At 43.1% G+C, this 243,793-nt stretch overlaps 5 protein-coding genes across 9 annotated transcripts; 3 read left to right on the forward strand and 2 right to left on the reverse strand.

Annotated features, from left to right (window-relative positions):
• Positions 1–16,278: 16,278 nt before the first annotated feature.
• Positions 16,279–60,437, forward strand: YWHAQ (tyrosine 3-monooxygenase/tryptophan 5-monooxygenase activation protein theta). 3 transcript variants are annotated; one of them, XM_045010547.1, is made up of 6 exons: positions 16,279–16,421; positions 24,927–25,305; positions 51,619–51,742; positions 57,666–57,829; positions 58,266–58,361; positions 59,359–60,437. In XM_045010547.1, the coding sequence occupies exons 2-6, from the start codon at positions 25,012–25,014 to the stop codon at positions 59,416–59,418; spliced, it is 738 nt and encodes a 245-aa protein (XP_044866482.1). In that variant the 5' UTR covers positions 16,279–16,421; positions 24,927–25,011; the 3' UTR covers positions 59,419–60,437. The 3 variants fall into 3 exon arrangements, with proteins under 3 accessions (XP_044866482.1, XP_044866481.1, XP_044866480.1); XM_045010546.1 differs by having other exon boundaries at positions 16,294–16,442; XM_045010545.1 differs by lacking the exon at positions 16,279–16,421 and adding an exon at positions 23,315–23,469.
• Positions 60,438–94,817: 34,380 nt separating this feature from the next.
• Positions 94,818–157,433, forward strand: ADAM17 (ADAM metallopeptidase domain 17). The gene is made up of 19 exons (XM_045011131.1): positions 94,818–95,068; positions 120,433–120,565; positions 122,103–122,236; positions 123,384–123,472; positions 126,208–126,376; positions 127,149–127,279; positions 135,505–135,594; positions 137,656–137,769; positions 139,663–139,807; positions 140,462–140,550; positions 142,760–142,912; positions 143,845–144,044; positions 145,140–145,243; positions 146,009–146,143; positions 147,694–147,824; positions 150,450–150,528; positions 151,819–151,907; positions 152,997–153,053; positions 155,436–157,433. Exons 1-19 carry the CDS (start codon positions 94,963–94,965, stop codon positions 155,784–155,786), a joined length of 2,499 nt encoding a protein of 832 aa, XP_044867066.1. The 5' UTR covers positions 94,818–94,962; the 3' UTR covers positions 155,787–157,433.
• A 2,159-nt stretch (positions 157,434–159,592) lies between these two features.
• Positions 159,593–176,347, reverse strand: IAH1 (isoamyl acetate hydrolyzing esterase 1 (putative)). Of its 2 annotated transcripts, XM_045008382.1 has the most exons (6): positions 176,196–176,347; positions 169,046–169,098; positions 168,450–168,598; positions 165,724–165,885; positions 160,760–160,881; positions 159,593–159,910 (listed from the first exon to the last, which is right to left on the reverse strand). In XM_045008382.1, exons 1-6 carry the CDS (start codon positions 176,253–176,255, stop codon positions 159,734–159,736), a joined length of 723 nt encoding a protein of 240 aa, XP_044864317.1. In that variant the 5' UTR covers positions 176,256–176,347; the 3' UTR covers positions 159,593–159,733. The 2 variants fall into 2 exon arrangements, with proteins under 2 accessions (XP_044864317.1, XP_044864318.1); XM_045008383.1 differs by lacking the exon at positions 169,046–169,098 and having other exon boundaries at positions 176,196–176,321.
• A 4,688-nt stretch (positions 176,348–181,035) lies between these two features.
• CPSF3 (cleavage and polyadenylation specific factor 3) lies at positions 181,036–230,454 on the reverse strand. Its single transcript, XM_045009797.1, has 18 exons — positions 230,303–230,454; positions 223,939–224,002; positions 222,415–222,512; positions 218,651–218,779; positions 216,447–216,624; positions 214,573–214,662; positions 212,378–212,528; positions 204,474–204,649; positions 202,918–203,076; positions 202,017–202,163; positions 200,754–200,906; positions 198,408–198,516; positions 196,939–197,037; positions 194,796–194,890; positions 193,898–193,985; positions 186,755–186,824; positions 185,097–185,193; positions 181,036–181,471 (listed from the first exon to the last, which is right to left on the reverse strand). The coding sequence occupies exons 1-18, from the start codon at positions 230,371–230,373 to the stop codon at positions 181,370–181,372; spliced, it is 2,076 nt and encodes a 691-aa protein (XP_044865732.1). The 5' UTR covers positions 230,374–230,454; the 3' UTR covers positions 181,036–181,369.
• A 7-nt stretch (positions 230,455–230,461) lies between these two features.
• On the forward strand, positions 230,462–243,216 carry ITGB1BP1 (integrin subunit beta 1 binding protein 1). Of its 2 annotated transcripts, none has more exons than XM_045009798.1 (8): positions 230,462–230,668; positions 231,160–231,258; positions 234,158–234,259; positions 236,330–236,408; positions 238,199–238,335; positions 239,415–239,507; positions 241,398–241,547; positions 242,743–243,216. In XM_045009798.1, the coding sequence occupies exons 3-8, from the start codon at positions 234,188–234,190 to the stop codon at positions 242,812–242,814; spliced, it is 603 nt and encodes a 200-aa protein (XP_044865733.1). In that variant the 5' UTR covers positions 230,462–230,668; positions 231,160–231,258; positions 234,158–234,187; the 3' UTR covers positions 242,815–243,216. The 2 variants fall into 2 exon arrangements, with proteins under 2 accessions (XP_044865733.1, XP_044865736.1); XM_045009801.1 differs by having other exon boundaries at positions 230,462–230,642.
• Positions 243,217–243,793: the final 577 nt, after the last annotated feature.

The following is a 243,793-nucleotide window of genomic DNA, read 5'->3' on the forward strand; positions in this document are numbered from 1 at the left end:
CCTACCCATAAGAAGCCTAACTCTAGCACCAAGTGCCCAACCCATAGTAACCCTAACCCTAGCTCCAAGTACCCTACCCGTAGGAACCGTAACACTAGTGCGGGAAGCCCTACCCATCGGAACCCTAAACCTAGGGCGGGAAGCCCTACCCATAGGACCCTAACCCTAGCTCCAAATACCCTACCAATAGGAAGCCTAACCCTAGCTCCAAGTAACCTACCCTTAGGAGACCTAAACATAGCTCCACGTGCCCTACCCATTGGAACCCTAACCCTAGCTCCAAGTCCGCTACCCATAGGAACCCTAATCCTAGGGCGGGAAGCCCTACCCATAGGAACTCTAAACCTAGGGCGGGAAGCCCTACCAATAGGAACCCTCACCCTAGCTCCAAGTGCCCTACCCATAGCAACACTAACCCTAGCTCCAAGTCCCCTACCCATCGGAACCCTAACACTAGGGCGGGAAGCCCTAGCCATAGAAACCCTAACCCTAGCTCCAAGTGCCCTACCCATAGGAGCCCTATCCCTAGCTCCAAGTGCCCTACCCATAGGAATCCTAACCCTAGTTCCAATTGTTCTACCCATAGTAACCCAAACCCTACCTCCAAATGCCCAACCCATAGTAACCCTAACCTAACTCCAAGAGCCCTACCCAAAGGAACCCTAACCCTAGGGCGGGAAGTCCTACCGATAGGAACCCTAACCCTAGCTCCAAGTGCTCTATCCATAGGAACCCTAACCCTAGCTCCAAGTACCCTACCCGTAGGAACCCTAAACCTAGGGCGGGAAGCCCTACCCATAGGAACCCTAACCCTAGCTCCAAATACCCAACCAATAGGAACCCTAACCCTAGCTCCAAGTAACCTACCCTTAGGAGACCTAAACATAGCTCCACGTGCCCTACCCATAGGAACCCTAACCCTAGCTCCAAGTCCGCTACCCATAGGAACCCTAACCCTAGTGCGGGAAGCCCGACCCATAGGAACTCTAAACCTAGGGCGGGAAGCCCTACCAATAGGAACCCTAACCCTAGCTCCAAGACCCCTACCCATCGGAACCCTAACCCTAGGGCGGGAAACCCTACCCATAGGAAAACTAACCCTAGCTCCAAGTGCCCTACCCATAGGAACCCTAACCCTAACTCCAAGTAACCAACCCATAGGACCCCTAACACTAGGGCGGGAAGCCCTAGCCATAGAAACCCTAACCCTAGCTCCAAGTGCCCTACCCATAGGAACCCTAACCCTAGCTCCAAGTGCCCTACCCATAGGAATCCTAACCCTAGTTCCAATTGTCCTACCCATAGTAACCCAAACCCTACCTCCAAATGCCCAACCCATAGTAACCCTAACCTAACTCCAAGAGCCCTACCCATAGGAACCCTAACCCTAGGGCGGGAAGTCCTACCGATAGGAACCCTAACCCTAGCTCCAAGTGCTCTATCCATAGGAACCCTAACCCTAGCTACAAGTGCCCTACCTATAGGAACCCTAACCCGAAGTCCGAAAGCCTTACCCATAGGAACCCTAACCCTAGTTCCAAGTGCCCTACACATAGGAACCCAAGCCCTAACTCCAAGTGCCCTACCCATAGGAACCCTAACCATAGCTCCACGTGCCATACCCATAGGAACACTAACCCTAGGGAGGGAAGCCCTACCCATAGGAACCCAAACCCTAGCTCCACGTGTCCTACCCATGGAAACCCTAACCCTAGCTCCACGTGCCCTACCCATAGGAACCCTAACCCTAGGGCGGGAAGCACTACTCATAGGAACACTAACCCTAGTGCGGGAAGCGCTACCCATCGGAACCCTAAACCTAGCCCCAAGTCCCCAACCCATAGGAACCCTAACCCTAGCTCCACGTGCCCTACCCATAGGAAGACTAACCCTAGCCCAAAGTGCACTACCCATAGGAACCCTAACCCTCACTCCAAGTGCCCTACCCGTAGGAACCCTAACCCTAGCTCCAAGTGCCCTACCCATAGGAACCCTAGCCCTATGGCGGGAATCCCTACCCATAGGAACCCTAACCCTATCTCCAAGTGCTCTACCCATAGGAACCCTAACCCTAGCTCCACGTCCCCTACCCCTAGGAACTCTAACCCTAGGGCGGCAACCCTACATATAAGAAGCCTAACCCTAGCCCCAAGTGCCCAACCCATAGTAACCCTAACCCTAGTCCAAGAACTCTACCCGTAGGAACCCTAACCCTAGCTCCAAGTGCCCTACCCATAGGAACCCTAACCCTAGCTCCAAGTGCTCTACCCATAGGAACCTTAACTCTAGCTCCAAGTTCCCTACCAATAGGAACCCTAACCCGAGGGCGGGAAGCCCTACCCATAGGAACCCTAACCCTAGCTCCACGTGCTCTACCCATAGGAACCCTAACCCTAGGGCGGGAAGCCCTACCCATAGGAACCCTAACCCTAGGGCGGGAAGCGCTACCCATAGGAAGCCTAACCCTAGCCCCATGTGCCCTACCCATAGGAACCCTAACCCTAGGGGGGGAAGCCCTACCCATAGGAAACATAACCCTAGCTCCAAGTGCCCTACGCATAAGAACCCTAACCCTAGCTCCAAGTGACCTACCCATAGGACCCCTAACACTAGTGCGGGAAGCCCTACCCATAGGAACCCTAAACCTAGGGCAGGAAGCCCTACCCATAGGAACCCTAACCCTAGCTCCAAATACCCTACCAATAGGAACCCTAACCCTAGCTCCAAGTAACCTACCATTAGGAGACCTAAACATAGCTCCACGTGCCCTAACAATAGGAACCCTAACCCAAGCTCCAAGTACGCTACCCATAGGAACCCTAACCCTAGGGCTGGAAGCCCTACCCATAGGAACTCTAAACCTAGGGCGGGAAGCCCTACCCATAGGAACCCTAACCCTAGCTCCAAATACCCTACCAATAGTTACCCTAACTCTAGCTCCAAGTGCCCTACCCATCGGAACCCTAACCCTAGGGCGGGAATCCCTACCCATAGGAAACCTAACCCTAGCTCCAAGTGCCCTACCCATAGGAACCCTAACCTGAGGGCGGGAAGCCTTACCCATAGGAACCCTAACCCTAGTTCCAAGTGCCCTACCCATAGGAAACCTAACCCTAGCTCCAAGTGCCCTACCCATAGGAACCCTAACCCGAGGGCGGGAAGCCTTACCCATAGGAACCCTAACCCTAGCTCCAAGTCCCCTACCCATAGGAAGCCTAACCCTAGGGAGGAAAGCCCTACCCATAGGAACCCTGGCCCTAGCCCCAAGTTCCCAACCCATAGGAACCCTAACCCTAGCCCCAAGCGCACTACCCATAGGAACCCTAACCCTCGCTCCAAGTGCCCTACCCATAGAAACCCTAATCCTAGCTCCAAGTGCCCTACCCGTAGGAACCATAAGCCTAGCGCGGGAAGCGCTACCCATAGGAACCCTAACCCTAGCTCCAAAGACCTACCCATAGGAACCCTAACCCTAGCTGCACGTGCCATACCCATTGGAACGATAACCCTAGGGCGGGAAACCCTACCTATAGGAATAGTAACCCTAGCTCCCAGGGCCCTACCAATAGGAACCCTAACCCTAGCTCCAAATGCCCTACGCATAGGAACCCTAACCCTACCTCCAAGTCCGCTACCCATAGGAACCCTAACCTTAGGGCGGGAAGCCCTACCCATAAGAACCCTAAACCTAGGGCGGGAAGCCCTACCCATAGGACCCCTAACCCTAGCTCCAAATACCCTACCAATAGGAACCCTAACCCTAGCTCCAAGTGCCCTACCCATAGCAACCCTAACCCTAGTTTCAGATGTCCTACCCATAGTAACCCAAACCCTACCTCCAAATGCCCAACCCATAGTAACCCTAACCCTAGGGCGGGAACCCTACCGATAGGAACCCTAACCCTAGCTCCAAGTGCTCTACCCATAGGAACCCTAACCCTAGCTACAAGAGCCCTACCTATAGGAACCCTAACCCGAAGGCCGGAAGCCTTACCCATAGGAACCCTAACCCTAGTTCCAAGTGCCCTACACATAGGAACCCAAACCCTAGCTCCAAGTGCCCTACCCATAGGAAACCTAACCCTAGCTCCAAGTGCCCTACCCATAGGAACCCTAACCATAGCTCCACGTGCCATACCCACAGGAACACTAACCCTAGGGAGGGAAGCCCTACCCATAGGAACCCAAACCCTAGCTCCATTTGCCCTGCCCATGGAAACCCTAACCCTGGCTCCACGTGCCCTACCCATAGGAACCCTAACCCTAGGGCGGGAAGCCCTACCCATAGGAACCATAACCCTAGGGCGGGAAGCAGTACCCATAGGAAGCCTAACCCTAGCCCCAAGTCCCCAACCCATAGGAACCCTAACCCTAGCTCCACGTTCCCTACCCATGGGAAAACTAACCCTAGCCCGAAGTGCACTACCCATAGGAACCCTAAACCTCACTCCAAGTGCCCTACCCGTAGGAACCCTAACCCTAGCTCCAAGTGCCCTACCCATAGGAACCCTAACCCTAGGGCGGGAAGCCCCACCCATAGGAACCCTAACCCTAGCTCCAAGTGCTCTACCTATAGGAACCCTAACCCTAGCTCCAAGTGCCCTACCTATAGGAACCCTAACGCGAGGGCGGGAAGCCTTACCCATAGGAACCCTAACCCTAGTTCCACGTGCCCTACCTATAGGAACCCTAACCCTAGGGAGGGAAGCCGTACCCATTAGAACCCTGACCCTAGCTCCAAGTGCCCTACCCATAGGAACCCTAACCATAGCTCCACATGCCATACCCATAGGAACCCTAACCCTAGCTCCACATGCCCTACCCATAGGAAGACTAACCCTAGCCCCAAGTGCACTACCCATAGAAACCCTAACCCTCGATCCAAGTGCCCTACCCGTAGGAACCCTAACCCTCGATCCAAGTGCCCTACCCGTAGGAACCATAACCCTAGGGCGGGAAGCCCTACCCATAGGAACCGTAACCCTAGCGCCAAGGGCCCTACCAATAGGAACCCTAACCCTAGTTCCAAGTGCCCTACCCATAGGAACCCTAACCCTAGGGCGGGAAGCCCTACCCATAGGAACCCTAAACCTAGGGCAGGAAGCCCTACCCATACGAACCCTAACCCTAGCTCCAAATACTCTACCCATAGGAACCCTAACCTTAGCTCCAAGTAACCTACCCATAGGAGCCCTAAACATAGCTCCACCTGCCCTACCCATAGGAACCCTAACCCTAGGGCGGGAAGCCGTACCCATAGGAAGCCTCACCCTAGACCCAAGTGCCCAACCCATAGTAACCCTAACCCTAGCCCAAGTGCCCTACCCACAGGAACCCTAACCCTAGCTCGACGTGCCCTACCCATAGAAAGACTAACCCTAGCCCCAAGTGCACTACCCATAGGAACCCTAACCCTAGGGCGGGAAGCCCTACCCATAGGAACCCTAACCCTAGGGCGGGAAGCACTACCCATAGGAACCGTAACCCTAGCTCCAAAGACCTACCCATAGGAACCCTAACCATAGCTCCACGTGGCATACCCATTGGAACGATAACCCTAGGGCGGGAAGCCCTACCTATAGGAACAGTAACCCTAGCTCCCAGGGCCCTACCCATAGGAACCCTAACCCTAGCTCCAAGTGCACTACCCATAGGAACCCTAACCCTAGGGTGGGAAGCCCTACCCATAAGAACCCTAACGCTATTTCCAAGTGCCATACCCATAGCAACCCTAACCCTAGCTTCAAGTGCCCTACCCATAGGAACGCTAACCCTAGCTCCAAGTACCCTACCCATAGGAACCCTAACCCTAGGGCGGGAAGCCCTACACATAAGAACTCTAAACCTACAGCGGGAAGCTCTACCCATAAGAACCCTAACCCTAGTTCGAAGTGCCATACCCATAGGTACCCTCACCCTAGTTCCAAGTCCCCTACACATAGGAACCTAAACCCAAGCTCCAAGTGCACTACCCATAGGAACCCTAACCCTAGGGCGGGAAGCCCTACCCATAGGAAGCCTAACACTAGCTCAAAGTGCCCAACCCATAGTAACCCTAACCCTAGGGCGGGAAGCCCTACACATAAGAACTCTAAACCTACAGCGGGAAGCCCTACCCATAAGAACCCTAACCCTAGTTCGAAGTGCCATACCCATAGGTACCCTCACCCTAGTTCCAAGTGCCCTACACATAGGAACCTAAACCCAAGCTCCAAGTGCACTACCCATAGGAACCCTAACCCTAGCTCCAAGTGCCCTACCCATAGGAACCCTAACCCTAGGGCGGGAAGCCTTACCCATAGGAAGCCTAACACTAGCTCAAAGTGCCCAACCCATAGTAACCCTAACCCTAGCTCCAAGGACCCTACCCATAGGAACCCTAACCCTAGCTCCAAGTGCCCTACCCATAGGAACCCTAACACTAGGGCGGGAAGCCCTACCCATAGGAATCCTAACCCTAGCTCCAAAGCCCTACCCATAGGAACCCTCACCATAGCTCCACGTTCCATACCCATAGGAACCCTAACCCTAGGGCGGGAAGCCCTACCCATAGGAACCGTAACCATAGGTCCAAGGGTCCTACCAATAGGAACCATAACCCTAGCTCCAAGTGCCCTACACATAGGAACCCTAACCCTGGGGTGGAAAGCCCTACCCATCGGAACCCTAACCCTAGGGCGGGAAGCGCTACCCATAGGAAACCTTAACCCTAGCTCCAAAGCCCTACCCATAGGAACCCTAACCATAGCGCCACGTGCCATACCCATAGGAACCATAACCCTAAGGCGGAAAGCCCTACCCATAGGAACCGTAACCCTAGCTCCCAGGGCCCTACCAATAGGAACCCTAACCCGAGCTCCAAGTGCCCTACCCAGAGGAACCCTAACCCTAGCTCCAAGTGCCCTACCCATAGGAACCCTAACCCTAGCTTCAAGTGGCCTACCCATAGGAACCCTAACCCTAGCTTCAAGTGCCCTACCCATAGGAACCCTAAGCGTAGGGCGGGAACCCCTACCCATAGGAACCCTAACCCTAGCTCCAAGTGCCCTACCCATAGGAACACTAACCCTAGCTCCAAGTGCGCTACCCATAGGAACCCTAACCCTAGCTCCAAGTGCCCTACCCATAGGAACCTTAACCCTAGGGCTGGAAGACCTACCCATAGGAACCTTAACCCTAGTTCCAAGTGCCCTACCCATAGCAACCCTAACCCTAGCTCCAAGTGCCCTACCCATAGGAACCCTAACCCTAGCTCCAAGTACCCTACCAATAGGAACCCTATCCCTAGCTCCACGTGCCCTACCCATAGGAACCCTAACCCTAGCTCTAAGTGCCCTACCCATAGGAAGCCTAACCCTAGCCTCAAGTGCCCTACCCATAGGAAGCCTAACCCTAGCTCCAAGTGCCCTACCCATAGGAACCCTAAACATAGCTCCACGTGCCATACCCATAGGAACCCTAACCCTAGGGTGGGAAGCCCTACCCAGAGGAACCCTAACCCTAGCTCCAAAGCCCTACCCATAGGAACCGTAACCATAGCTCCACATGCCATACCCATAGGAACCCTAACCCTAGGGCGGGAAGCCCTACCCATAGTAACTGTAACCCTAGCTCCAAGGGCCCTTCCAATAGGAACCCTAACCCTAGCTCCAAGTCCCCTACGCATAGGAACCCTAACCCTAGCTCCAAGTGCACTACCCATTGAAACCCTAACCATAGGGCGGGAAGCCCTACCCATAGGAACCCTAACCCTAGCTCCAAGTGCTCTACTCATAGGGACCCAAACCCTAGCTCCAAGTGCCCTACCCATAGGAACCCTAACCCTTGCTCCAAGTGCACTACCCATAGGAACCCTAACCCTAGGGCGGGAAGCCCTACCCATAGGAACCCTAACCCTAGCTCCAAGTCCCATACCCATAGCAACCCTAACCCTAGCTCGAAGTGCCCTCCCCATAGGAACGCTAACCCTAGCTTGAAGTTCCCTGCCCATATGAATCCTAACCCTAGGGCGAAGTGCCCTACCCATATGAACCCTAACCCTAGGGCGAGAAGCCCTACCCTTAGGAACTCTAACCCTAGCTCCAAGTGCACTACCATAGGAACCCTAACACTAGTCCCAAGTGCCCTACGCATAGGAACCCTAACCCTAGGGCGGGAAGCCGTACCCATAGGAACCCTAACCCTAGCTCCAAGTGCCCTACCCATAGGAACCCTAACCCTAGCTCCAAGTGCCCTAATCATAGGAACCCTAACCCTAGGGCGGGAAGCCCTACCCAAAGGAAACCTAACCCTAGGGCGGGAAGCCGTACCCTTAGGAATCCTAACCCTAGGGCGGGGCGCTCTTCCCATATGAACCGTAACCCTAGCTCCAAGTGTCCTACCCATAGGAACCCTAATCCTAGGGCGGGTCGCCCTACCCATAGGAACCATGCCAGCAGCACCCCTCCATGTTTGGTGTTGCAATGCTGTATGCACAGATCTCTGACCCTATGGAGGAGCTACTGCAGGCTCTGGAGTCAAGTGAGAATGAGGCTACTGAGTTGGCATTCCTTTTCCCTGTGCTCTCTGCCATACTCCTCACGGCAGGAATACCCTAAGATTCATCCCTCTGCCTCAGGGCCTGTGGTGCTGTATAAAGTGTTTTCATAATTTGGTACCCTAGCCAGCTTCCTGCTCTATGACCAGCCCTAATTAGAAAAGAATGCAAGGAATGCGGGGAAATGTGAACAAAAGGGATTCTCTATGACGGCTTGTTAGTGAGTGACTTCCCCTTCTGCCTTAATCCAACTATATGGGTGTTGCATGGAGAGAAAAATCATAACTAATACATTTCACTAACTTCCTAAAGACTGGATTTTCTATCTATACATAACATTGTGATTTTAAGGTCTGATATCTCGTGGTCTGGCTGGGTTAGAAACAAGCACTGTGTCCACTGGAAAGGGGGAATTTCCCTTTTTTCCAGTGCTATAAAACACCCATATCCAATTGTTGTGGTTCATGAGACACTGGAGCTGGAACAAATAGTGACCATCCTGCATCTCAGACCAATGTAATTTTGTGGAGGTGAAGAGGCAAGGAAGGGAATTCCATATTTGAAAGGAAAGCCCTAAATTGCATAATGGGGCTACCTGCTGCAGTAGTCTTCTAAGAGTCATAGGAGCATTTAGAGGCAAACAGGCTTAGAACTCAACCAGGTTATTTTTATGTTCATACAAATTAAAGCACTGAAGTGAGCATTACTTCCACAAGGAAAAACCTTGAAGGCATTCAGCAGAGTCAGAGTCTATCCATAACTCCTAGTGCTTTCAGGAGTTGTTCACTCCTTGGCAGTGGGAGCTCTATAGGGAAACCAGGTAACCAAGGGACTCTGAGGGATTTAGCAGGTCCACAGAGCTCCTTGAAGTTTTATGCTTGTAGAAAGAAATGAGCTTGCAGCTCACCCAACTGAGTACTTCAACCTTTAAGCATAGGTGCTGGAACTAGGGGTACTGGGGGTGCTGCTGCACCCCCTGGCTTGAAGTGGTTTCCATCATATACAGGGTTTACAGTCAGGTTCAATGGCTATCAGCACCCCCACTATATAAATTGTTCCAAAACTCCTGGCTATACGTTTATAAAATTTGAAGCAGTAAATTGGCTGAGCTCTAAAATGGCTTACTTGTACCAGTGTAAGCAGTTCAATAGGATCTAGGGTGTCCTCTAGCTCCAAGTAGGGTGACCAGATGTCCTGATTTTATAGGGACAGTCCTGATTTTGGGTCTTTTTCTTATATAAGCTCCTATTCCCCCCCCACCCCGATTTTTCACATTTGCTGTCTGGTCACCCTAGCTCCAAGGGCCCTGCAACGCTGTGAAGCTCTGCTGGGTCCATGTGCTACCTGGCATTCCCCTGCCTTAGTTCTTACTGTCCATTGCTACTGGATGACATGTTCATCTGATGCAGCTGCTTTGCTGGCAGAAATTAAGTCAATAAAGAATCCACAGAGCTTACTAGGGATTTCACTATTCCAATGGATTTTACGTGGAAGGTGCTCAGATACTATGGTAATGGGTAGCAGGATAAAAGCCTTAGATGTCCCTCTGGAGTGTTCAGACCTTGTTCCACTGAACACTCACAGAGCTCTTAGATCCACTGTTCCCAAACGAAAAGTACACCCCAGCTTGTAAGATTCAGCTCAGGATCACCACTTTCATTAAGACACAGCACTTAAAAATATGGGAGCTGCGGAACCAGCACTTGGGGCAGGGGCAGCATGTGGAGCCCCCTGGCTGCCCCTACACCTACACCGCCACCCGCTGCTGACTGGAGTCGCCAGGGTCCCTTTAACACCAGGCATTCCTGCAACCCTAACTTCACCATGTGGCTGATTGCCTTGGGCAGTAGCTTCAGTTGTTTCCAGCTATCTCACTCCATAAAGGGGGTTAATTGGTCTGCCCAGTAACCTGTTAGCACACCCGTTGTCCTTCATGAAGTCTGGGATTGTCTATAGATCAAAGACCTGGTTGATGGCAGGCATTAATATCTTCCAGCATAACAATAGTTACTGAAACAGCTCTGTATCATTATTAAAAGGATAGTCTCAACCATGAATATGTTCATGCTGGAGGTTTCAGAAACCACTTCTGGGTTCTCTCATCCAGCCTTCTCTCACATTCAACAGCAGAGTATCCTGCGGGACAGCCATTTCAGCTGGTACCAAGTCATGGCATGACACTATTCGGTAGTCTTATCTTGTCTTCCCTGGGGTATCCATTGGCAGGTCCTGAAGGTCTTGATATTAGGAGTGGGGAAGCTCTGTCAACAGGCATTCTCTGAAGACTACAATGACAGAGGGAGAATGGCCTGAGCATTCCTATGTTTCTGGGGAGCTGGCGAAGTGAGACAGGAGAATCAGAACTTGTGGAGGGCCAGAGGTGTGGTAAAAGAAAAAACAGAACTTGCTAGGCATAGATCTGGAGGGTGAAAACAGGTTGCCAGGGTGCCTAAACCTAAATGGGAACACTGACAAGCTGTGGGGGCTCTCCTAGGAATCCTTTTTTAACATCACTAGCTTTTGGGAAAAGAATCTCAGCTTTCATAAAAACATTCCTGACAGCAATGGCCCTGGAAATGTAAACCAGTGTATCATGCAAATTTAGTGCTGCGGAGGAAAGGACCAAGCAGCAGGCCTTTGCTTTTGCACCAGGAAGCTGAGAGGAGCTTGAAGACTTCTCATACAAACGCCATGCTTTTTATATAAAATGAGTTGGGTAAGTGTGAGGTGGATCCCAAAGAATCAGCTCACTCACCCACCCAAAAATTCTTAGTCCAGCCCCACCCACAACAGCATGATCACAGCAGATGAATCAGTTATATTTGGGGTGGGGCAGCAAACATTTTTTCATAGGCCCAACCAAAAATTCCCAGATCAGTCCCTGATATGAAAACTGTTAATGCTGTCTGAGGCTGGGCCTGAGCCGATTTCTGCTCATTCAGGAAACTGCTGCATGCTGTAACTGCAATAGTTGCTGCAAGGGGTACAACCTTCTTGTGTCACACAGCAGTGCTGCCATGAGTGCATGCCTGTTATCCCGGGGGTTCTTGATGCCAAATGGCAGAGGGCACAGGGTCCCTGAGGGTCACAGGGATCCCCAGAGGTCTGGCATCTACATACTCATTAGCTAACTTGAGTTAAGAACACACCTTTTTTCATAGTAAAGACAAGGCCTTACTGAAGAGAGTGCATATACAGCTGGCAACAGAGCACTGCGTGAGCATATCACCTAGATGGTGCAGATGAACCAGGAAGTGTCAAAATAAAAATAAAATCACAGATGAACAAGCCCTGTGAAGATATTGATGAGAACCAAAAATTGGATTTGACAATTTTGACTAATTCAGGTTTCTGTGGTCCAGCTAGTAACTAGAGTGCGTTAAAGGAAATGTTTAAATGTAGGACTGTGACAGGGTGTACCTGGCCCTGATGCCCTCTGCTGTAGGCCTTGTGGTCCTACCACACCCCGTCCCAGAAAGGAGTAGTGGAGGTGAGTTCTCCAAGCTGCATAGAGAGGCTCCAGGAGAAGCAGCCAATCAGGGAGAGGCTACAAGAAGCAGTCAGTCAAGGTCCAGCAGGCTCACATAAAAGAAGCTGCAGGGCCAGAGTCATTCAGTTGCGGCCTGGAGCCTAAGGAGTGGTGATGGAGCTCCTAGTGGGCTGAAGGAACTGCAGGACCATGGACAGTGCATTTGTTGGCAGGGACCAGGGGAGCGAGAAGGAACTCCTGGCTGGCTTCTGTGACTGAAGATAGAAGAACCATACGACAAGGGTGAAGCAGAAGGTGAAGTGCTGGAGCCTGTGGGAAATGGCCCAGGAAATTGTGGCAGAATAGTGACTGGATAAAGGGATGCAGCTGGTGGCTGCTATTCATAGGGTCCCTAGGCTGGAACCCAGAGAAGTGGGTGGGCCTGGGTCCCCCCACATGTGGAGTGGCCTAAACCCAGAGAGAGGAGTTTAACTGGCCCAGAGAAACAGGCCGAATACCCTAAAGAAAGTCAGCATTAGTGGACTCTGATACACCTCTGGCAAGGTACCAATGTGAAGAGTGACTCAGCTGGAGTGTTGGGGTCAGAGACCAGCCACCAGAGGTGAAGAGTCTCCTGGGAGAAAGCCCTGGGAACACAGCCTTATACCTAGGCTGAAAGAAAATGGAAAGGTAGCTAGGAAGGGGTTATAGACATTAGTAATGGAGGGTCTGGTGACAGACCTTATTGGACTAACTGAGGACTGACTGTTTAAGGGACTGAGCCCAGGGAGGGCTGCATCAAGAGATGTTCCAGCTGTGGGGTACTAGGATAGCCCCTGCTGGAATCTTTACCCTGGAAGGGGTGTTTTGGTTTGTTTCACATACAGACTGCATGTGACTCGGTGGCGGGAGGGCTGAGTCACTAGAAAGCTTGCCTGAGCAGGTGAAAACCGCCAGCAGGGGTCACTGTAGACAGGCAGAGCACAGCCTAGAAGGGAGTGCAGACACAAACCCAGCCAAGGAGGTTCTGGTTAGAGGTGGTGTCACTCCATTACAAGGACCTAATAGTGCCCTTTCAGGCCTCATCTTCCCTAGGGAAAAAATGCATTTAGATCATTGGCACAAGTAGTAGACATGTGTTAGCTGGTAGAGGTAAACCCTAAATTTTCCCCTTGGGATTACCTTGACCCTATGTTAAAACTACAAGTGTCTTGTCTAAACTGGGATTTTAGAATGTTATCAAATGTGTTAAAAATACCTCTTTTATTAGTGTAGACATAGACTCAGTTTTTTGCAAGTGTCCTCTTCCCCAACTCATCCCTGATGCTGATAATTCTACCTTTTTTCAGTTATTAAATACAAGATTAAGTCATGTGTAAAGAACCTCCTGCTTTAGCTGTGCAACTCAGCTTATTTCATAAATGTCCTGTTTCTTGGTCTCTAGTTCATACAAATTGTTTTAGAGTTAACAAACTCCTGAATTCTATTGCATGTATTTCAGCTACTTGTTTATTTCCTTTTACCAGTCCCTTGTGCTGCTTTTCATGCCCTCGGTTTTGTCGGGTGCTCTGGTACCTCCAAGCTGTGACCAGTCAGAGAGAAGTTAGTACTTGGACTGTTAGCACCAGCACTGATTACTGTGGCATATTAACAACTGCATGGAAAACACTTCCAGTTGTTTGTATTAGTGCTACATAGTGAAACAGGGTTCTCATCATATAACAATGTGGGGGCTCTGAATGAATAGTTGGGCAAGGAAGCCTCCTTGATTTTTATGAGTTGAAGGTCACACTCTTGGAAAGGTAATTTTTCATTATGTCCTTGTTATCCATCTTAGGACCCACTTCCGTGAGGTACTGAGCACCTTATGCCAGGTGCTGAGTAGCCTAAACTCCAATTTAAATCTATGAGGTAAGGGTGCTGAGCACCTCAAGAATCAAGCCATTAGGCATTTGTAATGTGCCCATGACCTTGGTTTCTAGGAACCTAATACAAAATTATGAATATGCATAAAGCTTATACATAAACAATACTCTCCACCACCCCTTGGGTTAGCAGCTTTTCCTTTGTTCACTCACCTTTTCTCATTTTCTTCTCAGTCTTTTCTAGCGATCTCACAGACACAGGCTTCTAATTTTTCCCAGGGGTACTCAGCCTCAGGCCCTGCCCCGGCTCCACTCCTACCCCACCTCTTGAGCATGCCCTGTCCCCACTCCTCCCCCTCCCTCCCAGCACCTCCTGCATGCCGTGGAACAGCTATTCCAGAACAGCTGGGAGGAAGGGGGAGGAGTTGATTGGCGGGGGGCCACCAGCAGGTTGGAGTGGGGGAGAGGGAAGGGAGCTTGGCTGCCAGTGGGTGGTTTTCTCCATGGGTGTTCCAGCCCTGGAGCCCTCCTGGAGTTGGCACCCATGAGTGATCTAGTTGTTTATTTTAGCACCCATAATTGTACAGGTTATAACAGAATTATAAGTAAAATAATTCAGTCCAAAAGATATGTATTCGCCACCTCATCTTTTCATTAAACAATTTGAATGTATAAGGATCGGACTTCTCATTTTACTGCAGGAGATGCTCACTGGCCTATACAGTTTTCTGGGAATGTAAGTGTAAAGAGGTGACTTAGTTATTGTTCAGAAGCTGAAATAGATCTTGGTATTTAATATCACATTCCTCACCAAGGGATCTGAGAACCTACCAAAAATGAGAAAATGATTAACTGAAACATGTTTAGTGATTAGGTTTTTGGTTGTCAGGAGTGGGTTTTTTGTTATGTAGGTGGCCAGATCTAGGCTCATGTGGATTTCAAGTAGAAATGTATTCTATATCCTGAGATCTTACTGATCCACATACAGGCAAATAACATTGCATAATTTTATTAAAATTTACAAAGATAAAATCAATCTGCAGAACTTCGTTCCCCAGAAGAGGAGCTCTACTGGTTATGTATTAATGACATCTACAATTTGCAACAGTTACACACATCAGGAATAATTTGAGAAGGATTAGAAGTCCTTTAGCTGAAGGGGAAGGAAACCTATAAGGGCACAGAAGTGGAACAGATTCTAGAATTAAATTACAACGTCCCTGAATTTCCTGTTTGCATTTATCCAGTATTCCATTGTGACAGAATCATGGAAATTACAGTAGAATGGAAAACGTCCCATTATCTCCTACAATCCATACCTATGCTAGTGTCATTGTTTAGGACTGTGTATGTTTAGCACTGTCAGAATACATGCTGTGCATGCAAAGCATCTTACCCACCCTATGATCCCTTTCACACATGCATCTCTCCATCCAAAACGATCATTGCCTAATTCCCTCACCTCCTATCTGCAGAAACAGCATTAAGCACAAAGTAAAGGAAGCTTTGCAGCCCTGGATTTTTATGTATTTATTTAGACTGTGGACCTTGCTCTTTTGGACCACTGTTGTATGCAAGCTCAGTAACTCCCCAGCTCTACCTCCTTGTCTGGTAGCAGAATACCTATGGAGAAGGGAAGCGATAACATAATTCTCCCGCTCCCTTTTTCATGCAGTGGGGAGGTCAAGGAAAAATATGTTAGATAATCTGACCTCACCAAAGTGAGAGGCAACTCATGACCCGATTACCCATTCTAGTTGTCCAGGGTCTTATTCTTGTGTGGAAGCTCTACATAACTGCACATCTGAGGCAGGTCTCCCTGTATTTATTGTACACACTAAGTGATGCAATTTAAATTAGCATGGGCCTTCACTGTACAGCCTGCCTGTGGGGGATGGCACCGAGAGGCCATGATGATTTGTGCACTGGAATTATGAAATAGATCAAATGAGATGCCTTTGTATTTCAGTAATATAAGCTCACTAAATGTGTTTAACCTCTTGTAACCCAGAGCCCTTATTTAACCCACAAGTACCTACCAAGTCAAAATAATAAATAAGTAGGATTCATAATGACACTGAATGAAATCCGAAGTCCTAACCCAGTCTTTAAAGAATAACAACTTCAACCTTTGGCTCCTTGTCAATTATACTAATGATATCCCTTAACCTTCCAGTATCTTAAAGTGATTATTTTGTTTGCAATCAACTTTAAAAAAAAAAAACCCCACCACCTGGACTTGGTTTGTTCTTCTAAAATAGTTTTTTAAGAGTACACAAATGTACATACAATTAGCTACGTTGGTCTGTGTACATGTCCTTTTCCCCTCCCTCACATCACCCACTCACTTCTAACTTCACAGCCCCTTAAGTGGTTGATGCAACAGTTATCTCTGATGTCACAATCTCACCATTTGGCAACAAACTATTTATAAGGCAGCTGCAAAGAGAGGTTAAGGAGACATGAAGAGAAGGAAGTGGAGAGGCAAAGGGTGGAAGAGGAGGAGCTACCTCTAAAATTACTAATCCACCAACCCATGAAGTGTTCACAGGTACCAACTCCCTCCACATGTGTAAGTCTTGTTTTCTGTGTCCCCTGTAAACATGCAAATTGTGTGTGGATTTTATGCTGTTTGTCCTGCACACTTTGTATTTATGTCTCATGCACTTTCATTTCTGCTGTTATTACCATTGGCAATGTAGCAAACGAGTTGGAAATTTATGAATGAAAATATCTGTTGTGAAATATGCATTGTATGATTCTAACAATCTCCTCACTCCACAGTGAACTGTTCAGAAATGACTGAGCTTAATGGTGCAATCCCACAACATGGGCAATTTTTCATGGGTAAAAGCTAGTCCTATAATTAACTTGTAATGAAAAAATAATCAAATCACCATAAGGGGAAAATTAGTAGCATTTATCCAAAAATCATGGCCCTTATTGTTGCCACCAGTTGAGAAAGTTACAGGAAGATAACTTGAAAATCTCACTGCGTGTTGCCATCTCAGCTCCTTCATGCATCTTTATTATTATTTGAGCAGAGGAAGTTGCATATAGCTTAGAAAAAATGCCATTACTAGGGTATATGTTTCCATTCCATTTAAAGACAAGTTTTTTTTGTATAGCTGTTTGGCTCCACGCTCTCCCATTCTCAACTCACTCTTGTTGGGGCCAGGTCAGATGGGGGAAAAAAAAAAAGTGAGGATCTGCAGAAATCTTGTTTCGAGCCCTATGGACCTTCATGGAGGAATTCTCTTACTGCTGTTCTCTTCGGGCCCTCCTCCCAGCAGCGGCAGCATATCTCAGCACTAGTGCTTTGGGATCCCCTCTGCTGGGACTCACAAAGCACAGTACTGAAACGCAGCATTAATTTACCTGTGCTTCTTATTGTACGAGTGTACAATATTCCTTCTGAGTGTTGCACTTCCCTTCTCCTCCCTTTTATGTTTTATTCACAAATTTCAATTCCACCAACAGTGTGGAAAGGGAAACAGCTCTGTGCCTAGCCAGTGTCCTCTGTTCCTCACAGTTCAGACAGGCCATGTGGAGGGAGGACAGAGATGGCTACTCCAGAGGGGCAAGTGGACATCTCACATGGATACTTTATCCCTCTGCCCCCTACTCCCAAGGGCTTTTATCCACTGTTTTAATGCATTCTCTACAGAAGACGGAAGCATGATGGGGAGAACTGGATGAATGTAACCAACAAATAACTATTTCACCCGGGAGCCAGGGGTTGAATGTAACATCGTTGCTGTTATGACAACGGAAAAAAAGAGCTTTAGACTCAGGGCTAGCTGGGGGTTTTGTACACAAGCACAGTCATCAATATCACCCCATAGCTCCACCCACCCAAAACAGCAGCAATCAATACTCAGCAGCAACAGCAAAACCTTTCCCTCAGCAGCACAAATCAAACTGTACGAACAGCACCCACCAGCAACATTCAAGCTGTACCAGCACTCTCCCCTAGGCCCATCTCCCCCACAGCACTTTCAAGCTCCTGAGACCCAACTTCCCAGCTACAGGAAACAGTATGCATGAGTAGCAACACTAACCTTCCTCGCACAAGTTTCCTACAGCAGCCCCTTCTCCTAGAAGCACCCACTTTATTCCAATAATGAAGAAGCTACGCAAGTGTTAGCAAAGCTAAAATGCTCTGTAGTCTTCATCACCAGTAGATACAATATTGCACAGTGGGTTTGATGTAATCATTGGTCACTACTACATGACTGATTTGGTAGCAGATGATTTCTCGGCCATATCTTTCCTTTGCCTCAGGGTTCTACACCTGTATAGTTTTTTTTTTTAATTTAATCCTTTTAATGTACACTTATATATAGAAAAGCAGGTATCTCAAGCTCCAGCACCTGTGCCATGAATTAAAAATACAGCATAATGAAACAAGACAAAGCTTCTCCTAACCCTAAACATCAAAAAAAGAACCATAACAAACTAAAACAGTACTTCATGGTGCCCACTATTGTCAGTCTGCATTACACCCTACCCTCTCCAAAAGCCTGCATAAAGAGAGTGGATCTTGCATATGCCCTGAACTTCAACAGATTTGTGGTACTGGTGTGGGTTACAAAGCTGAGGGCTCCAAACAGATAATGCCCTGCTGGCAACTCACTCTCTTTTATACTTTAAGCCATCGCAGGATCTGATGGAGGGGGGAGGGGGGAAAGGTCACTCAAGTAGCTAGATCACAAGTCATTTCAGGCTTTATAGGACAACACCTTAATTCAACGGGAAACTAATAGGAAGCCAGTGCAGATTCTGATGAGCTGGTGCTCTCAAACAGATGCACTGCTTTATAAGTGAGCTGCTGCATTCAGTTTCCAGGATGATTTAAGGTGAAATTTAGTTTGAGAAGACAAAAGCATAGATTATAGTAGCAAGGTTTGCAACTAAAAGAAACAATTATATCCCCCAGGCCTGTTGGAGACTGAGGAGAGTTTTCTTGATCACTGCTGTATATGATCATATAATAGCAGGTGGGGATGCAACAATACTCCCATCTTGCAAGCTCTAATTACAAAGGGCTAGCATAAACCCTCCAATGAAGGATCAAAATAACCCTTGCCATATCTTCCAGTTCTTTCTCTCAGCCTATCAGCATCATGTCAGTCTTATCCAGCGAGTTTCATGCAACCAGCTCTCATCCAAGCCTCAGTCTCAAGTAAGCACTGGGTAGGGTTCAGCAGCAGTGGCTCAATTGGATAAGATACAAGTAGTGGTGCAGGAAGCGCACCTATATTTAAGGTTGTCTGACACTTTCCAGCATAAGATTCTGTTTTCAGTTGTTTATAATTTTGCTAAACTTATGCTGAATGGCTACCCATTCTCTGAACACCATCCTCCCAGTGTACTAAACAAGGTCAGGGTCCTGGGGAAAAACAGTATGTGATCATGTAAATAAAAACTGTATCACAATGCATACACAGAAGAGGACCAAATTAAAGTTGCATGGGCAACCTTAATTCGGGCATTTCCTAACCTTTTTGAGTTGGGACATTGAATAAAGATAGCTTGGATTAACCCAACTGTCATCATTCAAAATCCACTGAACAGCACTTTGCAGACTCCATGGTGCAGACATTTGTCTGTCTCCTCCAGAGCCATGACATAAGAATTCAAAAAGCTTTTGTAGTGCACTTGGTCAGTTTCAGGACATGACTTCTGTCACTGGTGTTCTAACAGTCTTCACTCTCACTTCATCTGTAAATCAAGGTGATCAGTAAGGACATAGCTGAAGGCGAGGGCACTAGGGCCACCCCATCAATGACTGAAAATAGTAGATTAACATAAATCCTACCAAGTCCCCAAATCTGTTGAATATAACATATCTTCCCTTTGGGCCTTCTGGAAGAGTTCCCATTCGATTAACTTCATAGGTTGTATTATCAACCAGTCCCTTGTGGAGAATAGATGCGTCCCAAACTCAAACCACAAGAGGTAGGTAATGATTAGTCCATGACATAGATTTAATATCCAAATGCCTAATCTCCAGGCCTAGCTAAACAATAAATCAAGAATTTGAGACAATAATTCCTTCATCTCCATGGTACCCATGAAATCCTGAGCTGATATAGAAAACTCATCATCTGAGATGGATGTTTAAGTTACTGAGCGTTGTCATCTTTGACAATTCCAAAACCACTGTGGTGAGAAACTATTAGCTCATGCAGGGACTTTGCAATGCAGCAGGATGATTTGCCCATTAGAATAAGTCCCAGGACTCACACAAGTATGCATTTAATTCATTTAATTTAACTAATTTGAGGTAGGAGACCTCCTGCATTTCAGATTGGCTGCAAAGAACACATCCACAGTATCTCTTCATCACTTCCTTTTAGGCTCATGCTGTACCCAATGCTTGTCTAGAATCAACTATGCCAAAACTTGTCCAGAAGGATCATTCAATCAGCATTTAAGAAATGCATGCAAGACTGGTGGGGCAGGGTCATCCTTAATGAAATCATGGACAGATGACACTTTATTAACCATCAATCTTATATACAACAGCTAGTATGAGCATAAGATTGGAATATTTGTCCACCAATACTCCCAACCTCTAGATCAACCAATGAAATAGAAACTAAACAATTTCTTGTTTAAACCAGGATTTCTTCCTGCCTTGTCTCCCCAACCCATTACCACAGGGATCAAAGAACCCTAAGCTTTACAACCAAGCCCCTCATTCCAAGCCTTTGTATCAACAGTGCACAGCACAGTTGTTCCACCTTCTTGGACACCCTGGAGGGACATAGCTGGTTGTCAGACTAAGGACCTCCAGGGCTGGCTGCAAAACCCATTTCTATTAATACCCTATCTTCCAATCAGCAGAGAGAAAAAAATCCATCCCTTCTTCCCTTTTCCTGAGGCTCTTGCCTTTATACTAAAGATTACCAAACATCTTCAAAATGCCATCATTAGGTTAAGAAACGGGGAGGAATTTATCCCAACCCCTTTCCTACCTTTTTTCTCCCTGGCCCCTCCTCTTACCCCAGGAAACTCCTCCTACCCCAGACCAACCCCTCCAAAAGGACATTACTCCCTCCATCATGAGTGTCTAATTATCGGCAAGAGAGGAATTCTTGTCTGCATCATCAACCCCATGCTCCTGCCCCTGAGAGGTCAAAGACTGGTGACAAGGCCTAAAATCAAGGAAAACTCAATCCACCATTTTTTATTTGTCCTATGGATCTTTCACCTCCACCTAAGGAAAAAGATAAACTTATCCACTCAAGTCTACACCCCTCTTGAAATAACCCCTACAAACTATCCCCACCAAATCCACAAGAGAAAAAAAAAAAGCCTAAAAACCTTGCTCATTTACTTCTGCTGATCATCATCATCAAAACCCAGGACAGAAAGAGACTATTGTTGAGGTGGAGGAGAAAATAATTTTTGAATTTTTAAAGCTGCTTTCATTCCCTCACATCTCCCACCCATCCCCCCAACACATTCTAATGCCCAGCTACCAACCAGCAACACACACTCATTCTGCACACCTCCCAACAGCCATCTATTATTTCCCCAAGCACATCCGCACCGAATCTGTCCAGCATCACCCACCCATTTCCCTCACACTTACCTGTAGAGCAGACCCTATTGTCTAGCAATACCATCCACCACCCCATGCATCCCAGAAGCCACCAATGGCTACAACAGCTCCCAACTACCCCAGAACCCACCTCCAGCAGCTCATTGGCCCTTCAATACCCATTGCCATATCCTCAGTAGCAATCTGATCCCCAGTACCTACTTCCACAGCACCCTAAACTTCCAACAGCACTGACACTTAACTAGCCTTCATATCTATATAACTCTCAGCACATTCCATCACTTCTACCCACCCAAGCTCCCCTCTATCCTTGCATGCTTCCCCCTCAGCATCCATCCCCCAGCTCCCGTCTATCTGTGCATGCTTCCCCGTGCAATACCCACCCCCAGTTCCCCTCTATCACTACACCCACCCCCATCAGCAACCACCCAGTTCCCCTCTATCAGTGCATGCTCCCCCTTCAACATCCATCCTCCAGCTCTCCGTTATGCACGCTGCACTCTGAGCACCCACCCCCACGTCCTTCTCTATCAGTCCACACTCACCCCTCAGCATCTATCCTCCAGTTTCTTTCTACCAGTGCACGCTCCCCTCTCAACACCAATCTATCAGTATACACTTCCCTGTGCAACATCCATGCCCAGCTCCGCTCTATCAGTGCATGCTCCCCCCTCAACACCCCTCTATCAGTGCACGCTCCCCCCTCAGTAACCCCCCCCCGCAGCTCGCCTCTATCAGTGCATACTCCTCCCTCAGCATCCATCCTCCAGCTCCCGTCTATCAGTGTATTCTCCCCCTTCAACATCCATCCTCCAGCTCTCCGTTATGCACGCTGCACTCTGAGCACCCACCCCCATGTCCTTCTCTATCAGTCCACACTCACCCCTCAGCATCTATCCTCCAGCTTCTTTCTACCAGTGCACGCTCCCCTCTCAACACCAATCTATCAGTACACACTTCCCTGTGCAACATCCATGCCCAGCTCCGCTCTATCAGTGCATGCTCCCCCCTCAACAACCCTCTATCAGTGCACGGTCCCCCCTCAGTAACCCCCCCCCCCGCAGCTCGCCTCTATCAGTGCATGCTCCTCCCTCAGCATCCATCCTCCAGCTCCCGTCTATCAGTGCATGCTTCCCTGTACAACACCCACGCCCTGCTCCCCTCTATCAGTGCGTGCTCCTCCCTCAGCACTCAACCCCAGCTCCTCTCTATCGGTGCACGCTCCCCCTTGTAACACCCACTCTCTATCGGTGCACACTCCCCTCAGCACTCACCCCCAGCTGCTCCCCTCTATCGGTGCACGCTCCCCCTTGTAACACCCACTCTCTATCGGGGCACACTCCCCTCAGCACTCACCCCCAGCTGCTCCCCTCTATCGGTGCACGCTCCCCCCTGTAACACCCACTCTCTATCGGTGCACACTCTCCATAGCACTCACCCCCAGCTCCCCTCTGTCGGTGCACGCTTCCCCGAGCAATACCCACCCCCCGCTTCCCACGCTTCCACCCGCTCTCCGGCCTCCGAGTCTCCCCCTCCCCCTCCCCCTCCCCCTCCCCCTCCCAGCCGCAGCAGCACGAGCCGCCCCAGTCGCGCCTCCGCACTGTCTCGTGCCGCGCCCAGACTTGGCTCGCAGTGCCAGGGCAGGGCGTGGAAGGGGGGGTTGTAGCAGTATCACCATGGTGACAGTGACGTTAGCTCACCCTGGATCTAATTGGAGGAAACCCCGTGGCCCCAGCCGCAGCCCACGGGCCAACCGAGCTTGCGCCCCGCCTGTGCCCGCCCCCGCGGCGGCGCGCTACGTCTGGATTGGCTAATAGCAAGCGGGGGGTGGGTCCCGGCTCGGAGCAGGCGTTCGGATTGGCCGTGTGAGCGCGGGTCTGGCAGCGGGTAGGGTTGCCTGTGCCAACGCCCTTTAGCGCTGGCTCTCGCTTGAGACGGGAGCGGCTCTTTCTCCTCGCCCCAGCCCCGAGCGGAGCGCACCCGATCTAGCGGCGCCAGCCGGCTCGGCCTAGCGGAGCGGACCCAGGTGAGCGGAGCCGGGGTCGGCGACGGGGATGAGAGGGGTCGCCGCGTCCTCCATTTTGTGAGAGCGGCGCGGAGTCCCCAGCCGCGTCGGGGAGCGGGAGATGCCGCCAGCGCCGCCGCCATTTCACGCCCGGCGGGGCCGCCGGGACACCACGCTTTCCCCTTCGCCCGCCCCCGCCGGGTGGCAGCTCCTCCCGCCTACCCGGGCAGGGGTCGTGCCCTGCCCCGGAGAGAGCTGCCGAGCCCCGTTCTCCCCGGGAGGCCGCCGGGCCGGGCCCAAGGCGTGGACGGAATTGCCTCTCCCCCGCCCGCTCCGGCCTGAGCCTCCAGACCCCACCCACCCGGCCTGAGCGAGTCCTGTTCGCCGCGCCCCCCAGGGGGATGGGACTCCCCCGTCCCCGCCCTCTCCCGAGGGATAGAGTCTCGGTCTCCCCCCCCCCCCCCGGGGAGGCTCGGGTAGGGGGCTTCCACCCTTGCCTCGCGCTGGGGACGCGGATCCGCTTGTCCCAGTCCCGGCGCCTCATCCCCTCTCTTTGCTCTAGGGAAAGGCTCCCCGTGGTCTCCCGGCCTGGTCCCGCGCCCCCTCCTTCGCCAAGGGACAAAGGTTCCCTTATTCTGTCTCTTCATCTCGGGGGCACCCCTTCCCCACGTGTCTGCCCAGTCCGCCCACAACGGGCGCCCCTCCCGGTGCCCCTGCTTGCCTCGCGGGAGCACGGATTGCTACCCTTGTCCTCGGATTCTCGCTTTTCGGGGCCATTGTGTTCCCAGACACGCACTAGATAACCGCCTTCTCCTCCCCGTGTCCTCTGGGCCTGTTCGTCGTCCTGTGGCTACCCTGGGGCTGGTGGTTCTTTTACTGCCCCTCCCCAGTGCTCCCACCTTCAGGCAAACCACTCTGACCCCCACGCCTAGAGGGAAGGATTTGGGCAAGGCTCCTGGGGATGGCCCCTGTGGGTTAATGACTTCCATCCGTCTGTTTCTTCCCCTCCCCCCCTCTAATATCTTGACTAACCACAGACTGCAAGCCCTGCTAGTGCACACAGGGGTGAGAGGGAGGAAAGTGGAGGTGGAGACAAAAGCCATTCTGAAGAGGCTGGAGTGCCTCTTTCCACCATCTGGTCTCTAGATTGGTCTCCTGTGGGGAGAGATTGAGTTATCTTTTCTCCTGTCCTGGTGGTCCAGGTTATTAACCTTCCTTAGAGGCTCTGGAGATAGGTGCACTTCCCCTCTCCTGTAACCAATTCCCTGTGAAATGAGCTGGTTGTATAGGCCTAGGATTCTTCATTCCAGGATAGCTGTTAGGGTGGTGGTGTGGTGGGGACCACTTGTGGCCTGTGATTCTTGGTTCCTGGGGAGATGGTTGGTTTGGTGTCTTCTCAGTTTTGGGGAGGGGCAAAGTGTGGTGTTTTGCAGCTCTTGGCTCCCAGAGACATGGCTAATCTGTTTCCTCCCTGACAGGTTTTGAGGTGCCTTTTCCTCTTGACAGTGTGACAGTCCCAGCCTCTCCTTTTGCCTTGCTGCGCTTTCCCCACTGCCAGCCACCATGGAGAAGACCGAGATGATCCAGAAAGCCAAGCTGGCTGAGCAGGCTGAGCGCTATGATGATATGGCCACCTGCATGAAGGCAGTAACCGAACAGGGTGCCGAGTTATCCAACGAGGAGCGCAACCTGCTCTCGGTGGCCTACAAGAACGTAGTGGGGGGGCGGCGCTCTGCCTGGAGGGTCATCTCTAGCATTGAGCAGAAAACAGACACCAACGACAAGAAGATGCAGCTTGTCAAGGACTATCGGGAGAAGGTGGAGTCTGAGCTCAGGTCCATCTGCACCACTGTGCTGGTGAGTTGGGGAACTGGGGATACATCTCGTAACCCTTGACGCAGAAGAGATCTGTACATACCTCTGTGCTTGGGAGTGAGATCGTAGGTTTGAGTGTTGGAGATCTATGTGTGACACTATGTTGGGGTGTGGGGTAAGCTATTGCACCATTCAGCAGAAGGATGCAGGGATATTGTCATGGTGAAGTGTGGGAAAGGAAGATGGGGGCAGGGGTGAGATCAATATGCAGCAATGTCTTGTAGTTATGGGGGCTATAGGAGGATTTGAGCTCAAGTTCGTCTGCACCATCGTGCAAGTACGCTCATCTGTCTGCAGTAACAGGGTTGGAAGGAAAAACAAGAAAGCTGCTTTCTTCCTTTTGTGGTTCTTGATTAATAAAATAGTTGTAAGCATCCAGATTAGCTGAGTGATAACTGAATTATCTGCTTTGGTGTGCTCAGTTGAGTGGTGGTCACAAACTTCTGTGTTACCTCAGGTCAAGAGGAGACTTGTAAGAAGTTGAATAGCTTTAGAGGGGGTCTTGAATAAAATGTATATTGTATAAAATATAAAAAGTCATCCTCAGTGAAGATGTAAATATTAAATCTGTAGAAAATTAGGCTTCCTGCACCTGCAGATGTACTCTTCAGACTGCCTTGTATGGTAAAGATGCAGTCATTGTGGAATAATGCAAAACTACAAAGATTTAAGCTTGTAAGAGGTACTGCAGATGAATATTAATACAAGAGTACAGAAATGCCCATATATCTATTTTGAGGGGAGGGGAGCAGTGCCCATGTCTTCTAGATGTTCGCAATGGTGCAAATATACTGCATTACAGTGGGGGCTGAATCTGTATCGGCAATGCAGAAGGTGCAGCACCCTATTCCACATGATCAATGAAAGTTCTGGCTGCAGAAAGCTAGATGTGTAATGCAGTTGGAAACATGTAGCAAATAATCTTGAATACTTTATTACCAATGTAATGATAAAATAACATTTTAAGTCGTATCTAATATGTCAGGCATCTTAGGACAGGAAGAGGTGATAGCAAGTTCTTAAAAATAAAGTAGTATTTCTAGTTTAACCAGGAGGTAAACTTGTACTCACTTGGATTAGGAGACTTGTAGTTATTGCTGTCTCTTTCGGTAGTAATTGAGAAGCAAAATCAAGCCAAGAATTCTAGCTCCTCTGACAAGGGGAACATCTTCCTGGGTTGTGTGGAAATACTTATATGTTCCAATGTTTGCTGCCACCTAGAATTTTTTTTCTGAGTTAAAAATCTAGTCTAACAATTCTAAGCAGTTTTCTTATAAAGATTTATTTGAAACTACTTGGTAAATCAGTCAAGACAATTACCTTTTAAGTGTATTAAGGAAAAAGTAGTATTTCATTTCTTTAAAAAAAATTCTACTGTTTCAGGCATGGTTAAAACTTGCTAAAGCTTCATTTTTTTTTTAAATAGTATGACTCATAAACCACAGGTTTAGACTGATTCTTGTTTCCTGTGACAGAATTCTAATTAGACTTACTGATGTGTTGCCAGTATTTTACAATGGGGCTCCCTCAAATCATCTCTCCTCTTCTGTGATCCAATCTAGCCACCAGTGTGTTGGGATTCATACACGCAACCAACCCTCCAGACTTTGAGACTTTTACCCCCTTGTGCCTTTACTTCCTGTCAAATTGAATTCTCAAGAGGTTTTATGATAAACTGTCTCATCCTGTTTTGTTACTTCATCTTAATAGATGCTTCTATAAGTGGTCTAGTGCAGGGCTGGCCAACCTGTGGCTCTTCAGAAGTTAATATGCAGCTCCTTGTATAGGCACTGACTCCAGGGCTGGAGCTACAGGTGCCAACTTTCCAGTGTGCCAGAGGGTGCTCACTGCTCAGCCCCTGGCTCTGCCCCCACTCCACCCCTTCCTGCCATGCCCTCACTCCTCCCCCTCCCCCCAGAGCCTCCTGCATGCCACAAAACAGCTGATGGGGAGGGGGGGGCTGATCAGTGGGGCTGCTGGTGGGCGGGAGGTGCTGTGAGTGGGAGGGAGAGAGGAGCTGCTGACATATTACTGTGGCTCTTTGGCAATGTATATTGGTAAATTCTGGCTCCTTCTCAGGCTCAGGTTGGCCACACCTGATCTAGTGGCTCTGGAACTGAATGAGATGTGAGCATTGAGCCCTTTTGGCTTGTCTATGCTGAAGTTACCCTAATCAATTGGTGTATGTAGTGCAAATGTGTAATGTTCACAAAGGTGATGTTTGCACATATCCCAGTAAACTTACCCCAATTTCACTGCATGTGCTCCCTGTGCTCTTGTCTGGGGCCTCATTGGCAACTGCCTGCTTTCATTTGCCCCTAAAGTCTGCAGGAAGTAGTGAAGACAGAAACCTACAAAGCCACATGCTTTTCCTGTTCCCTGGCATCAGCAAAAACAAAGATGCACATCTTCCTGTAGTGGGGGAAAGGGGTTTATTATCAGTTTTCACTGCTAGCTGTGATACTGCTGCTCCCAGCACCATCTGTAGTTTTACCCTATTTTCCTTTCCGTTACCTACTTCATTCTGTTGCTACTCTGTTCCATGAGTCAGCAGCTGAAAGATTGAAACTGCCACTATAAAGAACAAATTTCCCAGTGCTTGCATATGAATTAGAGAAGGAACAAAAAGTGCTCTGGTGAGCCCCCTTCAGCATATCATAGCTTTTAATCAAACTTCAAGATATTCCTGGTTTCCAGGAACATTAAGTTCCTACTCTGGGTAAGCTACCTCTCAGAGGTTATCATGTAGTGTAAAACTTCTTTGTAGTCTAGTCTGTGGTAAGTGCAGTAACTGCTTGCAAACAATATGGAAGGGTTCCTTGTCAGTCACTAAACTGTTGCGATCTAAAACGAGTGGATATTTTGGGTGCAGTAGGTGGCTGCTATTACCCAGTTATGTTACTAACAAACCAAAAAAAGCTTTGTTGCTGTCTATACAGCTCAGCTTTCAGAAATTCATACATGCTGTTCTAGAAATCTGCATTTATAAATAATCTTAGCAGTATTTTACATGCAGCAGTAGAACCTCACAGTTACGAACACCAGAGTTACGAACTGACCAGTCAACCGCACACCTCATTTGGAATTGGAAGTATACAATCAGACAGCTGCAATGACACCCCACCACCACCTCTCCCCAAAAAAGGCAAATACAACATATTAGCCATAAACTACTTTTAAAAAAAAAAAATTGACAAGTAACAGGTAAGTAAACTGTTTCTGTGCTTATTTCATTTAAATTAAGATGGTTAAAAGCATCATTTTTCTTCTGCATAGTAAAGTTTCAAAGCTGTATTAAGTCATTGTTCAGTTGTAGACATCTGAAAGAACAATGACATTTTGTTCAGAGTAACAAACAACCTCCATTCCTGAGGTGTTCATAAGTGTGAGGTTCTACTGTGGTTAAGTAACTAAAATGCTGTAACATAGTCTGACGTTCCTTTTTTCCCTAAAGAGTGCTCCAGCTCTTCTAGTTGAATAATAATAATAATAAATAAATAAAATTACTTTACTATTCTTAGCTCCACTGAAATACTTCTACTGCAGGCTGTTTAAAATTCTTAATTTCATTTTGACTTTACCTGCTTGCTTGCAAGCCATTCACATACAGCTCTCATCATTGGACACAGAGCTGGTCACAACTGTGTGATAAGATGTTATTGGTGCTAATTGTGTCCCAAAAGCAGAAGATGGAACTTAAAACAAGATAATCTTGATGAAGTTTCACAGGTGACAGGGGGTTTAATCCTTCAGGCAAGAGAATGGTCATTGAAACAAAAACATGGCCCAGTTACCATATGGCTTTGGCAGAAAACTTGCAGTTTGAATGTCATTTGCTGCCCATAAGCAGAGAAATTTTCAGTAAACCTGGTTGAATTGCTTGATTGTTCTACTGGATACTGTTGAATGACTAAAACTGTGTGGAATTTTCAAAAGTGCTTAAGTGATTTAGGAACACAATTACCAAGTCACTGGAGTGCTTTTGAAGATCCCACAATTCCCCAGACTTGGAGGCCATAGAACTTAATTTCTATATAACTGATTCTAAAATTCTTTATTCATTATAAAGATAAAAGTAGGAGTTGCGGATTGTTTATTTTATGAGTATGGTTAAATGTAGTGTTAAACTTGCATGGCATGCTCAAAGCTCTAGCGCACAAACATTGCTACTTTCGCAATCATCCAGTGCATCTAAATGGCTACAGCTTTCAGGTTTTTAAAAAATGGAATACTTCCAAATGCACTAGGTGCACCCTTCCTTTGAGAAGCAATTAACGTGTGGTGTAGCAGAGTATAAACAACAGTACATGGTGTCTGAGAACCTTTTGATTGCTACTTGTATGCTACTGATATTAGTATTGATTCCTAGCTTTGCTGCTTTTTGTATGGAGAGGAGAAGGAAATGGAGATTTTTCACAATATGGCAGGCTTCTGTGATACCTTGTACCAACTTCAAGGTCTTTAGTACTTCACCCTTCAAGGGACATGACACATTTCTCACAGGGTTCACTGTTTTATGCTTAATTCGTGTACTTTCTGTATTAGATAACACTTTGTATATCAGTTTCTATATCCCCACTTCGTTGGGGCTTTTCATACAACAGGGAAGAGATTTTTAAATTGAAAATAAATTGGTATGGTAATGTGGGGACAGTACTGACACTAAATCTTATTTTAAAAATGGCTAACTTTCAAGATGCTGATGTTGCTTGTTTCATGCTTTATGTATTAAAATCCCTCAAATTGTAGCTGCTTTGCGTCAATCATGCGGTCAGATACTTAATCAGGAAACAGCATTAAAAAAAACCTGTCATCCCACCTCTCAAATCTTGTTGTATGATGGCTGACAAGACTTTCTTACCAGACTAACATGGTGGCTACTAGTTTTTAAAAATGCATCAGGAAGCACAGTCATTTGATCAGGGTTCTGAGGAGAGCCATGAGAGTGATGAAAGGATTAGGGAAAACATGCCTTATGTGATATAGAAAGAGCTCCTTTTCAGCTTAAAGAGAAGGTTAAGGGATGACTTGATCAGATTCTGTAGGTACATATCAAGCTTGTTCCCCATATAATGTTCTCTTCAATCTAGTATACAAAGTTTTAACATGATCCAATGGCTGGAAATTGAAGTTAGACAAATTCAAAATGGAAATGAGGCGTACATTTTTAAGAGTGTGATTTAACTATTGGAACAATTTACCACGGTTCGTGGTGGATTCTTCACCACTGGCAGATTTTTAAAGAGATGGATGATTTTCTAAAATATTCTCTAGTTCATGAGAGATTGTTATGGGGAAAATCTATGGCCTGTGTTAAACAGGAGGGCGGACTGGATCAGTCGTGGGCAAAGCGCAGGCCGCACGCGGCTCGTGAGGGTAATCCGATGGCGGGCCGCCAGACAAGTTGTTTACATTTGCTTGGCCTCCCGCAGCCCCCACTGGCTGCAGTTCGCCGTTCCCGGCCAATGGGAGCTGCAGGAAGCAATGACCAGCATGTCCCTGTGGCCTGCACCACTTCCTGTGGCTCCCATTGACCAGGAAAGGCAAAACGCAGCCACTAGGAGATGCGGGCGGCTGTGCAAAATGTAAACAACCTGTCTGGCAGCTCGCCAGCAGATTACCCTGACAGACTGCAGGTTGCCTATCACTGGACTAGATGATCACAGTGTAGTCCCTTTTGGCCTTGGAATCTATTAATCTAGAAAGGCTATTGGTAACCTCACTTGAGTTGGTAACCGTATATCCACTGTGGCTCTATTTTATTTTAGGGCAGTTTTATTTCACATTGAATAAAATGGCGTACACTACCAACTTTAGGGTTGGGTCTATAGAACTACACTTTCTCATGATGAGAGAATTCAGACATAAATGAACACTAATATCAGATGACAACTTTAACAGTTGAAAGAAACTGTGTGCATTAGGACATCTTGCATTTCCCTAAGCTGCCCAAAACATCATTAGCAAAGGCTAATGTAATCAGGAGTGTGAAGAAGCATGTTTGCAGCCTCTGCCAAGTGTATTTTATGTAGGCATTGGAACTTGTTCACTTGATATTTTTTTTTTTTTTAAATGTGAACGTTTCTTGTGAATACAAAACTGAACTGGTGGTTGCAGTGCTAATTAGCTCTTTAAATCCTGTTTCTCTATATTTTCCATTCTTTACATGGCTGGGTTTTTGTAACAGTAGACTTCAAAAGTCAGATCTGAGCATGAGCTTTATGCAATAACCCATATCTTGTATATTAGAAGCACTGAGGTTTTTTTAATATGCTTACATTTTCAAAATAATGTAATTAGCACTGTTTAATAAAATTTGAGATGATTGCTCTTAGATCCTGAGACATCTGCTGGAGCAGTTACATGGTTATCACAGACCTAAATCTCTTGGTGTGCGGTTTTGTTTTACTTTCTTCATAATCTAAGGCCCCTTAGAAACTGGCATTTTTTTATCTGAATTCTGCTGGAGAGACCCTTGGCTTTTACAGTGGCTTCAGAAATAAACTAAGGTTTAGGTTATTCATTTCAGTAATTCAACAATCAGAGTTCCGTGTTTGATATTAACCTTAATTTATGTTGCCCCGGGATCTTTAGTGAACTGTAAAATTTTGTACTGAAATACATACAATTGTAAATGTAATCCATAGGGTTTGGTGGCTGAATAGAAGAAGTATGGTCTATTGACAGCTGGGATGTTGTCAAAAGCAGTTTGGTTGGAAAGAATAATCACATTAGCTGATTGTTGCCACTAATTTGTTTGTTTTGGTAATGTTGATACTGAGTTTGAGTTAATTGCCCCAAAGACAACTGGTGCATATCTGAGGCAACCTCTGCATGGGTTTACCCTTTGTTCACGATTTGAACCATAAAGAGTAGAAACACAATTATGATGATCCAAAATTTTAGGTTCTATAATGTGATGAAGAATCATGGCATGCACGTAACTCAGTTTCCTATCCTCTGCTTTCAGTGAGAGGTTACTATTTTGGAAAGTAGTATGAATGGGGTAGAAAGGATTGGCAATGCACCTTTAATATACATATGCATTTATACAGTAGGAATCATAAAACTTCATCTTGTGAGAGATCTTTCCTACTTCACGTTGTATGTATAGGTTTCTTACAGGGTGGATTGATTTAAATCGTCATTTTAAATCAGCAACCAGGAAACCTTGATTTAAATCTATTTACACCTCTACCCTATATAATGCTGTCCTCGGGAGCCAAAAAATTGTACCACGTTATAGGTGAAACTGCGTTATATCTAACTTGCTTCGATCCACAAGAGTGCGCAGCCCCTCCCCCGAGCACTGCTTTACCGTGTTATATCCGAATTTGTGTTATATCGGGTCACATTATATTGGGGTAGAGGTGTACTTGTGTTTTGCACTTTTACTTTTTATTAGAGAGAGGCTGATTCTAATTGGTAACCATTAAAAATGTCACTTTGCAACTAAATTTGGTGCTTCTCTTTGCTAACCAGGAGTATACACTATAGGTATACCCATTTATTTAAGAAGTATATAGAATAACATTTTAACTAGGTTAATTTTTGGCTTGCAATTTGTGTCAAGCTCTTTTTGGATGGAAATTCAAAATCCATTAGAAATGCACAAAAACAGCGTTTTTATTATTTATTTAATAAAACTACCTTTAATGTCCTGGGTACACAATCTTTTCAATTTTTTTGTATTTAAAACTTTTTTTATTAAACAAAGGCAGTATTCTGTAATTATTTAATTGAACTGATTGTATCTGATCACCATGTCCTTCAAGACTTTAGAACTAGTAGATCTCATCCTCTCTGTTCTTATGATTGGTAGAAAAAAAACAAGCTTCCCTGCTTTTTTCAACTGAACTGACTGCTTTTTTCTTGACTGCTATGAGCTAGTAATTGAACTAATCTAGATGAGTAGACTGTAATTAAGGGAGAATTCTTTCCTGGGTGCCTAGCTGGTGAGTCTTGCCCACATGCTCAGGGTTTAGCTGATTGCCATATTTGGAGTTGGGAAAAGAATTTTCCTCAAGGGCAGATTGGCAGAGGCCCTGGGGGTTTTCCACCTTCCTCTGCAGCATGGGGCATGGATCACTTGCTGGAGGATTCTCTGCATCTTGAAGTCTTTAAACCATGATTTGAGGACTTCGGTAGCTCAGACACAGGTTAAGAGTTTGATACAGGAGTGGGTGGGTGAGATTCTGTGGCCTGCATTGTGCAGGAGGTCAGACAAGATGATCATTATGGTCCCTTCTGACCTTAAAGTCTGACTCTGAGTCTCCATATGCAGATGGAAGCTCCTGCTGCCAAAAGCCGGTTTAGCGCTTCAGATTCCAATTGGTTAGCCAGTGACTTTTTGAAAACTTGGCAACAACTGTACTTCTGAATAGTAATTTTTTAATTTAATTTAAAATACTTTAGTAGCTATCAGCTTAGTCCTCAACATAAATTTAAAATTTCAAATTTAATTGTAATTAAAAAAATTTAACAACTTTAGAATTCTTTTTAAAAAATGCCTGTATTTAATTTAAATATATATCAATTTTAAAAAAGTCTTAATTTTTTTTGTCATTGATTTTTTTTTGGATTTTTTTTAATCCACCTGGTTTTTTATGGAATTAATTGAAATTTGAATCGGGAAGAACTGACACTGGTGTTGCTCAAGATTGGTGGGGGTTTTTTTTTTCCCAAGGGGTGGGGGGGGATAGGCACAGCATGGGCCAGGGATGCCATTTAGGACGGAGGGTGTTCATGATCTCATCCCAGGGAAGGCATCACAGGCATTAACAGAGTTGGCTCTCGAGCAGCTGGTTCCTGGTAGCAGATTCCAAGGGCTGATGGTGCTGAGCCCCCCCTCCCGCCCCCCGCTTCCCTCCTCCCAGCCCGGCAGGGAGGGGGAACTTGTGCTGCTGATACTGCTGAAATAGGGGTGCCTAGTCTAGATTGCAATGGCAGCTCCCTCCTGCAGAATGGGTTAGCAAGGCTGGATGTGGATTGGGGGATGTACGGCTGAAAAACTTGCTCCTTTCTCTGAAATATGTGAATTGGCATCACTGCTGGCCCTGGAGGAGTCATGTTAAGAGATGAGCCCCAAGGGCGACGTGGGATAAAAATGTTCGGAACCTAACCACTGCTCTAGAAGTTATAAAAACTGAAGATAATTAATTTAGGGTTCTCCACCAAAGGCACTCATTTGGCTAAGTGTACATCTTAAAATAGCATTGGTGAAACAGCAAAACATTCCAGTTTCCATACTGGATCGGAAGCTCACCTGGTCACATATCCTTTTTCCAATACCAGTTTTTCAAAGAAGTTAATAAAATCTATCATGGAAAATAGTTCATAGGAACAATTCCTTCATGATCCCATGAGTGGTTAGCATATGCCTGAAATATGAGGGTTTATATATTTTAAATTCTACTGTCTATTGTAACTGCATGTTATTCATTTGCTACGTTTCCTCCTTTTTAATGTTGCCTAGACTTTTTCCATATACCTTTTGCTATTGCATGCACCCATCTCTGCAGAATTGTATCCAAAATTTTTGTCTTTCCTAATATAGAAGTCTTTCCATGTCTCTGAACACGTTCTGTCTGTCTCCTTGAGAAGGCATGGCCAGAGTAAAGTGTTCCATTTTGGAGTATACTAATAACATAATGAAATTATAATTTCAGTGAATCCTAATCCATTCTTTAGACATTTTAATGTTTGCTTCAGTGACATCAAATGGTCTACCTGAATTGTTTGTTTACTAACAATATCTGAGTTGTAAAAATTTTTCCTTCCAGTGTGCATTGCTTTCCTTTTTCAATACTGAATTTCATATACCTATGTGCCCTCCATTCGCCTGCCCGTTAGGGCTCTTGAGTACCTCAGGGCTTGTCTACATTTGAAATGCTGCAGAGGTACATCTGTGCTGCTATAGTGCTTCACCTCCTTCAGAGGCGGTAGTTAGATCAGTGGAAGAATTCTTTTGTCTACATAGCGCTGTGTTCACTGGGGGTTAGGTCAACTTAACCTTGCCGCTCAGAAGTGTGGAGTTTTCACACCCTTGACGATGTAGCTGAGTTAACTTAACTTTGAGTGTAAACCAGGCCTCAGTCTTTAGTTTTGACTTAAATTTTGCCATCTCATTGCCCCATTTGTCCTTTCTAGGTCATTAGTGAATATTTTCAACCCTGATAATAAAGGACTGTGCAGTATCATGTCAAACTTACCATTTATTCTTATTTTGTCTTTGCCAGTTTCTGATCAATGAAAGAAGTTTACCTTTGATCCAGTGATTATGTGGTTTCCTTAAGACTTGTGATGGCCTTTAGGGTTCTAAAGTGCCTCACAAACAATTCTGTCCATTTATGAATTGCCTATAATATTAAATCTCCATTTCAAGATTATTGTGCCTCTGATCTTTAACCATCTGTAACTCTGCTACTTAATTCAGATGCTTATACTTAAACATACTGACTGGCACAAGCTTTTTTTCTCTGCTAACGGGCAGGCTATCCACCAGCTGAAGTGAAGAGCTGCCATTTTGAGGCAACTTAAGTTCCATGGATTTAGGAAAAACTTGTAAACTATAAGGATAGTTAAGGAGCCTGGAATAGGCTTCCAAAGAAGGTTGTGGAATCCCTATTATTGGTAGGGCCCTACCCAATTCACAGCCATGAAAAACTTGTCACAAGACCCTGAAATCTGGTCTCCCCCTGTGAACTCTGGTCTTTTGTGTGTTTTTACCCTATACTGTATAGATTTCACTGGGAAGGCCAGCGTTTCAAATTGGGAGTCCTGACCCAAAAGGGAGTTGCAGGGGGGCCACAAGGTTATTTTCAGGGAGGTAACAGTATTGCCACTCTGACTTCTGCGCTGCCTTCAGAGCTGGGTGGCTAAAGATGGGTGGCTGTTGGCCAAGCGTCTAGTTCTGAAAGCAGCATCCTGGAAGTAGCAGTGCAGAAGTAAGGGTAGCAATACAATACCATGCCATCCCTACCTCTGCGCTGCTGCTAGAGGTGGCTCTGCCTTCAGAGCTGGGATCCCAGCCAGCAGCTGCTGTTCTCCAGCTGCCCAGCTCTGAGGGCAACGCCACCATCAGCGGCAGCGCAGAAGTAAGGGTAGCAGAACCGCAACCACCTCTACAATAACCTTGTGGGAACCACTTCCCCACCCCACCCCACCCACACAAAACTCTCCTTTTTGGTCAGGACCCTACAATTACAACATTGTGAAATTTCAGATTTAAATAGCTGACATGAAAATTTATGACTTTTAAAATCCCATGACCCTGAAGTTGACCAAAATGGATCGTGAATTTGGTAAGGCCCTAGTAATTGGAGGTCTTTAAGAACAGTTTAGACAAACACCTATCAGATTATCTTGGTATGCAGTAACTCCTCACTTAATGTCGTCCCGTTTCGTTGTTACATCACTGATCTATTAGAGAGCGTACTCATTTAAAGTTGCGCAATGTTTGCTTTTAATGTTTGGCCATGGGGGCTTGGAACCAGGGTGGGCCGTCAGCTCCCCTCCACCACCCCCAGTGCCTCCCGCTCGCCGGCAGCCCAGCAGATCAGCAACTCCCTGCTTCCTTCCCATGCCTCCTGCCTGCAGCAGTCATCTATTTTGCGGGGTTCAGGAGGCTCTGGGGGGAGGAGCGAGGACGCAGCACACAGCCTGTTCCCTCTCCCCCCAGAGCCTCCTGAATGCCCCGAAATAGCAGATTGTTGCGGGCGGGAGGTGTGGGGAAGGATGTGGGAGGCTGCTCGCCTCCCACCCGCAGCAATCAGCTGCCCCCCAGCACTTTGGAAAGAACAGCAAGAGGAGTAGCCAGATGCTCACCCTCTTTCACCCTCTGATTCCACCACCTCAACCAAGCTTCACAATCATTATTGCTGAGTACAGTATTACATTGTTTAAAATTGTTTATATACCTATACAATATAAGTTTTAATGTCGCTTGTCTGGCAAAAAAAAATTCCCTGGAAACTAAACACCTGCGCGCCGCCCCCCCCCCCCCACATTAATTCTTATGGAGAAATTGGATTCACTTAAAGTCATATTTTTCAAGAATATAACTATAACGTTAAGTGAGGAGTTACTGCACTTGGTTCCAGGGTGGATAAAAATAATTTTTTTTGACATTCTAAAAGTACCATTTTAAAATTTAAATCAGATTTTTTAAATTTATTTTTTCTTTTTAAAAAATCTGTTTAAAATGAAATCTGAATGTAATACAAAATGTGTAAGGCCTAAATTTCTAATCCCTTAAAACATTTAAATAAAAATAAATATGCTGAATTCATGAGCTTCGATCAAAAACTTTTGAGTTCAAGTCTGCTTTTCTATATATAGAGAGTGGAGGGGAAGGACATCAAACTTTTGAGTTCATGTTTTATAAATTTGGCACAATAGGTCTGAGTAAGTAACTCAGGAGACTCTTATTTTACAAGAGACTTAAGCAAGTAGGAATTTAAGATCTCTTTCACTTAGACATATTTGAAACTTCTCCCAGGCTGACCTGAAATTAGTTTAATTCACTAACTCTACAGTTCATTCTTCTGTTTAATAAATCGTTTAGTTATAAATAGAACAGGAGTACTTGTTAGTCTCTAAGGTGCCACAAATTTATTGGAGCATAATAATATTCTCAAATAAATTTGTTAGTCTCTAAGGTGCCACAAGTATTCCTGTTCTTTTTGTGGCTACAGACTAACACGGCTGCTACTCTGAAACCTTAGTTTTAAATGTGAAACATGTCTTGATAAGAGAAGACTTGCATCATAGGCTGGACTAGAGGACTTCCCTGAGGTCCCTTCCAGCTCTACATTTCTATGATTCTGTGACTTAGAACTATGCCATTAGCTATTAACACCATTTTAATCTACTTATTAAAAAAACTAACATCGTGCCTGGTGTCAGGGTGTCTCCACTACAATTAATTTTCATAAACTAAGATGGTGTCTTCCTGTGGGCCTTTCCTATTAAGGAAAAAAACAGTTTCCTCAGGAGTTTCACTTGAATCACCACTTCTGCAAATGTTGGTGAGACCCTATTGTAGAATTCTTGTATACATAAAGAAATTTACTTAGTAAATTTACTTAGAAATGTACTTAGTCCTTAGCCAATCCTAAGCATTGGCTGCCAGTTCTTAAAACTATGTAGGCAAGCATTCAGAATCAAAATGGAAAAAGCAGATTAGGTCATTCCACTATTATTGGAAAGGAATTAAATGGAAAATCACTTTACTTGATCCCTAAATTACTTATGGCATCTGGGGATAAAAGCCTAGTGTCTTAAATAGCTTGTTATCCAGTCCCCTCTTAATGTCTTCAAACAGTAAACTGATGCACAAAAGTTGGATCTAGAAGAATGGTCTTACATAACAGAATTCCAGAAGAGGCAACAGACTAGGGCCAGGGAATTCTTTTTTTCTTTACTGAGGAAAAAAGTGACCACTAAAATGTATCAGCCTGAAATAGGCAATTGGTGTTCAGATGTTTGGCAGGTGGACAGAAAAATGCAGTCATCCATGAATACAAGCATAACTACAAGTGTTCTAAAGCCACACTGATCAGTGTGCTGTGAAACTAAAGCAACTTAGTATCAACAGTAGTTAAAAAGGCATTGTCACTGAAGCTAATTTTGAGTGGATGAGTTGGTCTAAGACAGGGGTGGTCAAACTTTTTGGCCTGAGGGCCACATCGGGGAATAGAAATTGTATGGCAGGCCATGAATGCTCACAAAATTGGGGTTGGACTGCTGGTTGAGGGTGCGGGCTCTGTGGTGGGGCTGGGGATGAGGAGGATGGGGTGTAGGAGGGTGCTCTGGGCTGGGACCGAGGGGTTCGGAGAGCGGGAGAGGGATCAGGAGTGCGGGAAGGGGTGCAGGCTCTGGGGTGGGGCTGGGGATGAGAGGTTTGGGGTGCAGGAGGGTGCTCCATGCTGGGATCGAGGGGTTTGGAGAGCGGGAGGGGGATCAGGGCTGGGGCAGGGTGTTGGGGAGAGGCTCTGGGGTGCAGGTTCCGAGCGGCACTTACCTCAAGCAGCTCCCAGGAGCAGTGGCATGTCCCTTCTCCAGCTCCTACGCATGGAGCGGCCCCTGACCGTCGGAGCGGGGCAATGCAGCTGCTTCCCAGAGATGTGTGGTGCGGCCCCCGACTCTGTGCCCCATCTGGAGCAGGGCTGAGCTGTCTGGTGTGGCCCCTGCCCCAGCTGGAGTGGAGATTGGGAAACCTGCATCATGTGACGCTGTTCCTGTCCCCATGATGAGACATTGCAAACTCTTCCCAAAGCACCCTGTGGCCAGTTGCACAGTGGGATAGCTACCACAATGCTCTGCTGTCTTTGCTGTTGCAAGGACTGCTAATGTGGATGTGCTCCAGCGTCACAAGGAGCACAGTGTGGACACGCAACAGCGGTTTAATTCTAGCGTTTTAATAAGTGTTATAACTTGTGGTGCAGAAACTTGCCAGTGTAGACATACCCTAAGTAAAATACTTACAACAGCTCCTGTAGTGTCACTTTGTACTGCAAGAGGTGGAAAATAGTTTTTTGGTGTATATTTGTATATATGGTTGCTAACTGTTCCTAAATACTTTCTCAGCACTATTTGTTCAGTCATAAGTAGCATCTTTTGATGACTGAATGGCAATGTTCTTGGGAACCTAGAAGTATTCAAATGTTCTTTATTTTTAAGTAGTTAGGAGAACATGCTGAAGAAAATAGTATTAAAACTGAAGATCTGTGGGTAAAGCTGTTTGTAGAAATTAAGTTCATTTCTCCCACATACTGCAGAAAGATTAGCTTTCCTTCAAGAGTTTAATGTTGGCTCCTGTTCAGACATCTAAGAACTTGGTTAAGTGAATCCTAGCTGGGAATTGCAACTAAATTTGTCTTGGTTTTAACATAAGATCACTAAAATCTGTTACTTCTACTCAGGCTGGAAAAGATTGCAGAAATTGAGCTCTTGCCTTTGAGCAGTATCGGCATTGACAACTTGATCAGTATCCTAATTCTCTCGCTGACTAGGCTGATCCTATTGAACTCTTTTTCTGAAGCTCAAATGATAAAAGACCTATCTTGTCTGCCATGGTATAAAAACTAGTGTTTCTGATTTACCTATATCAGATTTACTGGATTTCAAGCTTTAGTAGTCTTGAAGTGCTTTCTACAAAATCAAATTAATACTGTTAAGATGCTGTTCCTTACAAATCAAAGTCAAACTTTGAGGTGTTGGTGGTAATATCTGAGTCAGTGCAAGAAACTTAAATGGCACTTCAACTCAAGTGTTTAAGCAGTTTGGCCTAAGAATTGAGATTTACTATAACCTGAACTTCATTCAGAGGGTAACTTTTATTATAGCAGGAATTCTGAACATTAACACACTTCTTATTGCTTGAAACTAAATACTGACTCAACCGGCTCCTTTTTCAAAGTAGCATTTTTTGGTTGCATGATGTTGCTTAACCATCTGTGCCTAATTATAAAAGCAAGATTACTCAACATATTTTGGGTGGTACAAAAATAAGAACTTTCAGCTATTCTGAGTTGAGCAGGTAAATACAAAACGTTAGTTTGTATTACCTTGCTTTTAACTACCTTGAAACCAAATAACTCAAGTACTGGTAGTAGAATCTGTGTGGTTCTATTATGTGCAATCTTCTGAATGTTTCTGTAGCATCCTGAACTTTTGAAAATGAAAGTACACAATGTGAAATTAACATTTTCAAAGGGGCCTAAGAGTTAAGCACCCAATTCCCTTAGGCTGACTTGAAAATTGCAGCCTTAATATTCTTGGATTAATGTGGTCAGCAAATAGTCGTCAAAGCTGACTTCATATTATTCCTCTTGTGGGACTCCTTGAATTAAAATAGTTTTGTTCTCAAACACTCAAAATTAGTGGCCAAGGTAGAAAGAGGGTAAACACAGAAGATGACATAGGTATACATTGAATTACTTTTATAGTTGGAGAACTGCACTTTCAGGTACAAGAATCTTGGTAGCAGAAAGCTTTACTAGAGAGATTGAAGGAGGAAAAAACAAATGGCCAGAGTTGCACTATCGTATTTCTCCCTTTTGCTTACATTCTGTTCACCTAAACTCAATGTGGAATGTAAATGTGTAGTTAGTCAGTGCAGTGGTTCTCAACCAGGGGTATGTGTACACAGAGGTCTTCCAGGGGATACATCACTTCATCTGGATATTCGCCTAGTTTTACAACAGGCTACATAAAATGCACTAGCGAAGTCAGTAAAAACTAAAATTTCATACAGACAATTGAGAAAGTAAGCAATTTTTCAGTAATAGTGTGCTGTCATACTTTTTTGTATTTTTTAAGCAAGTAGTTTTTAAGTGAGATGAAACTTGGGGTATGCAAGACAAATCAGACTCCTGGAAGGGGTACAGTAGTCTGCAAAGGTTGAAAACTACTAAGTTAGCGTATGAGCTAACAAAGGACTAAAGTTCAGGCATACAGCTGAGTAGCCTTAAAATGGGCTTGAGTACTGAAAGGAAGCAACGGCACATCCCCCTTCGATCTCCTACACGTAAGGGCACGCAGGGGCCTCCTTCTGTCACTTCAAACATAAGCTACCTGTTTTCACTTTGAAGATGCTGCAGAGCCTACCCTACTTTCTATCAGGATGCTGATTCTCACATTCAGTTGGCCTATGATGGTAGCCTCCATCCCTCACTTGTTAAATTTTGAAACAAGAGCCTTCGTGTGGAGAAATTGGAGAGGGTCCAGAGAAGAGCAACAAGAATGATTAATGGTCTTGAGAACATGACCTACAAAGGAAGGCTGAAAGAATTGGGTTTGTTTAGTTTGGAAAAGAGAAGACTGAAAGAGGACATGATAGCAGTTTTCAGGTGTCTAGGGTGTCATCAGGAGGAGGGAGAAAACTTGTTCACCTTTGCTGCTTGTTCTATCCTTAGAGGCTATGGGCTTAAACTGCAGCAAGGGAGGTTTAGGTTGGACATTAGGAAAAAGTTCCTAACTGTCAAAGTGGTTAAACACTGGAATAAATTGCCTAGGGAGGTTGTGGAATCTCCATCTCCGGAGATATTTAAGAGTAGGTTAGATAAATGTCTATCAGGGATGGTCTAGACAGTATTTGGTCCTGCCATGAGGGCAGGGGACTGGACTCGATGACCTCTCGAGGTCCCTTCCAGTCCTAGAGTCTGTGAATGTTTTCTCCCATGCTGCCCCTCATGCTTGGGAGGAGTGCCTTGTAAACATCCACAAACATGATTATCCTCCTTCAAAACCCTTAATACTTTCCTTTTCCTGTGATTCCTACGAAAAACTTGATAATTCTTAGGCTGCTGGTGTGCTGAGACCAGTGCCAATCACGCAAACCAGCTTTCTCATTGTTTCCTTGTATACTGCCTGTCACAGCTTCCAGCTGATTGCCTCTTTGTGATCACTCACTCTGGGTATTTTAAAGCTTCCAGAGCCTGAGGGCATATCTACACTTACGCTGTAGCAGCACAGTGGCACTGCTGTGGTGCTTCAGTGAAGATGCTTCCTATTCTGACTGGAGGGGTTTTCCTATCAGCGTAGGTAATCCACCTCCCTAAAAGGCAGTAGCTAGGTCAACGGGAGAATTCTTCCATCAGCCTACCACTGTCTACACCAGGGGTTAGGTTGGTTTAACTGCATTGCTCAGGGTAGTGGATTTTTCACACCCCTGCGCGATGTAGTTATACCGACCTAATTTCTTAGTGTAGACCAGCCCTGAATGAAGCCTAACCATCCCCTCAGTCATGGGATCCCTGGACACTCTAAGCACACGCTGTCTTCTCTGTCACCTCCTCCTGAAAGCTAGAACCTGCTGTCCAGTTGCCCAGCTCAGTGCTCACCCTTCAGATTTCCCCCAGAGCTTAAATACCCCCTCTCCCAGAACTCCACTTAAAGTTGTGAGCTTTCTGGATTACCTCTTCAAGGGAGGAAGTGTTAGGTGTAGACAGTTAACACATACAGACCCTTTGCAACTATTCTGACAGCATTGTTCTTTGCTTTAATCACGTACGGCACAAGAGAGTTTGGATCCTCTAGAACACAACATCCTAACTGCAGTGCCCCTCACTAGCTCACCCTTCTCTTGGAAATCCCTGGAAATCACTTATGTTCAGGAAGGTAGGCAGCACAATGTGGTTCTGGTCCATAATTAGTGCTTCTAGGCTCTACAGTTGTCCTAATAAATCAGCATTCTGCAGAGTAGAACAAAGCTGTGCTTGAGTAATGACAGATACATGGAATGCTTTCCTATCTCCACGGGCGTTTGGCATTCTGCATTATATCACCATCATTCATAGGCTTTAAAGTCAAAAGGGATTATTATCATGACCATCTATTCAATTCCGTATTTACATTGATTAGTTAATGGATAAGCTTGAGGAGGCAGTTGTCAGTGGCCTTGAGCTGAACAACATTCTGCTTCAAGATCTTGAATACATTGACATTGTCTTGTTGGCTCAGCTTGGTGAATTGCACTCACTGATGGCTGATACATTTGAGCAAGAAGCAGTGCACATTGGTTTGATTAGTCCAGATAAAACTAACTCCTTGGCCATTGCCATCAATCTGCTTGCAGCTCCAGATTACAGCGGTCCTAGTATTACTGGGTCTGGATGGTATGTTGAGCAGATGTCAACTGTCAAATATTTGGGAGGCACTGTAAATGGTTCTGGAGGATACTCAAAAGATGTGGACACTTGTGTAGCAGTATAGACTCATAGACTTTAAGGTCAAAAGGGACCATTATGATCATCTAGTCTGACCTCCTGCACAATGCACGCCACACAATCTCACCCATCCACTTCTATAACAAACCCCTAGCCTATGTCTGAGTTATTGAAGTCCTCAAATTGTGGTTTGAAGACCTCAAACTGCAGAGAATCCACCGCTGCTACACTTTTTTGGTGGGCTCTTTGGCCTCTGTGAGGATGTTGTGACATGAAGCTCGCCACAGAACTGTGGCTCTGTAGAACCAGAGTTGTACCAACCCTGTTGTATGGAAGTGAAATGTGGATGCTGAGAGAGGCTGAAACACACCAGGATTGATGTTTTCAATTCTCATCTTCATCAGCTGCTCCTTATGAAGTGGCAGGATGAGATCAGAAATGAGGATATTTAAAGCTGAACCCAGCAGCTGTCTCCATCAGCACTGGTTCAGTTTTGTTGGCTTTCTTGGCATGGACATACTGAAGACTAAGTGTGTCTTACCAAAGAATGCCGCTACACAGTCAGCAATTACATGGGTGCCGAAAGCTTGAGGCACAATATGATTGCCAGTGATGGACCTGATGTGAATATCCAGCCAGACTACCTTAAGGACCTAGCCAGAAATTTGATCCAGGTGACACTTGATCTGCAAGGAGGCCACATCCATTTAGAATTTACAGTAAGAACTTGTCTAAACAGGGGAAGTAGGAAGTTTTTGGTTTGGAACAGAATATTTTTGTGCTTGAAGTTGACTCATTTTGGTGCCTTAATTATTCTAGCACACTTGCTCCTATGTTTGAGTATAGGGTTAGAAGTTGGAGAATCAAAATTCTGTTCTTGCTTCTGACAGACTTCCTTGGTGATTTTGGCAAACTTCTCACTTTATAAAAATGAGACACGTGTATCATGGAGGGGTATTACAAGTTTTGATTAAAACTTGTAAAGTGTGGAGGTCCTTGATAGATAATTTGTTTTATGATTACATATTAGTGATGGTAAACTTGCTTTCCCACTCCTTAAACTTGTTGTGTAAACTATTTCTCCTTGGCCATTGCGTAGACATGACTGACATCAAATGTGTGTTTACATAAACTATTTTAACATAAAATATATTATGCACACTGCAAGTGAGTTTCCTGAATCTTTTGTCTTCATTACATAAAGTTAATTGTAAATGTCACAAGTTGTGGCGAGAAGAGAAGGAATCATTCATGCCATCTGTATTCAAGATTACTGCTCACTTCACAAGTGACAACGTACATAAAATCAGTTATTTGTAGGACATTAAATGTTTTATGGAATGGTAAGTATATCCAAGTGGATGGAAGAGAAGAATAGGTGTCAGACTTTTTCTGCTCTTGGCTCTTTTACTGACTTACTGTGGTTTTTGGAGCAAGTCACTGAACTCTCCACTTCTGTATCACCACCTAAGGGTAGGCGGGCAGGGAGGGGAGAGATGACACCCTTTTCTCTGAGCTCCATAGATGAAAAGTAACTAGAACACATCATATATCTTAGTTTATTTCAAATCTACAAGTCTTTCTATATTGTGTATAGTATATTAATACTAGCTAAGACCCAACATTTGTTCAACAGACATACCTAAATTGTTAGCATCAGTCCATCTTCTGAGCATGCTTTAGAAATCTGCAATAACTTAATACCTTTACCACATGTATTTAGTTTTGGAATGTGCCAAGAATGGTAAAGAAAAATCACTTTTGTACAGTATATTAGATTAGCTAAATTCCCTAGAGGCTTCATTTACTTCATATAGTTTCAGTAGCTTCAGTGTTGCTGTTTTCTTGACACTCTTCAGTTTGCAAGTAGAATAGGTAAACTTCTGTCAGTGTTATGTGGTTTGTCTTTCTCTTTTTGTAGATAGCTGTTCAAGTATTTCTGTAACATTGTGTGGTACTAAAAGTTTGCAATAAATCTTCAGTTTATAGAAAGCATAAGCCAATTTAACTGATGAAATGAGATCCTTTCCTAAACCCGTTCCACTAATATAGCTTCACTTGCTGAAATAACTAACACTTCCTAAAGTTGACATCAGTGATTTTGGAGGGGAGGGGGAATGGAAAGTCTGATATTGTTACAAACCAAAAAATGACATGCTTTGACAAATCTTTGTTTTACAGAAAACCTTCTGTGTGAGATTTTCACTTCTTGAGTGTTAGCTCCTTAGACTGGCAGATCCCACCTACTTCTAAGGCTTTTTGTCAGAGGAGGGTAGACCATGAGCCAGGCTATTGCAGGCCGCATCTTCCCAAGCAAAATTCTGTCCTCTGAATGTTCTGTCAGTTCCTCCCTGACTGTTTGAAGGAGGCTGAAAAAGTTTGCATGTCAGTTGTAGCTTAAGTTCTCCCAAATACCAACAATAGCTCATCTTGACACTACCTTCCAATCCAGTTGTACTATGTGTACATTTCTGTGGTGTTCTGACTCCTGGTTTCCAGAGTGCTAATGGCTTTTATGCCCAGCATTGACCTCTGTCCTTGTCTCTTGATTTTTCTCTGCATCTTGATTCTTAGATGTTTATCTCACTACCATGTTGTGCTTTATAACACAGTAGTATATGTGAATAGTTCATATTCATTCCTGTGTGCATTATTTGGCACTTCTCAGGCTATGTCTACACTGCACTTTCATCAGTAAAACTTTTGTCACTCGGGTGTGAAAAAACACTCCCCTGACAGACACAAGTTTTCCTGACAAGAAGTGCTGTTGTGGAAAGAGCTTTTTCGGCGGGAGACACTCTCCCACCAACAAAGCTACCACTCCTCGTTGGGAGAGCGGGGGTGTCTTGTCGGCAGGAAAGCTCTCTCCTGCTGACAAAAAGCTGCTATACTGCATGCCTTATAGCGGCAAGACTTAAGCAGCATGGCTATGCTGCTGTAAGCTGCGCAATATAGACATAGCCTCAATACAGAACTCAGTCTTTCATCATGCTATGCCTTTGGCTACCGTGGCCTGGTCCCTGACCCTCTGAATTCTTCAGTCTTTAAATTTGAGGGTAAATCTTGTCACGCTGATTGTATTCAGTTCCTGATCTGAAAGAGGCAGAGAACAGCGACGCAGCGAAGTTTCAATGTAGTCTTAGTATGGAACCTTGGGGTACTCCACTGATAAGATGTTACTATACTGAAAATTTAATATTTATTCCAACTTGTTCTTGCCTCTTAGCCAGTTTCTAGTCCATTACTGTATTTTCCCTTTCTGGGGAGAGGAAGTCCTAAGAGCTCTTGCTTTGTGGTCTGGGAGGATGCTGGAGGCTGGGTACACATCCTTTACTCCCTTTTAGATTATAATGCTCAATATGAGTGTTACACAACTCCTGTAATATACGGATGATAATACTTGGTGATAACTGCCATTGGTGAGCTGCACTGAAAGAAGCTTGTGTCTCAATAAATACAAGTTTTGTGGAGATCTGTTTTCACCAAATCAGGAAAATATCAGTCTACACGCTTCTCTAAACAAACCTATATTCATGGAGTGTTTTCAAAGCAGCAGCTTAAATATGGTTAATAGCATTCCAGAAAAGCTCTTCTAGAGTACATCTTTAAGAGCAAGTAATCCAAAAAGTGGCTTTTTGTTTCTCACAAGCTGTTATGTTGAACAACCCTGCATTATACAGCTAACTTGGCAGCAGTGGTAGTTCACCAAACATTGAATGTGGTGAGCTTCTCTGAATTCTACAATATCTTTTTTTGATCGACTTTGCCAATTGGGCAAAAAATACGTTTTAATCTTATTGCTAACATACTTTATTGAGCAACTGTAGTGTAAACTTCATACTTGTAGCTACTTCATGGGTTTGGATTTAATATAAACTGCCTACTTAGTAATTGAAATTTAATAAACTAGCTATAATTTGCAAGCTTAATGGATGCTTTCTGCTAATCTGACCTGTTAGTCCTCAGAGCAATTGATTAAGGATCTCAAATGCTTGGTGGAAAGATGAATTAGTTTTAAATTATTGTCTGATATTGCAGAGTTGCGTATTAGTATTCCCTTGGGGTATTGTGAAGGTGGTATCATGAAGATGGTGGGTAAAATGAGACTCTCACGTAGTAATTGGTAGATACTACCAATTTAGCATCATTTGGGGAAGAATAACAGTGTTTAATTCCACCACCATTTCTGCCCTTTAGCCATTACATTTGCCAGTTACTCATTGTAAATATTGCAATGAAGCATGCAAATTATTTCAGAAATAATTGAAAACTCTGTCTCTGATGTGGAGAAGGATGAAATAAAGCCATCTATGATCCTGCTGCTTTGGGTGTAGTTCACAGAGAAATCCGGTGTTCATCACTGAAATGCCGTGCTGCTGTCATGTTGCTGGGGATGATGGCATGATGAGCCAATAGCTTGGGTCTCTTTGGGGGTGGAGGGACTTTTCCAGAGTGGATTATATATGAGGCATCTGTGTTTTGAGTGACTGGCCATAGATTCTGTGGTAAGGTCCCTAGTTTCTGCAGCCTCCAAAACAGCAGTGTCAGCTCATGTAATGTGTGGAAAGATAAATTGTTTCAGGGGTCCTGAGTTTGGGGAACATATGGTGGTAGTCCTGTGCAGCTAGCAGTAAAACATGAATTTCTAAAAATTATAGAAGTTTTTTCTAACACACAAGGTGCTGCACCCAATACAAGGTAAGAATATTGGAAAGGATAGTGGATCAGACTAATGGTTCATATAACCCAGTTTCTGGTCTTCCGACAGCGAGCAATGCCAGATCCTTCAGCGGGAATAAACAGAACTGGACAATTGAGTGATCCATCCTCTGTTGTTCAGTCGCATCTTGCAGTCAGAGGCTTATGGAAACTCAAGAGCATGGGGTTGCATCACTGACCATTTTGGCTAATAGTTATTGTTGGACCTATCCTCCATTAACTTATCTAATACCCAGTTATTATTTTGGCCTTCACAACATCCCTTAGCAGCGAGGTCCACAGATTGACTGTATTGTGTGAAGTACTTCCTTATGATGATTTTAAACCTGCTGCCTATTAATTTCATTGGATGACCTCTGGTTCTTGTATTGTGAATGGGTAAATAACACTTCCTTATTCACTTTCTCCATACCATTCATGTTTTTCTAGACCTCTATCTTATTCCCTCTTAAGTGTCTGCTTTCCAGGCTGAATATAGCCCCAGTCTTTTTAATCTCTCCTCATAGGTAAAGTGTACCAAATCCTTAATTTTTGTTGCCCTTCTGTGTATTGTTTCCCATTCTAATGGATGATGATATCAAGAGGACGAACTAGTATCCAGTCTATTAGTAACGAAGGAGGATGTTTAGATATCTACTAGGGATAAACATTTTAAAATTGGCAGGCTTGAATAACATGCACCCACAAGACCTAAAGGAGTTAGCTGAGGGGAATTAACAGCTCTTACTTTTTAATAAATCTTGGAATACCAGGGAAGTTCTGGAAGAGTGCTAAGATTGTACTAATATTAAGAGGTTAAGCCAAGTTACCTAGGAAGTATAAACTGGTTAACATGACATCAGTTCTGAGCAGAATAATGGGAAAAGCTAATCAAGAGTTCAGTTGATTGTTGACTGGAATTACATTCCTATTCTCTTAGTTTTATGGAAAATTGATTTTGTCAAACCTGCTTTCATTCTTTGGAATTACAAGTTCCGGTTGATTAGGCAATTGTGTAAATGTAATAAACTTAGTTTTTGTTAGGAGTTTGACTTGGTAAAGCATAACATTCTGATTAAAAAAATTAGCACTAGGCAATGTCAACAGAGCACATCTTAAATGAATTAAGAGTTGGTAACTGACAGACTTTAAAAAATAGTCAACAGGGAAATCATCAGATCAGGTCTGTTTCCAGTGAGGTTCGATGGTGCTATTCAAAATTTTCATTAGTGATCGGGAAGTAAATATAAAATCACCGCTGATCAAATCTGAGGATGGCATGCAGATTTGAGTAGTAAGTGACAGAGCAAACAGATCTGGATCACTTGGTAAACTGGGCTCATGCAAATTAAATGTTTTAATACAGCCAAATGTATTGGACAAGCAACTCAACATGAACTACCAATGCAGTGCTGTGGAAAAAAGGGCTAATATGGCTCTTGAATGTGTAAACGGGAGTAGTAAATAGGACTGGGGAGATGATTTTTACTTCTATGGCACTAGAGAAGCAGATATTGGAATACTATGTACAGTTCTAGTGTCCACTTTTTAAAAAAGATTTTGGGGGCAGAAACCCAGAAAAATGGTTTTTGAGGGCTGGAGAAAATGCCTTGCAATGAACTTAAGAAATTCAGTCTCTTCAGTTTATCAAAAAGATTGAGGTGGCTTGATTATAGTGTACCTGGGGAGTGGGCAGGAGATGAGATATGGGTACTAAAGGGATCTTTAGTCTACCAGGGAAAGATATAACAAGAACTAATGGCTGGAAGTTGAAGCTAGACCTAATGTGTGCATTGCTTTTAATTTTGAATTTAACAATGAGGGTGATTAGCCATTGGAATAGTGGTGGGTTCTCCATCTCTTAGTCTTCAGATCAAGACTGGATGCCATTCTGGAAGATTTGCTTTAGCCAACCACATGTTGTGTTCAGTATGATGAAATTTAGTGGCGTCTTGTGTGCAAGAGGTCAGACAGACCTTATGGTACCTTCCGGCCTTAAATTATATGAATCAATAAATGTCATCTACAAATGAAGTGTGCATGATGCACATGTACACTTGAACTTTTGGCCTGTAAATTGCCCCACTGTTTCAGTTAATCCCCTGTTGAGATTGCTGGGATGGTTCATGTTTCTGAGCTGCTTCAGGTTTATACAGCATTCTCCGGGCTCAGACATATGTTCATATTTAAAGGTTATATTTATACCAATGAGGCCTAGAAACTGTTTTCTGTGGGATGCAAGCTTTCATTTGAATCTGGATGTCATGCTTGCTGGATAGCTACAACAAATTGTCAGACAAGTTTATACTCCACACCTAAATGTTCAGTCATAATTGACTAATGAATATCACTTAAGAAAACAATAAATAAAATCCTGCTCGCAGGTCTTGGCCATAAAGTGGAAAATAAAAATTCCCTCTTTTTAGAGGCTTGAATTTCTGATGCATTGTGGGTTTTTTGCCCTCTTTCCCCTCTCCCTCCCCCCCCAGTGAAATAGACTGGTCTCAGACTAATCTTCAGTAAAAATTATTTTCTATTGGAATACATGGATTCTTCCTTAGTGCATAAGCATATATTCAGGCTTGCTTTTTTCTGTTAGATTTTGCCCTTTTCTAACTTTTTTCTAACTGTCACTCTTTCTTTCCACAATGTTTTAGACAGCTCACCGAACTGGAGCCTTTAAAACGTTCTAGGCTTTTTAGTGTTCACTATACAAATAGTCTAATTCATTAAGTGAATATACATTTTGTCTAAAAGACATTGTTAAATAATTTCTAAATACTTTGCAGATTTTACTCTTACTTTGAGTTTCTTAGCATATGCACAAAGGTGGTATGTGACCAGGATTACTTTATCTAAACCAGTATTTGGAGGATCTTCCATTGCAGTGCATGCAACATGCTAATGTTTCCTATTCCTGCTTTAGGAGCTGCTGGACAAATTTTTAATAGCTAATGCAACTAATCCAGAGAGCAAGGTATTCTACCTGAAGATGAAGGGAGACTACTTCCGATACCTTGCTGAAGTTGCATGTGGAGATGACAGAAAACGTAAGCATACTGTGTTCAATCATGCTCAAACAGTTAACGCCTACTTCTGTTTTGAGGTGGTGGGGAGAGGAAAGAGGCGCTAGAATGCACTGCATGTGTCACTAACTCTCATAACTCTCAATAAAATGCAGAGGGGCTGCGTTTAGATCTGATCTCTCAGTGCCAGTTTTCAAAGTTTAGGTTGACTTTTACTGGACCTCAAGTGTTCTGCACTGAAAGACTTCATTATCTGGTGAAATGGAATCTAGTGTAGTAGTCCCTTCCCCCACCTCCTCCCATGTGAATGGCTATTGAAGAAATGCTTATTTGAAACTTTCAAAATACTCTCTAGGTGAAAGGTCTCCTAATGGCTTGAGATACATAAACTATACTTGTATTTTTTTTTCCTCCCAAGGTAAGTAGGCTAGAGGTATTGGGGAAAGAGGAAGCTGTCTACAACTTTGTCTGCATTGTCCCTATCAACCCATAGTTTTAATTGGGCAAAACCTAACTGTCAAGCCATGACTCCTTGAGTCAGATGCAGCATTGTGTACACTAGGAATTTACTTCAGTATAGCTGTGAGTCTCAGGGGTGTAAAAATCCTTCTGTCAATGTAGTTACTCCCTCTCAGGGAGGTGGATTACCTATGCCAATGGGAGAATCCCTCCTGTCTGCATAGGTAGTGTCTACACTGAAGTGTTACAGCGGCGCAGCTGTGCTGCTGTAGTGCTTTAAGTGTACACGTACCCTAAATAAGATGACAAATGTAAATTAAATTACTACCTAGATGGACAAAGTGATACTAAAGTAATAGTAATCCGGTATCCTATCAAGAAAGAAAATTTATGGTGAGCTCCAGTCTTAAGCTGTCTGATGCTGGTAGAGCTAGTACACTCCTTTTGTGATTCTAGTCTGTTTACTTCTGCTGATCCTGAAGGACTATACTCCCTCAGAAACCTCAGCAGCCATTAGGACTTACTGCAGGGGTGGAAAGAAACAGCCCGTCACTTGATACGGGGCATTCAGACACTGTTAGCAGTCAACACCTGTTCTGTGGACCATAGAAAATTGTTCACCATAACAGTTAAACTAGATGTTCAGAAGACACATTGGAATGAGTAAGACAACTATCCTGAAAGGTACCCAGATGTCACACCAAGGGCAATATAAAAATTTGGGCAGGTATTAAGAATTAATGATAACTTCATACAGCTCAAGGTAGTCCTGGAATTCTGCCATGATAGAGAAGGGAGTTTGCCAGTCCCTGAGGAGCTGAACTGTCAGCTGGCCATAGAACAGAATGGGTTGCTGATAGAGAGTCAACCAGTTGCAGAAGACTCAATTAAACCAGATGTGAGGGAGGGGCATGGAGCTGATTTTCACTTGCACAAAGGCCTTATTACACTTTTTCTGGCAGTGTAAAGGAACATCTAAATGGGTGCAAATGTAAAATGGTGTAAAGAGGCCTTGATGTAAATGAGAACTGAATCTAAAACTCTTAAAGCTCTTGGCCCTAACAGGACTGTGGCAGAAAGTCAAAGCCAGTACCATAGCATCAAGGGGAAAGCTTTGTATAAGGCTATCATTGAATGTAATCAAGCTGTCAACGCTATCTTTGTTCAGCTTCCATGATAGTCTTACTTCCATTTTAATGTCCAATACCCAATATAACTTTAAGGGCTTGTCTATGCACAGAAGTTGCACTAATTTAAACTTGGGTTTTAAAACCCATTTTTGTAAACTGATGCAAATCCCTGTGTGGATACTTCTATGGGCAGGGCCACCAACCCCGCCTGTGGTTTTAACATTCCTTGACATTTTCCATTTTCAGTAGCTTATAACTTTGTCAAACCATTTGGGTTAATGTTTTCTGTCAGGTGTTTGCCTCAGGCTAAATTAGTTTAGAAATTTTCAGCCAAAATGGTTCAGTAGTTTCCAAAAACAACAGAGATAAATGCTTTGCCCATGCAACAAAATTCTGATGGACTTTTCTGTGAAAAGCTTTGGAGCACAGATTTGAAATTTGGCAGGAGGTAGCCTTTGTGTCAGGAGTGTGCCTTTTCCATCCCTGTGAATATCTACCCAAATTTGGCTATGTTATAAGCCTTTGAAGAATTGTACTTCCCCATGTCCAATAGATACTGCTTAATTTTTAACAGCTAACTTCCCTGAAGGTTCCATCTGCACTGAGCATGCTTCAGCCCAGGGCTGAGCAGGACTTTACCTGTTACTGCCGCTCTGGGCTGCTGCAAGCCAGCCTGGATTCACGCACCTCAAATGACAGCATTGAGACTGTCTCTCCTGTCCCCTCAATGATCCCCCTGATGGGCCCAGGCAGCATGGAAGAGGAATCTGCTTGACTGTAATGTAGATGGGACAAAAAACAGACCTTTGAGAGGGAATAGATTGGGTTGAGGAAACTGGGGCTAGAGACTGGCAGGAGTTGGGGAGGGAGATTGGGACATAATACAAGGTTACAGACTGAGAGCCAGAGTGGGAAAACTGGAGTGGGGGAGAAATCAGAAGCCTGAAGAATGTAAACTGGGACTGGTTAAGTGAAGAGATTGGGACTGGGATAAGGAGCCAGGTGTGGGAAAGAGATGGGACAGGGTGGAGGAGGGTATGTGGAAAAAGAAGTTAAGTTTGGTGGGAGGGAGAAATGGGTGGGGGGGAAGAAGGGGAGAATGCCCATTAAGGCGCACTCTTCCAAATTCTTGATGGGACACACATTATGAGCTATTCCATTAGCTCAAGTGGGAGAGTGCATGGTGTATCTGATGGTTCCTGCTAATGATCTATGTGGGTGTCAATATGATGCCACAGGGTGGAATTTGTTCTTTAAAAAAGTAGGAAATTAAACACATTCTTTAAAATACAATTTTCAAGGTTTCAAAGTCAAGAACTCGGAAATTAAATGCCAGACTTCAGGTTGCCTGTACATTTGCACTATAGAATCATAGAATGGTGGTAAGGCCCTCAAGTGGTCATCAAGTCCATCCCCCTTCACTGAGGTAGGACCAAATAAACCTAGACCATCCCTAACAATGGTTTGTTCAAACTGTTCTTAAAAAACCTAATCCAGAGCTTAACTATCCTTAGAGTTAGGGTCCCCTCCCCCTCACCCTAAATATCCTGCCTAAATTTCCTATGCTGCAGGTATTACTACTTGTCCTACCTTCAATGGACATGGAGAACAATTGATCACTGTCCTCTTTAGAAGAGCCCTTTAACATACATTTGAAGACTTATCAGGTCCCCTCTGTTGTCTTTTCTCTAGACTAAACATGCCCAGTTTTTAATCTTTCTTTATAACTCAGGTTTTCTAAATGTTGTATCACTTTTTGTTGCTCTCCTGGACTGACACCTCACCAGTGCCCAGTACAGCAAGACAACTACCTTCCATGTCTTACATATAACATTCCTCTTAATATACCTCAGAATATTAGCCTTTTTTGCAGCTGCATCTTTGTTGACTTGTATTCAATTTGTGATCCACTATAGTCCCCAGATCCTTCAGCAGTACAACTGTGTAGCCAGTTATTCCCCAATTTGTAGTTGTTTTGTTTCCCCACCCCATCCCCCTTCCTAAGTGAAGTACTTTGTACTGGTCTTTATTGACTTTCATCTTGTTGGGGGGTTTTAGACCAATTTTCCAGTTTGTCAAGGTCATTTTGAATGCTAATCCTGTTCTGTAAAGTTCTTGTAACCTTTCCCAGTTTAGTTCATCCACAGATTTTATTGGTATACTCTCTACTTCATTATCTAATTTGTTGATGAAAATATTGAATAGTACCAGACCCCATGCAGGATCTCAACAGATATGCCCCTCCCAGTTTGACAGCTACTCAGATTTTAGGCCATAGAGGGATCATCATGATCATCTAGTCCAATGGTTCTTCATCTTTACTGCACCCTGCAACCCTTTGGGTCTCAAAATATGTTCTCGCACCCCTTATAAAAAATCATTGAAGTAGGTCAGTTCTTTAAACCTAGATATATTTTTTGTTTGTATATTACAGAAATCATTAAAGTGAATGTTACTAAATTTATAGGTTTGAGGAAACAGAGTAGTTGTACTTATGTGCCTGTGCTTAATTTGTGTTCTCGATGATTTACCTTCTAAAAGAATCTGGCATGTCTTGCACACCCAGAAAGGGCATCTCGTACCCCAGGTTAAGAACCATTGATCTAGTCTGACCACCTGCCCACTCTTGCAGTAGGCCCATAACCTCTTGGTAAGTTACAAGTCCTCACATCTTGATTTAAAGACTTTTTTTTTTCAAGTCAGAATTCAATTTACTTGAATTCAAATCAGTGAGTGACCCGTGAACCATGCTCCAAAGGAAGGTGTACTCTTTCAGTATGGCCTTTCAACCAGTTATATATCCACCTTATAGCAAATTTATCTAGACCACATTTCCCTAGTTTGCTTATGAGCATGTCATGTGGGACTGTCAAAAGCCTCATTAAAATCAAGATATATCAGATCTCTCCCACATCCTCAACATTCACTAGGCAAGTAACCCTATCAAAAAAGAAAATTACGTTGGTTTGGCATGATTTGTTCTTGACATATCCATGCTGGCTATTTCTTATTAGCCTATTATCCTCTAGGAGGTGCTTATAGATTGTCTAATAAATTGTACCAGTATGACAGTCCATATTTACATGATCACATATTATTTTTGCCATAGGATCTTTACCTCATTCAGTGCATAGAATGAACTGTGCTCATTTAATGAGAAGTTGTTCATAGTTTTCTCCTTGTTGCTCAGTGCCTGGCCCCCTGTCTTTACGTCTCATTATTCAAGTCCTGCTATGAAGACAATTATTTCCTCATGAGCTTTTCTATGGCAATTATCATGATAGTACTTAGTAGAGTGCTTTACAAGTATTACCGACTTTATTTTCACAACATGCCTGTGAGATGGGAGGAATTGGGGGAGTATTATCCCCATTTTAGAGATGGGGAACAGTCACAATGATATGGTCAAAAATATTTACTAATTTTGTTGCCCAGTTAAATATGCCTAATACCCATTGAGTCCCTAGTATTGTATCACACTTCATATGTTGAAAGTACAGCTCCCACTGATGTGAGTGCTCAGCAGTTTTGCAGATCAGATGCCAAGATCTCAATTTGGGCACCCAGAAAATGAGGAACACACAATTAGTGACTACCTGTGAAAAGTTTGATTTTAAGTGACCTACCTACGGCAGGGATAGAATCCAGGTTTCCAGGGCAGTATTAGCCTTAAAAAGAACAGGAGTACTTGTGGCACCTTAGAGACTATGCTGAAATAAATTTGTTAGTCTCTAAGGTGCCACAAGTACTCCTGTTCTTCTGTGGATACAGGCGAACACGGCTGCTACTCTGAAACCTTAAATAGCCTTGACCATGAAAACATCCTTTTTTTGTGTGTGTGTGTGTGTGGTTTTTTTTGTTTATCATTTGCCTCACTTATTGCATACACCTTCCTGCTTCTCCAACAAACAAAGCAGGAGGGCTGTAGACACCAGCCTCCTTTACTACATAACCCTGATGCATCCCCAGAGCAGCTCCACCCTGTCCACTGGGGTCCTGTGGAAAAATTGTATGTGATCATGTAATTAAAGATTCATACACATAAGAGGGCTAAATAAAGGTTGCATGGGCAACCTTAGTTCTGGGATTTCCGGAGTCCTTCACTTTGCAATTTTAATCTTAACATGTTTTTTTGTATGTAATACCTATTTAGTTTGAGCCTATAAATGTCAGAACACAGTTGCCCCAGTTTAAAAGTCACACCCTTAGTTAAGCCAATGCAACTGTTTCTTTCAGCCTAAATAATGAGGCCAAGCATTTGTCTAAGGAGGTATTTGAAGCTAGTGTGAGGGACTTGGCTTGCACTTTTCTCTATATCATCCCCCTTTTTATGTTGAAATGTTCCTGTTTCTCAACAGAAACAATAGAAAATTCACAAGCAGCTTATCAGGAGGCATTTGACATCAGCAAGAAAGAGATGCAACCTACACATCCAATTCGTTTGGGCCTAGCTCTTAACTTTTCTGTATTTTACTATGAGATCCTCAACAACCCTGAGCTTGCCTGCACGCTGGCTAAGACAGTAAGTTGCTCTATCTTTTTTTGGAAGGAGGGTAATTCTAATTAATGGAAGCTAATCAATCCACATTATTCAGATCAGTCTGTCTTGTACAATAAAATCCTATTTCATTTAATGTATTTGATTTGCAGGTGCCTACTGTCAACTGACTTAAAGGGACACTGTCAACTTTCGGTTACAGTATTTGTTACTGAAAGAATTTTAAACATACAAGATTTGTGCTGGTTTAAGCTTTTTTTAACCAACTTGGGCAATGCAAATCAATGAAACTCTTTTCACTTTCTTCAATGCTGCATGCTTGTTTATTAAAGCTGTCTTCATGGAAAAAGGTTACACTTAATTTTGAATTGTCCCTTTAATATCTACCCCAGTAACACTAATAAGAGTATTCCTAATCAGTACCTCAATGTAAATATGAAAAACAACTTAATTATTCTAGGCTTTTGATGAGGCTATCGCAGAACTTGATACGCTGAATGAAGACTCATACAAAGACAGTACTCTCATCATGCAGTTGCTTAGAGACAACCTAACAGTAAGTTGCCCTTTTGTGCTATTTGGTCCAATAGCTGTAATTGTATAATAGCTATACTTAGACCTCATTTGTGTGATAAAACCAAAACATGATCTTTATCTAGCACTGAACATCTTAATAGGCCTAAATATCATGTGCTGTATTGAAGAGTTACTCTTGTAAGTAGGTTGAGGTCTAATTTAAACTTCAGTGTGAAAAATTAATTGCATTAATCAGTGGCAGATTCAAAGTTGGTTTGGACTAAAATAATAGCATAAGTTAGTCAGTTTCCATATAGCTAAATACAACTTCACTTCCATCATAAGACCAGCAGGCTTATTTGACTTAGCAGATAGGACTATAAATCTGGTGGAAAAAATGATGATGATCCACAGTCATTAAGACAAGAATGAAAAAAGATAATTGTCTTAAAGGTATTATTGGTTCCAGCAATATTCCCCCATACTTAAATGGGGAATATGGCTGGAACTTTTTAATACTTCTAAAACTGGAATGAACTTTTAAGGTACACCAACTATATATCATGTTATCGGTCTAAGGGAGAGCTAACTACATACTCCAGCAATAGTCCTCACTGTAGTTTTCCATAACAATAGGAGTTGTGACCTTGACTTGTGAGGTGAAAGTGCAACCAGAGAGGGATATCTTGACATTCCAGAGAACAGACTTGTATATTTCTTAAGTGCCAGTAGTATAATTGGGTACAATATATTAAACAAACAGATCTGTATTTGTTTAGCATTATGTCTACTTTGGCTAGTTAAATCTTAAACAGTTATGTATATGGCTGTGCCCTATAGATGCGAAGGTGCTCACCGTAAGCCAGTGGAAGCTCTGCAAGTTAAAGCAATGGAGCTTTACACCTCCAAACTATAGCACTTAACAAATGTAGAACTCCTCCCATCTAGTCCTTGACTTTTTAGTAATAGGACAGTTGGTACTAACATGGATAGACGAGTAAGTTTTCATGCTGATGTGGCTTTTTTCTTATTTCTAGTTATGGACATCAGACAATGCAGGAGAAGAATGTGATGCTGCAGAAGGTGCAGAAAACTAAACTGCACATGGGGTGTGTCATTCTCTTTCCTTCTCAAGAAACCTTTTTACACGTCTCCATTCCTTATAGCTCCACTTGGATTTCCTATAGCAAAGAGAACCCATCCATGTGTATGGAAATCAGTTTATAGTCTTTTCACACTGCAGCTTTGGGAAAACTCCATTCCTTGATTTGTGTTTGTCCTGGCCTTCCCTGTGTGCAGTTACTGCTGTAGAAAAGTATTAATAGCTTCATTTCATATAAACATAAGTAATTTCCAAACACTTATGTAGCGGACTAAAGTGTACCTGGTATTTAAAAACAAAAATCTGAACCAGTTCCTGCAAGTTGACTGTGTTTTGTATTCAGTAAAGATATTAAAATGTAGTTAATTGCAACTAAAGAGTGTTCAACATAGCTTTCTAATTCTCCACATTCCCTCTTATTCTGCAGGGTTTCCTTTCAGTAACTTACTTTCTCATGCAACTGTGTATTCTTTTCATGAAGGTTATGGAAGTATTGGGCCAGATGGAAAGTTTGGCATTTTTAGATTGAGAATTACAAATTGAGTTGCCTTCTGTGTAATATGCTGCAGGGGCTACAGTATGTCTGCGTGAAAATGAGGGTGTCAGTCTTCAGTTGCTGCTGTTTATAAGTTGATATCCCTTCCCAATAAAAGTCACTTACACTCCTGCCTTTGTAGTTCTGGTATTCACTTTACTATGTACTAGAAACAGCATGGAACTGCTGGAATACAGACAGTGCTTTTTGGCAGACTAAAGTGCATGTCATTTCTTAATACACTGGAATGGGAAAACCAATTCAAGTTCACATGTTCAAGTATAACATTTAGTACTTTTCCATGCAGATTTGTGCACATGTGAGAAGGTGTCAAGTTTGTCCAGTGATTGTTATTTAGAGAGTTGGACCACTATTGTGTGTTGCTAATCATTGATTGTAGTCCCAAAAAAGCCTTGTGAAAATGTTATGCCCTATGTAACAGCAAAGTAACATTAAATAAAATTACATTTTATAAACCACTTACTGTTTTTGTAACAATTCCATGCAATTACCTTAAGAGCTGAATTATAGCAAATCTTTCTAGGAGAAATGTCCTTCTCAAACCTGTAACTCATACTTAAAGTCAGTTGTTCAGGTGAATTCACTTTGTATTTACATATTAATGAATTGTATGAAAATACCTGAAAGTTAGTTATTCATATGAATAGTTCATAGGGACAGATAATCCTCAAAGTATAACCTGTGGCATGTGTCCTCCTTAATGAAGCTACTTGTACTGATAGAAATTGTTGTAAAAGACAGAAGCTAAGCAGTTAAATACCAAGTAGTACTCCTTGCTACTAAGAGTTGAAACAGCCTGATGTGTATTCCATTGCCGCAAATCTGTTATTGCCTGATTCTTCTTCATATGGCATCCCTATGGGTGCTCCACTGTAGATGTGCTTGTATCCCTACACTAATCAGGGAACTTTGGTAGCAGTATCAGTTAGGCCCTACACATTCATTTCCCTTCCTCATGCTACACCACAAGGCTAGCATGAGGCTAACCCCCCTCAGTTTTTCCTCATCCACCCCGACTCGTGACGGAGCTATTTGCAGTTCATTAAGACTATATTACTTCAATTTGATTTCTATAGTTCTTAGTTCCCAGTTATAGTCACAGTTTTTCTTTTTCTGATATGTAAACTATTCAAAACTGAATGTCTTTTTATTGAATGGATGCCAGAGTCGCCTCATGACCAATTTAAGGCCATTGTCCAGGAGAGACCAGTTAGTGGTGAAGACATTGCTGCAATCTTCCCTCAGTGCAGTCGACATGGTGACTAGGTCCATCTCCACGGCGGTGGTGATGTGACAGGCATCTTGGCTTCATCTGTCAAGCTTCCCGACGGAGGTACAGTCTACAGTTGAAGACTTCCCTTTTGAGGGCACAAAGCTCTTTGCAGAGAAGATGGATGCCTCTTTTCATACCCTGAAAGACTCCAGGGACACTCTCCAGTTGCTGGGCATTGACATGCCAGGACAAAGACTGTTCAGTTCCCAATCCCAGCAAGACCCCACACGTCTCAATATATGGCTCAACACCACTAGGAGCCACAGAAAAAGGGCAAATTTCCCAAGAGCAAATCATCTGGCCTACAGTCTTCTTTATCCCAGCCCTCTACGTCCAAATATCAGTTTTGACAGATGGGTTGAGACATGTTAGACCACTCCCCCCACCCCCCAACTGATATAGCTGACCATTGCTTTACACCCATTTGACCACCGATTGGCAGTGTTCCACAGTGCTTGGGAATGTATAACATCGGACCAGTGGGTCCTAGAGATTGTTCAGACTCTGTACTTGATCCATTATACCTTCTTACCCCTCCACAACACCCTTCCCTGCCCTTCAGGGACCCTTCTCGCAAGAGTTTATTATGACAAAAGGTAGGTCATTTCCTCCAGTTAGGAGCCATAGAACCAGTACCTCAAAATCTTCTGCTCTTATTTCCTAATATTCAAAAGAGAGGGAGTTTGGAGACCCATAGCGGACCTCAGAGCTCTCAAGTTTTTCAAGGCTCAAAAGTTCAAGATGGTCACATTATCAATGATCATTCCAGCACTGGAACAGGGAGACTGGTTTTTGGCCCTCAGCATTCAGGATGCCTACTTTAATATCCCAGTCCTACCAACTCAGACAATTTCTGATTCACTCTGGGACAAGACCACTACCAATACAGGGTGCTCCCCTTTGGGGTATCATTGGCCCGAGTGTTTTCCACGGTTCTCTCGATGGTAGCCACTCACTTATGATCCCTTGGGAGTGTGATTTTACCTATGTGCTGACAATTGGCTCCTCAAAGCCTGATCTTTCCAGGAGGCTCAGCAAGTCACCAAAGCTGCAACTAATGCACTTATTTACAGAACTGGGCCTACAGATCAATACCCAGAAGTCAACCCTTGTCCCAGTGCAACACTTGGAATTCATAGGAGCTTATCTTGACTCATTACAGTCCGGAGTTCTCTTGCCTCAACACAGGTTCCTCTCCTTGGTCACGCACAGTCTGTTCAGAGCAGCCCACAAATATCAGCCAGAGTTGGCCTCCAACTCTTCGGGCATATGGAAACGTGCACAGCAGTAAGCCCACATGCCAGGCTTCACATGTGATCCTTTCAAAAGTGGTTTAGCTCAGTTTACAGACCAAGCAGTGACAGACTGGAGAAACTTGTCACCAACCACAGGATCAAAAATTCCTTAGACTGGTGGAAGAACCCAGCCAACATTTGGAAAGGAATCCCCCTCACAAAAACCACCGTTGTTGCTCCTCACCACTGTCACATTTATAGGGTGGGGCACACATCTACATGGCCTCATAGCACAAGGAAGTGGTCATCCACAGAGAGATCCTTTCACATGAATCTCCTTGAGCTAAGAGTGATCAGGAATACCTGTGCTCATTTCCTCCTTCTGATCAAAGAGCCTAACAGACAACATAGCCAGTATGTACTACCTCAATCATCATGCAGGAGACAGGTCTCCCTCCCTCTGTGCAGAGGTGAAGAAGCTATGCAATTGACACACTGTTGATGGCGGATAGTCTCAGTCACAAATTCCTGCATGACCATGAGTGGGAGGTAGACCCAAAAGTACTCCATGACCTACCCAGACATTGAGGGACACAGTCCAAAGATCTGCTTGCCTCTCACCTGACCAAGAAATGTCCACACTTCTGCTCTAGAGCAGAGATGGGACAACACTCCTTGGGCAATGCTGCTGCTCCTTCTCTAGGACAGGGACTTTCTCTATGCCTTTCCTCCATTTTCCCTACTGTCAAAGGTCCTACTGAAAATAAAAAGGGACAGAGGTCACGTCATTCTGATTGCTCCTATTTGGCTGAGACAGACCTGGTAGCATTACTCGTCACAGCTCGTGATGTGCCTGTCGAACCCTTTCCTACCACCTCTCGCAGAATGGGAGGACCTGTCCTGCATCCCAGCTTAAGGAATCTCTACCTCAAGGCATGGTTTCTACTTGGTTCCAACATCTAAGAGAGCTCCTGTTCAAGGGAGGTACAAAAGGTTCTATTACACAGTAGAAAATCCTTAAAAACATACTGGGGTGTAAAAATGGTCCAGGTTCCATATTTGGTGCATGTCCTACAACTCTCCCCCACAGCCGTGATTCTTCACATACCCTAGACTATGCATAGTCCGGATCTCTTTAGGGGTCAATCTCTAAGCTCTCTCAGGGTCCACCTAGTGCTATAACAGCTTTCCACTGACCTGTTGAGGGGTACTCAGTGCTGTCACACCCAATTACTAACAGGTTCATCAACGGTATAGTAAACCTCTTCCCACAACCTCGACTTCCTACCCCCACTTGGGACCTAAATCTGATACTGAAAAGACTGACAGCCTCCTTTCAAACCAATGGCCACCTGTTCGCTAACATACCTATCAGTGAAAACAGCCTTCCTGGTAGCGATTTACCTCCAGGAGAATAGGGGAGTTAGCAGCTCTGATGGCTCATCCTCCCCTCACCCTGTTCCACAATATTTTTCCCGGACAAGGTTACACTCAGGTTGCATCCAAAATTCATCCATAGGGTAACCTCTCTGTTTCACATGAATTAATTGATTAACCTGCCAATCTTTTACCCCAAGCCTCACCAGGATAACAGGGAGACTCTATTGAATACTCTAGGAGAGCCCTGCCCTTTTATCTGCTCAGGACAAAAGCCTTCAGGAAGTCCCCCCAAGACTTTTCCTTTCTGTTGCAGACAGCTCAAAGGGCTCAGCAATATCAGCCCAAAAGCACTCCAAGTGGGTCTCAACTTGCATCGGTGTTACCAATTTTGCAACATGACCCCTCCACACTCCACAAGGTTACCTTTTTCAAGAACATCCCCATCTCCGAGATCTGTAGAGTGGCAACATGGGCGTCAGTTCACACTTTTTTAGAACACTGATCAGTGGGGACTCCACCTCCAATGCCATCTTCAGCTCCACAGTGCTGTCATCTGTAACTGACCCAACTGAGAAGTCCCAGCCCTCCAGAAGGGGTACTGCTTGGGAGTCACCTACAGTGAAGCTCACATAGGGACACTGCTCGAAGTTACTCACCTTGTGCAATAATGATGGTTCTTCACCGTGTGTGCCCCTTTGGGTGCTCTGCAACCCACCCTCCTCCCCTCTATTTCAGAGTTCTTGTCAATGACTGCAATAGAGAAAGAACTGAGGTAGATTAGCCCGCACGCACTGACTAGCTTTGTGGTGGGGCATGAGTGGGGACAGCACATGTTCAGGCCTAACAAACACTGCTACTGAAGTTCTCTGATCATCAACATAGGACGCAAGCACGCCTACAGTGGAGCATCCACACAGGGACACATCTCAAAGAACCATTGTTACTGCGCAAGGTGAGTAACTTCATCTCAAACTATGCATGTAGAATTTTTTTTAAAATCTCTTCTAAATCCCTTGAATTCCTCTCATATCCCACCACATTCTTTCGACTATGAGCACCACTTTACTGCAGTATTCCAGATGCAGTCTGACCTGAGCCTCAGGGAAATAACTATTTTCCTGCTCTGGGAAACAGACTGCAGCCTACAATTGTATTTGTCTTTTTGCTACTCTATCTCATGCTAAACTTGTCGAATATCCTCTCTGCTATTTGACTTTTAGCACTACTGCTTTACAGATTTCTCCATCCAATCTCTAGGTTTTTCTCCTAATGCATTAGCTTGCATGTTTTCCAAATACAGTCAAAGTTTTTTCTGTCCATGTTTCTGAACAGTGTCTATTTCTCTCCTCAGTTTCTCCACTTCCCCATGTAGGTTAACTTTTTTACTTCAACACCCTCTGCTAGATCACTGATCACAAATTGGACCTAACACCAATCCATGTGGTTATCCCATTGTCATGTCCTTCCACGTCTACCTAATTACATTGCTGCTAACCATTACTGTTTCGGCTGAGCTTCAACAGGTGTATTTGCAACTATTTCTACCTAATCTGAACAGTCTTAACCAGCAAGAATTGATTAACCATATTAAGTGCTTTACTGAAATCAAAGCTAACTACATCCACTTCGTTTCCTCAATCAAATAACATTTTGTGATGCTGTCCAAAAAAAAAAAAAAAAGCAGCCTGGCAGAATTATCCTACATAAACTCATGCTGCTTTTTGCTCATGGTTTCTCACTACCCTTTAGACCTCTGGTGATTTAACACTTGCTCCATTATTTTACTAGACCAGTGGTTCTCAAACATTTGATCACGCCTTCCTCCTTTGTGTTTGTCCACACAAAGTATATCTAACAGTTTAAAAAAAGAAACAAACCTGCAACTCACTAAATATTAAAAACAGTAAGACATTGATTCCAATAAAGCTAACAATCCATTGTAATAAGAGCAAAAGCAAAACTGCTATTGTAGTCAATGCTTACAATTAAACGTGCGCACCATATCAGAGTAAATGGATTAACAAGCAGATAGCTACAACTTTGAATATTGCTATGCAAACTGAACAGAAATTTCAAAATGCAAAGCACCATTGGAGGACCTGATATTTCTGGAGGAGTCAGCTGTGCTAGTTATTACATCCTGTGGATAAAATGTGTGCAGTAACCATTTTTCCTAAAGCTTCTCACGTCCACAGAGTACATTCTGTGCCCCCCCCGGGGGGGGGGGCGGCCTGCCCCCAGTTGAGAACTCCATACTAGAAGTAGATGTTAAACTTTCACAATGATAGCTGAGGCCATGTTTACGCTACAGCAACACAGCTACAATGCTGCAGCTGTGCCACTGTAGCACCATAGTATAGAGACTTCCTGCCTTAAACTGCCTATCTGAATAATTCTAACGACCTAGCCGCATCTACACCAGGGGTTAGGTCAACATAACTACTGTACTCGGGGCACACAGTTTTTCACAGCCTTGCACAATGTAGCTGGATTGATCTAATTTATAATTTCTTATTCTTATGCCCCTGTCTCTGGGCTTCAAACCTTGTGTCAGTGAGTGACCCACACTCCAGTTGTCTGAAGTGTCTGGGAGAGGCTCATGGAAGAGCACTGTCAGAGTTGTCAGGACTTTAAGCCTCTTACGAAGAAAGTCGGGGAGGCTAGACTGAGGGTTAACCTAATGGTAGCCACTCCTAGACCAGCGTTGGAGCCAAGTTGCTCGGATTCAGCACCAAGCACTTTGGCCTTGGTGCAAAGTGCCCCTCTGGCACCGCACATTTTCCCAGCACCGTTCTCCATCTCCAGTGCCGAGGAAGAAACATAAAAAACAGCTGTCTGAGAGGGTGCTCTCCAGTGCAGAAGAAAGGCAAAGAAGGGGAAGGGTAGTGGAGTGCGACCTGCATCAGGCCACTCCACCTCTGGTCTCCATAGTGGCACCCTTGACTTTGCACACAGGGATGTTGAGTCCAGTGCAGGGCCCGCCACTGACGCCAGGAAGTCATTGCGGCATCAGTGGAATCACACGCCTTCTATTCCAGGGGCCTTGGCAGTTGCTAGGGGCTTATCCGTCTCAGTACTGCTGACCCCAATGGGACAACCACCAGCTCTGATAGCACAAGGAGGAGAGTGCATGGTGCCCCAAACTCTTTCCTGGCACTGGGACCTTTGGTACCTTACAGGGGTAAGCCATCTCTGCTTCTGCAAGGTCATCCCCGGACCCTTGGCACCCAACAGCAGAAATGAGGGGTGCTGCTCCCCCGTGGTCACTTTGGGAAGGCTGTTCTTTGGAGTCTGAGGTGGCGCCCTACAGCCATCCCAAGAACCGCCACCACTATCCATGTCACAACCCAGTACCTGGCCAGGTGGAAAGTGGCTTATGCAATGGCTGTTCTGGAACACGTCAGGGTTTTCTCCAATACTGGATCCGTTGTCCCACTAGTCATACTGGGTTGCTTCTAATAGGCAGGCTCCCACACCACTCTGTGCAGCACCAGACCCTGACTCCAGTACCAAACTTCTATGGGACTTGTGTGACACACTGAATCCACCTTAAGACTTTCCGTCTTTAAGGAGCCCAGAACGCCCTGGCAGATCACCTCAGCAGATCTGTCTTCTCTCACCCTGAGTGATCCCTTCACCCAGAGGTCACCAGGTTCATCTTCCACAGGTGGGGATCTCCCCAAGTAGACCTGTTGACAACCAGGCAGAACAGGAAATTCCATCAGATTTTTGCTCGCTGCGCAGACAGTCTCACTTTCAGATGCTTTCCTTTAAGAGGTCCTTCTGAAAATCAAATGGGACAAGGCAAAGTTACTTTTATAGCTCTGGTATGGCGTGCCAACACTGGTTTGGCACACTGCTAGACTTCTCTGTAGCGCCCCCGCTACCATTCCCACTCCCACCTGGACTTGATCTCACAATATCATGGCTGTTTACTCCACCTGAATCTTGGGGCCCTTCACTTGACTGCGTGGAAGCTCCATGGCTGAACCTGGAAGAGCAAGCCTGTTGGGAACAAGTTCACCAGGTCTTGCTGGGTAGTAGGATGCAGTCTACTAGGACTTCCTATCATGCCAAGTGCAAGTATTTCTTGATATGGTCTTCCCAACAAGGTCTCTCTCCGACCCGGTCTTCAGTTTATACTGGATTACTTGCTCATGCCAAAATAGCAAGGTCTGGCCCTCACATCTATCAAGGTACACCTAGCAGCAATTCCAGCTTTCCACCCGCCAGTGGGCAGTAGATCAGTTTTCTCTCACAAGATGTACATCTGCTTTCTTAAAGGGTTAGAGGGGCTTTACCCTCAGGTCCACAAACCAATTCCCCCGTGGGATTTAAACCTGATCCTATCAAAACTCAGAGGCCCTCCCTTTGTGCCATCTGCTGTTTCTCTCCTGGGATGTCTCCTTCCTGATAGCTATTACCTCAGCCAGAGGGTCTGTAAAATCCAGGCCCTTGTGTCAGAACCACTGTACACAGTGTTCTTCAGGGAACATGGTTCAACTGCACCCTGTCCTGGCCTTCTTGCCAAAGGTGGTCTCGCAATTCCATAGCAACCAAGCCATTTTCCTGACTGTCTTCTTCTGGAAGGCACAAGAATTCAGAAGAGCGATGGCATCACTCATTGGATGTTAAACATGCCCTTACCTTCTAAATTGAGAGGATTAAACTGTTCTGCAGATCTACGCAATTCTTTGTGGTAGTAGCAGAGAGGATGAAAGGCCTGCTGGTTTTAGCCAAGAGAATCTCATCCTGGATAACCTCTTTTATTTGGGCATGCTATGAGCAGGTGAACATTCCATCTCCAGCCATCTTGATCACTCATTCCACAAGAGCTCAGGCCTCTTCAGCAGCAGTTCTGGCCCAGGTCCTGATCCAAGATATCTGCGGGGCTGCATCCTGGTCATCAGTGCATACCTTCTGGTCCCACTACGCCATGACCCAATAAGCTCGAGATGACCCCAGGTTCAGGAGAGCAGTGTTGCAATTCGCATGTCCATGAACTCCGAGCCCACCACCTCCTTGGGTACGCTCGAGAGTCACCTAATGTGAAATGGACATGAGCAAGCACTGGAAGAAAAAAGTTACTAGCCTTTCCATAACTGTTGTTCTTCAAGATGTATTCATAGAATCATAGGAATGGAAGGAACCTCGAGAGGTCATCTAGTCCAGTCCCCTGCACTCATGGCAGGACTAAGTATTATCTAGAACATTCCTGACAAGTGTTTGTCTAACCTGCTCTTAAAAATCTCCAGTGATGTAGATTCCACAACAAGGCAATTTATTCCAGTGATTAACCACCCTGACAGGAAGTTTTTCCTAATATTCAACCTAAACCTCCCTTGCTGCAATTTAGGCCCATTGTTTCTTGTCCTATCCTCAGAGGTTTAGAAGAACAATTCCTCCTCCTCCTTGTAACAGCCTTTTATGTACTTACTGTTATCATGTCCCCTCTGTCTTCTCTTTTCCAGACTAAACCCAATTTTTTTCAATCTTCCCTCATAAGTCATGTCTTCTAGTTCTTAAATCATTTTTGTTGCTCTCCTCTGGACTTTCTCCAATTTGTCCACATCTTTCTGAAATGTGGTGCCCAGAACTGGACACCATACTCCAGTTGAGGCCTAATTAGCACAAAGAGCAGAAGAATTACTTCTCGTGTCTTGCTTACAACACTCCTGCTTACAACAGGTGATACATCCCAGAATGATGATCGCTTTTTTGCAACAGTGTTACACTGTTGACTCTCATTTAGCTTGTGGTCCACTATGACCCCCCAGATCCCTTTCCTCAGTACTCCTAAGGCAGTCATTTCCCATTTTGTATGTGTGCAACTGATTGTTCCTTACTAAATGAAGTACTTTGCATTTGTCCTTATTGAATTTCATCCTGTTTACTTCAGACCATTTCTCCAGTTTGTCCAGATCATTTTGAATTTTAATTGTATCCTCCAAAGCACTTGCAACCCCTCCCAGCTTGGTATCGTCTGCAAACTTTGTACTCTCTATGCCATTATCTAAATCATTGATGCAGATATTGAACAGACCCAACCCAGAACTGATCCCTGAAGGACCCCACTCATTATACCCTTCCAGCATAACTGTGAACCACAGTTTTCCAACAAGTTTTGCACCCACCGTATAGTAGCTCCATCTAGGTTGCATTTCCCTAGTTCGTTTATGAGGTCATGTGAGACAGTATGAAAAGCTTTACTAAAGTCAAGATATACCACATCTACCACTCCCCCCCCGCCCCCCATCCACAAGGCTTGTTACCCTGTCAAAGAAAGCTATCAGGTTGGTTTGAAATAATTTGTTTTTGACAAATCCATGCTACTGTTACTTATAACCTTATTATCTTCTAGATGTTTGCAAATTGATTGCTTAATTATTTGTTCTTTCCGGGTACAAAAGTAAAGCTGATTGGTCTGTAATTCCCCAGGTTGTCCTTATTTCCCTTTTTATAGATGGGCAAATATATTGTCATTTTCTATTCCATATTTGCTCATGTCCATTCCATGACCCACTCTCCTGCCCCTCTATCAGTGTTAGTTGTCAAGAAGGAACTTTGAGGATACAGGGCCAGCAGTGCTCCTTATACCGGCGCATAAGTGTGCAGCACTAGCTGGTGCTAGAGCCAGCTCAATGGATACCACTTAGGGGAAAAAAATCTCTGGCAATGGTGCACACAGCACATGCACACCTAACGTGGAATGGACATGAGCAACACATCTCAAACAGTTATGGAAAGGTTAATAACAGTTTTTCATGTGGTCAGTAATACTGTTCAAAAACATCATTTCTCATTGAGTTCCCAGTTAAGTGAGGGAGTATTCTTTGAAATGTCATTATATAGGTAGCCCAGCCCAGGGAAAAAAATGGAGTAGACTAACTTTTGAGGCTTGTTCTGCCTAAGTCATGTATATCATTCAAAATAATTATAGAAGGAAGCTTTTGATCTATCAACCATAAAAAATAGTTTGTTCTTATATGGAAAATTCTGCATACTTAGATGGATCATGTATGTCATCCTGAACAGGTTTTGTCGCAACATGAAATGCAGTGGTTGCAGAGCCAACAGACATGCTCCATTTCACCACACGCTCATTTGTAGACCATCCTTCGGCATTCATCTGAATGCTGTTATATGACACTAGTGCACTAATAAATAATTTAGGAAATTGAAATAATTAGCTTTTCCCTGGGATTCTAAGAAACTTGAGCTCTTATTTTCCTGATTTTTCTGCTAAAGTAGTGACATGAGTACTATAAACAAAAGGTTAGAGTTATTCTATTCTAAGCCCCTGTTTTCCTCCTGGATCTATTTGGGTCTCTATACTGTAACTCACTTCAGTAGAGAAAAAAGGAAACTTTCCATTTATTTCTTAGGATCTTGGTGAGGTAACTTTGTTAAAATTCAGTAACTTTTCAACAGCCATATACTACTTTCTTTCAAAATCTTTAACTTCAAGCAAAATGTTTGCTATTCTTTTTAGCTCAGTTTAATATTCCATTGCATTCATTTTGCTGGCACAGTGGCTGCCAATTCATTATACAACCAGCTGTAGATAAAACAAGCAGGAAGTTTGCCATCTCAGAACCATCCTTTCCTTCATCAGTGTATAGTTGAAAGCAGCATATAGTGTCTAGAGCAAGCTTTGAATTAAGTGTTTATATTGACTTGTAGAAAGAAACTAAACAGAAATCAAGAAATGGCTGATTGAAACAGCCAAGGGTTCCAGGAGCACAGTGAATGAATCTGCTGACTGCAACATAACACTAGTAATACCATTTCCCCATTTCGGATAATAATAATAGCCATAGAAGGATCTAAAATGTTACTTGCAGGGTCCCAGGCCCCATGAAATTCCTCTCCATCTAATAGACGCCATTACTAAACCAAACCAATTTTAACAGCCTATTTCTTGTAAGGTGGAACATGACCAACTCTATATTGATTGACAGCTAATGCTTTTCTACTGGCAAGTTTGCTAATATTTGGTGTTGGTGGAATTGGAACTTCAAGATCACTAGTCTGCAAATGAAGTTCTAGACTTGCAACTTGAGAAATTACTTTCCCCTCCTCCCCCCACCTTTGCAAATATAAGATGGCATGATCAGTGAAGGCTGACACAATAACAGTTTGGGCTGGGGTTCAGATTAATAAGATGTCAGTGAGGGGAAAGGTGAGGTACAAGTGCCAGTTTTGGACTTTTGCCAAACTATGTTCTATTGTGGAGACTCTAGCTTGGCAAAGATCGTCCTCCCAGGCTTTCAGTGGCATAATCTTTAAATGGGTAACTACCAGTGTCCCTCATGTCTAATCTTTGCTAGTTACAGGCAAGAGTCATGATTAAATATTTAAAGTTGAGGGTTCTGTACATGAAAACTTTCAATTCTGTAAAAGAAACGCAATCAAATTCAGTTCTACTATAACTTCTGTAATTACACACAGATCAATGGGGAGGGATCAATCTGGACCAGCAATTCCGCAAAATATGCTCCTTACAAAAAAAATGGTACTTTACTGAAAAGTACAAGTTACAGCTTTTGGTCATCACATCTCCTTTTGCTCAGTCAACTCCTTATTGTTGCTCCCAGGTTGTAGTCTCCTTCCCAACCCTCAAAACACTTGAATTTTGAGCCACAGCTGAGTTCCCAAAACATTTGAAGCCCCGGTCTGAAAAACTATAGTCAGCTCATTGCTTCTGCATTCACCACTGCTGGAGTAGTTGCTGGACCCTTTAGCATTATTATGAATCTGGGGAAGCAATGAAGACAGCCTGTCATTGGGTTGTATTTGGGAAAAATGTTTTAGCAGGGAAGCACTGCCCTACATAGCTGTCCGGGGTTCTCTGCTCGGTGTCCCCGTCAGGCTCCCTTCTTATGACCCTTTGACCGCACTCCTGTCCCTGTTCTTTTATTAGTTGTCCCCCGCAATTAGTGGGTTTCTGAGGTTCTGTGGCACCTCCCCTTAGGCTGGGGGGGGTTCCGTTAGCCATTTCCTGGAAACCCAATAGATACATAGCTATTTTTTCCTCTTGTTATGCACAAATGGCAATTTATCTTCAGTGATGTCACTACTGTAGTACTAAAGGTCTATGTCTGACCCTTGTAGCAGCATTGGAGATGTGCTAGCTGGGAAGTTTTGTCAAAACTTACAAATGTTTTTGGGCTGTTTGTCCTAGAAATGCAGGTGGAGGGGGGGCGGAAAGGGTGAACTGAAAGCCATCTCCACTGAACTGCCTGCCAGTGAGACCACACATGCATAAATGCGCATCTCAAGTACAATTGCTCAAGCAGGAATTAAAGTATTTGTAAATCATATTTTTATTTTACAAAATATCCGTGACCTAATCTGCTGACTGTATATTCTAAGTGTATGTATTGGGAGACAATTACAGAGTTTTGGAACTCAGAAGGCTGCTTTCATCCAAGCTGTTTTATAATCCAACTCAGATTTGACCTGTTCTACCATCCCTTTTGAGAAAGTTTTGACTGGAACAGAACTATTCTGCTACAATTAGGATCAGTACCAACAGTCTCCAAATGTATGGTCTAAATAAATGCATTAAATTCACATTGGAGAGGATTTGATAGACTAGGCATTTTCAAATCTTGCTAACAATTTTAGTAATCAAATATTTAATATTAAAGCTGCATTAAGTACAAGATATGATTTATCAGCTTAAATAGTGGGCTTTATCCGTATGACTAATTCGTGTAGTTCAATCTGGATTTGTTTTCCAAGATTTTATGCTACCTGTTGAAGTGATTTATTTTTTAGATGAGCAATTACACATCATGCTTATTAGGCTTACATAGCAAACACTCTGATGTACAGGCACACCAAATGCCATTATATTGCAAGTTCTTCTAAAAAAGCTGAGAGAGAGAGTTAAGAAGTTCCTAGTAAATACTGTTCTTGGTGGGAGTCTGGCAGCTGATTGCCACAAATCATGCTGTGGCTAGTCAGTTTCATGCTAAAGGACAGCCCTACAGTGTGGATATTGTGGCTTGGGCTGGAGCTCGGTGTCAAACCTAGGGTGTCTCTTGTAGGCTTGAAAGCCTGAGCTCCAGCCTCAGCCACAACACACACACTGATTTGTTAACAAGCTAGCTTGAGCCCCGCTACCACAAGTCTCTATTCAGGCTGGGAGGCTCACTCCTAATTGCAGTATAGACCAACCTTCAAAGGCCTGGACTTAGGGTTAAAGATTGTCTTGCTGGGCTGTGGGTGGGGAGAGATTGCTCATGGGCTACTGCAACTGTAATCTTTTGTATTCCCAGATGGGTGGTGTATAGAAAGCTGGAGAAGCCACTGAATGGTGGCTTTGTGAGATAGTGGGAAATTTCCTGCAATTGCTAAAATTCCTGATTTCAGTGTTAACATCCAGGCTATTGGGGATTCTTCTCTCAAAAGTAGGACAATACTAGTAAAATGTATCGCCCTAAATCTGGCATGTAGAGGTGTCACAGTACACATCTTCCTCCACAATCAGAATGTAAAAAGTCAAACAAGTGTAACATCTTAATGTAAAGCATATCCATTCTTCAAACCTTAAAAATAACATACTTTGCACTCTGTGGTTTATCAAGAGTGTATCACTACTTCTGACAATGTAGGTGATTGTGGTCCAAAAATACAGTACAGGAAGCAGCTCTGGTAAGTAACACCTTTTAAAATTATTTAAACAAAGGTCATGGAAGTGGTTTCCTGGGGACCAGTAAGAAAGTATTAGAGAAGTGTCATACACTCCCGAATGAAGAATGTTGCCCCACACAAGAGACAGAAGTGTTCCATGGGGGGGGGGAATTAAGCCTTTGCACTGGCCTGAGCAATTTATAGGCCTGTCCCTAGTAAGCATTCCATCCTCAGGTTGGCTTGAGCAGAAAGGCATCTGTTTCCCATGAATCATTAGACTAGAGTATTCCAGGCACCTTCAGTAGGTTCTGCAGTTCTCAAGAATGACAGAACTTGTGTATAGACTTGAGTATATTTACTTTTTCTAAACCAGTCCTAGGTTTTCGTAGATGGGGCCTAATGTAGCAAACCCTCTGCTTCTCAATTCTTGCTAATTTCAACAGGTGTTCTGTACGCTGATGGCTTGCTGCATAGCTCTGTATTGCGTTGATTAGTGATTGTGGCCAACTTTGGTTTTGCAAAATCTTTACATTCAAGGAGGATGAATGAAAGGGGGGGTGGAGGAAATCCTTTGTTCTTACCGTCATTGCCTGTTTATTGTACCATGCATCAGTGTTGGATGGTAGCAGGTGATGCTCTGTAACAATGTTCTAGTTTATCTTGCAAGGAAATTTAGCACCCACCACCATTCTCTAGAAAAACTGGTGCCTTTTTCCTATATACACCCACATTCCATATCTCTTTGCAGAAGACTGCTCTGTATAAAGGTGGTCTCCTGCTTGTTGCACTACCCTGGGATGGGAGGAAGTGTTTGCTGTAGGAATTTCTTGCTTATTTGCTTCTGTCTGGGAAAGGGCCCCCTGCAAAGATGGCCTCTCTTCATTTGGGTTCCAAATAGATTAAAGTCAGCCATGCATATAAAAAAATACTATCTTTAAAAAAAACCACTTGAATCCTATAAATGTAATGCAATTCACAATTCTTGAATGTAAAGATGAGTCTGTCAATATCCTGGACCTTTATACTCCATCATTAGCAGGTATTCTACATTCCAAACATTCACCTGAAGGGACAGCTGGGCATTATTAATTAGTAGACATTACAACCGATGAAAGAAATTTTATGACAAATTAGAAATAAATAAAAATGACCACACAGTGATTTCATATAAAGTGGTTTCATTAACCGTCTTCTTCCATAAGTGTGAAGAAGTAACCACAAGAAAAAAAAAAAGCACCATAATTTCATCACAAACTATTTTTTCCCCTGTACTAGTATTTGCCTTTGTCAATAATGGCACCTACCCTTTCTTTCTTTCTTTCTTAAGTGGGTGGCTCTGACTTTACTATTAGGCCTTGGCTACACTTGTGAGTTACAGTGCAATAAAGCCGCCCACAGCACTGTACCTCGCTCCCCATCCACACTGGCAAGGCACGTACAGCGCTGTATCTCCGCAGCTACAGTGCTGCTGGGACTCCACCTCCCCAAGAGGAATAAACATTATTGCGCCGCCACTGCGGTGCCAGTGTGGCCACCCAATGCGCTCCGATTGGCCTCCAGAAATATTCGGCAGTATTCCACAATGCCTGTTCTAGCCACTCTGGTCATCAGTTCGAACTCTACTGCCCTGGCCTCAGGTGACCAACCGTCAGACCCACCCTTTATATTCCCTGGGAATTTTAAAAATCCCCTTCCAGTTTGCTCAGCCGGGCGTGGCGTGCTATCAGTGAATCTTTCCAGGTGACTATGTCTTCACACGACACGCGAGCCCCACTATGGAGCAATGGCAAGTTGCTGGACCACATCAGTGTTTGGGGGGAGGAAGCTGTCCAGTCCCAGCTGCGCTCCAGCCATAGGAATTACGATATCTTCGGGCAGATATCAAGGGCCATGATGGAAAGGGGCCATGCCCGGGATGCACTGCAGTGCAGGATTAAAGTAAAGGAGCTGCGGAATGCCTACCACAAAGCCCACAAGGCAAACAACTACTCCGGTGCTGCCCCTGCAACCTGCCAATTCTACAAAGAGCTGGACGCGATACTTGGGGGTGATCCCACCTCCACTCTGAGCACCACCATGGACACTTCAGAGTGGGGAGAGGAGGAGGAAAGCAAGAGTGAGGGTACTGGGGTGGGGGGAGACACCGCGGAGTCCCAGGAGGCATACAGCCAAGAGCTCTTCTCGAGCCAGGAGGAAGGTAGCCAGTTGCAGCGGCCGGTACTTGGTGGAGGACAAACAGAAGAGCAGGTTCCCGGTAAGCAGCTTTTTTTTTCTTTTTCTTTTCAGGAAGGAAATTTTTCGGTGCGGGCTCTTTGGGAGAGGAGGGTTAGGGCTGCATGCATGCCTAGATGCAGAATAGCGCATTGATGTGATCTATCATATTGCGGTAATCGGCCTCGGTAATCTCTTCAAAAGTCTTGTCCAGAACGTGGGCAATGCGCTTGCACAGGTTTCCTGGGAGAGCCACCGTGGTCCTTGTCCCAGTCAGGCTAACATGTCCATGCCACTGTGCCTTGAGGGGCGGGGGGACCATTGCTGCACACAGACAAGCTGCATATGGGCCAGGGCGGAAGCCGCATAGCAGTAGAAGACCCTCTCTTGCTTCCCAGGTCACCCTCAGCAATGAGATCTTCCAGGATGAACTCCTGTGGAAAATGTGGGGACAGTTTTCAGTGTAGGTGCCCCCTGCAGCTGTTGGGTCTCCCCAAGGCACAGAAACCCAGAGGACAGTACAGCCGTGAAACAATCAGTCCCTCTTACTCACCATTTTGGGGCTCCCATGGGTGATGTGCGCTCTCTTTGGGACGGGAAAATTATGCTATTGTGTAGACTGTGTGTGCCCTCCTTAAGTGCAGGGGAATCATTACTCTGTCTGGTATAAACAATGCTGCCTCTGTTAAGTGTTGCATTTTGCCTTCATCATATGCAACCTTGAGATCTAAGCAGTCTGTGTTATCACCGGCTGAGAGACTTCAAAGACTCAGGAAGAGGCTGCAAAAAAGCAAAGAAGAGATGCTGCAACAAGATTCTCTAAGAGAATCAAAAAACACAGGAGTGGAGGGAGAGCGAAAGCAGGATCCACCAGGAAAACGCAGCGCACTGGCGGCAAAGCACGGATCGGCTGGTAAGCATCCTGGAGCACCAAGCAGACTCTATCCAGGCACTCATACCCATGCAGGCGGAGCACTACCGCGCCCACCCCCACCCTGAAGCCCTTGTCCCAAAACTCTTGCCCTTATGCCCCCATGTCACCTCCAACCCACTTTCCCCAACATCTGGGTTCTTACTGCCACCAGCTGCCTCCAACACCTGTATCTTCACCACCCAGCCCTGAAAACTACGACCCTTACCCTCTGCATTCAACCCCTATCACCATGCAGTATAGCCATCCTGAAGTGCAGCACTCATTGCACAGCACTCCAGACAGTATATATGCAAATCTGTGATTGTACCGTTCCCCACCCCACCCCCTGGCCCTTTCTGATTCCCAAGAAGTTGTTTCTTTTCAATACATGAATTTTCATTTCAATAAATGGATTCTTTGGCTTTGAAAACATTCTTTATTATTGCATAAAGTAAAAGATACCTTAGCCCAGGAAAGAAACAGGCACTGCAAATCAGCTTAGCAAACATAGCTTCCTACTAACATTGTAAGCACTGCACTTTACTCCCGTGCAGGGCACCAGACATTACTGCTGGTTTTCAGCCTCAAATTCCTCCCTCAAGGCATCCCTAATCCTTGCAGCCCCTTGCTGGGCCCCTCTAATAGCCCTGCTCTCTGTCTGTGCAAATTCAGCCTCCAGGTGTTGAACCTTGGAGATCCATGACTGACTGAATCTTTCACCCTTCCCTTCACAAGTATTATGGAGGGTACGGCACACGGATATAACCACGGGGATGCTGTGTTTGGCCAAGTCCAGCTTCCCATACAAAAATTGCCAGCAGCCCTTTAAACGGCCAAAAGCACATTCCACAGTCATTCGGCACTGGCTCAGCCTGTAGTTGAACCATTCCTTGCTGCTGTCAAGGCTCCCTGTGTAGGGTTTCATGAGCCAAGGCATTAATGGGTAAGCCAGGTCTCCAAGGATCACAGTGGGCATTTTGACTTCCCCTACTGTGATCTTCCGCTCTGGGGAAAAAAGACCCTGCCTGCAGCTTCCTTAACAGGCCAGTGTTCCGAAAGATGCATGCATCATGCACCTTTCCAGGCCAGCCTGTGTTAATGTCAATGAAACGCCCACGGTGATCCATAAGCACCTGGAGAACCATAGAGAAATACCCCTTCCGATTAATGTACTCGGATGCTAGGTGGGGTGGTGCAAGAATAGGAAAGTGTGTCCCATCTATCGCCCCTCCACCGTTAGGGAAACCCATTTGTGCAAATCCATCCACAATGTCCTGCACCTTACCCAGAGTCACGGTTCTTCTGAGCAGGATGCGATTAATGGCCCTGCAAACTTGCATCAACACAATTTCAATGGTTGACTTTCCCACTCCAAACTGGTTCGCGACCGATCGGTAACTGTCTAGAGTTGCCAGCTTCCAGATTGCAATAGCCACCCGCTTCTCCACCGGCAGGGCAGCTCTCAATCTCATGTCCTTGCACCGCAGGGTGGGGGCGAGCTCCTCACACAGTCCCATGAAAGTGGCTTTTCTCATCCGAAAGTTTTGCAGTCACTGCTCGTCATCCCAGACTTACATGACGATGTGATCCCACCACTCAGTGCTTGTTTCCCGAGCCCAAAAGCAGCGTTCCACAGTGCTGAGCATGTCCATGAATGCCACAAGCAATTTTGTGTCATATGCGTTATGCGACTTGGTATCATCATCAGACTCCTCGCTATTGCTCTGGATCTTAAGGAATAGCTCGACTGCCAAACGTGATGTGCTGGCGAGACTCGTCAGCATACTCCTCAGCAGTTCGGGCTCCATTTCCCACAGACCGAAATGGAACACAGATTGTGCTGCACAGAAACCGTTGAAAGATGGCACCAAATGTGGATGGAAACACAGGGATTGCTGGGATGTGAAGCAATGCATCACGGGGTGTTAGGACAGGACCCAGAATTCCCCGCCCCCTTCCCACAACCCATGGCGCCAGAATGGAAAGAGGTGCTCTGTGGGATAGCTGCCCATAATGCACCGCTCCCAATACCACTACAAGTGCCGCAAATGTGGCCACGACAGTGCGCTGGCGGCTGTCACTGTGGACAGATTGCAGCGCTTTCCCTACTCAGGTGTACGAAGACAGGTTTAACTCACAGCGCTGTACAGCTGCAAGTGTAGCCATACCCTTAGAATTACTTCAAGAAAATCAGTTGACATTCTGTGATGGAAGAGTGGATCTGCTTATTTCAAAAGAACCTCAGAGTTACAAACACCAAAGTTACAAACTGACCGGTCAACCCCACACTTCATTTGGAAACAGTAGTACAAAATCAGGCAGCAGCAGAGACGGGGAGGAAGGACAGTACAATACTGTGTTAAACATAAACTACTAAAAAAATTTAAAAAAATACAAGATAAGGAAACTTTCTGTGCTTATTTTTTTAAATGTTTAAAATCAGCATTTTTCTTCTGCATAGTAGAGTTTCAAAGCTGTATTAAGTCAATGTTCAGTTTCTAAACTTTTGAAAACTATAACATTTTGTTCAGAGTTACAAACATTTCAAAGGTACGAACAACCTCCATTCCTGAGGGGTTCATAACGCTAAGGTTCTACTGTACTTATTACAATAGTAGTCAGAAACCCTAATCAGGGCCTAGTTGTGTACTTACAAACATTAAAAGACAGTGCTAGCCCAAAAGAGCTTATGGTCTGAGGACCTGCTCCTACTCCCATTACTAGATGAAAAAACTTCCATTGACTTCTTTGGGAGTTTGGACTGGACCACTCAGTCATGGCAGAAAATATAAGATCTAGGTAATTTCATTTCAAACAGGATGTAGTATAATTTACAAAAAGGAGTTAACCTCCTTGGCAGCTGCATACACTTAGCTTTTATTATAGTACTTAAAAAATTATGCAATGATTTATTTGTTTGTAAAGAAGAGCCAAATTTAAATGGACTCCCATCTCGGGAATCTGAATCTATTCTGCAAGAGAGCCTTTGGAATCAACTGCTCCTTAACAGAAAGATGACTGTTCTACCCTGACTTCAGTGGCGTTACCCTGGAGTTGTGTAACTAACAGAGCAAAATCTGATGCATAGTAGAAAATGGAACATGAGATGGGTTGGTCCTGAGTTGTTTCTAGAACTTTCTTAAGAGAACTAATTCATTGTATCTATTTCAGTTCCCCCTTTGTTCTATTTGTTGCTCCCTTCAGAAAAGGATCTGTGGATGAATTTGCTTAGTCATTAAGGGGACTAGGGAGGGTATCCTGTCCAGTCATATGCAGAATTCTTGTTTTATATATAGCCACATCTAAGAGATGTCAGGGGAAGTAAATTTATTTTTCCATTAAGCACTGTTAAGTATAAACCTTATGGTCAGAATTTCTATAGGGGAAAGAGCTCTCCACTCCATCTATTGGTGAAAAGGAAAAAGTGCTCCCTTAGCTTCATTTGCACACACTTCCTACCCACAATTCCTCTAGTGACCCCTTGGGAAGTCACCATAAGCAGACACGAACTTGTATTTTGTAAGGGGTGGGGGGACAGTGGGTTCTTTAGAAGCTGAAAGTGGGAAAAGATGTCTGATTGTGTGGCAGAAAGCTCTCATTTCTAGACAGTGTAGGACTCTGCTCAAGGGTTCTAAATGTTCTTAGTGTTCTTAATTTCTTTCCTGTGAGGATTTTGCTGCAAGAGAAAGTACAGAGGACTCTGTGGCAAAGGATAACACAAACTAAGTATTTTGTAGTGAGAAATGATTGAGAGCGAGGACTTCATGATGAAAGATGATGCAGAGGGCAACGAGAGAGCTGAGTGGACTTCAGTGAAGCCCTGCCTACCCAGAAACTTAACAAGACTGAATCACTTAATTGGGTCAGGTTGTGGTATCTCCAGGTGAGACCAAACAAGGACAGGTGACTGAGCTCCAAAGGGCCCCTGAGGCTGCTGCTACTCACTGAGCCAACCCATGAGTCAGGTTTGGTGCACTGGTGACATTGTCCCCCAGGCAATGGCGTGGTTAAGGACATTCTGACCGGTGGGTGAGAAGGGAGTTAAATGCCCTACTGTCAGCATTACTAGGAGGGGGTATTGCTGTGTTTTCCCAAGTTTGTGACTGTTCTTTCCACTAATAAAGTTTTCCTTGTTTGTACATACTCTGGGTGGTTGTGAGAGGGGAAGCTCTGCCTGTTAGAGGCACACAGGGAGAGAGATGGTTGTTTTTCCAAGTTTCTGGGTGAGGTTCAAGACAGTTTAGTTATTTGTCAAGAGGAACATAAGCTATATTGACCTCAGCCCTTTTTTGCTGCAGTTAACCACCCTGGCAGAAGGGTTACACAAGCACTGAGTCTTCTGATGGGGACCTGCTAATAGTCTCACAAATGCTGGTGTCTTGCTGAACAGCACACTTACTTGCTGGATGCTGTCGCAGGAAACCTATTGTTTGACTGGTAACACTGAGTCACAGAAACAATTTTCTGGCTCAGAGAGAGGCTGTGTCCCCCTGGTTTTCCTAAACACTGCACCAAAAAAACCCCACGCATCTCTTACTAACAGTCTTGTTGCAACATTCCTCTGACCCAAGAAGGATTAGGATTTTTTTTCCTTCGTGTATGTAAAATTTCAGTTAGTTTTGAGGATTCAGCTCTCTTTAAACCATGTTAACACTTTTATCAGAGTAACTTATTTGAAAAAAGTAGATGTTCTCAAAACTTCCAGTTATGAAATTCAAATGGAAAGCTGAACTTGCTTTCTATCTTGTAAAAGACTGCTGGAGAGATAACTGAGTGGGGGAAGTGATCCACTTTAGGGAGCAATCCTGGCCTGGCAGTGATAACAGTCTAGATGACCTCATTTGTCTTTTTCCATTAAAGTTGATGATTCTGAGTCTAGTCATGAAGGCACATGACTGAAGGTTCAAAATGTTATGGAAAGCTCATTGCATAAGAAACAAGCAACAGCGACCCTGCTATGCTTGACTCAGCCACCTTTTCAGACATCGATTAATGGAACACTATACAATTTTCTGTGTGTGGGTCGGTCTTTTAGCTGACACCTTAAAAACCGTGTTCCCATCGGCACCACATAGACACTAAGGAATAGGTCCTCAACTGCACCAGAGCTCTGCATAACTTTCAGTAGCAGGCTCAGGGATGCTCTAAATTATGCCCAGCTGCGATGGCCCCAGGGATTCTTGGAGTGCAGCAGCATTGTGGCCATACCCCTTCCCACACCACCATGCCCTGCAGGCCAGGTGTAGGTTGGTGGGAGCATAGGGGTGGGTGTCCCAGCTCAGTTCTACCCCAGGAGACTCCCTAGGTAGCTGGTTGAGCTGGCTTTTGTGCACAGCAGCACAAAACAGCTGTATTGGGTTTCACAATCTTGCTGTAAAGATTCAAGGGATTTTTAACAACTATGGGAGTCTGCCCTGATATTTATTTCCCCTCCCATCACTGAAGCACTGTCTCTGCCAGAGGTGGCTGCATTTCAGTGGTGTCGCTCACAGGTGTGCTGGCTGCCAACAACCTCTGAGGGATGTTACCCTATGTCCTAGCAATCCCCATTTACTGTATCTGCGGTCATAACCCTTTTCCCCTGACTCTTTGCCCCCCCTCCTCCGCACTGGTAGCCTGGTAGAATTATGACATGGGCGCTACTACAAGAGCACTAAACTACTGGAATGTCCCTCTGTGTACAGGGAGATGGCTCTTTTATGGGCCAGCTGTTCCTTCTCAACCTCCTGGGCCTGAGAAGGAGCCTTAGCACTTATCCATGTTGAGTTTTACGTCAAATGTGTCCCCTTAGCTCTTTTAGTACTTAGTTTATTATAGTTGTTTTTAATAGTAGTTACTGTTTAGTACTTAGTAATAGTAGCTTTTAGATAGTTTCTCCCCTCCTGGGAGTTTTTTCTTTACTGAAAGGGCATGCCCAGTTCTCCTGGTTTCAAATGTTGCCTGTTGTGCCAGGAGGCAATTGCCGTGACAGACATTCCAGGTGCATCCGTTTTCTCAGGGAATCGCATATTTCCCAGATGGTTCACCCCATGTTTCTTCTCGTGCTCCACTGCTACGGAGTGATTTGGAAGAGGGTTTTGATGAAGATCTTGCCTTGGTCTCCCAAATAGGGGTGCAAGGCTCTCCTCTTCATTCCTACACAGGCTCTTTTCCAGAGGTCTCCTGCGAAGATTGGTGTCACTCATGAGAGACAGCCACAACCACCATCTTGCTGGTATGCCTCCACCCATGTCATATGCACCACCTCCTTGGCAATAGTGAGACCCTTGGATGGCCTATCCCCACCAATTCTCTTTAGGGTCTCTCACACCACCCACCACAGAGAGAGACAACCTTCTTTCTCCTCCCTCTCTAGGACACAGGAACGTCAGGAAAAAAACTTTGAGGAACAGGAGTTGGGGCTGATGAAGACGTCTCTCCACCACACAATATCTGTTCATCTCCGGATAAAGTCTTTATGCCACCTCCTCCAACCCTGGCAGATGATTTCAAGCAGTTTCAGGACCTTGTGAAGAGAACTGCAGATTCTTTGCCGATCTATTCTGAGGAGGTCAAAGAATCACATCATAAGCTGCTTGACATCCTTCATATGACTTAATCTGCCTGTCTTGCCTTGCCTTGCCTGTTAACCTTTGCAAGGTCCAGTAGGACCTCATTATCTGGCACACCCCATCCACATTTCCACCTACATGCAAGAGAGCAGATAAGAAATATTATGTTCCATCTAAGGACTCATAATTTTTATTCTCTCATCCCTCTCCTAGCTCTTTGGCTGTCAACATGGTTAACAAATGTGGGAGGCAACACCATGCTAAATCCACGCCCTATGACAAGGATCATAAGTACCTTTACCTGTTTGATAAAAAATTGTATTGGCATCTACTTAGCAATTCAGAATCACCAACTACCAGACTTTAATGGCAAAATGCAATCATACAAGTTATATCAAGTTGAACTAATTTATTGAGCATCTACCAGGAGAACATAAAGAGCAAGTCCAGGCAATTATTGTGGAAGGCCAGTTGCTCACCAGAACATCTCTGTAAGCCTCCCTCAACACTGCTGATACTGCTACCCATTTGATTTCTACAGCAGTAGTTATGAGGAGGGCCTCCTGGCTCCCGCTGTCAGGATTTCCAAAGGAGGTCCAACATACCATCAAGGTACTAAATTGTTTGCTGACAACATGGATGAATCTCTGCACACGTTAAACAACTTCAGGGAATCTCTGCACACGTTAAAGAACTTCAGGGCCCAAGGGTCTTTTCAAAGGATGTATCAGTAGTAGTGGCACACCTCTGCAGAAAAGGAATTCTGCTGTTTCTTTACCTAGACTGGCTTCTGAACGGTCACTCTCTGGACATAACTTCACAGCCAACTTGCAAATCTACAGACCTGCAGGCCTACAATTGAGCATTCAAAAATCCACCTTGACCCATGTGCAAAAGTTTGAATTTATAGGAGCTCATCTCAGTTTAACAGCAGTAAGAGCCTACCTCCCAATGCCCAGATTCATGGCCCTGTCCAAACAGTCAACATGATCCAGATCAGCCCTCAAACCCTCAAGAACTATCTTCAGCTCTTGGGGCATATGGCAGCTGGTACTTTGCACATCAACCTTCTGGAACTCAGGGCATCAGATACTTCTGTCTCCCATTTCTACCACTTATTAGGGGCAAACACAGACAACAGGTCATGCATGTTCTATATCAACCAACAAGGAGGGGCAAATCCTGCTCCCACTGTGCCAAGGCTATCGTGCTTTGGAATTGGTGCATATGCAATCAGATCATCACAGCAGCTGACCTTCCAGGAGTACAGAATGTGACTGTGGACACGCTCAGCAGAACCATCTCTCAAGACCACAAGTGGGAACTAGATTCCATCATACTACATCACATATTTCGACAATAGGGCACCCCTCAAATAGACCTGTTCACCTTGGTGACAAATAAGAAATACACCCAGCTCTGCTCCAGAGGCGATCTGGGTCATCGATCTTTGGGAGATGCCTTTCACCTTCAGTGATCGTTGGGTCACTGTATATGTTCCCATGATTCCTCTCATATCCAAAGTTCTACTCAAAATAAAACAGGAAGAAGCCAGAGCTATTCTAATAGACTCCATCTGGCCCAGACAAACATGGTTTCTTTACCTGATTCAGCTGGATGTTTACTCACCAATCACACTCCAGGCCCCTCCAAATCTCCTCTCCCAGGAAGGTGGGAAGATCATTCAGCCCAATCTTGGAATTCTTTGCCTTAAAGCATGTCTGATTGATGGGTCACAGGATTAGAAAAAGCCTTTCAGAGGACGTAAAAGCAGTGCTGTTACACAGCAGAAAATCATCTACTCATTACACTTACTTACAAAAATGGACAAGATTTGACTGCTGATGTGACATCTTGTACATTCCACCAACAACCTCATCAGTGTCAGATATACTGGACTACATCCTAAAACTAATTGGGGCTGTCACTGAGTTCCATTAGAATCAACTTGGCAGCCATCATGGCTTTCTGTTCTCCAATAGAATGCTATTCCATATTTGCCCATCCAACAACAATGTGGTTCTCCAGGGGGCTTGGGAATGTCTCTCTTTCTACTAGTCAAGCCTTATTGAAATTTGAGGGGGCGGGCGGAAACCTGGTCACGTCCAGAGATCCCTCCCCCAGCCTTGAGGGAGGAACCCTCAATGACCCCAACTGAGTATGGGGGACAACTAAGGAATAACAGGGATGGGAGTGGAGGTCAAAGGTTCAAAACGGGTTCCAGAGAGCATCCTACTTCACTTTAGGCCCTCAATCTGGTTCTCAAACACCTTAAGATCTCAGTTTGAATCAATGGGCCCTTATGGCATACCCCCCTTTCACAATATTTCTCAAAGACAAGGTCACACTACAATCACACCCAAGTTTTTACCAAAAATATCTTCCGAGTTCCATATTAACCAATCCTATTCACTTCCCAATCTTCCACTCTAAATCTCACCTGGAGAAAGAGGAGGTGCTGTTACACACCCTTGATGTCAGGACAGCCCTGGCCTTCTATGTTGACAGGACTGAACTTTTCAGAAAGACTCCAAAATTATTTGTCTCAATTGCAAACATATTGAAAAGGTCTGCACTCTCTAAACAAAGACTTTCCAAGTGGATATCCAACTGCATTAGTTATTGCTACCGATCTTGTAATCTCCAAGCACACTTGGACATACGAATTCATTCTGCATGATCTATTTCCACTTCTACAGCCTTTCTCAAAAATGTTCCTGTAACAAGAGGGGCTTGGAAGGCCAGTCGGTCTAGTGGTTAGAGTATCTGGCTTCCTGCTCCTGGGGTCAAGGTGCCTCAATATTTAGGGGAGTAGGGAGACCCATGCCCTCCCATTCCACCAGGTCCCAGCCCAGGTCCCTGTGTAAGTCACCCCTGAGTAGGGGACCTCCTAGCAGAGATCCTCCATTCATTCCCCTGGACTACTTCCTACTGTTTCCCCTTTAGTTTGGGGCATGGTCCCTAAGGTCCAAGTTCCTGTGGTGGCTTAACTCTTAGTAGTGTCCTCTTGTGGACCCTGGGTAGCATCCTGCTGTGGTCCTAGGTTCCTCCAGTGAGAGCAGCCATAAGTTTGACAGGGTCAGAACCCCAACAAGGTCTCTGTGCTTCAGTCACCTGGTTTTCTCTCAGGCTGGGTGCTCCTAGGCCTCTTTCTTTGTCTCTTTTGACTAGGGAGACACTGCTTGGTCCCTGGGGGCTGCCTCAGCTGGCAGGCTAGTGGTCCTTCCTTCAGGTAGGGAGGCAGCTAGCTCCTGCCTCTTTGCCAGTCAACCCTGAACTGAGGCAGGCTCCCTCCTTTTCTCTCCTTTATAGGCCTTCCATTGGCCGTGGATATAATGGGGTGAGACTAACTAGGCCTAAAGGCTCTCCTAAGCCCCTTCTCTTCTGGTGGGTGGTTCCTCTGCTTTGCCACAGTCCCCATCACATAGAACTGCAACTTGGGCCTCTATACACACATTTGCTAAGCATTATGCAATAACTCACGACTCTGCTTCCAGTGCTGCATTCGGCATGGCTACATTTTCTTAAAAACTGGACTCAACTTTGAAGCCCCTCCTTCTTTCTTTGAGGGAACTGGTTGGTAGTCAGCTAGAGTGGAGCACACATAGGGATACTACTCAAAATGGTTACTCACCCTGTGCAGTAACTGTGGTTCTTCGAGTTGTGTCCCCCTATGCGTGATCTACTACTCGCTGTCCTTCCCCTCAGCTTTGGAGTTCTCTGCTGTGCAGCTTTGCGGTAGAGAAGGAAGTGAGAGCAGTTTGCCTGCACAGTGCTATATACAACAGCACGGAGCACAAGATTGAGTAACATGCATGCACAGGTTGAACGGACACCGCTATGAGAAATCTCTGATCAAAGGCACAGGGGCTGCAAATGCATCTAGAGTGCAGTACCCATAAAGGGATACATCTCAAGAAACCACTGTTACGGCACAGGCTAAGTAACCATTTTTTTCTAAAACATACAAAATAAAATGTATAAAAAGAGATTAGATCCAAAAGATCAAAGTGATCGTCTTTATTGGATAAGAAAACAGCACTTTGTAGCCTTAGCAGAACCATCACTGTTGACTCTTAATGTGATCGTGAACAGGGCCGGCTCCAGACACCAGCCTACCAAGCACGTGCTTGGGGCGGCACCTTGGGACGGGGCGGTGCTCAGGGTTTTTGTTTTTTATGGTTTGGCCCCGCGGCGCTGGGGGCGCGGGGCTTGGGCGGCATGGCACGGCGCTGGGTGGGGTGGGGACTTGGGTGGGGCGGCACTCGGTGGGGGCAGGCTTCAGCAGCACAGCGCTCGGGGGGCAGGGACTTGGGCGGCGCAACGCAATGCTTGGAGGTGCAGAAGGCTTGGGCAGCGTGGTGCAGCGCTCGGGGGGGCGGGGACTTGGGCGGTGCGGTGCTTGGGAGGGGCGGTGCGGTGCTTGGGAGGGGCGGGGGGCTTGGGCGGCGCAACACGATGCATGGAGGGCGGGGGACTTGGGGGGGCGGGGACTTGGGCGGCGCGACGCTCTTTTTTTTTTTTTTTTTTGCTTGGGGCGGCAAAAATGTTAGAGCCGGCCCTGATCATGAAAATTACTGTACTCAGGTGGTATTTCCACTCCGCTCCTCATACTGCACTCGTATGCTGCATACGATCCAAATGTACCTTTTTCTGGAGTTGGCTTTTATTGTTAACTTAAAAAATGAAAAGCCTAATCCTCAACCTGGGCATCCCCCTGTAAGCCTCCCTGTCCCTAATTCTCAGTGCCTCAGATAAACTCAAATGCTTTTGTACTCTTAGAACACATGTAGGGTGGTACTTGGATAGCTCTGCATTCTTGGTAGGAGCCTAGAACCTGATTCCTCAGCAAGGTTCTTAGATCTGCCAGTGGAAATAAAAAAAAAAAATCTTGGACTAATAGAATCACGTGTTTTTTAACCAAAGAAAGGCTCTAGTGGGACAATGTAGGAGTAATAAGACAGGCCCATTGATGGTTCAGTTCTCTGTGCCAGCAGCTCTTCTCAGGCCTGACATACTCATTACATCTAACACTCTGTTGTCATAATCTGTATCTAGGCAACATGTAAGACATCTTTGGAAAACTAGCTCACTGGTCATTAATATTCTTGCATGATTGATGTATGGGGTTTGTGCAACACGTTATGGATATGTGCTAGAATTATGTTCTTAACATAAGTGCATAAGCCTAGTCTGCCCTAGACAATAGGATGTGTATTTGCTTGGCTGGCCAGCCTGGTCATCAGGCAGAGACATGGCACATTTACAAAAAAGTAAACAAAGCCATCAATCTAGCAAGTGGGGGAGATAGTCTCTTAACTATAAAGAGAAGGGGTCTGACCCCAAAATAAGTAATCAAATCAACTGATGGTATATAGTATTATAAAAGTGTGTCAGTTAAGGTGTCTTATGAAAGCTAATGATGCACTGGTGATTGATATCATTGTAAAATGTATGTATTCAAACTATATGAGGAATTATGAATACTCACAGGTTTTCACAGGAAGGAAGGCAGCTATCTCCAATGAAATTAAGCAGGGTATGACCAAAAACAATGGAAGCCTAATTGGCATACAAATCAGCAGGGCATGGGAAGCCCACAGAAAGGGAAGAACAGCACACAATCACCCTGAATCTGGGGACAAAACAATGAGTTTGGGAAGATATAAGGAGAGAAAAGAAGCCATCTTGACGTCCATCACTGGACAGACACAAACGGCCAGAGCTCTTGCAAGTGGAAAAAGATGGATGCTTCAGCTACAGGGTTTGAAGCCCCACCACCCAGAGTGCTGATGGCATGGGAAGCTGAGGCTGCGGGGGAGAGGGGACAGCAAGGGAGGGGCCGGTGGCTCAAGAGCCAGACAGGATGGTCCTGCAGGCCGTAGTTTGTCCACCTCTGGTTTGAAGTCTCTGTGAACTGAATATATGTGAGAAACCTGCTTAGACAAAGATTTTTCACCTAGGAAGACAAGGGAATCCTGACACTTGTACTTCTGTGGAAGGTCCTGACTGAGAGAAAGTCAGCCATGGCTGGAAAAGAAAAAGATTGGTAAAAAAAAATTCATCTAGAACTAAGGCTGTTGCTGGTAAAGTTAGCTCTTAGCCATTAGAAAGTGTATTTTACTTTTATTTACTTGTGACCATTTTTGTCTTTATCCCTTGTACTTGAACTCACAACCTCTTTTTTTGTTAGTAAACTTGTTTTACTTTAATCTAAACCAGCCTAGTGCTGTGTTTGTATTGAAGTGATTGCTAACTCCAGATAAAGCAACAAGCTGCTCTGCTTTTGTCTCTTTAAAAGAGTAATGGGCCTTATTACTCCTCTGAGTGTTCCAGGAGAGGGCTGGACATTTCGGGGCAGACCATGTTGAGGAAATTCAGAACTGGGAGTGTGTTGGGGTCACTACTGTAAGTAGTAACCAAGGCTGGTGGAAACCACGGCAGGCCTGTTGCGTTGTAGGCAGGCTGATGGGGTCAGAGCACTGAACTCGGGCTGCACAGACACTCAGGGAACTGCATGTGTGTCCACTGGCTCTTGTTGTGTGGTCTGTGAGTCACAGCATTAGAGCATTTAAGCCATCCAGGGTTACAGAGCAGGCAGTGACATAACCTATCACTGGTCTGGGTTGAATCCCAAAATCAATCTCTCTCTCTCTCTCTCTCTCTCTCTCTCTCACACACACACACACACACACACACACACACACACACACACACGACTCATTAGAAGTTTTAACTGACTACAAAAATAATAAAAATCAAGAGTAAGGCTCCTATTGACTCCAATGGGAACAGAGTTATTCCAACCCAAACATATATTTGAAGGGATACAGTATGTTTGAGGGAAGCACCAATTAGTGCCAATTGCAATGGTGAATTGTTGGTGTGGGAGGTGGACACTTATCTACTGTTGGACCATGAGTCATTTCATTTTGGCTACCGAACAGTTATCTGAAGGTTACTGCTTTCAGCTACTACTGAGCTGGTTGGCTTCAAACCAGTAGCTGATAGGTGAAGGACCTCAGTCACCTGAGTCAGCCAATCCCCTGCAGGATTCAGATTTCTGTTTTTAAATAGAAAAAGAGAAATGTCTCTAGGACTCAATTACACATCAAAAATGCCACATAGCACACTGAGAGCACCATTAAAAGCCACTTAGCAAAATAATCAATGGTCATGTTACTTATAAAATTAAATTTTATATATATTTTAAAAATTGATGCCTTAGAAACACACTAAAGCTCTTGAACTCCAAATTATACCTTGTGGTAACTCAGAACATTTATGCTGACTACGCTTTGTGAAATATCACTACCCTTCATCCCCCTCTAGATGGGCAGGTATCTTGGGGTTTATGCTTTGAATTAAATATTACTCTGGTACCAATAAAGTCAAGTAATTTCTTGACAATTTTAAATGCCAAAGAGCCCTGCATTTATATCAGCTGAGGGTAATAACAGAGTATGTCTGATAACTATACACCATGAAAAGCATCAACAATTCTGGTATTTTTCACTTGTACGTTATGAAACTTTAACATGACTCCATTCTGACAGAGCCCTTTTTTAGCTCACACTCTTTTCTTTTTCTTAACAATCTAGGTTGCCTACCATTCAATAAATGAATTTTTCATGGCATTTTTAAGTCTCCATTTACACTTACATCCCATCTTGTCAGTACATACTGTTGGGGAAAAAAATTTCAAGAGTTCAACCCTGCAACCTTACTCACGCAAATAAACCTCACTTCTGAAGTCTCTGGGAAGTCAGTAAATAACAATTTCAGGATTTGGCCTATAAGGCTGCATTTGCTGTTTATAATGCTTCCATTATACTTTCAGTCACATGCAGGAAACATAATAAATGACAAAAACATGCTGTGTAGGGTAGATTCCTGAGTTCTTTTGATATCTTCATGTGAGCAAATCCATCCAGTTAAGTTCTTTGCTAATTCTGTTGCAGTTCAACAGTCCCATGTCAGATGCCTCATTACCAGGTTTCATATGGATTGCTGGAGTACAGTGGCTATCAGCTAATTCCCTCCTTGCCCCATACCTCAAAACAGTATAGCTGGAGCCTAGCCCACATATCTTTCTTTCTATAGCTCCTTGTTGGTCTTCATATCATCAACAATATCTTCTGAAGATACATTAGCCTGCTCAAAGGCTTTCATCCAGAAGAGGTACATACCTGATAATTAGATTCTGTTTCTTTCCACATTATCTCAGATGATAGGAATATTCTTTCTTGCAGAGAAAATAGAACCAATCAAAACACAGGTGACATCACCTCGAAGGCAAGAGCATTGGTGCCAAGAGTGTAAACATTTTCCAGTGGCACTGATGTCTATCCCAGGGGTAAAAGAAACCATTGGAATATATTTAAAAAATCCTTAAAAGAATTTTCAGTCCTTTTCTGTTTTAAAGCATTTGCAGCCATAAAAACAATTACCACAGATTTGTGCTAGCAAATAAACCACACGGATCCCTCTAATGGAGGGGTAAATGTGTTGGTTTACTATATTTTAATATATAAAACATTTGACCTTAGGATAGTTGGAATAATAAAATTATAATTATCAGGTAAAATATGTATATTTCATCCTTGCATACTATCCCTGACCACAGAGCCTTCTAAGGCAATGTTTATTAAGGGCCTAATCCTGCTCCCATTGAAATCAATGGCAAAATGTCCTGTGGTGTTCGTGACATCAGGATCAAGATCAAAACAAGGCTGGAAGAAGGACAGTCAAAACATGAACCATGTTACCAGGGATGCCTGCAAAGAAGATGTCAACGGGAGCTCTGGGAACTGCCCAACAAATCTCAAGCCTTTTATACTTACACATCATGGCCAAACAGGAGAACAAGCCTGGAAAACTCAAGCCTTGACCAGTGGTGCTGGAACTAGAGGTGCTACTGTACCCCTTGATTTGAAGTAGTAATAACAAACACCAAACATATGGTTTCCATCAGCATCACCTCACTATAAAAATTGCTCCAGCATTCCTGGACTGGACCTGCCTTTAACCCAGGGGCGGGCAAACTATGTCCCGTGGGCCACAGTTTACATTGACTGTCTGCAGGCACGGATGCCTGCAGCTCCGATTGGCTGGGAACAGCAAACCGCGGCCACTGGGAGCTGTGGGAGGCCATACCTGCAGATGGTCAATGTAAACAGTCTCATGACCTGCCAGCGGGTTACCCTGACAGGGTGCATGCAGGCCACAGGTTGCCCACTACTGCCCTAAATAATTCTTCCCTCTCTTCTATTTGCACCCTTGTAGCAATGCAGGGCTTCTCTCCAGCTTGCTAAGGAGAGCCTACAGTCTCTTTTTTTAAGTTTTATTGTCCAAACTTAGACCAAATCAATGTTCTATGATTCTGATTCTACTTAGAGATTAATTATGAAGGTGATAGGAGTGAGACACACAAAGACTTCAGGGGCAGTGGGTGGGAACCCTCCCTTTCGGGAGTCTAGCTTGCCAGCCCTGCCCCGCATGTCTGAAGGAGCCCTGAGCCCCTTTCCCATGAAGTCCTGAGCCACCCCCCCCAGCTCTGGGCTGGCCCCGTGTCAGGCCGAGCCGCTGCTGGGCTGGCCCCAGCGCCACTGCCAGGCTAGGCTGCTGGCCCCAGCGCCACCCCAGGCTGCTTGCTCGACTGCACTCCCTGCCAGCCCCAGCATCCGATCCGACCCTCCTCACATGGGTTGGCCCAAGTGCCACTCTGGGCTGCTGGTGGGCCAGAGCTCCGGGCCACTGGCTGCAGCCAAGCCCCTGCTGCTTCAGGGTAGAATGGGAGGGAGGTCCCATAAAGTCACGGAATAGGTGACAGAATCCTATCACCAACAGATCCTTCCTCGTTGACTTCAGAAGTCTGTCCAATGTTAGCAATACGTCATGTCTTGGCCCCATGTTGCCCACCTGTCTTTGGCTTTCGTTTTTTACCCCACACCACAGTACTCATCACTGCTGGAGAGGAGATACCAGACTACATGGACTGTTGTTCCCATCTAGTAGAGCAGGTCCTATGTCCCCAAATCCTGCTGGAGGCTTGCAGTGCAGATGACACCAACATGTGTTTTAACCACAATACTGGACCATGATTTGGGAAGAGAATTAACCCATTTGATAGTTATTTATTTATATTGGGCAGCGAACACACGCCTGGATCGAGGCCCCTTGTGCTAGGCACCGTATGTACAGAAACGGGCCCCCGCAGGGCGCACGATGCGCTGAACCCTTTGAAGCACAACCCCTGTTGGGACCCCCGAAACGGAGCCGTTTGCCGCGCGGCCGGCAGCTCATTTTTGTCGCGGTGGCGCTTCCCCCCGAAAGGGGCGCGTCGGGGGCCAGCGCGGGCGGGGCCGCCGTGGTACTCTGGGGTGAGGCTCCCCAGGGGAGGGACCGGCTCCCCGCCGCCCTGAGCCAGCCCCTGTCTCCGGGCCGCGGCCGGCAGCGGCCTCGCTCGCTCGCCGTGTGTGGCCTTCGCGTCCGCGTCAGGCCCCCCCCCTCCCCTCCCCGGCACGTCCCTTGCGGGGGCCGCTCCCCGCCCACGCCGGGCTCGCTCCACGACCCGGCCCGGGGACAAGATGGCGGCGGCCCCGCCGCACCCACAATGCTCCGCGGGCAGCCGGGTTTCCGGGTGTGGGCCCTGGGGGCGGCGGGGCGGACGCACCGGGGGAGCCGGCAGAGAGCCGAGGGAGGCGCCTTGCGGCGGAGCCTGTCCCGCGTGCAGAGGCGGCTTCCCGGACCGATGCGAGCGGGAGCCACGCTCGGACCATGAGGCTCCGGCTCTGGGCGCTGGTCCCTGCCCTCCTGCTGCTGCTGTGGGCGCCCGCCCTCGGGGCGCTCAAACACCCGCCGCGCCCAGCGGAGCAGCGCCTCGGTAAGGGACGGGCAGGGCTGGGGGAGGGGAGAAGTTATCAGTGTAGGGGGAGCTGGGGGGGGGCAAGGGGAGGCGTGACCACTGCTGGGGGGCGGGGAGAAAGGGAGCCATGGCCACTGTATGGAGGTGTCAGAGTAGCAGCCGTGTTAGTCTGTAGCCACAAAAAGAACAGGAGTACTTGTGGCACCTTAGAGACTAACACATTTATTTCAGCATAAGCTTATGCTGAAATAAATTGGTTAGTCTCTAAGGTGCCACGAGTACTCCTGTTCTTTTTGCTGTATGGCGGGGGAAGGAAGGACCTAGCAGCAGGGGTGGGTAAGGAGAAGGGTGATCAGTACATGGGAGGGCGGAAGAGGCCACTGCTAGGAGAAAGGGGAGGAATGGTCACCCTGCGTGGGAGGGGAGGAGTGACTATATTATGGGGGTGAGTGAGGGGAGAAGCGATCCCAGTATGGGGGAGGAGAGGAGGGATCACTGTATGGGGCAGAGGATAGGAGCGATCATTGTTTGGGAGTGAGGGAGGGAAGAATTGTGCTGGAGACCACTGCTGGGGGGAAGGGCAGGAGTTATCAATTTATTTTGGGCTGGGGGGTGTGTGTGCTTCCATACCTATGTACATAAACGCACCCTGCTGTGGAAAGCAGTGACCCAGGGACTGGGCAAGGAAGAACTGGACTGGTTCTCAGGATGGCTGGGGTCAGTTCCTGGCTCTGCCACAGACTTTGTGGTGTTATTAATCATGTTTATTATGGTAGCTTCTGCAGACTAGTGGCAAACACTGGAGAAACACAGAGTAAATTCCTGCCTGTTGTTTTGGTGGTGTCTCTATTCCAAATCATATGTTTACATCCAAAACTGAGTTTACTGCATTTAAACAAAACAATTTTCCACCATATTAGACATTGTGTTTAAACAAAACTTAACTTGGCATCTATCTCCATGATAGTGATTCTTTAACCAGCACTGTGAAATGGTCAGTGTTTGTAGGACTATCTATTCATAGCTGATAACTTAAACTGCCAGGTGGGAAATTTCATCATTAATGAAGCCTCCATGAAAATGAATGTCTCTCCTGCACTGAGAGAAATCAATTCATGCACACCTCTTGCTATCACGATAGCCACTGTGCACGCTTCATATCTGTTACTAATGCCTACTTTAATGGGTGGGCACACCATATAGAGGGTGCTTACATGACCCTAATTGCTGTACATAAGAGTAGCCATACTGGGTCATGACCAAAGATACATCTAGTCCAGTATCCTGTCTTCCAAGAGTAGCCAATGCCAGGTGTCCCAGAGGGACTGAACAGAACAAGTAATCCTCAAGTGATCCATCCCCTGTCACCTATTCCCAGCTTCTGGCTAACAGAGGCTAGAGACACCATCCCTACCCATCCTAGCTAGTAGCCATTGATGGACTTATCCTCTATGAATTTATCTAGTTCTTTTTTGAACCCTGTTATGGTCTTGGCCTTCACAACATCCTCTGGCAAGGAGTTCCACTGGTAGACTGTGCGTGGTGGAAAAAAATACTTCATTTTGTGTGTTTTAAACCTGCTGCCTATTTCATTTGGTGATCCCTAATTCTTGTGTTACGAGAAGGATTAAATAACACCTCCTTATTTACTTTCTCCACACCAGTCATGATTTTATAGACTTCTATCATATCCCCCCTTAGCTGTCTTTTTTCCAAGCTGAAAAGTCCCCATCTTATTAATCTCTCCTCATACGGAAGCTGTTCCATACCCCTAATCATTTTTGTTGCCCTTTTCTAAACGGTTTCCAATTCCAATATGTCTTTTTTGAGATGAGGCGACCACATCTGCACGCAGTATTCATGGTACGCTCACATCTTGGATTTATATAGAGACAATATGATATTTTCTGTCGTCTTATCTATCCTTTTCGTAATGATTCTCAACATTCTGTTGTGCTTTGTAGCCTTTCAGCACCTCACAAGCAATAGTGAGTTCTTCCTCACTACCCTATTGTGAGGCAGGAAAGAGCTACTATCGCCATTTTACAGCCAGGGAACAGAAGTGCAGGGTAAATTAAGTTATCTGAGCAAGGCCACACACTCTGTGAAGAGAGATTGAAAAGTTTGGGATTGTTTACTGTAGAAAGAAGACAAGATAAAATTGTAAATAATGATTGGTACAGGAAAAGTAGATTAGGAATTCCTGTCTCATGACAGAATAACAAGTGGACATTCAATGAAATAAAAAGGTGGAAAATTCAAAACTGATTAAATACTTTTGCACGCAACATGTGATTAGACTGTGGAACCTGTTACTACAGGAAGTTATTGTTAAATTCTTCATTTCAGGTTGTAAAAAGTTTTTGGATATTTGTATGAATTTAAGAATATTAAGAGTTGTCTTAACGAATGGCAACATAGTGTTCGTAAAGAATATTGTGCTTCGGGGCATAGGGCAAATTCAAAGGCTATGTTTATGCTGCAGTCGATGTGCAATTGAAGCTATGGTTGCAGCTCAGGTAGATGTTACCGCGCTTTAATTTAGCTAGCATGGCTTAAAATAGCAGTGAAGAAAGGGTGGCACTGGCTGTAGTGTGAACTGTAGAAGACCACCTGGGACCCTGGGTATGTACGTACTCATGCTGGTAACCTGTCCAGTGTCGCCACATATTCGTTACTATTTTTAACTCTGCTAGCTAGAATAAAGCCAGTACAGGTATGCCTACCTGAGCTGAAGACATTGCCTAACTCACCAGGATGAGACTTGGGTGAGGGGGGGCGGGGGAGGGGTGGGATAGATTATACCACAGCTACTCCTACTGGAGGGTTCTTACACCTACTCTAGTGCATCTGGTACTGACCACGATGAAAGACAGGTTATTGGACTAGATGGGCTTTGGGTCTGATCTAAGGTGGTAATTCCTATGTTCCTGTGAAAAAACTTCCTGGAAGGAGAACATTTAAAAGCCCTTTAACAAATCGGTACTCAAAAACCAGTAAACTGTTATCTAAAAACTGGCTTCATAAAAGTGTCATGGAGCAGCCAAATTCCATCTTCCTTGTGGGATGCTGAGAGTATAGGGCTCATCCCTGCAAACTCTTCCTCACAGAAGTAATCCCACTGACTTCAGTGGGACTACTTGTGTGGATAATTGTTTATGGGACTGAGCCATAGTTTGTCAGTGACTTTCCTTACAGAGAACTGAAACTTTTCAAACATGTGACACTGCCTTCTGAGTTACCTATCATTGTTTTTATTGCTTTGAACAGGCTCACTGATTTTGAATAATTCATACAATAGGAAGTAGTCACCAGTAGATTTAATATTTTTCTTACATTATCAATAAAATTATATATGCTTTGTCAGTCATTACAAATTGCAGACATCATGCAGGTTAGCAAAAGAATAAGAGCAAGGTACTCATTCAAATTATTTTCATATGTAGCTTTTGCTTTCCTTAAGACCTGTTTGTCACCACGCCTATAAAAATAATTATGGCCCAAGGAGAAGATGGTTTTGCATTTGTCTGAATTTTTGTACCTATTGTTATTACAGATAAGTATGAGATTGACTTAAGCCTTTTTTACACAGAAAAGCTTTGTTTTGTTTAATGGTATAACTTTAGTTTTTCTGACACACTCTCTTGTGTGGACACAAGTTCTTTTTTCCATTTGTCTGGCTTCTTATCCCATTTTACTTTTCTTTGGAAGTGATATAATTCTGTTCTGAAATGAGTTACATCCACACAATCCTTATATTGGTGTATTTTGAATGTACTATACTGTTTCAGGCAGTGCTCCCACTTATATCACACATTATATTGCTTCATACCTAGACCAGCTTGTCTGTTAACTGCTCCCTCCACTGCTCCAAGGTCATCTGGACTGGATGATGCCTCCTTATTTAAATGTTGGCATGCAGCCAGGTGTTCCCCTTAGTGATTCCAGCTCATGACAAGTTCACATACCAGGAGTCCATATAGCAGCTATGTCCTCAGAGCTGGTGCTAGCCCAGAGGGGACCCTAAACAGGAATATTTTGGGCCCCATATTTCCCCTCACCCCGTTCCTCACTAAAATACTAATTGCATTATTTCTACAAACAACAACAAAAATACCAACACAACACATACTAATACACTTGTTAAAAGTCCATATTAAATAAGATGAATGGGAATTTGGGGGTAATACGAAAATACATAAACGGCACCTTGCCTTCATTGAAAGCTTTTTCTCTGACACTTTTTTGAGGGAAAGTCATTAGTTATGTCATCATATGACTGGTCTCTTCCTAAATCATTATTCATTTTTATAATTGCCAATCCAGACAGACAATCATGAGCCACTGATGATCGCAAGAATGTTTTTATCAGCTTTAACTTTGAAAAACTCCTCTCAGGAGATGCTGCCATTACTGCGAATCTTACAGCAACTCTCAATGCTATCCAAAGCTTAGGATGTATCTCTTTAATTTGGTTTTCATGTATAAAGGAGAGAACTTCAAAAAGTGTCATTTTCTTTGGAAGCAAACTGCATCTTAAAATTTCTCGAAAAATCCTTTGTTGTAATCTAATTCATGTTTGGAACTCGAATTGTTTCGTAAGTTATTGCAGCATTTCCTTAACAGTTCCTTAGGCTTTTCAGTTGTCTGTTTCAAATACCAAAAAAGTCCAAATTTGTCGTTCACACTTCTCATAGTTTGAAATATGTTTTCAACTGACGTGATGGCTGAATCCACTGCTCTGTTTATATATTTAAAAAAAAAATTGTCCTGTCACTGATTAAGTACGTCTTCAAATAGTTTGTCAGGTGTTTCATAGGTAAAGTGGGGAGGTTTTGCACTTGTAAGATGTTTCTCTTTGAGATGTGCAGGTATATTCATTTGCTCACAAATCTTCTTGTCTTTTATTTGAGTACCAGAAAATCCATTTTCCCTATAATACATCAAAAGTACTTTCTAGCAAATTTGTAGCCAGATCAGTTTGCATAGAAGAGGATTGTAGAAGCTTGCTGATGTGATTGATGTTAATCAAAATGTCTTGCCACACAATTGAGCATATCGGTAAACGGTATGATCCAATTTTCTCAGCCAAGGCTCTGTTTTTGCCATGACTTCAGTACATTTCTCTTACCTCCAACAGAGCGTCCTTGTGATTTAAGCAGCTTGAAATCATACTGCGTTTTAAACTCTGCTTTCCCATTTTGTTTCACTTCAAGATTTTAACTTCACATTACTTTGATGGCACAAAACAGCCCATTGCGGTGTAGTAGCAGGCAATAAGTATAGAGTTTCTGAAGGTATCCCAAGAAACTAGCACCATTGTGTGATGATTTTTCAGCGTCTACAATAACCAAATGTAATGTATGTGACCCACAAGGGTTGGGTATTTTTTTGTGTGTAGCAGTCAAGCTTGAATGCCTTTGCTTGTTTGCCCCATTATCATAGGAATGATCTCTGCAGTTGTCAAGCTTTTCTAAAATTGTGTTTGAGAAACTGAGACCAATTGTTTCATGTATTACCTAGGAAAAATTCTTTAATTTCTGGCTTTCTGTCAACCACAGCTGTTCTAATTATTACATACATTGGTTCCTGATGGCTAACCTTGGGGTTGCAGTCTAAAATGATAGAGTAATATTTTGACTCTTTCACGTTTCACTATTTTCTGGAGTAATTTCTTGCTGACTTATTAAATCAATTCTTTCTGAATGTCTTTCCCTAAATAATGAGCCTGGGTCAGACCCCTTTGAACACATCCTACATGTTGTTCCATTACTTGATCCACTTCTTTCCACTCTTTGGCGTGTATAAATTCTCTGAGCCAGAAGAACAAAGATTTCTTTCTGCAAATGACTGCATGATTGAAATCATGTGCATCAAAACATTTCACCAGTACTTTTTTTATCTTCAGTAAGATATATTTCTGAAGGATCAATTGTTTTCTCTTTCATTAAACAAATTTCAAACTCTTTCCAGCATTGCATGTACTTTCATATGTTCTGGACTATTTTTATTACACTTCAGAAGTGCCATGATGTTTGCCCAGTCAGAGTCCTTCACATATCAATTTCTGTTTTTTAAAAGAACCCATTTTTCAGCAGAGACAAAAACAAGATCTCAGTTAACGTTCCCAGTACATGTGGATACAATGAGGAGCTGGATTGGATTTTTGCCAATAGGCTACTGTGGCAGTTTAGAAGGCACCCAGCCAACTACAGAATCCAGCAAGGAAGAGGTTCCCTCAGACAACCAAGATCTCTTTGGCATACCTAACCCTGAGCTAGAGATTGACCCCAAGTAGAGACAGCTTTAGAGATAGGCCCCAAGACCCAGGCAGGGAGCCCACCTGATAGTGTTGCAGAGGGGATCTCAACCAGGTAGTATTATGTGTTGTATTGCAATAAACTGTCCTGGTACTAGCTGAATACGGAAATTTAAACAACTTTGTTCTGGATACTAGCTGGGCACTGCAACTTTGGGCAGATGTGAGCTATGTATGAATGGACAGATATGCCTTTCTGCCTACTTAGCTTTTATTGTCCCATCTTCCCCCCACCTCCCGGTGTGTTCAAAAAAGCAACAGCCCCAGAAGTGCAAAAAAAGTTTATTTCCCTGACGTACCAAATCCCACAACCATGGACCAAACGTGCTTCTTCTCCCTCACAGTCAACCATGGGGCCCCCTCCCTGCTCAAGGTAGTGGCACCACAGGGGTTAAAAAACAATACACATTTCATGGGAGGAACTGTAGCGGCAGATACAGAAAGAAAAAAAACCAATTAAAAAAAACTTTGGGTCACAGTTGGATCAGTGCCCTGAGCTGCTAGTCACCTTTACATTATCAAGCATGCATTAGAATATGATGTGAATTGTCCAAATGAGGCTACAGAGACATTTCGTAATGCACAGAGATAAGGCATTTGTGAATACACAAGTTACAGAAGATCATGATTATTTTCAGTCAGCCCCTCAGCGTTGTTAACCCCTTTCCAGCAAAAAGGGTTCATACTCTTGACTGAAAAACAATTTTACAGTGTACTTTGTACTGGTCGGCAAGCATTATAAAATAGAATTAAAGAGAAAGATCTTGCTCTGTGTTGGAATACACATTGCAAGGCAATGAAGCTTACTTGGGGCATCCCCTATAGATGGTGTTTTTCTTCTACCCTGTTCCAGCTGTGGGGAACCATCCTTAAAAATTGAAGTGCTACATATCTTTCAGGTTTGCCCATTGCTTTTTTGAACAGGTCCCTCTTCTTGAGAACACACCGTAGGTCAGGGGTAGTCAATTAGTTTTTGTCAAGGTCCAGATTTCATGGTCAAGGTATAGTCAAGATCCAGACTCCATAGAAAACAAGAATGATAAGTAAATAAAAAGATTTTTGGGGTTTGTTCAAAAGCATCTGGTGGTCCGGATTTGGCCCACAGTCCGCCTGTTGACTACCCCTGCCTTAGGGTAACATCCTCCAGTGTAAGGACAGCCTGCAGATGTGCACATACAGTTAATAACCAGCCCTTTGGGAGGCACTCCTGCCAGCACTGGTCCTGTGTAAGGGAGAAATAAGGTGGAAAACATCTTGCCATCCCCAAATGTACCCCAGACTGGTAAAAGTAGAAGAAGAATATGCTAAAATTGAGGAGGGAAGAAAAGCCACATTTTATAATTGTTGACATGAAACTAGTAATAGGACAATAAATACTTGCGTAGTATTGTAGTGTGGCTTGGCAGACTCTAAGAGAAGGGGGAGAGGATGATGGAGGATATGTTTGCTGACCTCATGACAGCATCTGAGCAGAAGGTCATAAAGACAGAAAAATGGAAAGAAGATTTCATGCTCTAATACAGGGGTCAGCAACCTTTCAGAAGTGGTGTGCCGAGTTTTCATTTCTTCAGTCTAATTTAAGGTTTTGCATGCCAGTAATACATTTTAACATTTTTAGAAGGTCTCTTTCTACAAGTCTATAATACATAACTAAACCATTGCTGTATGTAAAGTAAATACGTTTTTTAAAATGTTTAAGACGCTTCATTTAAAATTAAATTAAAATGAAGAGTCCCCTGGACTGGTGGCCAGGACCCAGGCAGTGTGAGTGCCACTGAAAATCAGCTTGCGTGCCATAGGTTGCTTACCCCTGCTCTAGTATCAGAATGAGGGTACATCTGCACTATCCGCTGGATTGGCGGGTAGTGATCGATCTATTGGGGATCGATTTATCGCGTGTAGTGTAGACGCGATAAATCAATCCCCGATCGCTCTCCTGTCGACTGCTGAACTCCGGCTTGGCAACAGGTGGAAGCAAAGTTGACGGGGGAGCCACAACGCGCCGTGAAGACGCGAAGTAAGTAATTTTAATTCAATCTAAGATACGTCGACTTCAGCTATGTTATTCTCGTAGCTGAAGTTGCGTATTTTAGATCGATTCTCTCCCCCCTCTCCCTCCAGTGTAGACTGGGAGAGAGAGAGAACGTCAGCGAGCAGTCAAGGGAATGCATTGATAGAGAAAGGGACCTTCAGGAAAAGATACTGGATGTGATGCAGAAGCAGACCAACTTTCTGGAGAATGGTGTTGCTCTTTCCCCATGCCCAGGACACCAACCTAACCATGTCCTGCAGCCTGTCAAAAACATAGGAGTCTAGGACACCCTTTTACTCTGCCAAGTACAAGAGAGATGCCCTTCCCACAGTTCCATTCTATATGTACCACAAAAAACAAACAACACCCCCAAAACAAAACAAGGAGATCAGCTACACATTCACCTACATATTTTTGTTACCTCATCTGCACAGTGATGTGTACATCAGCACTTTGGGCTGAGTGCCTCATTTCCATTGGCTTTAACTTTGCGCTGTGTTATTAAATCAAAGATTTTTTTAATTAATTACATTTTTGCTGAAAGATTTTGTTGAGATGCAGTTCCATAAAATTGCCACACAAAGTGTATTCACTTTATTCATTTTCTTGGTTACGTTACATTCCTTTTCCTCCACTACATCCTGACATCAAAGTATGAGCACAGTGTTTCCCTGACCAGTTAGGTCATTTTGCAGATGCATCCTTTTTGGCAGTTTATAAAGTTCAGCAAGTCTCTTCACCTCTGCCTCTCAGACTATGGTGAGACACAACTCTCCCTTGCTCCCACAGATGTTTTGCACAACAGCAAGCAGTTATAACATGAGGCAGGTGCTTCTCAGAATCATCTGACCTTATCATGAACCTCTTCCCTCTAGTCTTCCAAATGTGCACAATCCACTGTTCTGCAGCTATTCAGGATATAGTTAAACCTCTTCTTTCTCCTATCCAAGTGTCCAGTAAAGGGCTTCATAAGCCAGGGAAGCAGAAAGTAAGCTGAGACTTCCAGAATGACAGGAGGAATTGCAACACCATTAAAGTCCACTGTGGTCTTGGGAGCAAAAGTTCCATTTTTATATTGCACAAAATGGATGAGTTTCTAAAGATTCTGGTATCATGAAGCTTTCCAGATCACTCCACATTAATATTGGTGAATCTACCACAGTGATCAGCCAGACCTCTTGGCACTATGGGACAACATTGTGGTTGATGAATTCTGAGGCCTGGTGCTGCGGGGGCAGATAATAGACATGTGGGTCCCATCAGTGGCCCTTTATATAATTCAGAAACCCCCAACGTGCAAATCCATCAATAATTTCCTGTGTGTTGCCCAGCTTTATGACCCGACACAGCAGCACCCTCTTAGTAACAGCACAAACCTCTGTGACAACAGCTGATCTACCACCATTAAACTTGTCAGGTACTGACTGTTAGCAGTCAGGGATGGTGAGCTCCCAGATGGTTCCACATGCTTCTCCGTGCTGAAGGGAACACTCATGTGGGTGTTCTGCAACTGCAGCTCTAGGGAGAGCTTTGCATTGGTCTTGAGGAAAGCAGCCTTCTATATTCTGAAGTTCTGCCACTACTGCTGGTCATCCCATTTCTGCAGCACCTGTTCCATCAGTCGGTGCTGGCTGAACTTCACTGAGTGAAGCTGCTTCGGGAAGATGTTATGCAGAAGTAACTGTTCGCCCTCCTCCTTCTCTAGCAGTATCTGCATGGCATCATGGCAGCTGTGCTGATGGCTGTCTCCCAACTCAAACAAAGCCATCCATCTGCATGACTGTAAATACATCTGTGGCACCCTGTTCGGATTAATTACTCTCAGGATTGTGGTACTAACCATGCTGCCTGACAGCTGTTTGAAAATGTCACTGAATCACTAAAACCAGATGAATTATCAGCTGTCATGGGAGTTTGTTAATATGACCCAAAGTCCCAGAATTCTACTATTTCAAAAATGTATCCTCACAGCTCTGTGCTATGATTTGCATAGGAAATAGCTTAATTTGACATAAGAAGAGTGGTGTGGATGCACTCTTTTGATATAGGTCTAGCAGAAAAACATACTGAAAAACGTTCCCGTGTAGGTAAGGTCTTAGTAATTCAATAACTTTGTGGGTTATTGTTGTTGTTTTAGTGTGTTTGTTTCCCTGTTTGGCCAGCTTTCCCTTTTGTTTGCACGTCTCTCTCTCTCTCTCTCACAATGTTGGGTGGAGGAGAGTTTCAAAAGTAAGTAAATGTTTGTAAAATCACAATAGTTGACGGGGACTTGGAGTCAGAGTACTTGAAATTACTTCTGACACTTTTAAAAAAAAATTGATTAGGTTTCAAGTTTAGTGTGTTCCCCTAACTATGGCAAGACTCTCTTTCCTCTGTTACAACTCCATCCTGAGTTGTGAGCAATCCAAAACAAATTTGAGATTTTATTCTCCATGATGATTTGTTTCTCTCCTCTTTCCCGCTCCACTCCTCATACAGTAGTAGCAGCAGAGGACTGAGGCTGCTGCCGCCACCGTTCATAGCTCACAGGAACAGTGACTCTTTCTCAGTTTTACTTTGCTGCTGCTGTGGAATTTATCTTGTATATGCAGGAAACCCAACAAATATGACCACCTTTGGGGGAAGGTTGGGGGGGGGGACGGTTGGACAAATGTAAACTTCTGTCCCAAATATGAACCTTTATTAAATATTAAGATCCAGATTCTTTCCTGGTGGAACTTTAATGCAGTTTATCAGGGATGACTGTGGCCCAAAGAACTTAACATCAAACATTTAATTTCAGTAGGATATTGATATAAAGGAGCGGTATACCCTTGGTTGTCTGGAAAAGCTAAGTTTTATCACAGCTATCTTTTTCAAGAAAATCCTTGAAGCTTCAACCAATGAAATCTCAAGGAACTCCTCTGTCATACAGAGCTTGGTTCTTGACTAACTTTTGACTTGGGGTTCCCACACCTTATTGCTTCTGTAAAACACACTCGCTGCACACATCAGGGGTTCATTGTGTTCATCTCTTCATTCTCCTCCACAATCTCCCTTTGTGCCATTTTCCTGTCTCCTTCTGATTCAGAGATTCCATTGCTCTGTCCACCATGTTAGGAGTGATATGTGTTCCTCCATTGCACCCCCACCATTCTTACTCTCTCTCCCTCCCTCCCTTTTTAAACTGTATTGAAAGATGGATAGAGCTAAAATGAAGGGTATTATGCTGAAATATGTTAATGGCTGCTATCAACCATTTCTTTGATCTGTAGACAATTACTAAGGTAGCTGAAGCTGATAGCTCTGCTCCACCATTTCTGTATCCACCATTTCTAACGTTCACCTTTTTCACCAAATATCAATAGGATTCTGCCCACTGATGCCTATAATGTTCACTGAAATTTTGGAATTGACTGGATGTAGTGTTCAGAAATTACCGTGTTGTACCCAAACAGAGAAATGACAGCAAGTTGCGTGTAAGGTCTTATAGGTTTGGCCAGTTACTGGTTGTATCTACTTGGGTTCTGACCCATCCAAAATTTATTTGTGATATGTTAAATCACAGTGTAGCACTTTGTATTCTGCTCTGTAAAAGTCCAGTACTGATGCATTCATTTCTGGAGTGTTGAACAAAGTACAAAAATGGCATCTTCCTGAAGAAAGATTACATCATATGACTTGACTGTTCTCAACTTCATGATATATGAAAGCTCATGATTCATGAGAGCTGAGTCACATGATGATTCTCTTGTTTTGGAAAATGGAGCTGTATTGCATTAGTCTCACTTTGAATGTGATGTTGAGGACTGATGTGAGGTTTCTTACTTTTTTCAATGTATTGCTTTTAAAAGGGAATGCAATATGTTTTACCCAGAATGGGCAATATCTGCTTTAAGAGGAAGTGTAGCGCATACTCTACTGATAACAGGCAGACTGATTTCTGACACCTACTGTATTAAACTGGATAAATGTCGCTCACCCGTGCTGACTGTTTGTGGCATTATTGGTGTTCTGAATTGGGGAAGTAAATTGAAGGCTGTTGGCTGTGAGGTAATACATGTATAAATGCGGAGGAGCTCACAGGGCACTTCTTATAAAATCTCTGAAAGATTTTTGGCTATTTTTAATTAATTAAACTGCTATTGGGGGAGTTTATGCTTTCAGAGAAACATTCACACTGTCCAGAGAGCGGACCAGTGTTTTCTGCAGTCTTCAGCAGAAACCCCATCAAGAAAAGATCCCTGTCATATTTCCTGTTAGCAAAATCAATAGAAATAACCACCTTAGGTGGAATTTTATAGTAATAGAAAGCCCTGTCTACACTGGTCTGGGATCTAACCGAGTTTAGGAACTTTTGTTTGCTTCTTCGAGTGATTACACTTGTACATTCAACTTCAGGTGTGTGCATGCCCTGAGCATAGTTGCTGGAAATTTTCCCCTCAGTGTTACCTTATCAGGCTGCTTGAGAGCCCTCTTCTGCCACAAGCCAACAGTGCTGTATGAAGTGCCCAGTGGACCCCACCACCCCCTCAGTTCCTTCTTACCACCTGTGATGGTCCCTGGAACTGCTATCCTTGCTTTTGCAAGCTCTCTCAGTGGTTGTCATCTTCTTTCTGTACATAGTTAGTTGTAGTCAGTTTTAGTTAATTGTAGTGAAGTTCTGTCTTTTTGTGTTTTAGCAGAGTTTTTGTCCATTCCCCATGCCAAGACATGCCTTGGTCACCAGGCTTTAAGCCCTGCGCCTCCTGCAACAAAGCTGTGCCTCTGAGCGATGCACGCTCAAGCTGCCTGAAGTGCCTAGGAAAAGCTCACCCTGGGGACTGTTGCCAGATCTGTAGGGACTTTAGACCTCACATGGAGAAGGACTGGGAGGCCAGGCTGAAGTTTTTGCTCATGGAGGTGGCTCTGAGACCTCCATCTGAGTTAGGCCAGTCAGACTCAGCACTGAGTGCCTCGGCATCAGTCAAGAGTGCTCCTCCTACTGTACTGGAGTCCTGGCACCAGTCACCATCCCCAGTACCTAGGAAAAGGCATAAGAAACAGCTGGCTGAGAGGGGGCAATCCCTGATCCCAAAGACGGCCCGGCATGGGGATCAGAGCAGAGTGCAATCTAAACCAAAGCACTCCTCTGCCTTGGTACTGCAGAAGTCAGCACTGTTGACGCAAGCACTGTTGAGTCTGGTACTGCACAGTGCGGTATCGATACTGTCTCAGTACTGACCATACTGGAGACATTTGTCGCTGTCAGAGACCATACGCTGTTGGTACCGGTATGACCGATGGTACAACAGTTGGTGCCGATGAACAGGAGGGAAGCCGCTGGATCCTATCATCTGTTGACATTTTAGCTACTGCAGGACCTTCAGAAGTAGCCCTGCTTCTCAGTGAGGCCATTATGGACCTGGTTAAGACCTTGTGGCAGATCCCTTCCCCCATGTCAAAAAGGGCTGAACAAAATAACTTTGTTCCTGCCTAGAGTTATGAGTTCCTGTACACCCATTACCCCCCAGGATCCCTGCTGGTAGCTGCTGCCAATGAGACAGACAGGATCATTGGGTTGCAACCCCAAACACAAAAGACTCAAAGAGATTAGACTTGTTCGGTAGGAAAGTTTATTTTACAAGACAGTTACAGCTCAGAATTGCAAACCAGCAGGTGTTGCTGGACAGGTATAATTTTAACATGTGGGACTCCATGTGGAAATTCAAGGACTTGCTCCCACAAGAGACTAGAGAAGAATTCTCTCTTGTGGATGAAGGAAAATCAGTGGCAAGGGTCTCATTACAAGCGCAGCAGTTCCAGGCTACAGTGCTTGGGACTCCTCTAGAGGTCCAGCAAACCCTTAAGGACCTACATTTCAAAGGAGTTTTGCTCTTTTTAGAACAGACTGATGTGAAGCTTCATGGTCTAAAAGACTCCAGGGCAACCCTTAAGTCCATTGGATTGTACATACCAGCTCCTTCAAAGAAGCACTGTAGACCTCAACAGCCCATCCAATACTCTGCCCCGACTCCCCATCAGGATCTGCAGAGAAAGAGTTATGGGTTTTAGGAGGGCTTTGGAGCTGTGCTCCGGCTCCACTCCAGCTCCACTGCTCCGGAGCTGCTCTGCGCTCCAGCTCCAGGCTCCACTCCAAAGCCCTGGGTTTTAAGCATAGGCCACCACTCCCTTCTATCTCAACATCCATGCCTATCCCACCCAGACATCCAGGGGGTTCTAAGAAGGCATTTTGATGGACACTCGAGGACACTGTACCAGTTCCTGTGATGACAGACCCTGTTTCTCCTTTATTTGCAAACTGCCTTTCCTACTTCTTCTGTGCTTGATCCCATATTACCATGGACAGTTGGATATTGAGCATGATGGAAGTGGGATACACCCTCCAGTTTATTTCTTCCCCTCCTTTTCATCCTCCCTCCCCTTCCCTCTTCACGGACCCTCTCATGAAGAACTTTTGCCCCAGGAGGTTCAATCTCTCCTTTGGGTGGGAGCCGTGGAAGAGGCTCTGCAGAATTTAAGAGGGAAGGGGTTCTTCTCCCGTTATTTCCTAATCCCAAAAGCCAAGGGAGGTCTCAGAACGATTTTAGACCTGCGTCAACTCAATAACTATCTCAACAAAATAAAGTTCAGCATGATCACCCTGGCATCTGTTATCCCCTCACAGGATCCCATGGATTGGTACAATGTCCTCGATTTAAGAGATGTTATTTTCATATATCGTTATAACAAGGACACAGAAGGTTTTTCAGGTTCAAGGTGAAGCACTTACACTACCAATTCATGGTCCTCCCGTTCGGTCTGTCTGCAGCTCCACGGGTGTTCACAAAATGTATGGCAGTAGTGATAGCTTTCTTGAGGAGGTTGGGGGTGCAAGTCCGCCCTGATCTAAATGACTGGCTAGTCAAGGGCTGGTCCAGGTCTCAGGTAGTGTCCAACATTCAACTTACCCAGTCAATGTTCAAGGCCCTAGGCCTTCTGGTAAATGCTGAAAAATCTACTCCTGATCCAGTACAGAGGATAGAGTTAATTGGACTGATGTTTGACTCTACTAAGGCTATCTCCCAGAGGTACGATTCCAGTCAGATGCCTGATAACATACCTCAGAGATCATCCAATTACAACAGCCTGAAATTGTATGAGGCTTTTAGGTCACATGGTGTCATGCACATACATGGTACAACATACAAGCCTACACTTCAGACCCCTCAGGCGTGGTTAGCTTCAATGTACTTGCCAAGCTGCCACCATCTGGGCTCAATTGGTGGCTGGATCTGCTCACTGTTTGTGCGGGCTTTCCCTTTATGTGCCCTCAGCCGTCAATGACCCTGGTCTCAAACATACCAGGGCTAGGGTGGGACCCCTCCAGACTTAAGGCCTTTCGTCTTTGGCAGAACTTTCACTCCACATCAACATTGGGGAACTCAGAGCAGTTCGCCTGGCCTGTCAGGCCTTCCTGCCGCACATTACAGGCAGAAATTTGTTTGTTCTCATAGACAATACTGCAGCTATGTTTTATCAACAGACAAGGAGGAGCTCACTCTTCCCTCCTTTATCAAGAAGCAATACAGCTATGGGAGTTTTGCATAGTCCACTCAATCAACCCTGAGGTCTCTTACCTTCCAGGAATGCAAAATGAGCTGGCAGATTGCCTCAGCAGGTCTTTCTCTAGTCACCACTAGTGGTCCCTTCATCCAGATGTGGTAAGAGACATTTTCCAGCAGTGGGGAACTCCCTGGGTAGACCTATTTGCAAACAGGTAAAAAAGTGTCACCAATTCTATTCCCTACAAGGCCACAGTCCAGGTATCATGGATGCCTTCCTACTATATTCGATGGGACATCTTTACTATGCTTTTTCCCCCTTTTCTGCTCGTCCACAGAGCAGTGCTAAAGATCAAAAGGGACTGGGTTATTCTGATAGCCCTAGCATGGGCCCACCAAAGCTGGTTCTCCACTCTACTAGATCTCTGTGGCGACTGTAATCCTGCTGTGGTTGCAGCCGGAGCTCATTTCCCAGGACCCTGGTTGGCTGCTCCACCTGAACCTGAGATCCTGTCATCTAACGGCCTGGAAGCTCCATGGCTAACTGCCAGGGAGCAGACTTGCTTAGAGCAAGTTCATCAGATCACCCACGTGTTCATCCATACAAGACATACTTGAATATCTGTTGCACTGAAACAAGGCTTAGCAATCTCCTCGATCAAGGTTCACCTTGCAGCAATATCAGCTTTCCACTCTCGTGTGGATAACTGGTCCATTTTTTCAAATGACATGTCTGTCCAATTCCTCAAAGGCCTAGAAAGGTTATACCCTCAAGTAATAGAGTCCCTTCCCCCTGGGAACTGAAGTTGGGCTTTTCGAAACTTATGGGACCAACATTTGAACCTTTGGCAACTTGCTCCTTATTGTACCCCTCCCAGAAAGTGTTTTTTTTTAGTGGCCATCACTTTGGCCAGAAGGGTCTTCAAGCTCTGTGCCCTCATATCAGAGCCTCCATGCAGTCTTCTTTAAAGATAAGGTGTATTTACGTTTGTCCGCTCCCCTCTTCCCCCCGCCCAGTTTCCTCCCAAAAGTGGTTTTGTAATTTCATAGCAATCAGGTAACTTACCTACCTGTCTTCTACCCAAAGCCACATGTAAATAGGAATGAACGTCTTCACTCATTGGATGTTAGGCAAGCCCTAGCTTTCTACATAGAGAGAACTAAATAATTCCGAAGGTCCACCCAACTGTTGTTAGCTGTAGCTAACAGGATTAAGGGTCTCCCAATCTTTTCACAGACAATTTCGTCCTGGATCACTTCATGTATTTTCATGTGTATGGTCTTGTTATGTTCAGGCAGGTGTTTTGCCACCAGCTAACTTGACTGCTCATTCCACAGGGTCGCAAGCATTCTCAGCAGCATTAGCGCAGATCCTTATTCAGGACATTTGTAAAGCAGTGACCTGGTCATCGGTGCACACATTCTCCTCCCTTTACGCCATCACTCAGCATGCCAAAGCCAATGCAAATTTGGTCAAGCTGTTCTGCAGTCTGTGTGACCATGAACTTCGATCCCTCCACCTATTTAACTGCTTGGATGTCACCTGGAGTGGAATGCACATGTGCAATCACTCAAAGAAGAATGAGCGATTACTAACCTTCCGTAACTGTTGTTCTTCGAGAGGTGTTGCAAATGTCCATTCCACGACTTGCCCTCCTGCCCCTCTACATCGGAATTTTCTGGAATGAAGTAACTAAGGGGGTTGTAGGGTTGGCCGGGCACTTTACACTGGCACTATCAGCATGCGGCAGCAGAGGGCACTTGAGCCACTCTGACAAGTACCACTGAGGGAGAAATTTCTGGTGACTGTGCTCGGGGTGCACACGCACCTGGAGTGGAATAGACATGTGAAAAACATCTCAAAGAACAACAGTTAACGGAAGGTTAGTAACTGTTTTTTCTAACCTGTCTTGGCAAGTAAGGGTGGTTGGGAACAAGCTCTGTGAGAAATATTGCGAACCAGTTTTGCTGGAAATGGGTTTAAAACAAGTTTTTAAAACTTGTTTTTTGGCCCATGATAAACAGCCTAACTTATACAACCAATTCTTGCTTTGAGCCATTTTCACACACAGGTATTCCTGTGTAATGTGCTCATAACAGGCAAAAAATACTTATTTAGATTGATAGAAACACAGAAATTGCCTACCTACTTATGGGATAGATGAGACTAGAGCAGTGGCTCTCAACCTTTCCAGACTACTGTACCCCTTTCAGGAGTCTGATTTGTCTTGCATACCCCAAGTTTCAACTCACTTAAAAACTACTTGCTTACAAAATCAGACATAAAATACAAAAATGTCACAGCACACTATTACTGAAAAATTGCTTGCTTTTCTAACTTTTACCATATAATTATAAAATAAATTAAGTGGAATATAACTATTGTACTTAAATTTCAGTGTGTAGTTTATAGAGCAATAGAAACAAGTCATTGTCTGTATGAAATTTTAGTTTGTACTGACTTTGCTAGTGCTTTTTATGTAGCCTGTTGTAAAACTAGGCAAATATCTAGATGAATTGATCTACTTCCTGGAAGACCTCTGTGTATCCCCAGGGGTACCCATACCCCTGATTGAGAACCACTGAACTAGAGTGTCTTTTGTGTCATCTATACAGTCACTTAACTTGTATCAAAGACTTTCATTTGTGTTTCCTGGATTGGATTCGGATTTCAGGTCGTGAATTATGTTTGTATTGAAATTAGGTCTTTTATCAAAACATTGCTACTGTATAAAGTGGAGCTAAAGAGTATCTTGGGGTTTTTATCATAGGAGAATATACTCAGGATTCAGGTAGAATAATAAATTAAATTGAGGCACTGAAAAAATTAGAAATTGTAGTAATTATTGTGATTTGACTAGAGTTTATGTACCATTAGATAACCCTAGGCGGGATTTTAAAAATGTTAATAACACCTTCTAGGTTAAAATTCTGTTTTTAGACAAGTTTGACCTTTGTGTATAAGTGAGAGAATTCAAAAGCATGTTTATAAAATGGCTGACTTGATTTTTTTTGCTACATTTTATTTATTGCTTTCAGGGCAATACATTGGATATGAGATAATGGGAACTTATTTTGTTGATCATAGAAATTAAGGAGTTGAAAGATGTGAGTAGCACTTTAATTGGTAGCTGAACATTGGACATCTGTGTCTTTCCTAAAAATATATAGATACCTCTACTTCTGATTAAGAATGTGTGGCCCCCTGCAATAATAAAGACCTTAGTTCTATGGTCATGTATTAGATCTGATGCAATGCTTGTTAAAATGTAACTTTTTTAAAAAAGAAAATATTTGCCTGTGCTCAGGTGGGATCTGCAAAGTCTTAACCCCACTGAAATAAAAATATTTTAATCTGCCTAATGTCCCACATGGCTTGGATATGAAAGGAGAGAGAGAGGGAGGAATCAAAGGTGACCTCAAAGTTATGAACATGGAAGACAAGCGTGGTGATGGTTTCAGTTTTGGGGAGAGGGCCTGGGGGACTGTTTAATCATCTTTGTGGCAGCAAAATATCAAAGGAAAGCGAGAGTGAGTTATAGATGTGGGACTACGTAGAGGGAGAGAGGCAGGGGGTTGGGATATAGAGTTGGGAGTCATCAATATAAATGTGATCATAGCTGAAACCAGGGGAGCGTATGACACTTACCAAGGAGAGATTACAGAGGAACAATAGAAGAGGGCCAAGGATGGAGCCAATCTAGACTCTGTCAGAAAGAGGAGAAGTTAGAGCCTTGGAAAGAAACTACAAGAGAGCAGAAAGGGAAGATCTGAGCCAGCACAGTGTCATGGAAGCCCAGAGAGGAGAGGCTGGGGATGGAGGAATGGGAAGGTCTGACCATGTCAAAGGCAGTGAAAGGCTAGTGGAGAATGAAGGCGGAAGAGGTGGTTAAACTTGGCCAAAATACATTTGCTTACTGTGGTCTCAATCCTTTTTTACTGAGCTGTGTACAGTTGGACCCTGGTGCAGGATCGGAGCTTATTTTGTTGAACTACTTACAGTTGATCTTTAACAAAGGCTGGGTAAACAAGTAACTTGAGTTTCTCTTGTCTGTAAGTTTTAAAACATATTTTATAGATAAAGAGGTACCAGTGTTTAGCAGATACTATTAGATTCTCTTTTTCTCCTTTTGATATCTGAGCTAATTGACTGAATAATACCTGGCAACAGCACATCTTATATGTTGCAAGAAATATTTTTTTCATCCATCCTAAATGTGTTTGCATTTAATTCAACAAGTGCTTTCTTGTTCATTTAGTACAATAAGTAGGAGTGTCAGAGTAGCAGGTTGTGTCATTTGTTACTTTGCATATCTATAAGTCTTCTTATTCAGCTGCTATGTCAACTCTACAGTCCTGGTTTCTTTTAATATTTCCTTGTGTGTCAATAAGGTAACTCCGGAGATGCTACAAGAGAAGAATAGGGGGTGAGGCTGGCCTCCTGAAGCCATTTGCCTAACAAAAGAGACTATTCTTCTTAGCTGAGATCATTGAAAGAGGCTGAGATTTATTGCACAGAATCTAGAGATGGAAAAGACTCACTGGGTGATCTAATTGCTCCCTCTTCTAGTTTTTAATTTTTCCCAAACGCTGCTGCATGAGAGAAGCTGACATAGGGCAATGAGTGTCAAAAAGAAAGCAGAATCCCATACCTCTCAGCCTTCGGAGAGTTCAGTGTGTGACAGGAGCCATCTAGGTGTGTGACAAATGACTGAATTGTGGAACACCTGTTTTATTGCTTACTGCACCCTAAGCAACCAATTACAATGGTTTTGAAGTATGAAATTTGACTTTAAGGATTTTTTTCTCATTGTGTGAATCAAATCAGTTTTGCATTTGGAAACAAGTTAACTACGGCGATGCTACCTGTAAGAGATTGTTTTGCGCGGGTGAGAAAACATCCTTAAGAACAGGTTTTTCTACTTGAAAACCATTATAATCTGTTGTGGGTTCTTTAAATCTGGGAATTGCAAACAGTTGTTAGGCAGTGTGGTTGCATCCTCCTTTCTCATATTGCTAAATGGGAACGTGGAAGGGTGTCAGGGCGGCGAGGGGTCTAAGTATGGAATTGCTTGAGAATCACTGATCTGTTCATGATGCAACAAAACACAGGCGTTCCATATTTCATTTGCGTTTGAGGGTGGGAGTGTCCATGCCCTGGCCAGGGCTGCTTGTGCAGTGCCAGAAGGGGGAAGTGGTCCCTGCCTTAGTTTCCCCCATATTAGATTCCTGAAGCTCCCCCAAATCCAATACACACACAAATCGATTCACCCTCCTTTACAATTAAATCCGAGTGTCCCCCCTTCTTTCCAGTAACAATGCTTCACTGTAGTTGTTGCTCTGCATCTATGGCCCAGGGACATACCTTGATGGAGGGCGAGGGAGAAGACACTGAAGGTCAGGTGTGGTTCCTGAAGCTGCTCCTAATTCATTTTTTTTCAAGCTGATAGTCTTAACCGACTACCTAAGAGCTCAGGAAAAATCAGTGGGCTAGGACTGTTGCCTATTTAACTAACAGGCCTGTAAAATTAGAAATCTTAGAATCTTTAGATAAGCAATTTCTTAAGACCGTGGTTCGGTGGTTGGGCCATTAGGGTGGCTGTCACAGTAGCACTTAGAGACCCCAGCTGAGATGGGGTGGGGAGAAGAGAAGGGGTCCCACTGTGCCTAGGCATTGAACGTATCCATATTGAGGTATGTAGGAACTGCCACACTGGTTCAGACCCAAGGTCCATTTAGCCTGTCTCTGACAAGGACCAGCACCAGGTGTTTCAGAGGAAGGTGTAAGAACACCAGGATAGTAGATGTCAGATAATCTGCCCCCTGATGGGTTTCCTCCTGATCTCTATTAGAGGTTAGGATAAGCCCTGAAGCATGGGGTTTAATATCCCTTCAAAAGTATCATTAATTATAGCTCTGGATATTATTGTTATCCATATAAATATCCAATCACTTTTGAAATCTTAATGTCTTGATCTCAGCAACATTCTTTGGTAACAAGTTCCACAACTTAATCACATGTTCTGTGAAAAACTATTTCCTTTTTATCAGTTTTGAATTTCCCACCTTTTAATTTAATTGAACATCCCCTTGTTCTGTGTAATGAGACAGGAAGAACAGATGTTCCTGTTCTCCCTTCTCTAGATCATTAATTATTTTATATACTTTTATTGTGTCCCCTCTTATTTGTCCCCTTGAAGAGCTTACTGTATAAATAGAGAAGTCAAAGGAAGTATTTTCTACATTTTGCATATGGGGAGCTGAGGTACTGAGAGACTAAAGCCACATTTCTAAAGGTACCTAGGCACCTGAAAATGAAGGTAGAACCTAATGGGTTTTTCAAAAACAGCTAATTCTCGATGGGCCCTAAGTGATTTGCTCAAGGTCACACTGGAAGTCTGTGGCAAAGCTTGGATTTCCCCTCAAATTTCTAGAGTCCCAGTGCAGGGCCATCCATTCTCTAACCATTGCAGGAAGTTGGGGACAGGGAATGTCTGAAGGAAACACATTCATTTGGGAAAACTTTCTCCCCTCCACCGAAAGGAGGAGAAAGGAAGGCGGTTTGGCGTGTATTAGATCAGTGGTTCTCAACCTTTCCAGACCACTGTACCCCTTTTAGGAATCTGATTTGTCTTCCATACCCCAAGTTTCACCTCACTTAAAAACTATTTGCTTACAAAATCAGACATACAAATACAAAAGTGTCACAGCACCAGGGTGGATAAAAATCAATGACTTTTAAAAAAATAATAATAAAAAAATTGGATTTTTTATTTAAATTGAGTTTTTTTCCCTCAAAAAGCATTTTATCAAAAAATTATCTAAAATAGTTTTAATTAAGGGCTAGTCTACACTTACCTGCCGGGTCGACGCGGTGAGTTCGACTTCTCGGAGTTCGAACTATCGCGTCTAATCTGGACGCGATAGTTCGAACTCCGGAAGCGCCGCGGTCGACTCCGGTACTCCACCACTGCAAACGGCGGTGGCGGAGTCGACCTTGGAGCCGCGGACTTCGATTCCGTGGCGTCTGGACGGGTGAGTAGTTCGAACTAGGGTACTTCGAATTCAGCTACGCTATTCACGTAGCTGAATTTGCGTACCCTAGTTCGACCCCGCTTCTTAGTGTGGACCAGCCCTAAGATACATTATAGCTCAAAGATATATCATCATGGAATAGGGATTAAAAATTCTAATTCTATAGTATGATACAATATATTCATGTAATGTTTAAGAAAATTTTTAAATGAGTTCCAATAGTTCATGGATTAGGGACCCAATTTTATGTGGTTCCAGGGGCTTCTGTATAGATTATTTAGGTTAATCTTTCTATCTGCCCAATGGGACTCAGTGGTTAGTCTAGAAGGTACCATCAGAGATGCTTAGTTTTGCAGTTCTCAAATTGTGGATTTGTGTCTCCAGAGATAACAAGCATGTTAACAGCAAAAATGTTTTTAAATAAATACATATATAGAGGTGAGAAATAACAGACCTCAAACCTATTGTCCTTCTGCAAATTTGTGTACACAGAGTCAATCCCTTACCTCTCTCTAAAAGTGCAAAGTTTCAAAAAGTTAAATGAATATAAGATTTTTGGGGGTGGAATAGATCTGGACAAGGAGAAGAAGTCTGGAGAGAAATGTGAGAAGGGAGAGACAGGCAGTAGAAACAAAAGTGAAACTGAGCAGCATATTTCAGAAGTCTTGAGGTCTTTCTGAGTGCAGCCTTCATCGATTTGAGATCTACCATACCATTCTCTCATTAGAAGGGAAAAGCTATAATGGTAGCAGGCCATAAAAGAGACCCAGTTTGGGAATAAGAACCATTCAAGAAATTTATGTTTGCTGATTGATGTTTAAAGCAAGTCACACCAGTGAATTGTTGGAAGTCACTTAGGCCCTTGGATTCAGTGACTGTTGAAGTGTTAATCTCGCTTTTAACAGCAGAAGCTTCTTCTGCCGGTGTGGAAAGAATATTTTTCTTCCTTTGGACTAATTCATTCCAAATTGAGAAATCGTTTGGGACCTGAAAAAGCAGGAAAGCTTGTTTTTCTTTTCCAGATTATGAACAAGCAGGAAAATGAAGGTGAAGATGACTGAGTTAGCTGCAGAAGCCAATATTTTAAGTTTCTCACGTTGACCTGGCCGACATAGTCGATTTAACTTTTATTCTTTTAAAACAAATTAATTTAACTATTTTAGTTAAAAACAATTTTAACAAAAACAAACCTGACTTTAAAAAACTTGAATGTTTAACTAAATTAAAAAATTCATATGCTTGTTTTGTTAAAATATTATATGTTTGCTATTGAAGAAAAAAAATCCAGAATACATAACGTTGTTGTTTTAGTTAAATAAACAAGTTAAATGTCAGTCTAGTTATGTTCTCCTCCTAATACAATATGGCAAGAAAATCCTCCAAATATTAATGATTATCCTGTTGAAATGGAGATGGTTCACCTCCCCAGTGACTTCATAAATATCTGCTTCAATTATCTTTGGTAAATGAAATAACCAAACAATCATTCAGTTTCTGATATAACTATAAAACTGATCTGAAAAGTTTTCAAAATCACTTTAAAAATGTATAGTGTGTACCTTCTAAAAATGAAGCCTACATCTATCTTTGAGTTGTGAAGAATATGTATTAAGGTTATAACAACCAACAAGAATGCACTTTTATGTTGAAATCCATGATTAAATAGTTGTCCTGTCTAGTGATTTAAATCAATTATAAATCAATTTGATTTAAATCAAATCCACCCTGCACAGCACACTATTACTGAAAAATTGTGCACTTTTTCATTTTTACCATATAATTATAAATTAAATCAATTGGAATATAAATATTTTACTTACATTTCAGGGTGATACTTGAGTCTCTTTTTCACTTGTGAGGCTTGTCTGAAGCCAAAGCCTTGCTTGCCACCCCCTAATGCCGGCCCTGCACGTGCAACCCCCCCCAAACCTGTGCTGTGACCCCTCCCCAGGGGGCTGCAGCTCCCAGGTTGAAAAATACTGATCTAGATGAGTTGAGAAGCCCCTGGAAGACTTTTGAGTACCCCCAGGGGTACACGTACCTCTGGTTGATAACCACTGTATTAGATGACAGAGGGCGTTGATGAATTATTCTGGCCCACTTCAAGGGAAAATAGAAGCCATTGAACTGATCCAATGAATGGGAGGGTGCATACACAACACAACTGCAATTTAAGAAATTATTGGTTGGGTCATGGTAAAACTGTGACGCTAGCTGTGGGCTAAAAAATTTCCCACTAGAACACATTTCATTAACTGAGAATTTATCCGTGCCTGTCACATACTGTAACATCTCACTGACTGTATAAAAAGCACCTTTACAGGAATGCACTATAATTATTCTAAAATTAAAGTGGATTGCAGAGTTTGGAATATCTGTAATGTATGTTACAGCTGGATGCTATAATAATTGTTTAATTTAATGTGTATTTTCCTCTTGAAACTGTTATAAACTGTCTCCATATCTATTTCAGAGAGGCTTGAATCCGTGCTCTCAGATTATGACATCCTCTCTCTGTCGAATATCCAGCAACACTCATTAAGGAAAAGGGATCTCCAGCCAGAATCGCATATAGAGAGACTCTTAAGTTTTTCAGCCTTGCATAGGTAATGAAATCATCAGTGGCAAATATTGGTTTAATATTCTTCTTCTAGTCTGTGATTTTTTTTTTTATCTTTTGAAATGAATACTGTATAATTGCCAAAACAGAAATGCCTTTTGCATTTGCTGTTATGATTGGCTAATTCTTATGGGTCAATGATATCCATGGTTATGTGATTTGCTTCACAGAGACCAAGAGACTGGAAGATTATTTAACTATATTGTATTCCTCTGTTGTTAAAGAAGCAGTGATTGAGATTTCCTTCATTTTATTGTTTACCTTAGTTTTTCATTAATTGGTTTGGATCCTGCTTTTTCTTCAGATTCTGGCTTCTTTCCATTACTTTTGCCTGCCTTACATTTCTTGAAAGTCTCATTGTCTCCTTATGTATTTTGGTCTGTGGCTACCATGTTGTGCTGCGTGAGAATTGGTGTTTATGGGAACTTAGTCCACTTGCTCACATTGTGTATAGACGTCCCCATTCCACAAAGCATTTCTCAGTTTGTTACAGAAATGCTGGGAACACATTCTGGGCTCTGATGGGGACTGGTGTTTGATCGAAAGATGGAGCCGGGGGGAAAGAGATGGAATGAGGCCAGGAACAAGGGCGTTGGCAACAGTAATTTGACCATCTGAGCAAAAATCCCTCCTAGCTTTCTAAACACTGAAATTCTGAACTTGAAATGCAGTGAGAATCATCTCCCGCTAAAAGGTGTAGACTGATCATATTCAGTCAGGCAGTCTCCTCATCTCACCTCTTTCCATGTACCCTCCCCTCCCCCAGCCTTTCCAGAAATCCACAACTACTACTTACCATGATATACAGCATCACATAAATTGGTATGCATATTTTCTACCTCCATCTGAGGCAGGAGGCACAGAACATGAATGAGAGCAAAGTACTAGAGTAAATAGATAAAAATCTCCCATGTTCCTATTTTATATTGCTTGATACTTTGTCCCTTTTCCACTTTTATTGTAACAAACACTTCAAAATACTGCTGGTTCTTTCCCCAGGATAATTGCTGATATATGCCCCGAAATCTGTTACACTGGTGGCAGACAAGATAAAACTCCATGTGCTGTAGATTTTCCATTAAGGGCTACGGATGCCAAGTTTTGTCAAGGTTTTCTGGGCATATTTCAGGAAATGGGATCATTGGGGTATATCTTATTACTTACCATTGACCTGTTTTGTTAAATCTTCTGGTCTGGTTTTCTCTGAAGACCAGCAATGCAAAAGAAATCAGCCTTGTTTGAATACCTTTTGGCAAGAGTGGCTGTATATATTAACTTTGAAAAAAAAATAACATTTTTTTTCTTGTTAATAAACATTGACTACTTTACAGACGTTATAAATGGCTCTTAGAAAAGTACTGTCATACAGTAATTCTGACAAATAGCATATAGTTTTGTATCTTATTAATTGAAGAGTCATTGTCTTCTAACATCCAAAGAGGTTTCAGTAGAACAAGAAGCTGATGTCTGTTTCCTTGTGCGTGGTTCATTTAAAACTAAATGGAAGTAAATTTATTTTACAGGCACTTTAAATTATACCTAACGTCAACAGCTGAACACTTTTCTGAAAACTTTCAAGCACTAATAGTGGACGGTAAAGGCAAGGAAAAGGAGTATCATGTACAATGGCAAGAATTCTTCACTGGACATGTAGTTGGTTAGTATGAGCTAGATTGCACATCATTGTTGGAGTGGCACAGCTTTGTCAAAATCTGCTGGCCCATGGTGAATTGTGTATCGTTGCTTTTTCATTTTCTTCAAGTGTGGTCAGAGTGGTAGATTTTGTTCCTGTGCTGGTCAATTTTCTTGACAATTTTTTGAGGCTGGTGCTGCATGTACTGAGATAAGGGTTTACAATCTGGCTTTGAAAATCATCAAGATGTATTTTACAAAAATACACACTATGGCCACTGTGGCTTCTGCTCTATTAAAAATGAGTCTTGACTTTAATTCTCATTGAGATCCTGGATTTTACAGTACTAGGAACTGAAGTCCTTTTCACAAAATCAAGACCAGCCCAACTAGTGGCAGTGCAACCTCGCTATCATGATAAAATGCCTCAAATCAGGTCTGTATAGACAACTCTTCTGGATGAGTGTTGCCCAGTCTTAAACCTTGGCACGTCCACTGAGTATGGCAGGGATCGGCAACCTTTTGGCACGCAGCCCACCAGGGTAAGCACCCTGGCAGGCCGGGCCAGTTTGTTTACCTGCTGCATCCACAGGTTCGGCCAATCGTGGATCCCACTGGCCGCTGTTCGCTGCTCCAGACTGATGGGGGCGGCAGGAAGTGGCGGCCAGCACATCCCTCGGCCCGCGCCGCTTCCCACAGCCCCCATTGGCCTGGGATGGCGAACAGTGGGACCCGCAATCGGCCAAACCTGTGGACGCAGCAGGTAAACAAACTGGCCCGCCAGGGTGCTTACCCTGGTGGGTCGTGTGCCAAAGGTGCCAATCCCTGGAGTATGGTGATGTCTATTAATGGTTTATGTTGGTAAAAGGCTCCATAACCCATTACTAGTGGTCAAGGGGATTCTGACCACCTTTGCCTTTTTTTTTTTTTTTTTTTTTTTTTAAAGGCATCCTAGTGCATATCACTTTTACAGAATTGGAGACTGTGTTTTAACATGTCTCCCTGGATTTCCTGATAGCATAGCACAGGGAAATAGTCTGGCTTTAGAGTGAAAACTATTCTGGTCTTTCCAGAGAAAGCAGTATTGATTTAAGAAGAGGGGATGCCATTTGCTAAATAGATCAGTCAGTTGTCACATCAGTTAACTTAATTTTTCTCTTCTACATTTAAAGGTGAACATAATTCCAAGGTTATAGCGCACATAGGTGATGAAGACTTTACTGTAAGAATCAACACTGATGGCGAAGAATACAATGTAGAGGTACTGTTTGCTGTGAAAACAAGATTGAGACAATAGGAACATCTTTGATGAAAAACAATACTATTTCCCTATTGTCGCCCCAGCCACCTACACTTCTGTAGCTGAAAAAACATTTTTGGAGGGATGGGCTCTGACTGATTTTTGTAAGCGTTACATTTCCACACAGTTGTATCAAAAACATGCATGGTTCTAAGCACTGGCAGAAGCAACAGATTGTTGTTCCATACTGAATGCAGCATGTTTATGTAAATAAATATGCAGTGAGAAAAATTGTTTCTAGTAAAGCAGATTGTTCCTTATTAAAATTTGTGAGCCATTAAATGTGTAGACTACAATACAGAAATACTGAAAATAAGCCCATACAGGCATCTTGGCAATCTGATGGTGTAAAAAACAACTTGTCATTACAGTAGAACCTCAGAGTTATGAATACCTTGGGAATGGAGGTTGTTCGTAACGCTGAACAAAATGTTATGGTTGTTCTTTCAAAAGTTTATAATTGAACACTGGCTTAGTACTGTTTTGAAACTTAACTATGACAAAGAAAAATGCTGCTTTCCCTTTTTTTAGTAGTTTACATTTAACAGTATTGTACTGTATTTGCTTTATATATATTTTGTCTCTGCTGCTGCTTGATTGTATACTTCCAGTTCCAAATGAGGTGTGTGGTGTGTTCGTAACTCTGGTGTTCATAACTCTGAGGTTCTACTGTACTTCAAACCACCTGAACGTCATCAGTAAACTATCCTCAGTGGAATCCTTTGATGTGCATGATTCCTTCTAGCTCACTGTTTTCTCAGTGTGTCTCATGCCAGCACTTTAAAAGTGTGGGGTAACTACAAGGTCCAGGGCCTCTGGAAAAACCACTTTAGGAGTTACTATCTTAGGTTCATTTATGCTGAAGAGTGAGTTCTCACTTTATAGTTTTTGTATTGGGGAAGCATTTTTGAACAATGCAGGTTTTCTAATGTACTATTTGCTTTGTTCACTAATGCAGAAGTAGGAGGTGTCAAAATTAAGTACATTCTTTTTATACTCTTTATGCTGTTAGTGCCCTCTTAAGATATGTCAGTTAAAATTACATTTGTATCAACCAAGGAAAAGTGGTTGAAGAACAGCAGTGTAACCTGTCAGCTGTGTAATATGGACTGACTAAATTTACTTTAGAATACTAAATTTTAATTTTATTCTTTTAATATAAACTTATTCTTTATATAGACTTCTCTGCATCTATATATGTGTCCGGTGTCATCCCAGTTACACCTTTCAATAAAAGAGGAGCAGAGTTTGTCAGATTCTTAGAGATGAGCCTTGATATACGTTATTTCTGCATCTAAATGTAAAAGAACATTTGCTAAAGCTCTGAGATTTTTCACCTCCCATGCTAAAGATTTGTATCTGACAAATGAGAAAAAGCTTTTAAAAAGTAAGATGGGGAACATTTGTAACATTAGCGACATACCAGTGTCTTCTCGAGTAACATGCTGTGCCTGTCTTCTACATAAGAAGGGACTTGGGGAGCTTTTAACATTTTGGATTTGGCACTTAACCTTTTTTTTTCTCCAGGGTTAGTTTGAAAACCTAGTATTTCATTCTTGTTGTTTACCATTCTTGTACTGTTTTGAGCTTCTGACATAACCCTGGGAATATCTATAAATATCTCACAAACAGTCTATTAAATACTTCCATAAAGAGTTGTTTCTATGCAGTATATTTCCAGACAAAAAGTATGTTAAGAGTGTGGAGGTTGACCATACATATTAGTAAGTTGGGGTAAAACACATTCTGTGGATATTGCAGTTATCTCAAAACCAAGAGTTTATAAACCCAGGAATTCACTGTTAAAGTTAAACTTGAAAGAAATCCAATCATGTTAAGGGTGGGCAGGGCACCCAAACAGCCTTAACACTGCCCTGCAGTGACACCATGTGATTATGATTAAGACATTTTAGTGTTTGTGGTCCCAAATTAGATTAGACGGATTTTTAACACATTTTTCTTTTTTCCTTAATATGTCCTGTGAAAATTTGGGATTAATTTGGATGAGTTATGAGAGTTTAAAAAACGATACTTTAAGCAGGCACAGTAATTTATTGTTACTAAAAGGGGAAGGAGGGTTGAACTTGCACATGAAGTACCTGCGAACTCATGAAATATGCAAGTATGCACTCATGTATTCCGTATGATCTATTATGTATTCCATATGATCATGTATTCCGTATGATCTATTGTGGCTTGTATTGAATGAGGCAGGGTTCTAAGTAGTAAATTTCCTACCTGTGCCCACTCCTGCAGTTCTTAGGACCATTGTGCAGGGAGAGACCTCTCAGCTTTCTTTTCTTCCAAATAAACTTTTTTGAAAGTGCTGTTTTCAAACCTTCAAAAGTGACTGCATAGTTCCCCTCCTTTTGATGAAGATATAGATGGCTGCTGCTGCTTTGCCCATAGGGCAGTTAAGGTCTAAGAATTCTTGATGTCTGTTTTTTTTATCTGTTGACCATTTCTCAATATAAGGAGCTGAATCCCGCTTGTGCTATTCATGCAAATAGTACTACTGAAATCAGTAGAACTATTTGTGTGAGTAAAGTAGGTGGGACAAGGCCCTAAGTTCTATGTACACAGCTGTGGCTATTTTTAGTGGGACTTTTGGCCATATTTATTAAATATGAATAATCCTAGAAGCCCTTGCATGCACACTATACCTAAATCACTTGCATTTCTTGTATTACTTTTAGCCACTTTGGAGGTATATAGACAATACTCAGGATGAAAGACTCTTGGTCTACAGATCTGAAGATATTAAGGATTTCTCACGTTTACAGTCACCCAAAGTATGTGGCTATTTAAAACATAAGGAGGAAGAATTACTGCCTGAAGGACTAGAGGGCAGCCATTTAAATGAAGGTGAGCATCCTGCTATTTAGAGTGAAATGTTTGAAACCTATTCCTATAGCTACATAGTAACGTAAGACTGGTATCTGGCCATGAGGCTTTCATGTTTGGAAAACTGTCTACTTTGCTGTCTCTCATATCACTTTATAACTTTTAACACTCATCGTGGCTGGGGAGGGCAAACACACCACCAAAGGCCATCACCAGTCTCGGGGAAGGAGGATGCTCAGAAAGGATATTTGGCTCCTTCAAAGCACAGAATTGACCAATACAAGTCCTTCACCTTTACAATGATTTAATAGTTACCCGTTTTGCTTTAAAGGTGACCTGAAAATGGTTTTATGGGATTGTGCCTTGCTTTCCTTTCTTTATGATGTACAAAGAGAGGCTATATGGCATCTAGTGTTCTTTTCTAGAGAGTCTTTTTGAGCCATGATTGACTCTATGTAGAGCTGGATCTAGCCCTTCTCTGCCAGAAGGGGGATTGGTAGAACACGGGGGAGGTTTGGTTAAGGGGAAAATGATGTGAAAGGCTTAGTTGACTAGCTTTATTTCTCCAGCCAGTTTTACTCTACTCTTTCCCTGTACAGTTTCACTGTTCTCCACTACTTTCCTAGAACAAATAGGTTGGAGGAGTATTAGGAAGATTTCTTATGCTTTCAGAGGGGTTACTCTAAAAAAAACCCAACCTAATCATGTTATCAAATGGAAACCAAAGATTTTATTGATTGTCAAGGAATATGTGTGTCTAATATATTTGATTTCACTTAAATATTCAAATCAGTGAACATCCTTCGGGAGAAAAGAGCCATTGCAGACCACTCCAAGAACACATGCAAGATATTAGTGGTGGCAGATCATCGCTTCTTCAAGTATATGGGCCGTGGGGAGGAAAGCACAACTATTAATTACTTAGTAAGTATGTGACAGTCTGTTGTTGTTTGCTTGAAGAAGTCACGCAAGCAGATGCACTGCAGCTGGAAGCTAGTACTATAGTAGTTAGAAAGCTAGCATGACCTATATGTTATCCAATGCTGTATTTAATTTAACTCTGAGTGCTGTTTACCTTAAGGGGTGTTGTGTTAAGTTTTTTAAAATAAATTATTTTGCACTGGTGGCTAATGCTGCAATTAAATAAATCTTTGAGCAGAATATTTTTAAGCAGCTCTTCTAACTTCTTTCATCCCCATCCCCCCCTAAACGGGCTACATAGTAAGATTTTCCTCTAAGAATTGTCTTTTAACTCTAAGTTTGTAGAATCATACAGATGCATTAATTCAGTGGTCTCAGTGATCAAAACTTTTTTGATCGCGCACCCCTATCATTAATTTTTTGAGCACGCACCCCTAATATATGTTTGTTTGTTTATAAATTATATACATGTACTACTGTACTAATATATTATGTACATTATAAAACACACAAAAAATAGAAATTAAAGGATGAGATAAAGATGAAATAAACAATATTTTAAAAATATTTTATTTTATTAACGGTACAAAAAACCTTTTTGCTCTTACAAAAAAATTATTAATAATATTTTTTAGTGAGAGCAGTGTGATTGAATATGCTTCATTATTTCTGAAAATCTTGGTTTAACACTTTGTGATACAGCTATTTGAAGGTCTGGATTAAGTTTAGGGTGCAGGAGGATGCTCAGGGTGGGGTGCGGGGTCTGGGAGGAAGTTAGGGTGCTGGAAGGCACTCAGGGCGGAGGTGCGGGAGGAGGTTCAGGAGGTGCATAGCACTTACCTGGGGCAGCTCCTGTTTGGTGCAGGGGGTGTGCAGGTCTCTGCGCAGTGCGGCACCACCCCCATGGCCGCGATTCTGGGATCCTCCCCCCCCGCCAGGCAGGGCCACCCGGAACTCTGGGGCTGCAGGGCCCTGGCCTGCAGCTCTAAAGCCCCTTTCAGAATGCGGCCCTGCGAGCACGGGCCGGAGGATTCAGGAGGAGCAGGGGCAGCCACGCAGCCAGCGGCTGGAGAGAAGCGGCGCTTTCCCCTTCAAAGCCCCGCTTCTCTCCAGCTGGCTTTGAAGGGGAAAGTGCCACTTCTTTCCCGCCGCTGGCTACGCGGCTGCCCCTGCTCCTCCACAGGCCAGAGGACTCAGGGCCGCATTCCGAAAGGGGCTTTAGAACTGCAGGCCAGGGCCCCGGGACCCCCTTAGCCCAGGGCCCTGCAGCCCCTAAAGCCTCTGTGCTCCTAGTGGCCCTGCTTGGTCCGGGGGGCGAGCTGGGGGGGAGCTTCCCCTCTTGCTCCCTCTCTCCCTCCTCCGGCCACCTCCCTTTTTTTTTCCCCCTCCAGCGGCACTCCTCCCGCCGCGCCCCCCAGTGGATCGTCTTGCACACCCCTTGGGGTGCGCGCACCCCACTTTGCAGACCAGTGCATTAATTTATGTTGTTTCGCTTGTTTACTGTGAAGCTCTTCATTTAAAATCTACCAACAGTGACTATTTGAGTACAGGATATTTTTCCAGTTGTGTAACACTTCTGTCCAAAAGGATAAGTAGTTCACAGCCAGCCTACTGCATAGTTATTTATAGCAAATCTAGAACATCTCTGCCTTCTAATTAGCTAGAAATATCATGAAGAACCTGATAAACTTCTGTGATAAGAAAAATGTGCAGTTCTTAAAGAAATATCAAAATAAGACCACCCACATTCATTGTACAAATAAACATGAGTGCAACAGACGATTCTTCTTTGAGTAGTGTCCCTCGGTGTGCTTGTGTCTACTGCTAACCAGAGAACTTCAGTAGCAGGGTCTCTGAGGCCCACACATGCACTGTCTCCCTTCGTGTCCCGTCACAAGGCTAATGAGTACATGCTGGCTAACCCCCCCCTCAGTTCCTTCTCAACTGCCCCTGGCTAGAGACAGGGCTATTCGCAGTCTGTTGGGACCATTACTTTTGATTTGCATCTCTGTAGTCAGCTTCCTAGTTCTTAGTTGTAGTTGTAGCCTTTTCCCTTTTTCTTATCTTTTCCCCCTGAAAATTTAAAAAATAAAATAACTCTTTTTTTCCCCCTCATTGGGGACCGTTCCCCCAACGGGTATGTGTGGTTCATCAGGCTTCAAGAAGTGCCTCTCTTGCAAACAGGCTATCCCTGTCACAGACTAGCACTGCCTGTGCATTTGCGGTCTCAGGGAAGGCTACATTCAACAAAAGTGTGATCTCTGCCAGCAGGTAGGCCCTGGTCTCATAAAGACAGAGAGCTCAGAAAGATAATTATTTTCATGGAAGCGGCTCTCCAGACCCAACCACGAATCACCTGGCAGACGTGAGTCTTCCCCACAGCCCTCAATATCTGAAGGCTATGGGTTGAAGAAATAAGCCCCACTGACCTCTCTTACTAATCCTTGAAAAATAGAGCGGGAAGTCCCTATAGTGAGCCCCAAGATACAGAGCACGCTGAAAAGCGTTTGTGGCTATCCTCAGTACTGTCGGCACCAAGACCATCTCAGACCAGTACCCATGACTCTCGAAAGTCCTCTGTGGCAAGTACTGTTGACAAGTCCATGAACCCTATGGGCACGGGCATCAAGTCAGCGACACCAAGAGATAAGGATAGGAGTAAGCACTCCTCTAAAAAGATGTTCCTGGTATGCAGTACTACATCAGTACCACCATCAATGCCTCATTGGGCGCAAGAGCGACCTATATGGACAAGATCTCCATTCCTCCTGGGCACTGCCAACAGCATCAAGTCAGTCGGTACCACCAGAATTCTGAGACTCTGGGGACCTCCATGTATTGGACATACCGGAGTCTCCTCTCCTCAGTGCTGGAACCTCTGCAGTGAGTCTTCAGCCAGCATGGGAGTCTTCCCTGCTGCCCTGACGTGCTCGCCTGCTCTTCAGTCAGGGCTTGCATAGCAAACCTGATGAGCTGGCATCACAGTACTCCCAGGCTCCTTTACAGTAGCTGGTAACAGCAGGGTCCTCGAGCATTCCCTCATGGGGTCACCACCACCATCTTGGTATGACCACCCTTGGACACAATCACAGCACCCCAGTGGCCAGACTGGGACCCTTGGGCTGCATATTGCCACCATGTCGCTTGAGCTTCCAGCCCCATCCAAAAACCTTGAGGCACATCCCTTCAGCTGCAGCTTCCAGAGCTTTGGCACCTCCAGAAGAAATCATGGAGGAACACAAGGGCACTGCTGAGCAAGAAGTGACCCCAAGGACCATCTCCTCCTCCTCCCCGGATGAGGCTGATGCATTCCCTGCCATTTCTGGCAAATGACTTTTGCCTCTTCCAGGACCTGGCCAAAGAGTGGCGGACACTCTCCAAATATCACTAGAGGAAGTCAAGGATGCCCACCATTGTCTCATAGACATACTCCACTCATCCTTTTCCTCAAAGATGACCCTAGCCATTAATGAACCCATTCTGGACCCAGCAAGAACCATCTGGCAGACCCCAGGGTTGGTGGCACTGACCTGCAGGCAGGTGGACAAAAAATATTATGTCCCAGCATGGGAGACTGAGTTCCTCTTCTCCTACCATCCACTCAACTCCATCGTGGTTGACACTGTTAATTCTCACTGATGAGGTCCACTCTCTACAATAGGGACTGGAAGCGTTTTGGACTTTTTGGGGATGAAGGAGTACTCCTCTCCCACACTTTTGTTTCAAGTCACCAATTACCAAGCCTTAACAAAGAAATAAGACTACATAAATTATTCGAAACTGAATGATTTTATTGAGTAGCCACGACCAATTCAAATCCATTATTCAGGAGGGACAGAGTTAATAGCAAAAACAATAGCCTTCCTGATAGCAATCACCTCAGCTAGGAGAATTAGCGGCTCTGATGGCACATCCCTCCGACATGGTATTCTTTTATGACAAGGTTACGTTCAGACTACACCTGAAATTCACTCCCAAGGTAACCTCCCTATTTCACATGATCAATATTTACCTTCCAACCTTTTATCCCAAGCCTCACCAACACAACAGGGAGACTATACTACACACTCTAGATGTCAGGCGAGGCTGAGTGTTCTATCTGGACAGGATGAAGGTTTTCAGGAAGTTCTCAAGACTTTTCCTCTCTATTGCGGAAAGATCGAAGGGCTCAGCAGTATCAACCCAAAGACTCTCCAAGTGGGTCTCCAACTGCATCAGACAATGTTTCCAAGCTCACAATATGACCCCTCCAGATACTATTCATATACACTCCACAAGGTCGATCTCCTCATCCATCGCCTTTTCCAAGAATGTCTCTGTCTCCGAGATCTGTAGAACGGTGACATGGGTGACAGTCCACTGCAATCACTGAGGACTCCGTCTCCGATGCCATCTTCGGCGCGACTGTGCTGTCATCTGTAACCGACCCAACTCCAAAGTCCCAGCCCTCCTGTGGGGATGTTTCTTGGGAGTCACCTACAGTGTAGCACCCAGAGGGACACTACTTGAAGAAGTTACACACCTTGTACAGTAATGATAGTTCTTTAAGATGTGTGCCCTTATGGGGTTCCACAACCCACCCACCTCCCATCTGCTTCGGAGTCCTTGTCAATAATTCTGCGGTAGAGAAGGAACTGAGGGGGGTTAGCCCGTGCATGCTGACTAGCCTCGTGGCGGGGCACAAGGGGAGGCAGCGCATGTGCGGGTCTAATGGACGCTGCAACCGAAGTTCTCCAATCAGCAGTGCAGGGACACAAGCACACCTACAGTGGAGCACCCATAGGGACACCCATCTTGAAGAACTATCAGTACTGTACAAGGTGTGTAACTTCTAACATTTCCTACCTGCCTAACTCCTGACTGGCTGCTAGTATATTACAGGGTGTACCATATTCTCCCCTCTGCCTTAGTGCACAATTAGGCACATTCTTTCGGATAATGTCACAGTAGCTTAGTATGGAGTTGCCATTTGCAACTTTGTAGTTAAGGTAAGTAGAACAGACAAATGTCACCTGTAGGCTGAACTATTGTAACTTGCTCTAAAGATGCTACAGCTGGTGCACAGCACTGTAGCCTATCTCATTGCTGTGAGATGAGATGAGAGAACATGTTAGTGTCCATGCTTTGCAACCTAGACTGGCTCCTTATTACTAACAGATCCACTCAAGTTCCATGTACTGACCTTCTGAACAGTCCTCATTGTCTTTATAATCCATGTCTGGTGCCTAGATAGAATAATAGAAATGGAGGGCCCTAAGGAACCTTGAGAGGTCAACTAATCTATTCTTCTGCACTGAGGCAGCACCAAATATACTTAGATCACCTTTGACAATTGCTTGTCAAACCTGTTCTTTAAAACCTCCAATGACGGAAATTCTCCAGTGCCCCTTGGAAGCCTTATCTAGCACTTAACTATCCTTACTAGGAAAAGCTTGCTAACTACACCGATATAACGCTGTCCTTGGGAGCCAAAAAATCTTACCACGTTATAGCTGAAACTGCATTATATCGAACTTGCTTTGATCCACCGGAGTGCGCAGCAACCACCCTCCCCCCCCGAGCACTGCTTTACCACGTTATATCCGAATTCATGTTATATCGGGGTAGAGGTGTATGATCTAACCTAAATCTTCCTTGCTGCAGATTACGCCTATTACTACTGGTCCATCCTTCAGTGGACATGAAGAGAAATTGATTACCATACAAAACTCCTATTAATACACCCCAGAATTATATTAGCCTTTTTCACAATTGCATCACATTGTTGGCTCATATTTAATTTTCTGATCCACTGTAGCATCCAGATCTGCAGTACTACTCCCCATTTTGTTTAGTCTTTATTGAAATTCATCATGTTGATTTCAGACCAATTCTCCAGTTTGTCAAGGTCATTTTGAATTCTAATCCTTTTCTCCAAAGTTCTTGCCACCCTATCCTGCATGGTGTCATCTGGAAATTTTATAAGCAGACTCTCCACTCCATTACCCAATTCATTAATGAAAATATTGAATAGTATGTAACTCAGTACAGACCCCTGCAAAACTCCACTTGATATGTAATCCCAGTGTGACCGTGAACCATTGATAATTACTCTCTGAGTAAAGTTTTTCAACCAGTTGTGCATCCACTCTATAGTAATTCCATCCAGACCACATTTCCCTAGTTTGTTTATGAGAGTGTCAAAAGCTTTACTGAAATGAAAATAAATCACATCTATGGCTTCCCTCTGCCATCTGCTAGGCTAGTAACCCTGTCAGAGAAGGAAATGAGGTTGGTTTGACATGATTTGCTCTTGGTAAATTCATGTTGGCCATTCCTTATAACTGCTCTCCTCTAAGTGCTTCAAAATGGATTGTTTAATAATAGTTATATCATCTTTCCAGGTATCAAAGTTAGGCCGGCAGGTCTATAATTCCCTAGATCCTTTTTGTTCTCTCTTTTAAAGATAGATGCTGTAGAAATGCTTAGATAATGTATCTGGGAGGAAGGGCCTGCTCCTGTTAGCTTCTTTGACGCCTTCTGTAGCCAAAATAAATGACAAATGTGATTACATATAAGGCCAGCTCATTTGTAGGGAAGGAGTCCATTTCACTCGAAGAAACCCGCTTGGAACAGCCTCTGTGAATAGGGAAACATCTGCTTCTAATATGCCAGAAAAATTTGATTAAATGAATCTTAAAGAATGACATTATAATCGTTTACAAACAAAATGCCTTAAACTCTAAACTTGGCTAGGAGGAAGGGAGGGACATTTCAAGTATCACTATCACTAGGTATTTTTTTATCAGTTTTACTGTTAGAAGAATTTGAAACGCCCTTGATTGAAGGGCAACTAAAATGATTAGGGGTTTGGAACAGGTCCCATATGAGGAGAGATTAAAGAGGCTAGAACTTTTCAGCTTGGAAAAGAGGAGACTAAGGGGGAATATGATAGAGGTATATAAGATCATGAGTGGTGTGGAGAAAATGAATAAGGAAAAGTTATTTACTTGTTCCCATAATACAAGAACTAGGGGTCACCAAATGAAACTAATGCGCAGCAGGTTTAAAACAAATAAAAGGAAGTTCTTCTTCACAGAGCACACAGTCAACTTGTGAAACTCCTTACCTGAGGAGGTTGTGAATCATAGAATCTCAGGGTTGGAAGGGACCTCAGGAGGTCATCTAGTCCAACCCCCTGCTCAAAGCAGGACTAATCCCCAACTATTTTTTTTTTTTTGCCCCAGATCCCTAAATGGGCCCCTCAAGGACTGAACTCGCAACCCTGGGTTTAACAGGCCAATGCTCAAACCACTGAGGTATCCCTCCCACCAAGGCTAGGACTATAACAGGGTTTAAAAGAGAACAGGATAAATTCATGGAGGTTAAGTCCATTAATGGCTATTAGCCAGGATGGGTAAGGAATGGTATCCCTAACCTCTGTTTGTCAGAGGATGGAGATGGACGGCAGGAGAGAGATCACTTGATCATTACCTGTTAGGTTCACTTCCTCTGGGGCACCTGGCATTGACCACTGTCGGTAGACAGGATACTGGGCTGGATGGACCTTTGGTTTGACCCAGTACGGCCGGTCTTATGTTCTTATGATTCTATTCTTCCCCTACCCTCCTAATCCCAAAACCAACCAACAACCCTACTGTTCATCCTGGGTGAATTTGGAGGTGCTGTTCGTAGAAACAGACATGCAAATTTCTGGATGAAGGATATTGCTTGGAAGGGGAGGCCTGGGCTATAAAGAACAAAAGAGCTAGGAGAGAGGAGCAGGTGCTCTGGAGCCCTGGCACCAAATGTACTGAGGAGGACAGCAATAGTTTATTGGCCAGCAGAGAGAGTCTGAACACCAGGATCACTCAGTACTATACTTACTTTTTTTTTTTTAAAGCGATAGTGGAATGCTAGCATATGCATAAAAGTATTTACCAAGATGATTTATTCTTAACCTTATGTTGCTTTTCCACTCCACTATACAAAATAATGGTAAATGGCAGAGTCTGCTATAGTCTGACTATGGAAAACTTTCAGGAAAACATTGGAAAACACCATGGACCACTGCTCTGATGTTTTTGGAACAGTATATTTGTCCATTGTGTTTTATGAGGTGCAGTTTTTTGACTTGAAATATGTGTTCATAGATACATATGCTACAACTTTTTGGGGATATTTTGAACTATATTACATGATAAGAATTTGGATCTAAATAATGGTTTATGTTCCCCTTCCATGCATAGATTGAATTAATAGACAGAGTGGATGACATCTATCGAAATACCTCTTGGGACAACGGAAACCTGAAGGGATACGGCATACAAATAGAGCAGGTATTCACGGAGTCAATGCAAAGGGTTGTAAATCTTTGGCATTAGAGCATGTTCTGGATGTTATGTTGGAGGGTGGGGTCTGGAATCAGAATACAAATAATCGGAATACCAGTAATCAAAACTTATAAATTGTTTACTTTCATCATATAAGTAACCCCTTAAAAGCATCATCCTAGGAATTTTCACAGCGAAGTTTGTCTTGGCCCATCTTTTATCAGACACTTACAACTGTTGGAGAAGATTTCAGGCTGAGATTTGGCACATTTGATCTCTGTTGGAGAACTTTTTTTGTTTTGTTTTTGCTAAATTTGAAAAATGTATGGTTCTTTCATAAACATACTATTGTGCAAATGTTGTCACATACGCCAGTTGTGATGGTGTTGATCTGACAGAGCCCAGGAGTGTTCAAAGTGACACACAATACAGATAAAAAACCGCAATTCCTCTTCTGAAGAGTAGTAACTAATTTCAGACATGATGCAATGAATGGTGTTGGGGGTAACAAGTCACTGTGGGGCTTGGAGGAGATGGATGACATCAATAAGTTTATGTAGTAATTCTTGAAAATTAGAGCTCTGAGTGGCGGAATAATGTATTTAAAATAAATGGAAATCTTAGTGGGCTAATTTCTTGTAGGCATCATAAGAGTGGGTTTTAAAGAGGGCGTGCCATGCTGTGTTGTGTACACTGAAGCAGATGATTTTTCATAAGGAGTTATGACATCTGACTCACTTTTTTGACCTGGTTAATTGTGGTCTTGCCTAACTTAGACAAATCTGATCTTAGATTGCCACTTTAAGTGTAACCCAACTAGATGCTCAAACCTGGGGGGAGGGCTGTTTTGACACAGTTCTCTGTTTGCTAATCTCAAAGTACTGCGCCTGAAGCCTGAAAATGTCAGGTGTGGAAACAGGCCATAATTGGGAAGGCCAGTGCAATCACGTAGTCAGCGCGTTGTTTCCTTCAGCCAACCAGGCAACGCTGTCTTAGGTGACTGCAGTTGCTTCTAATGGTGGAAACAGAGTGTGGGGGGGGAGATCCCCCATATTTTCTCCCTTCCATGACTTTGTGGGAAATTACTTGTGACTTCCGCAACCTTAGTAATCATGTGACAAAAGATGAGGCAAAAATGCTATAAAGTAGGTTTTGTGTTGTTGCTGGAACCTTAATTCTGAATTCCTGGAATCTTTTGGGACTTATCTCCAATGTAAAATGCATTTTTATTCTGGAAAGTGACTGTAAAAATGACTCTTTGGGGTCCGGCTTTGTGTGTTGATGATTTCCATATCAAATGCCGTTTACAAGCTATTTCTATCAACCAGCTCTTAAAGTTCATCTTGGGAGCTGAGAGTCAAGCTATGTTCTTTTCTTGTCGTCGTCCTGAGTAATAAAGGTTCTGATGGGCATTATTTACAGAACCTTTATTACTCAGGACGACGACAAGAAAGCCCAGTGTTAAATGCTAAAAGCCCAGTGTTACTCCCGTTTACTGTAACATAACTAAACATATGCCACACTGCAAGCTAACTACCTCTGTAGTCAGAAAGGCATAAACGTGACAAATGTGCTTTTAGTCATAGAACTTTTCAGTTTTCTTTTTGCACATCTAGATTTCTAAAGATAGGAATCCTTGTAAATCTTCTTTGGTTAAATAAAATCAGAGATGCACTGGGGACCTTTTCTACCAGTTTTGAACCCTGAATTTTTATGAGCGAGTAATGAATATCTTAGTGGGATACAATGGAAACTTGTGATGTGCAACTTAACTTAGTGTAATGATGCTAATGTGTTTAGTGGTAATTATATTTGGGTCAAAGTGTATGGCATTATCTTAATTAAGAGGTCAAGAGTTCACTACTAGGAATATGTACGTTTAAATCTAAGAATAGGATGGCATTTTAATTAGGCGCTTTGGCCATCGTTTAGGAGGGTGAAAAATTTCCCTTGCCTATAACATTTTTACTTTAAAATTGCAGCACTTGGCGCTTCACTGCCTATTTCTTCAGCTTGTTGAATTGTTTACAGTTCCTTATTCTAATTATATTATACCCTTGAATATAGATTATTGTCCACAATGAATCAAGTGTTGTGATGCCTGGGAAAAAACATTATAACATGGCAAAAAATCAGCCAAATGAAGAGAAAGATGCTTGGGAGGTGAAGACTCTGCTGGAGGTAAAGCTGTGCTTCTCAAACAAAATGTCCCACCTAAAAAGAAAATATGAGAATTACTTATTTGCCATCCGAGATCAGTCTCTGATTGCAAAGGAAACTGCTTTTCTTCCTCTTCACAATGTGTAGTTATCACAAGAATACAAAACTAGGATATTTCTACCCAGGCTCATGGCAAGAGGCTTCATAAAAAGTATCTACTTCCAGAATACAATTATTAAGTGCAAAACAAATATACATGATTTTGTGGTTATTGAGATAGGAAGACAACCCTGTGGTTAAAGCACTGGTGTGAGACTCAGGAGACCTGGTTCTGCCACAGACTCCCTGCATGACCTGGCTCAAGTCATTTGATCTTTGTGTCTCATTTTCTTATCTGTAAAATTGGGCTAACAATACTGTCCTATTGTGAGGTGCTCAGATACTCCTTTAATGTGTGGCTGTATAGTTGAACTTGTTTCTTTCATACATGTTGAATTTCTCCATGCTGTTTCATTTTCTAAGTTGCCATCCAGTTGACCAAATTTACCAAATGTCTTGGCCTTTCTGAATAGCATACAGATTTTATTTGTTTTAGTAAAGTTAAAATGTGTTTTATTTGGAGTTCTCCCAGAATGCACTAGTCATCTTGCAAAAGTATAAGAACGTGTCCCCTTCCCAGAAGATCACACAACTTTATTGACATGACTCCACCAGAATGGGATTATAAATGGGAAAGAGGGGAGGCAGAGCAGGGCTAGCAGTAAGATCATGAAGCTGCTCATTAGGCATGAGCGTTGTTGACTCATTCAGATCCCTCTTAACACCTGCTTCTGCAATGATGCTTACAAGGTTCTTCTAGGCCAGTGATTCCCAAACTTGTTCCGCCGCTTGTGCAGGGAAAACCCCTGGCGGGCCGGGCCGGTTTGTGTACCGGCCGCGTCCGCAGGTTTGGCTGATTGCGGCTACCAGTGACTGCGGTTGGCTGCTCCAGGCCAATGGGAGTTGCTGGAAGTGGCGGCAAGTATGTCCCTCGGCCCGCCCCACTTCCAGCAGCTCCCATTGGCCTGGAGCAGTGAACCGCGGCCAGTGGGAGCTGCCATCGGCCGAACCTGTGGACATGGCAGGTACAGAAACCGGCCCGGCCAGCCAGGGGCTTTCCCTGCACAAGCGGCGGAACAAGTTTGAGAACCACTGTTCTAGGGGAATAAAGAGAATCAACAGAAAACACCAACCATCCAGAAGTGGACATGCCTTACTGAGGATCCATGTGATCTTATCCTCACCTTTATCTTTTCCCTCCCCACTCACCTATCTGTTGCCCTCTTTGCTAGTGCCATTTCAACACAAGATTGTGCGCTCCTCTCCATATTTGTTCTTCTGAAGTGACTGGCATGTTTTGGGATGCCAGAAAAATGATTCAATAAATTGCTGAAACACAAGTGAAAGTGTGCCCTGGGTCACCACCTACATTGAATAGAGAAGCTAAGGAGAAAGAGTTTGAATTCAGCTCTGCTCCTTTTCAGCAGCATAAATGGGAGCAGCAAATTCCTACTATCATTAAAGGCATTCTGTAATGAAATCTTGTAATGCTGGCTGTTACCAAGCATTTGCTGTTTTGAAAGATGGGCCTTATAATAGTTTTTCCTTTCCTTGAGATGTTGCTTATGAATGAGAATTTTAACACTGTAGATTATACTCTGACAGGAGGTGATATTTAAAACTTAGGCCAGACTAAGTACTAGAATATATGAAGGAACTATCTTGCTCTGATCTGGGGTTGGAGCAGATTTCTTCATTTAGTGTAATAGAAACTGGAGCTGGAAAATACCTGGCTTGTTAAATGATTTTTTCATCTTTAAATTTCTTCACCATACATAGTACAGATTTTTCTAACGGTTGCTTTTTTCCTTTTAGCAATTTAGCTTTGATATAGCTGAGAGAGCAGCTCATGTGTGCCTTGCTCATCTCTTTACATACCAAGATTTCGATATGGGAACACTTGGACTAGCTTATGTTGGATCTCCCAGGCCTAACACCCATGGTGGAATTTGCCCAAAGGGTAAGATTTCCCCCCCCAGACACACACGTCTAATTGTGGGTTGAATATCTGTACTGTTAGAAAATTATAGAAGGATTGAAGGTGGCATAATGTGTGTCACTTAAATGTTCCCTAGTGAGTGAGTTAGGAATGGAACTGAAGGCTGCATCCTAGACTGCGTACAAAAGGGGAATAGGATAGGGTAGAACAATTAAATTTCTTGAATTAATAGGTTGAGTGAAAGCCATCATGGCCCCATTTGGAGCAGCTAAAATCTTCATGTGCTTCTATGGAAAGATGCAGCTCTTAAGAGGTGTGGCCTGCCAAATTTCACAATGGGAGGGAGTCCAACATCTATCTCTTAAGTTATGAGGGCCGTATAAGTACTTGAGTATATGAATGCCTCACAGTCTTTAATGCATGCATTTATTTATGTTCTGACTGCAGATTCCCCATTGCAAAAATTGGGGGAAGGGGACTCATTTATAAGCCTGTGAGTGCTGTAATGTTATAGTCATTTATTTACAAGGTCAAAGAAAAAGACTGGGGAGAATCTTCAGTTTTCCTAAACATGGTTTTATCTTTAAAAAACAAACAAAAAAATCTGTAGAAAGCTCGGTTACTTTTCTTGTGCTATATGAGGAATTTCACTTTCTTCCATCTTCCTTTCTATAGCTTATTATAGTCAAGCTGTCAAAAAAAACATCTATTTGAACAGTGGCTTAACCAGCACAAAGAACTATGGCAAAACTATCCTCACAAAGGTACTGGAAATTGAATGTGGATGTACGGAAAGTATTTGTTAAACATGTGCTTTGCTGTTATTCTTCAGTGCTATAACTACTGTGAGATGAATGGCTCTTGGATGCCTGTCTGAAAAGAACTGTTTGCTCTCAGTCCAGTTCACTACGGACAGGTAGCTGTGATGCAAAAAATGCCATCATAGTTGTTATCCTTGTTGATAGAGAGAGCCAGGACTGAATGGCTCTGGAGATGGAACTAGTCAGACACACTGGTGGAGCAGTGAGAAGGAAACATTCTGCTTCTGATTGTGCTGACCTCTTCTACTGATAAATAAGACTATATGTCTCCAAAGATGAGAGCACTAAATTCATACCAAATGTGTGCTTAGAACCACCCCAAAAATCAAAATAACCCTGAAGACTAACCTAGTAGATTGGCAGTGGAATAAATTGATCTGCTGATTGTTGTAAGAAAAACCATGCAACTCTGGTCTTTTGTACTTCTGCAACAGTGGTCTTCAACCTTTTTACGCGCAAGATCACTTTAAGGGCAACCCAGGATCAGCCCCGCCCCTTCCCCATAGTCCTGCCCCGCTTACTCTCCCCCACCCTCACTCACTTTCACCCAGCTGGGGCAGGGAGTTGGGGTTTGGGAGGGGTCCTGGCTCTGGGCTGGGGCCAAGGGGTTCAGAGTATGGGAGGGGGCCCTGGGCTGTGGCAGAGTTGGGGTGCAGGAGGAGGTATGAGGTGCTGGCTCTGAGAGTGGGGGTCAGGGCTGGGGCAGGAGCTCGGGGTGCAGGAGACGGGTACGGGGTGCTGTCTCTGGGAGGGGGGCAGGGCTGGGGCAGGGGCTACACGGTACATGAGGGGTTAGGTAGTGCTGACTCTGGCAGGAGGGTCAGGGTGCAGGCTCCCGCCCGGGGGCACTTAGACCTCGAGCAGCCCCTGGGCGGGGTGGGTCTGTGTCCTGCCCCAGGTGCCCCTGTGGCCAATGGGAAGCCGTGAGGGCAGTGCCTGGGAATAGCAGCACATGGAGACTCCTGCCTAGGAGCCCCAGGTAAGCGCTGTACTTCCTCCCTCTGTACCCCCTCCTGCCCCCAAGCTCCCTCCCAGAGCCTGCACCCCCTCCGTCCGCACCCCCTCCCATCCCCAAGCTCCATCCCGGAACCTGCACTCCTCACCCCCTCCCCCACCCAAACTCCCTCCCAGAGCCCAACCTCTCACCTGTCCTGCACCCCAATCCCCTGCCCCAGCCCAGGGCCTGCACCCCAGATCCCCTCCCCCACACCCAAACTTCCTCCCAGAGCCTTAGGCGGGGGGGGGGGTGTTTCGGGGAGTGGAGTTTGGGGGGAGGTGAGCAGATTCTGGGCACCACCAAAATTTCTACAATCCTGCCACCTCTGGGTACCAATGTGGGATTTCTAAAGATAGCTACAGCACTCAACCCAAGGTTTAAGAATCTGAAGTGCCTTCCACAATCTGAGAAGGATGAGGTGTGGACCATGTTTTCAGAAGTCTTAAAAGAGCACTTCTAAGTCTGAGCGATTGGCTGAACAAGAATTAGGACTAAGAGGACTTGTAGGCTCTAAAGATTTTTGTTTTTTACAATGCAAATATTTGTATTAAAAATAAATATAAAGTGAGCACTGTACACTTTGTATTCTGTGTTGTAATTGAAATCAATATATTTGAAAATGTAGAAAACATCCAAAAATATTTAAATTGTATTCTATTATTGTTTAACAGCGCAATTAATTGGGATTAATTATTTTAATCGCTTGACAGCCCTACCCTATGTTATTTCTAAGCTTTTTTCTAGCACCAAAACAGTAGAATGTGAGTGTAGTTAAGGCTCTTAATGGCCACTGTCTAGTCAATAAAAAGAAGGCAAATTGCCAGGGCAATTGAATGAAAATGTGACACATGCATAATTTTTGTGGCATGAAGTTTCTTTAGAAAATATTTTGTTACCCTGAAGTCATTTAAGTCTCAGATTATCAAAGGTTGAGCTCTTATATGCCCATGCAGCATCTGAACCCCGCTCTAGCAGTTGACGCTCAAGAGTTTGGTAATTTTACAGGCCCTGACTTCAGTTTAGCACTTATATGTTTAACCAAAGAACTGTTTCCTAATGAAGTACATCTCTAAAGATCTAATTATCTGGAATTACTTAGACCCCCCACTGCATGTTGATATTGACTTTAGATGTGTTTTCTTGGTATCGAACAAGGAAGCAGACTTGGTTACTACTCATGAACTGGGACACAACTTTGGAGCAGAGCATGATCCAGACAGTCTGCCGGAATGTGCCCCCACTGAAGACCAGGGAGGGAAATATGTTATGTATCCAATTGCTGTGAGTGGCGATCATGAAAACAATAAGGTAAATTTACTTTAACTTCTACTATCCCACTACAGTCAACAAGGACTGACCCAGAACCTTCCACCCCAAAAGCACAAGTCCTTATCTGCTTAGCTAAGGTGCACTCCTTTAGCCTGTATTTAATAGGCACTTAATTGCTTGAACAGCCACTAGAGGGAGACATACCCATTAACTATTATTATTAGTCCCAGTGTTAGATAAATTTCTCCCAAATGCCTGAGATCTACAGGTATTCAATCCCTACTAGGATGATATTTTGTAACAAACGGTGGCTGCCTACACTTACTGATATCGCTGTTGTCTGCAAGGAGTCCAGCTTGGATCTTCAGCACCAGAACACAGGCTTCTAAATAGCTGTTGATCACTGCCGTCATGTCTCTCTCTAGTGGTTAGCCCAATCACTAAGTTAATACATACTTGTCTCCATTCATCTTATAAACATCATAACGCCCTTGAGAACTTGGTATTATCCCTATTTTACAGATGGAGAAACTGAGATATCAAATGAATGACTAGCCTAAGGTTACTAAGCAGCTCTGCAGAAGCTTACAACCAGGGTCAGAAAAGTCTATCCCCATTTTGGCAACTTCATAACTATTTCTTGGGATGTATTGCTCCACTTGAACCCCCAGTGCTGGCAGAAGGGTTGGGTTTGGCCTTGGAGCCCCTCCCAAGAGTTGCTCATGCAGCGCTGTGCATATGTGTTTGGATAGGTGTTAATCACAATGCAACAAAGCAGTTTTTCAACACAGGCTACTATTTTCTGTGTTATGTTTTCCCAAGGTATCACAGTGGCATTGTAAATAGAATAAATGTTTCTTAGAACATCAGAATTGGGAGTTAGGTGGGTGGTGGTGTCAGTCTTGGATGTATTCTGGTGAAAGGGAATGATGCACTCCTCAGTGCTGCTCTTTCTGCTCATGATCCTTTAGATGTTCTCAAGCTGCAGTAAACAATCCATCTGTAAGACCATTCAGAGCAAGGCCCAGGAATGTTTCAAAGAGCGCAACAACCAAGTCTGTGGGAACTCCAGAGTGGATGAAGGTGAGGAATGCGATCCTGGCCTTTTGAACAGGCATGCTGATCCCTGCTGCTCTGCTGACTGTAAACTGAAACAAAATGCCAAGTGCAGGTAAGAGATGTTAAAGCAACAGCCTTGGTTGGGAGGGGAAGGGAATATGGGGCTGGGTCAAAAACTTGTTTGCAGTGCAGCAAAATACACTCTTCTGGACCCTGGCTCTAGTACTTTGAGACTTTCTCTGCTGAGCAAATGAGCCTTGGGAGAGTTAAGGACTCCAGGAGAGAGCTTTGGTGCATGCCATTACTTGGTAGCCTTGGTGTTAATTCATGCAGTAGTATTGAGAATACTTTGTTCCATTGCTTTGCTAGGAACTGCACATCAGTGCAGTGTAATGGTAAATTCTATACCAAAAAAAAAGATGTCAATTGCAGCACTCAAAAGTCAGAAAGTGCCAATATTAAGGTTCCCTGTGCAACCTTAACACTGCCCCTTCTGCATGTGCATTGCAAGGCTGTCTAAATCCATGGTCATATGTTATCCAGGACCCTAGCAACACCTACTGTGCAAGCTGGACAGTGACTATGGTAACTGAGCTCTGTCTTTACTGTCCAATCTGCACACAGAGTCCAGATCTGCTCCCATTTACACTGGAGGAATTGTGCTTTAGTCATTTTGGTTTTGGATGAGACATGAAAGTTTAGTCCTTTCCTAGCATAGAGTTCATTTGTAACTTTACTTACGAATGTGGATTTTTAAATATTTGCATTGCAGTAGTGCCTAGGGGGCCTTGTATTACATGCTGTGTACACACCGTAAGAAACAGTCCTTGCCCTGAAAAGCATAGTCTAACTAGACAAGACTGACAAAGGGTGAGAAAGGAAACCGGCACAGAGAGATGTGAAGGGACTTGACCAGGGTCACCCAGCAGGTCAGTAGCAGAGGCAGGAAAAGATCTCATATGTCCTGAGTCTGTCTAGTGCCTTGTCGAGGGGCCCACTCTCCCTCTCTGTGTGTAATGTTGTACATGTGCTCATGTAACCCATTCTTCAGCACACTTCAGAAAATGAGGGACAAATATATCTGATAGGCAGAGCTCTAAGAGGAGAAGTATACGTGCTTCCATGGGTTTGTCACGCTCTTAATGTTAGCACTTATTTATTTCTTGAGTAGCCTAATATTCCACCTCTCTTTCCACTCTTCTCACAGTGATCGGAACAGCCCCTGTTGTAAAGGTTGCCAGTTTGAAAGCGCTCAGAAGAAATGCCAGGAAGCCATAAATGCTACTTGTAAAGGAGAGTCCTATTGCACTGGTATGCCATTGTTACGTTTCCCTTACATGTGCAACTGAATGCTGCAAGCTCAGGGCCCCTGTTTTACTAGCTTTTGCTGCCTTTTATGCAACTTGTATGTTTACTTTTAGAGTTCAGTTAAGCACCAAGAAACTCTGTCCTACAAACTAGTTGTTTAGTTGTCCAAGAATTGTTCTGCTCTCCGCACCTGCGGGGGACCTGGGAAATGGCGTTCTTGCCTTTTAAATAAAAAAAAAAAAAGAGAGAAAAAAGCACCATTGCGAGGCATAAAGTGTGCTCCTGAATCTTGCTATGGCAGGATGACTTTGCTTTAACCTCTGCTTCCTCACCAGCTGCTCACTTCCCTTTTCTGCCTCCTCCCGCATCTGATAGCAACTCTGCTTGAAGATGAGGAATCAGCCCAGACAGTCGTCTTTCCTGGCTGAAGGCTGGCTAATCCTGAGAGGGCTGCCTACCATTTTGTGCATTTTGTCTAATTAGGAATTATAGCAGTATCTGAATGCTGTGAGCCTGTTTTTTCATTTCCCCTCCCCCATGTGGTCCCCTTCCTTCTAGACATCTGCCAGATGTACTGCTGCTCCTCACAGTGCTTGCAGCAGCCCACTAAAGGTGACTAGAGTCTCGCTCCAAGAATGGGCTATTGGGAGTCACTGTATAATGAGCATCTGTGGCTCAGTCTCCTCTTCAGCACAGGGAGAATGATCTGTGCCTTTACCAACCCTGTGTACTAATGCAGCCATCCCTTCTAAATGCCTGTGTCTGTAGGGAACAGCAGTGATTGCCCGCCCCCTGGGAATGCGCCGGATGACACGGTCTGCGTGGATTTGGGCAAGTGCAAAGATGGAGAATGTGTTCCATTCTGCATGAGGGAGAAGAACCTGCAATCGTGTGCTTGTAACGGTGAGCAAAACAGGATCGCCAGCTTTCCTGAGCAGCATGTCTTGTTAAGGCCCCGATGAGCACAGTTAATCTGTAACCTAGATGAGAGCCATGCTATCAGTGGATAGGTCCTTGGACCCCAGATCAGGGTTTCAGACAAACAAACACATCTCAAAAAGTCAGAGGCTGAAGTTTTTGTCTTTCAGCCCTTACTTTCGTTTCCTGTTTGAGGAGGGGCTGAGGAAGCTGCTCTGACATCTGAGCTGGAGCCATCAAAGCGAACAGACAGGGTTATAGATGAAGCTGATACGCTGGGGCTCTCTGGGCAGTAGAGATGTCTACACTTCCCCTTGGCCCCAGCAAGGCAGGCTGGGGAAGGAATGTCTGACAGGCAGCTGGGAGGCAGAGGGCTGTAACAGAAGCTGTATCCTGTGGCAGCTACACCAGTTGCCTACACAGAAAGAGCACTTGAGGAGAGTAACTAAGGGTATGTCTACACTGCAGTAAATGACCCCGTGCTCCAGCCGTGGCTGGCCCAGGTCAGCTGACACGGGCTCGGTTGCGGGGCTATAAAACTGCTGTATTGACATTCAGGCTAGGGCTGGAGTCTGGGGTCAGAGATCCTGTGAGGGGGGTGGGGGTCTCAGATCCTGGGCTCCAGCCCAAGACTAGACGTCTACACTGCTATTTTTAACCTGCACCCTGAACCTCACGAGCCCGAGTCAGCTGACCTGGACTCTGAGAATCGGTGCTGTGGGCTTTTATTGCAGTGTAGACCTACCCAATGATACATTAAAGGTCTTTAATGTGATGTAGCAGTTGGAAACCAGAAGGAAAGGCAGCACCATGTGACCAGCCAGCTCTTCTCAACCCATCAGCACCTGCCACATGTGCCACTGTTTTAGACAGAGGAGCTAGTGACAGGAGGAAGGGGAAGGAAGTGTTTGGAGAATGTGAAGGGCAAGTTTGGGCTAATGGAAAGAATTCCCTCATGCATGTGTCTCTTAGAAATACACCCCCCCACACACACACACTTTCCTCTCCCCCTTTCCAGGCTCTCTACAATCCAGGGGCAAAGATCAAAGAATCACTAGCTCAGATCCCTGCCCCTCTTCCCTCATTGTTCAGGCTGTGGCTGCTCTTCCTAGCTCCAGATGCCTGCTCAGAAGTTTGACAAGGCCAGTAGAAAGCTTTTAAAATGTCATTTGCACACAGATGTGAACCAGGGCTCAGATGCCTTTGAAACCTTTCACCTGCCCTGGACATCTGATGGCTGCAGTAATTTAACTTCCAGAGCTGAACAGAAAATGGCTTGAGCTTCCTGTCTCCCCCCCCACTCCGCTGCATGGAGCATCTTGCCAAGCTTCAGGCTCTGTGTATTCTGAGCAGCTCAAGAAGCTGCTTTGTGTGGCTAGAGACTACACAGTCCTCCGTTCCACACACCGTCTGCTGGGAAGGGGCATGTCAGCGAGAGGACCAGGAAGCAATCCCCTCCGTGCTCACAAACTCTTGGTTATGGATTGAAAATAACCACAAGAGTCGGGAAAAACAGTTTGCTGCTTTTATTTTAGAAACGGACAATTCCTGCAAGGTTTGCTGCCGGGACAAGGATGGCAAGTGCAGTCCGTACGTCGGCGCTGACCAGCAGTTCCTGTACTTACGGAAAGGAAAGCCCTGCACTGTGGGATTCTGTGACATGAATGTGAGTGTTCCTGGGAGCCAGATGCCCCAAGCATTCTATTTATGGCAGAATAGGCTTTCTAGCTAAAACACCAGGAGCCTTTCCCCTTCATATAACCTGTTTCCTCTTGTTTGTTCATACAGTAGCGTAGCCCTAGACCTGATCTGCTGAACAGCCCTTCTGCCACTGAAATGAAATCTCTTTTTTCAGGGCAGTGGAGGGGGAAATCCTTTGTATAGGGCACTGTGCATCTCCATAAATGCCCTTCTTACTCATACCTGACTGACTTTCGCTTGTGCACTGCTCTGATGTAACGGTGCCGCTGACAGTGTAGCACTACCAGAAGCCAGCCCTGGTCTTTCCCTAAGCATTGCATGTTGTGGGGTTGCACAAACTCCAGTGACATCAGTGAAAGCAATCCCTGTGCAAGGAGTTTCTGTGTTCCTGGACACTGCCATATAGATGGGTAACACTGGAGTTTTGATTTTTATTTATTTTGAATTCCAAGGCCATTTTAATGACCCTGGTATTTCAAGAGCAGAGCTTCTTTATCGGTGGAGCTGATGGGATAAGATTCACCATGTGCGTGGTTTGAATAGAAAGAAAATAAATGACTGTGAGTGAGCTCTGTTGTTTGTAGAGGGGATCAGGGTTGGTAATGTAGAAAAGCTATGAAAAGTGAAGGAGTAACGGTCAGGAGTAATATACAACACTTGAAGGGGCCCCATGGAATCCCATTTAAAGTTGTGAAGCAGTGGTTGAAAAAGTTAATCATTGGACTTCTGGAGTGCTCTTGTTTCAAAATCTTGAAAAACAAATGAACTATTTTTTGCTTAAGCTCCTGATCTGGAAAGATGCCGAGTGCCCCCATTTCCCGAGGGCTTTAGGAATGCTGGCTGCTCAGCATCAGGTCCCAGCTTTCTTTTTTTAAAATAGTTTCACAAACGTGCCTGGCTTTTCCTCAGAAGACCAACAACATGAGTATTTCATTCCCCTGTAAGGATGGCAATGGCTTGATGCTTCAGGGGAGGGGATTGATAAACAGATGAGCAAATGATGAAAATCTCTCCATTTGTTACCACCATTTCCTCTCCCAAGTCAGCCTAAGACCTAACCTGCTGCTGAACAGTGACATCTCCCTATACATATGTAGTAGCTGTTTTGGGAGAGGAAATGGGTGGAGATGCATATGATGCAAGGATCAGAGTAGAATAATATTTAGTATTTATATCAAATAAGGGGTAATGTTTTCAAAGGAGACTTAGGTGCCTAAGCTCATTAGTCCCATTGACTTTCAGTGAGAATTAAGCTATCTAGTGCCAAAGTCACTTTTGAGAATTTAACCCTAGGCCTCCTAAGCTTTGTACAGGCACTAACTAACCTCAGTCAAACACTGCTCAGCTTTAATGGATTGAAGTTACAATTACATTCTAAGAGCTTGTCATAAACAGATAGTTAAGGGTTAAAGTCTCTTTTACCTGTAAAGGGTTAACAAGCTCAGTAACCTGAGGAACACCTGACCAGAGGACCAATCAAGGGACAGGATAATTTCAAATCTCTGTGGAGGGAAGGCTTTGTCTGTGTTCCTTGTTTGCTCTGTGTGCTCTCTTTGGATCTAAGAGAGGCCAGACATGTCTCCAAGTTCTCCTGGAGTATTTCCTACTATCCAGTATAGTGAGTATTAGTTAAAAAGGCGGATTAGTCTTTTGAGTTGCTTTCTATATTTGCAATTGTGTGTTTGCTGAAGGAAATTCTTTATTTCTGTTTGCTGTTACTTTGATTATGCTGAGGAGGAGGGAGGGGAAGTCTCTCCAGTTTTTATAAGTTAAACCCTGTATTTTTGCATCCTGGTAATATAGAGATAGTGTACTTTTTTCTTTCTTTAATAAAATCTTTTCTTTTTTTAGAACTTGATTGATTTCTTCCCTTGTTTGGATTTTCAGGGGAAGGGGAGGGGGAAAAGTGAATCCCTCTTTGTTTGATTCAAGGAGTTTGAATCAAGGTATTTTTCCCAAGGACTAGGGGAAAGGGAGGGGGGGATAGGGAATCCCTCTTTGTTTGATTCAAGGAGTTTGAATCAAGGTATTTTTCCCAAGGACTAGGGGAAAGGGAGGGGGGGGATAGGGAATCCCTCTTTGTTTGATTCAAGGAGTTTGAATCAGGTATCTCTCCTAAGCGCTAGGAGAGGGGAGGGGGGAAATGGTTTGTTTCCCTTTGTGTTGAGATTCAGGTTTGAATCTGTGTTCCCCAGGGGAAGTTTTTGGGGGAACAGGGAGTGTGTCAGACACTTAAAACTGACTGGTGGCAGCGAGAACCAGATCTAAACTAGGATTTTAGTTTAGAGGAGTCCATGCAGGTCCCCATCTTGGAACCCAAAAGCTCCAAGTGGGGGAGAAAACCTATGACAGAGCTGTTTTTAGACAAGCAAATCAAAACAGAGACTTTCCTCAGAGCAGTCACTGCAGCTAATTAGAAATGGACTTTGGCCATTGAAAAGTGGTATAAATACATGTCCATAAACTATGCAAAGTACATCTTGACCGTGTAGTTACATTTCGTATTGCGTCCTTTTCATGCCCTGTGACCAGGATGGTTAAGGCTTAAGTAATATAAGATAATTCTTTGAAATAAATGTTTACTTTGCAGGGCAAATGTGAGAAGCAAGTGCAGGATGTGATTGAACGATTTTGGGATTTCATCGATCAGCTTAGCATCAATACTTTTGGTAAGTTAAGTAATCCAACGGTTTTGTTGGGTTTTTTTTGGTTATTTTTTTAATTTGCTGAGGTATCTACATTCCCAACTACTACTACCCTGAAGGCACTGTGAAAAGAATCAGATTGGTGGATGACTATTCTTACTGTGTGTGGGCCAGGTGGCTTGACCTCCCACAAATCACTGTTCATATCTCGGAAGGTGGGGCTGGGTAGGAGTTGTCTTCCTAATGTAACTTAGTGCATCGTGTTAGAACTGAAAATATCGATGTCCCCTTCTAAATCTTTAAAGCTACAGTTAGTTTTCTTGCATTTCCTGCTCCATTATTATTATTTCCAAGCATTTAAGAAGGATGATTCTGCTCCAAGAAGCTTTCAATTTAAAGACAAAGCAGTAGACAGAGGTCAGAGGAAAAGGAGTAACAATAGGTGATTTATATACCAGTGACCTAGACTTGTTTATAGGCAGCACAGTTAAATGGATCTTTAAAGAAGGATTTCAAGGTAGACAGGGTGGGGAATTTTCATTTAATAAATATCACAGTATAAAGTAATGCACTGAAAGGTGGTTGGTTATACTGAATCCACACACTCCTCAAGTGGTTGGATGTATGTTGTCACTAATCTTGCACCTTACAACACAAAGCATGGAGATATGTCCTGATATAACAGCTCTCCTCACTATGTTGTAACCATATCAGAAGATATCAAGTACATGATTCTGTAATGATAGGGTAAGAGACAGTGTAAGTTCAAGGTAAATGCCACATTATCTGCAGAGTAATTATATGGCTTTCAGTCTTCTGGACTAAAGTCTTATAAGATCTATGAACTGCAGTTTTCCAGGTGATTAATATTAAAACTACTTAGTAACTTCAAACAGAAGCATTGTGTGTCTCTTGGTATTTGGAAGTAAGCATAGTAATAGAGTAGGCACGTGTTTTTGTTGTTTGCCCCATGAGATCAGAGTTGTGAGTTAGCATGTGAGGGGCTCGCAGTAATGGAAGATATGCCTTGGAGAACTAAGTGCACCCAGCCTGCTAATGTGAAATATTGGGAGACATCTAGTACTAAAGAGTTAAAGGAGGCAGAGAAAAGGATTTGAGGTTTAACTTTCTGAACAGATATTTTATATGGTCCCAATCCTGCAGCCCTTATGCATCTGAGCAATCCTGTGACTTTAGTAGGGTTACTCACAGGAGTAAAGATGGCAGAATCAGGACCTATATTTATGTACGTAAACAGGGTTTGTATGTTGTCTTTGGCATATAACTAATTGGTTTGGACTTGATTGTTTACAGGGAAATTCCTTGCAGACAATATAGTGGGCTCCGTACTTGTGTTTTCCTTGCTATTTTGGATTCCTCTCAGTATTCTTGTCCATTTTGTGGTGAGTAAACCTACTTTAAGGGGACTGGCCAGTTTGATCATATTGTAGGCGGAACTTATTCATACATGTAATGGCAAAGATCCAGGGGGTAAGTTTTTAGGAGATAACAGCCCATAAAGGTAAAACTGTTACCATTTGGGACCTATCATCATTCCTTAAGCAGGTTAAACTCCCACTAACTTCCATAGGGCCTTCGTAATGAACCCTAATGTTACCAAAACACTGAACTACTTCCTGTTAACATTAGAAGATTGCATCAGTGGAGAAATGTTAATTTGGGGTTGTTTATTTTGGCTAGCCAGTGCTACTTAGAATTACATAATAGATGATGATCATCTTCACTGTGAGTGCTGGCACTGTGCTTGGAGTCATAGGCTCTGTCCTCAGCAGAGAAGCTGAAGTTGTCTGCTGTAGCAAACAGAATAATTTAACCCTGAGTCTGTTAGATCACAACAGGTATGGCAAAGTCTCACTTCAGTCGCCAAAACAACTGTTTCCTAAGAACCCCTCCGCTTACATTAGAGAGCAGAACCGCTGAAAATCAGCCCATTCTGGGATAAATAATATGGCCTGTCAGGAGGGAATTAATTAAACAACCCCCAGAAATTGGCATTTGCACTCGTTGTGAGGAGGCGGCAATGAATACTGTAGAATTCTACATTTTGCTGCAAACCTTCCTAGTATTTCATATACATTTACAGGTTTTAATTGACCACTCAAGGAACCAACAAAAATCAGTTGCTTAAACAGAACTGGGAACTCGCTCGTTTTGGGGATATTATTATTATTTCTATTGCTGTGGTGCCTAGGAGCCCTACTCATGGATACTTTGGCACAGTCTCTCCAGATGGGAGGTTGTTAATAAGGGTGGTTTCTTGTACAGGAGTCACTGCATGTGTAAATTGCAAAGGAGCCTCTCTCTCTACTAGCTTTTCTCTTCCCTGCTGAGGTAATCTTGGCTATCGATCCAAGGGGAATCAGCTGGCTGCAGTTTGAGGCTGGGAGTGTAATGGGCTGTGAGGGGGAAAAGAATGTGCCTTCATCTGGTCAGCAAACAATATAGGACTGACTGGTTTATTTTCTTTATAGGACAAGAAATTGGATAAACAGTATGAAGAGAACACAAAATCTCTATTTTGTCCCAGTGTAAGTTTGCTGCTTTCAAGGAATAGTAATTGTTTTAACTGTATGTTAGCAGAGAGCTAGCTTTGAAATGTAATGTTTATTAGAAAAAATGATCTTGAAAGACATTTGTGGAGTAATCCTCAAAGAAAGCCATGGTGTCTTCTGCACAGAAACTCTGCCAGATGAAACAGAAGTTGGGTGTTTTATGGTTGAGTTTTTTTCTTCTAGAAGGAATGTTAGTTTTGCTTAAATGAAATATTGTGGCTTTTGCTTTTTGCGTCTGTGAGTGGTGATGTCTTTATCTCACTGAAGGTGCACTTGCTCCTGAGCACTAGCCATGGCATCTTATGCAGGGAGCTGCTTTGTTCTGCAAAGCTGTGTGTCCTGTGACAAGTGTCTGCATTCAAGTTCCTGTCTGGGTGTGTGCTCAGCAAGTTTCAACCGCTGACCACTTGTTCCTGGGCCAAGTGATGCAAATAAAACGTAGTTTCCAGAAGCAGAAGTATTAATCTGATGACTTCAGCAGTAGCAGAAAAGTCTCTACTTAGTGAATTAGTTATTCCTTGCAAAGTGGCCTTTTAGTAACAGACTATCATTTTAGCAGCTGGATGTTCCAGCTGAAACTGTAGATTCTCACACTGTGATCCTTGGGCTGCTTCCAGTTGGTCACTTGAACTTCTGTCACAGGGCTGAAGGATCTGTCACTTTTCAGGCAATGACACTTCCTGCTAGTTCATACTCTGGTGACGCAGGCCATATAACTACCTATATAGTTGTAGCCCATTCCAAGACCCTCTCATTTTTATTTCAGTGTAAGCACGTGGCCAGTGCTTTGGGCGCATGTACAATCTTCATTAATAAAATGAACAGACCACCTGATCTGTTAACGTTAGAACCCTCCCAGATGCCACAAAAACCCCTCTCCACCATTCATTTAACCTGCAAAACAGGCCTTGAGGAATGATCCTGGGGGTCAATAAATGTGAGATCTTGTAAACCAGTGGGGGAAGCATATGCCAGAATCAAGGATTCCTTACTGAGAAATCCCTGCCTCCAGCCCCCCTCATAAGTAAACCAAGGTGCTATTAGCTTGACATCTCAACTGCCAAAGTATATAGTGAAAGTGGCAGGTCTCAGACAACATGGCCCAAATCATCTCATCTTTATATCTTAACCTCTATCTGGAAAGATTTTGGAAGCTGGTACAATGGCACAGCAGAGATGTAATGTGCCCCCTGCAAGAAACACTGCTTAATGTGCAATACGTTCTGCACCAGCTGCCGTGAGAGTGGTCTTAGATTGCAGCCCCAGTAGCACACATTGGGACCTTGCACTCTCAAGATGGCAAGGGCACGATCTTTTGTCTAAACCAAAGTAAATCAAAAGCATTCCTGGCAGCATGGCCAGTGCGTAGGGTACTGGACTGGGACTCAGATATCTGGGTTCTCTTTCTGACTTTACCGCTGATCTGCAGTGTGACCTTGGGCAAATCTCTTCACCTCTCTGTGCCCCCTCCTCCTTTATTAACCATTGGAACAGTTTACCAGGGGTTGTGATGGAGTCTCCGTAACTGGAAATCTTTAAATTAGGATTGCATATTTTTCTAAAAGATCTGCTGCTGTTCCTGCTACAGCTGTTGGACTTGAAGCAGGATTTAAATCAGGGAGATCCTGTGGACTGTGTTACACAGGAGGTTAATCTAGATAATCATAATGGTTCCTTCTGGCCTTCAAAATCTATAAATCTATAGCCATGGCTGCCCCTGGACACACCAGAACAGTTAAGTTACAAAGATAACCCTCGAGATTGTAAACTTGACTAACAAAAGGTGGGGCCTATCAACTGAGGGCATTTGGTATCACTTCTGCCAGTCTTTGTAGTTGCATCAGTTGGCTCCAGTGAAATAGAGGCATAAACTGCATATTGAGACACACCAGCTCACGCTGCCTCCCTGAATTGCTTCACATTGAACATGAGTGGCAGCAGACTAGAACCTGCACGAACCACATGACACCCTAGCTGAAAGGATGTTTAATGTTTAACTTAGCCAGTCTGATAAAAGTCAGTGCCAGCATGTAATAATTCGTAACTTACAAGAATGGTCAGCTGAATTAGACAAAAGGCCAACTGTTTGGGTTTAGACTTGACCAGTGTAAGGTAACATCAGAATGTGTTGCCTTGAACTTTAAAGTTTCTCTTCCTTCAGGAAGGCTGCCCAAAGCCATCAGGTGACAACTTTTATTTATGAATTACTGTAACTTTCTCCTCCCCAAGTATCCAGACTCCAAAAGGAATGTGTGTTTTTTGTCTGCTCTCCCTGTGAAGGGACAATGAACAAAAGTTGAATTCCAAATTAGAAAAAAATTCCCGCCTCCACCTGACTGAGCTGCTTGTGTCTTGCAGAACGTTGAGATGCTCAGTAGTATGGACTCAGCATCTGTTCGAATTGTCAAGCCATTTCCTACTGCACAGTCAACAAGCCGACACCAGCCACTGCAGCCCATCACAGCAATGCCTGTAGTAGCTGCAGCACCAAAACTGGACCACCAAAGAATGGACACTATTCAGGAGGACCCAAGTACTGACTCTCATGTTGATGAAGATTGCTTTGAGAAGGACCCTTTCCCAAATAGCAGCTCAGCTGCTAAATCTTTTGAGGATCTTACAGACCATCCTATCACTAGGAGCGAGAAAGCATCATCCTTTAAACTACAGCGCCAAAATCGAGTGGACAGCAAAGAAACCGAATGCTAGCATCTCGCTGCCTTCCAGCCTGACTGGGTGCAAAATAAATGTTCATATATTTGATCTTAAAACCATTTTGTTTATATAAATTCAGATAGCGATAGATAGATAGAGATATATTTTGTGAGGGGATGGGAGACTTGGGGAAGGAAGTGACCTACTGCAGATGCTGGTCATGTGTATGACCTTCCTTAGTTTATTAGACAATTACATCTTTTTAAAACAAAGAAAAACATCCAGACTAAAACTAGCTTGTTTTGAAGCTTTTGGATTTGGTTTTTCTAGTTTCTTAACCTTTACTATTTCCTTCAACCTGTGGTGTAAAGTGGAACATCCTGCTGGATATTAGGTTGTGTATATTAGCATTTTTATAATTCAGCTTTTTGTAGTTGGAACAACACAGAAAGACAAAATCATGGTTTTGGGTGTTTTTAAAAAAACTGTAGTGAGTTTTCTGCATAGACTAGAGCATGTAGCAGTTTAGGTACCCTAAGCAGTATAAAATTATTTTGTTTGCAAACAAAGATCAGAGCAGTGAAATAGGTATAAATTGTATTTTAAACAGAGTCTGATAAATACAATGAACTGATACGCGTTCAGAGTTACTCTGGGTTTCAGTTCTTTATAACATTGCTGAAAAATAGCTTTCATATAACTCTTCCCATTCTGAATGAAGCATTTCTTAAAAGAACACTGTATAATTACAGACCTCTGCCTGAGGGAGTGGGAGGAAAAGAATATGTTGAAAGGACACTCAGTTTAGGTTTTGACCTTTACAATGGTTGTTTCAGTCTGAAGTGGTTTCTTTGATTCAACTTTTTTATATACATAACACTGTTGCCAAGAAATTAAAAAAAAAAAAAAAAGCCACTTGTAGGACCCACATATAATTTGAGCTCTCGCTGTAGTAGCAGTTTGTTGGAAAAATATTACTCTGAGTTGCACAGATACTGATGAATAACAATGATTAATTTCAGCTCATTTCTAAATACTGATAAAAATCAAGGTTTGCCAAATCTGAAAGGACAATATTAACAAGGAAACCTTTTTAACTGTACGGTTTCCAAGAGGGTATTATAGTAGTGTAATATAAAAAGCCTGTAACTTAATGGAGTGGTGCCCCTTTAAGTTGATAAGCTTATTTCCAAAGGCAGAGATGTGAATAGTGTAATGTTTGCTATGAATGTTACATGAAAGTTATTTTTGTCTGTATTAACAGATGGACTGTCACAGTAGAATCATAGGGCAACTATTTACTGCTTGGGTCCTACAGAAAGATCTTAGCTCTTCATCTATCTTACCCCATAATCATGTCATAATGTAACTTTGATTTATATAAACTTTGTTTAAAATGGTTCTGCAGCTGTTTTAAATGTCCACTGGAAAGCAGATCTGTGTTCATCAGCCAGGAAAGCTTAACTATGGAAAACTTGTATTTTTAAAATTTGATGGCAGTTAACCAAGCCTGTGACAAAAGAATTGTGTGTTTCCGAGGATACTTGTTACACTAATACTTGAACTTGTGCCTTATGGTATTCATATCTAACTAATCATTATTTTAATTACACTGGTTTTTGGATTTGATATGTAGCCATAAAATTTGTTTGTGTTAAATTTAACTTTCCGTACAATGTAATAATAAAGCTTTTTATAGGATGACTGTTTCATTGAAACTAAGACTTGCCACTTCTCACAGATAGGATTTTTACCTAAGAAAATAGTGCTCCTTGGTCAAAATCTTTAGTAAGCAGCAAAATGTCGTGCTCCAGACTTGGTATACATTGCTCCATTCCTTCTGCACAAAACCAGTGATGGTTCTTATTTTTGAATATGTTTCTTACTACCTTCACTTGTGTGTGAAAAGTTCCATAACTTCTGCAACTAATATATTTGTGCTTATAAATAACAGCAGCAGGACAGAATCCCTGTGCATGTGGAAACTGAAGACTTTTTTTTTTTTAAAATACTAATAGCAATGATGACAAACCCAAGGCTTGTTTAGGCCTCAGATGTCTTCCAATCAGCTGCATTGCCAACAAGCCCCTTATGACCCAAAGGGAACAATTATTGAGGTATCTGATCTGATCTGATAATGGAATGGATCTCTCAATTTTGCTGTGCTTTTGGAGTTGTTGCTTGAATTCTAGACACACATAAGCAAATAGAATATTTTCACCCTAGACTAGTGGTTCTCAAACTAGGGCTGCCACTTGTTCAGGGAAAGCTCCTGGCAGGCCAGGCCAGTTTGTTTACCAGCTGTGTCCGCAGGTTCAGCCGATCGCAGCTCCCACTGGCCACGGTTCACCGCTCCAGGCCAATGGCTGCAGGAAGGGTGGCCAGTGCACGTCCCTCAGCCCGCGCTGTTGACCGGAGCAGCGAACCGCAGCCAGTGGGAGCTGCGATTGGCCGAGCCTGCGGACGCGGCGGGTAAACAAACTGGCCCGGCCTGCCAAGGGCTTTCCCTGAACAAGCAGCGGCCCTACTTTGAGAACCACTGCCCTAGACTACACACATTAAAGCAGCTCATTTCCAGTAAGGAACTAGCCAGTTACAGTAAGGGTTCTTGAGTGGACATTTTGGTCCTGTTTATCTAAACCCTCTATGCCAGAGGTTCTCAGACTGTGGTCTGTGAACCACCAGTGGTCCGCGAGCTCCATTCAAATGGTCCGTAGATAGTCTGCTCTAAGATGCGCGCCTCGTCAGCTGCACAAGAGAATGAAGGGCAACCCACGTAATTAGTGGAGCCGTGCAGGTGTGGCTCCACTAATTAGGTGCCTAGACCCTGGAGAAGATGCACATGTAAGGTGAGGTAGTGGCCTTGGGGGGGAATAGGTGGGAGGGGGGAATTGGGATGTGCAGGGCTGCAGCGGCCAGAGAAAGAGGAGCTCAGGCCACGGGGGGGATAGCAAGGTGCTTGGGCAATGGGGGGCAGCTGGGGATGGGCAGGGATCCCAGGGAGGCAGTGAGGGGGCCAGGGTGATGGGCCATAGTACCTATTGCAGCTGCACAAGTGGGCCTCACGGAAAAAAGTTTGGGAACCCCCGCCTTAAGCAATGACAATCTTTTTTGTCGAGTAGTAGATCAAGCAGGCAATCGTGATTAGGGTCTAACATTAACTAACACTAAGGTGTACTAATTGATAGAACACCCAAGGTATAAAAAAGGATGCATAGAGCACAGGAAGTAATTTCTGACCTAAATCCCTTCAATTACACGGGAGGTCTAAAACAATATTGCTAAAGAAGTAGCCAGGTAAAGTACTTTTTATGTTCAAACTACTGAAAGTGTGTCTTTGCTATGAGCCAAATCCTGACATCCTTAAGCTCCAATTGCAGATGTATTATTTTCAGCTTCTTAAGTCTTGATTTGCAGCACATGTTAAAATTCTTTGACACTAGGAGCTGGGATTATTTAGTATTAATGACACATTTAGCTATGCTGAATGTTGCTTAACTTTACAACCTCAATTAAGAAGCATTAGAACTTGCGGAAAACTCTGGCAGGCAGTAGATGCTGGTGCTCTGATTTGAAATGTTTAGAATCTCTCATGACAGGGAGGTTCCTAACCAAAGGAACAAAGAATTCAGTGTTGCCCATTCAAAGCTGAGTAAGGTTTTTGACAGTCCTTGAACACGTCCTGCACTCCACAGTAGTGAAAGTTTCAAAAGCCTTTGTCAATAATAATAATACTGAAGCCGAGTGTTCCTTTGGGTTGGCAAAGGTTAGAAAATTACACTTGAAATCAACTGTCCAAGAATGAATGTATTAAAGCTGTCATTGAGAAAATGGTATTAACGTATTTAAAACACACCATGGAACATGTAAAGGTAACTTTATTTTTCCATAAACCATAACACTTGAGAAAGGACTTGCATCAATATTATCTTTTCTCTAAGAAAAACACTGAATGCACATTTTCTCCTGTCCATCAACAGACTCGGTCAATATGTTACTGATCAGGATTTCCCACGAAGGCTAACTTCAGGATTCTGATTATCTACATCGCGCCAGTAAGGAAGCAGCATAGGTAATGTGGAAATCTTCTTTTCCAGCAGTGACCAAAGCTGAGCTGCTAAAAAATTATTTCCCAATACTGATAAATGAAGTCCATCCGATAGATAGGAAGAAAAGTCCTATAAGGGGGGGAGTTAATTTAAATAAATCTTTAAGAAATAAACAAGGTAAAATCGTAATAACGAATTTCATAATACCATGCGATAAACTCTAGTCCAGAAAATGTAGTTTTTAATCAATCTCAGTTCTAAGAAACTTTTCCAAGATTATGAAAGGATAGAAAGACAGTTAAATGTACTGTATTTCTTATGTCACTGATAACCCATAAGAAAACTATCAATTGATGAACTGGGGCAACCAAAATACTGAATCTACTCTTTGTCTCAAAAGATCCACTTTGCCAAACTTGAATTACCTTCTAGGCCACGTTTTTCAAAAGAGCTCAAATGTGATCAAAGTAAATGATCAGATTTTCAAGAAAGCTCAGCAGATGGAAAGCTGAGCTCTTGAAAATCTGCCTCTAAGTGTCAGAATGAGAGCTGCTGGGTGCACCGCACTTCTGAAAATCTGGCCTAAATTCAGCTTCTGGTGATGGTCAGTCAGTTGCACTTCAGGAAGGCTACTTATTCAAATATTCTTGCAATATGGGATGCAACTGCTGACTGCCTTTATAAAGGAAGTTCCAGCGAAGTGGGATACCACTTATATTTAGAGCAGCTATATATTATTGTCTGATAACCAAACACAATATTCAGTTGTATTTAAACAAATCACCTTAAGTGTTTTCCTAGCCCAGCATGAAGTATTCTGGATTCATGTTTCCTCCCAAATAGTGTAAACTATAACACATGATTTCTTGTTTTATTTTTCAAGATTGACCATTCAGTTCCTCCCCAAGTTCTGTACTAACTATTGCTTTACACAAGACACTTCAGCATTTTCACAAACTTCTTTTCTGAACGTCATACCTGATTATTCTTTTGCATAAGTGTCCACAGATCAAGAACCTCAGTCCCATGATCTCTAGCAACTTGAACACATGTCTTGGCATATTCTCCAGTGGTAGAATTGAAGCGGTTTAATTTGTCACCTATTGGAAGTTAAGAAAATATTAGCTGAACTAGATCACAGGAATTAAGTCAGACTGTGTCACTATCTACTGTATGTGATTTTTATTGAATGTTAAACTATTTCAAAGTAAAATTTGAACCTTGTAAATTTTAATGCAAGTGGGAGCTAAATCCGTCTGTTTAAAAGCCTTTTGTTGTAGCCTGCTATTTTTTGAGAGAGTAATTCGAAAACAAACTTTGGTTCAGAAGTGTGGCTGGTGAGAATTAAGAGGCAGTGGCAGAGCTGTGTAAGAACATAGCATTGCACCTTTTTTTCTGTGTTAGGCTTGCCTTTAGCCGGTGCTTTTTTGTCCAACACCTATGTACATCACATCTGAATAACTTATTTACAACTGCCAACACTCCTATGCCCCCAACAGATAGAATACAGTTAAGAGAGGTGAGGTCTAATCACAAGCCTGTCCATCCGTGTTCTGGGTGACACGGGACTTCTCTTTGCTTTAGTTTCGCCTCTGTAAAATAAAGCTAACTACTTATCTGTCTAGGTAAAATGTTTTGAGATCTTGGGATAAGAGAAATTTGCACTTATATATATATATATACTTAGAAATCAGTTGCCCCATGTCAGATGCAATACTCAATTGTACAGAAATTGATGCTCCATGTGCCTTGAGCACCAACTAACCTTTAGTCCAGCTCCTCTGTTTAATCTCCAATTGCCCACTGCATTTCAAGTGACCACCTCTAAGATGTTACCCATTCTGCTTAGCAATCTGTCCCAACATGTATTTAGCACGCTCTCTCTCCTTTCTTCCCCAGACTTGAAGACTCTGTAGCTCGAAAGCTTGTATCTTCCACCAACAGAAGTTGGTCTAATGAAAGCTATTACCTCAACCACCTTGCCTCTCTCATTAAACTGAAAAGCATTTTTAGAAAACAGGGCTCCCTCTTACACATTGTCACTCAGTCTTTACATGACTACTTCTCCATCAGCAATCATGACTTCATTTGCTGTCAATCTTCTCCTTCCTGCCCTCTTCCACTCATATGTCTGATGATTCTCTCCATCCTTGACTCTTCTGCCCCTCCCTGCCAACCCCCTGCTGCCCTGATTCATCTAAAAAATCCACTTCCTCTGCTCCTACTTTAGTGCTAGAGTGTCTCTGGCAGAAATCCCATGATCAGGCTAACTTATTCAAGTCCGAAAGAGACCATTGTGATCATCTAGTCTGACCTCCTGTATAACACAGGCCATAGAACTTCCCCAATATAATTCCTAAAGCAGATTTTTTCAAAAAATATCCACTCTTGATTTAATAATTGTCAGGGGAATCCACTCCAACCCTTGGTAAATTGTTCCAATGGTTAATGACTCTCACCCGTAAGAATTTATCCCTTATTTGCTGTCTGAATTTGTCTAGCTTCAACTTCCAGTCATTGAATTGTATTATACCTTTTTCTGCTAGACTGAAGAGCCCATTATTAAATTTGTTTCCCCTGTAGATAGTTACAGACTGTAATCAAGTTACCCCTTAACCTTCTCTTTGTTAAGCTAAATAAATTGAGCTCTTCCAGTCTATCACTAGAAGGCATGTTTTTCTAATCCTTTAATTATTCTCATGGCTCTTTTCTGAATCCTCTCCCATTTATCAACATCTTTCTTGAATGGTGGACATCAGAACTGGACACACTATTCCAGCAGCAATCACACTATTGTCCAAATATAGAGGTAACATAACCTCTCTATTCCTACTCAAGATTCTCCTGATGATGCATCCAAGGATTGCATCAGCTCTTTTGGCCACATCACTGCACTGGGAGCTTATGTTCAGCTGATTATTCCCCCTCTTCCCCTCCCCTCACCATCTTTTTCATAGTCACTGCTTTCCAGGATCAAATCACCCATCCTTTAAATATGGCCTACATTCCTTGTTCCTACCTGTATACATTTATTAAAACACATATTGTTTGACTCCAGTTTACCAAGTGATCCACATCTCTCTGAATCAGTGAAATCTATCAGTTCAATGTGTGCCATGTCCATTTTTTATCATTCTAGCTTTTTAATCAAAATGTCATGCAGTACTATGTCAAATGCCTTACAGATATCTAAGTATATTATGTGGTCACTTACCTTTATCAACCAAACTATAATCTAATATCAAAGAATCCTGTGGCACCTTATAGACTAATAGATGTTTTGCAGCATGAGCTTTCGTGGGTGAATACCCACTTCTTCGGATGCAAGTGGTGGAAATTTCCTGGGGCAGGTATATATAAGCAAACAAGAAGCAAGCTAGAGATAACGAGGTTAGATCAATCAGGGTGGATGAGGCCCTGTTCTAGCAATTGAGATGTGAAAACCAAGGGAGGAGAAACTGGTTCTGTAATTGGCAAGCCATTCACAGTCTTTGTTTAGTCCTGAGCTGATGGTGTCAAATTTACAGATGAACTGGAGCTCAGCAGTTTCTCTTTGAAGTCTGGTCCTAAAGTTTTTTTGCTGTAGGATGGCCACCTTAAGATCTGCTATTGTGTGGCCAGGGAGGTTGAAGTGTTCTCCTACAGGTTTTTGTATATTGCCATTCCTAATGTCTGATTTGTGTCCATTTATCCTTTTCCTTAGAGACTGTCCAGTTTGGCCGATGTACATAGCAGAGGGGCATTGCTGGCATATGATGGCATATATTACATTGGTGGAAGTGCAGGTGAATGAACCGGTGATGTTGTGGCTGATCTGGTTTGGTCCTGTGATGGTGTTGCTGGTGTAGATATGTGGGCAGAGTTGGCATCAGGACTCCACTGGCCATCACATACAGTCCCCAGCTAAAACCCCTACAACGCATCATCAGGGATCAACAACCCATCCTGGACAATGATCCCACACTTTCACAGGCCTTGGGTGGCAGACCAGTTCTCGCCCACAGACAACCTGCCAATCTGAAGCATATTCTCACCAGCAACTGCACACCGCACCATAGTAACTCTAGCTCAGGAACCAATCCATGCAACAAACCTCGATGCCAACTCTGCCCACATATCTACACCAGCAACACCATCACAGGACCAAACCAGATCAGCCACAACATCACCGGTTCATTCACCTGCACTTCCACCAATGTAATATATGCCATCATATGCCAGCAATGCCCCTCTGCTATGTACATCGGCCAAACTGGACAGTCTCTAAGGAAAAGGATAAATGGACACAAATCAGACATTAGGAATGGCAATATACAAAAACCTGTAGGAGAACACTTCAATCTCCCTGGCCACACAATAGCAGATCTTAAGGTGGCCATCCTACAGCAAAAAAACTTTAGGACCAGACTTCAAAGAGAAACTGCTGAGCTCCAGTTCATCTGCAAATTTGACACCATCAGCTCAGGACTAAACAAAGACTGTGAATGGCTTGCCAATTACAGAACCAGTTTCTCCTCCCTTGGTTTTCACATCTCAACTGCTAGAACAGGGCCTCATCCACCCTGATTGATCTAACCTCGTTATCTCTAGCTTGCTTCTTGCTTGCTTATATATACCTGCCCCAGGAAATTTCCACCACTTGCATCCGAAGAAGTGGGTATTCACCCACAAAAGCTCATGCTGCAAAACGTCTGTTAGTCTATAAGGTGCCACAGGATTCTTTGCTGCTTCTACAGAACCAGACTAACACGGCTACCCCTCTGATATCTAATATCAAGTTAGTCTGACAGGATCTATTCTCCATAAAACCATTTGCATTAATTACATTACCCTCCTTTAATTCTCTATTGAGTCCTATATCTGTTGCTCCACTCTTTTGCCTGGTATCAATGTCAGACTGACAGGCCTAAAATTACTTGGGTCATTCTATTTATTTTTTTTAAAAATTGGCACAACATTAGCTTTCTTCCAGCCTTCTGAAACTTCCCCATTGCTCCAAGATTTATTGAAAATCAGTATTACTGGTCCACAACATTACTGCTCCTTAGCTGGCTCTTTTAAAATTCTTGGATGCAAGTTATCTGGCCCTGCTAATTTAAAAATGTCTAACTTTAGTGGATTCTAACATCTTCCAGAGAGACTAGTGGAATGGAAAGAGTGTTATCACCCTACATGAGACTATATCATCTGTTTTTTTCCCAAATAGAGAACAGAAATATCTATTGAATACTTCTGCCTTTTTTGCATTATTGTGGCTAATTCTACCATTTCCCTCAAGGAATGGACTAATACCATTGTCAGGATTCTTTTTAAAGTATAAATACTGTGCCACTGTACAGGCTGTCCAAACACACGAGCACCTGGGGGCAGCCGTTCAGCTGGTGCAAACTGTAGTAACTGATCTCAGTGGAGCTATGACAATTGACATCAGCTGAGGTCAGGTAGGCTCCCCACCAGGAACTAGGCCGTGTTATGTCTCTATTGTAAGAGTGACTTGAACAGTACAGGGAGAAGCTAATAGGATTAAACTTTTTTTTTGCTTTTTCCTCTGACAAAGACCATTTTCTTGGTCTCAGAACTGTACTTTTCAGAAATAAAGCATGAGGTGGGATATTGCTGCTTAATCTGATAAATGAGGAATATGTTGTAACAGCAAGAAAATGATCCAAGGTGTACCATGCTGCATTGCTACTCACTTTGCAGGCTGCTTTGCAAAGAGTGTTAAGGCACAGCATGGTCAGACTACACCATCTAGAACGTAATTCCAGAGATGTTTAGCAGACCTACCAGCAGCCTCTTTTCATTGGCTCAGAGAATACACATGCAGTTTGGCACAAATACCGAGCAAATCCTTTGTCAGTCTGCAGGTCAGCAACTTGGACACCCAAACTGGCAACCTTTCTACTTGTTTTTAATTCCAAAACTGGGAGAATTCCTTTTACCTTTGGCAATACACTCTTTTTCCCACGCTGGTTCATAGAGAGGGGGTGGTGTTATCAAAATAATTTTGTCCTCAGTAATGTCTATGGACTTCAGATATTGTATCATGCGTTTTAAATTATCAGCATATTCCTTCAGTGGAATGTGTTGGTTGGAATTCACATCTGTTTAGGGAAGAAACAATTGTTCATATAAAACCAAGATGCCCATTGTAAATTATACACAATACTTATTTACACAGCATACAAATGTGGATACTTTCCTTCTTTTCAATATGAAGTTCTACATGATTCATGAATTCATCAGATGTGTTGGGAAACTGATACACAGCAAAATCTAAGGCATAAGAGCCAGACAGAGGAAAAACTGCAGGTACTGTAAATAATTTCCTATCCAGTTAAAATAACTGAAGAGAAGGTGGTCTTAACAGATTAATTCATTGTCTTTTTTGTACACTTCCCTAATAGAAAATCAAATGATTACAAAGACTTAGCAGATTTATCTTCTTAGGACTTGTCTACATGAAGCAGCAATGCACACAAGGTGTGATTTGTAAAGTGGACAAATGTGTTACACACCAATTTGTCCCTGTAGACCCTGTTGGTGTGCACTAAAAGTTTCCTAGTGTGTTTTAACATAATACTGTATAGACCAATTAGTATGCAAAACATTAGTGTGCTTTAGAAATCACATCTCCATAGCGTGCGTTTCTGCTCCATATAGATAAGCCCTAGTGTAGCCTGAAAAAGATGGATTTTTCAATATTAACAGAAAAAGACATCATAAAATATGTCCAAACACATTTATAACACAAATTTCAAGTCTCACACACAGTGCCAATTCAGTACAAGTAGACAAGAAATGTTGAGACGTTTAGGACTGAGATTAACCACTCCCTATAGGTGTCGTCATGGAACAGTGGGTTACAAAATAAAGTAAGCAACACACTAAAATTAGAGAGAAAACAGAAGAATGCTATGTGCAGATAGAATATAATAGCCCACAATAATTTATTGCTGCAAAAGGTTTGTGGACTCTACAGCGGGCTGGTCCCACCGTTGACTTTATAATTATCATAATATTTATATTTGTTAGTATACATAGAATCATAGAATATCAGGGTTGGAAGGGACCTCAGGAGATCATCTAGTCCAACCCCCTGCTCAAAGCACGACCAATCCCCAACTAAATCATCCCAGCCAGGGCTTTGTTAAGCCTGACCTTAAAAACCTCTAAGGAAGGAGATTCCACCACCTCCCTAGGTAACCCATTCCAGTGCTTCACCACCCTCCTAGTGAGAAAGCTTTTCCTAATATCCAACCTAAACCTCCCCCACTGCAACTTGAGACTTTACTCCTTGTTCTGTCATCTGCTACCACTGAGATCAGTTTAGATCCATCCTCTTTGGTAGCTGAGAGCAGCTATCAAATCCCTCCTCATTCTTCTCTTCTGCAGACTAAATAATCCCAGTTCCCTCAGGTTCTCCTCATAAGTCATGTGCTCCAGCCTCCTAATCATTTTTGTTGTCCTCCGCTAGACTCTTTCCAATTTTTCCACATCCTTCTTGTAGTGTGGGGCCCAAAACTGGACACAGTACTCCAGATGAGGCCTCACCAATGCCAAATAGAGGGGAATGATCACGTCCCTCAATCTGCTGGCAATGCCCCTACTTATACAGCCCAAAATGCAGTTAGCCTTCTTGGCAACAAGGGCACACTGTTGACTCTCATCCAGCTTCTCGTCCGCTGTAACCCCTACGTCCTTTTCTGCAGGACTGCTGCCTAGCCACTCGGTCCCTAGTCTGTAGCAGTACATAGGATTCTTCCGTCTTAAGTGCAGGACTCTGCACTTGTCCTTGTTGAACTTCATCAGATTTATTTTGGCCCAATTCTCTAATTTGTCTATGTCCCTCTGTATCCTATCCCTACCCTCAAGCATATCTACCACTCCTCCCAGTTTAGTGTCATCTGCAAACTTGCTGAGGGTGCAATCCATGCCATCCTCCAGATCATTAATGAAGATATTGAACAAAAATGGCCCCAGAACTGACCCTTGGGGCACTCTGCTTGATACTGGCTACCAGCTAGACATGGAGCCATTGATCACTACCCAACGATTTAGCCAGCTTTCTATCCACCTTATAGTCTATTCATCCAGCCCATACGTCTTTAACTTGCTGGCAAGAATACTGTGGGAGACTGTATCAAAAGCTTTGCTAAAGTCAAGGAGTAACATGTCCACTGCTTTCCCCTCATCCACAGAGCCAGTTATCTTGTCATAGAAGGCAATACCTTTAACAGAGGCTGAAAGGCATTCTGTTGTGTCTTTTCTCACATTCTGACTACAATTTCTATCAGCCAGTGGATTATAAGGCTATTTCCAAAGGCACAAATAGCAGTTAGGCATCTAACTCCAACTGAAAGTCCCAAGGGAGTTAGACACTTAGAACCATTTGTCCCTTTTTTAAATTTCCTCCATAGTCTCACATATGAATATTTGGCCAGAGAAAGAGCAACAAAAAACAAAACTACACATGAGATTTAAATGAATAACAGTACACTAATGTAGTAAACTCATTTAAAAAAAACAAACTGATGGAGCAAGGACCAGGAAAAATGTTAACCCCTTTGTGTCCCACTCTGTTTGGTAATCTCTATCTGACATATTACACTTTTTAAAACTTGTTTTAAGAGAACAATTGAGAGAGAAAAAATGAAAATTAACCTACCTTTTAAAGCACTGTCATTAGCGCCAAAGAAGATGGTAACTGCAATAGTATTTTCAACATTAGAACTTTTGCTGATCAATCTGGGAAGAACTATGTTAGCCCATCTCGTATTGTAGCCTGACAGTCCGCGATTTAAAACATCACATTTTCTGAAACAAACACATATAACAAGAAGAAAATCCCCCTCATAGAGCAAAACTTTAGAAATTTCAAAACATTCAATCTGGATACCTGCTTTAAGACTCTCTACCCCTCTAAAATCAACTAGATTACACAGTAGACAAGTGGGATAATTTAATATATATGTAGTGTTTGTATAAAGTGTATGTGTAGAGTTTGTTTAAATATATAGTTGCCAAGCCTGCAATCTGATTCACATGGCTACAAAGATCCATATGCATGGCTCTGACTGCAGAATCAGGGAGTATTTACTCAACCTTTGCAATAGCCTTTAATAAGGATTTACACATATTGAAAGTACTGAGGCATTCCATATGACTTTTTAAAATAACAAAAATAATTTACTACAAGAAAGCTGCTTGGACTTCTTTCATCCTACACATTACATTTAAAATACAAACTTTGACAAGTCTCACCTGACCAATTTCTGAGCAAGCAACACTCCCCAACCATTGTCCTGAAAGGAAAACTGAATGAAAGGGACACAGTTTAGATATTAACTAAAACATATCTAGGATTACAATTTAGCATGTGTCTCTACTTTCTCCCTACATTTTTATTGTCTTTTCTCCTCACCCACCAAATTTAACTGCACTTTATTTTTATGTCGCCTCTCATCTTCTGAAAATTAGGCCATTAGTGTGTCCCTGAGGCTGCTGTTGGCCCTGCCCAATCCCCACGCATTTTGTTACTGCATTAGGGAATAGTACAGGAGAGGTGCACCTTGCGCTGTCCTTCTACAGTCAAAACTGTCACTAATTTCAATCTGTGGGCCAAAGAACTGTGTAGGATCAAGCCAAACATAAGTAAATCAACTAGGTTGTAACAAGTGATTGATTGATGCCAAGGATTTTTTCTGATAATTTCTAAATGTGGACCTGTAGCTTTAATTTCAGATTGCAGAGCAGCTCATATAAATGAACTATGCATCTGTTACCTCAAACTTCAGGGGTGGCCAACCTGAGCAGGAGCCAAAATTTACCAATATACATTGCCAAAGAGCCACAGTAATATGTAATGATTATATATGTACATGTGTGTGTGTGTGTATACACACACAATCATTATATAAGTTGATAATGCATATTTATTATACATTTATAATGTGTAGTTAACGATAATAACTTAATCTTTTACTTAGTAGAACGTCCAGCAATCTTTGCTTTCAACAATTCCCTTGAAGTTTGGTTTGTGTTCAGTTGTGCTCACATGTAGCAGTTCTCTTAAGTGGCTGTCTGTCAAAATGCTTGGATTTCACATGTTTGAGGGTCCAGAAAACACTCACAAAGATAAGTCAAGCCAAACATCAAGATTAATGTTAAGGCTGCACCTCTGATGTTGAGGTATTTATCCTTTGGTACAGATTTCCAGAAAGTAAGGGTCCCCTCTGTCTTCTGAACAGACTTCAGTCTGTCATCTTCCAAAAGTTCTGTTATTTCCATCTGGGATGTTGCTTTGTCACTGACTAAAGGGGGTTTCAGACAATCAGCTTCAGCACTAAAAACGTCAACCAGAAATCTGATTTGAGGTCTTTTCTGCTGCAAATCTTGGACTCTTTCCTCAAATCTTGGACTCTTTCCTCAAAACTGTCCTTAAGATCTTTAATCACACTCGTATATCTACTTGTGCTCCGTTTTAGGGGTTCTGCTCCATTCTCTTTTTATCTGGCTTGACACTGTGACTTTGAGGGAAAAGTGTGTCAGTTCTCCCTCAAGCATTTATCTGTGAAACAACTGTAGTTTGTTCAGGAACACAAATATGCCTTGCACTAGATCAGACAGCAACCGGAATTTTCCTTGTAAGTCCACATTTAGTTTATTCAAATGCAGCAGCATGTCTGCAAGAAATGCCAAGTCTAGAACCCATCCAGGATCTGTAAACTCAGGGTGTATTCTGTGCTTCTCCTCCATAAACAATTATGTTGTTTCCAGGAGCTTGAAAAAATGGGAAATAACTTTACCTCTCAAGAGCCATCAAACTGCACAGTGAAATGGCAAATCAGCAGGGGAGTCGTCTTCATCCAGTTCTTCAATTAGATTTTGAAACTGTCTGTGACTGAGTGCATTTGAGAGAATGAAATTCACAATGTGCAAGACAGGCTTCATGATGTGATCAAATTTGAGATTTTTAGATATCAGGAGCAACTGGTGAATAATACAGTGAAATGTCCAAAATTCGGGCAAGCTCTCGTCAGATTTACAAAGCCCTACTAATCCATTTGCAGATGCCCACCTGGATGGAGCCCTGTCTGTTGCAATGGCAGTGAGCTTCTGTAAAGGCAAGTGGCTTTTCACAACTACCAACATCAACACCTCCTTTAGATCTCATCCATGAGTTCTTGTCCTTTAGTGACATGATATCGAGGAGTTCTTTCCTTACAACACAGTGGTCAGACACAGTGTGGACAACTACCGATAACTGAGGTTTATCCTGTGTATGGCACGACTCATTCAAAGTGATGCTCAAATACACTGCTGAAGTTGCAAGTGCAGTTGCGATTTGATGTCACTCTTCAGGTCGGAGATTCTGCGTTCTATTATGTGGTGTGAAAGCTGCAGGCCAGAAATTTTCTTCTGTAGATTCTTATTCTCTGGTGACAGGACTGAAATCACATCAGTGAGGCAAGTTTTTATAACCTCGCCTTCAGAGTAGGGCTTTTTCACACAGGCTATGTGTCAAGCCACATAATAGGAGGCTAATATTACAGTCTGCGATTGGTTGGCAACCTTAGTGAAAAACTGGGCTTCTACACCTGTTTGTTTTTTCAAAGTTTTCAGTTTTAAAGTGCGGTGTTCAGAACCTTGTGAGAATTCTTGATTCATATGTGCATGGCTCGAACCAAAACGACGTTGCAAGTTTGAAGATTTGAACTGAGAGATATATGTCTGGCAAAGAAGACATATGGCCTTACCATTACGTTCAACGAAAAAGTATTTATTCTCCCACTCCTGTTGGAAGCATCAATTTTCATCTGTGTATTTTCTTTTGTTTGCACTTGCCTTCCATTGTTAGATGGTGTAAGAAAAAATTTGATTAAAAATTTCAACACTAGCTAGTCACTGTGTGCTGTATTCAAGGAGACACTGGTGCCGGCCAGGGGGTGCTGGACCCCTGACTCTGTCTCAGGCCCTGACCCCCACTCCACCCCTTTCCCCAGTCCCCAGTCCCCACCTCCACCCCTCTTCCTGCCCCTGCCCTGAGTAAGCTGTGTCCTTGCTCCTGCCCCCACCTCCCCAAGTCGCAAAACAGCTGATTGCAGCAGGCGGGTGACACAGGGAGAAAAGAGGTCACGCTGAGGTAGGGAGGGGTAAGGCTGCGAACCCTGTCCTCTCTCCTCCCCCCAGAGCCTCTCAATGCAGCGAAACAGCTGATTGTAGCGGGCTGGAGGCATGGGGGGGAGAGGAGGAGGTGCTGATTGAGGGGGTCGCCGGCAGGCAGGAAGCACTGGGGGAGGGAGAGGGACTGACAGGGATGCAGCACCCACCATTTTCCCCCAGAGTCGGCTCCTAGCAGGAGCTGCATATTATCTTCTGAAGACCTGCATGTGGCTCCAGAGCCACAGGTTGGCCACCCCTGCTCATACTTAAAGGGACACTCACAACTGTTAACTGTATTTTTAAAAGATTCTTTAATTGCTACCAAACCTCTGTACCTTTTATTAATGATTTCTTAGATGATTAAAACCAAAAGAATCACATTTACTTTTTATTATTTATGTCATTTGTTTACTTTTTACTGCTCAGTTTGGATAATGACAAGTGGGCACTTGCTTTTCTGTTTATGGCCTTTCACTTTGATTCTCACATTATAGTTTGCCTTTCAAAATTTGCATGGAAATGTTTATAAACAAGAAACTTTAAATTTAAAAAAACCAAAAACATCTCTCTTTGCATTAGGCTGTAAAATCCTTTTATGTATTAATCTAATTTTAATTAGCTTTAATTTACAGCCAAACTCTAATTACCAGCAGATAACACAGAGAAATTGGACACAAGTAGACAGTCATTACTAATTAGGATAGTGATTCATTCCTTATCAGTTTGAGTACACAGTAGGTTGTTACATGTACGTTGGGTTCAGCTTATATGTAAGGAGCCAGCTTGCCACTTATGCCTTTACTGATCAGGCAGTTAGGTCAATTAGAATGTATTGCTTTGGGGCTCTCTTTCTGGTCACAATCGTATTTTTCCTGACTGAGACATTGTCAGTTAACTACATCTAGCATGTGAACTTACAGAATTGCTGCAAAGTGGGACTGAATCCACTCACAATGTACCACCATGCATGCAGATTCTAAAATGCTTTCTCTAATGAAGAGAAACTCAATGGGTAAGGATCAGGAACTTAATTTTGACCTCAGATAAATGTACCCTCACCCTGTCTAAGGGTAGAAAGCAGCTCTGATTTCCTGTTTTCCCTGTTAGAACCTAGCGCTCTATATTGGTTTTAACTATGAAGTAGTGCTTGAAACAGAATCCTGGATGGAAAGTTATATACTTGAAGACTGAACCAGAAATAAACACTGAGGACCCACCCCATCAATGGCCACATCTACTGAAGCCCCAACATGTGAACTATAGTGATTCTTATGGTAAAACAGAATTCTCCCAGCAGTTAAAATACTTTGCTCTCTGAGTGGCCTTAGGCAATGTTCAGGGAGCCATAACTACAACGCTGCAGTAGCCAGGTGCATTTGTGATCAGAACACAACTCCCTTTCAATTACATTTGTATCAGTTTTTTTCTTTTAAGGTAAAAAATAACCATTATCCGTGCCAGGTGTTCAGTTTAACACACAGCCCAGGCCAATGCTTAACTAAAAATTCAGATCAGAATGAAAACATATGGGTGAGAAGCAATTCTAATCTGACAAACCATTTACAGTAGCTACCAGTGATTCTGTGGATAAAATCACAGTTTTACATTGGTACTAAAAGTGCCTAATCTTGTGGTTAATATAGACAGGACACAAAAAGCAAATAATTTGCTTGGTCTAGTCTATAGTGGTATTCAGTAATGCTGTATTTGCTAGTTAAGGCCAACAGTGATACACAGAGCTTGTAGAAAGAACAGGAGTACTTGTGAGACTATGTGAGACACCTTAGAGACTAACAAATTTATAAATGCTACCAGTGGAGATGGGCATGAGCACACTGGTTATAGACTACGTACTCTAGGCAAAATGAGCGTGAAGCGATTGAGCATGAACACACTGGGTGCGGGGGAGCAGATATGGGACACTGGGTAGGAGAGGTGTACATGAGATACACAGACACTCATAGGAGGTGAGTTATAGGGGCCCATGCCCCACCAATATTCAGGAAAATGGGCCCAGCTCCACCAATGTTTGGGTTTATATTTTCAGAGCCCTCCTGGCCATAGGATGGACCGGGGCAACTGCCCTCTGCCCCACACTTTGGGGGGGGGCCTACACTTAAGGGGGATGCAGGGCCCAAGGCAGCCTGGGGGGCTGGCACTGGCAGCAGCAAGTGACCTGGCCACAGCCTGCCCTGCCCCTTCCTGCTCCTCACCCACTCCACCCCTTCCCATTGCTGCTGTGCCCTCTCTCCACACCCATTCATAGAATAGAATCATAGAATATCAGGGTTGGAAGGGACCTCAGGAGGTCATCTAGTCCAACCCCCTGGTCAAAGCAGGACCAATCCCCAACTAAATCATCCCAGCCAGGGCTTTGTCAAGCCTGACCTTCAAAACCTCTAAGGAAGGAGATTCCACCCTAAGTAACCCATTCCAGTGCTTCACCACTCTCTGAGTGAAAAAGTTTTTACTAATATCCAACCTAAACCTCCCCCACTGCAGCTTGAGACCATTACTCCTTGTTCTGTCATCTGCTACCACTGAGAACAGTCTTGATCCATCCTCTTTGGAACCCCCTTTTAGGTAGTTGAAAGCAGCTATCAAATCCCCCCTCATTCTTCTCTTCTGCAGACTAAACAATCCCAGTTCCCTCAGCCTCTCCTCATAAGTCATGTGCTCCAGCCCCCTAATCATTTTTGTTGCCCTCCGCTGGACTCTCCAATTTTTCCACATCCTTGTAGGGTGGGGCCCAAAACTGGACACACTACTCCAGATGAGGCCTCACCAGTGCTGAGTAGAGGGGAATGATCATATCCCTCGATCTGCTGGCAGTGCCCCTACTTATACAGCCTAAAATGCCGTTAGCCTTCTTGGCAACAAGGGCACACTGTTGCCTCATATCCAGCTTCTCGTCCACTGTAACTCCTAGGTCCTTTTCTGCAGAACTGCTTCCTAGCCATTCAATCCCTAGTCTGTAATAGTCAATGGAATTCTTCTGGCATCCCTTCCCCCTGCCTAGGGTGACCAATGTCCCAATCCTATAGGGACGGTCCTGTTTTTTGGGACTTTTTCTTATATAGGTTCCTATTAACCCCCTCCCCCACCCCGTCCCGTTTTTTTCACAGTTGCTATCTGGTCATCCTACCCCCACCCTGCCTCTTTCTGGCTGGGAGCTGGCTGGGGCTGGGTTGGTCACTGGTGACAGCCCCCCCTCCCCCCCACTAACCCCCACCTCCCCCCGAAGCGCAGGGCCCTCCTAATCGTGGGGCGGTTGGCTGGTCTGTCTGATGGATGGGCTGACTCTGCTTGGACCCGTTCTGGGCACCAACAAAAATTATACAACCCTGGCATCCACAGAGCTAGTAGGTGTATGGAGCCATTGTGAGGGCATGGGGGGCCATCTATGGGAAATGAATATGAGGTGTATGAGCCATCAGCTGTGGGGGGGGGGGTGCATATATGGGACATGGCCACGAGGTGCGTGTGTGTGTGGGGGGGGGGTTGGGACATGGATAAGAGGTGCACAGGGCCACGGGGTGGGTGGGTGTGCACAGGGTGCCATTGGGTGTATGTGTGTGAGAGTTTTGGGCCATTGAAGGGGGTGTATGGGACCCCAGCTGTGTGGGTCAGTGTGTGTGGACACGGAGTGCAGGAAGCCATTGGGGGGAGGGTGACTTTTGGGCTGTGCGGGGCGGGAGGTGTATGGGACACCAGCTGTATAGGTCAGTGTGTGTGTGTGGCCATAAGATGCAGGGAGCCATTGGGTGTGTGTGTGAGAGTTTTGGGCCATGTGAGCGGGGGGTGTATGGGACCCCAGCTGTGTGGGTCCGTGTGTGTGTGGACACGGAGTGCAGGAAGCCATTGGGAGGGGTGAGTTTTGGGCCGTGGGGGGGGCAGGAGGTGTATGGGACATCAGCTGTGTGGGTCAGTGTGTGTGTGTGGACACGGAGTACAGGAAGCCATTGGGTGTGTGTGTTTATTTTGGGCCGTGGGGACGGGTGGTGTATATGGGACACCAGCTGTGTGGGTGAGTGTGTGCGTGTGGACACACATGTGTAAGGGCGCGTACGGATTACAGGACACGGCGATGGGGCGAGGGGAACTGGCTCCCTTGGGGCTGTGGCTGGTCAGTGCCACGGGGAGCCCCACAGCGGAGCGGGCCCGGCAGCCTCTGAGCGCTGCCCTGCGCCAGGCCCGGCCCCCTCGCCGCGCGGCGGGAACGGGCGGGGGAGGCCGCCAGCCCCGGTACCTCGGTGATGGAGTCCCCGAACAGCACGATGCGGGGCCAGGTCACCTCCGACAGCGCCATCCCGCCGCCTACCGCTCGCCCGCCGCTGCCACAGGCGGGAGCCAGCCGGACATCCGCCCCCGGCCCCGCCCTGCGCTGCGCCCCGCCGCCCCTCACCGCCCTCGCGCGCCCGTCCCGCCCCAACCGCCCTCCTTGGCGGCGTCCCGGCCTCTCACAGCGCGCCCGGGGGGGGGGCGCTAGCCGCCGCCGGGCCCAGCCTGGAGCTCCGGGGGGGGGGGGGCGCAGACTCCCGCCACACCCCCTCCCCCGAGATGCAGCCGCTGTGGGGCGCAGCTAGGCCCAGGACACACCCAACACCCTCCGGCCAGAGCTCCCCCGCCCCCCATGGCCTTGGCGGCCGCCCCCCCCCCCCCCCCCCCGTGCGCCTCAGGTGAGCCCAGCCCAGGCATCCCGGCAGCGCCCCTGCCCGCCCCGCCCAGGGCTGGGTGCAGTGCCCATTGCCTGGGATTCCTGCTCCGCTCCGGTCCCGCTGGCAAAACCCCAGGCACTTTGATTGCACCAAGCGAGAGCCTGCCTAAAGCTGGCCATTGCCCCGTGCTTCCCCCTGGGTGTTCGCAGCCACAGGGGAAACACCGCTCATGAGCCCTTTTCACTGCCTGCGGCTGCCCAGTCAGTGATGCTCTGTCTACCTGTGGCAGGATTGGGGTTTTAGATTATAAACCCCTCAGGGAACAGTTTGCATAACACAGAATTACTGAGCTGTAGGATTGGAAGGGACCTTGCAAAGTCATAGAATCATAGAATCTCAGGGTTGGAAGGGACCTCAGGAGGTCATCTAGTCCAACACCCTGCTCAAAGCAGGACAATCCCCAACTAAATCATCCCAGCCAGGGCTTTGTCAAGCCTGACCTTAAAAACCTCTAAGGAAGGAGATTCCACCACCTCCCAAGGTAACCCATTCCAGTGCTTCACCACCCTCCTAGTGAAAAAGTTTTTCCTAATATCCAACCTAAACCTCCCCCACTGCATCTTGAGACCATTACTCTTTGATCTGTCATCTGCTACCACTGAGAACAGTCTAGATCCATCCTCTTTGGAACCCCCTTTCAGGTAGTTGAAAACAGCTATCAAATCCCCCCTCATCCTCTTCTGCAGACTAAACAATCCCTGTTCCCTCAGCCTCTCCTCATAAGCCATGTGCTCCAGCCCTCTAATAATTTTTGTTGCCCTCTGCTGGACTCTTTCCAATTTTTCCACATCCTTCTTGTAGTGTGGGGCCCAAAACTGGACACAGTACTCCAGATGAGGCCTCACCAATGTCGAATAGAGGGGAATGATCACATCTCTCAATCTGCTGGCAATGCCCCTACTTATACAGCCCAAAATGCCATTAGCCTTCTTGGCAACAAGGGTACACTGTTGACTCATATCCAGCTTCTCATCCACTGTAACCACTAGGTCCTTTTCTGCAGAACTGCTTCCTAGACATTCGGTCCCTAGTCTGTAACAGCGAATGGGATTCTTCCATCCTAAGTGCAGCACTCTGCACTTGTCCTTGTTGAACCTCATCAGGTTTCTTTTGGCCCAGGTCATCAGGTCTAGTCCCCTCCACTGACAGTGTACCATGTAAACCTCGACCAGGGTGACCAGATGTCCCTGACAGGTGTTTGTCTAAAAATCCTCCAATAAGGGATATGCCACAACCTCCCTTGGAAACCTATTGCAGAGATTAACTACCCTTACAGTTAGAAAGCTTTTCCTAATAGCCAACCTAAATCTCTGTTCCTGTAGGTTAAGCCCATGATTTCTTGTCCTACCTTCAGTAAGCGTGGAGAACAATTGATCACTACCCTCTTTATAACAGCATTTAACATACTTGAAGAGACAGTGATCCACTTGAGACCTCACCAGTGCTAAGTAGTACAGGACAGTTACCTGCAGAGTCTTACATACGACAATCCTGTTAGTTAACTCACCGCACATGGTATTGGCCTTCATCACATTGTTGACATGTTCAACAATGTATTGCACCTTCATCACATTGTTGACATGTTCAATTTGTGATCCACTATATCACCCACATCCTTTTCAACAATACTGCAGCCTAGTCAGTCAGTCTCCATTTTTTAGTGTGCATTTGATTTTTTTCTTCCTAAATGTAGTACTTTGCAGTTGTCTTTCTGAATTTCATCTTGTTGAATTCAGAGCAGTTCTCTAATTTGTCAAAGTCTTTTTAATTCTAATCCTGTCCTGGAACATGCTTTCAACCCTTCCCAGTTTGGTGTCCTCTGCCACTTTTATAAGTATATTTTCCACCCTATTATCCAAGTCATTAGTGAAAATATTGAACAGTACTTTGGGCATGCAGCCCAATTCTGATAGCAAAAATACACACATTGATACATTATTTTGAATAGCAGTGTACATTGAGGCCATGCAGCCACCCTGTGCCTCCTTATGCTTCTGTGCAAAGGCATAATGGGGGGCTCAGCCATAACCCTCCTTCAGTTCCTTCTTATTAGTGCCCATGACAGCAAGAATGAATCTGGTACATGTCAAACCAGCTATCTGTCTCTTGGCTGCAAACTCATCTTTAATAAATAGTTTAAGATATACTTCTTTGCCTTTACCCTTCTGTCTTTGATTAATTCTGTAATTTGGCTGTTTCGGAAAAAAACAGGAGTGAGGCACCAGCCACCATAGCAGACTAAATCTAAGGGTTTAAGCCCTGCACAAGCTGCGATCTGATAGCCATAGCAGATACCTTTTCCTGCTGGGGGAGAGCCACATCCCTGATGAGTGCTTGTGCAAATCCTTTTTGTTGAGGGCTCACAAATGTAGGAATGCACAGTTGAAACAACATATATTCACCTATACAGACAAGGTTCTTGATATTCAGATTCCAAGGCCTGCAGGAACTGTTGTGACATCTACTTTGATCTCCTGTATTATACAGATTATAGAAAGACCCCAGAATTTGCCAGATTCAAACAGAGACTCAAACTCAGGCAAAGTATCACTTAATCTTTCCGTGCCTACCACTAAAAATAACCTGTTTAATGCAATGAGTTGGTAGGAAGTTGCTTAGTTATATCCCCAGACTATTTTGGATCTCAGCTGTTTATTTTTATTAAAAGTCCTTTGCTATGGGAGAGGAAATAAAGTATCTCTTCTCGGGAAATCCTAAGAAAGTCTTAGAAATGACCACAATTTGCAGGAAATGTTACTACTTGAAGATTGAGACATGTTTTTCCAATGCGGCAGAAGCAGCTGTGCTAAGCACCAGGAAGCATTCCATGAACCAGTTTGAAAACCAATATGTACTGAACTACTTAAACAAATGATTAAATACAAAAGGACAATTTCAGATACTTTAGACCATTTTTAATTTCTTTTGTTCATGAAAACTGCATTCTACCCAGAGATGATTCTCCTCTTTTCCACTGAATAAACTGTGATTTCCTCTTGAAGTTTTTATGAAACAAACCGGCATGACTCAAACTCTTGTATTTGCTGCTTAAGATAGAAGTGTTATTCATGCAGTCAACATAGCTCTTGGGAATAATTAACTTTTTGCTCACTTTGCAGTAGCCAAACAATATTACCACTGTCACAAAGGCTATATTAAAAAAATTCTCCATGGCTTTAATACTACAGTGATGGGCACTACAGAAAAATTATAGATAGTAAAAAAGAGTGTAAAAATAGATTAGAGGATATTTTCCACAAGATTATAAACATTTTAACGCAAAACAGATGTTGCATCTGAAACCTTTGACAGTATCATTTTAAAAACAAGAACATTTCACAGGTTTTCTTTTAAAAAAAAAGCTAACCGCATTTATCAGTATTTCTTTATGAATAATTTTTATCCTTATATAATTAGTTGGTGACAACCAATCATTTTGAGAGAGACGCTAACACATAAATGTTCTTCGTTGATATTACTACTGAGAATTATCTGATGCCACTTTAACCAACTCTGAAGAAAAAAAAAAGTTTCTTGTGAATGATGCAAAGATACCTTTATATTCTTTTGTTAGGAACCCCACACTTTCCCTGAACATTTTTCAGTGTGATTTAAAAATACAGACTTAAAAATCACATTTCTATAGGAATTTTGTTCCCCTACTTTAGGCCTCCAGTCCCACAATTCACTGTGCAGAGGTAGAACTCTACATCTACAGTTATACTGACTTGAACGAGGCTCTGTGCCGGCACACTGGTGTGCCCACATGCAGCGAACTGGGCCAATATTAACACCTGAGACTACTGTAATGGATCGTGATAGGCTAAAATGATCTCTCTCATAGTTAGTTTGTATATTTGACAGCCTCTTCCTTATAGTCAGTTACATTGTTTCCACCATGTAGTCTTCTAGGCTCTAATTCTGCTAAGCACTTAAGCATGGACTTAACCCACAAATCTATCAGACTCAAGTACATACTGTACTTAAGTGCTTTACTGAATTGAGGCCTAAAGGCCTGACTTGTAGAAGTTCCAGATAACCACACAGCTCCAGCTGAAATCGACAGGGGCTGTGGATGCTCAACACTTCTGAAAATCAAGCCCTTAGTTATCCTTGGTTTGAGTGGAATCTACTGTGATTTCTCATATTAGTTCAGAAAACATTTACTATTCAGATCTTCACCTTCTTTCTCATTTTAAGAGTAAGTGATAACTTAGTACAGATGACTGCAAGAGGTGTGTTTATCAGTCACTATACTATTACCATAAAAAACAGCAAGAAAAAATAAAAAGACAACTCTGTATAAAATCTTAATATAGCGGAGCAGAAAACCCAACTCCTCCTCCAACAAGTCGGCACACCTTGAAAATATAAGATTCCTCCCATTTATTTTTTATCATCATTTTAGGTTGTCTATTACATCATATCAGAGTAAGAAATTTATCCTCTTATGTGCATATGTCCCATTAATGGGTTCATATGTACATATATTCACTCATTATGTACATTACACAAAATGGAGTTGCTATAACAGATTGCCCATCTGTTATTTGTAATGACAACTAAGCAGTTTTGTGGTCAGGAAATAAGTACATATGGCTTGCTAAAGGCAAGTTTTATTTATTTTTTTATGAAAATGGTGAAAATGAATCAAGTATTAAAAAGATTGTTCTTGTGTTTCCTATATATATACTGGTCAGTCAGGTCAATGGACTGGGCTGAGGGCATCATAGAGTCTCTGTGCAGCCAACTCCACCATTTCCCGAAGGGATTCATCATCTTCATTTCCTGGCTCACATTCAGCTGTCTGAAAGAAGAGATGTGTGTAATCAAGGAGTCAGAATCAAACAGCCCTGTAAATTTACCTTTTTTTAAAAAAATTGTAAGTAAAGCCAATTAGGAGAAGGAATAGTAGATAACAGTCTAAGCAGCAATAAAAAGTTTCCTACAGTGGCGAAGCAAATTGTAAGGAAAATTATCAAGAGATTTCAGCTGCATTGCAGTCTTGTAAGCAGCTTGGCTACACATAAGATATTTCAGCAAAAGATTTACATAAGTCTTGCTGAGAAACAACAAAACTAGATAAAAGTTTGTGCTCGATTAGTCATTAATTTTGGAATTATTGAATAGTAAGTCTAGCTTTGTGAACTAGATTTGGTTCAAAATCAAGTCTGAGTCCATCAAGTGGCACCCCAAATGTAATCTGTGACCTCATCTGCACTGTACTAAGTTATTTTAGGTAGAAGCTTAGAACCAATATAGAGTGCCAATCAACAGCTCTGCTGTAAATAATTCAATTTTAACCCACTCATGGTCACCTGGGCATTCAGAAAATAAATTTTTTTCAAAATAAAATCCATTGCCTCTTTTACTCATTAAAGCAATTCATTTTTTTATTGAGAGGCAAAACATCTATGTATACTTCAAACTTGCCAATTCATCCACCTAGAGAAGGGGTCAACAAACATGTGGACAAGGGGGATCCGGTGGACATAGTGTACTTAGATTTCCAGAAAGCCTTTGACAAGGTCCCTCACCAAAGGCTCTTACGTAAATTAAGCTGTCATGGGATAAAAGGAAAGGTCCTTTCATGGATTGAGAACTGGTTAAAGGACAGGGAACAAAGGGTAGGAATTAATGGTAAATTCTCCGAATGGAGAGGGGTAATTAGTGGTGTTCCCCAAGGGTCAGTCCTAGGACCAATCCTATTCAATTTATTCATAAATGATCTGGAGAAAGGGGTAAACAGTGAGGTGGCAAAGTTTACAGATGATACTAAACTACTCAAGATAGTTAAGACCAAAGCAGATTGTGAAGAACTTCAAAAAGATCTCACAAAACTAAGTGATTGGGCAACAAAATGGCAAATGAAATTTAATGTGGATAAATGTAAAGTAATGCACATTGGAAAAAATAACCCCAACTATACATACAACATGATGGGGGCTAATTTAGCTACAACGAGTCAGGAAAAAGATCTTGGAGTTATCGTGGATAGTTCTCTGAAGATGTCCACGCAGTGTGAGAGGCGGTCAAAAAAGCAAACAGGATGTTAGGAATCATTAAAAAGGGGATAGAGAATAAGACTGAGAGTATATTATTGCCCTTATATAAATCCATGGTATGCCCACATCTCGAATACTGTGTACAGATGTGGTCTCCTCACCTCAAAAAAGATATTCTAGCACTAGAAAAGGTTCAGAAAAGAGCAACTAAAATGATTAGGGGTTTAGAGAGGGTCCCATATGAGGAAAGATTAAAGAGGCTAGGACTCTTCAGTTTGGAAAAGAGAAGACTAAGGGGGGACATGATAGAGGTATATAAAATCATGAGTGATGTTGAGAAAGTGGATAAGGAAAAGTTATTTACTTTTTCCCATAATACAAGAACTAGGGGTCACCAAATGAAATTAATAGGCAGCAGGTTTAAAACAAATAAAAGGAAGTTCTTCTTCACGCAGCGCACAGTCAACTTATGGAACTCCTTACCTGAGGAGGTTGTGAAGGCTAGGACTATAACAATGTTTAAAAGGGGACTGGATAAATTCATGGTGGCTAAGTCCATAAATGGCTATTAGCCAGGATGGGTAAGAATGGTGTCCCTAGCCTCTGTTCGTCAGAGGATGGAGATGGATGGCAGGAGAGAGATCACTTGACCATTGCCTGTTAGGTTCACTCCCTCTGGGGCACCTGGCATTGGCCACTGTCGGTAGACAGATACTGGGCTAGATGGACCTTTGGTCTGACCCGGTACGGCCTTTCTTATGTTCTTATGCCCATTGACAGCAGTAGCTCTTTGACTCATGTAACTAACAAACAAATGGCAGCAAAGAAGGATTTATATTTTTGGTGGGTCTTGTGGCTCTTTTAGTCTGAAAGACCCTATTTACTCCCTTCTACTCTTAACTTGTCTCCTTTCTGGACAGGCACCCCTGCCAGGAGATCAAACAAAAGCTCCACCTTAAAAGCAGATGAAAATGATGCTTGGATGATCCCTCTTCTGCAGCAAAGTATAACCTTAAGCCAAAACCCATCTCCTGAGCAACATCCCTGTGCTCCTCTAAGCCAAGATGCAAAAACCAAATGCTATGATCCATTGTGCACAAATCTGAACCCAACCCTACTTAACGTTTAGTGTTTTGTTTTTTTAAATCCCTGCTTTTTAAAATAGAAGCTTTTGGCAATTATCCATTTCTTTATGGTTTCTTAGTGCATTAGTGTTATTAAGGTGAATCACTCCTGCACTTTTAGTTCAAGAAGAAAGGAGAGACTACGTAGAGTATATAACTATACTGGCAAATCCTCCTAGTGTAGCTGTAACTTATACTGGCAAAAGAGTGCTTTGGCTGGCATAGCTTACACTGGTTCAGTGCATAAAATAAGATATAATGTCAAAAGGACTTTTATGCCAACATAACGGTGTCGACACTAGGGCTTTTGCCAATATAGAAATGTTTGGGGGGGGGGGTGTGGAGGGGGAAGCGGAGGAATCACATCTCTCACCAACATTACTATATTGGCAAAAGTTTCTAGAGTACACCTGGCCTGATACAATGCCACTGAAGTCAGTGGAGTGTACACCAGTATAAATTATATAAAATACAATACTTAAATATATTTTGATTAAGCAGTAAAAGTTTCTCTCTAGGCTTCTGGTACTTTTGTCTCTTCCCTCTTCCACATGGTCTAAACAATCTGGGGCAGGAACCATCTTTTTGTTCTGTGTTTGTACAGCACCTAGTACAATGGGGTCCTAATCCACGTCGGGGGACCACTAGATTACAATACTGGAGGATATTAACCATTTATTTCACCACCACATTGTTCTAAACATCAGGTGTACATCATCTTCCTAAAACCAAGTTTCAATACATTTCAGCTTTACTCCTTAATCTAACTGATAAACAGACAAGATATTTCACTCTCTCTGTGGGCATCGCAGATTTTGGATTTAGTTACTCAAGGATCAAGATGGACAAATCTGATTTGCTTGGCACATTTTCTTCTGGATGATTGTTTGCCTTTATTCAGACTGGAGACTATATTTTAAGAGTCTAAAAGTTCTAAATCAGTAAGTTGTATCAGTTATTCTATCTCTACCATCTCTACTCTGTTTTTATACATTTTTATTTAATTTCAATTTTACTTATAGCAAGTACGGTTGCTACAAAGAAAAAAATATTGAAAGTTTCTTTCTCAAAAGCAGAAGAATCAGATGTTAGTTTTTCCCCGGAAAGATTTCTTAATAGGATTAATCTGTTGTGATGCTGCATATCAAAACATGTCCCATAGCAAGTGGTACACAATACTCATGGGAACATTACCATTACACATCAGACTTTAGAGCTCCATGAGACAGATATTTTGTCTTTTTTTGCCTATTCGCTCCTATAGCACAATTCAAATAATATCAATGAATTTAACTATACATACCCGTGTGTCCAAGGAAATATTTGCAGTCTTTCCATCCACTGTGACACTTAGAACAGAGCCATCTTTTGCAGTAACACAGTCCTCTCCAAACATGTCCCTAAAATAAAGGCCTATAATTGTAAAAACATAGCTAAATAGCAAACTAGTTTTTCTTTTTCTTTTAATTATCTTTGGATTCCAGGCAGATTCTGTTAGCATAGTATCTGGTTTCAGTCACGGACTGGGTTACTTAGCTTTAAAATTATAGATGACGAATACTGACCTCAATTATTAAAGTGGATATTGCAACAACTTTAAGGATTTTACTGAAAAAAATCTGTTAGTAAGTAAGGGCCAAAAGTCCCACTGACTTCAGCAAGTGCAGCTTCCCCTTCTCCCCTCCCCCAGCTTCTATGGAACAGGGAACAAATGTCAAGGCAAGTCTACCTAAAATACAGATATTACAGGATTTCAGAATATAGTATGTTAGTAAGAAGTGACTGTGATGGATATTGCAATTCCATGCAATATCTTTGGGGACCATATTGCATCACTGTGGGCCAAGTATTGTATGCAACTCCAGTGGGAGGGTCATCACAGCTCCTTCAGGAACCAAAACCAGTGGTGGGGGGGGGGGGGCGGGAGGGTTAAGGTGACTTACTCAAGTTGTAAATACCCCCCAAATGGTCCCACCCCCTGGGGAGTCTTGCATATACTGGTTCACAATAGGTTTCCCAGAGACCAACAGGCAAAGAAAGAGCTTTTCACAGAAAAAGGCTGCATTTAAACTGACCAAGGCCTTCTTGCAGATCCAGCAAACAGACAGGACCTTCTGTCCAAAGAGGCCCCAACCCTTGCGAAAGGGTTGGAAAGACTGATGGGTGACTTCTGGTAAGTTTTTAGCATGTGTATAGGAAATTTTATTGTTTTGATAGGTTTTCTCTAACGTTTTTAGCTTAAGCATAAACATGCTAACTCAGAAAGAGCCCTGTTAATTTGTAACTGTTGGCAATACACTGTTCATAGCCCTCAGAAAGCCCAGGAACTGGCCTTTAGGCTGACTGGCTTGCTGGGGATCTCAATGTCAAGCAGTGCACTGTGGAGCCTTAAAACCCCAGTCAGAAGGGAGTAGGACAAGTGTCCCCCTGCCCAGAGACCAGCAACAGCGGGAAACATGAGACCTGTCTGGGCAGTCCTGAAATGAACCACCGAATGGGGAATATAGGTGCAGCTACCCTGAAACTGTGACAGTGATGGCTTGATTTTCAGGGGTTCTGAGTACCTACAGCTCTCACTGAAGTCAATGGGAAGTACAGATCCTCAGCATCTCTAAAACAAATAAATATCATGCCCTTGGTTCAAAAAATTTAAATGATCAGAAAAAAAACCCCTGAAACAGTCTGTCAGGATATTGCAGGATTTATTACCCTTTATCCTTTGGTTTACTCAATTATTGAGATTCACAGAAATGAAACTGATATAAATCTCTGCAGCCTTTTTGAATTACAGTACATGCAAACAACGAAATGGGCAAAATGTAGGAGAGAACTGTGTTTCTTTATAAGCCATATATTTGGTGGCCATATATATTGTGCTAAAATCACCACATCTGTAAGGCAAACAAATAATATTTCTAACTGACCATTTTCAGTTATTATTAATATGACAAGCCAACTTACTGAAGCATGATCTCCATCCTTTTGCTAAATACATCCATATCTACTTTTTTGGCAATCTTATGCACTGCAGCTGAAAAAAATTAAGAAGTCAGCATTAGGTTTTCATTGACATTTGCTTGTGTTGTATTTTCCTCTTGCAAATGTCTGCCATTACAATATAGTTAATTTACAAGTCATAGTTCCTAAAAGTCTGCATAGTTTTCTTTATGGAAATTTATAATTGAAAACAAAAATGTTTCATGAAATACTAAGAAAAAAGTTGCATTTTAAAGGAACAGCTTAAAGATCATATTTGAAACAAGTTCCTTTACTTCTGTTACTAAATCCATCAGGCTATTCAAACAGTAAGGGTATGTCTACACTACGAAATTAGGTCGAATTTATAGAAGTTGTTTTTTTAGAAATCGATTTTATACAGTTGATTGTGCGTGTCCCCATACAAAATGCTCTAAGTGCATTAAATCGGTGGACTGAGTTCACAGTACCGAGGCTAGCGTCGACTTCCGGAGTGTTGAACTGTGGGTAGCTATCCCACAGTTCCCGCAGTCTCCGCTGCCCATTGGAATTCTGGGTTGAGATCCCAATGTCTGATGGGGCAAAAACAGTGTTGTGGGTGGTTCTGGGTACATGTCGTCAGGCCGCCCTCTCCCTCCCTCTGTGAAACCAACGGCAGACAATGGTTTCGTGCATTTTTTCCTGCATTACCTGAGCAGACGCCATACCATGGCAAGCATGGAGCCCGCTCAGCTCACCGTCACCGTACGACTCCTGGGTGCTTGCAGACGTGGGACTGCATTGCTACACAGCAGCAGCTCATTGCCTTTTGGCAGCAGATGGTGCATTACGATTGGTAGCCATTGTTGTCATACTCCTGGGTGTTCTTTTAGCTGATCTTGGTGAAGTCAGTCAGGGGCGCCTGGACAGACATGGGAGTGACTCAGCCAGGTCATTCCCATTTTCTGCTGAGCACCCAGGAGATAACGATGGCTAGCAGTCGTACTGTGCCGTTTTTTCGTGAGCAGCCAGGAGATGATGATGGGTAGCAATCGTAATGCAGCATCTTCTGCCAAGCACCTAGGAGATGACGATGGCGAGCAGTCATACTGCACTGTTTGCTGCCAGCCTAAGATGTAAAAGATAGATGGAGTTGATCAAAACAAGAAATTGACCCAATTTGTTTTGTGAAATTAACGGCCTGCTAAACCCAGGGTTTTGAGTTCAATCCTTGAGGAGGCCATTCTGTGTGACAGTTGTTTGTGTTTCTCCTTGATGCAAAGCCACCCCTTTTGTTGATTTTAATTCCCTGTAAGCCATGTCGTCATTCGCCCCTCCCTCCGTCAGAGCAACGGCAGACAATTGTTTCGTGCCTTTTTTCAGCGCAGAACCAGAAGCTGCAAAAGCAAAACCAGGCGAGGAAGCGACGGCAGCGCGGTGACTAGAGTGATGAGGACATAGACATGGACATAGACGTCTCACGAAGTACGGGCCAGGCAATGTGCCCCGAGAATGTGCACATCATGCTGATGAGCTCTGCATGGTCACCTGTGCTGATCCGCTCACCACACTGGCCCAACAGGAAATGAAATTCAAAAGTTCACGAGCCTTTTCCTGTCTACCTGGCCAGTGCATCTGAGTTGAGAGCACTGTCCAGAGCGGTTACAATGGAGCACTCTGGCATAGCTCCCGGAGGCTAATACCGTCGAATTGCATCCACACTACCCCAATTTCGACCCATCAAGGCTGCTTTCAGTGCCACTCCCCTCGTCGGAGGTGGAGTAAAGAAATCGATTTAAAGAGCCCTTTAAGTGGAAAAAAAGGGCTTCTTCGTGTGGATGGGTCTAGGCTTAAATCGAGGTAACGCTGCTAAATTCGACCTAAAATCGTAGTGTAGACCAGGCCTAAGAGTTTTACAAGTCTAATTTTTACTTATTTCTATTTACTTTTCACTATTTATACTGTTTGTTTACTTTTTACATTTCATTCAGTTGGGTAATGGCAACAGTTTCATTTCTGTTTATAATCTGCTTTGCTTTCTGGTTTCATAAATTAGGACAATACTTCACTCTTTTAAATGGCAAAAACTTCTTTAATGCAGTATCTTACTAACTGCAACAAAATTCAAACGTGTGAAAACCAGGAAATACAGAGTTAACCACTGGGAATTATCTGCATGTAATCCAGCTGCATTCACTGTGTTAGGTGTAGTTACATTGAATGATAGAGGAATTAGTTGGAACAGCTTGAAAAGAGTTGTGATTGTGGTCTGAAGCAATCTGTGGGACTGTGCCCTGCTGGGAGTGTATATGAGCCCCTCTCTCTCCTTGACCCGTGTATGTGTGCGTGTGTGTGATCAAAGGAAAGAAGTGAGCGTATGCCTTGACAGATCCAGTATGCATATTTCAGCAGTGTTGTGTAGGCTGTGCCGTGGGGATTGTCAGCAGTTAAGTGGAAGATGAGTGTGGTCTGTGAGTTTAATGAAGAGTAAATGAACGTGTAGCATTAGATGACATTGGTGCATAAGGTGATAGGTTTGTAAAAGGAGCTGGAGAGGTTGTAAAAGTTAGCAGATGGGGTTTCCTTTCTGGGGCGCAGGAAGCTCCTGTGCAGTACAGTGCAAATGCAGAGTGCAAGTATGTTTTAAGGTTGTAGTGGGGCATTGCTCAATGAGGGCAATGTTAAGAGTGTGGGCTTTTAGTTTAAGTCTGTATTTCCTAGTTTTCACAAGTTTGGGTTTTGCTGAACTTGATGTTCTGGAAGACCGCGAGCTACCACGGGGCAACCTTTACTGTGTGCTGATGAAGTTTTTGCCATTAATTAATTTTGCTAGTAACTTCCCTTTTAAAAAAAAAAACCAGAAAGAGGAATGTTGTTGGCAGGACTTAGTGGTGATTTAGGCAGTTGTAATTATCACGTAGATTTGCAATTCAGAGGCTACGGTGGTCAGGAAATAATACCACCACCTAACTTTTATACAGCGCTTTTCATGGGTAGATTTTCAGAAGGGAAACATTATTATCTGCATTGCACGGATGGAGAAAGTGAGGCAAAAAGCAGTAAAGTGTCTTGGCCAAAGTGATCCCACAGGCCAATGGCAGAGCCAAGAACAGAGTCTAGGTTTTTTGAGTCCCAGTCCACTGTTGTCTCCACCAGGGTGCATGGTTGCTTTGTGATTCCTACATGTTCCTCCCCCTCCCCACTTCGTTGTAGTGGAATGGGGATAATGGTTGTTGAAACACTGGGAGTGTGTAGTTGCTAGCAGGGCTGGTGAGAGAAATCTCAGACATGGTTTATGTCCCAAGTACTTGGCAGCTTTATTACATGGCGATTCTAGGAACTTTAAGCGTGTGAGGGAAGGGTTGTATGTGTGTGTTTTCACCCATAATCCCCCGCAACATGTAGCAAGTTCCCTGCCTCCACCATTTCCAGTTCACCCTCACTGACGTCTAGAGGTAGATCGGCAAGAAGGTGAGCAATGCCAGTCATAGTGTGGGGAGCATCAACCTCATGCCGGAGAGTAGCGCCAAGGAGACCGGGAGGAGGGTCTGGTCGACCAACAATGAGATTGGGACACCAAAGGGTGAGAGTGGGACCTGCCTTGGGATCCTCCATGCAGTGGTGACCATTGTTTCTTCTCCAGCAACTGGCGGTGCTCCCCCACCAGGTGAGGGGCCTTAACGGCGGGCTTGCCCTCTTGGGGAGCCTTAGCCTGTCTGCGGCACCGAAGACAACATAGGGGCAGGTGGAGACATGTGCTCTCTCTGCATCTGGGCTTGGGATGACGATGGTGCAGGCAGGGTTGCGAGTCCCATACTGCTCCCAGGAGTCAGTGGCAGACCTTTAAAGAGGCTAAGAGCCCCAGCCGTGGAGGCATGCTCACATGGCTCCAGCGAAGGCTGGCGGGCAAGCCCGGGTCCCTTGCTGGATGAACTCTGGGCCTTCTTGTTCGGTGCTGGAGAGTGCTTCTTAGCCCTCATTTTCGGTACAGACGACAGTGACCAGTGTCAGGAAGAGGCCAGTGTCGACAGCGCACTGCGCACGGAGGCAGAGGCGCTCAATGCAGCCTGGGTAGAAGGCTTGGAAGCCGGGTGGAGGGCGGACTCCATCAGGAGAGCCATGAGGCGAATATCCCACTCCTTTTGGGTGCAAGACCGAAAGTTCCTGCAGATCCGGCAACGCTCCTTAATGTGTGACTCCCCCAAGCACTTAAGGCAGCTGTTATGGGAGTCATTCACAGGCATAGGCCTGCTGCCGTCTGAGCAGGGCTTAAACTCGGGAGCCCGGGGCATGCCCCGCTCTGAGGCAAAGTCCCCACTGGGACCCTGACTATTAACTAACACACACTTAAGAACTCCTTAATAACTTCTTAATACTATCAACAATGTACAAGAGGCCCGAAGGCACGAAGTCCAAGGGAAGAAAACTGCTAGCTCTTGTCAAGCAAGAAAAGCGCTCCGACTGACACCACTGGTGGCAAGAAGGAACTGAGAGGACATGGGCCAGCAGTGCCTGATATACCATGGCATGAGCGTGGCACTCTAGAGGGTGCCACAGCTGGCCCCACAGGTACCGCTAAGGCAAAAATCTCTGATGGCGACGCATGTGGGCGCACGCACACCTAGAATGGAATCAACATGAACAAGCACTCAAAGAAAAACCTGGCCTTGCACATCCAAAAGTTCTACAGTCACTGCTCATCATCCCAAGCCTGCATTAGGAGGCGATCCCACCAGTCAGTGCTTGTTTCTTGGGCCCAGAAGTGGCATTCCACCATCTGCAGCTGCTCTACAAATGCCATCAACAACCTGGAATTGGTTCTTTGCTATGTCCCACAGCAATCTGTCTTCCAGGAAATCATCATGCTCCCGGCTGATTCAGTTCTTCTTATGGCTCTGCAAATAGCAGAGGATCATGGATCCTGTGCTTGCAATGCTCAGGACAATAGAGCAGAGCTATGCAGCTTCCATGCTTCTGCCAGAGTAGGCAGACAGCGAGGACTGCACGGGTTTGTGAGATTTTTAAACAAGGCGTGAAAATTATGGGATATATAGATGAAATTATGGGATGGAGACACTTGCACTCTGGGAAGTTATCCCCTGCTCCCAGTCACCCCTGTGTGACTTGTTTCTGCCCCACCATGCATTGCCAAAACTTCCCAAAAAACAGTGCACTGGATGGTGGTGGGTTGCACACTGGGATACCTACCCATGGTGGTGGGTTGCACACTGGGATACCTACCCATGGTGCACCCACTGCGCATTGGCACAAGAACTCCTGGTGAGTACACACAGCACCAATACAAGGAGCTAAGTATGCACTTGCATAAGCAATATACTAACCACGTCAGCTTTCTGCAGACATAACTTGTGTCGACCAAAGTGTGTAGTGTAGATATAGCTTAGAAGTGCTTGTGAATGCCTAACTGGAGAACCAAACTGACTAATGAGATTGTGATCTGATTTCCTCTAAGGGGCTAGTAGGTGGCATGCCCTCTGTTGGGGTAACTCTTAAGTGTCTGAGACCTCAGTGTGATGATTGCAACCCTACCTGTGCAAAAAAAAATATTGATAAAACATGTAATCTTTAAGAAAAGCTGTTTCTTTTCCAAAGGAGGCAGTGTGCTGTTTCTGTTTCTGCCCTTTGTACACACCCCCCTTTTTTTTTTTTCCTTGGGGAGGGATAGCTCAGTGGTTTGAGCATTGGCCTGCTAAACCCAGGGTTGTGAGTTCAATCCTTGAGGGGGCCATTTGGGGATTTAGTTGGGGATTGGTCCTGCTTTGAGCAGGGAGTTGGACTAGATGATCTCCTGAGGTCCCTTCCAACTCTAATAATCTATGATCTAATCTAGGGAACTCCCTGGTCAAATAGCCAGAAATTTGGGTAAGTATAACCGAACCCCACACCTCTATGAGGCACACCAAATGTCAAGGCAATCCAAGTAATCATACAGATGTTAGAGCACTCAGAATCAAACTTCAAACGAAAGCTCGTTTTAACCTTAACTATAGCAGTGCTGGCACTCCACTATAATAGACTGCAAGTACAGCAGGGAATGCTTAAGGTAAAACAGAATAGCATCTATTATTTTAAAAAACAAAACAAAACCTACACATAGGTTGTAAATATTATGTTTTGTAAATTTCCTCCTTCCCCAAGAACCAACATTTTGGTCCAAATTACGTGACCATGTCCAAAATTGGGGACCAGATCCTGCTCTCAGATACACACACAGCTCTCATCAATTGTCATAGATAAGCAAGAGCATATGAAGGCAGAATTTGGTTTGGCCCTTAATGTGAAGAAGAATGCATGTGTTCCAAGCATAAAGGTACGTATTGGCAAAGAGTATATGGTACAGATCACAGAGGATATGAGAACTTTTAGACTATTTTTGCCAATGTTCATTACTGTTATTTATCCAACTTTAAATTTCTACTACCATCATGCTGCACAGTCCCCATAAATGTTCATCCTCTTGGAGTGTCACACTGTTCTTCATACTTTCTACTAACTGAAAACAACTTCACCAGTACATTTCAATCCATCATGCAGCTCCGTTCCAGTTCATTAAGACAATAAAATACAGGCTCATATATGAACTCGTCATAAGACACCACCACTATCAGTCCCAGCAAAGTTGCTTTGTTATTTGAGCTAATCAGCAACCTCACATCCAGCATCTGATACAATAATTCTGTTATGACCTAGTAATGCTATTTGGTTACTGATGTCAATGGGTATATATCTAAAACTAGGCAAAATACAAACACTACTAAACAGGACTTTCAAATGAGAGGCTAAAATAAATATTTAGATGTGGTACCATGAATCACTTACAATGTTAAATTTGGCTTCCTTTTAACTTTGTACATGTAAACCACTTCATCTGTTCTATAATAATATGGCTGTAATTTTTCCACCTATTAATGCACAAGTTGCCATTTACATATCAAAGAATCCAATTAACCAACAATACAAATCAAATCAGTTTTGTTTTTAAACAGCAAGTCTGTTTGCTCATTAATAAGTGTTTTGCTTCATAATGAAAATAAATGTATCATAATGTAAAAAGTCTGCTAAGATTCTCCACAGCAGAGCTGCTAAGGAGTATGCTACAATTAAATACACACAAATTAAATGTAATACCTTTCTGTATTTTGGGATTTGACTGAACTTCCAGGATCACTGTTGTTACAGTGTCTGCGTACATATCATTTGCAGGATTTGCCACCCACTGAAAAATAATAATAATTAATAATAATATTCTGGCAATAGCATAATCTGGACAGAATGAATACTACAAAATACAAATGTCATAACAGCCATGAAATTCTCTTGACTCTATACTCTGATTTGTGCTGAAGAGGCTAACTTCCCTAGCCTTGGATACATTTTGCACTATATTAATTTTAAAATAAATATAACTTTGTGAATTGAAAATGGAGTCACCTAGAAGTTCTCCATTCCCCACCATGACACATTCTCAAATTCCAGAGGCTCCTTCTCCTTGTTATCACTCTCTTTGGACACACTAGAGAGATTATTATCAAATGATCTGAGACGCTTCTTCAGGAAATGAACAGAGTCTTGGCATTATTTTCAATTACTATTTGCCAGGGAGAATATGGCACTGGGTCTGAAATTTGGACCAGTATAGAATTGCTCTATTCTTTTTAAAGCATTTCTACAGTGCTAGTTAATGACTAGCACTGATAGGCAAGTGCCTCCTCAGAAAAGTGTTAGTAAAGTTTCTCTCTAATACTAGTGGCAAGAATGGTGATGCTTACACATCAAACCTCCTGGGGTATCTAACTGCAGTGAAGAAGTGAAATAAACATTTTAAAAGGTTAAATAAAATGACACATATCAGAGTAAGATGACCAATGAAGGAAACTTTACCAGTGACCTTATATCTTTAACTTGATACCCAGCACAAATAACTTAATGATCCCTCATTTAACTCAGCACCAAAGCCACTGTCGGTGACATTGATTTCTACAAAACAGGGAATGGAATATTTCTTTCTCCCCCTTTTCATACTTACCTCAAGTACCACCATGCCAGGTTCCTGGATCACAGTAATATTTTTGAAAACCTTCAAGGCTGGCTTTTGCTGGATTTCGATTTCCTCAACATCACCTACAATGTGGCAAAAATTGCTTAATGAGAGTAAATTACATAGCAAAAAAAAGTTGTTATAAAACAGAGTACCTATATTTGCACAGGAAAATATATCTGTGTGGGCCATATATATGCAATCCATTTCTTCCCCCTCAAACACATACTCCTCCATGCATTCCATGACACTGTTTGGCTTTTTAGTGTGTAATACTGGCCATATTAGCTGTTCTAGTTGATATGGTTTAACAGTACAGTGCATTAACTAAAGCACACCAGTGCTTTAAAGAAAAAAGCAGTATTCTTTAACCTGTTCTTTCCCTATTCTAGCCCGAGGCCCTTCTCCCTTGTTGTTAATATTAACTGTGTTAAGTATCTGGTCACAATTAACCTTGTTAGTGAAGACTGCTAGAAAGATGCTAGATCTCACAAATACCAAGTTTTACAACCTGTGTAGAAATCAACACATTGTAAGAATATTTTTTTGTGTAAAAAGTAATGTATGGAATTGTAAAGTAACCAAGCAAATAGTAAAGTGGCCTGGAGAGCCTCAGAATTAAATGCATGTAAATCATGCAGTCAGATACAACAAACGAAGGTTGAGATTGTCAAGGAAGTCTAGGGGATTTAGATACATCTTCCATTATTTTAATTTAAATATTTACAATTAAATAGACAACCTGCTTCTATCTTTGTCTTCTAAAAAGAAATTAGACTTTAAGGTTGACTGATTCTTTTCTCAAGAGGAAACTAAGTAAATGGTGAGGTATATGACTATCATTTTTAGCCCATCCCAGTGGATGTACAATACACTTACTAAGATACCAAGGAAGAAAAAAAATTGATTTTCTTTGCCCTTGTTTTATACCCATTTCTCATTCTGGAGTAAGTGTCTCAGCAAACAGCGTCCAAAAGGCAGGACTTAAAATTTGCTCACTGTTTCACTGACAATTTGGGAAGGTGTGCTTCCTGTTTTGGTTAATCACTTCTTTCCCAAATACTTTTGAACCGCAGGATCAAATTCCTTAAGCTTTTATACATATGTTGTCTACAAAGTTAAAGAAAAAAAGCACTAGAAATACAGGCAAACAAATCCATATAGTTGGATGGTGGGCCAGTGCTTGTTTCACCTCTGAAGCCAGGAGAGGGAGAGTTGTGGCAACTGGGAGGCAGGGGAAACTGACCACCAGTTTCAGGCAGGCTTGTACTCGGCATGGCTCAGACGTGCCTCTGCTGCCATTACCTGTGTTACTGTGGTTACATTACTATTTATACTCATGCTAGCTCATGGCACACTAGTAGGGGAATCACACTACTGGCTTGCAGTGTAGACACAGCCTTGGAGACGACTTCTAGCGGCGAGAGAAGGATGCTTCAGTCAGCATGTCTAAGCTATTGCCTCTGCTAAAACTACTAACGGGATGATAATTGTGGTGGCACTTATTGTGAGAAAGACATTTAACTACTAGAAACCAATTGAAGACCAGAATAATTTTAACACAGGTAACTGAATACCAGTTGAATATTTTTCAGTTACTGACAAATGAATTGGATTTTGACCAACAACCTGCAGGTGAAAGTTGCTGAAGTTTAAATCTGGCTAGGGATTTTAGGAATCCCATATTTTCCCCATGCTCATTGTTTTACATTATACTCCTCTACCTCGATATAACGCTGTCCTGGGGAGCCAAAAAATCTTACCGTGTTATAGGTGAAACCGCGTTATATTGAACTTGCTTTGATCTGCCGGAGTGCGCAGCTCCGCCCCCCCCCCCCCGGAGCGCTGCTTTACCGCGTTATGTCCGAATTTCTGTTATATCGGGGTAGCGGTGTATACACAGGAGAATCCCACAAAGATCCCCCACTTGTGCCCCTATGGTGGCTCTGGCAAGGCCAGTGAGAATCTAACGAAGCTTGTGAAAATTTGCAACAAATTATTAATAGCTTAGTTAGTAAAAGGACAGCAGAATTTACCACTCAGATTTCCCCAAGAAATAGAATTAAAACAAAACAAAAACCTTTAAAGAAATGACAATAGATGTTGAACATCTCTTTTCAAATACACACACCTGTCAGTTTCTGTAGCTGGTAATAAAGCAGATTGAAAGGACCAGAATATGGAATGGCTTGTGTCTGTGTTACAGTGCTCATAGCCAAATCAGTGTAATCTGAAGGAATTAAAAAAAGAAAAGGAAGTTAGTCCTTTAAAAGATACTTTCTAAAAAATAGATTTTTCAGTGCTGAGAAATGGTGGTTATTGTTGATTCCAAAAGTTTACATACAGTTGGTAGAAAACAGAAAAACAAAACAAAAAACCCAGTTGTAGTTTACAAGAAGATTGGGTCTGTAATTAAGGCATGGGCAAGGCCCTGTATTTTATGTGGCACATTAGATGTAAATTATGCAGCAGGGATGCACTGTCTCCCACAAGTCCCCTTGTCCTCACTGTCCTATTCGATCAACTTATTGTTCCTTGTATTATTTATTTTGAGAATACATTTAATTCAAATCATGCTTTCTGCACATTTTAAGTTTTCAATTTGCTGCACATTTTTGTACTGAAAACGAATAAATGCATTTTAGAAGCTGTCACGGGAAAGCTTGCTTCGACAACTGGCCAGGTCCCACCTCCACCATCTATGGTATTTTTGGCACCCACACAGGATTGGGAGGTGGTTTTGTTTTTTGGTACCAGGGAGGGAATGCATTTTTTTCTCTCCTCGTTTTTGGGCAGGGACAGAGGAAGGGTTTGAATTCCTTGTTTCTCACTCCAGCAACCAACGATAGCAACTAATTGCCCTACTGCCCCGCCTTAATATTTGCCCCAAATCCAACAATGACAAGTAAGCACAGTAGTTTGATGTTTCTGCTAATGTGATCAGCTGTGAAATTGTTGAAGGTGACAGACTTCACCCGCTGAAATGAGCGGAGCAGTTAACTTCGTAGGTCTCAACTTCATTTCAGACTTTCTGCAAATTCAGGTTTGAGAAGTTGTTCTGAAAGCTGTAATTGTTTGTTGTTGATTCTATTTATGCACCATTCCTTGCATCATACCAAACCCAAACTTCACAATGTTGTCCAGTTATACACAATGAAAACTCAGATGTGTGGCAGGGCAAGTGGTGCATAGGTTAAGGCCATACAAAAAAAAATAAAAATGCTGGTCTTCAATACATAGATTCAGTCCAAGGCTTAAGGTTACCATCTGTCATTGCAGGAGGGAAAGGAAAATAGTGGCAGAAAGCTTGCAAATGCCAGGGTTCTTTACCCATAAACCCTCTCTATCCGTTTGAATGGTCTCTGACTGGTATTTCATATTACAAACATTCCTGTACTGCTGTAAATAACCCATATCAAGCAACTTTCCCCCACACTTAGCCTAAATAAAAGTTTAAAAATTGATGCCAGCCAATTACTGATCACACAGAAATTGTAGAAATATAATGAATCAAGTATAAGGTCCTATACATCTTTTGCCTTTAAAACAGGAAACTCAGCTTAGTTACTGAACACATGACGGTATGTCATCTTCACTTACTGGAGAGGTCACATGGAGAAAGGATGTGATAGTTAAAGTTTCTTTTAACCAGGATCCCTGAAACTCGCTGTCCTTGCTCTGGCTTTTTATCTGCTAAAAACCCCATCACCTGTCAAAAAGAGAAAAATCAAAATTGTTACTGAGAAAACTGAAGCTGTGGTGGATGGAGGTTAACTCTGCAGATGAAATGCTGGCTCCTTTTTAAACAACTGAAGATGATATCACCACTGGAAGCTCACAACATGGCCAAGGATATATAGAGAGTAATCTTTGATAGCAAGCACATTTCAAAGGCACAACACAACAGAGAGATTTGGATAATAGAATGACATTCAAATCTTGTGACATATTTCATTTACAACAGCTGTCATACAGAACATACACGCATGGTCTACTTAACACACAAGTGATGAGAAGTATATATATGGTCAACTGATTCCCATAAAGAATCAGAGCTGCAGACTTTCTAGTTTCTCAGCCAAAGCAAGTGACATCATAAGTACTATCAGCACATTTTTCCATCTCCTTTGTTTATGGTGTTTGGTGTCACTAACTGGCAGAACAACAAGGAAGCCTGTGGATCAGATTTCTCAGGCTCTTACTATGGTATTTTTATTACAATTCAACACCAATTACATCTTAAACAGCAGCCATATATGCTTTTCCACTTCTGAAATCTTACAAACAAGCTTCTGACTTTTGGCATAACCCTTGCAGGTAACTATTATGTCCTCCAAGAACAGCACAATGTGTATTATGATGCAAGTTTTAGGACTGTACCTGCTAGAAAGGGATGCTGGGAATTCATAGATACAGAAGTCCAGAGATTACCTTCACTATTATAGATTCTCTGTACAAACTAATGTACATTATATGTCATTACCTTTATTTTCTTTCTATATTTTCCTAATTTAGATTGTAAGCTCTTCAACGACAAAAACCTTACCTTTCAAAAAAAATCTCTAAAGTGCTGTTTGAGTGAAGGGGTTTGTATAAATATCTACTACCAAAAAAATAATAATATACCTAGAATCATACAGATAATCTTTAAGTAGACATATTCAATGAGGATTATTTCCAGAAGAGCATGCATACAAATAATGTATGTGTGCATACTGACTAAACTCTATATACTCCACCCACCTCTGAGTCTAGAAATACTTGGTCAACCAGGCTGGAAGAGGTCAACTGATCCTGCCCCATGGGAGTCTATGTGATTTTTGCCATTGATTTTGTTGGGAGTAGGATCAGATGCTTAATGAATACCATTTACTCATTTTTCAAAAACTCCTTCTTTAAATCTTTATGTAACATTTAAAAAAAATGAAAGGCTGTATTCAGCAGAGAGAAAGTTGGTTATATAACAATTTTGGACAAACTATCAAAACAGTGTCCACAATAGATTTTTTTGGGGGGATAAATGAAAAATGCTATTGATGAATATATTTTTCTATCTGTACCACTGTTAGGTCACTTGCGCACAGTTGCTCTCAGCTAGTCCAATATTCACAGCTTTTATTGCAAGATTTAACACTGCATCAAATAAAGTTGTCATTTTTCATAACTCCCTTCATTCTGCAAGAGAGTCTAGAACACTGGAGATTCATTAACTGTCAAGAATACCTACTATATCCAAATTTAAATCTTTGTTTTTCAAGAAAGATCTTTAGGTAAAATATATTATCTTTGGTTTCCCTTTGTAGTTTCACTATCATGTTCCAAAAAGCAGAAAAAGTAACCAGTGCATATAATATCTTCTGCTGAATAATCCCATTTTTAACCTGTGTCATCCCATCCCTAAAGTATCTAGAGATGGGAGACAATCAAAAGTGTTAATTTTAAGAGAGTGTCTGAATGGAGTCAGCAAGTGTTATTTAATCCAGCCAAAATATATAGTGCTTTATTTTTTATCTCTCTCTTTTTCTGTAATTTTTATATTACACACACACAGTCTTTTTGAGGTGCGTGGGATTTTACTAATGGTTTCCTAAATTGCAAATTAAATTTGTTACATCATTCATTCCATAAATGTCAGTGACCTGACACTACAGAGATTAGTGTACTATTCTTTGTTAAGAGATTATCTAGGGCTGCTGTCCTGGAACATGTTCCATATGGAATGAGATCAAGAGACTGAAAGCATTGACAGACTTGTCTGTATCAGCACAGACCTTGGCAGACTGAAAAAAAATAGTGTTTACACTATGTCCCTCTCATAGTATACTGAAGTCGTCCAGAAACACAATCTGAAATTGATTAAAAGCAGGCATATTCTTGAAGGAAAAACATAACCCTCATCAAAGAGGAAAATGCTGTGCTATGGTTAAGAAAACATCAATCATATACCTTGGCAAGTTTTTCTCCTCTGAAGTTTAATGTCACAGCCTCAGTATTCCTAGGATTGTGAACTTCTATGTGAACTTCATCATTATCCTCATATTCTCGTATCAATGCCGCTTTCAATCTGGCCATTTCGTTCTGCTCACCATGCACTAAAATCTACAAGAGACAGTTTCACAATTAACAAGGGGTATGCTCTCAAAACAGGTGCACTTATTAAATAAATCATCCAAGAAAGTTGCTGCTTTCCTGTGCATCATGTTTAAAAAATATATACAATTGTCTTGGGCAACCAATATTGGTAATGTCAACTGTACTACACTGTGGTCAGTTCCACATTTGCCTTTGTATTCTATCCAGTACAGTTTGCATTATAAAAGTGCTTAGATACCACGATGAGTGCAGGTACAAAAATCTACACTTATTTTACTTATTTTACTACATGGACTAGCTGCTAGTATTTTGTTATGAAAAAGGAATGTATAAAGTTCTTCTGTTTAACTAGAAAAGTCACAGTTAGCCATGTTTATATACATTTGCATGCAACACACATGTATGCATATATATTCATGAACTGTTCATGAATTTAAACTTAAAGCTTCATTAACATTAATAAGCTTATAAATATCTCTGACAAGTTCAGCTTTCTTTTCCTCTGCTTCTCCCTTTCTTGAAAGGAGCTGCTGGCACAGATATTCCTTTTCTCTCGATTTTAGGTTCCAAATTCCACTCCTCATTTTCACAGCACCCTATAACTTTGTCCCTGCTCTTATTTCCTCCTGCTCCTAGTGCTTTGCTCAAGCTTCTCTGACTGTTCCTCTTGTCTTCATTGGCATCTCTACACCTCCTTTCGCATTGCCCTGGTCACTTGGAACAAACTCCATTGCAAATAATTGTTACTAAATAACCTCCTGCTTATTCTTCCAAAATACCTGGAAACCCACCTATTCCATGATTCACTTTGGCAACAGTGACCAGATGCCACATTGTATTTGTTCTGTAGTGTATCTTATAAGTAGCCACATACATAGAACTTAACTGCCGCAACATGGTATAGAGTAACCTCATCTCAGGGAAGTCACCACAACACATCCACAGCAGTGCTGCAAATGAACCAGGTATTTAAATTTTGCTGGTGTAGCATGGTGAGAAGTATTTTGCCTACCTTTCAAGCAGCAAGGACTGGGCACTGCCAGAGGCACTATACTAGATTTGATGAACCAATGACACAAACTATATTCCTAAGAAATAATGAACATGCACACTAACCACATGCGGAGGTTTCAGTGCCCTGATAAACTCGCTGGTTTGTTGGTAATCCGTGTGAGCAGAGAAAGAAATGTAGTCTACAGACATCTTCAGTGGGAGCTTCTGCCCTGACATAGTTGTGATCTCTTCAGGTTCAGACATTATGTGCTGTCACAAAAGAAAAGTACTCCTTTCAATAAACAAGGTATTTGAAAAATCTTCTACAGAATATCCAGTTTTTCACTTTCAGAACCAGAAAAATAACTATCTGCAGTTGGTTTAAGTGGTAAATATTTGAACAAATATACATTATAAAACATATATACATTATACACACCTGGGATCAGTCATAAAAAAATTAAACACATACTTGCATCCTGTCCTTGCACAGAACATTTAGGATTTAACTTGGCCCTCATACATATGACCATAACTCTCACTGACATCAATACAAGGTATGTGTATCTATCTCTGATTGCAGAATTGGATTCTGAGGTCCTTTCCTGACTGCAACTTCAAAGCAAGTGAAAGTGCTAGGTATCCCAATCTGATCTCTGATGTAAGCGGGAGTTCAGTCATTGACTCCAGTGGGATCAAGATAAGGGCAAAAAATTGAAAGACCACGTGGGAGGAGTATGTTAATCACACTTTCTTGGGACAAGCTACCTGCTAATTTTTTAATAGTATATAGAAAGATTTTTTCATTTAAGAATAGACTGTTACTGAAAATTGTCATCTGCAATTTTACTGGACATTTCATTTGTTTTTGCAGGGTACAATTGGCTTTGGTTGTATTCAGTCATCCATACATGACAACAATCTTATTGTTTAACAAGTTCAAATAAATAATCCAACCAGGGATCACTCCTTTTAATGTAACATATAAACTAACTACCATGGCAGTCAAATGGTAATAACTCACCTTGGCAAGTGTTCCTTCAACACAGTACCCTGCTATTATTACTCCATTTCTCTTATCAGTACACCAGCTCTCAAACAATTCTCTGGATAAGCCACTCTGCATCATACCTGGGGAAGCCATAACGACACTGGGGCCAATGTCATCAAAGTGATCCATACTCTACAAAACAAAAAGCAAGAACATCAGTTTGTATAGTTGGTTAAAATAAATAGAGCCTGACTGCATCCCCTGATCCACACGCAAAAAGGGACCTATGTGGAAAGATCACACTTCATCCTCATGGAAGTCACCTCTTTGGCAGAGTTTCTCCCACCTTTTCCCATGAAGGACATTTTGTGGATCTCTTCAAGAAGAAAGAGTAAGGGAATGCTCCCCACCCCACCAAACTTAAGCATATCAGGTAGACAGATGAGATAGCCTCAGTACAACTACTGATATTACTGTATGAAATAACTAATTTATATATTTGAATATTTTAAATTACAGAGGTATGGTTAGCGCTGCCTTATTTATTTATTTCAGATACACTCCAAAGAAAGCCTTATATTAGGCAAGAGTATGATTTTATATTTGTTCCAGAAACTAAACTTAAATCCTCCATAAACTTTCAGTTAAAGTACCTGTTCTAAGGTCAGACAAGTATACCAATGGCCCCACCACCCAAAGAGTACTCCTGGGGGAATTCTGCGCCACTGCGCAGAATTCATGTCCCCTGCAAATTTCTTTGCTTCTCTGCAGAAAAATGACTTTCTGATGTGGAAGCTAACGGAAGTCACAAGAGAGGTCATGCAACCCTCCCCAGCAGTATGTTTCAGGTGCCCAGGGCAGCCATCAGAGAGGTAAATCACTGTGGGGCAAGGGGCAGGACTGGGAAAGACCTGGCTGGTGGCTCCTACCCTGTGCCAGGCTCAGCTGCTAGTCCTGGCTGGGGAGGACGGGACTTCCTCTTCCTCTGCACGGCATCCGGCATCAGACCCACCCCCAGATTTCTCCCCTGGCTGTAGGAAGCTCTGCAAACTCCCGACCACCACCACCACCCCTGTGCTTCCCGCACCCATCGCTCCTCAGCTGCCGGGGGAGGGATCGCTGTACAGGGAGCTAACTCCCCCATCTGCCCAACCCCGGTGCAGCTACAATTTGCAGAATTTTAAAATATTGTGAGCAGAACTTTTTTTTTTTTTTTTGGTGCAGAATGCCCTCAGGAGTTAAATAGGAGCGATCACAGTGAAGTGTCATGTTAGTCAGTGGGCATGCACTCAAGAGGTTAGCCAGAAAACCCTATAGGGAAGCCATACTTGGGATTTCTGTGGAAATTAAACAGCATAGGTTGGATGTGCATAACCCATCAAGCATTACAGAATGGAGTTTAAAATAACAAAGATATCATTAATAGGAGAAAGCAGATTTATACTGAAAGATTCAGTTATAAAATTCTAAATCAATCAATGGCTTAAATTCCTAGGAAAGTACACCTACACACTAGTTAAACCTCATGTAAATGCAAAGTATTTGATACATCTTACTTCTGACATGAAACACCCTTTATTTACACTCACCTTCAGATTACTAATGTGTTTGAAAACAAATGGATTGTTGATGTTGATTTGCTTGCGGATCTTGTCATTCATAGCATTTACATATGTCTGATACACTGCCATGCATTTCTTTGCCAAAGAGGAGGCATAGTATATTGGGATGTCATGGAGTTCAGGGTGATTCTGCCAGTATTCATCTAGAGGAACATTTTACAAAGCATAAATATATTAGCAGCTTCCAAACATGAATTTTTCAGAATCAACATTATTTTATGAAGCCAGGTTTTCAAATATTTCTAGTGCTGTTAGAGACAGGAAATCAAAGTAATAAGAAATGTCAACATGCCTCTTTTGACCTTGGGGAGGGGGAAGGGGAGAGAACAAACCCGAAAAAGAGTAAAGGTAAAACAAATCACTAGACAAAAGAGTCAAATCTCAGTTTTTCTCAGTAGAAGACCAGTCAGACTCCATATAACCACCAATTTTCAACCACCGCCTATAAATATGTACGATGTTACAGAGCATTCAGTTCACTTTTATAACAACACTGTTTAAAGAGAAATGAGTTCTAGTGCATTACTGCTAATCAACAGGCTGGCATATCTATGTCAAATGTTAATTATAAAAAAATTATAACTAGCAACAAAATCTGTAGAGTCTTGTTAGTGAGACTTCACGATATCACCATTAAAAGTTCTTCAAGCCAAATTCACAGATGCATAGAGTTTACAGCCAGAAGGGACATTAGATCATCTACCCTAACCTCCTGTATACCACAGGCCATTAAAATTTCACCCACTTTCCCTGAGCCCCAATTCTGCCCTAAGTTTCACCTGTGCAACTCTAACCCACGAGCCTAAGAGGGAGATATCTCTTAAAGAGATATATGGGGAGGGGTGGAGTGGATAGGAGTGAGTTGTGTCTGGGTCATTGTTGCTGGCAGAGTTGCACTCCACATCCAGATGTTTCTGGAATTGGGTGTGGTAGTTTTTGGGTTTGCTCCAATACGTTCCTTGTTGCTGTGGTCAGCCTTGATGAGGGTAAACTGTCGGGGCTGCTGCTTTGCAAAAGGCCATGTGAACCATGTGGGTTGGGAGAAGCTAAGCCCAGGGGCAGAAAGCAGGCTGTTTTCCTTAATTCTGAAGCATTTTGCAGCAGGTTAGTGAGTGATATTGTTAACCCTCCAACAGGGAACCATGGGAAGGGTTAATTATAGAAAGGGGAAATTGTGAGGAAAAATTAATTTATTTTAATTGTATACTTTGAATGTTGTTTGATTTTAACCCAACTGTTTTAGTTAAATTGTCTCAACTAGTATGATTGACCAACTTTTCTTTAAATATGAAGAGTTATTTATATTTTACTATTCTTAGTTGTGTATTTTCTTGTAACAGTGTTTTTTTTTTTTTAAATCTATGTACTTAACTGAGTGATTGATTAATCAGTTAGCTGACTGGCTAACAGTGATTTCAGAAGAGGAAGAGTCTGCCTGGATTCCAACTGAAATTCCTACAAACAAGTGGAGGGAAGATGTTGCTTTTGACTCAGCAGACTATAGATTGGTGATCAAAGCCTCTGAGACTCAAGTGAACTCAACCTAAGCTTTTGGGAACTCTGAGTTCCTTCTCACTGTGTTTCTGTGGGGATTGACCTGTTTAGATTTAATTTGTTTTCTTTATTTATGTTTATGTAAAACTGTGAAGATAATATATGTGAATTATAAAATAGCCATGTCATGCCGTAAACATAAAGTTATTTATTACTATTAATTATGTTTCTTTATCATAACATTTATAAAGTTGGTACCTAATTAAGTTAATCCCTTTTGTTCTTTTTGGGACTTGAATGTGGGGAGGTTGACCCTGTGCATCCTTGCTGAAAATCCTTAGAGACTGAATTCTGGGTCTCCAGCTGCATTTCTATGGGAGTTGAGTTTTTTTAGGCACTGAAGGAGGACAATGAAGCGAGCTCTACCCACCCAAAGGTTACACAACTATTGCCTTCCAATAGGTTTGAACAGGCATAAATATTGGAACTTATTGAACAGTTCTATTCAAGATGTATAATAGATTGCAGCTCACTCTCTCTTAGCTGTTTCTTTTGGAAGACTAACAGAAGTAGTAAAAACCCAACCTACCAAAAAACAAAAAGACCCCCCCCCACAAACCCCCCAATAAAACCTCCACTCATTTGGTTACTTGATAGCAGCAGCCATGACTCCCCCCACCCAAAAAATGTACATGAAGCTGGTCTGTTGCGTAACAGGTATCACTTGGAGTGGAACCCTACTTTAAAAGTTAGGATTCCAAGAAAAGCATTGATTGTAATGTAGAACAGTGGTTCTCAACCAGAGGTCCGGGGCCCAGGTTTCAGGGGGGCCGCCAAGTAGGGCCAGGATTAGACTCGCTGGACCCCAGGGCAAAAGCCAAAGCCCCACCACACAGGGCTGAAGTCCAGGGCCCTGAGCCCCGCTACCCGAGGCTGAAGCCGAACTTAGCTTTGCAGGGGCCCCAGACAATTGCCCTGCTTGCTACCCCTTAATGCCGGCTATGGCTTTTATATGGAGAAAACCAGTTGCTGTGGCACAGGTGGGCCATGGAGTTTTTATTGCATGTTGTGGGGGCCTCAGAAAGAAAAAGATTGAGAACCCCCGTTGTAGAACATAACAGGCTATTCACAAAGAAAAATTTGGCCCTGGCACTTTCAACAGGTGGCATATTCCCCCATCCCCCTCACTCAAAAACGAGCTAAGGAACTTTTTAGAGCACTGAGAAGTGTTCTTGGTGCTTTTATTATGCAGTTTGTACTGAGACACCTATTTAGGTTAAGGGTTTTTCTTTGTGTGTGTGTGTGTGTTTTTGACTGAAACAGTTATACTGGTACAACCTTTAGTGTAGATGCAGTTACACTGGTATAAATCTACCTTAAATCAGTATAGCTTATACAGGAATAGCTATACTAGCATAAAGGACCTTTATATTCGTATAATTGCACCCATGCTGGAGGACAGGGTGTGCTGGGGGGAGTTGTGAAACTTTTCTTTGTAGACAAGGCCTCACAGAAGAAGTCCGACAAACTTCCTGCCATGAAACACTCACAATTTAAAATGTTAGGTTCAAAACAGCAAATAAAGATAACCCCCCCCCCCCCCAAAAAAAAGGGTGGGAAGGAAGCGGTTTGGTTGGACAAGAGTTACAATATGATCTCACAGTTGCAGCATATGCCCATCCTGATAGTGGTGGGTTTTTTGTTTGTTTGTTGGTTTGTTTTTAAAGTATAGTAATTCACTTCTTGTAAGAAGTTTATGAGCATAAGAAGAACTGAGGGCCTAAATTAGATCAGGAAAACAAATGGAGAGGCCTAGAGATGTAACCATATCTGTGCAATTGCATTTTCTACACAGTTAGGCACCCCTTTGTGTGTCTAGTTTTAGTTGATGTATTTTCTTTTTCCCCCCTCTTTTTTAAGAGGCACACTAATGTCACAGGAAATAGAGAACAAAGAACTACAAATTAATGGTTATATTAGATTTTTAAAATTTATATTTTAAATATCCTTTGTTACAACTCCCCCCCAAACATGACCAACTGTAACAAAATATATAAATAATGGAATTGTAGAATATAGAAAAATATAACTCATACCTAATGTACACCCATAGGCCTGAACTTCCAGTCTACACTTACGCAGATCAATAACTTCGTCTGAGAATAAGCACCAGATTTAAATGCTGAGCTGAGTTAAAATTGGCAGCAGGTTTAAAACAAATAAAAGGAAGTTCTTCTTCACACTGTGCACAGTCAACCTGTGCAACTCCTTGCCTGAGGAGGTTGTGAAGGCTAGGACTATAACAGGGTTTAAAAGAGAACTAGATAAATTCATGGAGGTTAAGTCCATTAATGGCTATTAGCCAGGATGAGTAAGGAATGGTATCCCTAGCCTCTGTTTGTCAGAGGATGGAGATGGATGGCAGGAGAGAGATCACTTGATCATTACCTGGTAGGTTCACTCCCTCTGGGGCACCTGGCATTGGCCACTGTCAGCAGACAGGATACTGGGCTGGATGGACCTTTGGTCTGACCCAGTATGGCCGTTCTTATGTTCTGACTCCAAGAGACACCATCACGTATGTCAACAGGATTATCCACTTGTCTTAGGGTATGTACAATGTGTCTCAGGTGGCACGTGACCAGGATTCAGCACTGAATTTGGTCCAGTGGATGGGACATTAGTTTCCCCGGCTTGGGCCAGGTACTGACGGGAAATGCGATGTGAACGTTGATCCATGCCCCCTGATCATCCACTGTGTGATCTCATACTCCTATTTTATAGCTTCTCCCAACGTGAGCTCTGACTGGCTCAGTTTGCAAATTATGAATATGTATGACTCCACCCTCCATGGAAACTTACTCTCCTACTTATGCAAAATCACTGATCTGCCCAGTAACTACCAGCCCTTACTTCTGGATGGTTCTTGGCACTTTAAGTAAATGGCCTTGCTGTCTCCTTGCATGCGTACACAGACAGAGATAGAAACAGAAATCAATTAACGTCTGAACTGCCTCCCCCTGACTCTCTTAACAACTAAAATACTGCAGTGCAAAAAGCATGTGGGTATCCTGAGCAGAAGTCCTGGATTGTTGTTAGTTCTTTTATTTTTCTGGACATGGGTGGGGGAATTATGTAACAAGGGAGAAGGAGCAGAAAGTGCAACCAGAAAGGAGCAACACTGGTTTCAAAGCAGGTTTCTGAGAAGAAGGGACAGCATTCTTCAGACTGTAGCCTCTAGAGTTTCAACATCTGAGTACTGGAGAAAAAAAACAAAACTGCCATGGCTGCAGGCTATAGAAGAAATTCCTGTACCTCAAGGTAAAAAACATGCCAAATGGAAATAGTGCAACAAGGAGACACAAGGCCTGGCTGTCAGAATGAAACATTATGAAAAATGCTCCTCAGAAGGCCATGACTTTGAAGATGATATAGACATGTCTGAACAATTTGGATCAACTGGTTATTAAACTTATTTCTGCACCATTCTTATGGACTGTTTATCATGTTTTACTATGCTAGCAACTGATAACAGATTATGGTCATACATTTGTGTTTTGGTTGAGTAACTGATGAATTTCAAAATATTTGTGTTCAAAATATTAATTGGTACTGTATGTTATTTTGTTGTGGGTGCATTTATCAGTCACATTTTTACAGTTACTGCCAGATTTCTGAAATGATTTTTTATTGCTTAATATAATCAAATATCCTAGGTGAAAATTTCTTGATTAAAAGTGAAGTTTCATTATGCATTTAATAAATGTTAACATTTAAAAAGTATTTTTCAAGCTGTTTGGTATATTGCTAGATATAAGCATTTAAACAGCTTTAGATAATTCTTATGATTTATTAATTATATTCGCTATAAAACAGGGTTTAGAATAAATCAGACCATTTAAACAGTGTGCAAACAGCTGCAGTAGGAGGACTCTCACTTAATCTCATTTGCTTTAAAGCACTACACTGAGTAATGCTCAGCGAGAGAGACTTTTTTTTACCATTTTGTTTCAGGCTCCAGCTTAGACATAGGGGTTATGAACATCCATCATCTGCAATGTCTACAACTTTGAATACTTCAGACAGTATTACCTGTATCAAAAGAAAGACTTTCCTCATCATCCAGTAAAACCATGAATGAGTTTGTAATTAGGAACAGCAGATTCCAGCAAGACTCCATCGATGAAAATACCGCTCGGTTAATTTACTCAACAAATTCAACCTTTCATCTTGTTCAGAGCAAATATTTCATTTGCATGATTCAATCATTATGACCAGGCTACACTTCATCTGGCAGAGCAGACATCGCTGGAAGGTTGCTGGATACAGTGTGTGAGTGGGAACTTGAACAATGTGCAAAAAACATTGGTGGGAATTTCATTATTTTTAGTCTTGATGGGTGGAACAATGTATACAATGATCCAGTAGCATGTGCTTGTGTGACAACAGAAGGTGGAGAGGCACAAAAGAAGTCTGTCTTGCAGAAACAACTGATACAAAAGGAAATGCCCATACAGCAGAACACATACAAAGAAGTAGCAGTAAAAGCTATATCAAAATTCAAGTGTCAGATGTGTAGCTTTACCACTGCAAGTGCAGCAAAGAGATGAGAAGAAACCTAGAAGATAATGAAGGGAACCTGAAATTTATAACATATGGGTCAGTGTTCATTTGATGCATCTTTTAGCCAAAGACTTAAGTACAACTCCAGGAATAAAGGAGAATGCTACTGAAATTGCAAAATACTTCCGTAACAACCGCTTTGCTTCAGCTTCACTGAATAGAAAAGGAGGATCCAAATTTAATCGTCCCCCAAGATGTATGATGGAATTCAGCGGTTGACTGTTTTGAGCAATTTATTATGAACTGGCCTATTCTGATGATAATTTGTGAAGAAAATTGTGATAGAATCGATGGAACAGCCAAGTAGTCACCATTGGACTAAAGAGAAATGTAGTAGATATGCTGAATATATTGAAGCCTATTTCCATAGCCTTGGACAAATTGCAGAACGATTGCTATAATACTATGATGCTGCTGAAATTTGGAAAGAACTTCAAGAGACACTGCAGAAAGAAATACCAACCACAAAGTTAAATTGCAGGCAGTAAAGAAGCAGATGGATCAAGCATTTACTCCTCATTTTCTTGCCAATATTCTCAAACCCAACGTACCAGGTAGAAGATGCTGCTGCTATAACATGGGCATCTAATAATCACCCATCAATCATGCCACCCATAATAAATTTCAGAAAAGGAGGTGAATCATTCAAGCATAACATGTTTGCTGATGATGTTTGTAAGAAAGTAACAGAACTGAATTGGTGGAATTCTCTAGCTAAGCTCCTAGAACCAGAATTTGTTGAAGTGATAAACCAGTATCTGACAACAGTAATCACTTCTGTAGGCACAGAAAGAACATTTTCTTAATCTGAATTAATTCATTCAAAGTTGAGAAACTGATTGGGAGTTAAATAAAAGCAGGAAAAGTTGTCTCCCTCTTCTAGTCTATGAATAAAAACAAGAAGGGACGGGATCAGATCTAAAAGCCTAAGTAACTTAAGTGACTTGTCTCATTTTTAAGGGATATAAATGAGTAGGAAGTTAAGCTCCAGTCATTTGCATTTAGGCATATTTGAAAAATTTCCCAGGCTGTTCTGAAATAATCAGTTTAGTTCATTGGCTACAGAATCCCGCTGTTTCTTTAATAAGTCAGTAGTTGTAAATGTGAAATATGTCTTGATAAGAGAAATTCATGTATCCAATACATAAAAGGTTGTTTTGTTTAATACAAATACATTTTATATGCTCTTGTGTGTTTAATTAAATTCTAATTACAATCCTAATGCAGTTTGACACAGATCATGACCAAAAGGCTAGTTATCTAGTAAATGAGCAATACATCATTCACAATTTTCTAACATACTAAAAATATACAATTAATAAGAATCAGAAAATATTAAACTATATATTTGCTAAAGTAATGATATAGTATGCAATATTTTGTAGTAAAAAGATGTCCCAAATCTTGTGTAAATCTTGTGATTTAGTTGTAAATCAGCATGCTTTAATGGTTATATCAACGAATGAGAAAACACCTTTCTTTAGGCACTAACTGAAGTACAAATGGAAAAGTTGATTAAAATCAATTATTTAAATCCAGGCTTTCCACTTGGTGATTAAAGTCACTGATTTAAGTCATCTTGATTTAAATCAAGTAACCCTGGGATTTTCAAGTCATTAGCTCACTGCAAAGGTGTTGAAAAATTTGTTTAAATAAATAAATACATACAAACTGATTGTACACAAAAGGACAGCCATTACAAAATTTCCATTGTATTTTGCTCCTTCAGTGTTAAATGATGTGAAGATACATACCTAAGATCAAAAGCAGCTCCTGAGCTCGACCCAAGGCAAAGACGGGAATAAGACCTCTACCTCCTCTGTTTACAATATCATGAACAGTGTTACAGAATCTTGCTTCTCGCTCTTCCCTTTTTTCATGAATATGGGTACCATAGGTGGATTCCTAAGTAGTAAAGTACATACAGAGCTATTATTAAAACAATGGTGAAGCGCGGCCACTGGGAGCTGCGGGGTGCCGTGCCTGCGGATGCTAAACGTCTCATGGCCTGCATTCAGATTACCCTGATGGGCCGCATGTGGGCCGCAGGCTGCCCACCACTGTATTATACTCTTCTCTGAAGTCAACAAGAAAATGCTGACCAGCATATTGAGGTTATCTTATTGAAACAGAACTTCTATTTACAGTTAAATCTTCCATCCTACTGTAAATGCATCACATACATGACCCTCACTTGACTTTGCTCAAGACATGAATTGTAGGGAGAACGAATGCACTGAATTAAAAATAAACCAACTAGAAAATTGCTGTGAAAACAGAGGCTGTTTGTAAGGACAGACTCTGGCAACAAAGAGAAGACTAGCATTTTGATACTATTCTCAGGGTTGTTTTTTAAATGCTGCTTTTCCTAAACCAGAAATGCTCACCCAAACGTGTAAAACAAATACACAGGCATTGTTGAATCTCAGAGACAAAACTACAACAGCAGAAGAACCTGACTTGGTAGCCAGAGCTGGACTTTGGTGCACTGAGGTGACCCATCCTCCCTTTCTTTAAAGCCTTGTCTGCATTGGGGATTTGCCTTGATTTCAACCATTTGTGGCCAGCCACCAATGCAGCTTCACCAGTGCAAATCCCTAGTGTAGAGAGGCAAAGCTGCTCTTTACCCTGCCTGAAACTAAGATAAGCTCCACCAGCACAAATTAGGGGTTGTAAGAATGCAGCTACACCAGTGGCTGAAATCAGGGCAAATCCACAGTCTAGACAAGGTCTCAGTCTGGAGCCTTACGGAATTTCTTCAGCAGAAAGGCGGTTCATAAAACTATAAATAGGGCCCATAACAAAGTCATGCTCCATTTTGATCAATTTCATAGCCAGAGGGTTGTAAAATTGGTCACTTTTACATTTGCAGCTGTTTGGATCTGAAATTTCAGTGTTATAATTGTGGAGTTCCCAACACAAAAGGCACCTGGAAGAGGGTCTGATTTTCCCCCCTCTCTTTCCCCCCCCAGAGCTGCCATGCAAGTGAAGGACAAGTCCTGTCCCGCCTCCAGCCCAGCAGGTACTCACAACCAGAAGCCCTCTGGCTGGGGCGCTTCCAGGAGCAGGGGGAGATCGTACCCACCTCCACAAGTTTCCTCCAGCTGCAGGAACCTCCAGATCTGGGCAAGGAGCTTCCTGCAGCAGGGGGAGGCACTTGGAGGTGGGTCTGATCTCCCTCTCCCTCTCAGCTGCCATGCAAGAAAAAGATAAGTCCTGTCCTCCTCAGCCCTGCAAGGACTCACAGCTAGGAGCCCTCTGGTTGGCGCACTCCCAGCAGCAAGGGGGGGATCAGATTTTATAGGGAAGGGCTTATTTCACAGTCCTTGACACATTTTTCACAGCCGTGAAATTGGTAGGGCCCTAACTATAAACTGTCGACAGAATCTAAATGTAATCCCAAAGGTAAAGTACCGGATTCCACTCTTTTCTTTGAATCAATACTGAACCAATGCAACATTATGCTGGTAGGAGGCACTATGATGCTGGAGATGCTCTCTTGCAGAGATATAAAAACAAGGTCTTGACTATGTGTATTCATTAAAGGTCCCTCAACACGTTTTGCAAGAGAAGGAGTATTAATCTGTGTTCTGCCCATATTCCCTGCTGTTGTGGTTGGAATGACTTCCTTCTTGTGCTACTCCTGTTCTAGCAGGTTTCTGGGCACACCTCTGGGACAAAGTTGGGGCTTATACAGGTTAGAAAAGTGACACAGAGCTTTGGACAGTGCTTTGAGACTGGCCTGAAACACACTATACAGAAGTTATTATATGCTAAATACTATATTGATTTCCCCTGCAGCCTGGTTGTAAGGGACACACAATGCACATTGCTAAAGTTACGTCACCATCAAGCTTCTACCTTTATTTTGACACTCACTTCAGATCTTAGTAATTCCTTCTAGACACTCTCAACTACTAATTTAAATAAATCACAGTGTGAAACTTACAATGATAAGAATATCAGGTTTAATATTAGGAATCTCAGCTGCCATCAAGTGTCTGTCTTCCTGTCTTGAGAAATCACCTGTATATAAAAGCTGTGACAGAGAAAGAAAAATAATAGCCCTGTAATTAGACAGAATGACTAAGTCAGCAAAAAGATATTAACAATGTGTTTTGTAGAGGAAAAGTTTAATACTTTAGTAAAGCTAATTTCATGGATTTATAATAAAAGGTTCAAATGTTTTGAATGTATTGAAGACTGCTTTAATAAATACATTGTGCTTATATGTTTTATTATGAACACAATAAACAAATCCTAATTGCAATGACTGAAAGATTTCAAGCAGTATATATAAGCAGCTATAAACATAAGTATCAACATTTTTGTAGTTCTTCCTTTCTGTTACAAAAGTGACATCTTTAGAGTTTTGCACCAGTACTTAAGCCATTAAGAACTTAAAAAACTCAAGAGCTTCCATTTGAGAATATCAGCATAATGAACAACCCTCAAAAGGAACTATTTTAATTAGCTTATGTTGTACTAAAGACTGGTATTTCCACATTATTACTTTAAACTGAGAAAACTGCACACTTATTTTTAAAGGAAAACCCATAATTTATAATGCTTTCTGTAAGGTCTTTATCCAGCTCTCCAATACATTGGCCCCTCTCAGATCAATTCCTTACTGCATAGTGAAGGGCAAATTGAGCCCCAAACAGAGTGAATTACAGGATTTTCACTTCATAACTTCACTCATTTGAAGAGAGTTTAAATACAAATCATGCTAAAAAGCTTGAATAAGAACACAGATGACCAGCAGATCATGGAACAGATAAATGGTCTGTGTAGCTTGCTATCCTGTAGCCTATACCACATGCTTCAAGAGAAAGCACAGAACATAATGCATATAAAAAATAATAATTTGAGCAATACACACAACAGAGAAGAAAGGCTGTTTCTTCCCGCCATCGAGAAGACCACTATCTCTTCTCATTTGTATTCTAGTTATTTAACCAGAGTCTTCTCAATATATGTTCTTAACCCTTTCTGAATCTTGCTAAGCCAGAGGTTTTCAAACTTTCATAATGTAAACTATATCTTAATAGGGAAATTACCTTGAGGATCACCACTTTCCCATTTGCAACTACACAAAACATTTCCTCTCCCATTTGTGATCACTTCTTAGTGTGCCTGTGGATATTTTAGAAGTTGCTTATAGGGAGGAAGATTAGTTTTCCTGTCCAGATACTGAACTGGGACTCACAAATCTGTGTTTGACATCTGATTTGGCCACAGACTTGTTGTATAACCTTGGACAAATTATTTATTTTTTCTGTGCTTCAGCTCCCTCTACATAAAAAATGGGAAAAAGAATATTTCCCTACCTCACAAGGTTGTTGTGCAGATTAATTAATTAATGTGAGGCACTATAGTACTATGGTGATGGAGGCTAGTTAAGTGCCTAGATAGACAGACAGATATGGGAAAGTAAAGTATTTCTGGATTAAGTTGCCTTTTAATGCAATTTAACTACTGGATGCCAGGACAGCTAGCAACAGGTGACCAGACAGCTCTCAGCAGACCAGTGTGGTAATCTCTGTGCTAAGTCATTCCAAGCTTAGACCACATACTTAAAACTCACCTCTTCCACGAAGGGCACATATACTATCTCACTTAAATAAAACTGCTGTCACTCACCAGCTATAACTGATTAAAAATAATACTTCAAGACAAAGCCTCGTTCTGGGTCTTCCAGTGTGCTTGGTTTGGAGTTTCTTGCCTATTTTCATATTTTGAGCTCGGAACTCATTACCAATGCTTAAAAACTAATAAGAAGTTTTTTTGACAAGGGGTTACTGCTCTATACTAAAAAAATACCTTCACACCAGCTATTTCAATCATAAACATGGCTGCTCCCAGGACATGGCCCGCATGGTAACACCAGAACTTGATTCCTGCCACCTCTTTTACTTCATGAAAGTTGATGGTTTCAATTTTGTCCATGCTTTCTTCCAGATCTGTCTCCGTGTACAGCATGTCATCTGCTGAAATATTGCTGTATAAAAATAAAATGGCCAAGTATCAGCTAGTTTCACAGGTTTAACTTTACAGAATAATTACAGATGTGCTCCTTTGATAGATTTTGTAAAAGCAGCAAAGAGTCTTGTGGCACCTTATAGACTAACAGACATTTGGGAGCGTGAGCTTTCGTGGGTGAAGCCTTGCAAGTAAATGGAGCCATCTAGTCAATGTCTTGGTTAATGGGAGCCATCAAGATTCCAAACCACCATTAATGGCCCATACTTTGGATAATTACAATAAGACCTAAGAGTTAAATTTCATATTTCTAGTTTCAGATACAAGAATGATACATTTATACAAATAGGATGACCACACTCAGTAGATTATAAGCTTTGTAATGATACCTTACAAGAGACCTTTTGCATGAAGCATATTCCAGTTACATTATATTCACACTCATTAGCACATTTTCATAAAATCATATGGAGAGCAACGTCACAGTGGTTTTGTGGAATACATATCTGCATCACATCTCGAAGAACTACAGTTATAGTAAGTAAGAGTTTCTTCTTCGTTGAGTAGATGCAGGCATGTATTCCACTCAGGTGACTCACAAGCTGTACCCACAGGAGGAGGGGCTCAGAGTCTATTAGATAAGGATTGCAGGACCACTTCCCCAAAGTCTGTATCTCTTTCACATAATTCCTGCCACCAAGACATAAATCCAAAATTTTTAAAGCTGCTATATTACCTCCTTCAGGCAAGATGCTGCTTAAGGCTTTCTGCAAACAAATACTTTGCTTCCACAGACTGCCCTACTACATCCACTTAACATGCTTATGTATGCAAAGCACCCTAAAATTTTGCATACTGGTCAGGGACACAATCTCATCTCTATTAATGTTTACTTTTGACTTTATATAATAACTATTACAGTAATGCAAAGGGACAATTACTGTTTGAACTTTCAGGGAATGGATGCCTCTGGAAGAGAGCAAAAATAAACTATAGACCAGGGTTTCTCAAACAGGGGTCGCCGCTTCTGTAGGGAAAGCCCCTGACGGGCCAGGCCGGTGTGTTTACCTGGCCCTTCTGCAGGTCCGGCCGATCACGGCTCCCACTGGCCGCGGTTCGCGGTTCCGGGCCAATGGAAGTTCCTGGAAGTGGCGGCCAGTATGTCCCTCAGCCCGCACCGCTTCCAGCAGCTCCATTGGCCCGGAGCAGCGATCTGCAGCCAGTGGGAGCCGCAATTGGCCGGACCTGCGGACGAGGCAGGTAAACACACCGGCCTGGCCCGCCAGGGGCTTTTCCTACAGAAGCGGCGACCCCTATTTGAGAAACCCTGATATAGACTACAGTTTATTACCTACTAATAAACTCACCCAACACACAGTTCAGGCAATATATGTTTGTGGAATGGGAGTTAGACCAAAAGGAACTATCCTATATACTTGAACACAATACCAATATATTTGAACAATTATACATTTGAAATGTATAATTTAATATCATAAATATAATGCCATGCTCACTGTTAAACTATGAAAGCAGTCAAAAGGTTCAAATTTGGACCAAAAAAGTCGAGGTTTTATATAAACCATCTTATAAGACCAAAGGAAATGTTTCCATAAACTTGTGTTTCCACTGGAATTTTACACAATTTGATTTTTGTGTTTTTTTTTTTAAATAAACAAATAAACAAAATTCCCCTTTCATGTTTGCAGCCCAAACATTCAAACCCAGAAATTAACTTCCATTATCAGAGCTTTAGGAAATGCAAAAAATAAACATGACAAATAATTAAAAGTAAATTAAATGTATTTTCCCTCATTTTTAATGCTCTAAATTAAATGTTATTAGTAACCTAAGTAAGTGAACTTTTAAAGAAATTTACATATGATTATTAAACTGACAGTGGTCTTTTAAAAATATAAGATATAACAAACTGCATTCAAAGCCCCCCCAAGTCATTGCATCATTTCCCACACACTTCCCCCACTGGACAGACAGGAGCAATAATTCAGGAGGGAGTTATAAAAACAACCAGTGTGTCCACTTACCTAACCTTGACATAATCTGAAAGAAGCCACCTGTAAATAGCTTTTGTAGCATGAGTCATAAATGTTCTTCCTTTGAAGCTGGTCTTCTGCAGAAACCATGGCAAAGCGCCACAGTGATCCAAATGGAAACTTAAAACAGACAAATGAATACAGTTAATAATCAGTATCACATAATACAAATCACAGAGCCATAGAAATGTAGGTTTGGGAGGGACCTTGGGAGGTCATGAAGTCCAGCCCCCTACACTGAGGCAGGACCAAGTAAAGCTAGACCATCCCTGAGAGGTGTTTGTCTAACCTGTTCTTAAAAGCCTCCAATAATGGGGATTCCACAACCTTCCTTGGAAGCTTATTCTAGAACTTAACTACTCATACAGTTATAATTTTTTCCCTAATATCTAACCTAACTCTCCCTTGATGCAGATTAAACTGGTTACTTTTTGTCCTACCTTCACAGGTATGCAGAACAATTGATCACACTTCTTTTTATAACAGCACTTAATATATTCGAAGACTATTATCAGATTCTCCCCTCCCCCAGTCTTCTTCTCTCAAGACTAAAGATGTCCATTTTTTTTAAATCTTTCCTCGTAGCTCAGGTTTGCTAAATCTTTTATCATTTTTGTTGCTCTCCTCTGGACTCTTTCCAGTTTGTCCACATCTTTCTGAAAGTATGATGCCCAGAATTGGACACAGTGCTCCCAGTTGAGGCCTCACAAGTGCCGAGTACAGTGGGACAATTATCTTCCATCTCTAACACGCAACACTCCTTTTAAATATACCCTCCGAATAGTAATAGTCTTTTTCACAATTGCATCACTCCTGTTAAATTTCTGATCCCCTGTAATTCCTGAGATCCTTTTCAGCAGTACTACTCCCTAGCCAGTTATTCCCAATTTGAAGTTTTGCATTTGATTTTTTTCTCCTAAGTGTAGTACTCTGCACTTGTCTTTACTGAATTTCATCTTGTTGATTTCAGACCAATCCTCCATTTTGTCAAGGTCGTTTTCAATACTAATCCTGCCCTCTAGAGTGCTTGCGACCCCTCCCAACTTGGTGTCATCTGAAAATTTTATAAGCATACTCTCCATTGTCCAAGTCGTGAAATATTGACTAGTACTGGACTCAGGACTGACCCCTGCAGGACCCCATTAGATGCAACATCTCAGTTTGACTGCGAACCATTGATACCTACTCTGAGTAGGATTTCAACCATCTTTTTTAAATGCTAAACCATTCACTGATTTACTATATTAATGCAAAGTTACATAAATCAGGAAACACGGGAATTAGGGTTTCATCAGCAATGTTAACTGGGTTGCATTATGCATTCTGTATATTCTAAGATATTAAGATTGATACATTAAAATGCAATAGAGAAAAGTTAACTTTTGCATTTTAACATCCTCATTTCTTGATAAATTTTACCTATAGAACCTTACAATTAGTTTTTTTGCATTTAAAGAAAAAGGACTGATAATGGGAGGGAAGAGAATGAACATCACACACACAGAGAAAGGACGACAGAATAAAGCTAACAGCAGTGGCCCCAAAGTTGGCACATGGGCCACCACAGATTAGAAGTGAACCACTAAAATGTGTTTTTAGTAGTATAAACCACTACCCTGCTATAATGCGACCCGATATAATAAGGGTTCACATATAGTCCGGTAGCAGCGGGGCTCCGGCGGCACTTTAAAGGGTCCAGGGCTCTGTCTGCTGCGGGGAGCCCAGGGCCCTTTAAGTCACCGCTGGAGCCCTGCCGCTGCTACCCCGGGGCTGCGGCAGCGGGGCTGGACTGGTGATTTAAAGGACCTGGAGCTCCGGCTGCTGCAGGGAGCCCCGGGCTCTTTAAATCACTGCTGGAGCTCTGCCGCCACTACCCCAGGGCTGCGGCAGCGGGGCTCGCTGGCGATTTAAAGGGCCTGAGGCTCCCCACGGCTGGAGCCCCGGGCTCTTTAAATCACCGCTGCAGCCCTGCCACCGCTACCCCGATATAATGGCGTTTCACTTATAATGTGGTAGGGATTTTTGGCTCCCCACAACCACGTTATATCGGGGTAGTGGTGTACTAAATAACAATTTGGTCACTCCTACTAATGATGCTAATTTTAAAACAGTGGTTTTGCGATAAAGGTGCAACAAGTGCATTTTAATATATATATATATATATATATTTTATAATTGGAGATATACCAATCTCCTAGAACTGGAAGGAACCTCAAAAAGGTCATTGAGTCCAGCTCCCTGCCTTCACTAGCAGGACCAAGTACTGATTTTTGCCCCAGATCCCTAAGTGGCCCCCTCAAGGACTGAACTCACAACCCTGGGTTTAGCAGGCCAATGCTCAAACCACTGAGCTATCCCTCCCCACAGTTGCTGTACATAAAGTATCTGAGTGAATGCCTCTGTAACCCCTGTATCAGCATTTCTCAAACTCTGATCTGCGGGGCACTGGTGGTCCATGGAGAGCTAACTGGTCACACAGGCCTGACTATCCTTGTTTCCAGGTGCTAAGTCATATTATCAGCCCAATCTAACACCCTTTTAAGTCAATGAGTGTCTTCTCAACTCCTGATCCAACTCCCATTAAAGACAGCTAAAAATACAGTAAATACTTTCTAATATTTCTTTTACACATAAACAATTGCTGAAGTTGACACAGTGATGTTAAGTGATCACAAAAGGGAGGGGAGGGTGGCCACAAGGTTACAATGGGCATGGAGGAGGGCCATGACATTAAGAAGTAGTTTTGTAGCCTACAGGTATTTGCTAGGTGAGCCATAGATATAAGTTAAGGCAATAAACCAATAAGCTTGCAAGCCTCACGGCCTGTAAAATAATAATTTAGATAAATTAATTAAGGCATAAGGCCCAAAAAGCCTTAGCATAAGTAGCTAACCAAGAGTAACCCTAGATCATAAAATATCATAAGATGGAATGCTGTAATGACTAAACTGCTGATAGGTAATCACAGGATGCTAGTTTATACCACCCTGGAATATTTTTAGTTAGGGACATCAGCAGATGTCTGACCACAAGAATGCCATGGTAAGTAATTGACATATATGCTAATAAGCTTGATGTAAAAGGATTAATAATCTATAGAGAAGGGCACTCTAATATTAGTAGGGAGAGGAACTACAAATAAGGAAAAGAGACTGAAACCCCTAATGAACATGCATTAAGCATAGTGGTCTCAATATAACACATCATAAAAGCTGTGTCCCGGCCTATGTACCTGGGGAGATGCCAGGATGACAACCACTGATGATGGTGAGGGGAAAGATGAGGATGATAACTAACACTTCACGTTGTTTTGCAAGAGATGGTGTAAGCCTACGGACGATCAGCTCATTTTGTATTATCTCTACCTGCTTTGCTGGGCTGCAGTGTTTGTGAAGTTACTAATTGTATTAATAAAACTATTATAAATATAGTGCGATTTCCTAAGTGTGAGTGTTGTAACTGTGCACGTCAAGGCTCCCAACTGAATACTAATTCTGATAATACTGGGTCTGATATTAGGACAAGAACCAGCCAAACTGCTAATTGGGGAAACTAAATCAGTAATATAATCAATATGCAATCAACAGATTAGGCAACAGTTCACACTACACAAATATTGGGAACTACTGTCCTTTCATCACACCAATAGTGTCTGGATGACATCTGCCCCCAATCTTTCTTAAAAGTTGGAAGTTAACAAGGCTTAGAGCAAGAACTCAAAGCAAGCATTAATTCTTGTTCTAAATGCAACTTACTGACTGATTAAGAGGAGATCAATCTCAGCAGGATCTATCAAGTCAATGTAAGGTAGGGCATCCATTCCTTCTAGGCCAGGGTGGATTCCACAATCAAGCTGAAAAGTGATGACAAACAATTAAAACTCCTACTAAAAACCTATAAAAATGAATAAGCACACACAAATTTATGGCAGTTACAAGTGAGTGTCATGCAGGAAAAATTCATTTGGCTTATTCACAGTTTTTGACACATTGTGATATATTAGACTCCAAGCTAGACCCTAGGGCAGAGGTGGGCAAACTTTTTGGCCTGAGGGTCTGGGTATGGAAATTGTATGGCAGGCCATGAATGCTCACGAAATTGGGGGTTGGGGTGTGGGAGGGGGTGAGGGCTCTGGGGTGGGGCCAGAAATTAGGAGTTCAGGGTGTGGAAGGGGGCTCCAGACTAGGGCAGGGGGTTGGGTGTGGGGAGGGAGGGGGTGAGGGCTCCAACTGGGGGTGTGGGCTCTGTGGTGGGGCTGGGGATGTAGGGGGGTGTTCTGGGATGGTACCAAGGGGCTCAGGGAGCAGGAAGGGGATCAGTGCTAGGGCAGGGGGTTGGGGTGCAGGCTCTGGGCAGTGCTTACCTCAAGCAGCTCCCGGAAGCAGTGGCATGTCCCCCCTCCGGCTCCTACGTGGAGGCGTAGCCAGGCAGTTCTGGCGCTGCCCCATCCTCAGGCGCTGCCCCTGTAGCTCCCACTGGCCAAAGTTCCTGGCCAATGGGAGCTGCGGGGGTGGGTGCTTGGGACAAGGGAAGCATGCAGAGTCCCCTGGCTGCCCCTATGTGTAGGTGCCGGAGGAGGGACATTCTGCTGCTTCTGGGAGCAGCGTAGAGCCATGGCACGCACATGGCAAGCCCCGGACCCTGCTCCCTGGCAGGAGCTTGGGGGCTGGATTAAAATGTCTGAAGGGCCGGATGTGGCCCCAGGGCCGTAGTTTACCCACCCCTGCTCTAGGGTAACTGTGTAGGTGACTTATCTTCAGTGGAAAACTGAATGCCTTTTGAGAGACTATTTTTCAGACCTGAGCCTTTGCATGTGCTGTTCTGTACCTACATGAGCCTCTAGCCACACTTTTCCAATAGTAACAGTTGACAGCATAGGTGAACAGCCTTTCACGTGTAGATTCTATCACCTGAGCACACAGGCATTAATGCTGGAAAAGTAAACAGAGCATCTGTGCATACACACACAACTGTGTGAACAAAGTAAAGGTTAGGCTCAGACACCACTGAAAACTAGATTGTGAGCATATCACCTACACTTATACATAAATAGATACCCAAATTTTCTCTCAGGATTTATACACATATTTTATTACTAAATTAAAATCTCATATAATACATCACATCCTCTAGGTAATGTTGCTCTTGGGAACCAGAGACTTTGCCTGTTTAGGGAAAGGCTGACATCCATACCAGACTTTTTTGTGAGGAACTTGGATTTAACAAATAATAGCTTTTTACAACAGACCCTCGTAATTCAGGTGTTTACAAATAATTACCATTATTTTTCTTCCTTTAAACTCCAGAATAATGCATGATCTTCCTACTTCTTGCCCAGCACCTCTGTGAAAGGAAATCCATGACAAAGTTAGCAAAAACAAAAAACCACCCACCGTATCTAAACACAGTTAACTACATCTCTGTTTTAAGTGCATTTAGATGCCTATGTGCAGAACTCATCATTCTACTGTTTAACAATCCGACTGTTGAATGGCAGGCCAATCACTATTTAAACTAACTGAACAGTGAAATTTCATTCAATGAAACAGAGATCCTGTCCATGACTAAAGCACAGAAAACCTAAATTTGGGAAAGGACTGGTATCTTTTCTCTAGGATGGCAAATGAATGCTTGTTGCAGACATGGGCTAAAGCAATCTAAATGCTTACAGCAAACTTACCCCTGAAATACTTTGATAACTTGAGGGTGCTTCCCATTTATAATATAACAACTGTATCCTAGGTTGAATGAATTTAAGGTATCAGAGACTATTAGCCCAGCACAGAATTATTTCAGAGTTAACAGGAAATGCCCTCAAGTTATTATACTGATTTCTTTTATTAGACACAAAATTTTCAGCGAAAGGAGAAAAAACACAAAAAGCAAAACCAATTGTCAAACTACTGAAAGGTACACTGTTTTTAAATAATTAAGCTCTGTTTGCTTTTCCTTTCACCATCTCTTTTCCCCACTGCCATTCAGGGTATGTCTTCACTACCCGCCATATCGGCGGGTAGCAATCGATTTCTCGGGGATCGATATATCGCGTCTCATCCAGACTCGATATATCGATCCCCGAACGCGCTCATGTCGACTCCATAACTCCACCAACCCGAACGGCGGTAGCGGAGTTGACATGGGGAGCCGCGGACATCGATCCCGCACCGTGAGGATGGTAGGTAATTCGATATAAGATACTTCTGACTTCAGCTAGGTTATTCACGTAGCTGAAGTTGCGTATCTTATATCGATTTTCCCCCGTAGTGTAGACCTGCCCTCAGTTTCTTCCCTACAGATAAGTAAGGTGCTTGTCCTCAGTAATTGCAATAGGTTTTTATGTTAGGGAAGGAAAGATGGGATTCCCCAAATGTAAAAAAGCCAATGAACACTCATATACATGGCCATTATTCTAGAAACAGGTGTCTCAGGGATCTGTACAAAAGAAAGGGGGTAAAAATCAGAAGGAAGGAGGAAAATGAATTAAGGGATTTAAACTATGTTTTAAAGCCACTTTCCCTTTCAGTGGAATGTCAGCCCTCATCTCCTTGCTTTTGGTGTGCTGTTCTTCCCCACACACTCCCTTTAGATTCACACGTACAGGGAGATTTTCAGTTTCTGTCAGAAAAGTGAAGAACAGAGGTGGTATATTTGTTGATGACAAGCACCTTGAAAATTCTGAATAGGAAGCCAACCCGAAGACAGGGATTGCAATAGCCCAAGTAGACTCACATGTTTTGCATACTCACAGCAAGGAAAATAAGAAAGAACTTGTGCAATTATGCAAATACCAGTACTCTGATTGGCTAATGGCTGTCAGTCAAAGATTTTCATACTGCATTGTACAAATCTCACACCCAAAACAAAATCTTGGCCTTAATATAGAGGTATCTGGCTAAAAATTAGTGGTCTGTGATATCCAGGCCATACTAGATGATCTCCTCTGGCCTTAAACTCTATGAAACAACATAGTACAGGGAACTGCATAATTTGGGGGGAATTAAACATTAAGTATCCACAGCTATGAAGCCTCCCTGCATTCTGATGGGCTGAGACATTCCATTTCAGTACTGTATAATGTAACCTGTACTAATATATCAGCCCTTGACACAGGCTTACTCTAGTAAAGAGCAATTTAAAATTTTGAAATGCTTGATATTGTGGCAATAGGTGCCTTTGAAAATTCCAAGATAAAGGGCTTTCTGTGTTAGTAATACTTCCCCTTTTCCCACATAGCTACGATTTTACTTCCCTAAGGATTTGCAATGCTTTCAACTGTGAGAAAAAAGGACTGGGCTGAGAACATTTGTTTTGAAAGCTAACTCATTTCCAAAATATTTTTTTTCACCACACTGGCAAATACACACCCTTTAATCATTCATATACTTTGTTCTGATAAACGAGTACAGATAGTTTGGGTCATTTAGCAGTGGCATAACTTATCTACTCTCAAGTTCATCTTTGCAATTTGGTGGCATAGGTCAAGCCTCCAGAGCATACAAATTGACAGATGCCAAGTAAGAAGAGAGAAACTGATAAAGAAAGATCAAGCTTCTCAGAGGGTGATGCAACAGAGAGTGCAGCTCCTTATGCTGCCACTAAATTCAGCACAATCATGCGAAAACAGTACCATGTAGGAGTGGGGAACCTATCCTCTGCTCCTTCCCTACTGTTACTTCAGCCCAAACTCCCTTGCTACGAAAGGCCATTGAAGTTATGGTATTTTGCAGCTTTCAGCACTCAGTGCTGAGAGGCAGTTTTGAATTATCAAAGTTTTGAATTATTTATCTAACATTTTTTCTGTTTCTTCGTTTATTACTAAAGAAACTAAAATGTCAGTATTAATGTCATCATTACAAAGGGGGAGCCCAAACAAGTATACACTTGTTTCCTGATGTATCTAAAGTCATCCAGTTACACTCCTGTAGAAATCACTTCTCCAAAGGCAAGATTCAAAAAGGGATCTATATGGATAACAGGAGTACTCTGTTTTGGAAGGGAGATCAAACCTCAGACTTCAGGGGTTAAGCCTCTTTCTAAGTGATCAGGGAAAGACCTAACATGTGGAGCAGATTATCCCAGATCTCTCTGCTGTACAGTTCTTATGCCTTCCTCTGACTGGTCTGGTGCTGGCCACTGTCAGAGACAGGACACTGGACTCAATGAACCTTGGGTCTGTTCCAGTGCAGTAATTCTTACGATTCTATGAGAAAGGTGTCACTGCTTTTCTTTTTTCCAGATTAGGGTAGGTTAACGTATTTGTACAATGCATTTTGTACAGAATATTTCTTGCATGACTGAGGGAGACTTGCTTTTAACTGCTCAATAGCCTCACCAGCTGCTTCAGATCCTTTGGTAGTTTCAGGAATTATAATTCTAAGTCAAAATATTTTTTTTTGTTAAATAAACTCATTACCCCTAGAACTCTATTCCCACATGACTTGTTTTAGATTCTTCTAAAGAAACTACCTTTTCTTTTCTAGCCTCACATGCCTTAGCATAATGTTTGCTGAAAGTCTGAGTTTTACTTCTTCTACTTTACCAATAATTAGCAGCTACCTGTATCTTCTGTCCTCTGAAATAAACAAAGTACCTTTCAGTGAGTGCGACTGAACAAAAGGGAGAGGGAAAGTGAAGTCATGTGATGTCTCTTAGCACCTGAGGGTTGTAATGGGAGCTCAGTGTGAATCCCTGACTCTTTGTTCAAACTCCAAGGGTGCCAACTATGATAGTGTTTTGTGTGATGTGGATACTTATTCACTGGCAACTAGACTGAAACCACCAAACCTATTTCACACAGGCCAAGAAACAGCCATCAGATGGTAACAGCTTTTGTTAAAGTTAAAAAGTTTGAAAACAAATTTAAACAGGACACATTTACAGTCCTTTCAACTAGTTCACTTCCATTTAGGTCTTGTCTACACCAGTGGCTTGCAACCTTTCCAGGCTACTGTACCCCATTCAGAAGTCTGATTTGTTTTGCATACCGCCATGTTTCACCTCACTTCAAAACCACTTGCTCACAAAATAAGACATAAAAATACAAAAGTATCACAGCACACTACTACTGAAAAATTGCTTACATTCCCATTTTTTCCATATAGTTGAAATAAATCAATTGGAATATAAATATTGTACTTACATTTCAGTGTATAATATATAGAGCAGTATAAACATTGTCTATCTGTATGAAATATTAGTTTGGACTGACTTCGATACTGCTTTTTATGTAGCCTGTTGTAAAACTAGGCAAATATCCAGATGTTTTGTCGTTCAGGTTCCAGTGACAAAGCCCAAGTTCAGACAGCAGCCAGAAGCAACCAGTCTTGAGGCAGAAGCTGGTGCACAGACAGCTGGTGTCCCCGTCTCCCCACCCCAGAGAAGAACAGTACACAGGTGGGGGGAGGTGGACACCCCAACATCAGCCCGCACCTCCCTCCCTGACTCTGCACAGCACAGCAGTCTTTCCCCCGCTGCCTGCCGCTGTGGTTCTAGTCCCAGGGAAAGCAGGATACTGCATTAATATTTTGAGTCCATGACTCTCTTAGAGTTCTCCCACAGCTTCCTCTCCCCACAGACAAAGGAGATCCACCCCCACCCCTGTAGTCCAGGCAGGAGTGTGTTTGCTGCCAGAAGCCAGCATCCTCAGCTGGACAGTAGCTATGTGAGCTCTCCATGCTGAGGAATTTCAAAACTTCCTAGGGCTTTGAAAGGGATGGAGTGCATGCATGTGCAGCTGGATGCAGGGCAGCGGAGTTCAAAAGGGTGAGCAGAGCGGTCATGGTGAGCATTGTGGGATACCTCCTGGAGGCCAGTTACGGTGACATAACAAATGCAGTGTCTACACTGATGCTCTGTTACGCTAACTTTGCTGCAAAGGGGTGTGGGTGCTAGGGAGGGGGGCACAGCTAGGGAAGCACCGCGGGTGCTCAAGGTGGGGGACTCGCAGCCCAGGGCGTGCTGGGGCAGGCTCCCTACCCAGCTCCTAGCTCCACATGCTGCCTCCGCTCTACCCCAAGCCCCAGCTCTGCCACTCATTGGCTGGGAACTGCGGCCAATGGGAGCTGCAGGGGTGGTGCCGGCAGGTGAAGGCAGCACATGGTGCTAGGAGCTGGGGGGAAGGTTCCTATCCCCCTTCCAGGAGCTCCCCCCAGGTAAGCACCGCCCCACACTCCAATCCCCAGCCCTGAGACCCCCCCCATCCAAACTCCTGCTGTGGGGGGGACAAGGGGACCCAAGACTGCCCCAGCAGCAGTCAGTGTGACATGCCCAGGGGCTGCCCGAGCTGCTGCAGACATCTGCAGAATCTGTGACTTCCATGACAAACACGGAGCCTTAGTGATGGTTACATTTCAGTGGATCTGTGGAGTGAAATACCTGAGAGTCTAAGTTATGAAGGAGACACTGACAGACCAGGTGTCAGCTCATGCCAGAGCCCCAAGCCAATTCACTTGTGTATTAATATAGATCAGAGCGATTTTGTTAAATAATGTACTTGTTGTTTAAACTTCATGAAAACTAATGGAATGTTATTTGCATTGTTTTCACTTAGCTATATCCTGTTATAATGTAGTAACAATCATTTACACTGCGTATACCCCTGTAACTAAATAACCCACCAAACAAGAAAGAAGCCTTGTGGAATGTAAATGAAGAATTTTATCGGAAAAGTGTTAATTTCAAAGCAAGTGGCCATTGTGTGTGATGACTGGAGGTCAAAGACTCAAAATGCATTCCTTACTCTTTGTCATCAAAGGAAAAGCCCATGGGGGTAGTGACCCTGTCAGCTTGTTTTCTGTGAGAAGAAGCTTTAAGTATGTATTCAAGGAAAGATCTCATTTCTCTGGACTGTTTGGACTTTTACAGGGAAGTATACCAGACGCAAAGCAGAGATCCCCAGAGACAATATGGGAACCCTGAAAAGACTTTGTAAACTGGCAGTTTACTGCATCACTGCCACCATTTGGAATTACAAACTGTGACTCATCTGTTAATATATTTTACCCTCTCAATAACTCTCATTTCCTTTTCTTAACTAATTATCCTTTAGTTTACTATAGAATGGGCTACCAAACTAGTCCTCTATGTAAGGTCTAGGATATTAACTGATCTGGAGTAAGTGACTGGTGTCTTGGGATTGGAAGTAACCTAAATGTGATGTGATGTTTGGTGTAAGTAACCATTTTATCACTCAGTCCCATTTGTCTGGGTAGCAAGATAGACTGGAGAGTTTAAGAGGAATGTCTGTGATGCTATAGTAAGACTCGTCACTGGCTTGGTGAAAACTAATTACAGAACATACGGGGGGACGGGAGGGGGGGTCCTACCGTCTGCCCCATTTTCTGGGGGTCACTCCAGACAGAGCAGACACATTAACACGACATTAATGCTGTGCCACAAACTTAAGGTTTGCGACACCCTGTTAGTGCAGGTGATGTTTGAAGAGACTCCAGTGCCCCAGCCTCCCGCTGTCCCCCAAGCGCCCCAGCTCCCGCCTGCAGCTGCCCCAGCCCCCACCCGCGCCCCAGCTCCCGCCTGCCGCTGCCGCTGCCGCTCCCCGCCAGCGCCCCAGCCCCCTGCTACTCTCCTCCGCTGCCCCCCGTCCCCCGCCAGCGCCCTGCTGCTCCGCCGCCCGCTGTCACTCACAGGGGCCGGATGAGCAGCTGGTCGCTCTCCTCGGCCGGGATCATGGCCTCGGCTTTTCTCTTCGCCGACATCCCGGAAAGGGAGGAGCGAGCGCAGCGACGCCGAACAACCGGCGCCCCGGTGGGTCCCTCGCCAGCACCCGGCCTCGACTTCCGGTCCGCCCGCAAATACCTTCCGCCCCCCGCTTCCGGGGAGCCGGGCCGCCCACACTCCCCGTCACGGCGCCTGCGCGCGGGCGGGGGCAGCAGAGGCGCGTTCCCGGGGCAGCGAGTGTGGAGGAGCCGTGCTGGGTCCCGGGCGGAAGGCGAGTCCCCGGCGGGTCCCGAGCCCAGCCGCTGCGGTGAGGCGCGCGTGTCCTGCCTGCCGGTGCGGCCCCATCCTCGTTCCGGGGGCGCCGGGTCCCGAGGCGGGATGGGGATATGGGGACTTCAGTGCTGGGAGGTGCCTGAGCTGGAGGGGTCCATGGCGGGGTGGGGCTGGGGGGATCCCAGTGCTGGGACGTGCCTGGGGTGGAGGGGTCCATGGCAGGACGGGGGATCCCAGTGTTGGGGCATGTCTGGGGTGGAGGGGTCCATGGCGGGGTGGGGCTGGGGGGATCCCAGTGCTGGGAGGTGCCTGGGCTGGAAGGGTCCATGGCGGGGTGGGGCTGGGGGGATCCCAGTGCTGGGACGTGCCTGGGGTGGAGGGGTCCCAGTGTTGGGGCGTGCCTGGGGTGGAGGGGTCCATGGCAGGACGGGGGCGGGTTTGGGGGGATCCCAGTGTTGGGGCGTGACTGCGGTAGAGGGGGCTGTGGCAGGATGGGGGTGTGGGGACCCCAGCCCTGGAGTGTGAGTTCCCCATCTTTCTTGTTTCTTAAGGACCCAATCTGGAGTCAGAAACCTTGACGGTGAGCACCATGTAAATACCTAGACAGATAGAAGTGACCGAAGCCCCTGATAGGCTCTCAGGTGCACCAGGTAAGTGCTGTTTGTAAGCAGGGCCTGAGCTTTTGTCTCTTTGTGCCAAATTCCAGCCACTCATATCCAGATTTGGCAAAATTTGGTATGTTTGTTTATAATTTCGATGGGTAGTGTTGATGTTTATTGTAAGCATTTTAAAGATTTTTTTATCAATTAAAATTTTGCACAAATTTGTGTTTTAAGGTGTCCATTTTTATTTAAATTTTCAAATTTGGGGGGAAAATATGGGGGGTGTCAGACTATGGAGTCATCAGTCAGTAATTAATGACAGTAGATATTGAGATTCAGAAAGTTAAAGCTTTACAACCATTGATATAAATTGTCAGCATCACATGTCAAAATATACAACCTAAATATCCTTAAATCAAACTCTAATAAGTTCTCAAGTAGCATTTGTTTTACTTTGTAAATTTCAGTTATTGATGGAAATAGTTTTTGTCCATTTGTGTGTGTGGGCATGGTGAAACTGACATTTATCAACATTTACCAATAAAAATCTAGTCTTTCTATGCCTACTCATATCCTTCACTGTGGCTATTAAAATATTATCAAATTGGGTTGGATGTGCCAAGAACTGAAATGGTGCATGAGGTGCAGAGCTTTCTCTTTTCTGAACACTATGGTTGTTCACTAAGTAAGGCCCCTTAGATATATTTATAGTGAAAACAAGAATAAGTTTATTATCAAAGATCAGAGATTCAGTGACAGTGAATAAGAATATTGGAAACAAGTGGCTACATGTAAAAGAAAATCATAGTTAAGTTTAGTCTCCAGAAAACCTAACAAGTTAACCTCCTGTCTAAGGAAATTTATCTCACACAAAGTTCTTTCCACGGTTTTCAATCAAGCCTCATTGAGACCCCTCTTTCCTGAAGTAAAATTCACTGTCCATTTACTTCCTAAGTGAAGGATGACAAGGTGTCTTCTTTGTCCCCCAAATATATTAGAGCAAACCTTCAATATGCACCTCAAGATAGGGTTCTTACCTCCTCTTTGCTTCTACCTGATACTTTTCTATCGTTGAAGTTTTTACAGTCCTCATTAGCATTCAGTTCAAACTGGTGAGAAGAGATCTATTGTCAGTTATACAATAGTAAATTTATATATAAGCAGTCAGCTAGATAAACATTTTTTATCTAAGGCCAGATTTACACTAAAAAGTTAACCTTGCTCAGGGGTGTGAAAAATGCACATCTTTTAGCGATGTAGTTAAGCCAACCTAACACCTGATGTAGACAGCGCTAGATTTACAGAAAAATTCATCTCTTGATTTAGCTACTACCTCTGGTCTGTAGCGAGTGGCTACACTGAGGCCTGGTCTACACTGAAAAATTACATTGGCATAATGATGGCTCTCAGGAGTGTGAAAAATCCACCCCCCTGAGTGGCATAGTTAAACTGTCATTAAGTCCCCGTGGAGACAGCACTAGGTCAATGGAAGAGTTCATCCATCAATCTAGGTACAGCCTCTTGGGGAGGGAGACCACCTACACCTGTGGGAGAATCCCTTCAGTCACTGAAGTGCTAAGCAGTGCCGATGTAGCCTTTTAACTGTAGGCAGGCCATGAAGTGCTACAGCTGTGCATTTATAGCAGGGGTGGCCAAACTTACCCTCCAAGTCACAGATGACAATCTTCAGAAGTTCGAGACTTGGGGCTTCAGCCCCGTGGGAGGCATCTGCTGGGGCTGAGGGCTTCAGCCCCACTCCTGCTGAAGCCCCAAGACCCTCCTCCCTGCTGAGCAGAATCCCTACCGCCCCACCTCTCTGCAAGGCAGAGGTTCCCATCTCCCCACCCTCAATCTGGTAGGTGGAGAACAGGGGGTGGGGGTCTCCATGAGCCACACTTTAACTGTAAAAGAGCTGCATGTCACTGGCAAGCCACAGTTTGGCCACCCCTGCACTATAGGGCTTGAGGGTAGATGTAGCCTGACAGAAAACCCATTTTTCACTGTTGCTGGTGGTCAGTCCCTAGCTATCTTGTAATTTTCAGTGTGTATACAGAACTCCTTATGTAGCATCCACACATGATTTTTACAATATAGATGACTGTTGTGACACCACCTTGTATGTGAGACTTCATGGGATGCTCCTTGGTGAACTAGAATATGTAAGCCAGACCCAGGAGTGCCTTGTAACCCCTCTGCATCCCTTCTTTGTCCTTTGCCAGTTGCCACTAAGAGCTTCCCGAGTCACAGACAATCATTCTAAACTTACAGTTCGAGCCTAGTGATTCAGTTAGTTACAATCACTAAAGGGTATGGACCTGTCATTTTTACTTGTGGTACAGTTAACTTCCCCTGCCTCCCAGATGAAGAGATGTAGTAAGTGTTAGGTCAGAGACGGACAACAGTTCTGCTTCATAAGTTCTCAGTCAGCCTCATGTCTCTTTATAAAGTAAGTCCTTTGGTTCTCAAGCCTCAGGAGAAGCTTAAGAGGTTGAATATGAGACTCTAATAATGAAAACTGCCTCTGATTTTATGCTGCTGTACGGCTTCGGGCAAATCACTTAACCTCTCTTCCTGAATTTCCCTGTCTATAAGAATAGAAAGGATTTTAACTTTGCTACTTTACATGTTCTGTTAATTAGTTACCTCACAAGGCTGTTGTAAGAATCAATTTTCTAATGTGTGTAAAGTAGGAAAGTTAAAATCCTTCCTTTTCTTATAGATAGGGAAATTCAGGAAGAGAGGTTAAGTGATTTGCCCGAAGCCATACACAAGTGGCACAGTCATAAGAAATAGATTCATGCTCCCAGTCCCATCCTCAGAATCATTAGTCTAGTGGTCCCCCACCATTCTCCACTTTGCACACAAAGCCCACCGTGTCTTTTGGCAGGGACTCCTCCTCTTAATGGTGTAATGTGACAGGTTTTATTTTTAATTCTCCTTCCTTTAGCATTTTCTTTGATCCAATTATGGTGAAAAAATGTTCAGAAAAGGGAAAAAACGACACAGCAGCAGCAGCTCCCAAAGCAGTGAAATCAGTACTAAAAGCAAGGTAAGCTGAATTGGGAGTATAGTATGTTTGTGGGACAGTTTCATTTGCTGTGAACTAACAGTTTGCAGAGAGCTTGGGAACTGGGACTCCTAGTGCTTCCAGTCTCCTTGGCAGGTAGCCAGGTGTACAGGATTGTTTCTGGTGGGATGGAGTCAAAAATCAAACCATCTCCGTGAAATGTTTTAATTTAAATAAATTTGCAAATTGACGAAAATGTTACATTTCTCTGACCAGCTCTAATCAGAAACCCTTACTGGAATTAAAGTATCATCAGGTACAGGTTAAGGTATGTTATTCCTAAAGAACTCACCCTCTTCCCCCCCCCCCCCTTTTTTTTCTGACTTTCAAGAGGGATGTTTATACTCCCTAACTGAAATTAATTCCTCCTATTCTTTAAAAGGAGAGAGACGCCAATGTAGAAGCATTACTGTTTCAGAACTAGAATGCAGCTGCACAAAGACAAATCATTGTTTTAATTAGAGATGACAGGTCAGTCAGCTGACTGATACAGTATTTATGCATCTTGAACTTATGTTGCCCTTTTAATAATAGTTGTAAATTTGGGCGATAGATTAAATTATCAAAGTCTTAGGGAGATTTTCATTCTAAAGAAGAAAAGTCATTTTGATTGTCAGTTAATCTGAATTTCTTTTATGGAGTATTTGACCTTTTTTGACCAATAAATTAACATTCCAAGTCAAATGATGAATTAAAGGGATTTTAGGTTGTAAATCCCTCAGTCTGGACTGCATCTTTATTTGTCATGTACAGCATCAAGCACACTGATGCTTAATAAGTAGCAAATGTTGATAGCTGACTGCCTTGCTCTGGCTGGTTTAATATGATCATGTTTGCAGAAATAAACATCTCGTTTGCTTTTTTTTTGTCTGCGAAATCACACAATATCAGAATTAGTTTTCGGTTGTAAGTAGCATGCTGTCCTTCCATCATACAAGCGTAAATCCCATTGATGTTGAGTTAGTAGTCTACTTAGAGACTACTTTGACCATGAGAACACAAGAAAGGAATTGTACAAAAAAAAATACTTACTGCTTTTTGTAATGTTCAAGTATTAGTTACTTAGGTTCAGAGGAGAGCCATGAGAATGACTAAGGATTGGAAAATATGTCATAGTGAAAGACTCAAGGAGCTCAGTCTATTTAGCTTAAAGAGAGAAAGTTAAGGGCTGATCTGATCACTGTTTGTACATTTTGTTTTTGTGAACAAAAATTTGATAATTGGGTCTTCAATCTAGTTGACCAAGATATAACAAGTTCCAGTGGCTGGAAGTTGAAGCTAGACAAAGTCAGACTGGGAAAAATGTACAAATTCTTAATAGTGAGGGTAATTGGCTATTGGAATAATTTACCAGGATTGTAGATTTTCAAACACTGGAAGTTTTAAAATCAAGATTGGATATTTTTGATCGCAGTGGTTCCTTCTTGAGTGGTTCCTCATAAATTATAAGGCCAGAACCTCTAAGCTAGCCGTTAAAAGTGAGAATGAGCTTGATTCTTTAGAACGAGCTAGCCAAATAAAAAAAAACTTCTCTTTATTTTATACAATATTTCTTTCCTATCTTAAAGCATAAGTCCTCTGATAGCTGGTGAATGATGACTTAAATCTTGTAGGGTTTCTGACATGGTTGGCATTTTTTAATGTAAATCTCATTGCAAAAAGGTCATGTCAGTGAGAAACATGCACTTGTCAGTTTCCTAAAGGTTAAGCTATTCAGTGGACATAACTTTTTAAAGTTCATTTTCTCTGCTTTCTTCCATCTCTCCTCTCCCTGTTTCAAAAATGTTTGAAAGCTTTTGAGAGACCTTTGTACAGTTTACATTGGTGTAAATAAGTCAGACTGATACTCTTTCAAGTTTTATTATACTAATCCTTTGGAGAAGTATGACTTTTTTGATCATGTTTCACTTGATCGAATTTCTTTTAAATAGCACCAGACCATAAAAATTAGAAGATTATAATGAAGTATGTAGGGGCAGAAAATCTTAAGCTAAATTAACATTTTCAGTAATTAACTGGCATTTTTATATATATTTTTTCCCCTATAACTAGTCTGTTGACTCCAGTCTTGGTGGACTTTCCAGATCTAGTACTGTGGCTAGTCTAGATACAGATTCCACTAAAAGTTCAGGTATGTAACCAGTGCTGAGACAGACTTGCTTGAAGATGGATTAATTTTATAAAATGTGGGATTGCATGTAAGAGTTGGGAGAAAGGAAGAGGTGAGAAAATGTAAGTTCACATTGTGTGAAATGATGCTTTACACACATACATGTAGTCAGTTGAGGGCAAACCTATTAGATGGCCCACTTACTAGCACATGAGCTGCTGCAGTCTAGAGTAGAAAGTGATCTTTGGGACTAGAAATGCCAAGAAGGTATACAGAAGTTCAGAGGGAGGTGTAACAGGACTGTGGAAGGCAAAGGAGGGGAAGGAAACAGGTGCAACAGTAGGGATCGGTTTGAAACAACAGGGTATTGTAGCAGAGCCTCGTGGTTCCTGCCTCTGTTCTGGTCCACAAACTATTCAGAGACCCTTGTGCTGGTCCAACACCTTGTGCAGTTTATTTACAAATGGAGTCTCACCAGCTTCATAACATATACAGCTCCTATAACAAGCAGAGGAAAGCAATCTCTCTCTCCCCTTACTGCCTGCTTCCCCCTTTCCATTTCCGTCCTGTGTAGGGTGACCAGATGTCCCAATTTTATAGGGACAATCCTGATATTTGGGGCTTTGTCTTGTATAGGTGCCTATTATCTCCCACTCCGTCCCAATTATTCACGCGTGCTGTCTGGTCACCCTAGTCCTGTGTCTATTTGTGGGCTCTGGCTAATGGCTTAATTATCCTTTCTGCCCTGTCCCCAACACAAATTAGACACAGCTCTGTTCAGTCACTCCATTCGGCCTCGCTTGATTGGAGCTGCTGTGACCAAAGTGCTGACTCAGCCTTTCTGGCCTAGCACTTGGTCACAGGGGTGTATGCTACACGAATGTGTTGTTGAGAGGAAAGAAGTTTCAGGCTTAGATCCTATGAGATCTAAGAGCATTTTCATAGACTTCCTGGGCTTTGAATAAAGCCCTCAGCCCAGAGAACTGGCTTCTCATTGTGATTCAGTGATTATGCATATTATGAAGAAAGTGGAAATACTTAGTGCCTGTATTTACAAAATGTTTAACATGATGCTATAATACCAAAAAGAACATTCACCTCTCTGAAGGCAAAATAGTAATTCTGTGTCCAATGTGTTCCCCAGAGTCTGCATCTACATATGCCACAGTAAAAAGCTGGCTGTGTCCACAGTGCAGTGTGTGACTATATCTATCTGTCAGTGAAAGACTCTGGCAGAGAGAAGGCAGCAGGGAAAGGGTTCTGCAACTCCCTGCTGCCAGAGACTTTCACTGCAATTGGTTTCACTTTATAGTTCTTGTGTGTACCAGCTAAATGCTCCACTTTCGGGTCTCAACATGGCTGGGGGATGTATAAATCCAAACAAAAATTCTTGTTTTGTAAGCTATAGTTAGCTCTTGTACATTTAAAAAAAAAAATCTTGGGTTTAAGTTGCCCAACTTTTCTGTTAGAATAGACCATACTTTACAATAGACTCGTGTCATCATATTTTTCTCTGTACCAAAGACCGTTCTGTGGCAGCACACTAAAAAGAATCATCCCATCAGAAGTTAAGAAAAGATGAGGTTAGTATACTATGAACCAAATAACACAAGAGTGTTAGGTGTCTTTGCTACCCTTCTTGTTTCATACTTGTTTCAGTGGGGAGATCCAGTGTTTGAGCCAAGGGAGCAAAAGATTATTCAAAATTCATAGATTAAAAAAGACCAAAGAGACTTTCCAGCACCAAAGGAACAATAGACGTTACTGCTTAAGTAGAACAGTTCTTTGACTTTACAGTTCTTTTGTTATAGGACAAAGCAACAGTAATTCAGATACCTGTGCAGAATTTAGAGTTAAATATGTTGGTGCCATTGAAAAACTGAAACTTGATGAGAGCAAGAGTCTGGAGGGACCATTGGACTTGATAAATTACATAGATGTAGCACAGGTAAGTCTTTATAATGAGAGACAAAACTTATACAAATACATCAAAACATTTTAAACCAATGTTTCTTCCTACTGTGTATTTATCATATGATCAGATAGATGTCTTATTTCTGAAGTGCCTTAAACTGTACAAATAATTTACTGTATTAAAACATGCATCCTTCGCACTGAGAGCTCAACTGCCGCCAAGCTACCTCCTGGTTAGTAGTTGAAGGGTATACTTCAGAAAAACAAATTGCTACTGCAAGAAGCAGTGTTGTTGACGCAGAAGCCCCGAGGCATGATTGAACAAATATCATCAGGGGTTTGCTGGTGGCAGAAAGCTACAGTTCCAGAGAGTCTGTCTCTAGCCCTTGTGGCAGTATCCATGAAAGAAGACTACTTATGCCAACATTTCTCAACAGAGAGGAAATTTTCAGTTGAGGAATAAAAGTGAGAGCCTAACCACTCATGGCCATTTATAATTCCATTGTGTTAAGCTAGAATCTAGCTCACTCTCAGAGCTGTGCTGATCTTTGTAGTGTCAAAAGGAATAAAAACAAAAAAGCTTTCATTAAAAAAGGTGAGGGTTCCTTTGCAAGCTCAATACTTGAATTCCTAGATGCCAGTTTATATTATAGAAATTAGATATTGCAAGTATAGCATACCTGCTGGTAGCACTCATAGCCATATACAAAAGTGTTCCTAATGTTGCACAAGCATTGCCAATAGCAGCATCAGTGCACCAAGATGTAGCAACTATCAACATTCTTCTGCCTGCACTGTTTGTCCCTGAAACAGTACACTGCTAGTGTAGCTGGGCCATAGAACACACACAAAGGAAGGGACTGTAAGAAACCTCATTCTCCATAAAAAGTTCCCTTCCCAATCCTGAATAACGAAGAGAAACGCAGTGTTCCCCATCGTATCAAGGAGTGTTTAAAGAAGAAAACTGCTTTGTGAGGAACAGCCCCATTAATGGTAACATTCCAGTAGTCTGAAATAAAATTAGAACAGAGAAAATGCAGGTTTTGTAATGAATATCTTCATTATTTATGCTCTTCTCTGTACATGTAACACTTTTTTTGTTTCCCTCTAAAGCAAGATGGAAAGTTACCTTTTGTTCCAGCTGAAGAAGAGTTCATTATGGGAGTTTCTAAGTACGGTATTAAAGTCTCAACATCTGATCAGTATGTAAGTGTGTCTTTTCTTAAAGGGCTTTATGTGGTGGAAGTTGGATGGTGGGCAACTCTGGAATAGGCATTTATCAGTGCCCTGATGAGTTTGCAGTTAAAGGACACTGGATGACCCAGTAATTATTTTCCATTTCAAAACTTCTGATATTCTGATCTGAGTAAGACTCCAGTTTTTGTTTTTAACCTGAAACAGAGCGACAGGAGGTTCTTGCCTTTCTAGCAAAACTGCCTCAGATCCTCTCTTCAGAATGTAGTCTGTACTCCCCTCCTTGTGCATGGGTGACTTGGGGTTCTTGGCCCTCCAGCCAAAGCAAGAGTCTTCTCCTTCAGGGGCAAGTGAGAATCCCAAACAAAAAAGTCTTTCACCCTCCCTGGGTTTAGTAATTTTTATCCTGCTGGTGGTTCTCTTGCCGCTCTCTGGTAAAAGTCTCTAACCAAGGCTGATCCAGCAGATTCAATATTTTCTGGATTATAAATTTGATTCCTTCCCCCCTCCCCCCCACTAGGGTCTGTCTTGGTCTTCACTGGATAAGGTGGGTATGGAAGGGGGGGGGATGGTCTTCCACCCTCATAAATCCCATCTTTCAGCCCCTAAACAAGAGCGCATGTCCACTCCAGGTTTCAAGCTAACACTGACTCTTCATTATCCTGGTGTTCCTTATGCTTGCTCTCTCCCCTCCTCTTGTTCTAGCCTTAGTCCCATCTGTACGAGGTCAGCTCTTTGAGTCCTTCTGCTCCGTTCTAGTCTCTCTTGAAGCAGTTCCTCAGAAATGCCACAGCTAACCCGCTCCTTTTTATGACATCCATCTATCTAGTTTTGGGTCTTCCAACCCTTCTCTTAAACTCTGAATGGGAGGGTAACACCCTGTTTCCTATATATTCTTCCCATCTTCATTTCACATGCCCAAGCCATGTAAACCTGGATTCCCTCAGATTTTCTGTCATGGGTACCATCTTTATACTTCCCCTAATTTGTTCTGTCCAAACATGATCCACCCTGGCAACTCCAAGCCTTCATCTTCATATTTACATTTCCATTGTATATAAGATCTGCTCCTGTTTCTTCCTCAGTGCCCAGCATTCAGAGCCATACAAAAGCACAGGCCTAATTACCATCTTGTAGCTTTTACTTTTCAATTTGATAGGCATTCTCCTGTTGCAGATCACTCTGCTCACTTCTCTCTGTTTAGTCCATGCCTTTCCTGCTCTGATTATAAGTTTATTGCTGAGTTCATCAATATCCTGTAGTATAAAACCTAGGTACTCTATACCTTTTGTAGTTCTGACCCCCTAGACATGTCTGTTGTCTTCCTCCAAGATATCTTCAAATCTGCAGACCGTATGCTGTTTTATTTCTGCAGATTTTCATGCCATTTGTTTCAAGTATGCATCTACAAACTATTCTAGTTTAATAGTCTGAGTCTAAAGCTTCATCATCATTTATAGCAACCAAAAATGTTCTTAGATATGTAAGAATGGGATAAATGGGGACATTTTCCCTGTCCTGAACAGCTTCCACTCTAACTAAAACAACAAACAGCAGAGGGATACAAGATATTTCTTCCCCCGCCCCCCGTCAAATTTGTGCATTGTATCTTGGTCCAGTGCTAAACTGCTACTACTTTGGTTATTTGTTGTTTTTAATCTTTACCTATTGCCCTCTTTGAAGATTCAAAATGTTATGGGGGTAATCTAAGGAAATGTTACCAGGGACAATGGGAGGGTTTGTCTTCTGTAAACAAGTGTACAGAGTGAGAGAGTGAGCATTCCGTTCTAAAGACTACTAAGGATTTTGTGAGAGGCAACTTGCGTAGTAGTGAAAGTATGCAGAAAATTTCAGTGTCTGTGCACCATTTTAGAATAACTTTAATTTGCCCTATGGTTGTAGGACGTTTTACATAGACATGCTCTGTATTTAATTGTGCGGATGGTCTGCTACGATGATGGTCTGGGAGCAGGAAAGAGTTTATTGGCTTTGAAGACGACAGATGCAAGTTATGAAGAATACAGTCTCTGGGTGTATCAGTGTAATAGTCTGGTAAGAATTCATGTTTATGGTTCTTAATTTAGGTACCAATATATTCTGGTGTCTAACTTCATTACCTTCAAGCTTCATGCTTAGAACATGGTATTTTTAACAGCACAGAAACCCAGTGGTAACATTCTGCACTGTTGTATGGGACAGCCCACATGTAGCACCTCTTGCATAATCACAGCCTTCTCGCAGCTGAAGGGTTAACTGGTTTCACAGAGAATAAATGGCTCCACATTTAAGGGGGGAAAATCATAGGATGCACTGGATTAACTTTGTTTGAGAATCACTACCTTTACTGCTCTAAAATTACAAAGGTATCATATGACCAGCCTTTTCTTTAGTTCTTTAGGTAGTATCCCTTGAAATATGGTATTCTCCCATCCTGATGGCTAATAGTTGTACTTCCTAAAAAATAAGTAAAAAAGGATGTACCGGCAACAAAGGGAGTTGTGCCCAGTTGTCTTCAACTGGGCAAACGTTGACTATAACATGAGAAATTTCTAGGCAAAAACCTATTTAAATCAGTGAAGCAATTATATTGGGCATCATCTGCTACAATCTGCTGTGCTACTATGCCTGACCACCGGTAAAGATAGTGGTTAGAGAGCGCTCCACTTTGTACATGCAAATACAACAGCCTCTTTCCCTCTTCATGTTTGCTCTGTTCCTCCAGCAGGGCTATCGTATCAGTGGCACTATGCATTCAGTCTGGCATTATATTACCATTGGAGGAGCTGATCGCCTCCTGTGGTATATTAAGGAAAGCAGCAGATGAGAGAGTGCCAGAGTATCATGGTAGTATATGCTTTCTAGTCTCCATGCTACCAACTCTTCAGATGGTTTGGCAAAGGCATAAGGAAGCAAGTGGAGTAACTTTAGGATGCTGGTTACACCCTATAAACTTAGATAATACAAGACTAAAAATTGTCTTTTTTCACACCTAAGTTAATTTAAAACAGATGTCTGCAGACACAATTGCAAACAATAGAATTTAACACACAGCTCTCCCGTTTCAGTCTATATAAGCGCTGAAAACATTATGTAGATCATGTTCTGCTTGAAGTTTAACAGATGTATTTCAGCAAAAACTCCCATGTAATAGCCAGAGCACTTAAGTAAATGCTAGTGAAAATATAACTGTCAATACATTATGCTTTTGAGCACGAGTAACTGATTTTTATGGTGTTACACAACGCAGGAACAAGCACAAGCTATTTGCAAAGTGTTATCAACAGCCTTTGACTCAGTTTTAACATCAGAGAAGTCTTGAATTTCTGCAGCTGTGTCATGGTACAGTATAAGAACCCTTCATGCTGGAAGGAAGTACTGCTCCTCTTTGTGACTATAGGCACTGAGCAAGCATTTCAGAATGGAATGGGGTGAGCCTTTAACTGCGTGAAGAAGGATCATTTAACACTGTGCAAAAGGAGAACAATAGAACTTTGTAAATAGGACAGAAGTTATTTTGATATTTACCCTGGTGACAATTGAAAACCCACAGCCCAACCAAGACTTGCCTGAAGAAGTCATTGCAGAGTATCGCTGATTTTACATTTCAATTCATATAAAACCATGAATAGTTAATTTTATACTGCTCATGAAGTTTGTACCATTTAGTGTTTTGTACATGAATGTAAATATTGCAGGACTGCAAAATAAAAGTTGGACACTTTCCTCAAATACTGTCTATGAAACTGTCAAAGTATTGAGGGCATCTTTGTTTACATAGCATAGGTGAGAACACACAACAGCAGTAGTCAAATGGGAATGTGCAAATGCTTATAAGACTTGACTTATCTGCATATAGACTCAGACTTTAAGGTCAGAAGGGACCATTATGATCATCTAGTCTGACCTCCTGCACAATGCACGCCACAGAATCTCACCCACCCACTCCTGTAACAAACCCCTACCTATGAGTTACTGAAGTCCTCAAATTGTGGGTTGAAGACCTCCAGCAAGTGACCCGTGCCCCATGCTGCAGAGGAAGGCGAAAAACCTTCAGGGCCTCTGCCAATCTGCCCTGGAGGAAAATTCCTTCCCGACCCCAAATATGGCGATCAGTTAAACCCTGAGCATGTAGGCAAGACTCACCAGCCAGCACCCAGCAAAGAATTCTCTGTAGTAACTCAGATCCCACCCCATCTAACATCCCATCACAGACCACTGGGCATATTTACCTGCTGATAATCAAAGATCAATTGCCAAATTAATTGCCAAAATTAGGCTATCCCATCATACCATCCCCT

Source organism: Mauremys mutica, chromosome 3, assembly GCF_020497125.1.
Source record: "Mauremys mutica isolate MM-2020 ecotype Southern chromosome 3, ASM2049712v1, whole genome shotgun sequence".
Lineage (NCBI taxonomy): Eukaryota > Metazoa > Chordata > Testudines > Geoemydidae > Mauremys > Mauremys mutica.

Bases quoted from the DNA above. Each gene is read 5' to 3' on its own strand.
- ITGB1BP1 (XM_045009798.1), top strand. From the start codon at position 234,188: ATGTTCAGAAAAGGGAAAAAACGACACAGCAGCAGCAGCTCCCAAAGC. The intron at 236,409-238,198 runs GTATGTAACCAG...CTTTTGTTATAG, and splicing joins AGATTCCACTAAAAGTTCAG to GACAAAGCAACAGTAATTCA. The intron at 239,508-241,397 runs GTAAGTGTGTCT...CTATGGTTGTAG, and splicing joins TCTCAACATCTGATCAGTAT to GACGTTTTACATAGACATGC.
- YWHAQ (XM_045010547.1), top strand. From the start codon at position 25,012: ATGGAGAAGACCGAGATGATCCAGAAAGCCAAGCTGGCTGAGCAGGCT. The intron at 25,306-51,618 runs GTGAGTTGGGGA...TTCCTGCTTTAG, and splicing joins CCATCTGCACCACTGTGCTG to GAGCTGCTGGACAAATTTTT. The intron at 58,362-59,358 runs GTAAGTTGCCCT...TCTTATTTCTAG, and splicing joins TGCTTAGAGACAACCTAACA to TTATGGACATCAGACAATGC.
- CPSF3 (XM_045009797.1), bottom strand. From the start codon at position 230,373: ATGTCGGCGAAGAGAAAAGCCGAGGCCATGATCCCGGCCGAGGAGAGC. The intron at 218,780-222,414 runs GTAAGTTGCATT...GTCTGTTTTAAG, and splicing joins GATCTCCTCTTAATCAGTCA to TTTCCATTTGGATCACTGTG. The intron at 214,663-216,446 runs GTATTTTTTTAG...TCTCTGTCACAG, and splicing joins TTGAAATAGCTGGTGTGAAG to CTTTTATATACAGGTGATTT.
- IAH1 (XM_045008382.1), bottom strand. From the start codon at position 176,255: ATGGCGCTGTCGGAGGTGACCTGGCCCCGCATCGTGCTGTTCGGGGAC. The intron at 169,099-176,195 runs GTACCGGGGCTG...CCTTTCATTCAG, and splicing joins TCGGGGACTCCATCACCGAG to TTTTCCTTTCAGGACAATGG. The intron at 168,599-169,045 runs GTGAGACTTGTC...TGTTTGTTTCAG, and splicing joins CTTGCTCAGAAATTGGTCAG to AAAATGTGATGTTTTAAATC.
- ADAM17 (XM_045011131.1), top strand. From the start codon at position 94,963: ATGAGGCTCCGGCTCTGGGCGCTGGTCCCTGCCCTCCTGCTGCTGCTG. The intron at 144,045-145,139 runs GTAAGAGATGTT...CTCTTCTCACAG, and splicing joins AAACAAAATGCCAAGTGCAG to TGATCGGAACAGCCCCTGTT. The intron at 153,054-155,435 runs GTAAGTTTGCTG...TGTGTCTTGCAG, and splicing joins AATCTCTATTTTGTCCCAGT to AACGTTGAGATGCTCAGTAG.